The 287,882-nt window shown below is 38.9% G+C and overlaps 1 protein-coding gene and 2 pseudogenes across 1 annotated transcript; all 3 read left to right on the top strand.

Annotated features, from left to right (window-relative positions):
• Positions 1-98,231: 98,231 nt before the first annotated feature.
• Positions 98,232-249,935, top strand: LOC132426048 (cytosolic beta-glucosidase-like; annotated as a pseudogene).
• Positions 126,907-128,690, top strand: LOC132426047 (putative zinc finger protein 56). The gene is made up of 2 exons (XM_060012746.1): positions 126,907-127,490; positions 128,660-128,690. Exon 1 carries the CDS (start codon positions 126,936-126,938, stop codon positions 127,431-127,433), a length of 498 nt encoding a protein of 165 aa, XP_059868729.1. The 5' UTR covers positions 126,907-126,935; the 3' UTR covers positions 127,434-127,490; positions 128,660-128,690.
• On the top strand, positions 141,883-141,999 carry LOC132426372 (U4 spliceosomal RNA; annotated as a pseudogene).
• Positions 249,936-287,882: the final 37,947 nt, after the last annotated feature.

Raw genomic sequence — 287,882 nt, 5'->3', positions numbered from 1 at the left:
TCTGAATTTGAGCAGAATTACAGGTCTGCAGATATCAAGGAGTATATCATTCCTATGTGCTGGTATTCTATTGGTATATTTTCCCTGCCTCTGTGTTAACAACCACTTTCAGTATCTATGGCTGAAAGGATACGATGTCTGCAATTTGTTTCAAATGGTCTAGTGGGGATTGGGGGTTCAGGGTTTATAAATGAAGTAAAATTAGCCTTGACAATGGTAATTTTGAAGCTGGGTGATGAATATGGGGAATTTCAGTGTACCATTCACTCTACTTTTGTATATATTTGAAAATTTTTATAATATAAAGTAGACAAAACGCTACCTGCCATTTGAAAGCTGTTCCTTACAGTTGTACTATTCAGGAATTGTCTTAGTTTGTGCAAAAGGTCAAATCTGTTACAATCAAGAGGCACTACCTGAGGGATTTATTGGGATTTGAGAACAATGCTGAGGCTCTAGGGAGAAAAAGAAAAGGTAAAAGCATTATAGGGCTGTTGAATTTTTTTGTTAAATTAAAATTCTGAATAGAGGAGTACACCTCAAAGAGTCCCAGCTTTTTATCTTGTCACCCAGTGTTAAGTGAAGGACCAGATTTGAGTCATTTTTTTGGCATGAGATGGGAACGCTCAGAGGTTCAACTGAAAGGATGTTGCACAATGGTTTTCCCTAGAACAGAGGTCACAGACTTTTTCTATAAAAGTGCAGACAGTAAATACTTTCTGCTTTGCAGAGCCATGTGGTTTCTGTCACAACTGCTCAACTCTGCCATCGTAGTGCAAAAATAGTCATAAACAATGTGTAAACAAATGGACATGGCTGAATTTGGCCTGTGGGATGTAGTTTGCCAACCCCTGGATCAGTATATTAACTCGGGAATTAGACAGATCTGAGTTTGTATCCTTATTTTTCTACTTGTTAACTGTGTGACCTTAGGCAAATCACTTAACCATTGAACTCTACTTTTCTCACCTATAAAATGGGATATTATAGTATTTGCTTCATATGACTGCTGAGAAGAATTAGATGGTACACGTGAAGCACTTAACTGAGTGTCCAGGGTTCTTTAAGTGCTAAGGAACTATTACATATTATTAATCAATCCTCTTGGTATTGTAGAATTTATTACTTATCTAGTTAACAGACATTTAACCATTTTCTTCATCAGAATGCAGTAGAAGTTTTTGACATTTAGGGAATGGGGAATCCAAGTGTAAAATATCTGAGAATTATCCTGATTGACTAGTTTTTTCACCATTGTTGTCATCTTATTGTTGAGGTTCTAGTTGGATGATAAGTAACAGTTTTTTCTCCAACCCCAATCCTAATTTTTTCCCCCAATGACACAGATATAAGAGTCAGACTTAGATGGAGATCAGAATATCAGCTTTATTGTTGATAAAACTAAAGAATGTGTTTTAATCTGCGGCCACCAGGGCTTCTAATCTCCTCCTACATTAGGTCATTGTATCCACCCAGTCATAGGCAGTGTTGGACAACCATGTGCCTTCCCTTTGCATGAACCAAGCCTGCCCAAATAAGCTTTCTGCTTGGCAGCAAAGGTGACCAGAATGCTTGTGTCCCTCAGATAGACTGGTTCCAAAAGAGAAGGAAGAAAAGGGTCATAGCTGGACAGGCCCTCTTCCTTCACCCATGTACACAAATAAGGGAATTAAGAATAGGGAGAGAGACAGGGAACACTGCTATAGCTGAAGTCTCTCTCCAAGGGAATATAGAACCACAGAAATGGAGGATTTCCAATAACACATCACACTAAGTCAACTATGCAGAGTGCTTCAATTAGTCTGCAAGATCTTCCTAATAGCTCTTTGAGGCATTATTATAAATAAACAGAACTTGAAGAGAGTGAAGAGCGTTCCTCAGGAGCTCCCAGGAAGAGAATGGCAGAGCCAGCATTCAAATCCATGGTCAGCTCTCTGCCTCCAAAGTTTAGGGAGCTCTTTCTAGCAAGCCCGGATCTTCTCAAAAGAAAACAAGCAACAAACCAAAAGCAAAACAATAATGCAAATTAGTTCAGTTTGGACCTTGTGTTTGAGAACTCCGATAGCTGTGTAACTATCACTACATTATGTTCTAGATGTTTAAAATGGACATGCTTAATAAATCCACTCTTGAATTTTGCCTGCAATCTGTATCTGCCACTTAAAAAAATATATGTGTATGTGTGTGTGTATATATATATAGATATAGATATAGATATAGATATATATAATTTTCTGTAAAACAGAGCAACATAGAGCTGCCTTCAATTTTCTGGCTTCTACCTCTTTCTTTGTACCAAATAGAGGTGCTGAGATTCCATCTACAAATTCCTTCAGCTTCTGAGGATGTAATTTGCTTGGTCTTAGAGACTTAAATTCACTTAAAGTGGCTATGTGCCCTTTTTACTATCTTCTCAACTATCTTGAGCTATAATTCCTTTCTTTAAATTGGACCTTTCCAACTTGAAGGAGACTGAATAGAAATATTTTAGTGTTCTATCACCTGTTAGCATTATACTCTTTAAACAGTAGGTCATCCCATAATTTTTCTCATGCTCCTAGCAGTTGAAAACTCGCTTTCTGTCATTTTTAATGCCTGTAGATACCCTGATTCACTTCGTTTTTCACCTTGCTGAGTATTCTTAGAGGTTCTTCTTATTCTTTTATATTCACCTTCCAGTCTTAAAACATTACATCCTAAGGTAGATGCAATGGTAATTCTACACAGGGCTATATATTATACCTTTGACCCATTTTCAATATATGGTATTTGTACTGAAGGGCAATTTGAATCAAATTGTTAGGTTCCATAAAGCAATGAGTAAGATTTTCTGACATTTGATAAAATGTTGTTCCCTTAAATAGCCATACATTTTGACGTTCTATCAAAACAACCAGCAAGATTGCCTTGTGTGATTTGTTTTTATACTTTTAATTTGGTTGCTTTCCCAACTGCTACAAATTCTTTCCATGTTAAAGTTTTGTTAGATAATGTTAGTTTTTGCTGAGAGTAGTTACCAAAATTTTGCTGCATTTTAGAGAATTTGGTTTGGATTGCCCTTCAAGTACAAAATTGATGCCACTGACCCGCCATTAGTAGGACACGAAATGTGAGTTATGTCCCCGGTGTTGGTGATGGATGATGCTGCCTGAGCCACCAGCACTCCCCTTCGCATTGCCCATTGTGACTAATCGCAGGCATTTGCAAGATGATTAGCCAAGGTTAGGGGTAAAGTCTGTGATTATGGAACCGATTTTTTTTCTTTATGTGAAAAATTACTAGCTTATAATAGCATTAAATTATAATTTTGCTCCATATCCTAACCAATGGTAGGTTGTTCATAGCAATTCATATACCTCTGGCTATTTATGTGTTTGTTGCTACACAATTCCTGAGTAGGGCCCTGTCCCACCCTCATTCTTTCCCATTAAGTGTTTACAGCTTTCAAATGTATCATTTCTACTGGGAAAGGACCAGAAGCTCATTTATTTATTTGACAAACTGAGTGCTTACTTGGTTTTAAGCTCTGTTCTAGCAGAACCTGGAATCAACCCAGCTCTCCTAGGCTGCAAATCTAGTGTTCTTTCTATTATTCAATGTTCCTTCTTCATTCATTCACCAAGTCTTATTAGTTCTAAATTCAAAAGCATCTCTGCATTCTAATCTCTCCTTGCTGAACTCTGCCATGGACTTAATGCAGAATTTGATTGCTCACCTGGACTTTAAAGCCATTCTTACCAGAGTTTATAGTCACACTCTACTGGGGTCATCCTTAAAAACAGAACCAATTACACCATTTCCTTCTTAAATTCTTTATTGACTTTAACGGCATGTAAAATCAAGTCTCAAGCCTTAACATTTTGGCACTCAGTCTTTTTCAGACCCAAACTAACTCCAGGTTCAGAAATCTCCAAGGACCCTTTGCTCCAGAAATTCCAGATTTTCCTTTTTCTTTGCCTGTGTTGGACTTTCTTCTTAGAATGCCCTGCCTGCCTTCTTTCTTCTTAGTGTAAAAGTCTTACCCATACTTTAAGATCTAGTTCAAATGTTACCTCCTCTGTGTGACTTTTATAAATTTAGGTAAAGCTAGTCTCTCCGACTCCTGTGCTCTCGCGGCTAATTTCTGCTTACATCTCTGCCTCTAACAGTAGGTTGTGAGACGCTTAAATACAGAGACTGTCTTGTTTATCTTTGTATTCCCAGTGCTACTACACTGAGACATTCTATAAATATCTGCTTTTTCAAATGATAAAATCATTCATATATCTGATTCAAATTTTTAAAAAATGTACAGAGGAACCATTGCTGTATGAAAGGGGGCTACCTCTTGACTGCATTTTTTTGATTCCATTAAGGATGGCATTAGTCATCCTTGTTTATCGAAAACTTAGGTATATTTTGAAACTTTTTGTAAGGTGAAAATCCTTTTTGCTCTTTTTAGTATGAATGAATTAGATATACTGAATAAGAATAATAATTAAGTTGCATATTTTATACCAAAGACAACTTAAAATTGGTTAAATATTATGCCATCAGCATTAATTGGAAGAAGTAGCTAGTAAATTAATTTGTTGGAATCTAGATCTATAGAAAGTACTCAGTGTTTAGAGCAGGCTAATGTAGACATTATGGAGGTCTTGAGGCTGTTCTTTTCATTTTTCTTGCCTTTGGCATACTGCAAGCATATTACTTTCTACTTATTTTGTTCAAATCGGTACAGAGATTAACCCACATATAACTGACACTATCATCTATCGAGTGTTTCAAGTCATCTCTCATCACCAACTTATTTTTAGGAATGGAAACAACTGAGATACTTTTGAAGTTGCTGTAATCTTATTTACATTAATTTATCCAGTAGTACTTTAACAATTTAAAGGTTTTTTCCCCCCAGAAAGTAATTACAACGATGATGTGTTTTACAATTGTTGATGGCAATGACATTTTCCTTAAAAAGAGTTTTGATGTACATTACTTTAAATGTGGTTCTAAAATAGTGGTTCTGCAAAATGCATTGTACTAATTAAGTAAGCTAGAAGTAGTAAGAAAATTTGTGATTATTATGTTAATTTCTGGACAAAAATTAAAATGCAGTCAATTCTTCATTGCACAATTTATGTGGTACTTGCAGCTGCCTCTCCAGTACCCATTCACTTCTTCTCATAATCCCTGATTTCTGTTTGAGATTCCATGTGGTTTGAGGGAAGATAATAACTCCATCCCTCAGCTCTAAGAATACAGCACATGGCCTTGACCAAGCCAGCTGGAACAACGCACTCCCCTAGCCACCATGATAGGCTCAGGAGTTGTCATGTGACCAAAGCTAGTATAATTAGAGAGAGAGAGAGAATGCTGGGAAAACCAAGACCTTCTTTTCCTTTGGATGGAGTGACGCACAGATATGAAGTGTAGAACTCTGGAAGCCATAGTGTTTCATTGGTAAAGACTGTGTGCCAATAAGAAGGATACACAGAGAAAGAAAGGGGTGAAAGAATCACAATAAGTCTGAGATATAGACTGATTACATTTTAATCAAACCATGACCATTGACCAGGAGACCAGCTCCTGGTTAAAAATCGAGGTGTGATTTTTTTCATGCCTGACCATAGCCAATTACAAAGGTCCTACCTAGCAGGTCCCATGGGGGAAAGCTGCCCTCCCCACACCAAACCTGGTGCACAGCCAGTGCACTGCAATCTCTGAAGGGAGTTGCAGTCAAGAACTCAGGCCCCCTCTGGCTGGTCATACTTTTATGCTTAGCTTATCTTCATTTCTAGCCCAAGCTCTTATATTCCAGACCGCAAATCCGATGGTCTGTCATTAAGAGCAGTCAAAAAATTTCCTTATTACTTTGGTCACTTTGTGTTGTTTTCTTTTACTTGAAACCAAAACTATTCTGAGATATCCATGTTAATGTGTGGCAGAGTGGATAAGATTCTTTGACTACAAGAAATATGTCTTGGTGGGCTTCCCCGGTGGCGCAGTGGTTGAGAATCTGCCTGCTAATGCAGGGGACACACGTTCGAGCCCTGGTCTGGGAGGATCCCACATGCTGTGGAGCAACTAGGCCCGTGAGCCACAGCTACTGAGCCTGCGTGTCTGGAGGCTGTGCTCCGCAACAAGAGAGGCTGCGATAGTGAGAGGCCCGCGCACCGGGATGAAGAGTGGCCCCTGCTCGCCGCAACTAGAGAAAGCCCTCGCACAGAAACGAAGACCCAACACAGCAAAAATAAATAAATTAATTAATAAACTCCTACCGCCAACATCTTCTTTAAAAAAAAAAAAAGAAATATGTCTTGGTATTTATATTTGGACACAAATGTTTTTAATCCATAGTTTTGCAAGATAAGTAATAAAACCACATCAGGAAGTCTCAACTCCATAGACTATGTGGCCAGGTTTGCTCATCATACTCCCTTGCTCAGTGTCCATTCTGGTTTCTTTGTTAGGAAGAATCACCCTTGGGAAACTCAAGAGTAAAGCATGGCAGAGTTGATTTAATAATGTTGCTTATGATATATGATAACCTGAATGCACCAGTTGGGTTTCAGGAGCTCAACTGAGCTGGGAAGAAGAGAGCTGAGCTGGCAGATATCAGAGTAACGGATTAAAGCAACAAGCGAAAGATAAAAGAGTTAAGTCTTTAACCACTTGCTGAGATGATATAAGCAAAGAGGCTAAAATCAGAGAAATTGCCAACTCCTCCTGTTGCATTTTCCCCCATGGATCAGTGCACTGGTCCAGGGTTGAGTGCAAGTGTCGTCTTACTTTTGAAGGAGCCCTGAACAAAAGGCTCTGTCATTTTTATGGACCCCAGGTGGGGGGAAGCACTACAGGTGGAAAAAGTACTGAATACTGAGAGTAGGGAAAAGTGTCTTCAAGGTTTGCCTTTTCACCCACTAAGAAGACCGTAGCACCTTAAGAGGACCTCAGCCCAAGGCTTCAGTTAAAGAAACCTAGGAATATCGGAGCCTGGGGTAGGAATGCAGATAAGTATAAGAGCATGACCAGGCAGAACAGGCCTGAGTTCTTGACTGCAGCTCCCTTCAGAGATTGCAATGCACTGGCTGTGCACCAAGTCTGACGTGGAGAGGGCAGCTTTCCCCTGTGAGACCTGCCAGGTAGGACCTTTTTAATTGGCTATGGTCAGACCTGAAAAATCACACATCGATTTTTAACCAGGAGCTGGACTCCTCAAGAGGAAAACCAGATTATTTTTTATTCTAAGACCCTGACTGTTTTCATGAACCCTATTTAATGTAGTATTTGAGCACCTGATACATCACATGAATCAGATTTAAGTTATATATTGTTTGAATACTCCTGCATTTGTGGGTTTTATTATTCCATGTTAGAAGCCTTTTGGTTCAAAAACTTTTAAGTAGGTTACAATTTACATGGCAAAAGTAAAACTCAGTAGACAGTACTCTAGAGGAAATCAGCTACTCTATAATTAAAAAACTTTGTGTCACATATTCTAAAATTTAAAAATCTCAAAGAATAAAGAGATCCCTAATTACTTGCTCCCTGGACACTTATGCAAATCCTAAATCTTCAATATTTTATTTCAGTGGGCAAATACTATAATCCCTTTACAGATCCTAAATGTTTTACCTGATAATTATTATAAAATTTTCCAAATATTTGTCAACACTCCTTTCAAATGGCCTTTTAAAGTTTACCAACTCATGACAATAAGTTCTACTTTCCCCATCCCTTGCTGAACGCCACGAAATCTCAACTTTCTGAGGGTCCTAAGTTCTCCTCCTCTGCTGAGCACAAGGCAAACCTTAAAGGGAGTGGGACTTCCTGGGTATTAGAAGAATTCCCAAAACTAAACAAACAAAAATATTTTAGCTTTGATATGTTAAACTGGGATGTGAACTGAGCTATAAGACACAGAATAAGTGCACACGTGGTAAGATGCTGTCTCTGTATGGCACTAAAAAAATATAGGAAATAAACTGTTTTTAAAACAATAATCTACTTTTCTCACAGAATTTTAATCTCAAACATGGTAAATTTAACTTTTGGCAGCTAAGAACAAACCGTAGGGTAATTAATGGATAAAAGGTTTGGCCTAGGAGGGGGGTGGTGGTGGGATGAATTGGGAGATTGGGATTGACATGTATACACTAATATGTTGAAAATAGATAACTAGTAAGAAACTGCTGTATAAAAAATAAGTAAATAAAATACAATTTAAAAAAAAGGTTTGGTCTAAAGTCAGGGTCATAAAATGAGTGAAAAAAATGATGATCAAAAATCTTGTCTAGGTAGAGATGGTAAATTTTATGCTATATGTATTTTACTACAATAAAAAAAATTAAAAAAGGAAAAACATCTTGCCTAATAGCAAAAAGCCCAGATTGTAGGATGGAAGGTGGGGGAAAGGGGAGAGCTGAGTCAAACCAACTTCTTTTTGGTTAACTCATTTTTGAATCTCATTCATTTCCCACAACAAGTACTTCAACTTTTGATATTTGAAAAATGTGTTTTATATTTCAAAATCTGATTTAAAAAATTGGGAAATTTATTGGTTCTATAGTGGTAAGTACAGTTACTATAAAATGTGATGTTGTGAATTTGGGGCACTGTGTATTTGGTTTCATGCAACGTTTAAAAATTTTGCCCTAAAGTTAATACTTATATAAAAGTTCTGAGCAGGACCCAGGTAACCTGGAAAAAATGCATAGAGAAGTTTCCCTTGAACTTTCTTGGATAGGTATATTCATTTGCTCTGAATGCCATAACAAAATAACACAGGTTGGGTGGCTTCAACAACAGATACTTATTTTCTCACAGTTCTAGAGGCTGGAAGTCCAAGATCAAGGTGTTAGCTGGGTGGTTTTTTCCTGAGGCTCTTCTCCTTGGCTTGCAGGCAAATGCCTTCTCATCGTGTCCTCACATGGTCTTTCTTCTGTGCACACATATCCCTGGTGTCTCTTGTGTGTGTCTAAATTTCTTCTTCTGATAAGAACATCATTTACATTGGATTAAGGCCCACCTATATGACCTCCTTTAACATTCATTACCTCTTTAAAGGCACTGTCTCTAAATACAGTCACATTCTGAGGAACTGGGGGTTAAGGCTTCAACTTATGAATTTTGATGGGACATAGTGCAGGCCAACAGTGTGGTATAATAGTATAATATCTCACATAATTACCAGATTTTACAAGTTTAATTGTAGTTTATTTTGATGTATTCTTTTGTAACACTCTTAATTGGCAAATTTGAATGTATATAACATTAAAATAATAGATATTTGTATACATCTATTATTATATATAATATATCTATTTTTATTATGTATATCTCTTTGTGGCTTCTGAGTTCTACATTTGGTTTATTTGTAATTGAAATAAAAATACATATATATGTATATAATATAAGTAATATATATGTATATAATATATAAATATATAATATTAAATTACACATGTATATAAATTAATTCTTACATCTTGAACTTGAGGCAAACAATATCCTGGGCAAAGTCTCAACACTCCATATTTACATGAATTAGCCTCTGTTAATCATATGCAATTCTAAGATGCAAGGTATATCCTTGAGTCTCCACCAGGAAAATTTGAAGATTTTTTTCAGGTTATATTAGTTATTTATTGTTGCATAACAAATTACCCTAAATCTTAGGGCTAAAGATGATAAACGTTTGTTATCTCCCACCTTAGCCAGGTAGTTCTGGCTCAGAGTCTTATGAGATTGCGGGAGAGATGTCAGCCAGATCTGCAGTCATCTGCATATCTGACAGGCTGGAGGATCCACTTCCATAACAGTTTACTCAAGGAGCTCTTGGCTGGATGCCTCATCCTTTGCTAGCTGATGGCGGGAGGCCTAAGTTCCTGCCATGTGAACCCCTCTGTAGCTTGAGCGTCATCTCAGCATGTCAGTTAAAATACCCCAGAGAGAATGATCCAAGACAGAGAAGGTAGAAAGCCACATGCCTTTTACGACCTGGTCTTGGGAGTCACACAATATCACTTCCATCATGTTCTATTTGTTAGAAGTGAGTCACTAAGTCCAGCATTACTCAAGAGGAAGGGAATTAAGCTTCAAATTTTAAAGGAAGGAAAATCAAAGGATTTATGGACATATTTTAAAACTACTGCACGGTTACTGGGTCAAGATAGTACTAATTTGAAGGATCATCGGATTTATATACTGCAAACTTTGGTATGATAATCAAGAACATGAGGTATTAACATGGTTAAGAAATGTTATACATTATAAAATGAAAAAATATATATAGCCCCCGGAAAAGAGCACCAAGTCATGTTAGAAACAACATCAATTAACTAGGATGGTTGCTCTCAACCTTAAAATTTGAAATTTTAAGGCTGGAAAGATTTAAAAGTAAGTATAAAGCATATAAGAGAATCAGAGCAGGGCTTCCCTGGTGGTGCAGTGGTTGAGAGTCCGCCTGCCGATGCAGGGGACACGGGTTCGTGCCCCGGTCCGGGAAGATCCCACATGCCGCGGAGCGGCTGGGCCCGTGAGCCATGGCTGCTGAGCCTGCGCGTCCGGAGCCTGTGCTCCGCAGCTGGAGAGGCCACAACAGTGAGAGGCCCGCGTACCACAAAAAAAAAAAAAGAATCAGAGCAATGTGTTAATATTTTTCATTAAGAAAATAGCTGTGTATATTTGAAATTTCATACACTGTAATGTGTAGTAGTGGCCTATTATAGTCACAACACTTTAACTATAATTTGAAATGTGTATTTAAGAACTAGATTTAGACATAATTTTTAGGTGAAATCTTACAGATAATTCTCAGCAATGAAACAGCTAAGAGAACTTAGGTTTATTGTATTTAAAAATTTAGTTCATTGGGTTTAGAAGAGCTTTTAGAATTGAATTCTTTTCCCTTAAATCAGGCAATTGAAGTTTTTAAAGAGCAGATGCTCAGGTGCCTTGATCTTGGACTTCACTGCCTAGAGAATTGTGAGAAATAAATGTTGTCTAAAGCCCCCAGCCTATAATATTTTTGTTTGAGCAGCCCAAACAGACTGACACTGAACAACCTGTAAAACAGACGCTGATATGTAAAATGCTTTCTGAATGTCCGAGGACAGCTTCCTCTACCTTTCAGACCTCTGGCTATTCCCACATAGTTTTTCCATGGCCTCCCAAACCTTCATTCATGTCCTAGTCCAGGCATTCAAGTCAGTGGCACCCACAGGCAGAAGTAAGACAATAGAAGAAGGAGAAAATGATTGGTCCAGGCCTGGCTTTTCTGATATAGCAGCTTCTCACTGTGCATGCTACCCCACTTTTGCTGCATGTAATTCAGAGAAGCCAGACCAAGTATCATGCATGCAGAAGTCATTGGGAAGGTAGGATTCCTTATCTACCTGCAGATTGACTTGGCTGACATATCCAGGTAGATCGGATACTCCCATGTCCTAGTTATCATGTGCCTGTTCTCTGCATGGCCCCAAGCTTTTTCCTGTCAAAAGGCAAATGCCTTACTCTAGGGGAAAAGCTCCAAGAATACTTGCTGGAGAGTTTCTCCTAACATAGTCTAAAACCAAGATTCTCATTTTAAGGGCAAGTTTCCTATAACTATGTACATAGGCCTAAAAGATCGTTTAAATGCTGTACCTCATACCATCCCAAGAACTCTGAAAAAGTAGAATTGAAATACGATGATATTAAGAAATAACTGTCATTGGTTAAAAAATGGTTCCCCCAAAGATAGCAGGTCCTGATTCCTGGAACCCATAAATGTTACTTTATATGGCAAAGTCTTTGCAGATGTGACTATATGAAGAATGTTGAGGTGGGGAAAGAATCCTGGATTTTATAGGTGCACCCTAAATGCAATTACATGTATCCTTGGAAGAGGGAGGCAGAGGCAGATTTTACTGCACACAGAGGAGAAAGCTGTGTGAGGACAGAGCAGAGAGGGAATTGAAGATGCTGGCCTTGAAAATTGGAGTCGGGTGATTCAAGACAAGGCGTACTGGCAGGTACCAGAAATTGAAAAGAGGCAAGAACAGATTCTCCCCTCTAGCTTTTGGAGGGAGGAGGGCCCTGCAGACACTTTGGTTTTGGTCCAGTGAAACTGATTTCTGACTGCTGGCCTCCAGAACTGTGAGAGAATAAATTCCTGCTGTAAGCCATTGTTTGTTGCAAATTTATGATAGCAACCATAAGAAACAAATAAAGTAACTTTGCAACAAAACAGGCTGTAGGAGGCCTGAAGTACTTCCAACTAACATGGTGAACATGGGAGATGTAATTCAAAGGACTATGTGGCTCAGAACATATAAAATTATCACCAGATGGGCCTCAGTACATATTCCCACTGTTTCCTTCCAATGCCCGATGAACAGGTTGTGGCCCCCGTCAGATATGCATTACCATTTCAAGTTCGTTTTCAGCATGAGAGTAGGTGGGGCAATACTGGACTCCATAGTCACACATCTCTGCAGCCAATGTCTATGTAAAGAAATTCCAGAGATACACCTGCCTTGCCCTGGGCCGGCCAGGCCCTATGAACCCTCAGAACTGGGTGGTGTAGCAGACCATGTTTCTGCACACATCAATCTCGTTGAAAGTTTGCTCTGTGTAATAAGCAAGAAAGCCATAGAAAATGAGGCAAATTATATTACAACCACCACCAAAACAGGGTGCAAATAAAAAATAACTTCTACAATCTCCAAAGTTTAGGACAGAATAATCTTGCCCCTAACATTTTGGGACCCTGGACCTTTTCAGTCTAGATTATTTAAAACCAAAATACAAATAATAATAAGCATCAACATTTTAACTCAAAATTATTAAAGTTGAAATATATTCATTTTTGAAAATATAATTGTCATATTAAATACACTTACAAAAATAAAACTTCACATTCCTTGTGTTCACTGTCCATCAAATTGCTATTGTAAAGGTTGTCAAGCTTCACACATTTGTGTCTCAAATTACATAATGCGATTTTGAGAGCAATTACTCAAAATTTTAATTACTATTACAAAATGTCCATCAGCTGTCATGTCCAATGTTGCAAATACTATGCTAATTAATTCCTAAGTACTTCCTGAAGCACATATTGGAACACTGATTGGAAATGGTACTTTGTTATGGGAGTTATTTATGCCATTCACGCTGAAAGCAAGGATCTGATAGATTATTTTGACTCCCTGAGTGGAAATCCTTCCTGCACACTGAAGCATTGTCTGTCTTCAACATCAGCAGTTTTACAACACAAATTTTCATCCCTATCCCTACCAGCAAGGACACAAAGGAAGAGGAATGGAAAAGTGTTTCCCTGGACCCTGAACAGTGTTATTCACAAGAGGGACTGTTTAGCATTTAGCAGCAGTAAGACTCTGGTCCTAAGTGATGCAGTAGCCCAAGTTCTCTTTCATTGTTTTAGGGGGTTAGAGTGTTTTGTGATTTAGAGCCATCTAAGCTATGAGAAGTAGAGCAAGAGTCCTTACTGCCCAGGCCTCAGGGCAATATGGGAAGGGAATTCCCAAAGTTTTCACTTCTTTGTTGCACACAGCTCTAACCTAGGAGAAAAAGAGGATGCCATGTGGTTACCCCAAATTTCAAAGACCTGCCTTTTGATGCAGCACCATTAACCTCAGAACTACTTTATGAACTAGAAAACCACTGGAGACTTCATAACTTGTCTTTACCTTGCTTGCATTTGTAGTTTGCTGTTCCATACAGAAACCTTCCCTCCTACTGCATCTGACCACACCCAGTTTCCTCAAGTTACATTTAAAATGATAGTGAGAAATGACAGTCCTTGGAAAGACATATTTACAGGTAAATAACTTATAGGAAAAAAAGAATATGTGGTAAAATATGCAGGTTTATACACTTCCAGAGTGGAGACTGACAGGGTTATCAGAACTCTCAGCCTCCGGACGCGCAGGCTCAGCGGCCATGGCTCACGGGCCCAGCCGCTCCGCGGCATGTGGGATCTTCTTGGACCAGGGCACGAACCCGTGTCCCCTGCATCGGCAGGCGGACTCTCAACCACTGCGCCACCAGGGAAGCCCTACATCTTCTTGATCACTATAGTTTTATAATAAGTTTTGAAAATGGGAATTGTGAGTGTGATCATTTAATCTTCCACCATTAAGTATGATGTTAGTTGTGATTTTATAGTAGGTGCCCATTATTTAGTTAAGGAAGTTACCTCCTATTCCTAGTTTGTTGATTGTTCTTATTATGAGAAATTGTTGGTTTTTGTCAAATGACTTTTCTAGGTCTATGGAGATGATCATGTGGCTTTTGCCCTTTATTCTATTGATATGCTGTATTACATTAACTAATTTTTTAGATGTTACATCAAACTTGCATCCTGGGGCAAGTCTTGTTTCAAAATTCTGAGCCTGTGTTTTTTGACACTAAAATGCTGAAACATATCAGGAATACCAATTACTGTAATAATGTGGTAGAACTTGTTCTATAATGCATTGATTGTTGATGTTTTCCAGTCTGAAGGTAGGATATACTTTGATAATCCAACTGTGAATAAAGATTCACTTTCCTACTTCTGCTCTCATTCTGATTTTTTCATCCCTGGTATCAATGAGTCTTCAACCCAAATAAAAATATGATCAAAATTAGAAGTCCCAAAGTTAACAAGTGGAAATAACATAAAAGTTAGATATTGTATTATAGTTTTCTAGGGCTATCATAACAAAATACTGCAAACCAAGGCTTAAATAACAGAAATGTATTGTCTCACAGTTCTGGAGGCTAGAATATTGAGATCAAGGTATTGGCAGGGTTTGTTCCTTCTGCAGGCTTCGAGGAAGAATCTGTTCCATATCTGTCCTCTAGCTTCTGGTGGTTTGCTTGTCAATCAGGGTTCTTTAGCTTATAGGTACATCACTCTGATCTTTGTGTTGATGTTCATAGGGGTTCCTTGTGTGTGTGGTGTCTGTCTCCAAATTACCCCTTTTTATAAGGACACCAGTTATATTAGAATAGGGCTCATCCTAATGCCTTCATTTTACTTGATCACCTCTGTAAAGACCCCATCTTCAAATAAGGTTACATTCTGAGGATCTGTGCATTAGAACTTCAACATATAAATTTGGGGGGGACACAATTGAATCCATAACAACTACCTTCTGAGAAGTGAATAAAATTGTTTTCTAAAGTTTTCATGTAGAGCCTTAAAATAGGTCCTAAAATAATAAATTTGAAAGTGACATCTCCATATTTTCAGTAGTTAATTCTTATTCATGGAATAAAGTTGAAATATGACTAATTCTTGTTATTTGAATTTTCTTGTTTGATGCTAGAAACATTCTAGATTAAAACTATCATATATTCTAAAACCCATTATTTTTATGAAGGTAAAGACTTTAATTATGGAATTCTAGGAGGTCAGGCATAGTAGCTGTGGCTTAATTAAATAAGCTTTTTTGGCATTAGGAAAGAAAAGGATGAAAAGAAAGTGGAAAAGCAGGAGAGAAGGAGAAGGAATAATAGCAGCAGATAGAGGAGAGAAAGAAGAGGAAGAGACAGCATCTCTGATATATTAATTCTTCCCTGGTGATATGACTGTCAGAGACAAATGGTATAGAATTACCATAGATTTTAAAGTTGGATTCAAAGAAAACTCTATTATTAAAGTCTGTGTTCTGCACGGGTAAGGCTTTTAAAATGATATATATATTTTTTCTTTTTTAGATTTTAGGGTGCTGTCAGAAAGGAATCAAATCTTTTGCATCTATTTCCAAGATTTACATATTCAGCTACATTGACATTTACCTAAATGTTTTATCTTCTTCACCCCGTTAAACAAATTATATTTGAGCTTGCAAAGTAGAAATCCAAGTTTAGCAATAAAAACATAAGCTAAGTAAATACCAAATAATGATGAGACAATTTGTTTGGGAATTTAAAAACTAGGACAATAGCTTAATATTCTAATTATGAACAATTATATAACTCAGAACATTTTATTGTTTCAGTCATGTGTATGTAACCTAATTATATGAACTAATATGCTAAATAAGATTAATTGTGATTTATGGAACATTAATTTAAATGATTGTCCAAAGCATGACATTTTCCAAAGAGTCAATTTCTTTGTATAACTCTTTTAAGAAGGGAAAATGTGTTAGACTATGTAAATTTACTTAATTTTAGAATTGTATTTACTTGAAATGACTTTGAAATAATATATTCCCAAGCTTTGCTTTAAATAGATGCACTGAGGTTTGTGTGTTGTTGTTTTTTTTTTTTTCTTGTCATTTTTGGGCACTGGCATTACTTGTTCATAATAGAAAATCATACATTTATTTAAAAGAAAATCTCTATTGACAATGACATACTCAGAGGTTCACAAGGATCAGACTGTTAAGGTCAGCCCTTAGGGCATGCACATTTTGGAATGTATTAATGACTAATTTACAAATCAATGGGTAAAGTTAGGATATGTACAATACATATATTTAAAAATTATAAACAAAGTAAGATTGTTCCTGAAGATATTCCCCATACTTCTCAGATTTTTAGAAAATAAAATCTGAGGCTTCAGGGCAATAACTCAGGATAATAATAGGGTTATAAACCTTATTATAATTTTTTAAGCTTACAATTTGACTCAGATTTTCAGTGCAATAAATCTTGTAGACCATGAAATTAATTTTTCTTTCTTTCTTTTTTTTTTCCTTCTTGTAGGCATGGAAGAGTGTCCACTTAGAAATTAGTGCTTCTTGCTCAAGAATGGAGGATGAAGGAAGACATAATGTTAGATGTGTATTAGCTAATTATTTTTTATTTTCACAAAAACATGTTGATGTAAATAGAGCAAGGATGCTTTTCTAGGTTATAGGTTCTGAAGGATCCCCAATCCACTTTTAAGTTATTAGTGCATACATATTGCATGCTTATTGTCTTACATTTTATATGACTAAAATCAGCTACTCTAACATTGACATCTGAATTAGGGTACTTGTGTGTGTTTTCTATTAATTTCTGCTTTTTTTTTGAGAGTTATGTTTTATTCGACAGACATACTGAGGACTTCAAGCCCAGGAAGCAGCATCTCAAGTAACCCTGAGGAAACTGCTCCGAGGAGGCAAGGGGGGTGATCTAGGATATACAGGAGGTTTGCAACAAAGGGCAGGTAGTAGGACCAAAAGATTCCTGTTAATAAAAGAAAACTAGATATCACAAGTTTAGGAATTTAGTGCTTTTCTTTGTAGGGGAAGTTGCAAGAGTCTGGGCTCACTGAAATAATTCCTTTGATATATACCTCAGCTATCTGGGGCCAGTATCCTGTGTTTTCACATCCTGAGTTTCCTCAGGGCTCACCATTGGGAGTGGCTGCAGTCTGATGGTTGCCAGTTGGCAGGTATTCTTTGTTTCCTTCCTGAGTTCCCTCAGGGCTCACCAGCTCACCATTGGAGGGCTGCAATCACTGATGACTGTGACATCATTTGTTTACTGATATGGCAGGCAATATTTTATTTCTCAGTTCCTCCTCTTGGTCCAAAATTTGACCAATGTGTGGGAGATATTTCATGACCAAGTTTTGCCAGGGTGCAGGGAGGCTCTTCCCAGATCAGGCGAAAATTCTTGTTGACATCCCCACTCCAGGCGCTAGTTTCTGGATTAGGCCCTTCTGATAATTAAGGATTCTCTGGATCCTCTGTGTTACTAGTCAATTATGATCCAGGAGATATTTTCTCTCGTTGCTTCTTCTCATACCTAGAATCACACTGTTACAATTATTCTATAAAAGTCATAAATGTGATCTATTTCCTCAAGATGTTTAGCCATCATCAATTTTGGTTACACACTGGGTGCTGTAAGAGACAACAGTTTTATAAAATAGGACCTAAGTAGTACCGCTAGTAACATTGACCTAGTCATAGGGCAGTAGGGGGACACAAAGCATAAACAATTTGGAAACAAAGAACAAATTAAAACAATGATTAGTATAACTAGTTGTAATCTGGTTGCAATAAACCATCAAGTCCACAGGAGAGCCAGGTGCATTTGTTTTACCAAAGTGATTTACTCTGGCATCATGAACATGGCTTTCTAAGGTTCGATTTCCATCTGAAGATTTAGGGACTGTTATGGACTGTGTTGTGTCCATAAATCTGTAACCTTCAATGTGACTATATTTGGAGATAGAGACTTTAAAGAGATAATAAAGGTCAAATGAGTTCAAAAGAATGGGGCCCTAATTCAATATGACTGCTCTCTCTATAAGAAGAGAGACACCAGGTATACATGGGCACAGAATAAAAGCTATGTGAGAACATAGTAAGGAGATGGCCATCTGCAAGGCAAGGAGAGGTCTCAGAAGAAATCAAATCTGCTGACACTTTGTTCTTGAACTTCTAGCCTCCCTCAGAATGGTGAGGAATAAACTTCTGTTGTTTAAGCCACCTGGTCTGTAATGTTTTGTTATGGCAGCCTTAGCAAATGAATACCAGGATATTTGCAGAATGTGACCATAATGTGATTAGAAACATAGACTCCAGATGACTTATTGCCTGGGTTAAAATTACCACTTCAGTTCTTACTAACTATGTGAATTTAGGCAAGTTACTTAACCTGTCTATGCTGCTCCTTCATGTTCTGAAAAGTAAATGCAATGGTAATATCTATCTCATGTGGAGTTGTTTAAGAATATGAATGTTATTATAGAGAGAGAGATCAGAGTAATGCCTGGCACATAGTAAGCCCCATGCAAGCGTTCACTATTTTTTCTCTCCTTCTTTTCCTTCTCCTCTTCCTCTTCTTGTTCCCTTTCCTTCTTTGTTGTAAGGAACACAAATGTCCACAAATAAACTCAAGTAAAGGTGGGAGTTATTGTAAAAGCACAAATCCTATGAACACACACAAAAAAGTTTGATCAGTGTAGTAGGGAGAGACTCTAAGGAAAATTGCCATTCACCAAAGGCTTTCCCCAGTCTATAAATTAACATAGAATTCTCCTATCAGAGCTTAAAAACAAGCATTGAAAGGCCAAAATGGAGCACAACTCTTGTCAAAGAAGACAACAGAGTTCGTCCACTCAAAAATGTAACATTCAAAAGGTCCAGTATACAATAAAAAATCCCTAGACATTCCAAGAAGCAAGAAAATGTAATTCATAAAGAGTCAAAAAGTCAGTCAACAGCAATAAAAGCAGATATGACAGGATGGAGTTAGCAGACAACATTAAAACACTAATGTGATTAAGTTCAAGTATTTAAAGGAAAACATCAACATGAGAAAAGAAGTAAAAGATTTAAAAATGAAAAATTTACACAGATGTAGGGAACAAATGTATGGACAACAAAGGGGGAAAGCGGGGAGGGGGGTCCTGGTGGTGGTGGTGTGAGGAATTGAGAGATTGGGATTGAAATATATACATTAATATGTATAAAATAGATAACTAATAAGAACTTGCTGTATAAAAAAATAAAATTCAGAAATCAAGCAAAAAATAAAATAAAAATGAAAAATTTAGAGATGAAAAGTAAAAATCTCTGAAATGAAAATCTCATTTGCCAATTTCTGTGGTATGAATACTCCCAGCCTAGCTAATTTCAAACTATCAACTTGGTGCTGCTGAATGCAAATTTGGGAAGAAATGCACACACTTGGCTCCTGCAAGCTGGCATAAGTCAGCTCCAAGCCCACTACTCTCCTTATCTGTAGAAATTCAAAGTAGATCGTGACAGGAATCCATTCTTTAGAGGAGACTGGCTTGTATTTTTGTTAGGTACCTGGGAATGTTCCCAGTTTCAGACCACTTTAATTTCTTAGCTTTTTTGGAACATGCAGGTAGTTTTGAATTGTAATCCCAAATCCATTTGAGGTCTGCTTCTGTTAACAGATTCTCAGAAGAAATATCTCCTTAGTATTTTCCTTCCTTCTCTTGGAGAATCGATGTACTCGATCACCAATTTCCATTGTCATACCATGGCATTGTTGCTTCTTTTACCTGGAAAATATATTCAGTTTGTGAAATGGTTCACCTAATTTACGTGGAAATGATAGGCTGTAAAGGTTTTCTAAACAATTGACATTATACTACCCACATAAAGCCAATTAAAAGAAATTATTGTTTTAACCAACATGAATTTTTTTTTTTTTTTGGTGGTATGCGGGCCTCTCATTGTTGTGGCCTCTCCCGTTGCGGAGCACAGGCTCTGGGCGCGCAGACTCAGTGGCCATGGCTCATGGGCCCAGCTGCTGCGCGGAATGTGGGATCTTCCCGGACCAGGGGACGAACCTGTGTCCCCTGCATCGGCAGGTGGACTGCCAACCACACCATTACTATTTAAACTATTCATTTTCTTTATGCATTCACCTATCAGTGGACATTTAGGTTGTTTCTATATCTTGGCTATTGTGAGTCATGAGGCAATGAACATAGGAGTGCAGATATCTATATATCAGTGTATGTCTATCTATATACAACGGAATATTATTCAGCCTTAAAACAGAAGGAAATCCTGACAACTGCATCAACATGGATGAACCTGGAGAACATTACACTAACTGAAATGAGCCCAACACAGAAAGACAGGTACTTGCATAATCAGAGTTATATGTGACACCTAACAGAGTCAGTTTCATGGAAGCAGAAAGTAGAATGGTGGTGGCTGGGAGGTAGGTGAAAGGGAAAATGGGGAGAAGTTGGTCAATGGTTACAAATTTTCATTATTTCAGGATGAATAAATTCTGGAAGTCTAATGTTTACAGCATGGTGAGAACAGTTATAGATACAGTTAACAGTACTGCATTGTGAACTTGAAGTTTCCTAACAGGTAGATGTTTCACATACTCACCACACCAAAAAAAAAAAAAAAAGAGAGAGAGAAAGTGAGAGAGAGAAAGAAAGATAAAGTAATGGTGAGGTGATGAATATTTTAATTGGCTTGGTTGTGGTGAGTGTTTCACAATGTATACAGATCTCAAAACATTAAGTTGTACACCTAATTATATACAATCTCTATTTGTCAGTTTTACCTCCATAAAGATGAAAAAAAGAACTCATGCTGTTCTGTGGGGGAAATATGTCATTTTTAGTCCTGTGTACTGACATGGCCCAGGAGCAAGGTCATTTTGTGATGTGCTCTAGTGCCAAGGAGCATGGGGCCTCTTGGAAAAAAAGGTTGATTCCATGTCTGCACTGGAAGGTTTTGTGAGAGACTGGAGCATTTAGTTGTGCCAGAAAGCTAGGAAGCCTTCGAAGATTAATGCTGTTATATCAGAAGACCGCAGGAACCAATTTAAAGTGTACTTGAGACAATTTGAGCATCAAAAGGAGGATAATGGCTGTGGTCAATTGACACACATTAAATCTGAAAAAAATGTTAATATGTAATTTTGTACAAAGGAGAAAAGCTAACGAAATGTCGAGGTGTATTATGCAATCATGTTGCCATTGTTGACTAATTTATTATATTGTTAAAGAGGATAGGGACAAAAAATGTAATGGCTTCTGGTAAATGTATTTTCTGACTCAAAGGGAAGTAGATGAGTAGAATGATATCATAAGTTGTGACCTTAAAGCAGACGTGAAATATTCAAATTAAATTGTGTATGTATACATTTATATTAGTAATACATAATACATAATTATGTAATATATGTTATATATATATATATTAGTATTTTAAAGAGTTTTATGGTTCTAAGAATGAAAAAAATGCAAGAGCCATCAGATCTAAAGGATTTAAAGTTCTGCTTCTCAGGATCGCATCAAGTGCAGTCTCTAAGGTTAGAAGGAGAAAGACATTTACTTACTTTGAAGTTTACCAACTCGTGTGAAGGAACTGTTGGTAGACTGAAGAATTAGGTCTTGTACATAACTTGAATCCCAGAGAGTGAGCTAACTGATCATCTTAGAGTTATGAAATCACTGATGTAGCAAACAAAAATTGTATTCAGCAAATCACGTCAGAGTAGCAAATAACATCCTTCTAGCTTAAATCTCTTTTAGTAATGTCAGTGGTGGGGTATGATCACTGTTTTCCTTAGTGAAATAATGTTTTTTCAACTTGAGAAAATTTGGAATTAAGTGCAGAAATGTTTAAGAAAATCAGACTTTTAGGATTAGTATTTTCATGTTGAGACAGAAGCTGTGCCTATCTGATATTGCACATGCTAATAAAAAATGGGAGAATTTGGCCTAATGGAGTGACAATCTTTTAACTAATTTGAAACGGCTATTTAAATACTACAGTTTTATGATTTTAAGAAATAATCATGTACAGTAATATCTCATCTAAGATATTAGGTTCACTTTATAAGCTTTTAAAATTTAATTAATAAGAATTATTTAATACTCAGGAAGTTTCGCTACCAGGGAAGCCCAGAAGTTTCTACTTCTTGAATGAGCCAGTGTAGTATTTAAAAGGGGGAAGCTTGAGGTGATCCAGGTGAAAATGTTCTATCACAGAATATCATCCCTCTACATTGTCACCCATAGTGTCTTCCTTGACACCTAACTGCCTAACCTACAAATTGGAACCCTGAGTCTTAAAAGGCTACCTACACGCAACAGGTTACTTAGTCCTCCCTGTTCACAAGCTCTGGCTATACCCAGAGAAGCTTCCCAAGGTCTTATTCCCCACTCCTGTTCTCGTCCAGTTATTCCACTAAGGGACACACTTGGGCATAATAGAATAACAAAAACAACAGACTGCTCTGTCTTCTCAGAGTCCTACCTCATTGTGTGCTCTGCCCCATTTTTGCCTCTTATAATACCGATAAAACAAGGAAGCCAGTACAGGTGCAACAAAGCATCCCATTGGGTGGGTGGGGGGGAGGTCCCTTACTTACTTAGAAAATGACTATGATTTTTCTATCCTGGGAGTTACAACCATGTCCTGCCTGTTCTATACATGCTCTTTGGAGGGACCAAAACTTTCCAAATAATATTAATATCAAAAATAGGGCTTCCCTGGTGGCACAGTGGTTGAGAGTCCGCCTGCCGATGCAGGGGACACGGGTTCGTGCCCCGGTCCGGGAAGATCCCACATGCCGCGGAGTGGCTGGGCCCGTGAGCCATGGCCGCTGATCCTGCGCGTCCGGAGCCTGTGCTCGGCAAAAGGAGAGACCACAATAGTGAGAGGCCCGCGTACAGCAAAAAAAAAAAAAAAAAAAAAAACAAAAAAAAAAACTTGGGAGATTGGGATTGACATATATACACTAATAGGTATAAAATGGGTATCGAATAAGAACCTGCTGTATAAAAAAAAAATACAATTCTAAAAAAATAAAATAAAATAACTTGCTCTACAACATGGATGGACCTAGAGATCATCATACTGAATGAAGTAAGTCAAACAGAAAAAGACAAATATCATATAATATCACTTACACATGGAACCTAAAAAATGGTAGAAATGAACTTATTGACAAAATAAAAATAGAGTCACAAATGTAGAAAACAAACTATGGTTACCAGGGGTGAAAGGGGGGAGGGGTAAATTGGGAGATTGGGATTGACATATACACACTACTATATATAAAGTAGATAACTAATAAGGACCTACTGTATACCACAGAAAACTCTACTCAGTACTCTGTAATGGCCTATGTGGGAAAAGAATCTAAAAAAGAGTGACTATATGTATATGTATAACTGATTCACTTTTCTGTATACCTGAAACTAACACAACATTGTAAATCAACTATGCTTCAGTAATAATGAAAAGAAATAATTTGCTTTAGAAGTAGGTTTCTTGCTGGGGATTGTAGACTTAGATCGAGGTTCTCATCTTATAGGATACAATTTCCATATGTATGTGAAATCCTAAATACATCAATTATCAACATAATTTTCCCCTACCCTCAGTGCTCTGACAAAGTAGAGAAAGGAAACTTTCATGTTAAGGAAAGACCAAGTAACTTCTCAGTGAATGTGGGTGAAAGTGGCCTGCGAACTTCTAGTGATCAGGATGGAGATGTGAGCTGCAATTCTGCCCTCTGGTGAACTCAGGTCACTGAAATCATCGGGAATGATGCATAAAGGTTCCAGCTCACATTCTGACTGTTTTTCTCTGAAGTGGAGATCGTGGAAGTGTCATTTACAAAGCCTTGTTCTGACTGTAATCCTGTTCTGCTTGTATGTGTGCTACCAGGTCAATTGTGTTCCACAGCAACACGGTCTTTCCAGTTGGAGACTGGATCTGTGCAAAGGAATTCTGGACTAAAAGTACCTTGTGCCTGGGTGGACTGTGCCCTGTGAAATTCTCCTGACCACGCCCAAGGCTGAACCGTTCTTGGAATAACCCTTACGTATCCACACATCTCGCAAATCTCTCCAACACTGTAAACCAGAGAACTGTGAACTTGAAATCTTTGCTATGTCAGAATGACCACAAAAAACGAGGTGGGTTTCTTTAAATCACAGATACCACTTAAATTTGGAAAGTCCAGAAAAGGACTCTGAGTTTTTACCACTTTTTGTCGGCCTCAGACTTCAAATGGGAAAAGGCAAACATCTTGGGGCATTTGTCTCTGGCTGAGGGGAGTCCATAACAAATTCTCAACGATTTGGGAGATGATGGGCAAATAACCTCAGGACCACTGCTGTGAACTAGAAATCCACTTGGTTATTTTGTGGCCGCCAGTAGGAAGGCCTTCCTTCCCTGGCTCTACTGTGTTCACCACCCTCAAGGGGAATTTAGAGATAATGAACAATTACAAGCTTTGGAAAGGCAGATTTATAGCCTGATAAATGTCCAAGTAAAAACTGGCAGGTTTGTTTATCCCGAGAGGGGCATTTGATGTGGAACTCACCCCCTCCACAATCAACAGAAGTTCTTGCCACATGTTCTAAAAGTTAAAAACAACATCTCAGTTATCAAAGAAATCCTTGAGTTTATACATCTCTGCACAAATACTATAATCCCTAGAAAGCCTAAATATTTACCAGATGAATACTGTAAACACCTCTCAAAGTCATCTTTTTCTCCCCTGCTGAACGTCAAAGTGTTTCATCTTCCCTGTCTGACTGGCAAGAGACCTTTCCTTTCCCTGCTGACCACAAGGCAATGTTCGAGGGGGTCTTCAGACATAAGTGGAAACCTTTTTTATGCATTGAGCTATAGGCACGTGGTAGTCTTCAGCCATAGGGTGATGAGACCTCTTCTGCCTTCCAGTAATGTAATTTTTATAAGTAGCCACATCTTGTATTCAAATTCTGAGTCTGTGGTTTTCTTTTTTATAGCACTTGTCTACAACAATAGTTAATATCCCCTGTTTTCCATCTTCCCTCTATTGCCATCACACTTCCCTCTTGCTTGTAGATTTCACCGCTCAAACTCTCCCTTTCCAACTCCTTCTCTTGTTATCTCTGGCTCACATAACATTTTTCTTCAACTTCCAGATTTCCCTCCTAGCCTTTGGTTATGGAAATCACCATGAAGTCCCTTCTATCTAACACCATGTCATCCCTTTCCCAGGTTGGTTTTAAACAAAATTCTCTGCTAAAGTGGCACACTTCTGACAGGTAAGTTTCCTTGTAGATCCCTGAGGATATGGAATGAAAGTTTTACTTCTAGTTTATCCTTATTTTGAGGATTTGGGATTCCAGCTTTGGGAGAAAGTATTTCCTATTATTTTCCTTACTTTGGGTGGTCCTGGGCCTAGTTTCCTATACCTGTAAGGCTGTGACAAATGAAGAATTCATTTTCTAGGATTCAGTGAATGCTCTCCCATGTAAGGCTGGCTCAAGTTCCATTGCTCTCTGGGTGTCCACCTCTTTTTAGTTTTTGGTCAATGTGTTACTTACTTTCCATCTAGCCGTTTAATGCTTAGAAGATGATTTTAAAAGCCTGTTATCTTGGATTTTCAGTTGGTTTCAGAGGAAGCGTCAGTTAGTGACCCTTATTACTTACCTGACTGCCCAACCTGCCATATTACCAGAAAGAGTTCATGACAAGATTTTCTGAAGTTCAGCCAGAAACCACCTTGGTCATGATGTCTTTTTTTATTCATTGCTGCATTTGGTTTGCCATTGTTTGGTTTGGGGTTTTTGCATATGTGTTCATATGTCAGATTTGTCTATAATTTACTTTACTTGAACCATCCTTGCCTAGTATTTGTGTCAAGTATTTAGCCTCACAAAATGATTTGGGAATTGTTCCTACTTCTTCAATTCTTTCATAGAATTTGTGTAAGATTGAAATAAAAATTAGGTAGATGATTACTGTAAAACTGACATAGAGTTTCTTTGTGGACAGATCTTAAATGAGTGATTTTATTTATTGGTTTTAGGATCATTTAGGTTTTCTATTTCTTTTTCAGTCAGCTCTGGTAATTCAATATTTTCTAAAAGTTTGTCTTCTCGCTTAAGTTTTAAAATTTGTTGGTTAAGAGTTTTTAGAACCTCATGGTGTTTTCATCCATAATGCATCTGTGGTTGTTTTAAATTTCTAAAGTTATTTATTTGTCCTTTCTTTTTTTTCTTTTTTTTTTTTTTTGTGGTACGTGGGCCTCTCACTGTTGTGGCCTCTCCCGTTGCGGAGCACAGGCTCCAGACGCGCAGGCCCAGCGGCCATGGCTCACGGGTCCAGCCGCTCCATGGCATGTGGGATCTTCCTGGACCGGGGCACGAATCTGTATCCCCTGCATCAGCAGGTGGACTGTCAACCACTGCGCCACCAGGGAAGCCCTGTCCTTTCTCATTTTCCTGAGCAATCTTTCCAGTGTTTTGTGATTTTTATTAATCTTTTCATATAATTTACTTTTGGCTGAGTTGAATGTTACTACTACATATTTGTTTTCTAGTGTATTAATTTCTTTTCCTATGTTTGATATTTTCTTTTTTTAAAAAATCCTTTTGGGTTTATTATAGTTCTTTCTTTACTTTCTTATTTTGAATGCTTAAAACCTAATTTTCAAGTTCCTTGTTTTTCTAATATACATACATTTGGGGCTATAAATTTCCATCTAAAAACCACCTTAGCTATATACCTCAACTTCTGATAGTTGGTAGTAGTATTTTAAAATGTTTATTCATTTCCATTTTGATTTCTTTTTGTTCTTGTGCATTTTATCTTAATTACATTCTGGTCAACTAATGTGGTTTGACTGGTACTGATTATTAAAAAATATTTGATATTTGCTTTATAATTTGGTACATGTAGATTTGTATAAGCATTTCATGTCTTCTCCAATTGTTAAGTGCAATGTTTTACATGTACCCATTAGATCAAGCTTGCTAATTGTGTTGTTTAAATGTCCTCTATTCATGCAGTTTTTTGTTTTGTTCTGTTTTGTTTTGCCTACTTTAGGCATTGTTGGGGAGGAAACAGTCTTTTCCTTCTACCCATCTTAGTTTCATTGGCCGGGGCTCTGTAAATTAGACTAACAAAATACAGATCAACAAGAGAAAAATAGACAAAAGTTTATTAGCATGTGCATTGTACATACACTTGGGAGCTTTCAGAGATGAATAACTTCAAAGGGTGACTAGAATTTGGGGTCTATGTACCTAACTTAGTAGGGGAAAAGGAGGGGGAGAAAACTTATGGAAAGGCAAATGACTTTTTGGAAGGATAAATAAGCCCTTAGGAGAATGGATAGAAAAATATGATAGTTTTATAACATGTCTGTCTGGGTGTGCTTGCCACTCTCTCTTCAAGAAGAGAAGGCTAAGAGTTACTCTGGGAAGGGGATTTATGACAATTGAGCTCTTCTGGGAAGCTCTTCTTTTAGGCATACAAGAGACTGAAGAAATTCAAATGCCTTCAGAACAAAATAATTCTTAAGTCAAAGTGTCATATTTTGGGGTGGCATATCCCGATCCTCTTTATAATCAGTCATTGAGAGAGATGTCTTAAAATCTCTCACTATGTTGGTGTAACTGTCAATTTTGTAAGGCAGTTGTAAGTCTTCTTTTACGTAAAGATTTTATAAATCCTTATTTTTTTCCAACTACAATAGCGTACATAATTGTTATGGAAACTTCAAACAATACAGAAATGTATAAAAGTTGAGAGTGACTATCTCTAGTCTTTTCACATAATCATTGTTACCATTTGGTAATTTTTCCATAATGTTTTCAAGGTGTGTGCATGTTTGTGTGTATGTATTCCTGGAAAGTGTTCTTATGTTTTAATTGGGAGGCTACATGGGGAAGATGTTTACAAAGCAACGGCTATTTGCCACCACTTCATAAAGGTAATTTTAAAACAAACAAATAAAGTGTAATCCAGAAGTCAGCTGGATTCTCCCAGCTCGTTGAGGACTAGATAAATCTAACTTAAACTCAACCTCAAATCCATGTGCAAAACTCTACTTCCTTAGTCTAGATTTCTTTGAATTCCTGGATAGCATATACTCTCACAGCTACTTCTTCCTCTACATTTGTCCTCTCTCTGTTTTGTTCACAGTCAACCTAAGGTAAAACCCAGCTTCTTCCAAAACAGCAACAACAACAATAACAACAATCTACTCACACTATGAGTGCAATAGGCAAAATTGAAGACTGTGGGTAGTGTAAGTGGATTGGTTATGATACCAACCAGGGTTCTTGGCCTTCCTTAATCAATAGAAATTGATAAGAGGCCAGACAAGAAATTCAGACAAGGCTTTATTTGGGGCCCCTGCTGCAGCAGGGGGGAGTGAAAACAAATAACAGGTTCCCTTGCTCACTCCCCAAGCAGGGGTGAGCTGGTCCCTTATATGGGGTGAAGGTAGGGGTGGGTCAAGACGTTGGGCTGCAGGGGTGGCTTAGGTGGTCTGCCCACCCCTTTGGTGGTGTTGAGTGCAGGAGGCATGCGGCAGTACCCTGCTTTTGCTCCTGATACCCTGCTGTTTTTGCTCCTGGCTCTTCAGAAGTGGCAGTTGGTCTTTTTTTTTTTTTTTTTTTTTGCTGTACGCGGGCCTCTCACTGTTGTGGCCTCTCCTGTTGTGGAGCACAGGCTCCAGACGCGCAGGCTCAGTGGCCATGGCTCACGGGCCCAGCCGCTCCACGGCATGTGGGATCTTCCCGTACCGGGGCACAAACCCGCGTCCCCTGCATCGGCAGGCGGACTCTCAACCACTGACCCACCAGGGAAGCCCTTTTTGGTCTTTTTGTATCTTGTTTTCCAGAATTTGCCCCAACCAGTGGAATATTAGGGGGCTTTAAAAAAAGTGATGAAGGAAGCAGCTTATCCAGCAGGATAACCTCATCATTGATGCTGGAGGTGTGGAGACAGTGAAAGACCAGTGTTGGTTCCAGAACGTCTTGTGGATTCCTCTCAGCCTCAAAGGTTCTTATATGTACTTATTTCCTGATTTCATGCTTATCTCCTCTTCTAGACTGCTGAACTTGCTGACTTTGGGCTATAGCAACAGACACAGAAGGAACAGCCTCATTTAGATGGTCTAATCAGCTCCTTCAACTGTATAAGATAAAATCTCTGGAATAAATCATCTATCTATATACCTATATCTGTATCTGTATCTCTGTCTCCAACTCTATCTCTATCTCCCTCTAGTAATTCTGCTTCTTTGAACAAAACCTGAATGATACAGGCTGAAGTGTGTTTATATACATTTTTATATGAAGACACTGGATCTTAAGATGTTAAGTACCTTGTTCAAGGTTATATAAATAGTGAGTGACAGAAAGAAGCAATATTTGATTTTGGTCTCTCTACCTCTGAAAACCACCATCAGACTAATCTGTCTTAGGAAATACAGTGGGGCAATCACACATATGTGGACTATTAGTTGATTGATGAATGTCACATTCCAAACAAGCAAGGTAATTAATCTAATTCAGCACTAGTGATTAGGTCTCATTAATACTATATTTAGTAAGTGAGCATCTAATTTCTTCTAAGAGACATAGATAAATGGGAGAAATTTTTAGAAGACCAACCAGAGAGGGATTTAGACGGAGGAAATGTTAATGAAATAATGCAGGCAATGAAGTAGACAGCAAAGAAGAGAAGTCCTGGTTGGAGCATAAGGGATAATAACACAGTTTGTAGAACTGGGCAGAGAAAAAATTTAAATCCCAGAACACTAACGAAGGATTTTTAAGAGGAGCAGGTTCCTTACACATCATCTGCCACTCTAGAGAGCTGCAAGATTCGCAAACTACCATTCGCAAACTAGCAGTTGAACACTCAAGTGCCTTAAATTATTTCAAATAAGTAAAATGGCCAGCCCAAAGACCTGGCCCCATCACTCCCTCATTTCATCAATTCTAAGATGCATTTTGTGTTTTTCATGTTTTTTATTATTTATTTATTTATTTTTGCGGTACGCGGGCCTCTCACTGTTGTGGCCTCTCCCGTTGCGGAGCACAGGCTCCGGACGCGCAGGCTCAGCGGCCATGGCTCACGGGCCCAGCCGCTCCGCGGCATGTGGGATCTTCCCGGACCGGGGCACGAACCCGCGTCCCCTGCATCGGCAGGCGGACTCTCAACCACCGCGCCACCAGGGAAGCCCGGTGCTGTACATTTTATAGAATAATTTCACTGCCCTAAACTCCTCTGTACTTCATCTGTTCATTCCTCTCTAACCCCTGGCAACCACTGAAACAGGAAACCATGAAATTCTTCCTTATGTTTTGACATCTCAGAAATTAGGACGTGTCTTATTTTAAATTGCACTCTACCTTTCTCAGTGGAATATAAAATAATGGTGCCTCTTGCAATTGGTGATCTCTTATAATATGTAAAGTATAGTAGTTTTGTGATTTGGGGCAAATTAAACTCTCTATGCCTCAACTTCCTTATCGCTCTTGTATAAGGCTGTTGTGAGGAGTAAAGGAGAAAACCATATGTGCTTAGAGCGGATTAATTATCTACTGTCACAATGATGCTGTGTACCAGACCAAACCAAAATTTGGTGGCTTAAAGCAATATCCCTTTATTATTTCGGCATGGTGGTTCTGTTGAGCTGGGCGCCTGGGGTCTCACTCCTGCGTCTGTGGCGAGCTGTAGGTGTGTTAGGAAATGTGCTGATCTTGGCTGGGCTCTCTCACATGTCTGGAGTGTTGACTAGGAGAACTCTCTGCATCACGTGTTCATTCATCTCCTGGAAGCTAACCTGGGCTTGTTCTGGTGGCGGCAGAGTTCCCAGAGCTAGCACAGAATGACGTCTGTCGCGTTCTGTGGGACAAAGCATGTCACAAAACAAACCCAGATTCAGAGGCGGAGGAGATTGGTTCCACCTTGTGACAAGAAGAGCTGCGAAGTCATGTCACAGCGAGCATGGATATGCGGTGGGACTGGGAAATTGGGGCTGTTCTTGGAATCAATCTACGATAGTCAGTGCCTGGCACACAGTGAGTGCTCAATAAATCTTACTTGCTACTATTCTTATCATCATTAATTAATGAGTTGAACTGGTTTAGTCCAACTTGGTTGAAAGAAAGAGCATGGGTCTACCTTGCAATGAGTGCTTAGATGCAGCCCAGTCTGCTGACATGCCCATTAGATTCTCAAGAGCATGAGGTCTTAGAATATAAAAGATGGAAAGATATTCAAGTCCAATTACTCTCACTTCTTTATTTTATTGTGGAGAAAAATGAGCTCAAAGGAGGTGAAATTGTTCAAGAAGGCAGAGCAGAAGAGCTTGGACGTCCAATTCCCATGTCAATGCTCTTTATCATAAAATGCTTCTTCCCTTCCAAGTATAATGGTGTGAAACTAAAAGTTCTATTTCTTTTAAAATCTACAGCAAAATAAAACTTGAGATAAATATAAACTGTAATAAAATAAGCTTTTAAACATACAATCACAGATGTATATTTGTTCTTTTTACCATTTTAAATGTAAGCTTTTAGTCTGTTAGAACTTGTAAGTTTTTTTAATGATGTCTAAATATTGTATGAATATTAAAATAATTCTCAATTTTAAGACAGCTATGTATTTTGTATTTCAAATACATGCAATAAGTAGATTTTTTATTGGACTTCAATAAAAATGGCAGTACATGAAATTCAGATACACTTTTTTTTTTTTTTTTTGCAGTACGCGGGCCTCTCACTGTTGTGGCCTCTCCCGCTGCGGAGCATAGGTTCCAGACGCGCAGGCTCAGCGGCCATGGCTCACGGGCCCAGCCGCACCAGGACATGTGGGATCTTCCTGGACCGGGGCACAAACCTGTGTCCCCTGCATCGGCAGGCGGACTCTCAACCACTGCGCCACCAGGGAAGCCGTCATATACACTTTTAATGGAGCAGGCAAGGATAAAGTTTTGTTGGTTTAGAGTTAGAAACAATGAAATTAGCCATTTAGTATTTTAGTACTTAGTAAACCTGATTTACCATTTCAAAGAACAAAGTCTGTAAGTACACTTAAAATTATTGGACCTCAAAGACACTTTGAAAATACTTTTTGTTTAAAAATATATTGGTTTGAAATTCGCAAATCCAAGGTAACATGAAAATGCTCAGCAAAATGCATTTATTACTTTGTCTCCTAATAAAAACCACACACACTATACTTGTATTTGTGTGACTGTGTATATGTTATTTGCTCACATATACTCAAGTGTACATTTTTTAGAGTTAATAGGAGAGCATTGGATTTGAATTCAGGAGACTTCTATGTGAAATTGGCAGTTATAAAGCCCTGGGTAGTCACATAAATTCCTTGTAGGGAGGAGCATATATTTTAAAGATTTCTGTGAAGGAGCTGTGTGGATACAGACAATCAGAAGTTCTTGTCTTTCTACAAGATGTGTTTTTTTTTTTTTGTCTTAATCTTAAAAAAAGTCTTAATTGTAGTAAAATACATATAATACAAAATTTATTATCTTAACTATTTTTAAATGCACTGCTCAGTGACCTTAAGTGCATTCACTTTGCTGGGCTACCATCACCATGATCCATCCACAGAACTCCTGTCATCTTGCAAAACTGGAATTCTGTATCTATTAAACAATAATTCCTCATTCCCCTTTCCCGCGGGTCCTGACAACTACCATTCTGCCATCTCTATGAATCTGACTATTCTAGACTCCTCATAGAAATGGAGTCATACAGTATTTGTCCTTTTGTGACTGGATTATTTCTTTCAGCATAGTGTCCTCAGGGTTCATCCATGTAGCATGTGCCAAAAATTCCATATTTTAAAGGGTGAATAATATTCTATTGCATGTATATATACTACATCTTGTTTATCTATCTGTGGACTCTTGGGTTGTCTCCACCTTTTGGCTGTTGAGAATAATGCTGCTCTAAACATGAGTGTACTCTACGAAATATTTTTGTCTGTGGCATATTAAAATTATTCAAGCTGATATTACTCTTAGTCAACATACCCATTTTTCAATTCATTATGATGAAACTTCCAATCCATTTTAGCGAATCTAGAAAGGCTTAGACATCTCTCCAAAACAACTGATTCCCCTGTAGGGAGGGCATAATAGTTTATAGAGCACAAATGCAGGCATTAAAAAAATACACTTTTAAAGAAAGAGATAACTATGTGTAAATGTTATCCTGAATGGTCACACTTTACGAAGAAAATTTCATGTAGTTCCTCCTCATTGTTGCTAGTATCAGGTTAATGCACTCATTCAAGATCTGTCCTGTCCTGATGAAAGTTCCCTTCCATTTGCTGTCCCTTCCCACACACTTCTCTTATCCTCTCAAGAACATGAGACACTTCTGGATGCTTTTTCATGCTCCCCAGAGCTGAAGAAATCTCAGTGGGTTGACTCAGGTCCTGTCTGCCCAGAAACAGCCTGCCACTGTTTCCAATGCTGCTTCCGATGCAGTCGCACACTGGTGCTGCCACTGGTTGTGGTGGTGACGTCTTTGTGTCACCACCAAAGTGTGCTGCACAGGCTGAAGTCCCTTTGTCCTGGGATTCTCCCTAAACCCACCTGTGCTTTCTATCATGCTTCCTTTCTACCTCCCCAGCCTTGCTTGCCTCACTTCCTCAGAGACCAGCAGTTGACATTATTTTCTTCTCTCAGAAGGACACCCTCATCTACTTATCCAGATTGGATTCTGGTTCCTCCACTACCTATTTTCCAATCTAGTGTTAGACATATAGTTTATGACTCAGTTTCTTTGGAGTGCAACTTTCCATATGTAAAACCCAATTTTTGCAGGTATTTTGAGAGAGAGAGAGAGAAGAAAAAATCCTGGCACTCATAAATTAAAAGAATGTAATTTCAAGTGTATTGTTTAAACTATGAGGTTCAGGAGTGAATTCTGGAACTCCAAAGGCAGGATAACTCTTAGTTCCCTATATTCCAGGTAATTCCCACCCTCAGACAATGCATATGGTTGACTGAGCAGGGGCAGGGTCAAAGGGAAAAAGGAAAATGAACCCTAGGTTTTCACTAAGGCCAGGAAGACCCACAGACAGCCACATACAGGGAGGAGCAGAGACGGTGAGAAAGTGTGCAGCTTGGGGGATTTGACCTGGCTGACTGGGACTGGAGGCTGGAAGGCTGACTAATCCAACACTTGGACACAGCTCTTGTTTCTTCAGTGCAGTGAGGAAGGAAGAGGGAAGGAGAGCTGATGGGTGTGGGTGTAGAGGTGGAGGGAGGTTGACTAGCATGCGTGCTAGCCTATGTCGACACACACTGGATAAGTTATCTGATTAATCCTCAGAACACAAAGCAGTATGAAAGCTGATGTCCAATTTCAAAATAAGGAAAGAAAGGATCTTGGGTTAGAATCTTAAATCCCTAATTAAGGATTCTTATCTTGAAGCAACCTAAGTGTCCACTGACAGATGAATGGATAAAGATGATGTGATATATATATAGATATAGATATAGATATATATATATATACAATGGAATATTACTCAGCCATAAAAAAGAATGAAATAATGCCATCTGCAGCAACGTGGGTGGACCTAGAGATTATCATACTAAGTGAAGTAAGTCAGACAGAGAAAGTCAAATATCATATGATATGGCTTATATGTGGAATCTAAAAGAATGATACTAATGACTTTATTTACAAAACAGAAATAGACTCTCAGCTGTAGAAAACAAACTTATGGTTACCAAAGGGGAAGTGGGGGTGGAGGGATAAATTAGGAATTTGTGATTAACAGATACTCACTACTATATATAAAATAACCAACAAGGACCTACTGTATGAGACAGGGAACTATACTCAATATCTTGTAATAACTTATAACGGAAAAGAATCTGAAAGAGAATATATACATATACACATATATCTGAATTACTTTGCTGTACACCTGAAACTAACACAACCTTGTAAATCAACTATATTTCAATAAAAATTAAAAAATAAAAGAAAAAAAGAATTCTTATCTTTTATACAGAACAGGCAGTTCTAACACAGCGTTATTCAGGATCAAACCAAGAAGAAATTTGGATGCTCCTGATTCTTTAAAATGTGTTTATGGCTTCATTTTATTTGCATCTCTATTTACCTACAGGATAAACCAGAAGATAGGAAGTGCTGGAGGAAAAGACTTGCAACCTTTATTTGGGGCCAGCTGGTGATCATCTGGTGTTACCTCACGGAGCTACTGCTCACCATGTGTTTCTGTGAAGCTGGAGACAAAAGTCTGGACTCTGGGTCCCAGCTCCTGCCCCTGTAGTCAGGGTGGACTCCCATCTGCCTCCCTCCTCCAGCTTCCTGGTCCTCTGCATCCCTGCCTTGACAGAGGGTTTTAAGGATGGAATTGTTTTCTGGCCATTAGTTCAACAACCAACGTATGTTTGATATTTTAAGCTAATTTTTTTTTGGCTATCATATAAGGCAATTAACAGTAATGAAGTTAGAATATTTGTACACATAAACCTGTATATTCATACTCGTGCAAATATCTTTCTACTTTATAATTTTTACACATAATTTGTACTTGTTAAAAATATTTTCACACTACCCTGGAAAAAGAAGTCGAGTCAGATGGTTGTATTAAAGTTGTGGGAGGAGTGACAGAGGGAAGAACAGTAAGGAATTTGAATCAAACCCCTCAGTTAAAAATCTAAGGTCACCAGCTTGGTGTGTTTGTCCACACTGGTGCTCAAAGACCATGTGTTCTGCTATTAGTCCTGTAATTTCCTAAGATACTATATATTGGCCCAGTGCTCCTTGAGCAAATTATTTAACCAGACTTTCTAAGTGGGTAAAATATAGATAAAATAGTCCCTAACAGGTAGGGTTGTTTGGAGCTTAAACAAGAAAATCTACATCAGTTGTTAAAATAGTACGTGGTTTCATAAAATACGGGACATGAAGGGTGTGGCTCCTGAGACTAGACTGCCTGTCTTCAAATTCTACCCTCTGGAAAGACAATTTCTCATAGGAATTTACAATGATTAAATTAGCCAGTCTATGCAAAATGCTTAGAAAATGGCTAACCCATAGTAAATATTTAATAAATGTTAGGTATTACTATTCATACTATTAGCATTGTAATCTACCCCCAGGATGCTTTTGGATTGTTTTTAATACCTATAATCTCTATTATACCATCTACATACTGTTCATAAGGTTCCATTACCAGAAAGTCTTGTAACCTACCCTGTACAGTGAAAAGATACAATTAGAGAATAAAAAATAATTAGAAGAATTCTTAGTACGCTCATATGTTAATTTCTCTTTATTTAGTTCATTACCTGCAATTAAAAGCATTTTAATCACGTCTCTCAGTTTCAAACTTCTCCTTTTGCATTTATGCAAATGCATAATGTCTGTTATTTCTAATAGATATTTGCATTATTTCATTATTTTTCCCTATTTAATTTATTAATGTTCTTCATGAAATTGGTTCATTTCATAGAAGGCTCCCCAGACTTTTATTAGTTGATGATTTCTTTGTTTTTGATAGTTGCTTTTTCATCCTTGGAGAAAGTTTCCTACACTATTAATGGGAGTCTAAACTGATCTTCTAACCTTCCTAGATGCCTAGAAACAAGCTTTTTGTAGAAGGATAGTGATTATAGAATCTTTCTCAATTTTGCTAGTCAGACACCTTGAAGAAATCAATTAGTAGGCAAATTATTAACTAATTGAGCATTTAGAATGTTCTTACTTTGGAAAAATCAATTAGGCCTTTGCCCTTAGTTTTCCAGCATTACTTCATTATTAATTGTTTTTAACAGCAGTTCATCAGCAATGGACCCAGATCAGCTGACAGTTGTTTTTTGTTTATATTCTGTGCTTAATTGATTAATACAACGAGCTGAAAACCTTTAACATCATTGATCATGTCACAGAAAGCTGAGTAATTGGCTGGCAAAATGCGATTTTTTTAAATTAATGATTCAATGGTTCAAAGGTTCAATTCAGCGGCAGATTGCAGTCAGCAAAAAGAGAAGATTTTCAGTATTTCTTCAACATGGATGATCTGAATGATAGGCCCACCTCATTCTCGGAACCAATACTATTTTTCTGTCTTTGTTAGTGATAATTTCTTGTTCTATATAAAGCCCAGGAGGTCACATTTATTATCTTAATGACACTATTTTATTACCACTGGGTAAACAGAGTTTTCAATTCAAATTTTGAAGAGATTGCCATTGTTGTCAGAGGTACAAAAAGAAGATAAATTTATAGAATGCAATTCCATGCTTTATAATCTTCAGGTGGGGGCAGTGGTGGGAAGCGGGTCTCAGTTCAGTAACCTACTCTTCTAGAAACACTTTCCTGAAACAAATCTCTGCAAACCTCTGGGTCTCTTTCTTCTGCTCCCGTGGCTGCCTAGACATAGCTTTGTCCCTACGGTTATCATCATACTGGTTTTATTTGTATGGCTGCCTCACCAAAGAGACTACAAACCCTTAAAGGTCATTGACTCAACTGTCTTTGTATCCTTAGTACTACAGTACTTCTGTTTTGGTATAGAATTGGCACAGAATTGGTTGACCAAGTGAAAGGAAAACACACACACACACACACACAGACACACACACACAGACACACACACATTCTTTCATTCAGTTAGAGAAATATGTTTTGGTTATGTATATAAAATTCATTGTCATCATCATGAAATATCTTTCCTTGACATATAAAACCAAAGTCCCTGCATTTGCAAATTTTCCCCAACAATTCTCAGAGCTCAGCCAGGGTCTTAGGTCAAATGCTGAAAAACATTTTAATCCCCACCCTCTCTGTGTCTCCAAGCACTAGCTGAGTTAAAATTTGAAACCAGTATTCTCCAAAGTGTATTTGGTAGAAAAATACCCCTCAAGATATTTCTAACAAAAAAGAAGACCTATGGTCAAATAAATTTGGTGAAACACAGCAAATTCATCTCTTTTGGAAATGTACAATAGGCATTAGAATGTGAAAGGTTCTGAGAAGTCCAATTACAACTTCGTAGAATCCAAGTTTTTTTGACTTTGAAACTTTTTTTTTGGAACATTCATTAACATCTCTGGGAACTAATAGTCTATAGCGTATGCTTTGAGAAATGCCACTCTAAACAATAACCTGAGTCAGAGAACGTGATTTTGGCTGTGCTTTATATGTGGGAAAAATGTGAGGAAAGTCAAGATCTCAGTGACAGCTCACAGGCACTGTACTGTGCTAGTGTGGCAACTTAAACAACTTTGTTTCACTTTCCATACATTTGTTGCTTTCCTTTCTAGTAATAGTTTTTCATTGCAGAAAACTCAGAAAACAGATAGAAGTAAAAAGGGGAAAGTCTTTATAGCTGTTTTGTTTAAAGGATTTCATGCTCAAGTAAATTTGGAAAACAGTATGGAGTTTCCTCAAAAAAACTAAAAGTAGAACTACCATATGATCCAGCAATTCAACTTCTAGGTATTTATCTGAAAAAAGTGAAAACACTAATTTGAAAAGAAATATGTAACCCTATGTTCATTGCAACCCTATTTATAATAGCCAAGCTATGGAAGCAACCTATATGAATATCTCACATATATATCTATATATATGTCTCATACATATAATGGAATATTACTCAACCATAAAAAAGAATGGAATTTTGCCATTTGCAGCAACATGGATGAACCTGGATGGTATTATGCTGAGTGAAATAAGTCAGAAACAGAAAAAGAAATACCATACAATTTCACTTATATATGGAAACTAAACAACAGAACAAAGGAACAAACAAAACGAAACAGAAACAGAGTCAGATACAGAGAACAAACTGGTGGTCAGCAGAGGGTCTGGAATGGGGGTGGGCAGACGAAATAGGTGAAGGGGATTATGAGGTATAAACTTCCAGCTATAAAATAAGTCATGGACTCCCCTGGTGGTGCAGTGGTTAAGAATCAACCTGCCAATGCAGGGGACATGGGTTCGAGCCCTGCTTTGGGAAGATCCCACGTGCAGCAGAGCGGCTAAGCCCGTGCGACACAGGTACTGGGGCTGTGCTCTAGAGCCTGCAAGCCATAACTACTGAGCCCACATGCCACAACTACTGAAGCCCGTGCACCTAGAGCCCATGCTCCACAACAAGAGAAGCCACTGCAATGAGAAGCCTGTGCACCACAAAGAAGAGTAGCCCCCGCTCGCCACAACTAGAGAATGCCCGTGCACATCAACAAAGACCCAACCAATAAGTCTGAGGGATGTAATGTACACTTAGAGAATACAGTCAATAACACCGTAACAACTTTGTATGGTGACAGATGGTAACTAGACTTTTTGTGGTGATCATTTCACAATGTATAAAAATATCAATTCACTATGTTGTACACCTGAAACTAATATAATATTGTATGTTAATCATAATTCAATAAAAACTATACTATGCCTGAAAAAAATTTGGGAAACTTTGGGTTAAACAAAGTTGGACAGACTTTTCATGCCTTCTCCGAGCCCTACTATGATCAGTAATGTAAAAGTTGAACCTATTTACAGAATGGAAATAGGGTCACAGATGTAGAAAACAAACTTACGGTTACCGGGGGGAAGGGGGAGAGGGATAAATTGGGAGATTGGGATTGACATATACTTACTACTATATGTAAAATGGATAACTAGTAAGAACCTACTGTATAGCACAGGGAATTCTACTCAATACTCTGTAATGACCTATATGGGAAAAGAATCTTAAAAAGAGTGGATATATGTATAACTTGTTGTACACCTGAAACTAACACAACATTGTAAATAACTATACTCCAATAAAAATTAATTTTAAAAAAAGTTGGCTCTCCGCTGGGTTGTAGTATACAGCTCTTCCCAAGTTTGACCACTAATTTTTAGGCATTTGGGGGGCTAGTGGTGGTTGGGATTCACTATGGATCATGAGGAGACATTTAGAAGGCCTTCAGTGATTGCTGCCTAGTGTCCCTCACTGGACGGAAGAGCATGCGCTCAGGAAGGTCATGGTCTCCAAGAGTTCCACAGTTACACTTGGAATCCATTTCTCAGATCCCCATAACAGCTGCCTTTATCCAAGGGCTCAGGGCACAAGGACCTAGAGCGATTAGAGCTGAAAATAACAAAAATACAATTAATATGCATTTGGAAAACAATTGCTCAGGCAAACCAACACACACAGATCATGGATTCTGTCCAAAGCTTCATTTTCCAAACTGAGGAACAATAATATGCATATTAACCCAGGTGAATTTCTAAACAGATTTTTGGCAGCCTATGATTAGATAAAGGAGCTCATGCATCCTGAATGCAATTTACGTAGTTAAAATTAAGCACCATCACAAAGGGAAGCACTTAAGTTCAACCAGAACAAATTGTTACTTTCATGGTATATTTTTCTCCATCCTTTTACTTTTAATCTGTATGCATCTCTATATTTTAAAGTGGGTTTCTTGTGGACAACGCAGAGTTGGGAAGTGTACAAATTGTTACTTAGCATTTTTCCTACTCACTTTTGTAATTCCAACTAACTTTCAAGTTTAAACATAATTTCATTCCAAACTGTTTATTAAATCTGAGTTTTAACTTAATTGTTGATTGTTCAGGAGGCTGGGGTTGTGGGAGTTTTTAATTTCTTAGAAACAAAATTGAGGAACCTATAAAGAAAATTAAATTACATAACCTTCTTATGTTCTCATGAATTCACAGTTAAGGAAAAATGCTGGTTTACATGCTTCTGCAGTTTGTAGACGCAACAGTTGCTGGTAAAATAAAATACAAAGAGATTCCTTAAACAAAAAAATTGTGCACACGATGAAAATATTTCATATTTAGAGGAGAGGAACTTTGTTTCAAAACACATTTAGTGAATAAATAAAAATCTGAACATACGATTTTGGAATGGAAAGAAGAGTGCCTCTTAAAATTACAAATTTAAAAGCAAATGAGTAGTAAAATTAAAAGGAATTATGGGAAAATGATAATAAATATTTTATTAAGATAATGCTGTTGTACATTGTAAGCATGGTAGTAAGGTATAAGTTTTCAAGAGAAAGGACATCTACGGTGAGAGATGGTAAAGAGGTTATTTTTTAAAACCTGATTTTGAAATAGGAATTATCATTTGTTAAGCACTCACTATACATTAGGCATTAGCTAAATATTTTATGTGAATTTTTCCACCGAGGACTGTCATCAACACGGAAAAAAAAATTTTCTTCGTTTTACTTTAAACCTGAAACATGAAGTAAGAACAAACAGCACAGTAAGGGGAATTAGGATTTAACACAGTTAGTGACTGGCTCGCATCCATTTTGCCGCAAAATGATCACAGCGTTACCATATCATACTGTATTTTTCCTTTTGCCATCAAAGAGAGAATCAGAATGCTGCATGTGATTCTCCTCAAGGAAGAATTTTCCTTGCCACTGTCATTCAAGACCTTTAATTCTTCATTTCTTAAAAAAGACACTTCATCACTTAGAGTTCCTTTCTTTATGTCATCAATAAAGAACTGGAGAGATAAAGGCTTTTTTATCATGTGAAATTATAATAATTAAAATCATAATAATTCTTTCCATTCTCTACCTAATGCAGCCTGTATAAATGGAATTGGAAAGCATTTTGTGTATAAAATCCGTGTGAAGAATGCTACCTTCTGAGGACATAAATCCATACCCGGAGGGTGAAAAGGTCCAGGTGCAGTAGCTTCCAGTGAATGTAGTGGGCACGTGGGGAAGAGTACGTATATTTTGTGTTCTCTTTCTCGTTCTTAAATAAGGAAACAAAGAATTATAAAATTAAAAAAAGAAACTAACTCAAGTACAAAAAGCAGCGACACTTTTGTGCAGTTGTGTTTAATATATTATCTCTCAATATCATTGTAGTTTAGGGGGGTTCTTGCTCCATAGAACAAGAACCAAAAACTTGTGTATGTACATAAGCACACAGAGACAGGAAACTAAGTACACAAAAGAACCAGAATATAATTATAGATGCCCTTCATTTAAAACTCACATTTTATATTCATGTTTATGCAGGTGAGGTTTAAAAACACAAAAAAAGCCATTCAATTCAGAATTATGGTTTCCCCAGAAATTGCAGCATAATTCTAGCTCACATTTATTCATATTTTGATAAAACATATTACCATTTCCAAAACCTCTGGGTACCATAACATATTTAAAAATACCAGCATAATTACCAGGCTGAAAAAGAGTACTAACTAGGCATTTTCCCCATAGAAAACCATTTCATATACCTATTCAGAATTATATATGTAGTCAAGAATTTAATATTGTAAGTCTATAAAAGAATGAGTTATCCTTTCTTTGGGAGTCATAACTTTGGGTTTTAGACTCCTATCTAGTGAATATTTCAAACATGGCACCTCATTTATGTAATTTTGGGGTGGGTACTGAATATATAAGCTTTGACAATAAACTGGCTCACCTTCATTTCCTTGAAACCAACACAGAAGTGTGTACCCATTTTAATATGTGTTGTGCTTTCTGCATACAAACGAAGCATTACTAAACAATTCCAACTGAATTTAAAAAAGAAATCAGCACAGTTCAATATTTCCCTAATTCTCTGAGTCTGGGGAATATAAATAATCATTTTAATTTTCAGGTAGACACTGAGTTACACGGTAAATTATATCAAGACTAAGAAAATTCCATTTTTTAAAACTCACATATTTCTTTTATATGAAGAACCTGAGATATGAATGAACTCAAAATGGTATTTAAAGTTATGACTAAAATTAGCTGTAGCACCTAAAATAATTCTTACTATTTTAAGGAAAAAGCTCTTGAGGCCATTTGAAAAAAAAGTGTTATATTGAATAAGAGAAAGGCAGAGAGAAAGAGAGAGATAATTAATAGGATATATGAGAGTTGAATAACTAAATGAGAATATACAGATCTGCCAGAACCCAGTGCAGTCAGAATAATATTAATCAAATCTTACTGACTCTTAATTCGAATAATGAGGAAACATTCTTAGCCTGCTTGATCATGTTGGCATTTTAATTAAACTTTCTTGGATCCCAGAGAAAACAATAGTTTTTTTGTTGGAACTCTTTTAGTCTAACTGTTAATAAAAATACTTTTGAAGGCAGTAACCAAGTAGTATAATTGGGGTCTTTATGTATAATAACAAGGCAGAACGTGACGCCATTGATTCAAAACTTTTTTTTTTAAATTGTCTATAAATCTGTAACTACAAGAAACCTGAACAAAGAAACGTAGATTTAATTAGAACAAACTTCCCCCATTTTCAGAGATAATGTTATGGTTATTCTGCTATAGCGTGTACCTAATAGAACAGTTCTGGTTTAGAGGAATAAAGATTTTCAATAAATAAATAGTTGATAATTTAATATACTTATATAGCATACCTTGTGCCAAAGGCACCATTCTGAGTGCTTTAGAAATATTACCTCATTTAATCTTCATAACTACCTTATAATATAGGTACCATTTTTATTCCCATTTTAATGATGAGGACACAGAGGCACAGAAAGGTAAAGCACTTTGTCCCAGATTATATAGGTAACTAGCTGGAGAACTAGGATTTAAATTAGGCAATCTGACTTCAGAGTCTGTGTGCTCAACCCCTACACCTACATGCCTCTAACACTTTTCTAGATCCCTTTTGCAGGCTCTGTGATTCAGAGCTAGATGAATCTCATTTCATTTCATCCTCAGAGTAATTCTGTAAAGTAAGTATTATTATCCTCATATTACAGATGGGGAAAATGAGGTCCAAGAAAATTAAATAACTTGATCAAGGTTAAATTACTAAGAGGAAGGATATAAACTCATTTCTATCTGACTCAGAAGTATATGCTTTTCCCCAACGTTTTCTGATATCCTGAAGTGGTATTTAAAGATTCAGGAATTTAATTTACCCCCTTAAATTTTTAATTTTTTAATAAAATTAAACACTAAACATTTACTGAATCTCTATTAGGGACATATCTGGGTTTTATGGGGCCAGAACCTAATATAATTTTGGAGATCTGCTTTAGGATAAAGAATACAAATTCATACATGTAAAAATTAGATATGTAAGTAATTACTTAACGTGAATGAGAAAAAAACCATCGCAAATGATTACACCATCATTCCTTCACGCAGTCTCTTACTCTGACCTTTGTACTGTCATGCTGGGTGAGTTTGCACAGTGGGTGAAAGGAGAATTTCTTCACTGGAAAGTTAGCAACAGCTTGATTGTAGATGATTGCAAATCATGTAATTATATCTCCCTAAATACAAACGAAAAGGATCCCAAGTCAGCTTTCCCTTAGCTAGATTAAAAAAAAATGCCCATAGCCATTTCAACATTATTTTGTGTTAACAAGTGTATGTGCAACGGGAGAAGTCAAATTAGAGAGGTGGGACCCCACTTTTGCAAATTTCATGAAAGCACATGACCATGAGAACATGTTGCTAGGGCCTCTTCTAGAGCTTTGGAATGTACGTGTGCAAGTGAGAACTTCTGAAGCAAGCCTCCTAGGGGGGCCAGTGGCGCAATGGATAATGCATCTAACTACAGAGCAGAAGCTTCTGAAGCAAGCTTGCTTAGCTTCACAGTAAATCCAGCATCTTCTGACATCACTCTGTTCTGGGCAACGTTCTGCCTCTCAAGAAGTGATGTCCTTGCCGGTGTAAAACAATACTATTAAGCCATCAGCATGAAAGTGTGGGCACAGTGGAGTAGGCATGTACGTGGCAAGAGAGAGAAAACTGTTCCTCATTCTGTCAGATTATACAGTTCTGCAAAATTGGAGAAAATTCATAATGAGTTACACCTAAAATTGAGAAAGTAAGTCTTTGTTCTGTGCCTTTTCTCCCCTGTTCACAAAGAACATTAGTAGTTAGAATTTGATCTAGATTAAGACAGAAGAAAACAATATTCCAAGATTCTCTTGAAGCCTTCTAGAATTAAGAATGGTGAGCAAGGGTAGAGTGGAAGTTATTGTAAAGGTCCTAATTTCTATGCATAGGAAAAGCGTTGTGGAACTGAAATGCTCTGCATAATGGTGCAAAACATTATCTCCACTGTGGGCTGGCAAGGCTGTGGAGGTTCACTGACTCTGTAAGTAATTCTTTTCCTTTATATATAATGATTTGTTGACTTGCTTTGGGGAATACAGAAAGCCATAAAGTGAAAAAAAAGTCCCCTTTTTCCCAGCCCCATTTCCTTCTTCCCTCAATATATGTTAGCACTGGTCAACCGTTACCCATGGGAGACAGAAGACGGTAGGAAGAACCAAGAGGTATTATCTCCTGTCTAGAGTCATCAAAGAGAGCAAGACCTATCCTGTTAAAGCAAACATGAGGTTGTTGCACCAAGTGATTCTTGCAGTAGAGGACAGGTTTCTGGGCTCCAGGCATATGGGAACATTTATCTTTTCTCTCCTTACATGTACAGAGCTCTGGGCATGAGTAAAAATGGAGACCAAAATACCATTGTCTAGTTATTTGAAAGATATAAATCAAATAACAAATCATTAAATAAAATATATAGTATTTCCTACCTTGGAAAAATGGGCCTTCATGATGACAAAAGGGAAAAAAATGTATGTAAAACTAGGAATTTCAGATGACTGAAAATTGGCAAACTGTATTAAAGTTGACTGATTTTATTATTTTTGCAAGTGGCTGGACGTTCTGTTGATGGATCAAAGATTTAAGAATAAATAATGACATATAATTTGTAAAATATATTTATCTTATAAAATGTATTTTTCTTGTCTGCATTTCACTAATTATATTATTGTAATCAAAATTATACATAATTTGTGTTCTCTTGGCAGTAATGGTCTAAAGTAACTTTCTCTTACTAAGTTAAGTATATAAGCCTCTAAAAAACTTCAGTCATATAATGAAACAGCTACTTCTTTTGTTGGCTTCTGTGTGTACATGAAAAAAATTTTTCCTCTTAATCTATCTTTTGTCAGTTTAATTTGCAGTCCTCATACACAGACCTAAGAGGGTTGAGGTAGAGTTTTTCCTCCTAGGTATGTGTTGCACCTTGTCAGTGCTGAGCACCAGTACCTGAATGACAGAGACACTTATTGTTTTAAATGAAGTAAAATTTGGATAATTTTTTTCTTAAAGTTAATATTTTTTTAATCTAAAACTCATTTTTTATTGTGCACATCTTAGTATAATAAAATGTAAGGTTTAGGTGTAAAATTAGATGACTTTTGACAAATGTGTACACTTATTTAACCACCATCTCATTCAAGATATTGAACATTCCACCACCACAGAATGTCTTTTCTGTCTCTTTTCTAGTCAATCCTTAGAAAAACCAGAGGCAACCACTGTTCCAATTTCGAATGCTGTTGATTCGTTTTCTCTCTTTTAGTGCTTCATAAAAATGAAATCATATGGTGTGTGCTATTTTGTGTCTGGCTTTTATTGCTCGATGTAATATTTGTGAGGTTAAATCATTTTATTTTGTGTAGTTTGTAGTTGTTTTAATTGCTGAAAAAAATATATTTAACATATATTTATTGTATTTATTTAACCTTTCTCTTGTTAGTAAACATCTGGTTGTTTCAAGTTTGGGGTTATTGTGAATAAAGCTGCTGTAAACATTCCTATACTATTCATTGTATGGACATGTGATTTCATTTTTCTATGATAAATACCTAGGAGTGGAATTATTTGGTCGTAGGGTAGGAGTATGTTTAACTTTATAAGAAACTTCCAAACTGTTTCCCAAAGTGATATCATTTTGGATGAGAGTTCCAATTGTTCCTCATCTTTGCTGACATTTGGAATTTTTATCTGTTTTATTTGGCCGTTCTCTTGAGTGTAAATCAGTATTTTATTTTGTTTTTTTAATTAATTTATTTATTTTGTGGTACGAGGGCCTCTCACTGTTGTGGCCTCTCCCCTTGCGGAGCACAGGCTCCGGACGTGCAGACTCAGTGGCCATGGCTCACGGGCTCAGCCGCTCCGCGGCATGTAGGATCTTCCCGGACCGGGGCACGAACCCGTGTCCCCTGCATCGGCAGGCGGACTCTCAACCACTGTGCCACCAGGGAAGCCCTTTATTTTGGTTTTAATGTTTATTTCCTTGATGATAAATGACATTGAGTACTTTATCATGTGCTAACTGGCCATTTGTATGTCTTCTTTTGTGATGTGTTTGTTTAGGTTTTTGGCCCACTTAAGAACAACTGACTTAGGGACTTCCCTGGTGGTCCAGAGGTTAAGACTCCGAGCTTCCAGTGCAGTGGGTGCGGGTTCAATCCCTAGTCGGGCAACTATGATCCCTCGTACCGTGCGGCCAAAAAATTAAAAAACAATAACAATTGAGTTAGTTGTCTTTTATTCAATAATAATCTGTAGGAATTCTTAATACATTTTTTGTACACCAGGCCTTTGTCTGATACAGGTATTGTTCATATTTTCTCCCAGTCTCTGACTTGTCTTTTCATCTTAATGACATTTTATAATAAAGAGAACTTTTACATTCCACTTGACCCATGCGTTCTTTAGGCATTGTTGTAAGGGTGAGTTTATGCTGTGAAGGGCCCTTGAAAGCAGAGAGTCAGGTCAGCCATCCCTTTTGTCCAGGTCTAAGCCTGAACCGGCTCCTTTATTTATTGACAATTCACAAAAGAGACTCATCCTGCTGTTGGAGCGTCTCTAAACCCTATTCTTGCTGATAATGTGTTTTTCATACTAATAAAGGGCCACATATAATTTGCTTGGCCAGAATACAGCAGAGGAAGAAGGAAGGGTCTTTCTTGCTGTGGTAGTTCCATCTGGATATCCCATATACAGGCAGCCAAGGTATTTCAGCTCTGGTACCTGGAGTATCGTTTCTTTACAAAGACCTGCAGTATGTTTGGGGACCCCACACCTGAGTCCTTTTAATAAATAATTTCTTAGTTTCCTCTGGAGCTGTCCTCCCAGAAGGCTCAAGCCTGAGTAATCTGAGGGAGACCTTGTTCTGTCCTCTCTACCACCTTTTATTCTGAGCACGTGAGCCAAATCCTCTGGCATGTCCTTCTTTAGTCAAAAAAGTTTCATGTAAATCACCTCCTGGAGACATGGCCACAGGTCCTTTGAAGCCTTTGGGCTTCTTTTATATTGACATCTGAGGTCAGAAGGTATGAGTTATGAAAATAAAGAGATAAGGATTAAAACAACAAAAACAACAAAATCCGTGAACCATTCTACTTGCTCTCACACCAACCTCATTGCATTTTTTCGCATTCCTATACAGGCCATCATTTCTCCTGTCTCAAGACATTTGAACAATTCTTACTCCTGTTCTAACAACTGCTCTCTCTTCTCTTTACTTGGCTATTCCAAACAAGCATCTTTAGTTTTTATTTTAATATATGTAACATTGACATCAATGCTGAGACATGGGCATAGAGCTTATAAGAAGTGGCATTGGTTTGGGGGGGACTTAATTATACTGTCTGTAATTGGCTCTTTACTTGTCTAGCAGCCCTGACAAATCACTTGAGTCCAGATACTGATTTATGTTCATGAATAAACTTCCTAGCTGGCACCCTGTCGTGACTGAGCAAAGTCCCTGAATAAAGCTTCCACCATGGCAAAGGCACTCCTCTCTAATGGGTCCCAGGAAAATCCAGCTCTGCACCCTTTGCTATCATTTGTCTGGCTGTTGTGTGCACCCCTCCATGGAAACCCATAACTAGGACTCTTCTAAGGTTTCTTCCATCTCCGAGGATGCCTGAAAGTCTCTGTATCTTTTTCATTCCTTAGAGATTTAGGGCACTGTTATTTTCAGGTGCACAGTTAGCAGTTGAACAACTTATCTGGGCTGGTTCATGTTAAAATTTACCATTGTGAATAGAAAGGGACAACTGATATTAATAAAGCGCCTAATATAGGCATCCGCTCTCCAGGAGCTTTAGTTTCATTCACGATAATGCTGATAGGACATTAAGTTTTGATGAGGAGAAAAGGGGTAGGAACATTGATAGTTTAAGTAGTGATTAAAAGTGTGAACTCTGGAGTCAGAAGATCAAGGTTCAAATCTTCGTCCCAAACATATAAGCTGCCTGATCATTGGCAAGCTGCTTCAAAACTCTAAGCCTCAGTTTTCTCAGCTCTAAAATGGGGATGATAATAGTATGTACATCTCAGGGTTGTTAGGTGATGTATGACTTAAAAGGTGAAAGGGCCCTAAGAATCATGCCTGACACATAATAAATATTAGCTATCATTATTATCGTTGATCTGCAGGCTAAGACCTTTGGGGCATGAAAGCTCTAGATTAGATGAGGGGAGGGCTGGAAAGTGGAAGGATGAGTTGGCAAGGTGAGACTCTATTGAATAATTTTGTATACCTGAAACGCTATCAGTTTGTGTGTGTGTGTGTGCATGTGCGTGTTTTGACGGGAGCTGAAGAGAGCAGAGAGGAAAGAAGGTGATCTGAAGTTTGGAGAAGGAAGGGAACAGTAAAGGAAGTCACCTATTTCCCTCCTATTATGTCTGGTTCTTTGATCCCTAATCCCTTTCTGGGGTTTTCTTAGGCAAAGATTCAGAAATTAACAAGCAGGAAGGATTGCAGACACCCATCTTTCTTTTTCTTTTCTTTTCCTTTCGTTTCTTTTTTTTTTTGACTGTGTCGTGCAGCTCGTGGGATCTTAGTTCCCTGACCAGAGATTGAACCTGGGCCCTCTGCAGTGAGAGCACGGAGTCCTAACCACTGGGCCGCCAGGGAATTCCCCGACACATCTTTCTGCTCCGCTTTCCTGAGAACTTCCAACACGTTGTTGCCCGGCCAGTCTGCACACACCTCCCCCACCCTCACTCTGACTTGGGTGCTGAGAATTCGAATATCTTGGATTGGGCCTCGGAAACCCTGCTGAAACAGCTCCCTAATTCTACCAGGATACTGTGGTCTCTGGGTGGACAAGAAGTAGCCTTCTTGCTTTTTGCTTCTCTTTACTGCATCTTAGCCCTGATCACAGGTAGGGGTGTACTTCCTCTGTATCCCCAACTTACAGTCATCAGAGCAGGAGTGGTTGTGTGGGCAGTTTGCAACACAGAGCAGAATTACAACCCTTTGACAAGAGAATAAGGTGGGAACATGCCTCATATCACAAACCAGAAGAGGCAAAGGGAAAACTCGCTGGGCAAAGCTAATGGCATGTTGTTGCTCATCTAAGCATCTCAGATATTTGGGAGAAAAGAACACATGTATGCAAGCTCCAACGTGCATAAAAGGAGATTCCATTCCTCATTAGCGATGTTTTCTAGCTTTAATCTCTCATTTCACCCTAGATTCCTTTATTCTTATAGTTCTTTCTAGCAACCAATTAATACTTTTTTCTGATAAATGTTCCTTTTTAAGAATAATCTGTCTTTGATGTTTAAGCTCAACATTCTTCTAACTTCTAAAAGAATAGAAGCTGTGTACGACTAAAGAGCTGGGGAGAAAAATACAACGTGTTTCCTACCTGGATCTTGAAATATCAGCTCCAACTAGTTGGATTTAAACACTTCTAATTTTTTCTTTTATTCATGACAGTCCCTCACAAAGTTAATCAGAATTTTAATGTATGTCCATACAGGGTAAAACGGAAAGGACAAAATTTGGAATCCACTTTCATACGTGGTTTTGCCTAGAGAATGATGCACGTTTAGCTATGCTCAGTGTTCTCCAGGAAAATTTAAATAGAAATGTAAAAAGAGATCTGAGAGGACACAGAATAAATTTTTGTGTTGTGCTGATTAAAATTAGAGCATGTTGCCGGGCAAACAGTGGGCTATAATATGTCTAGAATTTAAACTAACTTATGGTTTTGTTAATTTTTGGAGACAGAGCTTGGTCTCACCATATTTCAGCCTAGAATTCAGAAAAGAATTGTTAAAATCGTTCCCAAATTAATTGTGAGATTTTCTGTCCTTTTCATTTTAAGGAGTATGCATTGCTTTGTTTGGTTTTCTCTGCAGAGCATACACTGGCAGTCACTGAACTAGCCTGTATATTGAAGATGTTGGGTAAGATGCATAACTTCATTCTGTTCTCATTATGAGAATTTTAGTGGGTTTCATCATTAGAGATAATGATGACTCTGCCTAATTCACTATGGTATAGATTACAGAACAGGGTGGCATTCATTGTTTCATTTAATGATATGCTGCAGGAGTTATATCATAACTACTTTGTAAAAACCTGTGCTCCTACTTGCTTTTCATTAATATGCTTCTGGAATTAATTTTTGCAGTTTATACACACAGTCTAGACTTAGAAAACTGGAGTGAGACACGTTTGCTAGGCTGTGAGACAATCAGGATATGTCCCAGTGATCTTGGTACTGATGTGTAGTTTTTCCAGGACACTTGATCATTTGCATTTCATCAGAGACTTCGGATCGTACTTACAGGCGTTCTCTATGGACTCAAGGATAAAATCCTCCAATATTGGCTTGTTTAAGGTGAGTCCCCTCTATGATCTGGCAGCTGTGAAGCTATTCACACATTTTAAAAACTTGATGCACATTTTAAAAACTTCACACATTTTAAAAACTTTATATATTTCAGAGCTAAAAAGGAAAAAAAACTAGACCTTATCTTCTCTTTCATTCCTTTGACTTTCCATTCTGTGGGCACAAATTAAATTCTGTTTTTACATCTTTAATGATACAAGCATTCAGGGCACAATGAAAAATAAAGGCCTTATTACTTCATAATATGTTTGGAATTGTGCATAACTACTTTGAGTTGATTAGATGGCTATAATAATTGCAGGACCATAGAGTAACGGAAATTAGAAATGGAAAATACCCATTGGGTATCATTATCCTTCTTCCTGTCGAGGCACGACTGTTTTCTGACATGTTGTGTGTGTGTGTGTGCTTGAAAATTCTCTCTTAGCTACATAAATACACAATTTGATACACTTGTTTAGCAAAATTGTGACAGGAACTGAGCATCAAACCAAATAAGATAGAACTAATAGAGTGTTGAATAAAAGGATAGAAAATAACCACAAAAGTAGCAGTAGCAGCAGGAGGGGTAGTGGTAAATATTTATAGAACACCAACTATAAGCCATCTCTAATATAAATATCAATCATTCCAATCAGATATTATCATTCCCATTTTATACATGAGGAGGTGGTATAAATAATACATGGGAGGGGTGGTGGTGGTGGTGTGATGAATTGGGCGATTGGGATTGACATGTATACACTGATGTGTATAAAATGGATGGCTAATAAGAACCTGCTGTATAAAAAAAATAAATAAAATTAAATTAAAAAAAAAGAATTTACTGTATAACACGGGGAACAATATTCGATATTTTGTAATAACATATAGTGGAAAATAACCTGAAAAAAATAATAGATATATATACCTGAATCACTTTACTGTACACCTAAAACTAACACAATATTGCAAATCATCTATACTTCAATAAAAATGTTCTTAAATTAAAAAAAAAAAACAAGAATACGTGATTTAAACAAGGTCAGATGATTTGCAAAAGATCTTACAGCTATAGGTAGTGGAGCCCAGATTCAAACTCTGGTCACCCAGCCTGCAAGCTCTGTTCCTTCCCCCAACTATGGAAGTGAGGGGACAAGGGATGACTTTAGCAGCAATAGGCCTCCTGGGTAGGCCCACAACCTAATGCAGAACAGAAGGTGAGAAAACAGTGTTGTCAAATGATGTCACCAAGATGGTGGAGTATGAGACCCCAGCCTCTCTCTTCCCACAAAGAACAATAATTAGACAGCTACCCATGAATGAAAGAGCTCTAGGAGAACTCTGGAGTCCACTTAAGAAACTTCAGTGTCACAATGGAGCAAAAAACCTGGGAATAGCCACACAAAAAGGGTAGGAAGAACAGTTTCATTTTGCCTGCATCATCCCATCCCCCAAATGGCACTGTCCAGTGCCAAGAGGGAACTTCCTGGACCAGGAGACTTCCCCTCATCGGGATGAGCTCCCACCTTCCCCAGTGTTTTGGGCACTGCCTGAAGGACGCACTTTTGTTTCACCTTCCTCAAAGACTGGCAGAGTGAGACATCTAGAGATGGTTAGGATCAAGGAAGAAGGTCAGAGGTTACCAGTATCAGTCACAGGGTTTGAGAGACTGCAGCTCCCAGTGGACTGCCCTGCAGAGGACTCCAGCAACCTTCACCACTGAGGACCTCAATAGCCCTTGTGGATCCTCTGTAAATTTCACCCCTGAGGACTCCATCATGGACTCCAGGGAACTGCTCCACAGAGGACTCCAGCAGCTTTACGCCACTGAGGAGAGCAATGACCAGCAAAGCCACTGTGGATCCCCTGCAGATTTCATCCCCAAGGGCTGCATGGCTTTTTGCATTTGTGGACTTCAGCTACCTGAGTCCCTCCCTTTCCCCACCTCCTGCCAGAGCCCCCCCACAGCCAACGCTGCCAGAGATGCCCTGGGCTCTGGGTCCTGGTATTCACTCTGCTGCAGGCAGCCAGCCTCCGCTCTGTAGCTGTGTGTGTGCACGATGACAATCCAGGTCCCCACAGCCAACCCTCACTGCCACTCGTGTGCTCGTGGCTAACCCTACAGCCACACAAGTGCACATCAGCAGCTCAGATCCCCACAACTGCTCATGAATCAGACTCTGGTCCTGACTCCTGACACAAGCCTTCACTGCCACATGCCTGCAGCCAGAGACTGGCATGCTATCGGCCCTGACTCCTGTCATGGGTACTCACCACTGTACATGAGCTCAGATCTTGCCCCAAAACTGCTTCTGAGCCCAGATCTGGCCCTGATTCTAGCCACTGACCTGCACTACCAGTAAAATTGTCTGTTTGCAGATAACATGACAAATGGCCATTAGGTATATGAAAAGATGCTCAACATGACTAATCGTCAGGGAGTAAAATATTAATAAACAGAAACTTCAGTTAAATAGAGTTAGAAGACCTGCAATAGGAAGAAGTAGAGCCCAATAGGAAAAAGAAATTCTCCTCTTCTTTCCTGGCAAGAACTCAGACGCTAAAAAGCCATGAACTCTATTTACTATAATAGTAATAGTAAATAGAGTATAGTATGCTATAGACTCCCAACTTCCTTTTCCTTTCTATAAAGTGTTCTCCTTCCCTTGCCATGTGGGAACTTGCATATGGCTTGCCATTGTTGCAGACCTCGAATTGCCATTCTCTGCTGATCTTGAATAAACCCATCTTTGCTGGAGAAATACCTGGTGGTCTATTTCTTTTAGGTCAACAAGGGACACGCAAATCAGAAGCATACTGAGACATCACCTCATACTTGTTAGGATGGCTATTAACAAAAAGTCAAAAGATAACAAGTGTTGGTGTGGACGTGAAGGAAAGGGAATCCTTGCGCATTGCTAGTGGGGATGTAAATTGGTACAGCCAATGGAAATTAGTATGGAGGTCCTGTAGAAAATTAAAAATAAGACTACCATATGATCCAGCAATCCCATTTCTGGGTGTATATCCAAAGGAAATAAAAATCACAAAAAGATACTTGTCCTCCCATGTTCGTTGCAGCATCATTCATGGTAGACAAGAAACAGAAACAATCTAAGTGTCCATCCACAGATGAATGGATAAAGAAAATATCATGTGTATTTTGGTATTATTATTAAGGCATTATGCTAACTAAAGCAAGTCAGGCACAGAAAGAAAAATATTGCACGATTTCACTTATATGTGGAATCAAAAAAATGTTGAACTCACAGTAACAGAGAGTAGAACAGTGGTTATCAGAGGCTGGGTGGGAGGTGAAGGAAATGGGGGGTGGGGATGTTGGTCAAAGGCTACAAACTTTCAGTTATAAGTTAAATAAGTTCTGGAGACCTAATGTACAGCATGGTGATTATAGAGTTAATAATAATGCATAGTATACTTGAATTTGCTAAGAGTAGGTTTCAGGTCTTCACCCCTCACCCCTGCACACACACACAATGGTAACTACGGGAAGTGATGGATCTATTAATTAGTTTGACTGTGGTAATTATTTCACAATGTATACCTATACCAAACATCACATCGTATACCGTAAATATATATACTTTTTATATGTCCAAAATAAATAAATAGAAATTAAAAAAATAAAGTGTATAGAGTGTAGTCTACTTAACAAAGACTTGTTCCTTGACCAAAGTTGAGTCGGGTTCCTCTGAGTCCTCTTTTGACTTGACTCTGACCTGGGGAATCTGTCCTGGGCCTGCTTAGTCCCGTTTTAGCAAGAATTCTCCTGGGTCAGTTTAGCAAAAGTCCTCCACCTTTGATAACTGATCAAATTTCTTATCCCCCATCCTCAATATCTTATTACCGTGGCTTGCCTTCCCCAAGGATCCTGTCAAGTTGGACTAGCCTTGATGTATCCGTCCACTGCCCTCCACCCTGCATATTGGGCTCTCTCTGCCTGGTCCTAGGTTGGAAGCAGGGGAAAAAGTAGGGAAGCTGTCAGTTATTATTCGAATCCTGACCACTTGGGGCTGACCATTACAGATTTTTATTTTAGCTTCCTGGATTGTCACTGGAGATAACAATCTGACTTTCTGCAAGTCTGACTTACAGCTGGCTGGCTTCCTGGGCTGTTTATTGTAGATAAGGGGATTGATCTCCTGGGCAGGTTGCTGAAGGGTGTGGGTCAGAGTTCTATTTTTATACCTGGTCTGGCCATTATCTGTTGGTATATTCAGTCTCTCAGTGTTTAGGATTAAGGGAAAGGGAAGCAAAGGGTGGCTGTGAGGTGTAGACAGAGCTTGAATGTGTGGGCTGTGGAGTCTACACACACTAGCATGAAACCCTCTGGGTCTGGGATGAAGCTAGGGGTGGAAAGAAAATGGGATCACACCACAGCTGGGAACTGGGAGCCAGGGTCAACAATCCCTACCGAACAGAATTTTAAGTCTTAGACTCGCCTTCCAGTAGTTACAAAGGAATATTTTTTTCAAGGTGAGAGGGCAGAACATGTTTTATTTTCTTTAAGACTTTGTTAACGTTTCTTACAACTTCTAATATTCAGCCATGTCATATGTGGTCCTCCAATTTTACTCTTGTCCTTCACTCTGCAAATATAAGGAGTAGAACTGTGCACAAGTCCCAGGGTCTTTGGTAAAAATCCTGATATTGGGGCAGCCTCCCAGGTTACCAGTATCTGATCTCTCTTGTCATACCAGAGCACCATCGTCTGAATCAAAATGGTACCTTCAGGTCAGGGCCAGGTCCATAATTTGTGGGGGTCAAGTGCAAATGAAAATACAAGGTCTGTTTGAAAAAGCTGGAAAAAAATGTTAAAGGTGATAAAATAGGAAGTTTTTTTCCTTTCTTCCACAGGCTTTCTCTTGAACCTTCATGGTGTTTTTTATTTTCCATATTTCATGTCTTCCTAAGTGAAGAAAAATCGAAATTTTAAATGATTAGCATAGATTTTGCCATTCATCTTTATAGTGTACAATATCAGTTTTAAATGTGACTTTAAGAGCAATTATCTAAGGTGTAGAATCACTAAAATGACATAACTTTTAAAAATTGAAGTATAGTTGATTTATAATTTTGTGTTGGTTTCAGGTGAACAACAAAGTGATTCAGTTTTATATATATATATATATATATATATATATATATATATATATATATATATTCAGATTCTTTTCCATTGTAGGTTATTACTAGGTTTTGAATACAGTTCCCTGTGCCATACAGTAAATCCTTGTTGTTCATCTATTTTATATGTAATAGTGTGTATTTGTTAATCTCATACTCCTAATTTATCCCTCTCCCCGCCCTTTCCCCTTTGGTAATCATAAGTTTGTTTTCTATGTCTGTGAGTCTGTTTATGTTTTATAAATAAGTTCATTTGTATTATTTTTTTTAGATTTTTTAGTGATATCATATAATATTTGTCTTTCTTTGTCTGACTTGCTTCACTTAGTGTGATAATCTCTAGGTCCATCCATGTTGCTGCAAATGGCAATATTTCATTCTTTTTTATGGCTGAATAATATTCCATTGTTTATATATATCACATCTTTTTTTATCCATTCATCTGTTGATAAACACGTAGGTTGCTTCCATGTCTCATAATTTATTTTATAGCTTGTACATGGATATTAACAAGGGAGGTGGACAATGAGAGGAAGAATATTGTTGATACCATGAGGTACTGTGTTGGCCAAAAAGTTCATTTGGGTTTTTCCATAACATCTTATGGAAAACCCGAACGAACTTTTTGGCCAACCCAATAATTCAGTTTGAGAGTTCAGTTTATGAGTTCAGTGAAATACTTACATGGGCTTTGAGTTAATTATGGAAAACTTTGCAGAAATCAGGGAATCCAGTAGGAACAGATAGTTCTAAATTTAGAAAATTTGGGCCATCAGTTAGTATGATGTCTTTTTTACCCAGTGGGATATGAACACTAAGGGAATTTTAGTGAAATTAAATGTAAAATGAAAAAGTGGAATAATAATCACTTCTTTATATTTCTTTATAGATTCATCTCTAAAAACTTCATGCTAGGTGTCACAGTTCATTCTTGCTCACTTATTTAATATGTTTTTTGTGTGTGTGTGGCACGCGGGCCTCTCACTATTGTGGCCTCTCCTGTTGTGCAGCACGGGCTCCGGACATGCAGGCTCAGCAGCCATGGCTCACGGGCCCAGCCGCTCCGCGGCATGTGGGATCCACCCGGACCGGGGCACGAACCCGTGTCCCCTGCATCGGCAGGCGGACTCTCAACCACTGTGCCACCAGGGAAGCCCTAATATGCTTTTTTTATCTCTCTTTTTATGTTTTAACAGCTTTATCAAAGTACAATTTACATACCATAAAATTCACCCATTATAACTACAATTCAATAATTTTTAATGAATTTACAGAGTTGTGCAACCATCAACACAATCTCACTTTTGAACATGTTCAGCAACACAAAGAGTTCCCCTGAATCTATTTGCACTGTCCAATTCAGTCCCAGAGAGCCATTGACCTGCTTTCTGTCTCTATGAATTTGCTTTTCTGGAAGTTCGATCCACATCATACAATATTCTAAGTCATTTGTGTCTGACATTTCACTAAGCATAATGTTTTTGAAGATCATTCATGTAGTAGTAAGTAAAAGTAATCCATTCCTTTTTGTTAGTGACTAGTGTTCCATTGTATGGCTATACCACATTTTGTTTGTTTATTTACCAGTTGATAGATATTTGGATTGTTTCCAGTTCTGGGCTATTATGAGTAATGCTACTATGGTCATTTACATCTTTGGGTGGACGAAAGTTTTCATTTCTCTCAAGTACGTACCTAGGGATGGAATTACTGGGTTGTATGGTAAGTCTATGTTTAACTTTTTAAAACACAGCCACGTTGGTTCCCAGAGTTTCCAGACTATTTTTCCACCAGCAAAGCACAGGAGATCCAGTTTTTTTCATATTCCGGCTAATATTTGGTACAGTCTTTTTTTATTGTAGCCATTCTAGTTGCTATGTAGTAGTAGTTCATGTAGTTTTAATTCTCTTTCCCTGATGACTGCTGATGTTGAACAGCTTTTCATGTGTTTATCAATCATGTGTATAGTTTTCTTTGTGTCTATTCAAATCTTTGGTCTATTTTTTTTTAGTTGGGTTACTTGGCACCTTATTGAGTTTCAAGGATCCGTTTTACATCCTGAATAAAAGCCCTTTGTCAGTTATGTGTTATGGATATTCTATCCCAGTCTGTGTGCTCCCTTTTCATTATCTAGCTGCATATTTTGAAGACCAAAATGTTTTAATTTTGGTGAAATTTGTGAATAATATCCAGGTTATCAATTCTTTATTTTATAGATTCTACTTTTGGTGTCATATCTAAGAAATATATGTCTAGTCCAAAATCTCAAAGATTACCTTCTATGATTTCTCTAGAAGTTTTGTAGTTTTAACTCTGACATTTATGTCCATGATCGATTTTGAATTAATTTTTATATATAGTGTGAATATGAACCAAAGTTTATATTGTTGGCATATGAGTATCCAGTTGTCTTGGCACTGTCCTTTCTCCATTGATTTGCCCTGAAATCTTTGCCCCCAGATCTCTTGACCATTAATGCGAGGGTTCAACTTCTTCTATATTACATTTAATCTCCTTTCTCCTACATTAGGAATTCTAGTTCTCAAGGACACAGAGGATGGCTGAATATCCCACAGTACACTTGTGTGTTATCCCCTATTATACCCAGTAGTTTCATAATAGCAATATTTTTCATTGAAATATAGTTGATGTACAATATTATATAAGTTACAGATGTACCATGTAGTGATTCACAATTTTTAAATGTTATACTCCATTTATAGTTATTACAAAATTTTGGCTATATTCCCTGTGTTGTACAATATATCCTTGTAGCTTATTTTATACATAATAGATTTTATTTCTTACATCCCTACCCCTCTATCGCCCCTACACTCTTCCCTCTCCCTACTGGTGACCACTAGTTTGTTCTTTATATCTGTGAGTCTGTTTCCTTCTTGTTATATTCACATATAAGTTTGTTGTATTTTAGATTCCACATATAAGCAATATCATACCGCATTTATCTTCTCTGTCTGACTTATTTCACTTACCATAATATTAATAATAGCAATATTAATGCTACCAATGCCAGTATGATTTTCCATTCATTTGTTTTTTCAGATTTTAAAGTTATGTTTTTTCTTTTTTTAACATTTTTATTGGAGTATAATTGCTTTACAATGGTGTGTAAGTTTCTGCTTTATAACAAAGTGAATCAGTTATACATATACATATGTCCCCATATCTCTTCCCTCTTGTGTCTCCCTGCCTCCCACCCTCCCTATCCCACCCCTCTAGGTGGTCAAAAAGCATCGAGCTGATCTCCCTGTGCTATGCAGCGGCTTCCCACTAGCTATCTATTTTACATTTGGTAGTGTATATATGTCCATGCCACTCTCTCACTTCGTCCCAGTTTACCCTTCCGCCTCCCCGTGTCCTCTAGTCCATTCTCTAATAGGTCTGCGTCTTTATTCCCATCTTGCCCCTAGGTTCTTCATGACCTTTTTTTTTTTTAGATTCCACATATATGTGTTAGCATACATACAGTATTTGTTTTTCTCTTTCAGACTTACTTCACTCTGTATGACAGTCTCTAAGTCCATCCACCTCACTACAAATAACTCAATTTCATTCCTTCTTACAGCTGAGTAATATTCCATGTATAGATGTACCACATTTTCTTTATCCATTCCTCTGTTTTTTTAAATTTATATTTATTTTATTTTATTTTTAAATTTTTTAACATCTTTATTGGAGTATAATTGCTTTACAATGGTGTGTTAGTTTCTGCTTTATAACAAAGTGAATCAGCTATACATACACATATATCCCCATATCTCCTCCCTCTTGCACCTCCTTCCCACCCTCCCTATCCCACCCCTCTAGGTGGTCACAAAGCACCGAGCTGATCTCCCTGTGCTATGCAGCTTCTTCCCATTAGCTATCTATTTTACATTTGGTAGTATATATAAGTCCATGCCACTCTCTCACTTTGTCCCAGCTTACCCTTCCCCCTCCCTGTGTCCTCAAGTCCATTCTCTACATATGTATCTTTATTCCTGTCCTGCCCCTAGGTTCTTCAGAAACTTTTTTTTTAATATATTTTTTTAGATTCCATATATATGTTTGTGTTAGCATACAGTATTTGTTTTTCTCTTTCTGACTTACTTCACTCTGTATGACAGATTCTAGCTCCATCCACCTCACTACAAATAACTCAATTTCATTTCTTTTTATGGCTGAGTAATATTCCATTGTGTATATGTGCCACATCTTCTTTATCCATTCATCTGTCGATGGACACTTAGGTTGCTTCTGTTCATTTTTAGAAGTGATGCACTGAAACACTGACTGGAAGCTCTGGAGCAAGGGTGGAGCTTTCCAGTTATAGGCTTCACTTTGGTGTGATGTGGCTGCTCTGTTTCATTGAGAAACTCCACAAATTCCCTGTCTATTGATCTTTCTTCTTGGGTTTCAGTTTGCTCATAAAGAATTCTCCAATCTCCAGCCAAGAGGAAAAAGGGGCTGTACCATAAATGCATTTCCATGTAGCCCTCCTTTTCAGTGCCGTGCCTCCTCCCTAATAAAGCCTCAGTTCTCCGAGTGCTATGTGTCTCTGGAATGTTTTCATAGAATAGCTGCAGAAAAAGAAGGATAAATCCTCTGCTGCTTAATTGGGTCTAACCGGAGGTGTGCTGGAGCCAGCGTGAATCAGCTCTCTAGAGGTGGTGTGCTCATCCCTTCCCAAGTCTGAGCTCGGTAACATTAGATTAGTAGCTTGAAATTACCCATCATGGGAGTATTTACACCATGAAAATTGGTAAACAGGGCTTTGTGTGTGTGTGTGTGGTGGTGGGAGTGAACAGGGGCAAGTAGAGAGCTGGGTACTGCACACTGTTTGCTCTTGCTTCTTATTAGAAAACCTTTCAATAAACTCTCCAGTTTTCAGCCCTATCTGTGATGTCACTTTTAGATTTTGGAATTCCAAGGACTAAATCAGCTTGCTTCTGGGCTGGCTTCCACGTCTCTTGTTTTGTTAAGTCTGTTACAACTTGTCCATTTGCTTTCTATCTTCTTAAACTTTGTTGCTACTATCTCTTTTTCCATTCCTTTTGACCTTGTGAGTTTATCCCTACATTGTTATTTCATAAGATATTGAAAAGAAGCATGCATTGAGCACAAAGTAAATAAGTATTCACTTCACCATATTTAATTTTAAGTCCCCTTTAGTTTTAAATGTTCTCTTTGACTCTCTACACACATGCAAATACAAATGGATACTGGGTCCCATCTTTTTTGCTCCCTCGGATCTACTCTGTAGATATTAGAAGTGGGTTTTAAAAAAGTCACTTTGTGTTTTATGGAAGGATACTGTGAAGAAAGATGTAACGAAATGGGCTTCTTATGTTTAAATGAACAAAACATAACACACTAAGGGACAGAATGTATTCCAAGATGTTAAATGTTAACTACCTCCGGGAGTGGGATTTTCTCTTCTTATTTTTGTTTCTCTATTCTTTCTCATGTATCTACAATAATTTTTCATTTATTTTAGAAATAAGAAAAAAAGTTATTTTAAGTTGACTAAAACCCACACACACATGCACGTAGACACGCATTCAAAAGAAACTGACAAGTGTTAAGGTAGAATTATTGGGGGGTTTACTGAGCTCAGAAAGGCAGATGTAACATTAGAACATAATGTTATTCTAAGGTCTAATTCGAAGACATGTTGTGTATTTCTGGCCTGACCCTCATTCCTCACACATACATACTTTTCGGGGTTTCTAAAAGTACAATATTATTACCTGAGTTGTGGTGGTAAGTGACAAGTTGCAAACTGTTGTCACTTTGAGTTTCACATTCCTCAGAGTAAATGGAGGAAACCATTATTTCTCTTCCTCATCAGGTGAAAATTCCATAAACATTGAGCACACATGTAATGTAACACAAAACCTTTCCATGTGTCAGTATAAACTCCTAGGGTGGCAATATCATTATCCCTTTTTCTGTAAAAGGGTGGGATTTTGAAACTCAGGACTTTGCTTTTTACTCTGAGGAAAATCAGGAAGAAAAAACCTGAAAGGGACCCTCTAGTTTCCTGCCAATTCCAATTTTCTAGTCTCTGTCCCTCCCAGGGATGCCCAGTGTTTTAATTGTAGTAGAATTTTCTAGGCATTTCCTACTGGCTGCAGCTCTGCTAGTGACCAACCTGACAGCTTTATTCTTACTTGTTAATGTTAAAAGCACATTTAGATTACATTTGGACTGACCAAGAATGAATAGCCACAGTCCATTTTGAGTGACAGTTTTCAAATGCTGCCAAAGATATAAAACCCAGACATGAAAACAGGTAGAATTTGCAGAGGTCAAGGAGTTTGGACCGATATGTCAGTTGTCCACAGAGGACCTGTCTCTGAGATCCCCCCAGGGGATCAGTCATTGACATCCTTTCTTGGCTACACTCCTGAGGCCAGAAATCAGACCATCAGCTACTGGGCAGCGCTGGCAGGAGGAAAAGTGTGTTTAGAGGAATCAGGACAGTTGGCCAAGGACCCCGCCATCCAGGAGTTTGACATATGGTAGGTTAAGAGTAATAAATCTCTTGTTTAAGTGAGAGGTGGTTAGAGTGTCTACTTTGTTCTCAGCAAATCTCTAAGGAGAGAAAAAATTATTTCACAGGATCAGAGGAATGGACTAGATGCTACAATTAGGCTCCAAGTCCTGAGTGGGCCATCAAGAGACGAGGTAAGCAGGGAGCCTGTGTGATTCAAATGAGGACCTCCAGGCTCTGAAGAGGCTCCAAATTTATTAGAATCGGAGCTGATATGGGCGTGCTTGGCCTTGGGCAGGCTGACAGTGCACACTTGTGTTGTGTTTGTTATGATTAAAGGTGATGTTAGTGTAAAGGCTCTGTGCTCTGTGCCAATGGGCAGCAGCCCTCTGCCATTCTGGTTTCTGAGGGTTCCCTTTAACTGCTCCCAACCTTAATCTTTTCTTTTTCCTCTGAGCTTTTAATTTTTCTCAAAAGTCAATATATATATTTATTTAATTTATTTTTTTTAATTTATTTTTCGCGGTACATGGGCCTCTCACTGCCGTGGCCTCTCCCGTTGCGGAGCACAGGCTCTGGACGCGCAGGCTCAGCAGCCATGGCTCACAGGCCCAGCCGCTCCGCGGCATGTGGGATCTTCCCGGACTGGGGCATGAACCCGTGTCCCCTGCATCGGCAGGCGGACTCTCAACCACTGCACCACCAGGGAAGCCCCCTATATATATTTTTTAACATCTTTATTGGAGTATAATTGCTTTACAGTGCTGTGTTAGTTTCTGCTTTATAACAAAGTGAATCAGCTATACATATACATATATCCTCATATCTCCTCCCTCTTGTGTCTCCCTCCCACCCTCCCTATCCCACTCCTCTAGGTGGGCACAAAGCACCCAGCTGATCTCCCTGTGCTATGCGGCTGCTTCCCACTAGCAATCTATTTTACATTTGGTAGTGTATATACATCCATGCCACTCTCTCACTTTGTCCCAGCTTACACTTCCCCCTCCCCGTGTACTTAAGTCCATTCTCTACATCTGTGTCTTTATTCCTGTCCTGCCCCCACGTTCACCAGAAGCATTTTTTTTTTTTAGATTCCATATATATGTGTTAACATACGGCATTTGTTTTTCTCTTTCTGACTTATTTCACTCTGTATGACAGACTCTAGGTCCATTCACCTCACTACAAATAACTCAATTTTGTTTCTTTTTATGGCTGAGTAATATTCCATTATATATATGTGCTACATCTTCTTTACCCATTCATCTGTCGATGGACAGTTAGGTTGCTTCCATGTTCTGGCTATTGTAAATAGAGCTGCAATGAATATTGTGGTACATGACTCTTTTTGAATTATGGTTTTCTCAGGGTATATGCCCAGTAGTGGAATTGCTGGGTCGTATGGTAGTTCTAGTTTTAGATTTTTAAGGAACTTCCATACTGTTCTCCATAGTGGCTGTAGCAATTTACATTCCCACCAACAGTGCAAGAGGGTTCCCTTTTCTCCACATTCTCTCCAGCATTTACTGTTTGTAGATTTTTTGATGATGGCCATTCTGACCCATGGCCAGAGTGTGGGTGTGAGGTGATACCTCACTGTAGTATTTGATTTGCATTTATCTAATGATTAGTGATGTTGAGCATCCTTTCATGTGTTTCTTGGCAATCTGTATATCTTCTTTGGAGAAATGTCTATTTAGGTCTTCTGCCCATTTTTGGATTGGGTTGTTTGTTTTTTTGCTACTGAGCTGCATGAGCTGCTTGTCAATTAATCCTTTGTCAGTTGCTTCATTTGCAAATATTTTCTCCCATTCTGAGGGTTGTCTTTTGGTCTTGTTTATGGTTTCCTTTGCTATGCAAAAGCTTTTAAGTTTCATTAGGTCCCATTTGTTTATTATTGTTTTTATTTCCATTTCTCTAGGAGGTGGGTCAAAACGGATCTTACTGTGATTATTGTCATAGAGTGTTCTGCCTATGTTTTCCTCTAAGAGTTTTGTAGTGTCTGGCCTTACATTTAGGTCTTTAATCATTTTGAGTTTATTTCAAAAGTCAATCTTGATCGAACTTCTTAATCAGGCTAGCTTCTCTTCTTTGAAATTACTTCCCTTTGACAATCTCTTAATAGTAACTAAGGCATCTATGCAGAAAATTAGAAATGTGTTGCCCATCCACCTCCCATGCTCATCCCCCATTCAGTGAGTGGGCACTGTTGGCTGGACCCCAAGGTTTTGAGAGAAGCAGAGGGATGCCTTCAAGAAAGAAGAAACCATATTATGTCACTATATGATTCTTGGAATCCATGTCTCCCTCCCCCTCCCTCCCACCACCATTTCTTCTTCTTCTTCTTCTTCTCCTTCTCCTTCTCCTTCTCCTTCTCCTTCTCCTTCTCCTTCTCCTTCTCCTTCTCCTCCTCCTCCTCCTCCTCCTCCTCCTCCTCCTCCTCCTCCTCCTCCTCCTCCTCCTCCTCCTCCTCCTCCTCCTCCTCCTCCTCCTCCTCCTCCTCCTTCTTCTTCTTCTTCTTCTTCTTCTTCTTCTTCTTCTTCTTCTTCTTCTTCTTCTCCTTCTCCTTCTCCTTCTCCTTCTCCTTCTCCCTCTCCTTCTCCTTCTCCTTCTCCTTCTCCTCCTCCCCTTCCCCCCCCTCCTCCTCCTCCTCCTCCTCCTTCTTCTTCTTCTTCTTCTTCTTCTTCCTCCACCTCCTCCTCTTTCTCTTCCCCTCCTTCTCCTTCTTCTTCTGAATTTATTAGCTGTTAGGCAAGGGGTTCTGTACTAGGCATTAGAAAGAGATAAAGAAATCAGAGCAATTTATTGTTTCTGTTCTAAAGAAATATTCAACCTGGTAGGAAAGCTGCCAAGATATAGTAATGAAAGATTAAGGATTTGGAGTCAGAGGAGCCGAGTTCCAATCTTGCTCTTCTACTTCCTGGCTATAGGTCCTAGGGCAAATTATGGATCCTTAACAAACCTATGTTTCCTCAGCTGTGGGATGGAGTTAATAATAATAACACCTTTCTTATATGGTTGTTGTGTGAGGATTAAATGATAGAGAGTGGTGTCTGATACATATTAAGCACTTAAAAACGTTGGCTGTTTTTAGGGGAGGTAGGATGAATATACATATCATTTAAATAGTATAAAATTAATATTATATAAGTGAAAAATAATGAAAATGAAATAGTTACAAAGAATCAGTTATTTAAGAACACTTTCAGGAAGGCACTCAGTAGCATACATTTTATGAAATAGGTAATTTACAGTTCAAAAATTCAAAACTAAATTGTGTCCTAAAAGCTCTTCTAGCGAGAGTCAAAAATAATAATATGGTGCTTCATTTGCTTGTTAACACTAAAACTCACTGTTACGTTTAATGCACCAATATTTGAAGTGAGTGAAGAGACAAGTGTCCAAGATAATGTGGACTGGGAAAGACCTTAGAATCTACAGAAAGTGAAACATGTCAGAAGGTGACACCCTCTGTTAGCTGTCAGGACCATAAGCAAGATGCAGTCAGGAGATGACCCCATTGAAAATGTCTTTCCTATAAAACTTGGTGTTGAAATTGAATATGTGATATTGTAACACATAGAATACTGGGGAATAATGAAAAACAGTGGCTCAGAGTAAGAATACGCCATGTTTTCAGGCTTAAACTGAGAACCAATGGACTCTAATTCTAATGAGCAGCTCCTCTTTATTTCCTATTTAATTTAAAAATATAGTTCTGAATATTATGTACTCTTTGAAGGAAAGGAACATGCCTCATACTTTGTCGTCTCTCCATGGAACCCAGCAAGGTGCTGAACACTTTGAAGTCCCAGAAGGACTCTTAGAAAAGAGTTAGGTAAAAAGGTCTTGCTTTACAAATGCCAAACTTGAGACCCTCAACAAATATCTTGGTTGACTGTAGAGACTGAGAAGGGTTTTTAGGGGGAAAAATATCCACAAGAATATATGAGGCAATATTTTTTGTTTTGACTCATAGGGAGATTGCTGATAGAGAATTTGATAGATTATTTCATTGCATACAAAGAAATTTTGACTATTGGTCCAGTTACATTTTTCAGCACATTTTGAAAAAAGATAGAATCTCGGGGCTTCCCTGGTGGCGCAGTGGTTGAGAGTCCGCCTGCCGATGCAGGGGACACAGGTTCGTGCCCCGGTCCGGGAGGATCCCACATGCCGCGGAGCGGCTGGGTCCGTGAGCCATGGCCGCTGAGCCTGCACGTCCGGAGCCTGTGCTCCGCAATGGGAGAGGCCACAACAGTGAGAGGCCCGCGTACAGCAAAAAAAAAAAAAAAAAAGATGGAATCTCTTTTATCTGCATTCTGGAGCTCAGTTCACAGGGACTGGAGTGAATGATGGAATCAAATTTCCTGCCCAAGCAAGGCTGAGAAAAGGCTCTTGCAGCTGAAGTAATCTCATCAGGTCAATAGAATAATTATTAATATCTGTAGAGTATTTTACAGACTACTCATTTCTTCATTTAAGAAATGTTTATTTAGCATCTTCTATGTTCTATATTTAGCTACTATATACTATATTTATTTGTAACAAAGAAATAATAACTGCATATGTTGAGAAGTCTCTATGTCCTATACTTTTTTCCCCAAGCTTCTTATTTATACTCATTGGATCCTTGTAACAGCCTTCCCACATAGGTAGTATTACCTGCATATTACAGGTAGTAAAATTGAGGCATAAAGAGATGAGGCATCTTGCTCTGTGACGCACAGCTCATAAGTAACAGAGCTGATATTTAAACCCAGGTGTGTGTTTGTCAGGCTCTAAGACACTTATGCTCCATGATAGCTACCTTCCGGGGGCTCATGATACAGAAGGAACACCAATAAAAAAGCAATTGTGATGTATGATAGGAACTAACACAGAGTTATGTGAAAATATGTATGATTTATTTATTCTTTAAATGTGCATGTGCTTTATTCACAATGCTGCAAATTCTCATGACTTTGTAAGTTATTGTAGTAGTTGCTTCTGAACATTAATATTCTCTGTTTCAATCTCTTGCTCTATTTTTGGTGGAGGAAATGACTTTAGAGTAGGTTTAACTGACAATTAAAATTATCAGAGTAATAAGTGAGTGAGCTAGGATTCAAACACAGGGTTTTCAAGTGTCAAAAACTACCTTCTAGGGCTTCCCTGGTGGCGCAGTGGTTGAGAGTCCGCCTGCCGATGCAGGGGACGCGGGTTCGTGCCCCGGTCCGGGAAGATCCCACATGCCGCGGAGCGGCTGAGCCCGTGAGCCATGGCCGCTGAGTCTGCGCGTCCGGAGCCTGTGCTCCGCAAGGGGAGAGGCCACAACAGTGAGAGGCCCTTGTACCGCAAAAAAACAAACAAACAAACTACCTTCTACTGCTTTTTGAAGGGCTCGGAGTCTTTGGTGCTATGAGATGATAGGAAGGGTTTACTCAACCCTTCCTGGGGGAGTCCTGGCTGACAAAGTAGCTCTTGGACTAAGGTTTGCAGGATTAGAAGCCCAGTAAGTGAATGAGAGGATGGAGGGCATCTCAGATTGTTGAGTCAGCATGTGCAAACTCTCCCAGGAGAGAAAACTAGAGCTGATTTGGGGAAGAGCCTGTCATTTGCTACAGCTGTTGACATGCAGTAGCTTTGATTTCCCACGACATCATAAATAAAGCACTGGCATAGTTCAGAGAAGCTAAGAAAGTAATGTTGACTCTAGGAGAATTAGATAAGATCTCATAGGAGTGACATTTGAGCCTTGGAGGATGAGTAAGAATTGGACAGATGGAGATGGAGAGGAAAAAGCATTCCACATGTCAGGAATAATATTAGAAAGGGAATAAATAAATATTTAGTCTGTGAGCAGAAATCATGACTAATCACTCAGTTTGACCAGACTTGGGGAAATAAGACTGAGAAGGATACTTTTCCAGATCCGGGAAAGCCTTGACTATGGGCACAGGAATTTTATTCTACTTGTAGAAATCACCAGAGGAGAGACATGAACACAACTGTGCTTTAAGATGTTGGAAGTTGATATAGAATTAATTTATAACACCCTTTAATAAAAGCCATTGTTGGAATAACTTGGTAAAAATTAACACTAAGACAAATAACCGAACTGAATTTTGTATCACCCGTTTTAGTTTATGACCTGTTTCAGCTAAGGATTCATTTGATCCTTAAGCAATTTTGGATGCAGGCAGATGAGGAACCTTGAAAAACAGAGATTTTAGGAGATGTTCCGAAACTCACCCTGTTCTTACAGAGTGCATTCAGATCTTCTGACTCCAAGTTCCCTATCTTCTGAGTATTGTCATGGTAGGCATTGGCATTTTACATTTCTTTCTTTTCTTCTTTAGATCATCTTGTTCTTCCCACAAAGAAATTGATAAAAGTCTGCAATGTCTATTTCAGCATAAATGATAAAAGCTAATATTAATGATTATTTTATATATCAGGCACAATGATAAATGTTCTCTGTGAATGAGATAAATTAATCGTAACAACTATGCAAAGTAGGTAACTTTTCCATTCTATAGTTTGCCCCAAGTACTTGAAGCTATTAAGTGACAGAGTCTGGGTTTGAACTCATGGAGTAGGGCTTCTGTGTGTATTGTATCACTGTGCCTTACTATTTTTCCAAGAGCAAGAGTTTTTTGAGGGTTTGGTTAATATAAATGCAAAATCAGCAACATTTTAAAGACAACAGAATTATTTCCGGGCTTGACAGGATATATATAACAATACTTCACAATAATAATCATAATATAAATCTATACAGTGATTTATTTGAAAGTAACAGTTCAGATTTATACGTTTTCCAGGGGCTGTTGAGATGCTTTTTGTAGCATTTTGATCCCTTTATGAGTACCTTCTAGCCAACCTAGAGTTGTGCACTGGTGAGAGTGAGAAGAAGGCAATGCTTTACAGGATCTATTCCGATTTGTCTTAGTGGTTGGTAGCAAGTGTCTTAAATTCATTCTTTATAAAATAAAGAAAGCAGAAATAATCTCTAAGAAACTTTCTGATTGTAGATAAAAGCATCCAGTATTCTCTCTTTATCTGCTTTCTCTTTACATCATTATATCAATATCAATAGGTACATCCACCCACTGATGTGATACCTGCCACGGGCATCAGATCCAGCTTGTTGAACTATTTTCCCAGAGTGACTTATATAATCATGAACAGGTCACAAATCATGAGATCTTAGGGTCTGGGCTTGTCTACTAATAGAAAATTAAATTTTGCTGATGGAATAATTTGAGCCACATCTGAGTAATCGTCTATCTAATTTACGGTTTTAAAAAGATAAAAGGAGGCATCAAGATGAGAAAGAGAATAACCAAGATGATTCATGGAAAATGAATTTGAAAATGTGTGGCAGAGCTTAGAAAGCTTGGAAAAGCAGTAGCTTTTTTCCCCCTTTTCTTTCTTTTTTTCTTCTTCTTCTTTTTTTTTTTTCCTGCGGTACGCGGGCTTCTCATTGTTGTGGCCTCTCCCGTTGCGGAGCACAGGTCCGGACGCGCAGGCTCAGCGGCCATGGCTCACGGGCCCAACCGCTCCGCGGCATGCGGGATCTTCCCGGACCGGGGCACGAACCCGCGTCCCCTGCATCGGCAGGCGGACTCTCAACCACTGTGCCACCAGGGAAGCCCTCTTTTCTTTTTTGTTAGCCAAAACTTGTCTCTTTCCTTCTAATCCTCCCTCCCCTACTTGCCTGCCTTATTCAAGAGAACTATCAACGTGCAAGTTCAGGTTCTTTGTAGATGTCAAGTCAGTGTGGACAGGGCCCAAGTACTCAATGAGCTTAAAATCTGCCTTTGGAAAGAGACTGCAAGCCTCTGTTATACATAGGAAGCAGTCTCTGGGAGGTAGAGTTTTTTATTTTTATTTATTTATTATTTTTTTAGGAGATTTTATTTATATTTATTTATTTATTTTAAGCAGAAGTTGTCTTAGAAGCCCATACGATTTAAATTTATTTATTTATTTATTTATGGCTGTGTTGGGTCTTCATTTCTGTGCGAGGGCGTTCTCTAGCTGCTGCAAGCAGGGGCCACTCTTCATCGCGGTGCGCGGGCCTCTCACTACCGCGGAGCACAGGCTCCAGAAGCGCAGGCTCAGTAGTTGTGGCTCACGGGCCCAGTTGCTCTGCGGCATGTGGGATCTTCCCAGACCAGGGCTCGAACCCATGTCCCCTGCATTGGCAGGCAGATTCTCAACCACTGTGCCACCAGGGAAGCCCTATTTATTTATTTTTATTGGCGTATATTTGTTTTACAATGTTGTGTTAGTTTCTACTGTTCATCGAAGTGAAGCAGCGTTCCCTGTGCTATACAGCAGGTTCTCATTATTTATCTATTTTATACATATTAGTGTATACATGTTAGTCCCAATCTCCCAATTCATCCCACCCTGCCTTTCCCCCTTGGTGTCCATATGTTTGTTCTTTACATCTGTGTCTCTATTTCTGCCTTGCAAACCAGTTCATCTGTACCATTTTTCTAGATTCCATAAATATTTGTTAATATGCAGTATTTGTTTTTCCCTTTCTGGCTTACTTCACTTTGTATGACAGTCTCTAGGTCCATCCACATCTCTACAAATGACCCAATTTTGTTCCTTTTTATGGCTGAGTAATAAAAATAATAATTTTTTTGGCTGCATTGGGTCTTCGTTGCTGTGCGTGGGCTTTCTCTAGTTGTGGCGAGCGGGGGCTACTCTTTGTTGTGGTGCTTGGGCTTCTCATTGTGGTGGCTTCTCTTGTTGCGGAACACGGGCTCTAGGTGCGCAGGCTTCAGTAGTCGCAGCATGCAGGCTCAGTAGTTGTGGTGCACGGGTTTAGTCACTCCGTGGCATGTGGGACCTTCCTGGACCAGGGATTGAACCCGTGTCCCTTGCATTGGCAGGTGGATTCTTCTTTTTTGGCAAATGATTGCTGTCTCTTTTATTTTATTTTATTTTATTTAACATTTTTATTGGAGTGCAATTGCTTTACAGTGGTGTGTTATTTTCTGCTTTATAACAAAGTGAATCAGTTATACATATACATATGTCCCCATATCTCTTCCCTCTTGCGTCTCCCTCCCTCCCACCCTCCCTATCCCACCCCTCTAGGTGGTCACAAAGCACCGAGCTGATCTCCCTGTGCTATGCGGCTGCTTCCCATTAGCAATCTATTTTATGTTTGGTAGTGTATATATGTCCATGCCACTCTCTCACTTTGTCACAGCTTGCCCTTCCGCCTCCCCATATTCTCAAGTCCATTCTCTAGTAGGTCTGCATCTTTATTCCTGTCTTGCCCCTAGGTTCTTCATGACCTTTTTTTTTCTTAGATTCCATATATATGTGTTAGCATATGGTATTTGTTTTTCTCTTTCTAATTTACTTCACTCTGTATGACAGACTCTAGGTCCATCCACCTCACTACAAATAACTCAATTTCATTTCTTTTTATGGCTGGGTAATATTCCATTGTATATATGTGCCACATCTTCTTTAACCATTCATCTATTGATGGACACTTAGGTTGCTTCCATGTCCTGGCTATTGTAAACAGAGCTGCAATGAACATTTTGGTACATGACTCTTTTTGAATTATGGTTTTCTCAGGGTATATGCCCAGTAGTGGAATTGCTGGGTCATGTGGTAGTTCTATTTATAGTTTTTTAAGGAACCTCCATACTGTTCTCCATAGTGACTATATCAGTTTACATTCCCACCAACAGTGCAAGAGTGTTCCCTTTTCTCCACACCCTCTCCAGCATTTATCTAGATTTTTTGATGATAGCCATTCTGACCGGTGTGAGATGATATCTCATTGTAGTTTTGATTTGCATTTCTCTAATGATTAATGATGTTGAGCATTCTTTCATGTGTTTGTTGGCAGTCTGTATATCTTCTTTGGAGAAATGTCTACTTAGGTCTTCTGCCAATTTTTGGATTGGGTTGTTTGTTTTTTTGATATTGAGCTGCATGTGCTGCTTGTCAATTTTGGAGATTAATCCTTTGTCAGTTGCTTCATTTGCAAATATTTTCTCCCATTCTGAGGGTTGTCTTTTCGTCTTGTTTATGGTTTCCTTTGCTGTGCAAAAGCTTTTAAGTTTCATTAGGTCCCATTTGTTTATTTTTGTTTTTATTTCCATTTCTCTAGGAGGTGGGTCAAAAAGGATCTTGCTGTGATGTATGTCATAGAGTGTTCTGCCTATGTTTTCCTCTAAGAGTTTGATAGGGTCTGGCCTTACATTTAGGTCTTTAATCCATTTTGAGTTTATTTTTGTGTATGGTATTAGGGAGTGTTCTAATTTCATATTTTTACATGTAGGCAGGTAGATTCTTAACCACTGCGCCACCAGAGAAGTCCCTGGGAGGTAGAGTTTTTTAAAATGAAGGTGTTAATAGTCCAGGAAGTCCGAAGCTCTAAAGGAAATGATCTCTGCAACAGCTGATATCTAATAAAAAAAGGAGGATGGAAAATGTCACTGGAATTTTGATAAGAATTGCACTGAATCTGTAGATTGCTTTGGGTAATATGGACATTTTAATGATGTTAATTTTCCCAATCCATGAGCATCAAATATCATCTATTTGTGTCTTCTTCAGTTTCTTTTATTACTGTTGGTGGGCATGTAAATTGGTGCAGCCACTATGGAAAACAGTACGGAGGTTCCTCACAAAGTTAAAAATAGGTCTACCATACGATCCAGTGATTCCTCTCCTGGGTATCAATCTGAAGAAAATAAAAACACTAATTTGAAAAGATATTTGCACTCCTATGTTTACTGCAGCATTATTTACAGTAGTCAAAATATGGAAACAACCTAAGTGTCCATTGATGAGTAAATGGATGAAGAAGATGTGATATTTATAAACAGTAGAATACTACTAGGTTATAAAAAAGACTGAAATCTTGCCATTTACTTCAACATGGATGGAGCTTGAGGGTATTATGCTCAGTGAAATAAGTCAGACAGAGAAAGACAAATACCACATGATTTTACTTATATGTGGAATCTAAAAAACAAAACAAACAAACAAAACCCAGACTCATAGATACAGAAAACAAATTGGTAGCTGCCAGAGGGAAGGGAATGGGGGTGGGGTGAAATGGGTAAAGGGGGTAGGTACAAGCTTCCAATTATAAAATAAATGTTGTGGGGATATAAAGTACAGCATGAGGAATATAGTCAATAATATTGTAATCACTTTGTATGGTGACAGATGGTAGGTAGACTTATTTGGTAATCATTTCACAATATCTACAAGTATTGGATCACTATGTTTACAACTGAAACTAATATAATATTGAATGTCAAATATATAAATATATACATACATATATAAGTGTATGTGTGTGTGTATATGTGTATATATATACATATATAGATGTATATATGTATATAGATGGCTTTCTTGGGCTTTTGTCTCAGTGACTACTACACTAGAAATCAGGTAGAGTCCCCCCACTCCACATGGCTCTTTTTTTTCACCCATCAATATGAATTCACAATCCCACCCCAGGGGCTAAGCCTACTCCTTCCCAGCCACCATTTGCTTAGAAGAGCCTGGATTTTCCCAAAATGAAAAATACTGATATTTTAAGAATTCAGGTTCACAGAAAGAACAGGTATGGGCCTGAGGCTTGTCCTCTTGCCTAGGGGTGAAGAGCTAAAATCTTCACACATTGAAGATTAGCTTTGAGTGTCATGATTTGGGGCAAAGCCAATAGGTCTTACTGTCAAGGAAATCCGCATGCCACTCTTCTTCAACTTTGAACTGAGCAAGTTGGGCAAGTTGCCAAACCTTGATAAGCCTCCATTTCTTAATCTTTAGAAAGAGAGTAAGACTTCTTGGTCTTCAGGATTGTTGTGAAGAGGAACTAAGTTTGCTTGGCAAAGTAGGTATAAGATGATGCCTGGTCTACACCTGTTGGTTTTCTTTACCCTTCCTCATAAATACCTCATTTCACTGTGAAGAATGGGAAGAGTTTTAAGACAGAGTGAAGTGGTTAAAGTTGCCATAGGTCTGGGCATTGTGAACCCAAGTCCCATACATATTGCCAATAGTCATTGAAAGAATATCTCTGTTTTTCCAACCTCTCCTCCTTCCTCCAAACATCCGTAGTTTATTTGTGAACTTCTTGCACTTGTGTTAGGTGTTTGTGGAGAGAGAAACGAGGAGAAAGGTAAATGGTCAGTTCTTGGCTTGGAAAACCTACTGTACTCTCGTATCCAAAACTTACCTTGTAGTACAGCTTCTAGAATCAGGCTGTGTTTTGGAACATGAGTCCAAGCTGAAGGGGGAAACTCAAGTAGTAGAACCAATCAGATCTGACTGAGGGAACCATGACTTTTTCCCTCTCCTGTCGAAGGCAAGCTATCTTGCTATCTTCAAAAAAGTATTATTCTAGGGGCTTCCCTGGTGGCGCAGTGGTTGAGAGTCCGCCTGCCGATGCAGGGGACACGGGTTCGTGTCCCGGACGGTCCGGGAAGATCCCACATGCCGCGGAGCGGCTGGGCCCGTGAGCCATGGCGGCTGAGCCTGGCGTTCAGAGCCTGTTCTCTGCAACGGGAGAAGCCACAACAGTGAGAGGCCCGCATACCGCAAAGAAAAAAAAAAAAAGTATTATTCTAATCTGCATAAATTTACCCAAGTATAGATTATTTTTTTCTCTTTATAGAATCATTTAACTCATGGGAAAAAATTTTTACGCATTATTTTTTTTTAAGCATAATGTTGGTCCAACAAAATGGAGTGCCAGAATTCTGGTTGCATGTTGACCCTGGCAAGAGATATTTGTCCAAAATGTGCTGATCACTTGAAATCTCCCTCCTGGTTTGGAGACCCGGTTCCCCGTTTTCCAGTCAGGGTGCTACCACTTCATTTTGGGTGTGCTGAGATCTCATGAGTTTCCTTTATTCCGTGTGTGAAACCCAGTGCCAGGTATATATCAACACATATTTTCAGATTTGTTTCTCCCTTTGCCATTTTTACTTTTATACAAGGGAGAGAGAGGGAAAGAGTAGAGGAGATGATTAAAAAAAAAAAATGCATGGAGTGAAGAAACTTTGGCCAGGAGTGGAATTTTCATGATCCTTTGGGTTATGGTTAGCTCTATGCCTTTTAGAAAGTGGAAAGACCAAGTAAAAACAAATGCCTGTAAAAAGCTAAAAAAAAAAAAAAAAAATTAAAGAAATTTTGGGAGAAGCTCTTCTAGTACAAGGGCTTTATGGTAGAAATGAGTTGTGCTTTCTAGAATAGTAATAAAACTGTATTTCCAAATGGAATGGAACTGCTAGAATGAGACAGGACTTGGAATGGAAACACCTGGACCCAAGTTCTTGCTTTGCTGATTTATAACAGTGCTTTTCCAGGCAAGTCTCTGGCCATCTTCTTCATTTATAAATGATTGCATCTACCTAAATGACCTTTAATATGATTTCCAACTCAGAAGACTCCATGATCCTAACTGGGGCTTCCTGTCCAAACTCCATGTATAGGGCCTTTTCAGTTCTCTGCTTTATGATTCTGAATGAAGGTCTCACTTCCACTTCACCACTTTCACCACTGTGTGGAAAGGGAGGAGAAAGGTCTGGAAAGGGTCTCTGGGTTGTTAACTGCCATCTGGCACAAAGAACAGCTGTGCTACCAGAATTTCTTATTCCTAAAAAAATACGATGTGTGGAAGTGGACAGAGAAAGACCACGGAGTAGAAAGACTGGAGCCTCTGGAATGTTTGCTTCATTTAGGCCCCAACGATTGGCAGCCAGCTGTGACATTATTACTCAGCGCATCTATGTTGCCATTCAAAACATTTGTTGCAAGTGCTCAAAAGCGAACAGTGGGCCTGTGTAGCTCTGTTTTCTCTCTCTCCTAAGGGGTGGGGAGGGATGCTTACACAACTTGCTTTGAAGAATATTAGTGGTTCGAGTCAGAATCTGGTGATGGTCGGTAGAATTTCTCTAACTCCTCACGTGGTCTCATTTTAAGAAAAATGCTTTCCTCCTTCTGATATAGTTATAGCGTATACCTATTGTCCATCAGAATCATAACTTCAACACCAAGACATAACTACATTTTGGAAAAAGATTTCGTAAGAAATAGATCAGTAAGAAGCCAAAGGGGGCTGGGGGGTAGGAGACACATACATCCACATAGGAAAACAGACCTGGAGAATTTAAGCAACCTTTGCAACATGTACAGATTCTTTATACTACACCACACTTCCTCCGGGGCTCAGTTAAATCTTTCAGAAGAGTGAAAGCACTGTTGACGCTCAAAAGCTAAAGTCAGGACTTGGGATAAGGCAGTGTTGTTCTCTAGTTCTGAGAGAAAAAAAGAATCACAGTGCACACCAGGAAAATAATTTTGGAAACTTAGTTAATTGCGAAGGTGATGCTGAGCCAGCTTGTGGCTGGAGACAAAGGAAATATTGTTCACTTCCCATAAATGATTTCCCATATGTAAAGTGAGGCTGGTCCTAGCAGGTGACTTCAGAGATGTGGAAACATTTAATCACATATGAATAAATCTTGCAAACACTTAAAAAACTGCAAAAGGTAACCTTTAAAATAAAATCATGGCTGTCACATTTTGAGACTGAAAGCTCCAAAAGCAGAGCTTGTTTATAGCAACCACAAAGGCCAGGGACCTGTGGTTTCATTGGATTTCTCATCCCAAGAAAATATTTACACTTGGAGGAGATGATGTGTTTTTAACTATAAAAGCCATACGTAGAATATTTGTGGAAAATGTTGAAAATAAAAATGTTTTTTCCCTTCAGGCTGGTAAAGTTGACAGTTCTGCTTAAGGCATTAAAAAGTAGGCAAAATAAAGAATTGTGTTCCTTTTAAATGAGTGAAGTTTTAAAAGTCTTAGTGGGGAGGTGTTTGGTTGATTGCCATGAAGGAAAAAAGATCTTTGGGGAGCCTCCTTCTTTCTATTGCCACAAAATTCCAGTCACTAGAGTTATTGGAAGCTCAGATACATGAGAGGGAGAGAAAAGAAAACCACAAGACAGAATGAGAAAAAAATAGCGTAGATATAGCTCAACAGACCATAGGCGAAATGGAATAAATGAACATTGTAGGGAAATAAAGGCAATTTGGGGGAATTTAACAATGTTTGCCATTCAATCATTGACAATCCAATTAAAAAAAAAATTACGGATTTAGGGATCCATTGGTTTGTGGAAAGAAAAACACCCCAGACAAAATATTTGTCTTTTGTATTAGCCATTATGCCATAAAATAAAGTTTTTATTTTAAGCGGAAGCCTCCAGGCTTCTAAATAACAGAGGCAGAAATAAAACAAAAGCTGCAAGCTGGAAAAAGTGATCCAGAAAAGGATGTGGCCACACAAGCTGGTATTTTGTCCTAACAAAAGTAATATCCAAATGCACTAAAATGGAGGGAGCCAGACCTCTGCCTTAATATTCCCTATTGCTTCTCTCACTTTCATAATTTCTGAATGCCTCTCTAAAGAATATAAGGCCAACCCATGACAAAACTATATAAAGAACTTCTCAAACTGTGTTGCTGGACTGACATTTAATTGTAGCAAATGTAGCAAATATTGCTTGGAATATAGAAATGAATGAGCCCAAGAATTCAGTGTTTTTTTGATTATACTGTTGTGAATTTAAAAAAATCACTGATATGATTATATATTCGCTTCTTTCTCTCCAGTTCCTGACACAGAGCTCCTAAAATCCTTGTAGTTTCCTATTCTAACGGGGTGACTCTTGGCGGGCTCCTGGGTGGGGTCTGGTCATGAGAAAGACCAAGCCATGATTAAAAGTTTGGAATTTTCACACACACACATCCCCCAACCCCCGGAGAGGGGAGAGGGCCTGGAAGTGGAGATAATAATCGATCATGCCGGTGTGATGAAGCCTCCATAAAACTCTCTACAGTATGGTGTTTGGAGAGCTTCCAGGTTGGTGAACATGTCCCAGCTGGGATGGTGACACATCCAATTCCACGGGGACAAAAGGTCCTGCAATCGGAACCCTTCTAGACCTCACCCTATATATCTCTTCGTCTGGTGGTTCATCTCTATCCTTGATCATAGCCTTTATTATAGAGTACACTGATAAACATAAGTATTGTCTCTCTGAGTTTGTGAGCTGTTCTAACAAGCTATGGAACCCAAGAAGGCGGGTGTGGGAACCCCAATTTATAGCTGGTTGGTCAGAAGTACAGGTGACTATCTGGGATTTTTGACTGGCCTCTGAAATGTGGACCGCCTGTGGGACTGAGCATGTAACTCGTGGGGTCTGAGGCCAACTCTAGGTAGACTGTGTCAGGACTGGGTCAAATTGCCCGTTACCCAGCTGGCATCAGATGCTTGGTGGGTGTGGGAAAACCCTCACATCTGATGTCAGAAGTCTTGTGAGTGTGAGAGTAAAGGAAAACAGTGAGTTTTTCCTAGACAAATGAGATATTTATTTTCACAGTGTTTGTTGGACCACGCTGGGACTTGATTGGAATAACAAATGGCAAAAGGCCACAAGTCCAGCAAAAGAGGGGGCACCTAAAGCTTCACGCTAATTGGAACGAGTTAGCGGGGGACATATTTCCATATGCCCATGTGAGTTCTGTTCTGGCTCAATTCCTTGGCCAAATGTGTGTAAACTAGAGCAGGTACTTGTAAAAGTGGGGGAATCCACTTCAGAGAGGTTGTGCTAATGAGAGAAGACATTCATTTACCTGTGTGAGCTGTGGAAAAATATTGCTCCTCTATACCTCATAATTGTACATTTTAACACTTTCTTTAAGTCTGGAGATGGGCCCCTCCCACCAGCCCCCCTCCTACTGCCAAGTTAAATGGACTGAGGAAATTAGCTTCCTTTAGCTGTTATATCTAAAAGAATCCCTGCCCAACCCAGTTTATGGCTGTCTTTATAGCTCTCTGAATGGCAAACTGCTACCTTTTTTTTTTTTAACATTTTATTTTGAAATAGTTGTAGATCCATAGGCAGTTGCACAGAAATGTACAAGGAGGTCTTGTGCGCCCTTCACCAAGCATCCTGCAATGTTAATGTCTTACATAAGACATTATAGTACAATATTAAAACTAGGAAATTGATATTGTACAATTCCATTATCACCAGTGATACATATCTCATTGTGTGTATGTGTGCGTGTGACTCTATGCAGTAACCACCACCATTATTAGCTACTTTACCATCACCATAAGGGTCCCATCTATCTGCTGTCCCTTTATAGCCAGCATCTATCCCTAACCCCAGGCAGCCCCTAATCGGTTCTTCATTTTATAATTATGTTATTTCACAGAAGTGAACTAAGAGTGGAATTACATGCTATTCAGACTTCTACCTTGCATACATAACAATGTCTTACCCATGACAGTTTTTGATGGACTGTCAGCTGCGGGCCTAGCACTTTTCTTATTGCTTCGCATATATTGTCTCATTTAATGCTCACAACAGGGTTAAACTAAGAATGCTCACTAGTTTACAGATGGGAAAACTGTGTTCAGAGAGGTAAGTGCATCCAAGCTTACACACCTAGCAAACACTGTGCCGTACTCACATGGGGCCCACGGGTAGACACCCAAGCCCACATACCTCTGCTACTCACTGTTTTAAAAAAGAGAGATCACCTGTAGTTTTAAATACTCAATATTCCAATTTCCTTCCCAATAAAAATCATCAAAGGGAAAGATAATCAACATCTTCTTTATTGTCAAAGTACATGTCAGACAGAGGGAAAATTATTGTCTGGGCATGGGTTGAAAATGGATGAAAATAATGGCCTAAGAGCTACACAAATTTCGGGCCTTTGGATGCCACCTTTAACATTTTTTCTGTAGCTTTGTAATACCTGCATTACTACTTACTTTACATGGACTTATCTTCTTTTTTTTTTTTTAAGTTAAAAATGTAGTTATAAAGAAAAACTTATATCATGGTGCTGTATGGAAAACTAGCATCATGTATTGTAAGTAAAACGTAACCAAAAAAATATATAATGAAAACATGGCAACTTTATTAAGTTTTAGCTCCCTCCATTTCTGGATTTCCTCCCTCAGTTTCTAGCCCCTCTTCTCCCTCAAGCTCCTTTCTCTCTGTCCCACTACACAGGAAGGACAGAGGTTTTCTGTTTGAATTCTCTTAAGTGTATCCTCAGGGTAAACATCTTGAAAAATGAATGGCACTCTGGTTCACTTCCCTTCTTTCATGTTTTGACTCTTTCCCAGTTGCTACCCACTCTTGCATCATCTTCAGTGCCTTTAAAAAGTTGTATTTGGTATTAAGAGTTTGCGACTGAAATTTGCAAAAGGATAATTCTGACGCAAGCTACTCTGTCATGATCAGAAGCTAGAACTGTTTTATTATAGTTAGAAATAGATTTCTGTGTTTTTGTTTGTTTGCTGGTTTGTGTGCATAGTATCTATCTCTTCCATGAAACTCTAAGCACAGGAAATGAATGTTATAAAAAGAGGTCCTCAGGAAAAATTCTCATTTGTCACAAGCTCCTTCTTACTGACCTTAACTGTCTTGGCCTATTTTAATGGCTTCACCTTGATTTCAGGAGTAATATTAATAAATTGCTCATTCTTTATATCCATTTTGATTATTATATATGAAGGTTATAATGCAAGAAATCTTTAATCAGAATGCAACAACAGAGACTTCCCTGGTGGTCCAGTGGTAAAGAATCCACCTTCCAATGCACGGGACATGGGTTCTATCCCTCGTCAGGGAACTAAGATCCTACATGCCACAGGGCAACTAAGCTCTTGCACCACAACTACTGAGCTTGCGTGCCTCAAACTAGAGCCCACGCGCCCTAGAGCTCGTGTGCGGAAACTAGAGAGGGAAAGCCCACACGCCATGATTAGAGAGAAGCCTGAGCGCCGCAACGAAAAATCCTGCATGCCTCAACAAAGATCCCACATGCTGCAACTAAGACCCGACGCAGCCAAAAATAAATAAATAAATCTTTTAAAACAAAGAATGCAACAACATAAAACACCCATGAAATGAGGCTAGAATAATAATCTTTTATAATCACTTAAAGTGAGCAAAGTATATTTGAGCTCTAAATGTTATGAACAGAAACATGAGTTGAAGGCTGGTGTTGTCCAAGGAAAGGGGATCCCAAATAGAAGGACTGTGGATCCAGTATGGTGTTACCTTCTGGAAGACAGGGAGAAGGGCTTCCTGGTCAGAGGCTGAGATGCCCCACACCGTTAGTACTTCACAACGGCCGGGTGGATCTTTGCGCAAGCTACTCTAAGACCCAGAAGTTTCACAGACAACTTTTCAGGTGGAGTTCTCTGAGGAACAGCCTTACTGTCTGCTCCCTGAGCCTAAATCCTAAATCCACTTCAGCCAGTGGTCTCAGAGGGTTCCTTTCTCCCTTGGTGAGATCACAGGCAAACAGAGCAGAAGTAGTATTGGTTATATTCTTTCTCCCTTCCTAACCATCTCCTTTCTCTACTCTGAATCTATAAGGAATTGAGGGGTGGGAAGGGGTGGCAATAATACGTTTAGGAAAACTACAGGTAACTCTCTACTTACTCTTTGATTCTTCCCTGAGTAACTCAGAGTAAAAATGGGATGCTTTTAAAACAAAGTTGGGGCGCTTTAATTAGTAGATTGGAAAATGATTCAAACCCTGACAGTATGTTCAGGGACTGACTTGTTGGGTTGGTTCACTTGTTTCCTCATAGGGTTTAGCATGGTGGCTGACTCATTGTAAATGCTGACTATTATTCATTTGGTAAATGAATCAATGAATTTAGGGACAAAATATACCAAATGAGCTTTGGTATATTATCTTAGCTTGCATGGTTAAGGCAACCCCTGTTCTCAGAAAAGTTATAAATCGATGGGGAAGTCAGACAGCTAATAAAATACCATGAGTGTTATGATAAGAGGTACACAAGGTACAAGGGAACATGGGGCAGGGGGACCTAGCTTGTTTGGGGGAACGTGTCCTTAAAAAAGTAACTTTCAGCTGGCCAATCAAAGAGGAGTAAGAGTTAGCCCAGATAAAATGAGAAAAAGTTCCCAGCAGAGAAGGCACCATTTGCCAAGAATGAGCGTGGAGAAAGAGCTTGAAGCATGGTAGACTTGGAAAGCTGAAAAAGGCTAAAAGAGCTTATGTGAGGAACACTGGTGTGAATGTGCAGGGAAGGGAGGCGGCAACCAGGTCACACAGGCTTTGTATAGATCAACAAGTTTGAACTTCCGGGCAGAGGACAATCTCCGAACAATGTGTATTTTATTTATTTATTTATTTATTTATTTATTTATTTTGCGGTACGCGGGCCTCTCACTGTGGTGGCCTCTCCCGTTGCAGAGCACAGGCTCCGGACGCGCAGGCTCAGCGGCCATGGCTCACGGGCCCAGCCGCTCCGCGGCATGTGGGATCTTCCCGGACCGGGGCACGAACCCATGTCCCCTGCATCGGCAGGCGGACTCTCAACCACTGCGCCACCAGGGAAGCCCAAATGTGTATTTTAGAAAGATGGCTCAGGCTGCAGTAGAATCTGTTGGTTGGGAGTCCATTTGGACGTTTCCAGACTTAAGAGGATTTCCACTGCCTTTGCATAGAGAAGAGGCCGCAGGGATTAAGGGAAATTGACATATGTAAGACATATCAATGAGTTAGAGTCAACAGTGTTTGGACGTGGGCTGCACGTGGCAGGAAGGAGAGGAAGACAAGAGAAAGGCTCAGGATGGTATCTAGGCCGTGCAGTGGTCTTGGATTGAGGATCTAAGAGAGAGGTCTGTGCAGGTTCTTCTAGACCGTCCATCCCATGCCACACAAAAGGCTGTGCTTGCTCTCCAACGTAGCTCATCTAAAATAATTTGATGATCACCGAAATTGTTCTCTTTCAATCTGATTTTCCATTTTATTTGGCTCAATTCCACTCTTTGATGCTTCCTTTCCAGATTGCGGGTCTCCAATGCATTGCTTTTTTCACTGTGGGAAGAAAATGCTTCTGAAGTCCCAAACCAATCCCCGAAGCAAGATGAACAATCAAAGACACTCTCAAACGCACAAACCCTCACGGGATTTAGGTGGATTAGCTACAGTTTAGTCCTGAGGCATATGACACACCTGTGCATTGCCACAAACAGTTTAGAAATAAAACCCATTCGTGACCTGCAGCAAGACCTTCGAACCTGAATGTTCTCTTTCTGGTATTTAACACCTGGGCCAAAGCTGAGAGCACACACCTCCTTGAATTCTGCATCCTGGGCCCCTCACTTGCTTCATCCTAATTCCAGTTTTGTTTAACACGTCTCCAAATAGTTCATAGGAATGTAAGTGGAGTTTAGATCGTTTTGATGGAGGGGTGTTTTTAGGAGGATGATCTGAGTGGCTAAATCCATGTTGGTGGGATAACAATTCTGGTGAATTTAAATCATGTCGATGAGGTAGACAGAATCCCTGGCAGCTGCGCTATGAATATTGTCCCGAGAAGCGCTGCTATTAGAATCTGATACCACAGCTGTGAGCGTGAGCTGGAAGGCTCCCAAAAGGCTTTCTAAGGGCTCTGCCTCTACTGAGTGCTTTTTGTTCTTAGTGCTCTAAACTCAACGGTTGAGCTTTGAGTAGAGTATTGAGAGGTTCTTGTGATTACTTGTATGCCATTGTTAGTACTGGCCTGTCAGCACCTTGAAGGGCAGAGCATTTTCTGTTTGTTCTGAAAATTACTCAATAATAAATCCTTAATTATATAGCAGTATGGCTTTTTGAAATGTTGAGTGATGCACTGCTGTTGTTTTCTGTTGCTTTCATGCTAAATCTTATGGTGTGTATGGCCTTCAATCAATAAATGCAAATGATGTAATGGAATCCCACTTGAGTCTGCCATTAGTTATCTCACAGATTGCAGGGCTGGTGATATGGACCAACATTCAAGACAGCTAGAAAAAAATATCCACTAAAGTTTCTTTATTTGGAGGGGATTTATGATCTGTAGAGACACATGAATCATGTATGTATACACACATCCACTTTCATGTACCTAGGTCTATAATCACTCATACATATTTACATAAAACCACATGTGTGGATAAATAGACATAAACGTGCAAATATATATTATAGATATGGACACGTATGCATATATATGTATCTATAGATACAGGTACACACACCTCAAATATATATGTGTACTGTATACGAATCTTTTGGTTGCAAGTAGCAGGAAACTTGACCCAAATAGACCTAAACCATAAAAGGAATTTATTTGTTCTCAAAGTTTTGGTTTCTTCCATCTTTCCTCCAGATCCTAAAGCTAGTCCTCTTCATATTTATGAAATGGCTGCCCAAACCTTCCACATTAGCAGGAAGAGCATGACTTTTTAGACAGTTTCTATGAAAGAGTGAGAAGCTTCTTTCTCAGAAACCCTAACATACATTTTCTCATGTCTCATTGGGTTTCAAGCCCAGCTCTGATCTAATCCCAGTAACTAATGAGATGAGATGTGAAGATGGCCTTAAATTAATCCCTGGAGCTTGTGGGTTATTGGGTGGGGTGCAGTGTCAGCATGTCCAGAAGCACAGAGTCTGCAGAGGGGAGAGGCAGATACCCAAAGGAAAGTCAGATTCGGTTACTAAGAGAATCCTGAGAGTTGACTGCATTCTAGATGGCCCAGATTAAGAAAGGCCTCAGCTGCTGGTTTCCACACATACATCACAGTTGTCAGAATCTTCACAGTCGAAGATTTCTTTTATAACTGATTTACTGTCTGGACTTCATGTTTTGACAGATTCTATCGGCTAAGAAACTGAGAGCATTGTTATAACTAACTCATTGTTGCATTTTCGTGCATGAGAAACTGGTATTATTACCACAATGAGTTTACATAATTCAGCCTAAAGCAATAAAATGGATGTTTTAGATAGCCTGGGAGACCTGATAGGAAGTAAATATACAATTGCAATTAGAAATACTGAAATATTAAAAATAGCTTGATGAGTCTCAGGAGTCCAGGGCCTTGTTTGGGGTCACTTTTGTAAAATATACATCCTTAGGTCAGGGTTTGAGCAGATATTTCTTGGCAAAGGTAGAAAATCAAGATGAATAATTCTCTGCACACACAACTGAGGGTAGAATTGCCCTTTGGTGTGCCTCACCCGACCTGGCCCTCCTTCATTTCCTGTTTCACTTCCTTTTTCCTCTAGTGATAGGATATCACCAAGAGGCTCCCCTGCTGGAAAAGAGTATTTGGAAGTCACCAAACTTCTTCCTCTGGCTTTTTTGGTTTAAAGCATAGTCATTATTCGGTATTCAGAGAGTGTATTTATCAGCCAGTCCCCGATCTCAGTGATTTAGCAAAGTAAACATTTATTTCTCATTCACACCACAGTGCAAAGTGGGCTGCTTGTGGGGTAGGTACTGGGGTCTGCTCTACGCGTTGATATAGGGAACCAGGCCTCTTCTATCTAAGGAGTTCCTAGGACATCGGAGTTCTCCAGTGGCACCTTTAAATCCGATCTGTGGATGAAGGGCAATGATGACATATGGACAAAACACGGATGATTGTGTGGGCAGATTTCAGTGATCTAGCTTGGAAATGGTGCATATTCTTTCTGCCCACATTCCATTAACTGCAAAAGAGGTGACACATGTGGTCTAATTGTGTGCCCAGATGGAAAAGGAACCAGGATTTGGCTAACCCATGGCCATCTTTGCTGCAGATAGAAAAATGCTTATTTAGAACCTTACTTTTCTCCTGATACAGGTACACAGGAACATTGTGAATGCCAGGAGTTTTGAATCTTGGCATTTCAAATTGGGAGGGTCAAAGTCTTGACAGATGGAGCTGAATCCCTATTGAGTAACAGCTTGTATTGCAGTTAACAAAGAGTTTCTGCGAGATATATTTTTACCCCAGAGGGCACTGCATTTATAGTCTCTGTGCACTCCAGGACTTCTAGAGAGAGCACACTAGTAGCCAAACCCATAATGCAAGTAACATATCCATTTCCCTCCAGCTTGGAATGTGGTGGCTGTCCTGAATAGCAGGATTTGGTGTGCTGTTCTGAGGCAGCACCCTGGGAAGGTGGCAGGATCTCAAAGGGATTACTGTGTGGTTTTGAAAGGGAGTTGAACCTAAGGGCTCAGATTTATACCCTTAAAGTATTCCCATGCCTCAAAAGCAGAGAGTCAGTGGACTGGAAGGGACAATGGCAGGCGTGGAGACTGGATAGTGGACATGTTGGTATTAACCAGTAGGGACCAAAATTGGGAGGTGAGAGAATGGGGCCACTAGGCATTAAAAAAAATTTTGCTCTTCACAAGACCTTAATTATCTTGTATGGCCCTAAAATGGAGTGGAGGGGACTCAGTGACAAATAAAATTACCAGCCAGTTTTGCTAGATGAGGCCATGAAATCAGACTTCGTCTTCTTTTTTTTTTTTTTTTTTTGCGGTACGCGGGCCTCTCACTGTTGGGGCCTCTCCCGTTGCGGAGCACAGGCTCCGGATGCGCAGGCTCAGTGGCCATGGCTCTCGGGCCCAGCCGCTCCGTGGCACGTGGGATCTTCCCGGACCGGGGCACGAACCCGTGTCCCCTGCATTGGCAGGCGGACTCTCAACCACTGTGCCACCAGGGAAGCCCCAGACTTCTTTTTGTATAAAGAAAACAAAGAAATCATTTTTTTTTTCTTACTCAAGATGGGGGCTGCGAATTCATAGGTCTTACAGTCAGAAGGGCTTTAATGCAGGAGTGTTAGTGGAATGAGCTCTCTGTAAGGTGAGAATACAGAGAGACTGTGGGCAGCAACGGAAGCTACTAGAGAGAGTGTTGGGAGAGCTAGGGTTTCTTTGGGCCCCTCAAGACCCTTTTGGGGGCCCACACTTATACTAAGACAAGATTTGCCTTTTTCACTCTCATCTTTCTTTCCTCTATGAGTGTACAGTAGAGTTCTCCAGAGGCAATGAATCGAATGAGAAGTAGATATAAACATCCAGCTGTCTTCTCTTAAGCCAGGCATAAAAGAGATTTGCAAAAATGCAAAACACTCTACTCACTAAATATTCTTTGTTTATGATTATATGATTACTTTTCATAAAATATTTATGCTCACATGCTTTTTATTGCTGTTTTAAATGAAGTCATAAGTAAATATTCTTAAAATTTCAGTTTTAACTTCAAATAGAGTAAATAGTGATAAATACAACCTACTTTTTAAAAAGCTCTTTAGGGGTTTCAATTCTTTTTAAGAATGTAAAGAGGTCCTGACACCCAAATTCTTGAGAGTGCTAGACTGGAGAATTCCATCAGAGCTGAGAAAAATTAAATTCGGCCATTTGTGGTCTAATAATTTCAGAGAATGTGGAGAACTGAGAAAGTATAGTTTTTCTTTCTAGAGAAAAATCATTAGAAGAGCAGTTAGCTAGGGGTTATGGTGTAGATGGCCATTGGTGGGATAACTAAATTTTAATAACACTTCATCCAGCAATTTGTAAACCTAAAAAATTACAATACTGCCATCTAGTGTTCCATAATGAAAATATTTTAATATTTATTTATTTTTCATTCAACATATGATTGCTTCACAACTGAAAGACTATAAGGACTTTAATTTAATACCATGCCCTGTACTTTTTTAAACATCTTTATTGGAGTATAATTGCTTTACAATGGTGTGTTAGTTTCTGCTTTACAACAAAGTGAATCAGTTATACCTATACATTAGTCTCCATATCTCTTCCCTCTTGCATCTCTCTCCCTCCCACCCTCCCTATTCCACCCATCTAGGCAGTCACAAAGCACCGAGCTGATCTCCCTGTGCTATGCGGCTGCTTCCCACTAGCTATCTATTTTACATTTGGTAGTGTATATATGACCATGCCACTCTCTCACTTTGTCCCAGCTTACCCTTCCCCCTCCCCATGTTCTCTAGTCCATTCTCTAGTAGGTCTGCGTCTTTGTTCCCGTCTTGCCCCTAGGTTCTCCATGACCATTTATTTTTTTTAGATTCCATATATATGTGTTAGCATACGGTATTTGTTTTTCTCTTTCTGACTTACTTCACTCTGTATGACAGTCTCTAGGTCCATCCACCTCACTACAAACAACTCAGTTTCGTTCCTTTTTATGGCTGAGTAATATTCCATTGTATATATGTGCCACATCTTCTTTATCCATTCATCTGTTGGGGGACACTTAGGTTGCTTCCATGTCCTGGCTATTGTAAATAGAGCTGCAATGAAGATTTTGGTAATGACTCCTTTTGAATTATGGTTTTCTCAGGATATATGCCCAGTAGTGGGATTGCTGGGTTGTATGGTAGTTCTATTTTTAGTTTTTTAAGGAATGTCCATACTGTTCTCCTAGTGGCTGTATCAATTTATATTCCCACCAACAGTGCAAGACGGTTTCCTTTTCTCCACACCCTTTCCAGCATTTATTGTTTCTAGATTTTTTGATGATGGCCATTCTGAGCAGTGTGAGATGATATTCCATTGTAGTTTTGATTTGCATTTCTCTAATGATTAATGATGGTGAGCATTCTTTCATGTGTGTGTTGGCAATCTGTATACCTTCCTTGGAGAAATTTCTATTTAGGTCTTCTGCCCATTTTTGGATTGGGTTGTTTGTTTTTTTAATATTGAGCTGCATAAGCTGCTTGTAAATTTTGGAGATTAATCCTTTGTCAGTTGCTTCATTTGCAAATATGTTTTCCCATTCTGAGGGTTGTGTTTTAGTCTTGTTTATGGTTTCCTTTGCTGTGCAAAAGTTTAAATTTCATTAGGTCCCATTTGTTTATTTTTGTTTTTATTTCCATTTCTCTAGGAGGTGGGTCAAAAAGGATCTTGCTGTGACTTATGTCATAGAGTGTTCTGCCTATGTTTTCCACTAAGAGTTTGTTGGTGTCTGGCCTTACATTTAGGTCTTTAATCCATTTTGAGTTTATTTTTGTGTATGGTGTTAGGGAGTGTTCTAATTTCATTCTTTTACATGTAGCTGTCTAGTTTTCCCAGCACCACTTATTGAAGAGGCTGTCTTTTCTCCACTGTATATTCTTACCACCTTTATCAAACATAAGGTGACCATATGTGCATGGGTTTACCGCTGGGCTTTCTATCCTGTTCCACTGATCTATATTTCTGTTTCTGTGCCAGTACCATACTGTCTTGATTACTGTAGCACTGTAGTATCGTCTGAAGTCAGGTAGCCTGACTTCTCCTGCTCCGTTTTTCTTTGTCAAGATTGCTTTGGCTATTCGGGGTCTTTTGTGTTTCCATACAGATTATGAAATTTTTTGTTCTAGTTCTGTGAAAAATGCCAGTGGTAGTCTGACAGGGATTGCACTGAATCTGTAGATTGCTTTGGGTTGTAGAGTCACTTTCACAATGTTGATTCTTCCAATCCAAGAACATGGTATATCTCTCCATCTATTTGTATAATCTTTTTTTTTTTTTTTTTTTTTTGCGTTACGTGGGCCTCTCACTGCTGTGGCCTCTCGCGTTGTGGAGCACAGGCTCCAGACGGGCAGGCTCAGTGGCCATGGCTCACGGGTCCAGCTGCTCTGCGGCATGTGGGATCTTCCCGGACCAGGGCACGAACCCACGTCACCTGCATCGGCAGGCTGACTCTCAACCACTGCGCCATCAGGGAAGCCCTATTTGTATCATCTTTAATTTCTTTAATCAGTGTCATAATTTTCTGCACACAGGTCTTCTGTCTCCTTAGGTAGGTTTATTCCTAGATATTTTATTCTTTTTGTTGCAATGGTAAATGGGAGTGTTTTCTTAACTTCACTTTCAGATTTTTCATCATTAGTGTATAGGAATGCAAGAGATTTCTGTGCATTAATTTTGTATCCTGCTACTTTATCAAATTCATTGATTAGCTCTAGTAGGTTTCTGGTAACATCTTTAGGATTCTCTGTGTATAGTATCATGTCATCTGCAAACAGTGACAGCTTTACTTTGTTTTTTTCCAATTTGGATTCCTGTTATTTCTTTTTCTTCTCTGATTGCTCTGGCCAAAACTTCCAAAACTATGTTGAATAATAGTGGTGAGAGTGTGCAACCTTGTCTTATTCCTGATCTTAGAGGAAATGGTTTCAGTTTTTCACCATTGAGCATGATGTTGGCTGTGGGTTTGTCATATATGGCCTTTATTATGATGAGGAAATTTCCCTCTATGCCTACTTTCTGAAGGGATTTTATCATAAATCGGTGTTGAATTTTGTTGAAAGCTTTTTCTGCATCTATTGAGATGATCATATAGTTTTTCTCCTTCAATTTGTTAATATGGTGTATCACGTTGATTGATTTGCGTATATTGAAGAATCCTTGCATTCCTGGGATAAACCCCACTTGATCATAGTGTATGATCCTTTTAATGTGCTGTTGGATTCTGTTTGCTAGTATTTTGTGGAGGACTTTTGCATCTATGTTCATCAGTGATATTGGCCTGGAGTTTTCTTTCTTTGGGACATCTTTGTCTGGTTTTGGTATCAGAGTGATGGTGGCCTCGTAGAATGTGTTTGGGAGTGTTCCTCCCTCTGTTATATTTTGGAAGAGTTTGAGAAGGATAGGTGTTAGTTATTCTCTAGATGTTTGATAGAATTCGCCTCTGAGGCCATCTGGTGCTGGGATTTTGTTTGTTGGAAGATTTTTTATCACAGTTTTAATTTCAATGCTTGTGATTGGTCTGTTCATATTTTCTATTTCTTCCTGGTTCAGTCTTGGAAGGTTGTGCTTTTCTAAGAATTTGTCCATTTCTTCCAGGTTGTCCATTTTATTGGCATAGAGTTGCTTGTAGTAATCTCTCATGATCCTTTCTATTTCTGGAGTGTCAGTTGTTACTTCTCCTTTTTCATTTCTATTTCTATTGATTTGAGTCTTCTCCCTTTTTTTCTCGATAAGTCTGGCTAATGGTTTATCAATTTTGCTTATCTTCTCAAAGAACTAGTTTTTAGTTTTATTGATCTTTGTTATCATTTCCTTCATTTCTTTTTCATTTCTTTCTGATCTGATCTTTATGATTTCTTTCCTTCTGCTAACTTTGGGGTTTTTCGGTTCTTCTTTCTCTAATTGCTTTAGGTGTAAGGTTAGGTTGTTTATTTGATATGTTTCTTGTCTCTTAAGGTAGGATTGTATTGCTATAAACTTCCTTCTTAGAACTGCTTTTGCTGCATCCCATATGTTTTGGGTGGTCGTGTTTTCATTGTCATTTGTTTCTAGGTGTTTTTTGATTTCCTCTTTGATTTCTTCAGTGATCTCTTGGTTATTAAGCAGTGTGTTGTTTAGACTCCATGTGTTTGTATTTCTTACAGATTTTTTCCTGTAATTGATATCTAGACTCATAGCATTGTGGTCAGAAAATATACTTGATATGATTTCAGTTTTCTTAAATTTACCAATGCTTGATTTGTGACCCAAGATATGATCTATCCTGGAGAATGTTCCATGAGCACTTGTGAAGAATGTGTATTCTGTTGCTTTTGGATGGAATGTCCTATAAATATCAATTAAGTCCATCTTGTTTAATGTATCATTTAAAGCTTGTGTTTCCTTAGTTATTTTCAGTTTGGATGATCTGTCCATTGGTGACATTGGGGTGTTAAAGTCCCCTACTATGATTGTGTTACTGTCGATTTCCCCTTTTATGGCTGTTAGCATTTGCCTTGTGTATTGAGGTACTCCTATGTTGGGTGCATAAACATTTACAATTGTTATATCTTCTTCCTGGATTGATCCCTTGATCATTATGTAGTGTCCTTCTTTGTCTCTTCTAAGAGTCTTTATTTTAAAGTCTATTTTGTCTGATATGAAATTGCTACTCCAGCTTTTTTTTGATTTCCATTTGCATGGAGTATCTTTTTCCATCCCCTCACTTTCAGTCTGTATGTGTCCCTAGGTCTGAAGTGGGTCTCTTGTAGACAGCATATATGTTGGTCTTGTTTTTGTATCCATTCAGCCAATCTATGTCTTGTTTGGAGCATTTATTCCATTTACATTTAAGGTAATTATTGATCTGTATGTTCCTATTCCCATTTTCTTAATTGTTTTGGGTTTGTTATTGGAGGTCTTTTCCTTCTCTTGTGTTTCCTGCCTAGAGAAGTTCCTTTAGCATTTGTTGTAAAGCTGGTTTGGTGGTGCTGAATTCTCTCAGCTTTTGCTTGTCTGTAAAGATTTTAATCTTTCTGTCAAATCTGAATGAGATCCTTGCTGGGTAGAGTAATCTTGGTTGTAGGTTTTTCTCCTTCATCACTTTAAATATGTCCTGCCAGTCCCTTCTGGCTTACAGAGTTTCTGCTGAAAGATCAGCTGTTAACCTTATGGGGATTCCCTGATGTGTTATTTGTTGTTTTTCCCTTGCTGCTTTTAGTATTTGTTCTTTGTATTTACTTTTTGATAGTTTGATTAATATGTGTCTTGGCATGTTTCTCCCTGGATTTATCCTGTAAGGGACTCTCTGTGCTTCCTGGACCTGATTAACTATTTCCTTTCCCATATTAGGGAAATTTTCAATTATAACCTCTTCAAATATTTTCTCAGTCCCTTTCTTTTTCTCTTCTTCTTCTGGGACCCCTATAATTTGAATGTTGGTGCGCTTAATGTTGTCCCAGAGGTCTCTGAGACTGTCCTCAATTATTTTGATTCTTTTTTCTTTATTTTGCTCTGCAGTAGTTATTTCCACTATTTTATCTTCCAGGTCACTTATCCATTCTTCTGCCTCAGTTATTCTGCTATTGATCCCTTCTAGAGAATTTTTAATTTCATTTATTGGGTTGTTCATCACTGTTTGTTTGCTCTTTGGTTCTTCTAGGTCCTTGTTAGATGTTTCTTGTATTTTCTCCATTCTTTTTCCAAGATTTTGGATCATTCTTACTGTCATTATTCTGAATTCTTTTTCAGGTGGACTGCCTATTTCCTCTTCATTTGTTAGGTCTGGTGGGTTTTTGCCTTTCTCCTTCATCTGCTGTGTGTTTCTCTGTCTTCTCATTTTGCTTAACTTACTGTGTTTGGGGTCTCCTTTTCATAGGCTGCAGGTTCGTAGTTCCTGTTGTTTTTGGTGTTTGTCACCAGTGGCTAAGCTTGGTTCAGTGGGTTGTGTAGGCTTCCTGGTGGAGGGGACTAGTGCCTGTGTTCCGGTGGATGAGGCTGGATCTTGTCTTTCTGGTGGGCAGGTCCACGTTTGGTGGTGTGTTTTTGGGTGTCTGTGGCCTTATGATTTTAGGCAGCCTCTGTGCTTATGGATGGGGCTGTGTTCCTGTCTTGCTAGTTGTTTGGCATGGGGTGTCCAGCACTGTAGCTTGCTGGTCATTGAGTGGAGCTGGGTCTTGGCTTTGAGATGGAGATCTCTGGGAGATTTTTGCCGTTTGATATTACGTGGAGCTGGGAGGTCTCTTGCAGACCAGTGTCCTGAACTTTGCTCTCCCACCTCAGTGGTACAGCCCGGATGCCTGGCTGGAGCACCAACAGCCCGTCCTCCATACGGCTCAGAAGAAAAGGAAGGAAAAAAAGAAAGAAAGAAAGAGGAAGATAAAGTAAAATAAAGTAAAATCAAATAAAGTTATTAAAATAAAAAATAATTATTAAGAAAAAATTGTTTTTAAGTAATAAACAAACAAAGAAAAAAATCAGACAGAACCTTAGGACAAATGGTAAAAACAAAGATATACAGCTATATACAGCTGTATATATATATACAGCTTTATATATGCTTATATAAAAAATATATATATGTATATGTATATGTATATATATACATATATATGTATATATATGTATATATATGTATATACATATATATGTATATATACATTACATATATACATATATATGTATATATATACATATACATATACATATATATGTGTATATATATATACATATATATATGCTTATATATATATTATGTATATATGCTTATATACAGCTTTATATAAAGCTGTATAGCTTTATATAAAAACAAAGCTATACAGACAAAATCACACACAGAAACATACACATACACACTCACAAAAAGAGAAAAAGGGGGGAAAAAATATATATATCATTGCTCCCAAAGTCCACCTCCTCAATTTGGGATGATTCGTTGTCTATTCAGGAATTTCACAGACGCAGGGTACATCAAGTTGATTGCGGAGATTTAATCTGCTGCTTCTGAGGCTGCTGGGACAGATTTCCCTTTCTCTTCTTTGTTCGCACAGCTCCCGGGGTTCAGTTTGGGATTTGGCCCCGCCTCTGCGTGTAGGTTGCCTGAGGGCGTCTGTTCTTCGCTCAGGCAGGACAGGGTTAAAGGAGCCGCTGATTCAGGGCCTCCGGCTCACTCAGGCCGGGGCGGGGGGCGGGGCATGGAGGGCGGCGGGGCGGGGCATGGAGGGCGGGGCGGGCCTGCGGCAGCAGACGCCGCCATGACGTTGCAGCCGCCATGACGTTGCAGCAGCCTGAGGCGCGCTGTGCGTTCTACCGGGGAAGTTCTCCCTGGATCCCGGGACCCTGGCAGTGGCGGGCTGCACAGGCACCCCTGAGGGGAGGTGTGGATAGTGACCTGTGCTCGCACACAGACTTCTTGGTGGCAGCGGCAGCAGCAGCAGCCTTAGCGTCTCATGCCCGTCTCTGGTGTCCGCGCTCATAGCCGCGGCTCTCGCCCGTCTCTGGAGCTCCTTTAAGCAGCGCTCTGAATCCCCTCTCCTCGTGCGCCAGGAAACAAAGAGGTAAGAAAAAGTCTCTTGCCTCTTCAGCAGTTCCAGACTTTTTCCCTGACTCCCTCCCGGCTAGCCGTGGTGCACTAACCCCTTCAGGCTGTGTTCACGCGCCAACCCCAGTCCGCTCCCTGCGCTCCGACCGAAGCCTGAGCCTCAGCTCCCAGCCCCGGCCCACCCCGGCGGGTGAGCAGAGAGGCCTCTCCGGCTGGTGAGTGCTGGTCGGCCCTGATCCTCTGTGCGGGAATCTCTCCGCTTTGCCCTCTGCACCCTGTTGCTGTGCTCTCCTCCGTGACTCTGAAACTTCTCCCCTCTGCCACCTGCAGTCTCCACCAGTGAAGGGTCTTCCTAGTGTGTGGAAACTTTTCCTCCTTCACAGCTCCCTCCCACTGGTACAGGTCGCGTCCCTATTCTTTTATCTCTGTTTTTTCTTTTCCCCTACCCAGGGACGTGGGGAGTTTCTTGCCTTTTGGGAGGTCTGAGGTCTTCTGCCAGCGTTCAGTAGGTGTTCTGTAGGAGTTGTTCCACATGTAGATGTATTGCTGATGTATTTGTGGGGAGGAAGGTGATCTCCACGTCTTACTCTTCCGCCATCTTGAAGCTCCTCCGCCCTCTATTTTTAATGTTTATTTCACCAAACACATACCCTTTAAATATCTTCCCTCATTTCCTTTGATAGTTAACCTCTTCTTTCTTCTTAGGATTAGGATAACTGGAGAGGGTAGGATTTCAACCTAGTTATACCTCATTCCAATCTTGTGTTCCTGTCATTACACAGTGTAGGATGAATTACTGCTGCCTTAGGGGAACTGAATCAGTAACTCTCCTCACTTTGATTTTTCCTAACTCCTCTTTTCACAGGCATTAAAAAAAAACTTAATTTTGGATCAATTTTAGATGTACAGAAACGTTGCAAAGATAGTACAGAGTATTCCCGTGTATCCCTCTCCCAGCTTCCCCTATTGTCAACATCCTGCATGACTATGGTCCACAGGCAGTGTGTCTGGCACAGTGGATGAGAAATTCCACATCAAGCATGTGACTGTGAAATTTCAGAAACAGAAGCTTGGGGAGCAGGGAGGGTGGGCTGGGGCACAAAACAGGTGACATATGAAAGAATAGGACTTGGATTGTCATCAGACTTCTCAGTTGCCACACTGGAAGCTAGAAAACCGTAAACCGATGCTTTCAAAATTCTGAATGAAAATTATTTCTACCATAAAATCCCATAGTAGCCAAACTACATATCAAGTGTGACATTAGAATAAAGTTAATTGCAGAACTACAGGTTTCAAAAAACGTGCCTCCCATGCCCATTTTATCGGAAAGTTATTCAAGGATTTGTTTCTCTGAAAAGGGAAAGGAAAAAAGAGGGAGAAGGCCCAGGAGACTGGTGAGGGAAGTTAAAGACTACATAGCTCTGTGGCTGCCTAAGAAACAAACAGTGCAGAGTGGAGCAAGCAAACAGAGGTGTTTAAACATAGATTCATAGTCCTGTCAGACTGTTTGGGGATAAATTAGTGATAAGAATAGAGGAATTTAAATATAAAATCCAGACAGCTGAACCCTGGAGAAAATGAAAAGTTGCCTGTAAGCATGGTATACTACACAGCTCAGCTTTGAGCCATACGCAGTCAAATTCATGTAAATATCGAATATTTATTTAAACAGAAGAGGTAATCCAACCACATCGGGTCGATGGAGGAAGGGGAGAGAGAGAGAGCACACATGCTCGGATCTTCCACCCTTATATCCAGAAGTCAATAGTTATTATCTAAAATTGAAAAACAAATTAAGAGGCAGCAATCTCAGCCTATTATTTGACAACAGGGGAATAAATAGCAGAAGAAACACTTGAAAATAGTGGCCTCTAGGGAGTGGGGATAAGGAATTGGGAGGAATTGGCCAAGGGAAAGTTCTAGTAGGATTATGTGACTTTTAAAACAATGTCCATGTGTTTCATTAAAAGGGAAAAGATTAGATGAATGGGTACCCTGCCAAAGCAGGGACCTGGTCTGTCCCCAGGCTGGCCCAACTCTGTTAAAAATCGGGGAGTGTCTGGAGAAGAACAGTATAAATGGTCCCCCTGAACCAAGTGTCTTGGTTTCAAATCAAGGCTGTGGCCAGTCAAGTGGGATGCTTTAATCAGGTTCCCTTCTTGTTTGCATACTCGTTTGCATTCTGAGACTTCGGTCAGGGTGAGAGTTCACTTATGTTTGCACAGCTGCTGGGCTCCCCTGCCTGAAGGGTGCAGCTCTGTTGCCTGAATGTTGCGGTCGGCCGTCTTCTGAAAGCATGGATTTTCCTGCAGGATTTGGATGGGGGGCAGTCACCTCAGCTTATCAAGTGGAAGGTAGGAGAAGCTTCTTCCCCTTCTCCAGAGCTGGAATGGCTTACTTCTCATGGATTCTGTATGTCTGGGGAAGAAGGTTGGGTGAGGGCAAAAAGAAGAGAAGCAAAAGGACTGAAGAGCCCATAACTGCATAAATGAAACTATCCCTTTTCACATAGAAGACACTTGCTTCCCATGTCCCTTTCCTTAGGCACAAGGGTGGTGGTGACGAGGGGCTGAAGACCCCACTGCGGCTGTAATTTTGGTCCGTTCCAGCTCATCTGAGACATCTGTGTACACTGGACCAGCTGCTTTCATCACTGGTTTCTTGAACACATTTCCCATAACCTCCCTAAAAATGATAACAATTTCTCCTATTGGTTAGAAAAATATTGACTAAATACCTTCAAGGAGTCCAAGAGACATCACTGAAGGATGTTCTTCAGTTGGGAGAGGTTCCCTGTTCTATTTCAAGGCACCCCCATTTCCTGGGTGGCTGAGAATTAACTGTGAGATGGCAAAGTGCACCCAGAGTGGAGTTGGAGGTCTGAGTTCTGGTCTCCATCCTGCCAGGCATGAGCTTGTGAATCTGGTCTCCTCCTCTAGTCTCAGTTTCTTCCTATGAAAAATAGGAAGATTAGATTAGCTTTTTCCTATATATATTTTCCACCTAAGGAATTAGGGATTGTTAATAGCTATCATGGGAAAATATTTATTTGGTCAAATAAATGTGGAAACCCAGGGATAAATAAAGCTAAGAGAATTTCTGGCAGCATTTTCCTAGAACTGCTGTAGCAAATGACCATAAACTGGGAGGCTTAAACACAGAAATGTATTCTCTCGCACTTCGGGGGGCCAGAACTAGCCATCTGAAGATGTCATTAGCTAAGATAAGCTAAGCTCATACTGGAGTAGAGTGGGGCTTTAATCCAATATGACTGGTGTCCATATAAGAAGAGGGAAATTTGGACACAGCAACACATGTGGAGAATGTCATGTGACAATAGAGGCAGAGACTCAAGTGATGCAGCTGTAAACCAAAGAACACCAAGGGCCGACGGCCACTCCCGCAAGCTAGAAGAGGCAAGGAAGGGTTCTAGCAAGAGTCTCAGAGGGAATATGACCCCGCTGAAACCTTGATTTTGGACTTCTAGGCTCTAGAAATGAGAGAGAATAAGTTTCTGTTGTTTAGGCCACCTCTTTTGTGGTACTTTATTATGGCAGCCCTAGAAAACAAATACATCAACAAAAACAAGTAGATTAATACAAGATATAATTACTGCTTATGGTGAGTGCTAGGGTGATACCAGGTTTTGATTTAGGAGGATCTCTGTGAATTACTGTCATTTAATCTGAAACTTTAAGGACGAGAAGGAGGGAGCCATTTGAAGATGGTGAAGGGTTTTCTAGACAGAGTGCAGGTTGATCCTGGCATAATCCATGCTGCTTATGATGCTTATGATTCCCAGCCTCAGTTGCCATTTCCCAGACCTCCAGAAATGAGAATGAGGAATCTCTGCTATGATAATTGCAACAGCTGCCATGTGGAAGACATCTTCCACAGGGACTATGTATGTTATGACACATAGGCTCTGTGATACAAAGCACTTTCAAAAGAATGTCTGGGGATGTACAGATTAATAGGGATTCCACGTCACTTTTTTTCTCTATGGTATCTTCTACATTTGTTCCCAGGTAATTTTCACTTGGTCAGGGTGGGTGACTTGATCAAGCTGGCCTTCTAGTAGTGAAAACAAGAAACAGGACGTTGGCTAGTTTCCTTCTCAGAAGAGAGGTCAGACAGAGCTGAGAGGGGGTTGCAGTGCACAGAATCAGGTTCTAGAAGGTGCACAGCATGGAGACTAGGAAGCTGAGTTCTGGAGCCAGACTCGCTAGACTGGGGGTCCATCTCTACCTTTTTCTAACTCTGTATGACTTTGAGCAATTTACTCAACTTCTCTGTGCCTCCTTGTTGGTAGGATGGGGGTGATTATGGTATCTATAGTGCTGCTGTGAGGTTTAAATAAGATGACGTGTGTTAAACGCTTGATGCTCAGTACGTGCTGAATGCATCGTATTTATATTTAGGTGGGGGAGGGTCACAAATGGGCTACTGAGAATGAATCACTTTAGAACTCCACAGTGAACTTGGCTGAAGCACACAGTCAGTTATACAAGACAACACAGTGGGTTTCAGTTCCCAGCTCCCAGATCCTGCTCACTCAGCCCTGGGGATAAGATTACTGGTCCTTTCTGAGCTCCTCTCATCACAGGGTCTCCGCATTGCTGTACCTCTTCTGTCTGCACTGGGCTTGCTGCTGCCTTATCGCAAGGTCTTTATTTGTTGTCCCGAACCTGCTATTGTGCTGCTAGCTCTCTAACAACAGCTTTCAGAAGGGAAATTGATCTTCCCTTCTCTTTTTGTCAATGCACAGATGCCTTTTATATGTTTCCTTGGTTTTCTTACCTATCCTTTTGTGCTGGGTTTGAATCCTAGCTCAAGCACTTACTAGCTGAGTGACTTTGGGCAAATAACTTATTTAAGTCTCAGGTTCCTTATTTGTAAAACTAGGAAAACGGTCATGCCCACTCTGTAGGTTTGTTCTGGGGATTAAAGAGGTCAGCATATATGACTCGAGCACAAGAGTGCCTGGGTCATAATATCCACGAAATAACAATAACAACAACACTCCCGCTACTACTACTAGTAATAATAATAAGGATGATGATGTTATTCTTTCTCCTGGCTGGATTCTCTCCCACTGTCTGTACTGATAGGAGAGCTACATCATCTGCTCCATTTACTGGGAATGGTCCTTTCTTCTTTGCACCACAAGTAAGAATATACTCCCTTCTTGCTCATTCTTGTCCTGATCTTCCAGCAGCGCCTGGGAGAGTTACTGTTTAGCTACCCCTTCCACCACTGCGAGGATCACATATGCAGGACGTCAACATGTGGCTTTGTCAAATCAATGTGGCCCGGAATTTAAAAGCTGAAGTCACCTTGTCGCTTTTCGATTTTGAGAATCTTTGCACATTTGAGCTTCCCTGGCCTTTGAACGTCTACAGAGCCTTTGGAAGTCATGGACACTCAGCAGAACTGAGGATTGAGCGTGAATTGTATTTATACAGAAGAAATCTATCTCAGTGATTTGTTATAAAACATCACTATGTATCTTTCTCCAGAGATTTTCAAAACACATTGTCTGTGTAGGTATCTTTGTTTTCAGACATCCTCTCTGGAGCCCAGAGATATAGCTATAATACTCCACCCCCTCCCCACTCCCCTACAGACCCACGCCCACTCCCACACAGAAATAGAGATACTTGGGCTCTGTTACTTTTAATCAAAGGCACTCTCAGGGTCTTTTGCAGGTAGAGTGACCAGAAAATGCAGGACAGGCCTTCCGGTCACTGGGCCTCCTAATATACTGACTACTTGCTTGCATATTTCACCAGACCCATGGCTCTTCGTTCTTCCTGTGCATGTCTCTTGGGCCTTCATGCTGGCCACTTCCCTGACTGTGGTTTTTAAGAAGAGTTTAATGTAATGTTTATTACATCGGAGTTGGCTGTGTAGTGCCTTTTGGAGGAAAGCGCCGTATAAATCTAATAAATAAATAATAAACAAGTGATATAAACAGGAGGAAAATTATGTGTTTTACGTGAGCTGTAAAGAATATTGTAAAACCTGTAAAAATGTATTTGTTAGATGAAGAGGCAGGGAAGAAAATGCAGATGATCATTATTCGTACAGAAGTGAGTTTCATGCAATATTTTAAAGTGCAGAAAAATTCCCATGATTTTTAACCCTTTATGAAACTGACTCTGCCTATGCTTTTGGCTGCAGGGAATGTGAGGCCCAAAACAGCAGGTAGCTCAGTGGCATTTTGTTTACTTCCTCAGTAGGCCACAGAGGGGCCATGAAAATAACATTTAGGACCTGATTCTATAGCTCTTATGAGCTTGTACCTCCCAGTGATTTCACGGAGGATCTCTTAAGGGGTGAATGTGCTCTACAAAATCCCACGAACCATCAACAAAGTCCAGACTACTCTGTTAAGGCCTCCTGGTGTGATCTGAGTTTGTGGGTTTCTTTGTTTTCTTTGTCTTTTACTTTTTAAATTAAATTAAATTAATTTATTTTTTATACAGCAGGTTCTTATTAGTTATCTGTTTTACACATATTAGTGTATATATGTCAATCCGAATGTCCCAATTCATTCCTCCCCGCCCTTGGTGTCCATACATTTGTTCTCTACATCTTGTCTCTATTCCTGCCTTGCAAACTGGTTCATCTGTACCATTTTTCTAGATTCCACATATATGCGATAATATACGTTATTTGTTTTTCTCTTTCTGACTTACTTCATTCTGTATGACAGTCTCTAGGTCCATCCACATCTCTACAAATTAACCAATTTCGTTCCTTTTTATGGCTGAGTAATACTCCATTGTATATATGTACCACTTCTTCTTTATCCATTCGTCTGTTGATGGACACTTAGATTGCTATGACCTGGCTATTGTAAATAGAGCTGCAATGAACATTGGTATGTATGTGCCTTTTTTTTTTTTTTTTTTTGCGGTACGCAGGCCTCTCACTGTTGTGGCCTCTCCCGTTGCGGAGCACAGGCTCTGGACATGCAGGCTCAGTGGCCATGGCTCATGGGCCTAGCCGCTCCGCGGCATGTGGGATCTTCCCGGACCGGGGCACAAACCCGTGTCCCCTGCATTGGCAGGCAGACTCTCAACCACCGCGCCACCAGGGAAGCCCCGTATGTGCCTTTTTTAATTATGGTTTTCTCAGGGTATATGCCCAGTAGTGAGATTGCTGGGTCATATGGTAATTCTATTTTTAGTTTTTTAAGGAACCTTCAGACTGTTCTCTATAGTGGCTGTATCAATTTACATTCCCACCAACAGTGCAAGAGGGTTCTCTTTGCTCCACACCCTCTCAGCACTTACTGTTTGTAGATTTTCTGCTGATGCCCATTCTAACCTGTGTGAGGTGATTCCTCATTGTAGTTTTGATTTGTGTTTCTCTAATAAGTAGTGATGTTGAGCAGTAGTGATGTTGGCCTCTTGGCCATCTGTATGTCTTCTTTGGAGAAATGTCTGTTTAGATCTTCTGCCCATTTTTTGATTGGGTTGTTTGTTCCTTTACTATTGAGCTGCATGAACTGTTTATATATTTTGGAGATTAATATTTTGTCCCTTGATTCGTTTGCAAATATTTTCTCCCATTCTGGGGGTTGTCTTTTCATCTCGGTTATAGTTTCCTTTGCTACGCAAAAGCTTTTAAGTTTCATTAGGTCCCATCTGTTTATTTTTGTTGATATTTCCATTACTCTAGGAGGTGGGTCAAAAACGATCTTGCTGTGATTTATGTCAAAGAGTGTTCTTCCTATGTTTTCCTCTAAGAGTTTTATAGTGTCTGGCCTTACATTTAGGTCTTTAATCCATTTTGAGTTTATTTTTGTGTATGGTGTTAGGGAGTGTTCTAATTTCATTCTTTTACATGTAACTGTCCAGTTTTCCCAGCACCACTTATTGAAGAAACTGTCTTTTCTCCATTGTATATCCTTGCCTCCTTTGTCATAGATTAGTTGACCATAGGTGTGTGAGTTTATCTCTGGGCTTTCTAACCCGTTCCATTGATCAGTATGTTTGTTTTTGTGCCAGTACCATATTGTCTTAATTACTGTACCTTTGTAGTATATTCTGAAGTCAGGGAGTCTGATTCCTCCACCTCCATTTCTTTCCATCAAGGTTGCTTTGGCTATTTGGGGTCTTTTGTGTCTCCATACATATTTTAAGATATTTTGTTCTAATTCTATAAAAAATGCCATTAGTAATTTGATAGGACTTGCATTGAATCTGTAGATTGCTTTGGGTATAGTCATTTTCAGAATATTGATTCTTCCAATCCTAGAACATGGTATATCTCTGCATCTGTTTGTGTTGTCTTTGATTTCTTTCATCAGTGTCTTATAATTTTCTGAGTACAGGTCTTTTACCTCCTTAGGTAGGTTTATTCCTAGGTATTTTATTCTTTTTGTTGCAGTGGTGAATGGGATTGTTTCCTTAATTTCTCTTTCTGATCTTTCATTGTTAGTGTATAGGAATACAAGAGATTTGGGGGCATTAATTTGGTATCCTGTAACTTTACCAACTTCATTGATTAGGTCTAGTAGTTTTCTGGTGGCATCTTTAGGATTCTCTATTTATAGTATCATGTCATCTGCAAACAGTGACAATTTTACTTCTTCTTTTCCAATTTGGCTTCCTTTTATTTCTTTTTCTTCTCTGATCGCCATGGCTAGGACTTCCAAAACTAGTTTGAATAATAGTGGTGAGAGTGGACACCCTTGTCTTGTTCCTGATCTTAGAGGAAATGATTTCAGTTTTTCACCATTGAGAATGATGTTTGCTGTGGGTTTGTCATATATGGCCTTTATTATGTTGAGGTAGGTTCCCTCTATGCCCACTTTCTGCAGAGTTTTTATCATAAATGGGTGTTGAATTTTGTCAAAAGTTTTTTCTGCATCTATTGAGATGATCATGTAGTGTTTTTTTTTTTTTTTTTTTGCGGTACGCGGGCCTCTCACTGTTGTGGCCACTCCCTTTGCGGAGCACAGGCTCCAGACGCGCAGGCTCATTGGCCATGGCTCACGGGCCTAGCCGCTCCACAGCATGTGGGATCTTCTCAGACCGGGGCACGAACCCGTGTCCCCTGCATCGGCAGGCGGACTCTCAACCACTGTGCCACCAGGGAAGCCCCGATCATGTGGTTTTTATTCTTCAATTTGTTAATATGGTGTATCACATTGATTGATTGGCAGATATTGAAAAATCCTTGCATCCCTGGGATAAATTCAACTTGATCATGGTTTATGATCCTTTTAATGTGTTGTTGGATTCTGTTTGCTAGTATTCTATTGAGAATTTTTGCATCTGTATTCAGCAATGACATTCGTTGGTAATTTTCTTTATTTGTAGTATCTCTGTCTGATTTTGGTGTCAGGGTGATGGTGGTTTCATAGAATGAGTTTGGGAATGTTCCTCCCTCTGCAATTTTTTGGAGGAGTTTGAGATGGATGAGTGTTAGCTCTTCTCTAAATGTTTGGTAGAATTCGCCTGTGAAGCCATCTGGTCCTGGACTTCTGTTTGTTGGAAGATTTTTAATCACAGTTTCAATTTCATTACCTGTAATTTATCTGTTCATATTTTATGTTTCTTCCTGGTTCAGTCTTGGAAGGTTATACCTTTCTAAAAATTTGTCCATTTCTTCCAGGTTGTCTATTTTATTGGCATAGAGTTGCTTGTAGTAGTCTCTTAGGATGCTTTTTATTTCTGCAGTGTCCATTGTAACTTCTCCTTTTTCATTTCTCATTTTATTGATTTGAGTCCTCTCCCTCTTTTTCTTGATGAGTCTGGCTACAGGTTTATCAATTGTTTTATCTTCTCAAAGAACCAGCTTTTAGTTTTATTGATCTTTGCTACTGTTTTCTTTCTTTCTATTTCATTTATTTCTGCTCTGATCTCTATGATTTCTTTCCTTCTACTAACTTTGGGTTTTGTATGTTCTTCTTTCTCTAGTTCCTTTAGTTGTAAGGTTGGATAGTTTTTTTTTTTTTTAATATCTTTATAGGAGTATAATTGCTTTACATTGTTGTGTTAGTTTCTGCTGTATAACAAAGTGAATCAGCTATACGTATACATATATCCGCATATCCCTTCCCTTTTGTATCTCCCTCCCATCCTCCCTATCCCACCCTTCTAGGTGGTTACAAAGCACTGAGCTGATCTCCCTGTGCTATACGGCTGTTTCCCACTAGCTATTTTACATTTGGTAGTGTATATATGTCCATACCACTCTCTCACTTCATCCCAGCTTACCCTGCCCCCTCCCCGTGTCCTCAAATCCATTCTCTACATCTGTGTCTTTATGCCTGTCCTGCCCCTAGGTTCATAAGAACCTTTTTTTTTTCTTAGATTCCATATATATGTCTTAGCATATTGTATTTGTATTTCTCTTTCTGACTTACTTCACTCTGTATGACAGATTCTACGTCCATCTACCTCACTACAAACAACTCAATTTTGTTTCTTTTTATGGCTGAGTAATATTCCATTGTATATATGTGCCACATCTTCTTTATCCATTCATCTGTTGATGGACACTTAGGTTGCTTCCATGTCCTGGTTATTGTAAATAGTGCTGCAATGCGTACATGACTCTTTTTGAATTATGGTTTTCTCAGGGTATATGCCCAGTAGTGGGATTGCTGGGTCATATGGTAGTTCTATTTTTAGGTTTTTAAGGAACCTCCATACTGTTCTCCATAGTGACTGTATCAATTTACATTCCCACCAACAGTGCAAGAGGGCTCCCTTTTCTCCATACCCTCTCCAGCGTTTATTGTTTGTAGATTTTTTGATGATGGCCATTCTGACCAGTGTGAGGTGATACCTCATTGTAGTTTTGATTTGCGTTTCTCTAATGATTAGTGATGTTGAGCATCTTTTCATGCTTTTGTTGGCAATCTGTATATGTTCTTTGGAGAAATGTCTATTTGGGTCTTCTGCCCATTTTTGGGTTGGGTTTTTGTTTTTTTTGATATTGAGGTGCATGAGCTGCTTGTATATTTTGGAGATAAATCCTTTGTCAGTTGCTTCGTTTGCAAATATTTTCTCCCATTCTGAAGTTTGTCTTTTTGACTTGTTTATGGTTACCTTTGCTGGGCAAAAGATTTTAAGTTTCATTAGGTCCTATTTGTTTATTTTTGTTTTTATTTCCATTTCTCTAGGAGGTGGGTCAAAAAGGATCTTGCTGTGATTCATGTCACAGAGTGTTCTGCCTATGTTTTCCTCTAACAGTTTTATAGCGTCTGCCTTACATTTAGGTCTTTAATCCATTTGGAGTTTATTTTTATGTATGGTGTTACGGAGTGTTCTAATTTCATTCTTTTACATGTAGCTGACCAGTATTCCCAGCACCACTTATTGAAGAGGCTGTCTTTTCTCCATTGTATATTCTTGCCTCCTTTATCAAAGATATGGTGACCATATGTGTTTTTCTCTGGGGTTTCTATTCTGTTCCACTGATCTATATTTCTGTTTTTGTGCCAGTACCATTACTGTAGCTCTGTAGTGTAATCTGAAGTTAGGAGCCTGGTTCCTCCAACTTCATTTTACTTCCTCAATATTGCTTTGCCTACTTGGGGTCTTTTGTGTTTTCATACAAATTGTAAAATTTTTTGTTCTAGTTCTGTGAAAAAATGCCATTGTTAGTTTGATAGGGAATGCATTGAATCTGTAGATTGCTTTGGATAGTATAGTCATTTTCACAACGTTGATTCTTCCAACCCAGGAACATGGTATATCTCTCCATCTGTTTGTTTCATCTTTAATTTCTTTCATCAGTGTTTTATAGTTTCTGCATACAGGTCTTTTTTCTCCTTAGGTAGGTTTATTCCTAGGTATTTTAGTCATTTTTTGCAATGATAAATGGAGTGTTTCTTTAATTTCTGTTTTAGATTTTTCATCATTAGTTTATAGGAATGCAAGAGTTTTCTGTGCCTTAACTTTGTATCTTGCTACTTTACCAAATTCATTGATTAGCTTTAGTAGTTTTCTGCTAGCATCTTTAGGATTCTCTATGTAGATTATCATGCCATCTGCAAACAGTCACAGTTTTACCTCTTTTCCGATTTGGTGATTCCTTTTATTTCTTTTTCTTCTCTTGTTTCTGTGGCCAAAACTTACAAAACTATGTTGAATAATACTGGTGAGAGTGGGAAACCCTGTGTTGTTCCTGATCTTAGTGGAAATGGTTTCAGTTTTTCACCATTGAGAATGGTGTTGGCTGTGGGTTTGTCATATATGGCCTTTTTATGTTGAGGTAAATTCCCTCTATGCCCACTTTCTGGAGAGTTTTTATCATAAATGGGTGGTGAATTTTGTCAAAAGCTTTTTCTGTGTGTATTGAGATTATCATATGGTTTTTATCCTTGAATTTGTTAATATGGTGTATCACAATGATTGATTTGCGTATATTGAAGAATCCTTGCATTCCTGGGATAAACCCCACTTGATCATGGTGTATGATCCTTTTTATGTACTGCTGGATTCTATTTGCTAGTATTTTGTTGAGGATTTTTGCACCTATGTTCATCAGTGATATTGGTCTGTAGTTTTCCTTTTTCGTGACATCTTTTTCTGGTTTTGGTATCAGAGTGATGGTGGCCTCGTAGAATGAGTTTGGGAGTGTTCCTCCCTCTGCTCTATTTTGGAAGAGTTTGAGAAGGAATGGTGTTAGCTCTTCACTAAATGTTTGATAGATTTGGCCAGGGAATCCATTTGGCCCAGGGCTTTTATTTGTTGGAAGATTTTTAATCACAGTTTCACTTTCAGTGCTTGTGACTGGTCTTTTCATATTTTCTATTTCTTCCTTGTTCAGTCTTGGAAGGCTGTGCTTTTCTAAGAATTCGTCCATTTCTTCCAGGTTGTCCATTTTATTGGCATAGAGTTGCTTGTAGTAGTCTCTCGTGACCCTTTGTGGTTCTGAATTGTCAGTTTTTACTTCTCCTTTTTCATTTCTATATCTGTTGATTTGAGTTCTCTCCCTTTTTTTCTTGAGGAGTCTGGCTAATGGTTTATCAATTTTCTTTATCTTCTAAAGAGCCACCTTTTAGTTTTATTGATCTTTGCTCTCATTTCCTTCATTTCTTTTTCATTTATTTCTCATCTGATCTTTATGATTTCTTTCCTTCTGCTAACTTCGGGGTTTTTTTGTTCTTCTTTCTCTAATTGGTTTAGATGTATGGTTAGGTTGTTTATTGGAGATTTTTCTTGTATCTTGAGGTAGGATTGTATTGTTATTTACTCCCCTCTTAGAACTAGTTTTGCGGCATCCCATGGTTCTTGGGTAGTCATGTTTTCATTGTCAATTGTTTCTAGGTATTTTTGTATTTCCTCTTTGATTTCTTCAGTGATCTGTTGGTTTTTTAATAAGGTATTGTTTAGCCTCCATGTGTTTGTGTTTTTTACGTTTTTTCCCCTGTAATTCGTTTCTAATCTCATAGCCTTGTGGTTGGAAAAGATGCTTGATATGATTTCAATTTTCTTAAATTTACCAAGGCTTGGTTTTTGACCCAAGATGCGATCTATCCTGGGGAATGTTCCATGTGCACTTGAGAAGAAAGTGTAATCTGCTGTTTTTGGATGGAATGTCCTATAAATATCAATTAAATCTATCAGGTCTACTGTGTTATTTAAAGCTTGTGTTTCCTTATTAATTTTCTGTCTGGATGATCTGTCCATTGTTGTAAGTGAGGTGTTAAAGTCCCCACTATTATTGTGCTACTGGCGATTTCCTGTTTTATAGCTGTTAGCATTGGCCCTATGTATTGAGGTGCTCCTATTTTAGGTGCATATATATTTATAATTGTTATATCTTCTTCTTAGATTGATCCCTTTATCATTATGTAGTGTTTTTCCTTGTCTCTTGTAACATTTTTAATTTTAAAGTCTATTTTATCCGATATGACTGTTGCTACTCCAGCTTTCTTTTGATTTCCATTTGGATGGAATATATTTTTCCATCCTGTCACTTTCAGTCTGAATGTGTCCCTAGGTCTGAAGTGGGTCCTTGTAGACAGCATATATATGGATCTTGTTTTTATATCCATTCAGCAAGCTTGTGTCTTTTGGTTGGAGCATTTAATTCATTCACATTTAAGGTAATTATCAATATGTATGTTCCTATTACCATTTTCTTAATTGTTTTGGTAGTTCCTTTTCTTCTCTTGTGTTTCCCACTTAGAGAAGTTCCTTTAACATTTATTGTAGAGCTGGTTTGGTGGTGCTGAATTCTCTTAGCTTTTGCTTGTCTGTAGAACTTTTTTTTTCTCTGTCAAATCTGAATGAGATTCTTGCAGGGTAGATTAATCTTGGTTGTAGGTTTTTCCCTTTTATCACTTTAAATATGTCCTGCCACTCCCTTCTGTCTTCTATAGTTTCTGCTGAGAAATCAGCTGTTAACCTTATGGGAGTTCACTTATGTGTTATTTGTCATTTTTCCCCTGTTGCTGTTAATAATTTTTCTTTGTCTTTAATTTTTGTCAATTTGATTACTATTTGTCTCGGTATGCTTCTCCTTGAGTTTATCCTGCCTCGGACTCTGTGCTTCCTGGGTGGCTATTTCCTTTCCCATGTGAGGGAAGTTTTTGACTATTGTCTCTTGAAATATTTTCTTGTGTCCTCTCTCTTTCTCTTCTACTTCTTTGACCCCCCCCAATAATGCGAATGTTGGTGCATTTAATGTTGTCCCAGAGGTCTCTTAGGCTGTTTTCATTTCTTTTCCTTCTTTTAGATTTGGCTGGGGAATCCAGCCAAAAAGAATCCTTCTTTTTCCTTCTTTTTTCTTTATTCTGCTCCACGGCTGTGAATTCCACCATTCTGTCTTCCAGGTCACTTATCTGTTCTTCTGCCTCAGTAATTCTGCTATTGATTACTTCAAGGGCATTTTTCATTTCAGTCATTGTATTGTTCATCTCTGTTTTTTTGTTCTTTAATTCTTGTAGGTCTTTGTTAAACATTTCTTGCATTTTCTCAGTCTTTGCCTTGATTCTTTTTCCGAGGTCCTGGATCATCTTCACTATCATTATTCTGAATTCTTTTTCTGGAAGGTTGCCTATCTCCACTTCATTTAGTTGGTTTTGTGGGGTTTTATCTTGTTCCTTCATGTGGTACGTAGTCCTCTGCCTTTTCATTTTGTCTGTCTTTCTGTGAATGTGGTTTTCGTCCCACAGGCTGAAGGATTGTAGTTCTTCTTGCTTCTGCTGTCTGTGCTCTGGTGGATGAGGCTATCTAAGAGGCTTGTGCAAGCTTCCTGATGGGAGGGAATTGTGGTGGGTAGAACTGGGTGGTGCTCTTCTGGGCAGAACTCAGTAAAACTTTAATCTGTTTGTCTGCTGATGAGTGGGACTGGGTTCCCTCCCTGTTGGTTGTTTGGCCTGAGGTGACCCAGCACTGGAGCCTACCCAGCTCTTTGGTGGGGCTAATGACAGACTCTGGGAAGGCCCACATCAAGGAGTATTTCCCAGAACTTCTGCTGCCAGTGTCCTTGTCCCCACCATGAGCCACAGCTGCCCCCCGCCTCTGCAGGAGACCCTTCAACACTAGCAGGTAGGTCTGGTTCAGTCTCTCACGGGTTCACCGCTCCCTCCCCTGTGTCCTGATGTGCACACTACTTTGTGCGTGCCCTCCAAGAGTGGAGTCTCCGCTTTCCCCTGTCCTGTTGAAGTCCCGCAGTCAAACCCCACTGGCCTTCAAAGTCTGATTCTCTAGGAATTCCTCCTCACTTTGCCGGACCCCCAGCTTGGGCAGCCTGACGTGGGGCTCAGAACTTTCACTCCAGTGGGTGGACCTCTGTGGTGTAATTGTCCTGCAGTTTGTGAGTCACACGTCCATCGGCCATGGGATTTGATTTTATTGTGATTGTGCCCCTCCTACTGTCTCACTGCAGCTTCTCCCTTGTCACTGGATGTGGAGCATCTTTTTTGGTGAGTTCCAGTGTCTTCCTGTCAATGATTGTTCAGCAGTTAGTTGTGTTTCCAGTGCTCTTACAAGAGGGAGTGAACGCATGTCCTTCTACTCTGCCATCTTGAACCCTAAGTTTGTGGTTTTCAAGGAGGCAAAGGCCTCAGTTTTATGAATGCTATTATCACCCCTGCATGCTGAGCTTTGATTTAACTTGGACTTTGACTTTATGTTGGCAGATATTGAGGCTGGCCTCAAACTTTAGCCATTTGTTTGTCTTGGTGTGTCAAAGATGGCATGCTATAGTTGAGAAGCTTGGGCTTACCTTTGCACTTACAAAAGTGGGAGAATAAACAAAGCAGCTGAATTCCTTCATTTTAGGTACGGTTTGTAGTGATTCTATCCAGGCTGTTTCTTCCTGTACCTTTTAAAAACTGAACTGGTCCATTCAAACCTGAGCTAGAGACACTTTTTATCTACCTGCTATAGATGTCAGCACAAGCCCCATATTTCTTTAGATCACTTCCTGTTTGCTTTCTCTGCTCAACCAATTTTGGCAGTGTATCTTGGTTCCTAGTTCCTACTAAACTCTTTGGAGGAAACATTCCAGTCTGGGACTTAATCTCTTGGCTGCCCTTGGTGGCTTTCTAGAACGGAGCTCACCAGATTGGTCTGCCCTTTGTGTGGACCACCTAAGAAAGGAGTGGGAGCAGGCTTAAAAGCATGGTCATTTATTTCTTGATGTGTAAGGAAAAAGGAAGAAGAAAGGTGAGACTTTATTCATGAAATTTCTCACAGATTAAAGTTGAGATGACAGAAAGGACCCTTATTTCTTTCCCCCAGTTTCAAATTTGAGATTCACAAAAACTCAAAGTTGCCCCTTTTTTTGAATGTACCATGAAATTATGTAGTCATCATTGAACGAGTATGGGCTTTGGCAGGGATGATATTCAGATATTCATCAGCTGATACACTGGCCAATCCAATGTTAACTGTAAACAATAGGTGTAGACTGGACTGGCACCTGCCTTACCTGAGAGTAGATGCCAGCCTTAAACAACTGGTATGGAACAGACCAGCATCAGCATCTTCATTGACCATTAAGAGTAGTAGCCAGCTGTCAACAACTGATTTGACTAGCCTGGCACCCACATTAACTAATCAGAGTGGGTGCCAGCTGTAATCAACCACTGGGGACACACTTCCATGAACTGACTGAATTTTAGCTTTAGGCTTATGAGTGGGACACAGCTGGAATATATCAGACTCTATTTGTGAACTACTAGAGAGTCAAATCACTTAATTTCTTCTAGCCTCAGATTTCTCACCTGCAAAATTCCTAATGCTCACCTCTTTTTTTGAAATTTCATTGGATAAGTGTTGGAGAGCTTTTTCTTATGTTTTGTACTTCTTTGGATCTGAGGTGATTTCCTCAACTTTTTCTTCCAGATTATTAATTTGGATGTTAGCTTTGTTCATTCTATTTTTCAGTCCCTCTATGGAATATTTAATTATGGCGATCATATTTTTAAGTTTTAGGAACACATTCTTATTCTTTGATTGCCTAATTTCCAGGAAGTCAATTTGATTTTTTGGATATAGTCACCCTTGAATCTTTTTAAGAATGCTAGTTAAAAAAATTAAGGCTTTTTTTTCTTTTTCTTTCTTTTTATATCAATTTGAAATCTTTGGATTATTTGTTTATTTGGATCCATATCTTTTATGCTATCTGTTTTTGTCAAATGGCTGGTGATCCTTGAATACCCGTTTATGTTTTTGAATGAAAGAATATGTTGATAGTAGTAACTGAGTTAGGCTTCCTTTGAACTTAAGTAACTCTGTTGAACTGAAACAGTGCTGACCCTATAAGAAGCACGGTTCTGTGTAAGTGGGTGGGGCCTGTTGACAGGCTTCTCATAATGGACTATGTGTATGAAGGAAGGGAGCCAAGATTTAGATCTCAATAATTGCCAGATAATGGGGTCTTTAAGAAGGAATGTTTTGTTTGCTTTTTATTTATTAATTTTTTTTTTTTTTTTGGTACGCGGGCCTCTCACTGTCGCGGCCTCTCCCGTTGCGGAGCACAGGCTCCGGACGCGCAGGCTGAGTGGCCGTGGCTCACAGGCGTAGCCGCTCCGCAGCATGTGGGATCTTCCCGGACCGGGGCACGAACCCGTGTCCCCTGCATCGGCAGGCGGACTCTCAACCACTGCGCCACCAGGGAAGCCCTATTTATTAATTTTTTAAACAACCTTTGAGAGACTACCACTTGTGTAGTTTAAAAAAAAATTATTTATTTATTTATACTTATTTTTTCCAACATTTTACTTAGCATTTCTTTCTTTCTTATTTAAAAAAAATTTGTTTTGTTTCGTTTTGTTTTTGTTTTTGTTTTTGTGTTTTTTTTTTTTTTTTTGAGGTACACGGGCCTCTCACTGTTGTGGCCTCTCCTGTTGCGGAACACAGGCTCCGGACGCGCAGGCTCAACGGCCATGGCTCATGGGCCCAGCCGCTCCGCGGCATATGGGATCTTCCCGGACCGGGGCATGAACCCGTGTCCCCTGCATCAGCAGGTGGACTCTCAACCACTGTGCCACCAGGGAAGCCCTTTTAAAATTTTTATTGGAGTTTAGTTGCTTTACAATATTGTGTTAGTTTCTACTGCACAGTAAAGTGAATCAGCAGTATGTATATACATATCCCCTCTCTTTTGGATTTCCTTCGCACTTAGGTCACCACAGAGCACTGAGTAGAGTTCCCTGTGCTATACAGTAGGTTCTCATTAGTTACCTATTTTATACCTAGTATCAATAGTGAGTGTATATATGTTAATCCCAATCTCCCAATTCGTGCCTGGTCTTAGTTGTGGCACGAGGGATCTTAGTTGCGGCATGTGGATTCTTAGTTGCAGCATGTGGGCTTCTCAGTTGTGGCATGCGGACTCTTTAGTTGTGGCATGTGAACTCTTAGTTGTGGCATGCATGTGGGATCTAGTTGCCCGACTAGGGATCGAACTCAGGCCCTCTGCATTGGGAACATGGAGTCTTATCCACTGGACCACCAGGGAAGTCCCTTGCTTTTTAAAAGTGTTTTTGTTAAGTCTATTTCTTTTTCTTCAGTTTAATTGAGATATAATTGACATATAGCACCTTATAAGTTTAAAGTGTATAGCATAATGACTTGACATATATATTGTCAGTTGATTACCACAATAAGCTTAGTTAACATCCATTATCTCCTTTAGATACAAAAAGAAAAAAAGAAAACAGTTTTTTACTTTTGATGCAAAATGTTAGGATCTACTCTGTCAGCAACTTTCAAATATAGCATGCAACAGCTTTCGCTGTAGTCATCATGTTTAATATTACATCCTCAGTACTTATTTATCTTATAAACTAAAAGTTTAAACCTTCTGACCACCTTCATTCAATTCCCCCTCCCCCCACCTCCCATCTCTGGAAGGCACAAATCTGATGTCTTTTTCTACGAATTCGGTTTTTCTGTTTTCTTAGATTCCATATGTAAGTGAGATCATACAGTATTTGTCTTTCTCTGTCTGTTTGCTTTTGACTTTTGTTTCCCATCTACACTACCCTTCAAGTTCACGTTTAGTTCTAGAGCTTATTCTACTTTTCTTTACTGTCTCAGTGCCCTTGATAGCAAGGGCTATCTTGTCCCGTCACATCTCTCACTTTTATTAATCATTTCTTGGAACTTCCACCTGGGGTGAAGGCAGCACTAACTGCTCTGTTTATCGGGGAGAGGAACCAGTCAGGCCAATAGTACATTAGATAATCCTTTAATTAATTACTGTGATGACTGCTCTGAGCCTGCTGTGCTCTCTGCAGTGGCTGACCTGCAGATTCTCTAGGGCAACCCCTCTGAATCCTTACCAGCCGTCTTCAGTGTGTGAGTATATGTTGCAAATCCTTTGCTTTAGTTTCTCAGGCAATTCAGCCCTAGTTTCTTTCCATTTGCCAGAAATACTTTAGTCAATGTGATATTCTTTGGGGGCTTTTTTGTTTTCAGCTTTGTTGTGGAACTTATTTTTAAAAAAATTTTTACTGTCATTTCAATGGGATTGTGAGAGGGAGAGGAATTAAGTATGTCCACTGTACTCCCCATCTTGAACTGGAAGTGCTTATTAATATGTGTTTATAAGTGCCTTATAAACCATGCAGTTTTATTCAAAGTTAACAAGTGAATTTCCCTGTCTTCTTCTTACCCTTATCCTCCTCTATCACTAACACATCCAACCTCTGGAAATTTTCTAGTCCTATGCTTTTTAGAAAGAGGATGAGATAACATGGAATTGATGGCATTTTAGACAATGTAACGAGAGAAAGTGAAATATTGAGACAGGGTGAGGAAAGCCATAGCGGAGGAGGGGTACTATGACCAAGAAAGGCCATATGTCGAGGTGCCTGCCTCTGGGGTCAGCTGCTCTAAGCCATTTGCACTTTTCATCATTTCTTACCTCCCTTTATCCTGGACACACAGATTCTCCATGTACCAAGTTTCCGGGTACCTCCACTGGCTTCGTGGGCAGTGCTGAAATGTATCTGCTGCCATCACTGTTGGTACCTGTGGATTATTTATTGATAACAGTCTGCCTGCTTGTGTATTCTTTTCTATAGGCCAAGTTCTAGGTACAGAATGGATACTTATCACATATGTTTAGGAAAAATATTTTTATTTGTACTATGGATGTATTAAAAAATAAGTGTAGAATATTTAAAATATACAAACAAGAAAAAAAAAAAGCAAAATAAAAAATCAGCCAGAGAGGTATTTTCAGATTTTGAGTATGTACTTTTTCTATACATTCACAGACTTTCATGCACTTCTGTTCATCCTAATAGGTACGTTCTGTAAATGGTTTTGGTTCCTGTTATACCCTTACAAATATCCTGATAGGCTATAACACATCTGCCTCTTTTCTCCTCTTCTGATGCCCTTTCTTCCTTCTCTATCTTTCTGTACACATGGATGTTACATAGAAAGATAAATGTGAGTAAATATATGTATCTTTGAAAAATAAGAGATAATTTGCTGCATTTCAAACATTTGTTTGGAGTAGCGTTCTATATATTGTCCTACAAATCTGTACATAAATTATTTTGTCACCACTAAATTCATCAGTTAGGATGGAACATTTGTTTATTTGGATGAATGTGTGCCAACATTGTACTGAAAAAAAGGGATTATTTATGCTGTTCCTTCCTGGGCCTGCCCATCTGGTAGGGGTTGCTTTCCAGGTAAATTCACTGGTGCAAAGCTTAAGCGATTCTTCAATAATTATTAGGTCATCACACAGTGTCCCAGACAGTATGGGACTCATGCTAGACCCTTCTTCTTAATCTCTCCTTTATTTAATCAATTATTTTTTGTTCTGTCTCCTCTATACCTCTTGGTTACACCCCTCTTCCCCATTACTACTTCCTTTCTTTTAGTTCCAGAACTCACCGCCTCTTAAATTCTCCTTCCCTCCCCTCCCCTCTCCTCCAGTCTCTTTGGCACACTGCTCCAGCATGGTCTTTTAAAATTCTGACCACACCATTCCATTTCTTGAGAGATAGCATGAGCTCTGAAATCAAACAGACTAGGTTTGAACCCCGACTCCACTGCTTACCAGTTGTGTGACCTTGGGAGATAGCTAAGCTTTGCATACCTTTTTTCATCATTTGTAAAATGGGAACAGTAAGGGTGTCTATCTCAGGGTTGTTGTAAATATTAAATGTGTTTATGAACATCGAATGCTTAGAACATTTGTACTGGGCACACTGTGTTCAATAAATTTTAACAATTATTTAAAATTTTTTATTATCCTCTTACCTTCTACAGAATTATTTCTGAACATCCTGCATGGCATAAAAAAAACCTTTTGTAATTTTACCTCTGACTACTTCCCCAGTTTTATCCCTTGTTTCTTCTTCATTTGTATCTTATTCTTTGACCAAAATGAAGCACAAGTAATTCTTTAAATGTGCCATGACCTTCATGTACTGTTGCACGCACTGTTCCCTCTGCTTGAGTGCATACCTGACTGCTGGCATGAGCAGAGACCAACAGAGGACACCGATCCAGGCTTCCTAACTTTCAGGCTGGATCTCTTCCTACTGCAGCATACTGCCTCTTTCATCATCATCCTTTATGCTACTCTTCTAAGTGTGTTATGTAAGCACGGTAGAGATAGTAAGGGGCTGGAAGTGGGGTGTGGCAAAGGAAACCCCCCAAAGAAGTTTTTAATACCTATGAACAATCTATTCTCTTATTAACTATTTGGAACAACATGGATAATATGTCTTTTACCTGGGGGCATTTGGACATAGCTCCATGCTTTTAAGGATGACTAATATCATGAGAGGTATTGATATGGATTGATATGGTATTAAGATGGATATTATAGGGCTTCCCTGGTGGCGCAGTGTTTGAGAGTCCGCCTGCCGATGCAGGGGACACGGGTTCGTGCCCCGGTCCGGGAGGATCCCGCATGCCGCGGAGTGGCTGGGCCCGTGAGCCATGGCCGCTGAGCCTGTGCGTCTGGATGACTGTGCTCTGCAACTGGAGAGGCCACAGCAGTGAAAGGCCCGCATATCGCAAAAAAAAAAAAAAAAAAAGGTTTTAAAAAAGATGGATATTATAGCTAAGTGTTTGTATTTCAGATGGCAAGGGAGCAGCTGGGCCCCTGTTATTTTCCTTCGATTCTGCTATGTGGGCCTCTGCCTTGAGGTGCCCTAAACCAGCTGAGCAGTTCTGTATTGGCTTTGGATCTTTCTCAAGGTGCCTGCTCTTCCTTTCATTAGTGTGGATAAGCAGAGTTTGATTGTAAGGTATGCCCGGGCCAAAAAAAGGGCTTTTAAAATTGTCTGCTGTTTTATATTATCCAGGCCACTGATCCCCCTTCCTTACCATGGATAATTGAGAATGGACCAAGCTGAAGAGTGCCAAGCAGAACCAATTGACAAAATAAATGAGATTTTAAAAATCCTTTATGTTTTGATAATAGAAAAAAAAAAACCAAGCTAGATATTCTTCTTTTTTAATCTAAAAGAGCCTATTTTATATTTTGTAACAGTAAATATATTTGGTTTAAAATTGATTCAAAATAGGAGAGTATTTCCTAGGATGCACTAGTTTAAAATGTATACTGACCACAGCATGTACTTAATGGAGGTAGGGGAAAAATTGAAAATATAGGCAAGAGGTTGGACAGTTCCAGATTCAATGTCACATTCTCTTATAACCATGTTTATGTTTCAACTAGGTAGCAAGGAGTGGGTGGGAGTTACTTCAAATTCTGAAAATCTCTCTCTTGAAAGTGGAGGCTATAATTCTTTGACCCTAGTGAGCAGTAACCATGTGGAGAAGGGCATTTCTTGAATGTTTGTGTAAGATTAACAGGATTCTGATTTCTGGAAATATATAATCTCACCTCCTTCTCATTTTCATCCTTTCCTTTTTCCCAGTGCATCCCTGCATACAGGGAGAAATGCATCTACATGTTACTTGACTGGGAATTTAGAGGACATGTTCTCAAAGGAACAATGTTGTAAATAGGGATTGGTGTCACTGAATGACTTTCAGGTGTACAATGAGATAAATAGGTTTGGGGAGTTGGCCTGGGAATTTGGAACATAATGTAAGAGGCAATGGTGAGTTTCTGGGCAGGTGACTCATAAACAAGGTTTTTGAAACATTATCCATTTTTATGTTGGGAATTGCCTAGCTAAGGCTTAAAGTCTCCCACAGCTCCCGTGAATAATCATTTAAATACAGGCTTTGAGACTTGGGGAAAAGAGTGCATTATTTAAAGACAATAATCTTCCTTTGGAGTCATTGTAGTCCTTCATACAGACGCATACTTGGGGATCTTTGAAAGAGCAACATTTTCTCTTGATGGTCCATTCCTTCATATATCTTATAAATTATCATCCAGGTCTAGGTGGCAGGCGCAGGTTAAGGATGCATGACAGCCACTCTGCACCAGAGTGTACTAAGGCTAAGAGACTAAGGCTCTTTCGAAAGGTGAAATATTACAAAGTGGCTTTGGCCATTGCTTATTGTGCTTGTGTGAAGAACAAGACATGGGGATGGAGATGGTAAGGGCTCTAGTGTATCCTCTGGTTCTTTGTAGTGCCAAGAACTTGGCAAACGTACGCACATAATACTTTCTTGTTGCCCAGTTGATTTGATGAAGGGAAAATGGAAGAGTTCTCAGCATAGAAACTATATAGCTGGGCCAAACATCCTCCAGGGTCATCTCAATACACTCTCTGTGGCTCAAAGAAAGACCAGGTACAACTATACTAAACCTATGATACAGTTGGCTTGTTGTTAGATGATGACTTTTCTCTTGTTAGAGATTTCTTTTCTCCAAGAAATAATTGGAGAGAAATTATGCAAGAACATTCAGAAAAGTTCTGTCTCCATGTTGTACCTGGAGACCTGGGTCCCCTGGCATGAATTAGTAATTAAAGTTAAATTGAATAGATATTTATTTGAATTATTACTATGTAGTTCTTCCCAATTAGATATTTGTTTACTGTGGGTCCTAGAGTCTGGAGGTGTAAAAGGTAAATAGAATGATCATTTGAATCCAACATTCTAGTGAGATCGAGCATCATATAAATGACTATGATATCATGTGACAACTCTAGCAGTAGAAGAAACAAAATGATGTTGGAGCATAGGTGGGAAGAGTGGGGATTCAAGAATAAAACTGGGGAAGATGGTATGCCATCTAAATTGAGCTTTTAAGGGAAAGTTTGTTTTGTTTTGTTTTTCAGGGAAAGACATAAGGAAGGGCATATTAGCAGAGAAAACATTTTGAGTCAAGGATCAGAAGTATGAATGCTTATGTTATATTTGGGGAATAATATAGTCACATTTAGCAAAGTAGGTAAGGGGTTTAGAATTCTAATACTTTAGAATGTATTAGAATCACCTGGAGTTCTTGTTACAGTGTAGCTTTGGGGGCCTAGTACCAGGTTATATAATAGTGGTATTTACAGATGGGGCCCAGGAATTTACAGTTTTTAGTGAGTTCTCTGTGTGATAATGTTGTTCATGGCTCATGCCTTGAGAAATTCTGCCACAGGCTCTGTTTTCTGATAACAGGGTGAATGGTAGGACCTGAAGCCAGAGAGGTAGATAGGTCCATGTCTTGATGCACATAAAGTACCAGGCTAAGGAGTTGATGTTAGGATCATGTGCTCTAGGTTCTTGGGACCTACAAAATATTCTTAAGCACAGGGAGTATTATGATCAAGTCTGTATATTAGAAGAGTTTTGACTGCAGTGTGGAGGATGAACTGAAGGAAGGAGGCGTGGAATCAAAGGAACAGTTGTTAGGCTATTGCAATAGGTGAGGTAGATGATGATGAAGTCCTGAATTTGGATGGAGGGGACAGAATGGAGAAAAAGCAGAAAGAGACATCACTGAGGGACAACCAAAAGCATACGTTCATAAGTACAATGTAGGGCATGAAGGAAGTAGGAGGAAGACTAAAGTGACCCTTGTGATAACAGTTTAGGTAACTTTCTGGCTGATGATGCTGTGAATAGAAATAAAATACACTGGAGAAGGAGCAGGTTTGGAATTTGTCTGGAAGATATATAATAGGTTCAATTTGGATTTGAGAGTCCCTTAGTGTATTTAAAGGGAAATGCCTGGGAAGTCACTGGAGATTCATACTTCCATTTCAGATTCGATTTGCTCTTAGTTATCAGTGTGTAGCTGATAGTTCAAATCATAAAGGAAGAGAATTCTTGAAATAGGGTTATAGAGGGAAACAGAAAACGAGCAGATTGCAAAGTCTGGATTATGTGCTGTAGAAGAATTTAAAAGACTCAGAAGAGCCCATAAGAATGTGACATTCTTCCAGAATATGAGGATGACTAGAGAGAACTTGAGGAAACTTCCAGTCCAGTGGTGTTAAAACATTTTTTTAATGCAGCAGAACTCGGTTTTCAAGGAAACTCTAGCTCAGGACTTTAATAAAGCAGATACAGATGGAGCATCTCTGGTCGAAGAGAAGAGTGGGAGAACATGTGCCTATCCACCCAGTGTTCCCTTCTTTACTGCTTCTTCCCCTCCTGTCAACTCCTGACTCCTCTCCAGGGAACATGGTTTTTAAAACATAGGTGTGCATCCTTTATTTTATAGAGGCTGGATGATGGATTACATGACCAATGTCATGAAACTCATTAGTGACTGAAGGGGAACACAATGTGATAAAACCCACAAGAAACACAGCAACAAAAGGGAACCAGCCCAGTGGTGAAGACAGTACATTGTTTCAAGGAATGGGGGGTTAACATTCTGAGTTATAATATTATGGGAAGGAGTTGCAGAGGTGGTAGATTTTAAGAGGCTAAGAAAACATTGAGGGGACTTCCCTGGTGGCACAGTGGTTAAGAATCCGCCTGTCAATGCAGGGGACACGGGTTCAAGCCCTGGTCCGGGAAGATCCCACATGCCTTGGAGCAACTAAGCCCATGTGCCACAACTACTGAGCCTGCGGTCTAGAGCCCACGAGCCACAACCACTGAGCCCACGTGCCACAACTGCTGAAGCCTGCATGCCTAGAGCCCGTGCTCCACAAGAGAAACCCCTGCTAGCCTCAACTAGAGAAAGCCCGTGCGCAGCAACGAAGACCCAATGCAGCCACAAATAAATAAATAAGTAAATATATTTTTTAGAAAAAGAAAGCATTCAGGGATTCAGTTTCTTTAGCTCTGCCCATTTAAGAGTCAGAGCTAAAGGTTTGTGCTGGGTTGGAGAAAGTTAGAAAGTGGGTCTTTCCAACTTCTACAAAACTGAGGAAGTTATCATAGACATTGCATTGCACTTATAGCCCAGACCCCATCCAAATTCCAGTAGAAGTGAAACTTTAATGATGGGATGAGAAGTGAAGGGCAGTAGTAGCTTTCCTTTCATGGAGGAGGGTCTTTGGGAGGACAACCTAGTTGGGGGGCGAAATCTTGATAACTTGCCTTAAAGTTCCATTTGCAAGGCAAGTATGCTTTTCTTACTAGAATGCATGTTTATTTAAGAAGACTCTTTTGGAAGGTTGCTGATGGAACACCCCTTTATACTGCCAACTGGCATATAGTAGAAACTATTTGTAGCAACTACAATCATTCTTTCACATGAAAACTCTAGAATACTCTGTATTCAGGGAGTTGTTTTGCAGTATCAGCTGAAATCTGCCAAGACTGAAGACTGACCCAGTGTTTCCTGGGGGACCTTGAGGAAAGTCAATTTATTTATGAGTCAAAGGAAGCTCAAATTATTCTAAATGACACTTGCTGCTATCGGAAATTTCTGTTCTGGAATTAGCAAGCTGCTGCAAGTTCCAAGCTGCAGTCTTTTCTTAGAAAGACGCTTATGGGATATAAATCCTTGTAAGTGCATTTTATTGTACCAATTGTTTTGTTTAGAAAAAGCCTATTAGTTTGTTATTTAAAGCGGTCTATTTAATACTGTTAATAAATTCTAAAATTGGAGACTGAGTATTGTTATTTTGGATGTTTTTATAGTTCTGATTGTCTAAGCTACTTGGCCTTGGCTCATTTGCTTGGCCTTTGTTTGTTTTAATGGCTTGGGAAAAATTCCCCACTACACAGAGTTGATATAGTGGCGCTACATATATGTGGTACAAATATGGAAAATATTTGAATATGTTAACTAACAGTATTTGAATGATTGGATCAGGTCTGTGTAACCAAAGTGAAGCAGACTAACTGAAAATTTTAGAGGAATCAGAAAGTTCAAGTAAAAATACAATTTCTTACAAAAAAAGTTTAACTTATTACATTTATTATTTTGAGTATAATTATAACTGTGTAATAACTATCCAGAAAAAGGACTAGAAGATTGTACTGCAAAATAGTAATACAGAGAAGTGATATAATGTGCTAGTTACTGGCACCAGTGCTTCTACACTTCACTGGCTTAGGAAAAACAAGCATTCAAATTAGACTTTCACAAGCAATGTAGTCTTGTTTTTGTTACTTAACCTTTTAAGACTTACTTCCCTCAGGTGAGTAATATCTACCTTTTGGAGGTTATCGGGAAGAGTACATGAAATAATTCAGGCAATCTCTTAACACAGGGCCTGACTTTTTTTTTTTCTTTTTTTTTTTTTTTTTTTGCGGTACGCGGGCCCCTAGCTGTTGTGGCCTCTCCTGTTGCGGAGCACAGGCTCCGGACACGCAGGCTCAGTGACCTTGGCTCACGGGCCCAGCCGCTCCGCGGCATGTGGGATCTTCCCGGACCGGGGCACGAACCCGTGTCCCCTGCATCGGCAGGCGGACTCTCAACCACTGCGCCACCAGGGAAGCCCAGGGCCTGACATTTTTTAAAGAACTCATTAAATGTTAGTCCTTATCATCATTGTTAGTCCTTATCATCATTCATCACCATCACCATCAGATGATGTGTTAGTCTGGGTCCTCCAAGAAGCAGATGCCAGGATGGTATCGAACATGCAAGAAATTTATTAGGGGAAACACCCATGAGAGAAACTGGAGTGGGAGCCAGGAGAGGCTGGGATGCAGGTCTGATGAGTGAAGGAGTAAGGGAAGGAAGAAAGAAGTTTGAGTGAAGCATTTAGACGTAAGTGAAGTTCAAAGAAATTTCACCAGGTCTTTGGGGAGTCCTTGATGCAAAGTCTCCTGTCAGAAGAGTCCCACATCTTCCAGGTCCAGGATTGTCATAACCTTGCCATGCTCATCATTGGCAGGGACCAACCCTGGGAAGTGGGCCTCAGTGCCAACTCCAGCACACGTGATGGATTTCAGGGCTCAGTAGCTGGGGCCCTCAGTCAATTACACTCCTTGGAGTTGCGGGTTTTCAAAACGTGCTATTATGGCAGTCACAGTTTTGAGTGATTTAAACAGTCTTCCCATTTTGGGGGTATTTTATTAATATTTTATATTTAACCTGCATTACTGTAACATTTGGTAGAAGAGGTAAAATAAAGAATTTAAAATATTTCCTTTTGCTTGGGTAACCTGAACTCTTCTAGACTTGCCCAAATCTCACAGTAATTCCAAGCTTTGACTTTGCTTGAATATTTTGGTACAGTTATGTTATTACTTCACCTGGATCTTTCCATGAAAAGTTTTATTTTTCTGCTTCAACTTTAATTTCTATTTAGAAAACTGATTTGATTAAAGAGTGAAAGTTGAAGTGTTTGTAACAGGATTCAATTAAAATAGGTCATTCTTGGGGCTCTGAAAATGGTAACTGGCCTTGAGCAAATTGGAAGAAAAGTTGTAAAATTCAATTGGATGCGTCACAACATTTAACATCTTTAAGGAGGACGTTTTGCCTAATAGATTCAATTTAGAAATATTTAGTGTAGGTCATCAGCTTAAGCACCTAAAAAAAATGTGTTTGTGTTTTTCTCCCTTTAGTTATAGCTAGACTCAGGACACCTGGACTCTATTAAATAAACAATTTGTGATGGGACCTTGAAGAAAGTCAATTAGTTTCTGTGACTTTACCGGTAGGTTAAAAAGGAGATTGTAATATTGGTGAATAATGTGCTTAGAGATGTTTGCCTAAAAGATGCTTTGTCATTGTAAAGTATTATTGAATATTTATGGTCTACCAGACTGAGCCAAATGGCCCAGAGGAAAAAGCAGTCAGATTTATGTAAACCTTGTTCAGTGTCCCAGATACTCCAGGATGGGTGCTCTATATATGAATGAATAAATAAATGGTATAAACATTATTTTAAATTTTGAAAGTACATCAGTAGTATCTGGGGTGTTAGTCAGTGTGCCTGACCTGTGACATTGAATGAAATGTCTTCCTCCAGGTAACTATTTCAATTTCATAACTATTTTTAAAGCCAGAGGAATTGATGCAAGTAACGTTTTCTCAGAATTTTGTGTCTGCAAATAAAGGTAAATTATATCTTTACCTAAAACCTACAAGCAACGATTGTCTCTCACCCACAGAGTTGCTCTGAGAATTCACAGACTGAAATTGCATATCTTATACTTCTTTTCTTTCCTTTCTTTTAAAAAGGGTTTGACTCACTGTCTGCACAGTATTGTCACTTTATTGTGATAAATCTGAGCCTTAAAGAAAAAAAAAAATTAGCCGTAAACACTGCCCAGGGACTTAATGGATCTTACTGAGCCACGCAATGCAGATGTATTGGGACATAAATAGGTAATAGGAGATAAGAGGCACAGAAGCAATTTATTTGGATTGGGTCACTGCTTAATCCAAATGGGTTCAGCACAGGAATTCATGAAACGTGGCAGTGGGCCAAGAGGAACTTGCTGTGACATTTCAGACTCCCCTACCTCTTTTAATTAACCATTTCCAGTATAACAAAACTTAGATTACGTAAAGATTCAGTAAGACCCGTCAGTACCAAGTGTTGACCTGTCTGTGGGGGATGGATGGTTCTGCTCGCCTAAGGCAACGGACTATGACTCAATTTTACCTCAAGTTGGGCTTTTAATTTCTACGATACATTGATTCTGAACCGCAGTTTTCTAAAAGACAAAAACTACAGCAGAGTTCCCTTATGACACAGCCTGTCATTAAATGCACTTGGAGATATTGCATGGATCTAAATATACGTTTGCAAGTTTAATGAGATATTTGAAAACATAAAAATCACATAGAAAGAGCTTGCTATCATGGGAATGACGGGAATAACAGCAATAGCAATAATAATGTGCCTTTTTAAAACAAATACTGCTTGCCACCATGCCAGACATTTAACACGTTTCCTATATAATCTTTCCCTTTTAAAAAATAGGGACAGAGTACAGCCCCAGCGGGCTTGGCCCCGGGCCGGGAGACCAGAGACCCGAGACCCGGCTTGAGCCAGGAACAAGCCATGCTGGTAGGAAAGAAGACCGCAACTCCTCAGGCAGCTGGACCCCATCTTGAGAGGATACACCTGTGACCTGAGGCTTCCTGCCAAAACTACTAGCCAAGACCGGGGTCTGGAGGAGGAAGTGGTTCTGGAGCTGCTGGGGCTGTGGACGTTCCTCAGCAAGGCTCGGCTTTGCCCCCTTAACTCCTTGACCTTGCTGAGGAAGAAGAGATGACCAGTTCCCAGGAACCTGTTACGTTCAAGGATGTGGCCGTGGACTTCACCAAGGAGGAGTGGGGGCAGCTGGACCCTGCACAAAGGGCCCTGTACAAAGAGGTGATGCTGGAGATCTATGGCAACCTGGTCTTAGTGGGAAAGAAACTTTATGACTGTGCCGAGTGTGGCAAGAGCTTCCGTCAGAGCACAGACCTTCACATCCACCAGAGAGTCCACACGACAAAGAAACCTTTTGTGTGCGATACATGCGGCAAAGCCTTCAGTTATAACACGAATCTTTGCGTGCATCAGAGGGTCCACACAGGAGAGAAACCTTTTAAGTGCGAGGAGTGTGGCAAGGGCTTCCATCAGAGCCCCAACCTTCTCATCCACTGGAGAGTCCACACTGGAGCAAAACCGTACAAATGTGAGGAGTGTTGTGAGAGCTACAGACAGAACGTAGACCTCCAAGAGCATCAGAGGGTCCACACAAGAGAAACCATTTCAATGTGAAACCCTTAAAGTACAAGCTTCCATGCTCGTCAGAAAGTCCACACAGGAGAGAAACCTGTAGGTGTGAGGAGTGTGGGAAGGATTTCGATCACAGTGAATCTTCACGTTCTCCAGAGAATGAAACTGCAAACGTGATGGGTGTGTGATAAGGGTTTCTTCAGTTAGAGCTTAGATCTTCGAGTTTATCTAAGAATTAATACAGGAGAAAACCCATTTATATGTGCTAAGTGTAGTAAGGGCTTTGGAAAGAGCACTAACCTTGAGTTCCATAAGTCCCCACAGGAGAGCAATGTTACAAATGTGCAAGTGTGGTAAAGGGTTTCTTTAGAACACAGAGCTTCTCTGCAGAGCGTCTATGCAGGGGAGAAACCGTTGCTTTCAGTGTCTGTGGTTGGGGCTTCCGTTACAGCACAAACCTTCATGCACATCAGAGTCCATGCGCGGTAGAGACCCTGTGCGTGTGAGAAGCGAGTCAGGCCTTCACATCCGTCTGACTCCACGTGGGAGAAAACCATGCAGGTGTAGGTGTGTGCATATCTCCCCCTTCCCCGGAGAGCCTGTTTCTACCACGATTATGGCAGCTCCAAGAGAGGGCAGCTGTGTGTGCTTTGCTCGCCGTTGTGTCCCCAGCTCCTAGCACAGTGCCTGGCAGGAGTAGCCACCTAGTAAATATTTGTTGAATGAGAATCCATGTGGGAGAGAACCCCTGTTTGTGTGCTAGTGGGGTAAGGACTTCAAGGTCAACATGTTGAAGCCTTTTTAGAACGTGTGTTTACAGTCAGATCATGGGTTTTGTCATGAGTTAATAACTGCAGGAGAGAAATCCTGTGAGCCTGATGATTATACTAATGGACTTAGAGATAAATGATCAAATTATTAAATCAGTGTAGTAAATTTAAAAATACATGTCTTCAGCATAGGAATCCACACCCCCAAAACTGTATCAGCTGTGAAAACACTTTAGTCAAAATCATACAGTAAAATGTGTATCTATTCGGGAAAAAAAAATCCTGTGTATACCCTAATGAAGTTATGTGTCAGGCTCTGGACTTCCTCTGTATAAGGTGGACTCCACCAGAGTCTGGTAGCAGTAGCTCTTCTTGTGTTTTATATTTCATCTCAAAGAGGTTTATGTTAGACAGAACCAATGAGTTATCCAGGGCCAAGGATTAACAAGGTCTTCCTTTTGGGAGAGACGCCCCTTACCTGGCAAAGTGCCCTTCTAGGCTGGAAGCCTGCTGACTGATCTGCCTGCCCATCATATCATCAGGCTGCTGGGAGCTTTGCACCATGGATTGTAGAAATTCCCAGGTGAGGCATCTTCAGGGTAAGTGTCTATAGAAGAGATAGCTTAATAAAAAGGGGGCTGGGTCAGGGTTTACAGAGGGGAGTTAGAGGAGAGGAAAGCAAGTCTGAAACGGTAGGGAATGGTTAGAAGAAAAAGGAAAAGAACAGTGCCTGGGAGGTAGTTGGGGGGGTTCATGGGGGTGGGAAGCCCCAAGGCTTCTCCTAAGTCTCCAGCAAATGTCTCGACCTCCAGTACAGGGCTCTCCTTGGAGATCTGTGCTAACCAGAGTGTGGTCTGTAGTGGGTAGAGATGGACCCTAGTGGCATCAGGGCCAGCTGGGGCCAGAGGTGGAAGAGCTGCTGTGAGGGGCCTTGGAAGGCAACTCTATGCCCCATCATTTCCCCACGTGGCCTAAGTCAGGCGGGACCATTGTCCCTCCAATAGAAGGAAGGATCATATATGCAGGCAATAATAAGCTTGACCCCCTTCAGGAGGCATAAATTAACTAGAGAACAGCCTGGGGGTCTGGCAATGAAAAGGGAAGACCTGGACCAGTGGAGGTTATGAAAAGGTCAGTGACCCAGTGTCATCTCTAAATCTGGTTAGGGAACAGAGAAAGTTGGTCAACATTTCCATTGAGTCCTTCACCTAAGAGCAACGTGTTTTTCTGCATCCCCGCTAAACAGCCAAATATTTGGGGGTTAGAAAGGCTTTGGGGCTCTTTAGGAGGACTGCCAGTTGAGCTGTCCAGGGACCCCTGGCCTAAGTTGGGAAAGAGGATGGTATCCCTGAGGACTGTGATGGCACCCAAATACCACTGAATGCAGGTATTAATAAAATTCTCGCAACACTGAGGTTTTATATTAGTTTCTTTTCCTTCTTCCTCCTTCTTTTTCCTTTCTGTCTCTTCCCTTTTATTTTCTTTCTCTGTGTTTTTAGATTTAAAAAATATTTTAAGTACAAAATATTTCAGACATATAGAAAAGTTCAGAAAATGTAACAGCTATTTTCTCAACTGAGATTAAGTAGATGTTAAATTTTTTGCCATAAGAGCTTCAGGTTTTTGTTTTTTTTTTTTTTTGGTATGGAAAAAAAAATGCAACAGATACAACTAAAGCCTCATGCTCTATTCTCCCAACTCTGCTCAGAGGTAACCATTATGCTTTAGTTACTATGTGTTGTTCCTCTGTATGTTTTTGGGTTTTTTATTACCTGTATGTCCATGGTATCTTAACTTTTTACATAGGTAACATCATCTTGTATATTATCTTTTTGCAATTTGCTTGATTCACCAAACATTACAGTTTTGATATTTTTTTATGCTGATGTTTTAGAACAAAGTCATGGATTTTAACTTCTATCATGTTCTAAGCTATAAGACAGGTATTCTTTTCAATAGATTATTTGTATATCCCTGTGCCAGTAACACATTTTTGAGTAATCTAGCTTTATAGTAACTGTTCTAGCTATTTAAAACCCTTTATTCTTTCATATAAATTGTAGGATCAGCTTGCTAAAATTTTTGAAAAAATCTGTTGGATTGGGATTTGGGGAGTTTTGTTTCTTTTTCTCTCATTTCGTACTTTCCATTGGATTATGTTCTCTTTATTCTCCCTTTATTTTCCTCTACAAGATTAGTATTTACGTTTTATCTCCTTTTGCTTTATGTTAACTTGCATAACTGTTAAATTAAGCCCCTCCTTAACAAGATAGAACAGAACACTAACTCTACTCCTCCTCTCATGTTACATGTTATTGTTGTATCAATACATGGTTTTAATTTCATCATGTTTTTAACTCACCCCAGATTTATCACTATTATTATAGGTTGTAAATAGCCAACACAAGTTTGGATTAACTGAGACATTTACCAGTTTCTTACCACTGGTTCTTGCATTTCCTCCTTCCTTCTGAGTTCCATTTCCTCAGCCTCCCAGAGCAGTTGCAGCTTGTATCGTGGTTAAAAGGACCAGCTCTGCAGTCAGCCTCCTGGGTTTGATATCTGGCTCTGTAGATCTCGAGCTATGTGACCCTGGGCAGAGTACTTAATTTCTCTGTGCTTCAATTTCTCCATCTGTAAAAGAGAGATGATAGTATTATTTGCTTCATGGGGTTGTTATTAGGATCAAATGAATTAATATTTGTAGAATGATTAAAATAGTGCCAGGCACATACTAAGCCTTATAAAAGTATTTCTTACGTAAATAAAATAAATGAATCCTTCAGTAGTTTTTCAGCAAAAAAAAAAAAAAAAAAAAAATAAGGACAGAGATTCAAAGAAGTTCAGTTGTCCAGAGTGAACTAGTATGTAGGAGTTCTAGAATTTTTTTTTAATTAGAGACAAAAAAATAAACCCACATTCCTGCTTAGGCAGATTGTAAGGAATTCTTGCCCATTAACTTGTGGGTTTGACATTCTATAGGTGCTAATATCTGGATATGACCCACCTCTCTTCAGGTCTAGCTCTCTAAGTCTACCTATCCCCAGCTCTTCTCTCTTCTCCTGGGAAATGGGAACTAAGAAAGAAAGCCCAGAGTCGTGCCTCATTATCTGAAGCATTGTATGATGCATAAATACTTGCTGATATGGTCAAAAAAAGATCCAGCTGACTCTGAAGTTTGTGATATTTTTACTCGTTACAAAAGGATGCCAAGAGAGACCTTCAAGGTGGTGGAGGAGTAAGAGACGTGGAGATCACCTTCCTCCCCACAAATACATCAGAAATACATCTACATGTGGAACAGGAATGCGAGGATTCTTCAATATCCGCAAATCAATCAATGTGATACACCATTTTAACATATTGAAGGAGAAAAACCATATGATCATCTCAATAGATGCAGAAAAAGCTTTCAACAAAATTCAACACCCATTTATGATAAAAACCCTCCAGAAAGTAGGCATAGAGGGAATTTACCTCAACATAATAAAGGCCATATATGACAAACCCACAGCCTACATTGTTCTCAATGGTGAAAAACAGAAACCATTTCCTCTAAGATCAGGAACAAGACAAGGTTGTCACTCTCACCACTATTATTCAACATAGTTTTGGAAGTTTTAGCCATAGCAATCAAAGAACAAGAAATAAAAGGAATCCAAATTGGAAAAGAAGAAGTCAAGCTGTCATTGTTTGTAGATGACGTGATACTATACATAGGATATCCTAAAGATGCTACCAGAAAAGTACTCAAGCTAATCAGTGAATTTGGTAAAGTAGTGAGATACAAAATTAATGCACAGAAATCTCTTGCATTCCTATACACTAATGATGAAAAATCTGAAACAGAAATTAAGGAAACAATCCCATTTACCATTGCAACAAAAAGAATAAAATACCAAGGAATAAACCTACCTAAGGAGACAAAAGTCGTGTATGCAGAAAACTATGACACTGGTGAAAGAAATTAAAGATGATACAAACAGATGGAGAGATATACCATGTTCTTCAATTGGAAGAATCAACATTGTGAAAATGATTATACTACCCAAAGCAATCTACAGATTCATTGCAATCCTGATCAAACTACCAATGGCGTTTTTCACAGAACTAGAACAAAAAATTTCATAATTTGTATGGAAGCACAAAAGACCCCAAATAGCCAAAGCAATCTTGAGAAAGAAAAATGGAGCTGGAGGAATCAGGCTCCCTGACTTCAGACTATACTACAAAGCTACAGTAATCAAGACAGTATGTTACTGGCACAAAAACAGAGGTATAGGTCAATGGAGCAGGACAGAAAACCCAGAGGTAAACCCACACAAATATGGTGACCTTATTTTTGATAAAGGAGGCAAGAATATACAATGGAGAAAAGACAGCCTCTTCAATAAGTGGTGCTGGGAAAACTAGACAGCTACATGTAAAAGAATGAAATTAGATCACTCCCTAACACCATACACAAATATAAACTCAAAATGGATTAAGGACCTAAATGTAAGACCAGACACTATAAAACTCTTAGAGGTAAACATAGGCAGAACACTGTGACATAAATCACAGCAAGATCCTTTTTGACCCACCTCCTAGAGAAATGGAAATAAAAACAAAAGTAAACAAATGGGACCTAATGAATCTTAAAAGCTTTTGTGCAGCAAAGGAAACTATAAACAAGACGAAAAGACAACCATCAGATTGGGAGAAAATATTTGCAAATGAATCAACTGACAAAGGATTAATCTCCAAAATTTACAAGCAGCTCATGCAGCTCAATATCAAAAAAACAAACAGCCCAATCAAAAAATGGGCAGAAGACCTAAATAGACATTTCTCCATAGAAGATATACAGATTGCCAACGAACACAAGAAAGGATGCTCAACATCACTAATTATTAGATAAATGCAAATCAAAACTACAATGGGGTATCACCTCACACTGGTCAGAATGGCCAACATCAAAAAATCTACAAACAGTAAATGCTGGAGAGGGTGTGGAGAAAAGGTAACCCTCTTGCACTGTTGGTGGGAATGTAGATTGATACAGCCACTATGGAGAATAGTATGGAGGTTCTTTAAAAACCTAAATATAGAACTACCATATGATCCAGCCATCCCTCTATTGGGCATATATCCTGAGGAAACCATAATTCAAAAAGAGTCATGTACCACAATGTTCATTGCAGCACTATTTACAATCGCCAGGATGTGGAAGCAACCTAAGTGTCCATCGACAGATGAATGGATAAAGAAGATGTGGCACATATATAGAATGGAATATTACTCCACCATAAAAAGAAGTGAAACTGAGTTATTTGCAGTGAGGAGGATGGACCTAGAGTCTGTCATACAGAGTGAAGTAAGTCAGAAAGAGAAAAACAAATACCGTATGCTAATATATATATATGGAATCTAAAAAAAAAAAAAGCTTCTGAAGAAGCTAGGGCAGGACAGGAATAAAGACGCAGACATAGAGAATGGACTTGAGGACATGTGGAGTGGGAAGGGTAAGCTGGGACGAAGTGAGAGAGTGGCATTGACATATATACACTACCAAATGTAAAATAGATAGCTAGTGGGAAGCAGCTGCATAGCACAGGGAGATCAGCTCTGTGCTTTGTGACCACCTAGAGGGGTGGGATAGGGAGGGTGGGAGGGAGGGAGATGCAAGAAGAAAGGGATATGGGGATATATGTATATGTATAGCTGATTCACTTTGTTGTAAAGCAGAAACTAACACACCATTGTAAAGCAATTATACTCCAATAAAATTTAAAAAAGAAAAAGAATATATATATATATTTATATATATGTATAACCGAATCATTTTGCTGTATACCTGAAACACAACATCATAAATCAACTATATTTCAATAAAAATTAAAAAAAAAAGATGCCATTAGCCTATTTTCATGAGTGCCAGGTTTAAATAGGTATTTAATAGCATATATCAAAATGGAATTAATTAAAATAAGACATTTGAATTTAACTGACATAATTGATTTACTAGGCCTAATTCTCGGAATATATTTAGGGAGCCCATTATTTTGCTTAGTTATGTTGGGCAATGAAAATCTGTAATTTGTGTTTGATAAGAAAATAATGAAAATCAAATGAGTGTTTATAAAATTCTTGGGTTGATTTGTTTCTAGAATTAGGCCAGAATTCCAGGAGTTGGGGTATTTTGCTTATCACATGATGTCGCTGGGAAATAACCGATAAAGGCATGGTGCTCTTTGTAATTTTCATGCATCAGAGGCAGGTAAGAGTTAAAGGGTTTATTTAAGTCTTGCAAAGGGTGTTTCTTCTGGGCAACAGCAGTTGGAATGTAGGGCACTTTTTGCATTTTAAGCACTGTTTGATCCCTTGTCCCATAGTTATGTAATAAGAGAACTTTATTATTATTATTTTTAAAAGGGAAACAGAAAAAAGCCCGGTGGAAAAAAATGCTTGCGTCTAGGGGAAGAGCTTTCATAGTGCATTTTGTCCAGGAGCCATTGCCCCCTGCCCCAAAGTTCTGGAACAGGATGAATGTCCTTCTTACGGTACTGAGAGGCTAGATGATGCTGAAATGCATCTCCAGAAAAGAGAACCAGCCCTGTAGTCATCAAGGAGGGCAGGGAGTCAAGGTGGGTTCCTAAAAGGACTATTTACTTTGAGATCTCTTCTTAGGAGAGAGTGTAGCCTGGAGTCATAGGTACAAATACTGTTTATCAACAACAACAATGAAACACTGCCTCCCAGCAAGTCAGTTTTAAATGCCTCAACTCCCATAAACATCCAAGAAATTTTCTCAACAACACTGCCAAAGAGGAAGACCCAGGTTTATTATCATCCTCATTTTGCAGATAAGGAAACTGAGGCACAGAAAGGTTGAGTGAATTCTCTAAGGTCACAAAGGTAGCGAGGTGTAGAGATAAATTAACATAAAGAAAATATGAATTGAGAGACCATTGAGCGTAGTCAGAGCACAGTCTTGGATCAGTTACACCAGCTTACAATTTTAGGTTCACTACTTACCAGCTCTGTGATCTTCTTAAACTCAAGGAAACCTCAGATTCTTCATGGCGAAAAGCGATAGAATCAGAAGGCAGAAAGCATGTGATGGGGTTCAGGACAAGTTCTCGCTCTCCCAAAACATGGCACTTTGGAAACTGAAGGAGTTTGAGAAAGTGGCAGAAACAGGAAGGTCTCTCTGATCCTCAGCCCCTGAAACAGGTCATAAAACATTCATGTGAGAGGTGTTCTCCCTATACCTGGAGGAAAGGCACATTCTTATCTCAGAAGACAGAGGGACATTGAGAAAAATCTGAATAAGCAGGCCTTGCTAAGTTTCCCCCAAGTTAGCACATACTCCTTGACCTATCATATTCCTCCACAACTGTCTACTCTTCATCAAACCCAGCATAAAAGTACTCAGGTGTAACTATTTTGTCTGGTCTTCATTTCCTTGCGAAGTCTCCCATGTCATGTAAAACTTATATCACATAAATTTGCATGCTTTTCTCTTGTTAATCTGTCTTTGTCAGTTTAATTTTCAGGCCCAGCCAGGGACCCTTAGAGGGTCAAGGAAAATTTTTTACCCTACACATGTAAAGTGCTTAGCAAAGTGCCTGCCCCCTGCTGAGGGCTTAATACATAATAGCTATTATCATCATCATGATGCTTTTTCCAGTATACCATTCCATCCTCCCAAATGGGGCTCAGATTAGCATAGTGACAATCAGAGGCTGAAGCCAGCCTAGATGAATGCAATGCTCTGATGGATGAAAAGAAGAGGAGAGGTTTTCTTTCAAAGGCGAGAAAAGTGTCTTTCAGTAGATGGAGGAATTCTGTGCATAAATGCCTGAATGCAAAGAGACTTAACTGAAAGATAAAAGAATAATTGCAGTAGAATAGTAGAGGCAAAAGTAGTTAAGACAAAAAGGACAAGTGTTAAACAGGACTACAGTAAATGAAGAGGGAGAGAGGAGTCTTTGTAGCTGAAGACATTATGATTATCAGAAAACAAAAAACACAAATACAGGGTTGGAGCCCAGAAAGTCAAGTCCCAGAACCAGGATTAAATTTCCTCTCACTATTTATTCCTAGAAGAATTTATCACTTCCCTGAATTATTAAGTCAGTAATTAACTTATAATCATGTTCTGTTATACATTATATTTGTACAGTCCACGAGTACAACACTCAGGGCGTGCTCATAAAAGTAACTTCCTAATTTTCCCCACTGTACCTTTACATTTACCTAGTGGGGGTAGTTCTTCCCTTCTCTTTAGAAGAAAACACAGGTAGGCTCTGTTTGTCTGGTGGCCTTAAGTCTTATTGTGTACTGGATATATTCTTTTTTAAATTGAAGTATAGTTAATTTACAGTGTTGTGTTAGTTTCTGGTGTACAGTGAAGTGATTCAGTTCTACATATATATACATACTTTCTTTTTCATATTCTTTTCCATTACAGTTTACTACAAGATATTGAATATAGTTCCCTGTGCTCTACAGCAGGACCTTGTTGCTTATCTATTGTACTGGATATTTTCTATGTGTCCATTGGGATCCACTCTCCACCTTTCCCTGCTCTTGGCCCTGGGAGAAGACCTATATGGATGGCATTGTCCTTTGGCTTCAGTTTGGACTTGATCATCAGGAAGCATTAGCAGGAGATGGTAGAGTCTGGGTAGGAGGAGGGAGAAGACAAAGTATTTATTCTGCCTGTTCCCCCATCTACTGGATTGCAGTGGGTTGGCTCTGCTAAAGAACTCCTCTCCTGCCAGGCAGCCCTCAGCAAGCCACTACTCTCTGCAGGCTTTGGAAGCCCCTTCTGCCCCAGCACCTTCTGTGGTGCTGTTGACTTCCTGCTGCTGCAGGCCCGGAGGTTCTGCGCCATCCTTGTTGCTTTCCTCAGACCCTGCTCACACCATAGTAAAATGTCCCTGTATAAAACTCTCCTCAATTACCCAGTTTGAGTGCCATCTGTTTCCTGCTGGGACCCCGGCTGATACATATGGCCACTTCAGTTGCAACACATAGTCTCATTTTGGTATTTAGAATAATTAATCTATGAAATAGTTAAAACTCCAAATCGGATTTAAGGTTAAGTTCCTTTCTTAGCTCTATTGGAGGAAGGGGTGTGTTCATCTTCATTTTTTCCCTGCTTCTCTGATTTCCGATTGTTCATCAAAGCTTCTGACCTAGTTAAACCTGGTTGACCTGGTTGAAGGCAAGGTAATGAAAAGGAAAGTTCTTAGGTTGGCTTCACAACATCCGATTTTGACAGATATTTCGATGATTCTTTTTCTCGTGGACACATCTGTGGCTTCCAGAGACCTCCCCAGTATCTGAGTACCGGGCAGTATCTGAGTACCACAAATGCATATCTCCCCCAGCCCATCACTTTCTCTATTCAGCCTCAGCTCCCATCTGTTGAGGAAAAGTCTGTTCTATAGAAGCATTTAGCTGCATTAAAGATGTTTGTTTTCAGGTTTTTTCCGTTTCTTAAGATAATTTTAATAACACATTTTTCCTCAAAAACCATTCTGCTTTATTTTCTGTTTACTCCAAGATTTAGTTAGAATTTTAAATAAAATCCAAGTGGATAGATTGGCTTATTCTTTGGTTGTTAAAAATCTTCCTCCCTTCCTCCCTTCCTTCCTTCTTTTCTTCTTTTTTGTTTAATTGTCAGAGAATGTAGCCTGCATGAGTTCTAATATTTGTGAATACTTCAAGCGTGTTTGAAAATAATTTTCTATTGCTGATTACCAATCTTTGTTTCTCTCATTCATGTGTGTGTTTCATATGTATATATACACACACATACATATTTACCTATATGTGTAAAGTCATACATAGACTTCTGTCCATAAGAGAATAAGCTTATAAACTATATTAACCAAATTCTTTCTTTCTTTTTCAATTTCTGAGAGAATTTCTCACTGTCTTAATTAAGTTTTCAATATATCCCAGCATTTGTAGCAGATTTTTTCTTGTATATTTCAAAACTCTGTTGTTAGATGCACAAAAGTTCATGATTACTCTATAGTTTTGGTGGGCTATAAGCTTTATTAATATGAGCTATTATTCTTTGTTTTATTTGATGCTTTTTCCTTGTATTCATTTTTATATCATATTAATATTACTAAATCTACTTTATTTTTATCAGTACTTACGTGTAAATATTTTTTTCATCTTAATCTTTACCTTTGGTGAAACAGGACTGTTTAATGGATTTATAATTTTTATGATTACCAATATGGTTCAACTTTTTTCTGCCATTTTATTATTTTATATCTTCTAATGTGATAGTTTCCTTTTGCTTTGTGCTCCCTCTCTTCTGTCCGTTTCCCCTTCTCATTGTATGTTTCTTTACTCTTTTTCCCATCTCCTGCAGTGTTTTCCAGTGGAGGTGCCACTGGCAGTTGTTCTGGCCATTCCTTGGTGTGTGTGGCTGTTCTGTACTTAGCAGGACCTCTTATTGGCCCTGTCACTAAATAGCAGCAGCATCCCAGTCACTGGCACAGTCAAAAGCACACGTGCATGTTTCCACATGCCTCCTTCCATGGCATGCCCTCCTACCTGCAAACAGGTGCTGACTAGTTTGGGACCTAGGTCTACCATTTTCCTTCTCTTTATTATCTTTATTTTTCTAACTTAACTTTTAGTTTTATCTTAGTAACATACGTGCATAGTTTAAAAACTCAGATAGTACTGTGAGAGTTATAATACCCAACAACAATATGTCACTCCTCTCTGCTTCTTATTTATTCTCCTCAAAGCCAATGCTTTTGAGTCTTTTCACTTTTACTAGGATTTACTTTATGTTTCTAAAGAGCATGCCTATACAGCTATTATTTGATGTTCTAGTTGAAAATATAACATTGACTTCCTATTATGTCAGATTAGATTTTTTTTTAGGCCTGCTTTCAGTATCTGCTCACAAAGCAAACTTTCTCTTCTCCATTTTCTAATGTGAGTATTTGGGAATTAAACAAGTTTTGTTTAAATTATCATTTAGTTTTTGCATCACAGTTTTATGTAAATATTGTGTGCAAGTGAGCCTAACATCCTATGACTTTCTTTTCTTGTACGGTTTTTATTTTGGCCTGAGAGTCAATACTTTGTTGTTGTTGGCTTCCTGTTCTGTGATTCTTTCACTAATTCACCCCGACACTGTCACTGTCTGCCAGAAATGTAAATTATTTCTTGACATGTTCAAACGTATCACATACTTCATCCGTTTCTTTTGTTTTTATTTTCTTGGAGACATCCTTCTGGAACCCTCCATCCTCCTGTGTTGTGATAGTGAAATGCGTTTCTACTTGGTGTGGTGGTTTTTCTTATCACTTTTGGGGCCCTCATCCCTTCTGAATTAGCTTCAGGCACAGGGCACTGTTTCTAGATCAGGGAATCTTTGCTCTCCACAACCTCAAAGTTTCACATAGAATAGTTACGTCTAATATTCTTAATGAATGTTAGTTGTAATAATATATAAATGTTTTCATTTGAAAATACATCAGGTCACAATTTTTGAATGGCAATTACTTGAATTTTTAACTGTCTCCTCTTTTTAAAAAAAATTAATTTATTTTCAGCTGCGTCGGGTCTTTGCTGCTGCGCGCAGGCGTTCTGTAGTTGCGGCGAGTGGGGGCTACTCTTCGTTGCCGTGCGTGAGCTTCTCATTGTGGTGGCTTCTCTTGTTGTGGAACACGGGCTCTATGAGCGTGGACTTCAGTAGTTGTGGCACGTGGGCTCAGTAGTTGTGGCTTGCAGCCTCTGGAGCACAGGCCCAGTAGTTGTGGCTCACGGGCTTAGTTGCTCTGCGGCATGTGGGATCTTCCCGGACTAGGGCTAGAACCCATGTCCCCTGCACTGACAGGTGGATTCTTAACCACTGTGCCACCAGGGAAGTCCTATATTTCCTCTTTCAAGTAAAGAATTTGCAATCACTTACAAACACGGAGACAGCTTTTCCACATTTCTGTGAAGCAATGACATAGCAAACATCAATATTCCTATTTTATGTTAAGCATGCCACACAGAAAGCATTTTCCTAAGCTGTTCCCATATGCCATTCTTGCTACTGGAGAAACAAAAATGAGTGAGTGACACCTGGACCCTGCCTTGACAGAGCTCAAAGTGCAAAGGAGGCAAAAGATGTTTTTAATGTTGACTCGACACCATGTGTTATTTGTCCAGTGTGTACCCTGAGGAGAGTGTGATCGTGAAGAGTTAGAGAATGCTCTTGAGAAGAGGTTGTAAAGTAATGTCATTTTGGGGTTTTGAAGGAAAAGTATATATACACACACGCACACGTCAGACACTTATTTCGTTTTTGCTTGACGTGATTTCCTTTGTGCAGAGGACTGAGGTCTGTATAGATCTATGTCCTCACAAACGGCATTGTCATGGAAAAAGTGAAAGCGACATGACACCATTTGTAATGACGAATTCTAAACCAGGTAGCCGAGGACCCCGCAGACCCAATCATGCAGGTCCAGACACTGAATCTTTATCACAGGCAAGTTTGCAAATGTGAGTTACAGTGCTTCCTACATGTGTACTCTGGTATCAAGAGCTGGCCACAGAAAGAAGAAAAAAGAGCAAATGGTCACTTTTTGTGTAAATTTTTAGTTAGTATTTATTGCATTGAGTCTAGAAGACTAGAAAACTAAGACTTGCTGGACACATACTATCTGCCACATGCCCTGTAGACACTTTGGCTTTGGCTCAGTTGATCTTTATGAGAACCCTACAAAGTGGATATTATCCTCTCACTTCATATACAGAGAAGACAAGTAGAGATGGAGCTGAAACTCCTCTATGCCAGCTTTAGAGCCTGTGCTCTTTCCATAATCCTTTGCAGCCTTGGAAGTTTTTGATATTTTGATTTGTAGGTAATGTCAATAGTTTACATTTTTTTGTGGGAATCCTTTCTATGTCCTCATATGGTAAGAATTTCAGAGACAATTTTATTTTCTTCCAAATTACTAAAAAAGCAAAATACAAGAATTTGTCATTTTTGCCAAAAATATTGCAACAACCTGCTAACTGGTCTTTGGGCTTCTAGTGCCTTCTTTCTGCAATTCACCCCCACCATTGCCACCGAATTACACGTTTGCTTTTCCCTTATCAGAGCCACTGTTATAACTCCTACTCATCTTTCAGCACCTGCCTTAAAATGTTTTCTCGTGGGCAAGTCTACCTGCCTCCCAATGACGGAAGTAACTCGTGAGTGCTTGCTTCTTGGTTCTCCCGTAGTGCTTTTACATGATTTTAATATAGCTCTTATCTTAATGTAGTCTAAGACTTTGTTATCAACTAGACTGTGAGATCTCAAAGGAAGGTAGATATTGCAGTTATTATTTGGGAAATGTGTAGAGGTGGAACGAAACATTAATTCACAAAGAAAGATTTCATTTTGTCTAAGACTCACCTAAGTTGTAAGTAATGAAGGAGTTTAAACTGTTGATGTCAGTAAGGGTAGGACTGGGGTACCATGTTTTGATAGTCACAGTTATTAGCTATATGATATTGGAAAGTTACTCAATCTTTATACTTTTGTTCTTATTAGTAATAGTAGTACATCTTCTAAGGGTTGTCATGGGGGGAGAATGAGATGGCCGATGTAAGTTTTTGATATAGGAGTGATAGAAAGCCAAGGCTCAGTAAATGGCCCTTATTATGAACAATGAAATGTATTATAAGATTTGTTTGTTCAAAAAACAATAGCAGGCTTTGTGCAGTGGCAGTATCGTAGCCAATGATGTTTATCCGAGGCACGATTATTGCTAATTGAAAACTTTTCCCAAAAAACAATAGCAAAAAACATTTATAATTTCTGTGTAGAGAATCAAAAATAAAACTGATATCCACATACTCACCATATTTCTAGGACCCCCTCTTCAGTACTTTCTCCTACCCCTTTTCCCAGAGGTACCCACTAAGATGAGTTTTGCATTTATTCATTCCTTGCTTTTCTTTATGATTTTATCATGGGAGACTATATAGCTGAACAATTTCTTGTTTAGCTTTACATGTTTTGGACATTGTATAAATGGAAATACATTGTGTGTATTTTTTGCTTCTTCCCTCTCAATATTATATTTGGGAAATTTATGCATGGTGATACAGATGTGGTTCATTCATTCTTACCCCTGTATAGTCTTTCATTGTATGACTATTCCATAGTTTATTCATTCATTCATTGATTTGTTGTCCTGACAAAGGAAATTTGGGCTGTTTCCAGTGATGGTTTTTGTTGCTGCTTTGCAATCATGGTTATATATGTCTCCTGGTCTACATTTGTAGAAACAGGATATATGGTGGTATGTGAATTATGGGGTTTTGATATATGTGCTTCTTCAACTCTACTAGGTATTTCAGTATTGTTCTCCTACCAGCATTGTATAAACATTCTTGCTTTGCAACAATCTCTCTAATGCTTGATATTGCCCAACTTTTAAATTTGTGCCAACTGTGTGGTTGTAGAATAGTATCTCATTGTGGTTTTCATTTGCATTTCCCTGTTTTTTAATGATCTCCTATGTGTTTTTAAATGTTTACTAGCCATGTGTTTCTCATTCTGTGAAGGAACTATTCACATCTTTTGTCCATTTTTTTATAATCTTATTGGTCTTTTTACTTGAACTATCCAAATACAAATGTGGATCTGTCTGTCTTTGCAGTTCAATCAGTATTTGCTTCATGTATTCTTAATCTCCGTTATTAGGTGAATAAACATTTAGGATTGTAAATCCCCTGAATATATTGACCCCTTTTAATATTATTAAATGGGTTTCCTTATACCTGGTAATATTCTTGCTCTGAAATCTACCCTGGTATTAATATAGCTACTCCAGTTTTCTTTGATTAGTGTTAGCATGGTATATCTTTTTAATCCTGTCACTTTTAACCTTCTTTTGTCTTTATATTTAAAGTGGGTTTCTTATAGGCAGTATATAGCTGAGTCTGGTGTTTTAACCGATCTGATAATCTCTGCCTTTCAATTGGGTTGTTTAGATTCATTCATCTTCAGTGATATTATTTATATGGTTAGGTTTAAATCTACCATCTTGCTATTTGTTATCTATTTGTTTCATCTGTCTTTATTCTCTTTCCCCTCTTTTTATCTCTTTTTCAGATTATTTTTTATAATTCCATTATATATTCTTTTGGCTTTTAGCTATAACTCTTTTAATAATTTTTTAGCTATAAGTCTTGTTTGCATTAACTAGATATCACAATGTTTTACTATTGTTTGTGATTTAGTTTTTTCTGTTGACCACTATTATGCCTTCTTTACTTTTTAATTAATTAATTTTTTATTATTTTAGCCCTAGCATTTGTTTACATTTTATTTATTTATTTTAACATCTTTATTGGAGTATAATTGCTTTACAATGTTGTGTTAGCTTATGCTGTATAACAAAGTGAATCAGCTATACGTATACATATATCCCCATGTCCCCTCCCTCTTGCGTCTCCCTCCCACCCTTCCTATTCCACCCCTCTAGGTGGTCACAAAGCACCGAGCTGATCTCCCTGTGCTATGCAGCTGCTTCCCACTAGCTATCTATTTCACATTTGGTAGTGTATATATGTCAGTGCTACTCTCTCACTTCGTCCCAGCTTACCTTTCCCCCTCCCCGTGTCCTCAAGTCCATTCTCTATGTCTGCGTCTTTATTCCTGTCCTGCCCCTAGGTTCATCAGAACCATTTCTTTTTCTTTTTTTTAGATTTCATATACGTGTGTTAGCATGCCCTAGCATTTAAGAAAAAAATTTTTTTGGCTTTGCCACACAGCACGCGGGATCTTAGTTCCTGGACCAGGGATTGAATACATGCCCCTTGCAGTGGAAGTGTGAAGTCTTAACCACTGGACCACCAGGGAAGTCCCTATTATGCCGTCTTTGCTTTTAAGCTATTCTGATGTTCCTTTTCAGATTTTTGAAAGAAAAAGCTAATGTTCTTTAGTTATTGAATTCTAACATTATTGGTCAGAGATTGCCGTCTGTATTTCTCCAGCTTTTTGAAATTTATGGCGACTTTATTTATGGACCAATTTGTGCTCAGCTTTCATGATGTTTTTGTTTGAATGAAAACAATGTATATTTTTCAATTGTAGCATTCATTATTGTGCAATGTCATATATATCAATTAGGTCAGGTTTGTTAATAAATGCTATACTTAGTCTCTCTTGTTTCAGCTGCTGAGAGAGGTTTTAGTATCAAGGTTATTCTAACCATGTGAAATGAGTTGAGGAATTCTTTCTTTCTTATTTTTTGGAATAATTCATGAAAGAGTAGAGTTTATTGGTTTTGTTCTTTAAATGTTTGCTAGAACTTTGGTTGATTAAAACCCAAGGTGCAATTTTGGGTTAGGGAGGTGGATTTGTCAACTTTACATTTCAGTTGTGTCAATTTTGCTTCACATGTTTTGAAACCAGATTCTTAGATGCATACATATTTAAAACAGCATTGTTACTATGTGGTGACCCACCTTATCTCTAGTGCTTTTTTTTCCCTCCTTGAAGTCCTTTGCTTTTTTGGGGGGTGGATATCTTTCTCTATATTTTGACTTTCAATGTTTTTATATTCTTATGTCTTAGGTGTGTTGGTTAACAGTATATCACTGAATTTAAAAAATATATATAGTCTGACAATCTCTGTCTTCTATCTGGGGAGTATAGCCCATTGACATATTGTTATAAGTGATTATATATCTTGTCATACCATCTTATTTTATGCTTTTATTTTTCTTATTTCTTTGTTTACTTTTTATTGTTTTCCTGCCCTCTTTTAAATGTATTTAGTTTTCCTCATTTAGCATAATGGTTAAGAGCATGGGCTCTGGAATTCAACTGTCTGAGTTAGAATCTCAGCTTTAGTACAAACTGATCTAGGCAAATTAATTTAACCTCTTCATTTCTCAGTTTCCTTACCCAAAAATGGGGATAATAGTTGCAGTTACTCATAATATTGTTGCAAAGCATCAATATAAAATGCTTAGAACAGAGCCTGGCACAGACTTGCTATATATGTGTTGGACTTGTCTTTAAAAAGAAATTACATTTTTTTCTTTAAGTGCTTATGCTAGAAATTTTAACCTGAGTATAAAATATAACAAAGTAAAATGTTAATCAATATCATTAGTCCCCTTCTAGACAGTATATGAATCTGAGAACACTTTAACTCTGATTTCTTACCTTGGTGCTTTTATATATATATATATATATATATATATTTTTTTTTTTTGGGGGGGGGCCCAGCATTTTAGTTCTATCTAATTATTCTTTTTAATTCTCACAAAACAGACATTTTATTATTGTTTTATACTTTAATAGCTTGTTTAGATTATCCACATATTTAATGTCTATTTTCTATGCCATCTTTTCTAATGTTTAATATAATTTCTTAAGTTCATCTTCATGCTAACTAAAGTTAATATAGCAAAATAATTTAAAGAGTCAAAACAAGACTTTCAGAAACCACCAATCCCTTGTTCTCTTCCATGTTCCTCTCTCTAGAGGAAATCCCTTTTAATTCTTTTGGTTAATCCTTTTGGCATTGACTTCTATATCTTAAATATCATGCTTATATTACTAGTTTTTGAGTTTTTTTTCCTGTTGTAGGCATAATCTATTGACTTCTCCCTGTGAAAGATGAAGATTTACCCATTTGTCCACTTTTTCTCCCTCTCCTTTCCCACTTTCACCACCCCCATGCACAATCAGAATGGGAATAATTGCTAAGTTGTTACAAAGTTTCAGTTTTGCACAATGAAAAGAGTTCTGGAGATAGATGGTGATGATCGCCCAACAATGTGAATGCACTTAATAAATGCCACATAACTGTACCCTTAAACATGGTTGAGGTGGTAAGCTTTGTGTGATGTGTATTTTACCCCAATTAGAAATATTCTTGTCAGCTAGAGGGTATACTGAAATGTGTGTAGATTAAATGAAGAAGCGTGGGTGGGATAAAGATGAAACAAGGTTGGCAAAAGTTGGAAACTGCTGAAGCTGAACCAGGGGTACATGGGGCTTCACTGTACTATTGTGCATGTTGACAATTCTCTAGTAAATTTTTAAAATTTGAAAAATATCAAACTAAATATTCTAGTAGCATAATATTCTTGAAGAAATATTTCCCATAGCTATGGGAAATAGGCTGGTTTCCCATGGACTGGTTACTCCTTGGGTTTGCTGCACAGCTACATCATTCCACAGACTTCTTCTGCTAGATTCCTCATTTCCTGGATCCTGGATCTTTCTCTTTCTTGTTTTACATCATTGTTTTGGAGAAATTTATCCTCCAGTAATATCCAATGAGAGGAAAAAGTTTTCCCAGTATCCTGTGAGAGCTCGTATGTCTGCTAAAATCTTTTTCCATTCTCACACTTGATTAATGGTTTGAGAGCTGAGTTGTGGTTACAAATATCGAGGAGTAATTTCTCTCCCACAGGCTGGCTGCTTTGTTGTCTCTTTCTTAGGCAGAGCTTGTTGTTTATTCTGGCACTGTATGTGAAGTCCTTGCATCATCAGACTTATGTGAGCATCTTACCACAGGCTTCCCATTTTGGTGAGCTTTAGACTTTGTCTCTTTTCTCCCTTGTCCCACAGGCCATTAAAATGCAAGCTCACATCATCTGGGCTTCTCAGATGCTCTCAGGACAAAAGCCTATATCGCTACTCACTTATGCTTCTGAATTACCTCTCACTTTGATTTTGGGTTCCCTAACATCCTGCCAGATCGATGGCACATTTAACAATACATTTCCCATATTCCATCCGGCAATTGTAGTTGTTTGAAGGATAGCTCAGGGTATGTAGTCTGCCTGGAAACGGTAGTCTTGTTCCTCATAAAGAACAATGAACTTTTAATATGTGGACATAATTACATCTTGAGAAGATCCCTAATGAGCAAATGAGTTATTAATATCATTCATTCAGGAAAATTTACATTCAAGTACTAATGAGTACTGGCCACTATATACATTTTTTATTTTTTTAAAGGCCACTGTATATTTTTAAATCAAAATTTCACTTATAATCGTTACTTTGCAATTCATATTCTAGTTCTCATAGAAACAATGTTGTTTACATATGCTTCATCTAGTATACATCTAGAATGTATACTACTACTACTCTACATAAGTACGTTTTCCTGCTAAATGACATTTACCTCTTGAAATTGTCAAAACTTGTTTTAAGCACTTCAGATGGACTGTTTTCCAAAATGTGTAGGTCATGTTAATGCATTTCTTAGGCTTCATAAATTGAGTAGCACGGGCATCAGTTGACTCTTCCTTCATTAGTCAGTCATTATTACTAAAAGCAGTGTGGTCCAATGGAAGGATTTGGACTTCAACATCAGACAGATCCGGAGACACATCTTGGTTCTACGTCTTACTAAGAGTGTGATCTTAGGCAAGTCACAATCAGTGATGTGGCGAAGCCAGCTTGTACTGGCTCACCAGTGCCTACTGTTAAGTTTTCAGCAATTTTATGAGCTGATTCTTAAACACAGCCGGCATTAAAAATTCAATTACATAAACTTATAAGTAAATAATTTATATTAAAAGGGGTAATAAATACTCAAAATCCTTACTTCCTCAATATTTTACTACGATTATTATTAGCTATGCCCTTGAAGCTGTTTAGATTTCTTGTATCTGTGTAGAAGAAATACTATATAATGATGTGCCACTGCTCATCTTTTTGCAACTCTGCCTTCAGTGCTGTCACATTGGTTGCTTGAAATTGGGCATGTGTAAGTATTTATACCACAGATATTGGCAAGTGCTACAAGTCAATATTTGATGGATTGTTTTGTTGGTTGTCTGGACCTAGGAAAGTTATAGAAAAAATATTAATAATACAGAGTAAATGATTGTGTGTCATGTCTGTAACTGTTACATTGTGAGTAGGACAAAAAATTCAAGGAAACAGTCTTACGCTGTTTGAAAACTATTATCCAATTCAGCAAAGAAGCTGCTCATGTCACTAATGAACAAGTGAAATTCTGGTACATCTTTGTTATTTTCCTTTCATTGTGCTTGTTAATTTAAGCAACGATATCAGTCAACAGTCTGATACAGGACTACTCACACTTGTCAGATTGTACGTTGCAGTTTGGCTCCCGATATAAGAGTTTGGCAAAAATCTAAACAAGCATAATATGAGAATCAATTGGCTATAAGGAATTTACAGTAAAGAGCATTGCATATTATTGCTTGGAGATGGTGTATTACACGTCCTTTATATCAGTAAAATTTATAATAAACTTATATACATATAGGTACATACATTTTTAACATACAGCCACTTGTTAATATTTACCAATACACTATGCCTAAACTCTCTGAGATTAAGCTTCTTCATTTATTGTAAATCTATTAACCCAAACTATAAGCACCATGCTTGGCCAAAATTGCATTTTAATATTCATACCTATTTCATTCTAAGATTGAACACCAGTATTCTTTTTCTTCCTACCTCTAAACCTTATATACAGACATAACTTGAGAGCCATTGGGATGTATAAAACTTTTTGCCTCTATTTGACATGGCTCCAGAGTACTATTTATTTATTTATTTATTTATTTATTTATTTATTTATTTGAGGTACACGGGCCTCTCACTGCTGTGGCCGCTCCTGTCGCAGAGCACAGGCTCCAGACGCGCAGGCTCAGCGGCCATGGCTCACGGGCCCAGGCGCTCCGCGGCATGTGGGATCCTCCCTGACCAGGGCACGAACCCGCGTCCCCTGCATCGGCAGGCGGACTCTCAACCACTGCACCACCAGGGAAGCCCCCAGAGTACAATTTTTAATATTCATGATTTCTTTGTATAGATCTTTAGTACCCTACCTTGATATCAACTGTCGTTTTTGCTTTTGTCAGAGCTCCTTCTTTTAGCAGCCTCTCCTGTCTCCTCATGGTTCTCTCCCATAAATTATAGCCCAGGTTGTCTTTTTGTTGGTCTGGAGACTACATCTAATCCTATTAGAATCGTGCAAAAAATATGAGTAAGTTGGGCTTCCCTGGTGGCTCAGTGGTTGAGAGTCTGCCTGCTGATGCAGGGGATACGGGTTCGTGCCCCGGTACGGGATGATCCCACATGCCGCGGAGCGGCTAGGCCCGTGAGCCATGGCCGCTGAGCCTGCGTGTCCGGAGCCTGTGCTCCACAACGGGAGAGGCCACAGCAGTGAGAGGCCCGCGTACCGAAAAAAAAAAAAAAAGAAAAAAAAAATACGAGTAAGTAAATGCTAAATGAGGATCTAACAAACTTTTCTATAATTGCTTTAGTCTATTTACTCTAGCTGTGACTTCCTTTCTTACATGAAAGTCATTACGAACTATTTTAGGTATATAAAAAGGATTGTGGATAATGTAATCAACAGCCTCTCATATACCTGTTAGCCAGCTTAAGGAGTAAAACATAAGAGATGCAAAGGGCCCTCAGGCTCCTCCTTGTTTCCGTTTCCCTCCATTTTCTACCCAAAGGCAGCCACCAGCCTGAATTGATCATCCCCAGGCATGCTGTTGTATGTTTACCTCATAGGTATATGTTCAGAAAATCCATGATTTGTTTTACATATTTTGCATAAAACATGATAAAAGTACTGCATATATTCTTTTTAAAATTAATAACCTTTATATTTTAGAGCAATTTTAGATTTATAGAAAAATTGAGCAGAAAGTACAGAGTTCTCATATATCCCATTCCTCCAATTTCCCCTACTGTTAACATCTAGCATTAGTGTGGGACGTTGGTTACAAACGATGGGCGAATATTGATACATTAGTATTAAATAAAGTTCATAGTTTATGGGTTTTGACAAATGTATAATGTCATGTATCCAGTATTACAGTATCATACAGAATACAGTCCACCCATGAACAAGTCAGGGTTAGGGGAGCAGACCCACAGCACAGTGGAAAATCCATATACAGTTTTAGTAGTTTCACTTCCTTAAAAATCTCCTGTGCTCCCCGTATTCATTCCTGTATACATTCTTTTGAATCTTGATTTGTTGTTGTTGTTGTTTAGTATTATAGTTTTGAGGATGTCTTAGTCCATTTGGACTGATCTAACAAAATACCATAAACTAGGGGCTTTATAAGCAACAAACATTTATTCTTCACAGTTCTGGATGCTGGATGTTGGGGATTAGGATGCCAGCATGGCCGGGTGAGGGCCCTCTTCCACATTACAGACTTCTTGTATACTCACGGGGCAGGGAACATGGTGGGGTCTCCTTTTAGGAGCACTAATCTCATTCAGGAGGGCTCCACTCTCATGACTTAAGCACCTCCCAAAGGCTGCACTTCCTAATACCATCACATTGGGTGTTAGGATTTCAGCCTCTGGATTTGAGGGGACACAGACATTCAGACCAGAGAAGAGGGGTATCTATGCTCTGATTCATTCACTTTAATAGCTGATTAGTGTTTCCTCTCTATGGATATACCCAAAATTAATGATCTGTTCTACTGTTGATAGGAAATAGGTTGTTTCCAGGATTTTGTTATTACAGAAAACTCTGCCTCAATAATCTCATATAATCTCTTTGTGAAAATACATGAGCGTTCCTCTAACGTATGCCCTTAGAAGTAGAATTAGGGAGTCATGAGATTTTTAACATTACCCCTTTATACCATAAAATGGATTCTAACTATCATTTTAAACAAAATTTCTATGTGAATAGGGATTTCAAATCTAATGTAATTTTTTACCTTCTGTTCCTTTAATATGTGACACTCTCTCTTACCTCTGGGCTTATTCTGACCCTGGCTCCTCTTTTTTTAAATTTTCCCCCCACTCCCACCTCTGAGAAATTCACCTTGATGAGTCAACATTTCCTTTAGATTTCAGCCTAGAAGTCATTTCTCTAAGAGACTTCGGACTCCTGCCCACATCTGGATAAACGCCCCTCCCTGGCTTTCATGCAATGGTCCTTACATTAGCTGTTTTATAATTGCGTGTAAGTTCTCCAAGGACCCGAAGCACAGCAGAGTTCACCGTGATAGCCACTGTGCTTAGCACAGAGCCTGACACATTGCATTTGCTGAATTAAGGGAGGTATGAAGGAATGAATGTAGGATACCAATATCATCCCAACAGTGGCAAAAACTAACCTCCTCTCCACAATAGTTGCCTAGACCATCTCAGGCTCCATGGTCAGATGACAGGAGGATAGGGTTCAGGTGTCAGGGGTCAAAGATAAGGTCCCGAGACTGCTTTGTGCACAACAAGGACAAGGCATGTCAGTCATGGCCAGGAGAAATGTTCACAAGGAGGAGATGTTTTCAATTCAGACACTCATAAGCTGAGCCCTGCCTCTGTCTACCAGCTGGGAGATCTTCAGATAATGAACCGTGAAAGCCTGCTATGCCACAGCATTATGCAACAATTTTTCATTTGCCACCAGTCAGCTTCAGGGATCAAGGACAGCTGAACACATAACCCACTCATGCATGTTATTTTAAAGGCATATTTTAAAGTTACCAATATGATACATTGAGTTAATGAGGGATGTTCTTTGGGTGACAAATATTTACATTCCACATATGCCTCTTGATGTCAAGAGTGTAACTGTTTCATTTTCTTCTTTTTCTCAGGAGGCTGGGATACAGATGGAAAAGGCCCTTGTGTCTGGGACACATTCACCCATCAGGGAAGAGACGGAGTTTTCAAGAACCAGACTGGCGATGTAGCTTGTGGCAGCTACACTCTGTGGGAGGAAGATTTGAAATGTATCAAACAGCTTGGATTGACTCATTACTGCTTCTCTCTTTCCTGGTCACGTCTGTTACCTGATGGGACGACAGGTTTCATCAACCAGAAAGGCAAGTGTTTCTTAAAAATAGAAGGTTGCAGCTTTAATTCAAGGTTATTGCTACAGCCTGGCATAATTAATCCAGGATGCTATTCTGCAGTGTTGCTTTGAAATTGCAAGTTTTTAGAGTGATTATAGGATAAATTTTTTGAAATGGGTTTGCATTAGCTTTCTCAGGACTATTATGGCTTCCCTCAACTGGAGATCTTTGTTGGGAGGGGTGGAAATAGATGGGCAGGAAGGGGGTTGGAATAAGTGTTTTATTTATGCAAGAGGTTATTTGACTGTTGACCTGAAGGTGAATTTCCAGAAGTTGTGTATAAACGATTTTCAGTTGTGTTATGCTGTGATGAGTCATGAAGAGCCCTGCGGAACTTGAGAAGATTCCGAGCATTTCAATTGAAGCTGAATTAGTGGAGCTAATTAACTAACACAGAGGTTAGCACCGGAGCCCCTGGAATCTGTTTACTTGGGATTAAGTGCCAGCGACGTCACACTATCTATATAAGCATCTCCTGGGCATGGCTTGGTGCCTCAGTTTCCCCGTGAGTAGAAAAGGATACTGTAATAGCTCCTACTTCAGAGTGTTGTTGGAAGATTAAATGAAATAATCTTTTAAAGTGCTTTACACAGTAGTAGCTGGTATAGCGTAAAAGCATTCAGTGTTAGTTATTATTCATATTATGCCTTGTAATGAAAAAGACCACTGTCCTTATTTATAAGGCATTTTACATACATTTTCTCTAAACCCCACAAATCAATGAGGAAGATATAAGTATCACATTTTACAGAGGTGCATGTTCAAATCCAGTTATTTTGTAAATTTGTATTTTTTGGTGGATCTGGAATTTAAGCCTAAGGTCTGGCTAGCTCCTTCCACACAACAGGGTTGACAGACTATGACCTGAGGCCAAACTTGGCCTGATTCCTATTTTGTTTAAATAAAGTTTTATTGCAATACAACTGTGCCCGTTCATTACGTATAGTTGGTTGCTTTCCCAATGTAATGGTAGAATTGAATAGTTGGGGCAAAGACCGTACAGCATGCAAAGCCTGAAATGTTTACTATGTGGTCCTTTATAGGAAAAGCTTTGTAACCCCTGCATCACAATTTAAAGACTTCTTAATAAAGAACCGTTATGGCTCCTTTGTTCTGGAAAAGATTTCACATTACTCCCAGGGTTGGGACTAGGTGAGGCAAGGAGGGACCTAACGTGGAAAATTTGAGAGGCATGTACTTTCAGCATCTCACAACTGCAAGGTTGTGCATGAAGTCACCTGCTTGCCTTGCTACGCCTCCAGCCCAAAGGGCCGGCATAGATATTGAGGGGTTCTTTTTGAGTAAGTTATCTGATTTCCTACGTAGTAAGAACAACCTGTGATAACAGTTCCTAGGTGGACTTGTGCACTTGCACTGTAAGGTGGGGAAATCTCTGCATTGTGAAATGGAACCACAATTTATGCACTCACCCGTAGCACATGGCCTTAAAGTAGCCTCCCCCAGATAAGGACAATACAAGATTAGCAGGTTCATGACTTGATTCTAAAGACATTAGCCTCTTTTTTTAACCACTCTTCGTTGAAGGTCTACTTTCTTGGCATCACCTGCCAGTTTTATTTTTTGACTTTGAACAGTAGGTAATTTGTTATTCAGTTTAAAAGTTAACTCATAATTTCCCACCATTCTAATCCATCATCTGTACCCTCTCTTTTCTCTGGCACCATCATAACCCTCAAGGATTAAAAACTAAGCGTAATCTCTGAATCTTCTCGTTTCTTTGCTTCTTACATCTAATTGGTTGCCAAATATGATCCATTCTTCTTATGCCTTTTTAACTTCTCCCCTTCTAGCCTTCTTCTCTGTCCCTGCCCTGGTTTAGATGTTTTTGATATACCCTTGATGGTTATACCTACTTTCACTCTCTTTCTTTGTCCTTTAATCCTTCATACAAAATGCCACCACAGCAATTTTCTGAAAGCTTGGCCCAAGTCATGGTGGCTTGCATCATCTCCTGCTAAAGCAAAGCAAGATAAAAAATTCTTTTTTGTCATTTAAACTCCTTCATATATCATTCCAGTTTTTGACTTAGTCTTAATTCACCTCTGAAGCATTCTAGGCTGAATCACCCATGCACGTGGTCCATGCAATTCCTCCACGCAAGGCCCTAAGCACATAGCCCATTACTTACTAAACATGCTATGCGATTTTCCACCTTTGTAGAAATTTTCCTAAGCTCTTCCTCCTGCCTGGATTGGCCTTTTACAAAAACTCCCAACTATATCCGCTGAATGTTTATTCTACTGTTAAGGGCTAGCACAAATGTTTCCTCTTCTTTAGAGTCTTTCCCTATTCCAAGACAAAAGAAATCTTAAAAAAAAAATTCCCATAGCACATTGAAAAACTCTTAGGGTCTTTCTTCCACTCTTTGCTCTTGGCATTATTAATTCCCCTGCTAGACTGTGAGCACTTTGAGTTTAATTCAACCCAACAAACATATATTAGGTGTCTACTGTGTGTCAGGGACTCTGTCTACATACTCATAATGAAGATAAGAGAATCCCTGGAATTTTTTACAGGATAAAAAGGAGATGATTCTGCCTTGTTCACCCCTGTGGCCTAGAACAGTGTCTTGCAGGGATGAATTCAGTAAACACTTAACTGAATTTAATTGAATTAGGTCAATAATAACCATACAGATCACTCTAAGGGCAGTAACGGTTGCCTTTTATTGAGCATGTAGTATGTGCAACTCACTATGCCAAGCACTGCACCTGCTTTTGCAAATTTAATGCTCCGAACAGCCCTGTGAAAGAGGGCCCTCCCTAAACAGAGAGAATCATGGTAATCTGGGGTGTAAGGCTGGGCATAAATTTGCCAAGATGACAAATTTAGTTAGAGCTGAGTTCAACCTAGGTCTGTCTGATGTCAAAAAGTAGGATCCAGAGACATTTACAACCTTACCAAACCACTAGTATTCTTTGTGCTACAATTTCCCTGTTGGTAACATGAGGTGGAAGCACTGAATTACTAAAACTCTTTCCACTGTTCTAGCCTATGATTCTAGCAGTTTGGAGTTTTTAACTGAGCTTCCATTTGGATGGTAAACAACATAAAAATTAAAAAAGAAAACCCCACAAACTTGTAATATAGGTCCATAATCCCTTATGTGAAGTTCTAAAATCCAAAAGGTTCTGAATATTGAATCCATTTTAGTAAGTTTAGGTTTAGTAAGTTAGTAAGCTCTCTAAAACAGATTTAGCAGCAAAAGCTGACCTGAGTTGATGGGAAAGTTTTTTATCATCTCAGTTCATTTTGCTTGGTGAGATTATTTATCTAGTTTACTGCAGAAATATTAAGGGATACTGACCCACACCCACTGGGGGTGTTAAACTTAATACGTAATATGGACTCTGTTTCTTTTCTAAAAATCCTCAAATTCTGAACACATGGCTGCCAAGATTTTCATATAAAGGATTGTGGACCTGTACCTGTACGCCAACATATCCAGTTATTTAACACCAACTTAAGATACACAGGAGTTCATGGAGCTCACTGTAGATCAGGAATGCAAGAGCAGGGCAGCAGAAAAGCTAGAGGGTAGTGGTGGTGGTGGCTGGAGTCACTGGGGCCACCTGGACAACGTGAAGGATTCACTTGTGCAATTCTCACGTGGGGATCACGTGCTCCCAGCACTAAGCTTTTCATGTTTGGCACCAGCTTTTGTAAAGCCCATAGCTGATAAACATTACAGACTTTTCTATGAACAAAAGGGCAATGGAAGTGCTTCCAGTAGGCAGAATTTCAATAAGTGGTTGCTCATTCTTGTGCAGTGATCTGTTGAAGCAATTGGAACTGTTTTAGATCAGAAAGGCCATCATTTGTTTTCTCTGTTTAAACATTTTCTCAAAGAGCATGTAAAGAATTAGAGAACCCTTGTCACTATCTTTTCCAAGAAACTCCTGTTTTTGTATTTGACTCCCTATTTTAAAGCTTGATGAGAGGACATTTAGAAACTTGTAAGTAAAATCCTGTGTTCCCAAGCTGGAAGAATATTTTACAAAATGTCACTGTTACACAGTCTTTCTCTTTCAAATGTCAAGGTTTTGAGGTTTAACAAGAAGAGATTGAGCTGGCAACTGAAATCACATTTTTCTATATTTCTCAACTGTTCAAGTACATTTTCATATCTGCTGCAAATGTAAGTTTCAGGTGATTAGCAAAAGACCCAAGTATTGGAAATAAAAAGGAAAAGGAATGGTTATGCAGAATTTCTTTTGCACTTTAAGATTTAAAATATGAGCACAGTTAGCAGGAATGGTAGTTAAGTAAATAACTAAACAAACATTTATTAATCTCCTACTCTAAGTCGGGCAGTGAGGTAGGCTGAATAATGGCCCCTCAAAGTGTCCATGTCTTAATTCTTAGAAACTGTGAATATATTATCTTACATGGTAAAAGGGACTTTACAGATGTGATTAAGTTAAGGATCTTTAGATGAAAAGATTATCCTGGATTATCTGGATGGTACCACTGTAATCACACAGATGCTTAAAAAAGGGAGGAAAGAGGATCAGAGCCAGAGAGAGAAGATATAAGGACTGAAGCAGAGGTCAGACAGGAGACAAGGTGTTTCAGTGCTGGCTTTGATGATGGAAGAAGGGGCCACGAGCCTCTAGAAGCTGGAAAAGGCAAGGAAATGGATTCTTCTTGAGAGCCTTCAGGAGGAATACAGCTCTGCTGGCATCTTGATTTTAGCTCAGTGAGAACCATTTTGGACATCTGATGCCCAGAACTGTAAGATAATAACTCGGCGTTGGTTTAGGCCATTACATTTGTGGTAATTTATTACCGCAGCAATAGGAAACTAACACAGTCAGTTTGTCAAGAGAAGATAGGTCAGTGAAAGAAATGGGTGGTGTGGGTCTAGCAAGGAGTGAACCTAGAGAGTTATGTGTTTGACACATGGTGGGCACTTGGTCAAAATTAATTCTATGTTAAGACATTTACAGTTTGACTAGGAGAGTTCCAGTGTAGTTATTTTATGGACTGAGACATCATCTTTGCAAGTTTCAGCCACATCCCCTTCTAAGCAAATTTCCCCATTTCTTTGTTCTACATAATCCTGCTCTGCTCTTGGCCGCAGCTGACTGGATGAGGGAAAGACTTATTTTCCTGTGACATATAATTTGTTTAACTTCATTAAAAAAGATAATCCTGCTCAACTGCCTTCCTCTCTCAGGGATGTTTGGAATTGAGGAGCTGAGAGGCTGAGTTGGTGGGGGTAGGCACTAAGGTTATGAGGTGTCATTGGCAGATGGGATGGCCATTTTGAGAACATAGCAAATTGGATGCACAAAGGAAGCTGGTTCTTTGAGCAGGAAGTTGGGATGGGAGACATCAGTCTTTCCTGAGAGGCAAGATTTTCTCAGCTCCCAGCTTTAATTCCTTTAAGTTCCAGTGTGATTTTTTTCCTGTCATTGGGTATCTGACATCACTCATTTCAAATAATGCCCACTGCATCACATACTAACCAGCCTTCTACCTCTAATGTCACCTTTACATTTGAGTTAATGTGAGTGGGCTTCTTTTCCCTATTTCCAAAAGACCTTTAACTTAAATATGCTTCATATTTTCAAAGATCAAATAAGAAGTGGGTTTAATTAAAACAGAGACGATGATAGTAACTACGAAAGAAGGCTGTGGAGATTTTAATACTGAAAATAACCCGGCCCTAAATATCCAGATGCAGAACAGGGTCCAAATGACCTCTCAGGGTTTCATGCTCCCTAGATTAGTAACAGATGATCATTTAAAAATACATGTTTATGCATAGGATTAGTTACCCTGAATTGTGTGAGTCTGATAAAGCTAAAGCAGTCTCTATTGTTCTCATTCAAAGCTTAACCACTCCTGAGGTGGCACTATTAATATTCCTCTGTTGCAGATGAGGAAACGTGGGTGTAGGGAGGCCACATGATTTGGCCACAATCCCTTGACTGAATTGTCTGACTCCAGAGCTCTGCTCTTAAAAGCCTCACTCCACTGCCTCATGGGAAAGTTTCATTACAACAATGAATAAACTGTACAAACCAGAAGTAAAGTGCTCGGTTCTGGGATGATAAATGTTAAGTATGTAATGCTTTGTTGCTCTGCCATGTTGACGAGTAAAACAAAGTTTTACTTAAAAACTTTTAACTTCAATTCAATTGCAGATCATCATGTTGTTTGAATTACATTGATTGCCATCATTAATGATAGTGCCATATCTAATGATGCTTATAAATCATTGATTATTCCAGAAATTAAAAATAAAAAACCCTGATATTATGAATCAGCTCCAAAGTGGTGATTATTAAGGCTAGGGAAACAGTATCACCATGTTTCTGGATCTGAAACATTTGTGTGAGAAGGGGAATGTTGTAGTGGGAAGAGCTCAGTCTTTGTAGTGAGACAGACTGGCTTCAAATGTTGGCTGTGCCATCTGACAACATTGTCGCTTTATGTCCAGTACTCACTCTCTGAATCTCAGTTTTTTCATACGTTTATTGAAACTAAAAATGCCCACCTCTTGTGCTTAGTGCGGGGATTAAACAAAATGTGTGATGTTATGTACATATAGTATGAATGCAAAACATTAAAGCTGATATTATTTTTATATTCAAAGCCAATGGAAGACGTTGGCTATAAAAACCTTAACACAGTCCAGTACCAAGATGATCCCATCATACAAATCTTTGGATATTCCATTTTACAAGTGAGGAAACGTGGGCTTGCAGAGGCCCAGAGATGGGATGGCAGAGTGCTTTTTTAGTGAGAGAGGAAAGAAAAGCTTTATAAACTTTGGTGGGTATACTAGTTTTCCTTGGCTGCTGCGACAAATTATTACAAGCTTACTTGCTTAAAACAATACAAACTTATCACCTTAGAGTTATGTATGTCAGAAGTCTGACACAGGTCTCTCCTGGATGAAACCACAGTGCTTAACAGCGCTGCAATTCTTTTTCAAAGATCTAAGGGAGAGTCTGCTTCTTGGCTCATTTAGTTTGTTGGTAGAATTCAGTTTCTTGTGGTTGTAGGACTGAAGTCTCCATTTCTTTGATGACTGTGAGCTGAGGATCATTTTCAGCTTCTAGAGTCTACCTGCATTCTTGGCCGGTAGCTCCCTTCTTCCATCTTCAAAGCCAGCAATAGTAGGTTGAGTCCCTCTCATGCTGCCATCCCTTGTGCCTCTTCTTCTGTTGCTGCATCTCTTCGATCCACTCTTCTGCCATCCTCTTTCACTTCTAAGGACTCATGCAGCTAGATTGGGCCCACTTGAACAATCTAGAGAAATCTTCCCATCTTAAGATCCTTAACCTGAATTACATCTGCAAAGTCCCTTTGCAGTAACATAAAAAGTAAAGTAACATATTCACATATTCTATGGATTACTGCATGGACATCTTGTGGGGCTGGGGTGGGGGTGGTAGCTTATGTCCACCCAGAGAGTAATGGCATACAAAAGGGGCTTCCAAGTATGGAGTTGTTATGCACGATTCACATTATGTTCATGCTTGCAAAATAAGTGAGCTGTTGTTAAAAATTACCCGCTTTTACAGACAGATAGGCAGACAACACATGACCTTGCATAATTTGGCTTCTACTTACCCTGCTTACCTCTCACTATTCTTATTGCTCTTCTGCTGAGCTATACACCCTCCTTATGGTGAACTTGCAGTTCCCAGAAGAGAATGAATACACAAACAAACAAAAGCCAGGCCATACATGACAATAGAACTCTGATCCACAAGAGAAGCTCAGGAAGCCAAACGACACCCACTGCAGCAGTTGGCCTAGAATAGTCAGAATGTGGTCAACAACTGCCAGCTTCTCTATTTTTTGCTCCTCTGTCCCCTACTTTGAACTTAGAACCAACCGGAAAAAGCCAAATATGCTTCCCAAACCAATTGCCTGGGATGCCCTTGTTCTAGTTAGCCTACCTCCAGCCTCCCGGTGCCAACAACCTTCAATCAAAAGTACCTGAATCCTCCCCCCATTTTTTTTTTTTAATAATAAAGCTTTCCTGCTTCCCTGATAGCCTTTAATTATCTGCCAAATGCAGGTGATAATGGCTGACTCCTTGCTACAACAAGCTTGGAATAAGTAAGCTGCTCACATTTGGGTGGGCTTTGTTTATTTCCATTCCTCCTTTGGACTTTTGCACATTTGTTTCCCTTTCTTCTCTTCCTGGATCACTCCTCCTTGCCTTATGTGGGTCATTTATTTTCATCTTTTGAAAATCAGCTTAGATGTCACTCATGACAATAATAATCATTATTAGGATGATAGCTAACTATGCCAAGAACTGTTCTAAGCATATTCGGTTTATCAACTCATTAAATTCTCACAACAATTATTGAAATACATTTCTGTTATTGTCCACATTTCACAGACAAGGAAAGATAATTCAGAGAGATAAAGTAACTTGCCCGAGGTCACCAAACTAGTGGGTGAAGGCCTTGGGATAGAACTTAGGTAGCCTGTCACCGTAGTTCACTTTTTAAACCATTATGCTGCATTGCTTTCAGAATGTATTTCCAGATGCCCTCAGTTTGGGATAAGGACTCCTTATCATATGTTTAAATAGCATTCTGTACTTTATTTTTAATAATAACATTGTATGATAATTGCTTATGAATTTGTCTGTAGTCCCAACTAAAATTTAAGTTTTCTTTGGACAAGGACAATGTTTATCTTACGTTTGTAAGTCCAGCATATAGTAGTTTCTCTATAAATATGTATTTGAGGAATGAATAAATTAATGATTGAATGAGTGAAACACATGCAAAAATCTAAATTATTATATTTAAAATTGATAGATAATAAGTTAAAAAAAAGAGAGATAAAGGGACCCTGCTTCTATGCAAACTTTGAATGCAATACAGTTCTACATATGAATTTAGTTATATTCACAACCTCTCAAAACAGGACAGCTTCTCTTTTCTTTGCTTAGTTTCCCTCCATACTCTTAGACATACAATCACATGAAGAACTAATATCAGCCTTTCCTCAGAAAGTCTCTTCCAAGTTGACAGTCATTGTTAGGTTAGACCCAACATCTTCTTGGCATTGGTTTTTAAGGCAGAACATGTCCAACTTAATAACATTCTTCTGAACTCTGCCACATCCAAAAACTCTCTCTCTCACACAGGCAGTGCTGGGAGAATCAGCTGAGAGCCAAGGGTAGCTGTGTATTCCCAAGGACTATGTCAGAAATTTAGAGCAAACTCCCCAACTGAGCATTCCTTAATGTGCCACGTCCCTGGCTCACTGCCCTTGTAACCCACACTCTGGGACCGATGCTGAGCCCTTGTGCATGATCAGTGGGTCTCTCTTCCTAGACTTGTGAGACTGATGGGTCTGGAGAAGCACTAAGGCAGCCATTGGGTCCAATTTCTTTACTTATATTGAATACTTTTGAAATCTGTTCATTCATTCAACAACTATTTATTGAATCTCTACTAAATTTCTGGGATTGTCCCAGGATTTGGGGGATCCAGAGATAAATTAGATAGATAAGGCCCTTATTATCAGGGGGCTTGTATTCAAGTGGAGTTGATCTACATACAAACAAGCAAATAAAATAATTTCTTTTTTTTTAATATGAACATATAAATTTATAATTTTTAATTGAAGTAGATTTACAGTGTTTTGTTAGGTACACAGCAAAGTGATTCAGTTATACATATATATCTATTTTTTTAGATTAATTTCCCTTATAGGTTAGGATAAAATATTGAGTATAGTTCTCTGTGCTTCACAGTAGGTCTTTGTTGGTTATCTGTTTTATATATAGTAGTGTGTATATGTTAATCCTAAACTCCTAATTTATCCTTCCCCCTACAAATAAAATAATATTAATAAGCATGCCAATAACACAAAGTTAAGTGCTACCGACTTGCCCAAGTGAATCCCTTTCAAAACATACATCTTCGACAATCGTGTTGCCCCATCACATTTCCCTCTCTGATCAGCCAGTCTTCCTTGGACTTCTTCATGTTTCCTCCCAGCCTTTAATTGATTGTAGGTAGAAAGTAATGAACCTTATTTTGGTTTAAAGTTATTTAGGATATTATCATTCCTGATCCTCTCCCAATCCTTATTTACTGTCAGTGTACTAAAAATAACTTTTCTTATGCTTTTATTTTTCTCCTAGGAATTGACTATTACAACAAGATCATTGATGATTTGTTAACAAATGGGGACACGCCCATAGTGACCCTCTATCACTTTGATTTGCCTCAGGCCTTGGAAGACCAAGGAGGTTGGTTGTCAGAGGCAATCGTTGAACCCTTCGACAAATACGCCAGTTTTGCTTCAGTACATTTGGGGATTGAGTCAAGCAGTGGATCACTATAAATGAGCCTAATATTTTTGCCCTGCTGGCATATGAGTTTGGTGCACTTCCTCTTGGTGTGCCTTACGTTGGAAGTAAAGTTTTATCAGGCAGCTCATAATTTGATTAAAGCTCATGCCAGATCCTGGCACAGCTATGAATCCTTATTCTGATAAGAGCAGAAAGGTATGGTGTCTCTCTCAATTTTTGCTGGCTGGGTGGAACCAGCAGATCCCAACTCAGTGTCTGACCAGGAAGCAGCTAAAAGAGCCATGGCTTTCCAATTGGATTTCTTTGCTAAGCCCATATTTATTGACGGCGATTATCCTGAAGTTGTCAAGTCGCAGGTTGCCCTTGCGAGTAAAAAGCAAGTTTATCCATCGTCCAGGCTTCCAGAATTTACAGAAGAGAATAAAGTGATCAAAGGCACTGCTGATTTCTTTGCTGTGCAGAATTATACGACTTGCTGAGTCAGGTACCAGGAGAATAAGAAAGGAGAACTGGGTTTACTCCAGGATGCAGAAGTTGAAGTTTTTCCAGACCCATCTTGTACAAGTTTGGATTGGGTCTATGTGGTGCCGTGGGGAATACGTAAACTACTGAAATACATTAAGGTAAATGCACCTTTTGTTTGCGTCCATGTGTATTCAAACATGGGAAGATGGGCAGACGGGCATATTTCTGTGTGTATAAGAACCCGAACAAAGAATGATTTAGGCAATAGCATATACATTTGTTGGCCTGGGAAGAGATGATTAGGATTTAAGTCGATGGAGGTTAACTAGCTGATAAAGGGCTTCAAAGCTATTATTAAACTTAGGATTAAATTAAATCCTAAATTAAATTAAATTCAGTTGTGGCTACAGTAGCTTGGACATATTTTTCAGGCTGGGGTCACAACTGGAATTACTAAAAGGGATAATAAGGGTTGAAATAGCTGGATCCTTTTTGGGTCTCTGTTACACTGGATGGCATCCAGGTAGCTGAAATTAAAAATTTTAAGTTATCAGTTTTCAGGATCCCTGCTGTGTGGGGGGATAGAGGCTGTAGCTGCTGGGAGGGACCAAGGGGTTAAGGAGAAATGACAATCAGCAGATGCTGATGGAAGAAAGATACTTCTGTCTTCTCATTATAACAAAAGTCATTCATGGATATTTGCACAGTTTTTCTTTTCCATTGTTAGTTATAAAAGGTCAGCACGCAGAACATTAAGTTAATAGGGTCAGTGCAATTTGATGAAAACTAGTTTTGGGGTTGTAGTTTAGAGAAGGTAGAGGGGAATGCACCTGATATAATGAGCTTTTTTTTTTTTTTAAACATCTGTTTGGAATAAAACTTCTGCTTTCTTGTTCCAGGATATGTATAATAACCCTGTAATTTACATCACAGAGAATGGGTTTCCCCAGGGTGACCCGACATCTTTTGATGATGCTCAACGCTAGGAGTATTTCAGACAGACGTTTCAGGAACTGTTCAAAGGTACCATTTGAAATGATGAAAGATCAATTGTGCAAGCTTAATATAATTTTCCCATGTGCCTATTTGCATTCAGGAAAGACCAATGATTTTGAAAGCTGAAATTCATGTAAATCAGTGTAAAGCCATGTAATTAAGAGAGAGGGGAGAAAAAAAAAAAGTATTTAGGAAGGAGGAAGGTGAGGATTTTGGTCTAGCTTCAACCTGCTGAAATTTAAGCAAGTAAAAAGCGACTGTCTTCAGCATTTTGTGACTCCTGGGTGAAGGTGACATGAATAGAAGGAGTGGTGGCTGTTGGGAGAGAACCTTAGTTATTACAAAAAGATCAGCTGTGACCAACTAGAGCATGTTTATTTGCATACTTTAATATCCTAACTACCAAGAAATGAATTGACAGAATTCTTAAAGGACCAAAATTAAGTATTTGTTCAATAAACTTTAAAGTGGTATGCATCTTCTATCAATGCATGTTTCATTTAAACTGTTACCAAGCAGCAGAAACAGTTTTTATTGCCATATAGAATCTGTGAATTTTGTTTCAAGACAATATTATTATTCTGGTATCTCCTTTTCCCTGATGGGATTCCTTTCATATTTGAAAACAAATGTGAAGGAATAATCTTTAACTGGTAGCACACATTTCTACCCCAGTTAATTTCTCCCTTTTAGCTACCACTTGGAACACTGTTGCTTCGTAAATTTAATTTCTCCTCCCTATAAAGGAATAATATCATAGCAACAAAATTCAATGCAAAATTAGATTTTCAATTTCCTTTTTTTAACCATGATAGGCACAGTTATTTCTCATCATTCTGTTTGAGAGGTCCTGGAATGATTCTTTCCAAAATAAATCAGTAACATACTGGAATCAGCCAGAAGGAATTCTGGAAAGTGACATAAAGTGGTTTCTTTCCCAAACCTAAAATATATTGACTCAGTTCCTCACCTGGGCCTGGAGTTTATTGACAGAGGGCAATTGGACTCCTACAGATTGATCCAAGCAAAATCATTCTTTTGTGTTACAGACAAAACGGATTCATCCTCTGTGTGGGAATTCCCCATCTGATAAGAAAAGGAAATCTCTAGGTTTCTGAGATTCTCCCCACTTCTCCCTATAAATGACCCTATTCATAGTTAATACACTGATGTTCCCAGCTTCACCCCACCAGACAAGTAGGCTAGTTACCATCATCAGATTTATGCATGCCATAGGGAACACAAACGACTTGTCCAAGATTGTTCTGTGCATGTTAGGGAAAAGAGAGAAAAAATTGAAATTGGCTTTCTTCATTCCCAGCTCTGTTTAGTGCTAACATAAGGACATTTCATTGCTCTCTGAAATTGTTTCAAGTACTTTATACAGTCCCTTAGATCTTTAAGACCCTCAAACTAAGATAACTTAAAGATAGAAAAGTTACTGAAGGCAAGAGTAGAAAATGTGAGAAGATTTGGTTTGTGAGCAACAGGAGAGAATAATAGGGTTAGGAACAAAATCCTGTTTTTGAACTTGTTGAATTTCTATTGTACTTTTGAATTGATGTAAAAAGTATCACGTACTTAAACCATTAATTTTTCACAGCATCTACAATCTCTTCTGATTCTTAACATTAGATAATTTATATTCATTGTAATTAACACAAAATATTGTATTTATTTTGATTTTTAAAAAATATGTAGCCTTTCAAAATGTGCAGAAATGTACATATTGACCAAAAACCCTATATTAAGTGTATATTCTGGACTGGGTATAGTGATAGCTATTTTTCATATGTTGTTGTAGTGGACAACAATTTTTTCATCTGCAGTGAAACTCTCTTTTCTAGTAACGAATCTGTTTTTTTCTATGAAATACCCACCTCCCCCATCCTTAGACTCACCATACCAAGGGCCATGTAAGTAGAATAAAATACTGCTGTTTGTCAATAGATAATTGATTGGTCTAGATATAGGCACATGACATGAGCTGGGCCAATCCCAGTTCTGTCCTAGGATTTAAAACTTGGACCAATCAGTTTGTCTGTCTCATAGCTTGGATTGACCTTGGCAGGCCATTGGTGGCTATGCCTTGCCATGTAAAGCTTAGGGGTAGTGAGAAGGTGAGCTGCAGGTGCCCCAAGGGAAATGGAGACAAGAAACGGGGAGAGATTCAGGAGGGCACTTGCACCTCTAATTCCACTTTTTCTTCAGAGCCAGTTGCATGCGTGTTCTTGAGAAACATTACTTTTACTTACAACTAAGTGCTCTTTCTGCTTCATCTGCTTCTGACTGGATTTCTATCACTTGGAACAAAGAAAGTCTTAATTGATGCCATCATCTCATTTTATTTTCAAAACAGTGAGATGAGGTCATTGCTCCTAATTTACAGATGAGCAAACTGAGTTTCAAAGAAGCTAAGTCATTTGCTCGAGATCACAAAGTTACTACGTAGTATTTACTAGAACAAGGCAGAATGTGTATATTATTATTACTACTACTGTTGGTGTTGGGCTTTCTGACTCAGAGTGCTTGCTTGTCCCACCACACTTCTCCAAACTTTTCCTCACCTTTGGTGCCCTGGGCTTGCACAGATTCTTTGAAAGTGCTTCATGCTGCTTCTGCAACAGCCGACAGGTCCTACGACCTTGGACAAAACTCAGACACCCTGTATCCTGCCTGTTGTCAGAGGCACAGAGCTGAAGTTACTGATCGATTTCCTGAGACTCTTCCAAGGTAGCGCTGATGATCTTGGTTAGTGAGAACCTTACTAGTAAGAAGCACCTTGTGTGCAATTAAAAATAATAACAGACCGAGGAAGACATTTGTGGGAAGCGCTGCAGGTGGGAGCCCTCCAGAACCCAGGGAGTCCATAGATGGACTATGGCTTTGTGATTCCCATGAAAAAAGCCCTCCCTCCAACATCACCCATCAAGACAGGCACATAATGACACCATAGTTGGATCAATGGCAGTGTTACTAATCTCTTCAGGTAAAATCCCACAACAATTAATTGAGCAGTAAAAAGAAAGCTAATGTTTCTGTTTCCTTTTGGGAAAGAAAAAAAAAAAAAGAGGAAAAATGTCATTTCAAGAAAAAAAAATCAGCTAACACCTTTTTAATCATTGCATTATTTAAATGCCTTTAAATAGATTGTGTTTTAATTAATGCAGATATAGATGAGAGAAAAGCAACACAGTGGAGACAAAAACACTGTAAATAACATAGAACTAGGCTTGCATTCCAGTTCCAGTTATTCAAGGACGGGCAAAAGGTTCAAACTCCCAAACTCTCAGTTTGTTCAGCAATAAAAATGGGATAACACTTTCCCTGGCAGAGTTGTTGAAAAGATTTTGTTTAATAAGCTATTGTGTTAAAAACCCCAAGCAATTGTCTGGCACATGGTAGGCCCTCAACAGATGGTATAATTATTATTATTACAAAATGTGCATTTTTAAGAACATATTTATCACCCCAAGTTATTTTCCTTATTATTTAAAAAATAGAATACCAAGACATTAAAAAAAAATTCCATCCTCCCTCAAGTCTCTAAGTTATGGCAGAACATTCCCCCATGTCTGCAATTTTCTCCATCATTCTTTTTGGGAAACCTCTGAATGAGTGTTGTAACATTGGCCCTCTGGCTATTTATGATTGAACCCTGTGGAGGACAAAGCAGCCAGGACCTCCCTCCATTTGTTATTCCTTTGGAGAGGTTGCCAGATTAGGTGAAAAATCAAACCATTGTAGCAGAAACAACTGTCAATCAACTGGGTACCTGGAATTGTTCTGCCACAGGAAGTTTTGGAAAAGCTCAGGGAGCAGTGATCTTCAAAGAGTTAGGCTTTTCTCACATGATATGAATCTTTATTATATACATAAAATTTACACCAGTCCTTGCTGCTCTGGAGCCAGCAGGCAAGTTTAAGTTCATATGTAATCACACACAAAGGGATACCTCAATAATCTGAATGTTGATGAGCAGGTGAGAAAGTGTGAGAAATCAGGGGAAGTTATTCTCAATGGGCGATACTTGACCCAGGACCTAAACTCTCCTAAAAGGGGATTCCAGTTGGGTTCAACCTGCTCCTCACACCTACCGAATATATGCCTGTTCTTGGCTTGGTTCCCAATCTTTCCTCAACTGGAATGTCATGGTCTTTGCCTTCTTCCTGGCCCAGTCCTGTTTGGGGTAGATCGACTAGCTTGAAGTCAGGCAAGACATGGGTTTGAAATTTAGTTCTTCCACTTACAAGTTCAGTAATTTGGGGAAAAGTCTTAAGCAAACAATACTTCAGCCATCTAATTTTTAAAATGGGGATAATAAGAACATCTATCTTCTAAAACATGGTGAAAAATGAACAAGATAATGCATATCAAGCCTACATACAGAGTCTGGTACATTAAGAAAGATTCCATAATGATGGTTAATTTTGGGGGGCATCTCTGAGCCCTCTGAGAGTTGGAGCTGTGTCTTTTTTATAGTTATATCTTCAGCCCAGAGTACCGTTTCTGTCATGTAGTAGCTTTCTACACGTGTTTGTTGAATTTGGTTGTGTCTATCAGAGAAGAGTTAGTCAATGGATAATGAGAAATAAATGATGAAATGATTGGGAACTGTATTTTCTTTCCCTAAAGAAATATACCCCACACAGGAAAAAAAATGCAGCCTTCTGGAAAGTTTCTGAGCCAGCCCAACTTTCCAGTGAGATCCATGCCTGAGTTAGCACAGTAGTAGATGATTGCAGAGAAGATTTGTTAATGACCAGCTTTAGGCTTTTAATGACAAAACCCCTCAGCAAGATGTCATCAAATTTATTGAAGACTTCACTGAAAGTGTTGAAGCTGATGCATTGTAACAAGAAGGTTATAAATCTTGCAGCTTGGGTATACCACCAAGACAAGATGCTGAGCGCAGAATCCCCCTGCTGTTGTCTGTCAGCATTCTCCCTCCCTCACTTCCCATGGAGAACCAGGAAAGGAGAAATACATCCATTTCCAAAAGTGGTGCAGACCTGGCAGCCACCTGCCTATGCCAGTTTCAGACCACAGAGGCCCATTTAACTGGACAAAATGTGTTAAGCACCTGTGTTTTTCTAAATGTGCATTAAAAAAGTCCTAAGAATTGGGGAAGATCTCAAAGTTTGACTCATTGACCTTTTGGAAAAATGAACGTATTAAAAATCCATTGCAAGCTCAGAATAGAGACTCAGTTACTTGAATATAGAGTATCACTCCATGTCTATTGTTTTATTGCTTCTCAAAGTAAACCTTTGTCAACCTAGCCCTATGGAGCAGTTCATCTCATAGCTCACAGAGAATTCACAGCTTTGGGAATGTGTGGGGTGGAATGTTGGATGCACTTAATACTGTTGCTCCTGGCTGGACTGGATGGAGCTAGCGAAGAGGAGTCAAGATCGGAATAGAGAAGGAAGAATGAGATTCGAAGGCCGTGCACAAGAATTGTTTGTGTGTGCTAGTGTACGGACTTGTAGCATTTGAAAAGTCATAAAGAAAACAATTTCCAATATATCTGTATCCCACCAACCTACATACTCGGACCACACATAAACTCAGGCAGCCAAAGATTACAGAGTAAACCTTAAGCAGAGATATGCCAGATGACCTTCCCCTATTGCTTCTCCCCTACTTCTCCCCAAAGTTCAGTAGCATACTTACCTTTGTCTTCCATTCTCCCGTATGAAGGGTGGCAGAGTAGAAAGTCTGAAGGGTCTGAAGAGTGAAGACTAAGTCCTGGGTTCTGGTGGTGTGCACTTGGGGAAGTTCTCATTGGGACTCTGAATGTCAACCTCCTCACCTGTTAAATGGGACAGATGCTAATTGCCATCCTGCCTAACCCAAAGTCAGTTGTGAAAATAAAGTAATTTATGTGTATGTATGTCCTGAGCACCTTAAAATGTTAGATATTATTCTCATATTTGATATAGTTACTTTACACCTTTAAGGACATCATCACTCTGGCCAAAAATACATAATCTGGACCTTAGTGTTCTCCACTGCAAAGGGAAGTGTTCGGTGCCCATTATCCAGATCCTGTCAACATTTACAATTCTCATATTCTATGGTTTTTATTTTCCTGCACGTTTCTGAAGGGCTATGACAGTGGGATCAGATTAGGGGTTTGAGAGAACGTGTTCTATGACCAAGTGACTGGTGTGGTGCTTGGCAAAGCTCAGAATCAAACACACACACACACACACACACACACACTGCTGTTGTTGAACTACTTCGCCAGACTTATCCAGGTGAGGCCCATACTGATGTGATCAGGAACATACACCATTTATCAGGCACACCCTCTTAGAAACACAGAACCTGGTACATCTGCTTCCTGGGAACAGGTTTCATGGAGTTGCCCATTTGACAAGCAGCTCAATCACACATCTGCCCTTGTGCTTCCTGATTAGAAACCATTCTTTATCTTATATTTCCATAGCATTCTAATACATATGCTCTGCCCCCACAGATGGACATTCCCTTGGGCTTCTTTTTAATTCAACTGTTTTGAGGGGATAATTACTTAAGGTTCTCCACCACATCAGACCCAGTGAATTTTAATACTACTATACAGCCTTTAAAAAATTTATTTAGATGATCCCAAACTCATACTCCATTTTTAGAACAATCTGTCCAGTACTTTTTGTGTTGATGTAGCAGCAAACAGAAGTGCAGTTGTATTTTTATAACTGTAAAAGAGACCTGTAAAATAATCAAAGTATAATTTATCTGAAGAAAATCTATTTTTCCAGTATAAAGAGTAGACTCAATAGAATCTTGAAAAAGGGGCAAAAATAAGGATTTGATAATGCTTTTTAAAATGAAGTATAATTGAGATATAACATTGTATAAGTTTAAGGTGTACAACATGTTGATTTGATACATCTATATATTATGATATATATTATAATATCACCATCTTAGTGTTAGCTAAAACCTCTAATACGTTACAGAGTTATTATTTCCTTTTTTTTTTTGGCAGTAGGAACAATTAAGATCTAGTCTCTTACAACTTTGCAGTTTATAATACAGTATTGCTGACTATAATCACTATACTGTGCATTAGCTCTCCAGAACTTACCTATTTATCTATTAGTTCATAGTTTGCACCCTTAAATAACGTCTCCCTCCACCCCCAGCCTCTGGTAACCACCATTATACTCTCTGTTTTTACAAGTTTGGCTTTTTTAGATTCCACATATAAGTGATTTTATACAATATTTGTATTTTTCTGTCTGACTTTTCACTTTGCGTTATGCCCTCAAGTTCCATCCATGTTGTTGCAAATGACAGGATTACTTTTCCTTCTTCTCATGGCAGAATAATAGTCCACTGTGTGTGTGTGTGTGTGTGTGTGTGTGTGTGTGTGTATGTATGTATATATCAAAACTTCATTATTATACATTCATCTGTAGATCTGTTGATCATTTGTTGATGGACACTTAGGTTGTTTCCATATCTTGGTTATTGTCAATAATGCTGCAATAAACATAGGAGTTCATATATCTCTTGTCTATCATCAAGAAGACTAGAGATAATGATTGGCAAGGATGTGGGGATAAAAGAACTCTTGTACACTGTTGGTAGGAATGTAAATTGATTCAGCCACCATGGAAAACAGTATGGAGGTTCCTGAAAAAATTAAAAATAGAACTACTATATGATACAGCAAAATCCACTTCTGGGTATATATCCAAAGGAAATGGAAACAGGAGTTTGAAGAGTTGATGACTTTTTTCACCTGTTTGGGGAGAGAGCAATACTGGAATATTCAGGTGTTGAGAGGGCTATTGGAATTGAGAGAAGGTGAACATCTCAGGTTTTCCCCAGGTGAAGTTGTCCTCAATTGTCTGTCTACATAAGCTCTTATTTTCTGATCTCCAAAATAACCTGATTACCACCTGGCCTCTCAGTTATCTAAGAACCTGCTTTGGAACAAGGCTAGTAGAATTTCTCTTAGTGTGATTGGCAGGGATTGCCTGGATAACTGTGTTAAGATGGATTCTGTTGGACAGCTGTGGGCTCTTGGAAAGAAGAGGGAGAAGTGGATGGCCAGGTGTTAGTCATTCCTACTCAGGAAACTTTTGGAGTTTTCCAAATCTTGGAAAAGATATTCCCCACTATAAATTATTACATTGACATTATGTCTTATAAATCAAAGTCTTGTGAGTTCATCAGTGGAGATTAGCTCTGGGTGCACTAAGAAAATGAGTGTCTGGATTTGCAGTGTTGCTAATTAGACCTTAAGCAGTGTTAATCTCACCAGTTCTATGGCCTTCCCCTCTGTGGTCTTATCTTACCTATTTATAACTTTGATATTACTTATGCTGGACAATTGCTCTACAGTGACATAAATATTGTTTCTGCCAGCTTTCCCAAGCTTGTCATTGAGTAAATTCCTGGTTAACTACACCCTATATTGTTTTTTCAATATTGAGCCTGACACTGTATACAAGAAAATCAACAATATTATGAATAAAACATTAAACATTGGTGCCATAAACTGATTCATGAGACCCTCGTACAACTGCAGCCCTGTCACAATTGAATACTTGTTGAATAAGCCAACTGAATAGATGGAACTTGGGAAACACTTTGGTTTTTGAAGACAATGCCCATTATAATCCTTGAAAGGAAGGGAAAAAGCCATTTTTAGGAGAAAATGGAAGTTATTAAAAGGTATAAGCATTCACAGACAAAAGCAGTGTGTAGTAAGATTTTATGCACCATTTTTTTACAGACAAAATTCTAACCAGGATACAGTTTTGGGGTTTTTAGTTCTATACTCAGCATTCAGTAAGTGCTAAGTAAATGTTTAATGAGTGACTAGGAGATTGAATCTACATTAGCAGGAAAACTGAATTACTCTCCAGAATTTCAATGAATATTAGATTTATACCATCATTTTGCTTTTTAAAAGAATTTAAATAAATGGTAGATTGTTTTTACTATTATGAGAACAATTTACATGCATCAAGATTAGGCATGAGTGCTAATTGTACCCTTTTGACATTAAACTTGGGTGTGTTGTGACAATAATTGAAATCTATGCTAAAGTTTTTTAACCTTTCTATAAATGCACTTAACCTCTCTGTGCCTCAGTTTCTTCATTTGAAGAATAAAAGGCTTAAACTAGCTATTCTTTTGGGATCCTTCCAGTTTAAGAATTATGTGACCCTCTAGATATTCTTTCTCAGCAGGTATGTCAAGGATCATATTTTATTAGAACTCTTGGTAATTTCTTAGGCTATTTAAAAAAAAATTAAGTCTAAGGAATTATAATTAATAGTCTTTTTAAAAGAACTTTCTTCATTCTTCTCATCCAGCTACTTAATTTGAAATGTGAACACTTTTTTTATCTGGGCATAAAATTAGACCTTGCTCTCCAATGAACTGATTCTATTGATATTGATTCAGTTTCCAGGTAACATTTTCTTGACCTTCAATCTGGGTGTTTCCTCCTTTATTCATTTGTATTGAAAATGAACCTCACTTTTCTTCCCCTGAGAAAGTTATCCCTTGAGTTCAGAAACAGAAGGGTCACCTCAGCTTCAAGTTTTACAAAGTTACTGTGGAGAGTGTAAAATCTCAGAGAGGAAATTGAATGAACAAATCAGTTCAAAGCATTAGAGGAAAATTCTCAATTGAACAACTCCACGGCAGTTACAATCATGAGCAGTGAAATCACCTTTCAGAACAGGATCATGGCAAGCACCACCTAATCTATCAAGTTTTAAGACAGTTAAGTATGATTTTCAAGCTTTGCCATAAATGCATAATTTAATTCAGTTAGGCAGTGCAGTAATTTTAACTTTCTTTAAATTTAACTTGAGCATGAAACTTTTGTCTCTGGGCAAGATCCTGAATTAGAAGGGAGGATCAGATTTCAGAATTACTTTCCCGCAATAATTCTGGGGAGAGACTTCATATATGGGAAGTCTGTTTTTTTATTCTGAATTTTTGAGCAGAGAGATAACTCTAATCAGGGCTCCTTTGACCCCAAGTTACTGTTTAGGTAGCATTTTCTTCAATACAATGAAAATATCAGCATGATGCTAGAGATGAAAATAGTTCCTTTTAAGGCTTCTTAAGGCTTATCTGGAAATGCTACATGAAGCAAGAAGGGCAGTCTCTTTGATGAGGGTCATCTCAGAAGTGCGGCGTCTTCTTGGTGTGAATGAGATTAGCTAATGAAACAGTATCATGGCCGGAGATGATTCCATGCCTTTCTAAAGTTTAGCCACTTTCCCTCCTTGTTTGTGATATTCCATTATAGGAATCACTGTCTGCTTTGAGATAAGTGAAACCATTATGTGTGGAGGAAGAAGAGGCATTGGAGCCTTGAAGAATGTTAATTGGTGCTTGTGAATACAGGTGAACAAGAAGCCATAAATGTCTCAGGTGAAATTGTGACTGAGCTTGGGACTAAAAAGTAGATGATGGGAGAAGGAATGTACCACACCTGTTTATGAAATAACTTTTTTTCTCCCCTAACAAGTTGAATTCATTTCTTTTATAGATGTAAGTCCAGCCTAAAGTCTTAAATAATTTTAAATGACCATGTTCTTTTTACGAGGCAATTCAAATATTGGGTTGGCCAAAAAGCTCGTTTGTGTTTTTTTGTAAGATGTTATGGAAAAACCTAACAAACTTTTTGGCCAACCCAATGTATTTTATAGTTAAAGATAAGTGTATTAACACAAAAATTAGATCACTGAATAAAATATGAGTAAATGAATGTATATTAAGTATATACATTTATTGGTAAATCATTTTGTTATGTGGCTGAGGCTGTGCTAATTTAGTCTCTTAAAATATTTTCTTCCGAAGATGTTCAGGCTATATTCTTCATCCTTTGAATGAGCAGTTGGCCTTTTATTAAAAAAAAAAAAAAAAAAAAAAACTTGCAAAAATATTTCATGCCCAGAGTTTGCTGCCCTCGTGAATACATGATAGCAATCTCAAGAATGGCTGAGAAAAATTCTTCAGCGTGTCTGGAAAAACAAAGAGTATGGGGCTTCCCTGGTGGCGCAGTGGTTGAGAGTCTGCCTGCTGATGCACGGGACACGGGTTCGTGCCCCGGTCCGGGAGGATACCACATGCTGTGGAGCGGCTGGGCCCGTGAGCCATGGCTGCTGAGCCTGCGCGTCCGGAGCCTGTGCTCCGCAACAGGAGAGGCCACAACAGTGAGAGACCCGTGTACCGCAAAAAAGAAAAGAAAAGAAAAAAAAAACAAAAACAAAGAGTATGACCCACTGATTGTGCCTAAGTTTTATACAGACAGGCAGAAAATTTTATGAATACTTTTATATAACAAGAATTTGCTTGTTTGACATAGTGAAAGAACATATTCCTTAAAGACACAGTTCTGCCCTCAAAATCTGGCTCTGACACCCTGTCTTGTTTTGTAACCTTGGACAAGTTATCCTAACTTTATGAGTCTCAGTTCATCATCTGCGAAATGTTATTTTTGGTGGGGATTAATGATATACTTCATATCCTAGAAAAATGCTTGGCACATAAGTCCCCCAAATGATAAAAAATGCAGTGAATTCTTTGTTACCCAGCATCTATTATCCAGGATTTTAGAAAAACTGTGACTTCCTGCACAGTCATCAAGCACTGATAATTTATATTTCTCTTGATGACCCTGAAATTCATTCTGAATAATTAGAGAAAGATTAAATTATAATCAGTTTAGTTTCAGTGTTAAGTGTATTTTAATATTCTCATTCTTTAAAAATTTGTAATCCTTCTGCATGTGGTAACAATTAACAGAAAATATTTGATTAGCTGGAGCACTCCATTTCCTGACTATCTGACTAATAAAGAGTTTATTGTGTATTGCTGGAACCCAAACTCTGCCCTGTGGATCAACTGGGCATTTGCTGTGTGGGTTCACTTCACACAGCCTTATATCCATTCTCAGAGTCAATGTGTTGACTTTATTGCCTGGTGGAAATTCTAGAATTAACCATTAAAAATTCTCAAACAATAGTCTGAGTCTACACAAGGCCCTTTGCGTATTTTTGATCACAAGGTCATAATACTGGTCATCCAGTCTGATTTTGTGCAGATGAGTAACTAAATCTTCTAGCCCTGATCCTTGTCCGTTCTTTTCCTATGGATTTCTAGAGATGGACATCTCAACCGACATTAGTACCCAATCTATCTTGGTGTTTCATCAACCTTTAGTTTTATCCAATCGTGTTTTAGACATTTTCACCAGGCTTTTTAGGCTACATAACCTTCTAGATGAAAACTTCACTGTTCACTTAAATCATTTTTGTGGTTCTTCTTTGAATTATCCACGTTTCTCCCATTTTTCTGGTCCCCCACATAGTGTCACATTCTGCTTTAAAAGATGGCTTAACAACTGACTTGTGTTAGAAATAGTCTTTAAAAATGTATCGATGTATAGTTTCTTTGTGATCTCAGTAAGATGGATTTTCAGGCAAGCAGATTGATTTTGTAAGTTTAATTGATCACCGTAAGACATAGTATTCATCCGTCCTTCTCTGTCTGGCTTCATGCTGCCTTCCTTTAACTCTCTGCCTTGCCCTGAAATCCCCCTTCCAACCAACAGTCTTCTCTTCCGTAATATCCGTCACATCCCAGCTGACATTCCCAGTACTTAGTGAATACAGTGGTGGCTGCAGAAGGAGGGTGATGGTTTCCTTTAAATGGGGAGCAAGAACAGGTAGCTGGTGAAGAGTTAATTTTGCTTTCCAAGATCAGGTGACTGTTGGTCCTGGTACAAAGCCAGGATTTGTGAGGCTCCTGTCAAAATACGGGGTCTTCCTTGGCAGTGTCTGGGTGTGTGCTAGGTGAAGACAGGAGCCTGGGTGACTAGCCATAAAGCAATAGTTAGCACTCTAACCCTGTGCTGTCTCTGAGACTAAACACACTAGGTAACCATAGATCAGTTGATAAGGTAAGCTACCTATTAACTACTACTGTGTGTAATTTCACCCCAAAGTGATTTTTTTTCCTCCTTATATAGACATATATTAAAACCAATAACTCAATGGTAATGTTATCACTGTTTCTCTAGGCACAACAAACCTATATTTGTTTGACTATTGCAAACATGTTTCATGTTTGACAAACCATACTTACATTATAGGCCTATGCTGAATCTTCTGAGAACCATAATTTTGAACTTTGGTATATTAGAATCGTCAATTGCAATCAATTGACCATTGACAAAAAAATGGTCAATTTTTACTGAGGAGGCTTCTTTAAGAAAATGTGACATTTTCCTAGTTATGGAATCAGAGCTCCTTGGCAGAACAAATGAATTTATGTTAACATAAAATGTTAAAACTTAAGAATGTTCATAAAATTGAAGTTAAAATCTCTTCACTGGTTTTTTGTATCAATACATGCCAGAAATGTCATATTGAATATTTGTATTGGCCAGTCATTGAGGAAAGTTTATATGAAGTTTCTTATTCTTTAACTTAAATTTTTTTTTGTTGAGATATAATTGACATATAACATTATATTAGTTTCAAGTGTACAATATAATTCAATATTCGTATATATGTTGTGAAGTGATTCCCCAAATAAGTCTAAGTTGTGTTTTAACTCTTGATATTCCTAATGCTGGATTCTCTTATAAATTTGGGTAATTGCATTCAATCTAAGTCATTTATTGCTTTCCTTTTATTTAAGAGAGATCTGCTTCTTTGAAAAATCATCTTCTTTTTGTATTTCTAGTTTTAAAAATATTTTTTGAATAATACAAACACTGTTAAATCTCTCTTATTCAGAATAATGGTAGGGAGAACAGTTAAATGCCAGTTTAACTTGTTGAGAGGTATTAATTTTTGTCAGTTATCGAAGATGGGCCATTTGATTATATATTCAGGTTCCTGATGGAAAGAAATGCAAGCTAGTAAGCCAGAACCAGGAGGGAAAGGGAGAATACAAATGTTCTGACAATAGATGTGGACAGAAAGCTTGAAAACTGGCACATAGCTTCCTGGCAAAGGGATTCATCATTCATTACAGCAGTAGTATTGAGACTGTGTGCTGTGGAGCCTTGGGTTCCATGGAGATATCTCTGGGGACTCTGTTAGATTGTATCGAGAGAAAGTGAGAAATTAGGGCTCTGGGGCACATCAGTTTTCATTGGTTGTATATATCAGAAATCCATAAAAATTTTCATTTGAAAAGAAGACTCTGTTGCTAAAAAACGAAAAATTGGATACCCACTGACTAATAGGGAACTAATTATCAGAGGGGAAAAAACATAGTAGTAGATTGGTTAAAGAGGGTGGAGTAGAAGGTCATGTGTTCACTCCTTCCTGCGAGAGCACTGGAATCACAGCTACCTGCTTAGCAATCATCTATAGGAAGACACTGGAACTCACTAGAAAAGGTACCCCACATCTAAAGACAAAGGAGAAGCTGCAATGAGATGGTAGGAGGGGCGCAATCACAATAAAATCAAATCCCATAACCACTGGGTGGGTGACTCACAAACTGGAGGACAATTATACCACAGAAGTCCACCCACTGGAGTGAAGGTTCTGAGCCCCACATAAGGCTTCCCAACCTGGGGGTCTGGCAATGGGTGGAGGAATTCCCAGAGAATCAGACCTTGAAGGCTAGCAGGATTTGATTGCAGGACTTTGACAGGACTGGGGGAAACAGAGATGCCACTCTTGGAGGGCACACACAAAGTAGTGTGCGCATCGGGACACAGGGGAAGGAGCAGTGACCCCATGGGAAACTGAACCAGACCTACCTGCTAGTGTTGGAGGGTCTCCTGTAGAGGCAGGGGGTGGCTGTGGCCCACTGTGGGGACAAGGACACTGGCAGCAGGAGATCTGGGAAGTACTCCTTGGCATGAGCCCTCCCAGAAGCTGCCATTACCCCACAAAAGACCCTGCAGCCTCCAGTGCTGGCTCACCTCAGGCCAGACAACCAACAGGGAGGGAACTCAGACCCATCCATTAGCAGACAAGTGGATTAAAGTTTTACTGAGCTCTGCCCACCAGAGCAACACCCAGCTCTACCCACCACCAGTCCCTCCCATCAGGATGCTTGCACAAACCTCTTAGATAGCCTTACCCACCAGAGCACAGACAGCAGAAGCAAGAAGAACTACAATCCTGCAGCTGGTGGAACGAAGACCATATTCACAGAAAGACAGACAAAATGAAAAGGCAGAGGACTATGTACATGATGAAGGAACAGCATAAAACCCCTGAAAAACAATTAAATGAAGTGGAGACAGGCAACCTTCCAGAAAAAGAATTCAGAATAATGATAGTGAAGATGATCCAGGACCTCAGAAAAGAATGGAGGCAAAGATCAAGAAGATGCAAGAAATGTTTAACAAAGACCTAGAAGAATTAAAGAACAAACACCAAGAAGAATTAAAGAACAAGCAAACAGAGATGAACAATACAATGACTGAAATGAAAAATACACTAGAAGGAATCAATAGCAGAATAACTGAGGCAGAAGAATGGATAAGTGACCTGGAAGACAGAATGGTGGAATTCACTGCTGCAGAACAGAATAAAGAAAAAAGAATGAAAATAAATGAAGACAGCCTAAGAGACCTCTGGGACAACATTGAATGCAACAACATTCGCATTATAGGGGTCCCAGAAGGAGACAAGAGTAAGGACCCAAGAAAATATTTGAAGAGATTATAGTTGAAAACTTCCCTAACATGGGAAAGGAAACAGCCACCCAAGTCCAGGAAGTGCAGAGGGTCCCAGGCAGGATAAACCCAAGGAGAAACACGCTGAGACAGATAGTAATCAAATTGACAAAAATTAAAGGCAAAGAAAAATTATTAAAAGCAACAAGGGAAAAATGACAACATACAAGGGAACTCCCATAAGGTTCTCAGCAGAAACTCTACAAGCCAGAAGAGAATGGCATGATATATTTAAAGTGATGAAAGAGAAGAACCTACAACCAAGATTACCCGACAAGAATCTCATTCAGATTCAATGGAGAAATCAAAAGCTTTACAGACAAGCAAAAGCTAAGAGAATTCACCACCACCAAACCAGCTCTACAACAAATGCTAAAGGAACTTCTCTAAATAGAAAACACAAGAGAAGAAAAGGAGCTACAAAAACAAACCCAAAACAATTAAGAAAATGGTAATAGGAACATACATATCAATAATTACCTTATATGTGAATGGACTAAATGCTCCAAGCAAAAGACACAGGCTTACTGAATGGATACAAAACAAGACCTATATATGTGCTGTGTACAAGAGACCAACTTCGGACCAAGGGACACATACAGACTGAAAATGAGGGGATGGAAAAAGATATTCCATGCAAATGGAAATAAAAAGAAAGCTGGAGTAGCAATACTCATATCAAATAAAATAGACTTTAAAATAAAAACATTACAAGAGACAAGGAAGGACACTACATAATAACCAAGAAGAAGATATAACAATTATGAATATATATGTACCCAACATAGTTGCACTTCAATACATAAGGCAAATGCTAACAGCTATAAAAAAGGAAATCAACAGTAACACAGTAATAGTGGGGGACTTTAACACCTCAGTTACACCAATGAACAGATCATCCAGACAGAAAATTAATAAGGAAATACAAGCCTTAAATGACACCATAGACCAGATAGATTTAATTGATATTTATAGGACATTCCATCTGAAAACAGCAGATTACACTTTCTTCTTAAGTGTGCATGAAACATTCTCCAGGATAGATCACATCTGGGGTCACAAGTCAAGCCTCAGTAAATTTAAGAAAACTGAAATCGTATCAAGCATCTTTTCCAACCACAAAGCTATGAGATTAGAAATCAATTACAGGGCAAAAATGTAAACAGCACAAACACATGGAGGCTTAACAATACGTTACTAAATAGCCAAGAGATCCCTGAAGAAATCAAAGAGGAAATCAGAAAATACCTAGAGACAAATGACAATGAAAACAGGATGATCCAAAACCTATGGGATGCAGCAAAAGCAGTTCTATAAAGGAAGTTTATAGCAGTACAATCCTACCTCAAGAAACAAGAAAAATCCCAAATAAACAATCTGACCTTACACCTAAGGGAACTAGAGAAAGAAGAACAAACAAACCCCAAAATTAGTAGAAGAACGGAAATCATAGATATTAGAGCAGAAATAAATGAAATAGAAACACAGAAAACAATAGCAAAATCAATAAAACTAAAAGCTGGTTCTTTGAGAAGATAAACAAAATTGATATACCATTAGCCAGACTCATCAAGAAAAAGAGGGAGAGGACTCAAATCAATAATTTTAGAAATGAAAAGGAAATTACAACGGATACCACAAAAAATACAAAGAATCCAAAGAGACTACTACAAGCAACTCTATGCCAATAAAATGGACAACCTGGAAGAAATGGACAAATTCTTAGAAAGGTATAACCTTCCCAGACTGAACCAGGAAGAAATAGAAAATATGAAATGACAAATCACAAGTCATGGAATTGAAACTGTGATGAAAAATCTTCCAACAAACAAAATTCCAGGACCAGATGGCTTCACAGGTGAATTCTATCAAACATTTAGAGAAGAGCTAACAACCATCCTTCTCTTCCAAAAACTGCAGAGGAAGGAACACTCCCAAACTCATTCTACAAGGCCACCATCACCCTGAGACCAAAACCAGACAGAGATATTACAAAAAAAGAAAACTACAGGCCAATATCACTGATGAATATAGATGCAAAAATCCTCAACAAAATGCTAGCAAACAGAATCCAACAACACATTAAAAGCATCATACACTATGATCAAGTGAGATTTATCCCAGGCATGCAAGGATTCTTCAATATATGCAAATCAATCAGTGTGTTACACCATGTTTACAAACTGAAGAATACAAACCATATGATAATCTCAATAGATGCAGAAAAAGCTTTTGACAAAATTCAACACCGATTTATGACAACAACTCTCCAGAAAGTGGGCATAGAGGTAACCTATCTCAACGTAATAAAGGCCATATATGACAAACCCACAGCAAACATCATTCTCAATGGTGAAAAACTGAAAGCATTTTCTCTAAGATCAGGAACAAGACAAGGATGTCCACTCTTACCACTATTATTCAACATAGTTTTGGAAGTCCTAGCCACGGTAATCAGAGAAGAAAAAGAAATAAAATTAATACAAATTGGAAAGGAAGAAGTAAAACTGTCACTGTTTGCAGATGACATGATACTATACATAGGGAATCCTAAAGATGCCACCAGAAAACCACTAGAGTTAATCAATGAATTTGGTAAAGTTACAGGATACCAAATTAATGCACAGAAACCTCTTGCATTCCTATACACTAGCAATGAAAGATCAGAAAGAGAAATTAAGGAAACAATCCCATTCACCACTGCAACAAAAAGAATAAAATACCCAGGAATAAACCTACCTAAGGAGGTAAAAGACCTGTACTCAGAAAGCTATAAGACACTGATGAAAGAAATCAAAGATGACAAAAACAGATGGAGAGATATACCATGTTCTTGGATTGGAAGAATCAATACTCTGAAAGTGACTATACTACCCAAAGTAATCTACAGATTGAATGCAACCCCTATTAAATTACCAATGGCATTTTTTTACAGGCACAAAGGAGCCCAAATAGCCAAAGCAATCTTGAGGGGAAAAAATGGAGGTGGAAGAATCAGAGTCCCTGCTTTCAGATTATAGTACAAAGCTACAGTAATCAAGACAGTATGGTACTGGCACAAAAACAGAAATATAGATCAATGGAACAGGATAGAAAGCCCAGAGATAAATCCACGCACCTATGCTCAACTAATCTATGACATAGGAGGCAAGAATATACAATGGAGAAAAGACAGCCTCTTCAATAAGTGGTGCTGGGAAAACTGGATAGCCACTTGTAAAGGAATGAAATTAGAACAGTCCCTAACACCATACACAAAAATAAACTCCAAATGAATTAAAGATTTAAATGTAAGACCAGACACTATAAAACTCTTAGAGAAAACATAGGAAGAACACTCTTTGACATAAATCACAAAGAGATCTTTTTTGACCCACCTCCTAGAGTAATGGAATGAAACAAAAATAAACAAATGGGACCTAATGAAACTTAAAACCTTTTGCACAGCAAAGAGACCTATAACCAAGATGAAAAGACAACCCTCACAATATGAGAAAATACTTGCAAATGAATCAACAAAGGATTAATCTCCAAAATATATAAACAACTCATGCAGCTCAATATTAAAAAAAACAAACAACCCATTCCAAAAATGGGCAGAAGACCTAAATAGACATTTCTCCAAAGAGATACATATGGCCAAGAGGCACATGAAAAGCTGCTCAACGTCACTACTTATTAGAGCAATGCAATCAAAACTACAATGAGGTATCACCTCACACCAGCTAGGATGGGCATCATCAGAAAATCTACAAACAACAAATGCTGGAGAGGGTGTGCATAAAAGGGAACCCTCTTGCACTGTTGGTGGGAATGTAAATTGGTACAGTCGCTATGGAGAACAGTATAGAGGTTCCTTAAAAAAACTAAAAATAGACTTGGAGCTTCAAGAGGGCGGAAGACTAAGGCACGGAGATCACCTTCCTCCCCACAAATACATCAGAAATACATCTACATGTGGAACAACTCCTACAGAACACCTACTGAACGCTGGCAAAAGACCTCAGACCTCCCAAAAGGCAAGAAACTCCCCACGTCCCTGGGTAGGGCAAAATAAAAAACAGAGACAAAAGAATAGGGATGGGACCTGCACCTCTGGGAGAGAGCTGAGAAGAAGGAAAGGTTTCCACACACTAGGAAGCTCCTTCACTGGTGGAGACAGGGGGTGGGCAGGGAGGAAGCTTCAGAGGCACAGAGGAGAGCGCAGCAACAGGGGTGGAGAGGGCAAAGCGGAGAGGTTCCCACATAGAGGATCAGTGCCAACCAGCACTCACCAGCTTGAGAGGCTTGTCTGCTCACCCGGCAGGACGGGCTGGGGCTGGGAGCTGAGGCTCGGGCTTCGGTCGGATCGCAGGGAGAGGACTGATGGCGTGAACACAGCCTGAAGGGGTTAGTGCACCACGGCTAGCCGGGAGGGAGTCCGGGAAAAGTCTGGAGCTGCAGAAGAGGCAAGAGACTTTTTCTTGCCTCTTTGCTTCCTGGTGCGTGAGGAGAGGGGATTAAGAGCACTGCTTAAAGGAGCTCCAGAGACTAGTGTCAGCCGCGGTTGTCAGCGCAGACCCCAGAGACAGCATGGGACGCTAAAGCTGCTGCTGCAGCCACAGAGAAGCCTGTGTGCGAGCACAGGTCACTATCCGCACCTGCCCACCGGAAGCCTGTGCGGTCCGCCACTGCCAGGGTCCCGTGATCCAGGGACAACTTCCCCAGGAGAACCCACAGCGCGCCTCAGGCTGGTGCAACGTCATGCGGGCCTCTGCCACCGCAGGCTCGCCCCGCATCCATACCCCTCCCTCCCCCTGGTCGGAGTGAGCAAGAGCCCCCAAATCAGCTGCTTCTTTACCCCGTCCTGTCTGAGCAAAGAACAGATGCCCTCAGGCGACCTACACGCAGAGATGGGTCCAAATCCAAAGCTGAACCCTGGGAGCTGTGCGAACAAAGAGAAAAGGAAATCTCTCCCAGCAGCCTCAGGAGTGGTGGTTTAAATCTCCACAGTCAACTTGATGTACCCTGCATCTGTGGAATAACTGAATAGACAACGAATCATCCCAAATTGAGGAGGTTGACTTTGGTAGCAGCGATATATATATTTTTTTCCCTTTATCTCTTTTTGTGAGTGTGTATGCATATGCTTCTGTGTGTGATTTTGTCTGTATAGCTTTGCCTTTACCATTTGTCCTAGGGTTCTGTCTTTTTTTTTTTACTTAAAAATATATTTTTGTTAATAATTATTATTTTTTTATTTTAATGACTTTATTTTATTTTACTTTATTTTATCTTCTTCTTTCTTTCTTCCTTTTTTTTCTCCCTTTTATTCTGAGCTGTGTGGAAGACAGGCTCTTGGTGCTCCAGTCAGGCATCAGGGCTGTACCACTGAGGTGGGAGAACAAAGTTCAGGACCCTGGTCCACAAGAGACCTCCTAGATCCATGTAATATCAAACGGCGAAAATCTCCCAGAGATCTCCATCTCAACACCAAAACCCAGCTCCACTCAACGACCAGCAAGCTACAGTGCAGGACACCCTATGCCAAACAACTAACAAGACAGGAACACAGCCCTACCCATTAGCAGAGAGACTGCCTAAAACCATAATAAGGCCACAGACATCCCGAAACACACCACCAGACGTGGACCTGCCCACCAGAAAGACAAGATCCAGCCTCATCCACCAGAACACAGGCACTACTCCCCTCCACCAGGAAGCCTAAACAACCCACTAAACCAACCTTAGCCACTGGGGACAGACACCAAAACAACGGAAACTACAAACCTGCAGCCTGCAAAAAGGAGACCCCAAACACAGTAAGTTAAGCAAAATGAGAAGACAGAGAAACACACAGCAGATGAAGGAGCAAGGCAAAAACCCACCAGACCTAACAAATGAAGAGGAAATACGCAGTGTACCTGAAAAAGAATTCAGAATAATGATAGTAAAGATGATCCAAAATCTTGGAAAAAGAATGGAGAAAATACAAGAAACGTTTAACAAGGACCTAGAAGAACTAAAGAGCAAACAAACAGTGATGAACAACACAATAAATGAAACTAAAAATTCTCTAGAAGGGATCAATAGCAGAATAACTGAGGCAGAAGAACGGATAAGCGACCTGGAAGATAAAATAGAAGAAATAACTACTGCAGAGCAGAATAAAGAAAAAAAAATGAAAAGAATTGAGGACAGTCTCAGAGACCTCGGGGACAACATTAAATGCACCAACATTTGAATTATAGGGGTCCCAGAAGAAGGAGAGAAAAAGAAAGGGTCTGAGAAAATATTTGAAGAGATTATAGTTGAAAATTTCCCTAACATGGGAAAGGAAATAGTTAATCAAGTCCAGGAAGCACAGAGAGTCCCATACAGGATAAATCCCAGGAGAAACGTGCCAAGACACATATTAATCAAACTATCAAAAATTAAATACAAAGAAAAAATATTAAAAGCAGCAAAGGAAAAACAACAAATAACACACAAGTGAATCCCTATAAGGTTAACAGCTGATCTTTCAGCAGAAACTCTGCAAGCCAGAAGGGAGTGACAGGACATATTTAAACTGATGAAAGGGAAAAACCTACAACTAAGATTACTCTACCCAGCAATGATCTTGTTCAGATTCAACAGAGAAATTAAACCTGTACAGACAAGCAAAAATTAAGAGAATTCAGCACCACCAAACCAGCTTTACAACAAACCCTAAAGGAACTTCTCCAGACAGGAAACACAAGAGATGGAAAAGACCTACAATAATAAACCCAAAACAATTAAGAAAATGGTAATAGGAATATATATATCGATAATTACCTTAAATGTAAATGCATTAAATGCTCCAACCAAAAGACATAGACTGGCTGAATGGATACAAAAATCAAGACACGTATATAGGCTGTCCACAAGAAACCCACTTCAGACCTAGGGACACATACAGACTGAAAGTGAGGGGATGGAAAAAGATATTCCACACAAAAGGAAATCAAAAGAAAGCTGGAGTAGGAATTCTCATATCAGACAAAATAGACTTTAAAACAAAGACTATTACAAGAGACAAAGCAGGACACTACATAATGATCAAGGGATCAATCCAGGAAGAAGATATACCAATTGTAAATATTTATGCACCCAACATAGGAGCATCTCAATACATAAGGCAAATACTAACAGCCATAAAATGGAAATTGACAGTAACACAATCATAGTAGGTGACTTTAACAACCCACTTTCACCAATGGACAGATCATCCAAAATGAAAATAAATAAGGATACACAAGCTTTAAATTATACATTAAACAAGATGGACTTAATTGATATTTAAGGGCATTCCATCCAAAACCAACAGAATACACATTCTTCTCAAGTGCTCATGGAACATTCTTCAGGGTAGATCATATCTTGGGTCACAAATCAAGCCTTGGTGAATTTAAGAAAATTGAAATTGTATCAAGTATCTTTTCTGACCACAACGCTATGAGACTAGATATCAATTACAGGAAAAAATGCGTAAGAAATACAAACACATGAAGGCTAAACAGCACACTACTTAGTAACCAAGAGATCACTGAAGAAATCAAAGAGGAAATCAAAAAATACCTAGTAACAAATGACAATGAACACACAACGACCCCAAACCTATGGGATGCAGCAAAAGCAGTTCTAAGAGGGAAGTTTATAGCTTTACAAGCCTACCTTAAGAAACAAGAAACATCTCAAATAATCTAAACTTACACCTAAAGCAATTAGAGAAAGAAGAACAAAAAACCTCCCAAATTTAGCAGAAGGAAAGAAATCATAAAGATCAGATCAGAAATAAATGAAAAAGAAATGAAGGAATCGATAGCAAAGATCAGTAAAACTAAAAGCTGGTTCTTTGAGAAGATAAACAAAATTGATATACCATTAGCCAGACTTATCAAGAAAAAAAGGGAGAAGACTCAATAGAATTAGAAATGAAAAAGGAGAAGTAACAACTGAAACTGCAGAAATACAAAGGGTCATGAGAGATTACAAGAAACCATATGCCAATAAAACGGACAACCTGGAAGAAATGGACAAATTCTTAGAAATGCACAACTTTCCGAGACTGAACCAGGAAGAAATAGAAAATATGAACAGACCAATCACCAGCACTGAAATTGAAACTGTGATTAAAAATCTTCCAACAAACAAAAGCCCAGGACCAGATGGCTTCACAGGCAAATTCTATCAAACATTTGGAGAAGAGCTAACAGCTATCCGTCTCAAACTCTTCCAAAATGTAGCAGAGGAAGGAACACTCCCAAACCCATTCTATGAGGCCACCATCACTCTGATACCAAAACCGGACAAAGATGTCCCAAAGAAAGAAACCTACAGGCCACTATCACTGATGAACATAGATGCAAAAATCCTCCACAAAATACTAGCAAACAGAATCCAACAGCACATTAAAAGGATCATACATCATGATCAAGTGGGGTTTATCCTGGGAATGCAAGGATTCTTCAATATACTCAAATTAATCAACGTGATATACCATATTAACAAATTGAAGGAGAAAAACCATATGATCATCTCAATAGATGCAGAGAAAGCTTTTGACAAAATTCAACACCATTTATGATAAATACCCTGCAGAAAGTAGACATAGAGGGAACTTTCTTCAACATAATAAAGGCCATATATGACAAACCCACACCAAACATCGTCCTCAATGGTGAAACACTGAAACCATTTCCAGGAATAAGACAAGGTTGCCCACTCTCACCACTATTATTTAACAGAGTTTTGGAAGTTTTAGCCACAGCAATCAGAGAAGAAAAAAAATAAAAGGAATCCAAATTGGAAAAGAAGAAGTAAAGCTGTCACTGTTTGCAGATGACATGATACTATATATAGAGAATCCTAAAGATGCTACCAGAAAACTACTACAGCTAATTAAGGAATTTGGTAAAGTACCAGGAGACAAAATTAATGCACAGAAATCTCTTGCATTCCTATACACTAATGATGAAAAATCTGAAAGTGAAATTAAGAAAACACTCCCATTTACCATTGCAACAAAAAGAATAAAATATCTAGGAATAAACCTACCTAAGGAGACAAAAGACCTATATTCAGAAAATTTTAAGACACTGATGAAAGAAATTAAAGATGATACAAATAGATGGAGAGATACACCAAGCTTTTTGATTGGAAGAATCAACAATGTGAAAATGACTCTACTACCCAAAGCAATCTACATATTCAATGGAGTCTCTAACAAACTACCACCGGCGTTTTTCACAGTACTAGAACAAAAAATTTCACAATTTGTATGGAAACACAAAAGACCCCGAATAGCCAAAGCAATCTTGAGAAAGAAAAATGGAACTGGTGGAATCAGGCTCCCAGTCTTCAGACTATACTACAAAGGTACAGTAATCAAGACAGTATAGTACTGGCAGAGAAACAGAAATATAGATCAATGGAACAGGATAGAAAGCCCAGAGATAAACCCACGCATATATGGTCACCTTATCTTTGATAATGGAGACAAGAATATCCAGTGGAGAAAAGACAGCCTCTTTAATAAGTGGTGCTGGGAAAACTGGACAGGTACATGTAAAAGTATGAGATTAGATCACTCCCTAACACCATACACAAAAATAAACTCAAAATGGATTAAAGAACTAAATGTAAGGCCAGACACCATCAAACTCTTAGAGGAAAACCTAGGCAGAACACTCTAGGGCATAAATCACAGCAATATCCTTTCTGACCCACCTCCTAGAGAAATGGAAATAAAAACAAAAATAAACAAATGGGACCTAATGAAACTTCAAAGCTTTTGCACAGCAAAGGAAACCATAAACAAGACGAAAAGACAACCATCAGAGTGGGAGAAAATATTTGCAAAGGAAGCAACTGACAAAGGTTTAATCTCCAAAACATACAAGCAACTCATGCAGCTCAATATCAAAAAAACAAACAACCCAATCCAAAAATGGGCAGAAGACCTAAATAGACATTTCTCCAAAGAAGATACACAGATTGCCAACAAACACATGAAAGTATGCTCAACATCATTAATCATTAGAGAAATGCAAATCAAAACTACAATGAGATATCACCTCACACCGGTCAGAATGGCCATCATCAAAAAATCTACAAACACTGAATGCTGGAGAGGGTGTGGAGAAAAGGGAACCCTCTTGCACTGTTGGTGGGAATGTAAATTGATAGAGCCACTATGGAGAATAGTATGGAGGTTCCTTAAAAAAGTAAATAACTACCATACGACCCAGCAATCCCACTACTGGGCATATACCCTGAGAAAACCTTAATTCAAAAGAGTCATGTAAGAAAATGTTCATTGCAGCTCTATTTACAATAGCCAGGATGTGGAAGCAACCTACTGTCCATCAACAGATGAATGGATAAAGAAGTTGTGGCACGTATATACAATGGAATATTACTCAGCCATAAAAAGGAACGCCTCTGAGTTATTTGTAGTGAGGTTGATGGACCTAGAGGCTGTCATACAGAGTGAAGTAAGTCTGAAAGAGAAAAACAAATACTGTATGCTAACACATATATATGTAATCCAAAAAAAGATAAAATAAATGGTCAGAAGAACCTAGGGACAAGATGGGAATAAAGATGCAGACCTACTAGAGAATGGACTTGAGGATATCGGGAGGGGGAAGTGTAAGCTGGCACAAAGTGAGAGAGGGGCATGGAGTTATGTACACTACCATACGTAAAATAGATAGCTAGTGGGAAGCAGCCGCATAGCTCAGGGAGATCAGCTCAGTGCTTTGTGATTACCTAGAAGGGTGGGATAGGGAGTGTGGGAGGGAGGGAGATGCAAGAGGGAAGAGATATGGGGACATATATATATGTATAACTGATTCACTTTGTTATAAAGCAAAATGTAACACACCAATTAGAAACTAACACAGAAACTAACACACAGCAGTCATACTCTAATCAAGATGTTTTTTAAAAAAAAAACTAAAAATAGAATTACCATATGACCCAGTAGTTCACTCTTGGGCATACCCAGAGAAAACCATAATTCAAAAAGACACATGCACCCGGTGTTCATTGCAGCACTGTTTACAATAGCCAGGTCATGGAGGCAACCTAAATGCCCATGGACAGACAAATGAATAAAGAAGTTGTGGTACATATATACAGTGCAATATTACTCAGCCATAAAAGGGAACGAAATTGGGTCATTTGTAGAGATGTGGATGGAGCTAGAGACTGTCATACAGAGTGAAGTAATTCAGAAAGAGGAAAACAAATATTGTATATTAATGCATATATGTGGAATCTAGAAAAATGATACAGATGAACCGGTTTGCAAGGCAGAAATAGAGACACAGATGTCTAGAACAAATGTATGGACACCAAGCATGGAAAGCAGTGGGGACGGTGGTGGTGGGGGGAATGAATTGGGAGATTGGGATTGACGTATGTACACTAATATGCATAAAATAGATAACTAATAATAACTTTCTGTATAAAAATAAGATAAAATAAAAATTCGACACCCTCCCAGAAAAAACCCCAAAACAACAGGAAAAACAACAACAAAAAATAGTAGCTCCTTTGCGGAAATGAGGCTTCACTTCTTTTCTCTTTCACTTAAATAAATATTTCAAATATACAGAAAAAACACAAATATACATTATAACTATGACCCAGATTTAACAAATGTTAATATTTTGCCCCATATATTCTACTCTAAAAAAAGAAATAAAATGTGATTGACCCTGGTGAAACCGCTTTGTGCCCTTCCCAAATCTCCTGTCTTCCATCCCTTACCTGGGATAACCCTGCTTCTGAAGATGATGGGTATCAACTTGTGCACTAGATGTACATTTTGCTACAAAATGCATGGACCTATTTGTACATTGTTTTGTGCATCTTAGTATTTATATAAATGGTGTCACAGTAGACATAGCTGTTTTCAACATTACATTGTTTAAAATTTATCCATGTCAATACTTTTAGCTTGAATTCATTTTTTAAAATGGCCCTGTGATAGTCTGATGTGTAACCAGACAACATTTATGTATCCATTTTCTTGCTGACAGACCTTTGGGGTCCAAATGATGGATTTTTTTTTCACTTTTACAAACAGTGCTGCAGTGAATGTCCTTGAGTAGCTCATATGTTTAAAAGACATTTCCTACATGGGAGTTTAGGAAGCAGCTCCATGGTTAGCCCACATGGTATCTTTGTACCATTTAGAATAAGGCTCCCTTTCCTCAAAACGTTTTCTGGAAAATGGTCACAAAGACTAAACAGATCTACAATGGCTTTAAGTCAAGGATGTTCTCTAGAGTTGTGCAAAGTACAACGTGTGTAAACATAAGCAGCAGTCCTTTATATAGGGGACGCTATAGGTGTGAACATCTGTAGGATGTGTAGAGTTTGGGTGAGTTAGTGTGCTTAAGAGTTTACAACTGGAATCTAAATAGAAGATTTGTGCTTTGTATTTCCTCAAGGTCTTTCTAGCTAAAGGTGGGGACTGGGGAAAATTGCACCTTCTTTGGAGACACTGTGTTGCAAATGCAGAACACAAGGAAGATGTCCGAGCCTTTCGCTTTTTCCAGGTCACAGAGGACTGGTGGCCGGGACAAGTGATAATGTGTGGCGGTGTTATGTGTATCTCCCCATTTCTAGAATATTGCCCTCAAGCCTCTTCAGTGTAAACACATATACAGTGCAGGCTTTTACCAGGCTTCAGCTGCTAACTCAGCAGTGTGCTACTAAGGCAGGCAAGTTGTGCAGGAAAGGCGTATCTGCCTTTGCTCTGGGAAAGGAAGTTTGAAGTGTATCAGGCTGAGGTACCAAGCTGTGAACCTCCCACTGCGGCTGGTGCTACAAGTATCAATACCTTGAAATGCGTTAATCTAAAGTTCCTTTGGTCCTCACTAGGTGGCTTTGCCTGGGGAGGGAAACAACCCCACAACAGGCAGTACGATGTTCTCTAGTATTGATGGGAGTTTAGTAGGGGAGGAATTCCGCCGAGCTTTGGATATCCTGAAAGCGTATTATTCGCTTTACAAAGTCCTTGTAATTAGATGTTGCTACAAAACAGTCTAACAGGAAACTTCGAGGTGCCTAAAGCTTCTCTCTTCTTCTTTTTTTCTTTTAGCAATAAAGTATTTTTAAATTAAATGCATGTACATTGTTTTACAGACATAATACTATTGCATGCTTATTAGACTACACTATAGTATGAACATATTTTTTTCCCACAACTTTATTGGAGTATAACTGCTTTACAGTGTTGTGTTTCTGCTGTACAACAAAGTGAATCAGCTATCCGTATACATATATCCCCATAACCTCTCCCTCTTGAGCCTCCCTTCCACACTTCCTATCCCATCCCTCTAGGTCGTCACAAAGCATCGAGCTGATCTCCTTGTGCTATGCAGCAGCTTCCCACTAGCCTTCCATTTTACATTTGGTAGTGTGTGTATGTCAATGCCACTTTCTCACTTCATCCCAGCTTCCCCTTCCCACCCTGTGCCCTCAAGTCCGTTCTCTACATCTGCATCTTTATTCCTGCCCTGCCACTGGGTTGATCAGTACCGCTTTTTAAAATTCCATATATATGTGTTAGCCAACGGTATTTGTTTTTCTCTTTCTGACTTACTTCATTCTGTACGACAGATTCTAGGTCCATCCACCTCACTTCCTGACCCTGCCCCATGCAACATTTTAACCAATGATTTGGGTAAAGAGTTGAGGGAATGCATTTCAAATTTGCGGATGACAAAATTTGCAGATGACAAAAATCTCATTAGGAGTGAGCAAAAACACGCTTGCTCCTCCTTTTATGATGGTTTGCTCCTTTTCATCAGCTAGGTCTTGGCTTAAATTTCACCTTCTCACAGAGGTTTTCCCTGTGCATCTGGCCTCCATTTCCAATCAATTTTTACCTGTTTTCTTTACCTGAAATTGTACTTCTTAGTTGTTTACTAGTTTCCTAACACGTCTTCATAGACTATAAGCTTGATGAGAGAAGGGACAGGGCTTCCCTGCTCATTTCTGGCAACCTAGGACATAAAATAGTTCCTGGCACTTAATAGGAAGTTAATAAATTTCTGTTGATTGAAAGAAAGTTGGGGGAACCATCAAAGAATGTTAGGCAATAAAATGACATGATCACATTCCTGGTTTAGAAATGAAACTTGGTAGGAGTAAATCTAGAAGCTTAATAGAAATTGTTGAATATACTCCATGTATACTAAACATACATGTTTTAGTCATTTAAAATTTTCATTCACAGTGTCAACTCTCCTGATTATAAGATGTAATAGCCTCACTCTCAGTTTATATCTGGAATATTATCTTCTATCCGTGGCACCATTAAGCATTAATGTTAATATTGACAATCTAAATCATACCCAGAAGAGAATGCCCAGGATAATCTCATATAGGGAGAGGCCTGTTAATTTTTGTTAAAATTGTGTAAGAGCTATCACATAAAAGACTAAAAAGACTCATTTTGTGCTGTTGGAAAGGGCAGAGGTCAGGCCAGCGGGGGCCCATTACATGAAAGCAAGTTTCGATTCAACATAAGACAGGGCTTTCTAACAATTAGTGGGACTGAGTAAGGGAACGGATGTCCTCAGGAGTTCATTAGATACCTGTCAATAGATGGCATGAAAACAGATGCCAGATGCCCATCTGTCAAAGATGTTCAGAGGATGTCTGCCCCATGTGGGATGGTCATTCCACAAGTGTGTGTAATCACCTAATATTTATTGAGTCCCCATGGTGTGCCTGTTTCTGTGGGGAATGCAGAAATATATAAGGTACAGCTGCTGTCTAGATGTGATCACCTTCCAATCCTGAATTCTGTGAATCTCAGGGAGTTTTAGCCAAGGCCCTGATGTCATTCTTACAAATTCCACATTAGAGCAGTCCAAAGTTATGAGGTCTCAAAACACCACCAACCTACCAGTAATACTTAAACTTATGCCCAACAGGGAAGATCACGGTTCGGAGAACCACTTCATATAGCCAAGTCGTACTATTGTCCCTGAATTTAAGCTCTCACTTTGCTGGTTTTTCTTTTTAAAAAATTGACATCTATGTTGCATATAACATCATGTAAATTTAATGTGTACAACACATTGATTTGAAACATTTATATATTGTACTACAGTTGCCAGGGTAGCAATAATTAGCACCCTCTATCAACTCACATAACTATTTCTTCTTAGTTTTTGGAAAAATTAAGATCTAGTACTTTTTCTTTCATGACATGGACGATTATAGTATATGAAAAGTGAGTTTCTTTCCTTTGGTTCACATCTCTTCTGGTCTTTAAAGTTAATATGAATCCCGAGCTCAGGATGACGTGTGTTGGTTTTATTTAATCAAACTCTGTCAGGATAGATATTTTTGCATTAGAATTGGATCTCAGGAATTCTCATTGATGGTAAAAACATGAATTATAAAGCAGAGAGTTCACGGAATTATAAGTAAGCACACTTAATTCTTTAAAGTCAAGTCTGCCTCAATCAATCACAACGTGTTTGACTTGGAAACCTCCTTCAGGGCACTAGAGAACATTAATAAATAAATGTCTGGATGGAACAGTTTTGGGGGCTTATGTTTGGATATCACATTAACAACCTAACATTTTGGTCTGAATACTCTGTGCTGTGCCAAAGACCTGACCTTGGCTGTTGCATGGATCTGGCCTTTCTGTCTTTCACACACTTCAGAAAGGAGTGTTAGAATCTGATTAACATATTTCCTGCAGTGACTGGTCCACATGCTATCACAGTGACCTAAGAGATGAACATACTTCCTTAGGCTACTTATAACGTTGGGAGCCACTTTGACACTGAGTAGATTACAGCCTCAGATCTTTAATGTTTGCTTACCTTACTGTGTTAGTAAATATGCAAGATACCTGGGAAGGCTTTAAAAATATTCCTTTGCCATATAGTCTGGGGACCTAGTTATTTCCTCTACTGGAGAGTGTCCCTTTGTGTGTGTCTCTTTTCCATTTTTTGACCTTGAAATTAATCCAGTTTAAAATTATGTTTTCCCAGTGTAGTTTAGATTAATGTGCTGTGAGTAATGGATATAGTACAGAGGGAGTGTGTGATGGAGACAACTTTCCCAAGCCTTTGCTTTGGAGTGGCTAAGAATGATCAGCCAATGGGGCCTAAAGCTTCCATTTAGGATGATATGCAAGTATTTTTAAAGGATCTTAGCTGGAAAAGTAAAAAATTTGGGAAATTAAAAATATTAAAATAGAAGTTTGCATATTCTGACATTACTTTTTATTACTCTATTTTTTGCTATATACAGAGCAAACATTTGGAGCACTGCTTCTGAATCTCAGCTGCACACTGGAATAGCCTGGGGAGATTTCAAAAATAGTGAGTTCTACCTGGTTCCCCCCCCCACCCCAGTGATTATACTTTATTTTTTTCCCATTTTTTGAGATATAATTGACTTATAACATTGTGTAATTTTAAGGTGTACAAGGTGATGTTTAGATACACATGTATATCGTAAAATGATTACCACAATAGAGTTACTTAACAGTTCAGTCACCTCATATAATTGCCTTTTTTTGTGTTTTGGTGAGAACATTTAAGATCTACTGTCCTAGCAACTTTCAAATATACAATACAGTGTTATTAACTATAGTCACCATGCTGTACATTAAATCCCCAGGACTTATTCATCTTATAACTGGAAGTTTGTGCCCTTTGACCAAACTTCCATCCCCTCCCTCCCTGCCCCTGGCAACTATCATTCTATTTCTGTTTCTGTGAGTTAGGCTTTTTTTAGATTCCACATATAAGTGAGATCTTGACAATATTTGTCTTTCTCCCTCTGACTTATTTCACTTAGCATAATGCCTTCAAGGTCCATCCATGTTGTTGCAAATGGCAGGATTTTCTTCTTTCTCATGGCTGAATAATATTATAATATATATTATATGTATATGTATAATATATATGTATATTTCTATAACTGTGTGTATATATATATTCTTTCTATATATATAGTGTATTATATACACATATGCACATATATATGAGATCTATATCTATATCACATCTTCTTTATCCATTCATTTGTAGACAGACGCTTAGGTTGTTTCAATTTCTAGGCTATTGTGAATAGTGCTGCAATACACAGCAGAAACAGAGAGTCTAATTTAAATGCAGGGGGTGTGGCCTGGACATTAGGGATTTTACAGATTCCCCGGAGATTCTAATGTGCAGATAATGCTAAGAATCACTGATTTAGGGGCTTTGATCTCCTTATATTAAAGAGAAATCTAAAAATTTCCATGGTATTATTTGTGGAGCATCATTTGCATAGAACATAGACTCTCTGTGGATCTGAGAATTGAAAAAGACCTAGTTTCTAAGAGATACTTCAGACCAGTGTTCTCATTTATGCTGAGCTATTGTGAAGTGGTAGGATCTTTCTGAAAATTACTCAGGAATGAGTTTTATCCAGGTGTAATGTTTTCAGAGCATTTCTGACATCTGTTTGAGAGTGCATTTCCGTTGCACTTGCACACGAGTAGCAATGTGTATGCTTCTAAAACTCTCCTTCTGCTCTTTCTTTTTCAAATTAAAAGTTTGATCCATTTTCTTCTGGATGTTACTGTTGTGGAAGCGAAGTTTGTAAATTGATTTGTGTTTCGTTGTAGATGATTAAGCATCTGTATGGATGCTTATGAGAATAGCTGTTTTTTCTTGAGGTATGTAACCCATGATTCCTGTCTTTTCACTAATGTAGCCTGCCAATAAGCCATTTGCAATAAAAGTTTCAGGTTTTTCTTAAGCTCTCAAAAATTTTATGCTATTGTATCTTTGAGAGTTAGGTCTGTCTTATCTGTACCATAGCCTCTAATTGAGATTCTAATTTTTACAGATAGAGTGTCAGCATTTCTGAATCTGTTCTCCATGTCTTTTATTTTTTCCCTTATAGTTAAATCTTCTTGCCCTTTGGTGAAATTTGGGCAGATTTCCAGTTGTGTCTTCCACCATACTAATTCAATTTTTGACTATGCCTGGTTATCTGATTTCCACCACCCTGGTGATTTTTGATTCAGTAATTTATTTTCTCCATGTGTTCTTCAGTAATTTAGTTTTTCCATGTGTTCTTTCCAGATCTCATGACTACTTACTTTAGTTTCATAGATACAATAAACCCTCATATAATTTTGAGACAAAAGGACAGATGTGTTTTAAACATGTGTACTTTTCTTGCAATAAGTCTCTTTTAGAGTAAAGCATTTTCTATAGTTTTTAGGGGTAGTTCTTTTCTTATGAAAGGCAATAACTTTTCAAGGGCCTAATTGTTTTCCTCCTCATTTAGGTGGAATTCAGGCTGTGATCGTCCTGCTGGGGTGTTATCTTCCACAAGGGTGTTCTGTATTTACTTCTTGTCCACATCCATCTACCCTCTGTTCTTCCTTCAGTCTGGTGCCATTTGCCCTCTCTCGCCAGCAGACAAGCCAGAAAACTTACATTTTTTTTTTTTTTGGCAAATGGAGCAAATCCTGTATGGTTTCCAGAATTAATGCAGGTTTTACCTATTGTGTATTTTAGAATGTTTATAGGAATATGGAAATTGGGAGAATTAGGTGCTCATACTGACAGCTTATATAAAAGCATGATAAATCATTGGAAAATATTTTTTTGATCCAGCTTCTGTTTATGTCCTTAAAATATAATTCTAGATGGAAAATTACTGTCAAAAAGTATGAACTTTTAAAAGTGTTTAAATATATATTTTCAAATTGATTTGCAGAAATTAAATTTTTTCTTAATACTTATTAGGATACCCATTTTGCCACATCTTCACCAATAGTAGATATTGTCTTTAAAATGCACACATACACACAACATACAATTTGATAATTTGAAATGATGTTTACATTTGCATGTATGTCTCTCTTGTTTTCATTTACATTTATTTAATTTTAGAGAAGATAATGTTTTATTTATTTATTAGTTATCTGAAATTCTTCTGTAAGGCTTCTGTTCAAGTCCTCTAAACATTCTATTGTGGTTTTCATGTTCAGCATATGTTTCAAGAAAATACCAGCCATTATAATAGCTGATTGTCATTTCCCCTAGCAGTCTCCAGAAAGTATGTAGAGAGTGATGATTTTAAAATATGTGGTAAAGTCTTCAATTTTCTTTATATTTTTTTTAACATTGAATCCATTCTTTATCGTCTTAGATGCAGTTTTACACATATTTTAAAGCTCAAAATAAGATTTTAAGATGTAATTATATTAATGACATCATATGAAAGTGTCCAAAAGAGGATAAAGTGAGGGAGAGAGAGGAGGAGAGGGAGAGTTTCCCCTGTGGGATGTGACACTCTAGTTCCATGAAGTATAGTTTAAAAACCAAAGTTTAGAACTTTTCCTTTTCTGTTTATGCTAATCAGACACTTTGGTATCATTTTACTGTAACTTCATTTGCCTTCACTGTCAGCAAATCAAGTGACATATCCCCCTAGCTGCTTACTGCTACAGGGATACCTACATTATGGATGCCTGTCATAAATTTAGTGATGATGATGATGGAGAAAAACATGCTGCTTGTGACATCCTGATTAAACCCAAAGTTAATTTTGTGATTCCTTAAATCTAGGCCACACTTTAGTTTAATCTCACAGACATATCTCATACTGAAGGCAAACAGATATATTGCATTATCTTTTTCCGGCTGTTTATGATTTACGCCCTTTCTGGGTGAAAGTATGTTCATATGATTTTGCTATTGTGATACATTGAAGGTGTGATATTACAAACTAGGATTTGGAGCAAAAAAGACTATGAAAATTAAAGTTTCTGTTAACATGCAAGATGCTTTTTTAGTTGTTACTGAACTTTTTAGTCCACAGTCAAGATCTCTGTATAAAAGTTGTGAAAGTCCTTCAGTTTTCTGGAAAATGACAATTTTCCAAACCTCATTTTTATATCCCTTGCTTATTTTATGACAAGGCCTTTATTTTTTGATGTGCCTTGTTCTTTACCGTTCTGTGTTTACTGCTATTCTTTCACCATTAATAGTCTTTCTACTTCAAAATGGGCAAACTGTAAGGTTTGATGCTCAATTCAGCCCGGCTTGAAATAGCTTTGTGTAAATAAGAGAACTGTGTTATATGCTGTTCAATCTTAAGGAATAAAAATGACTTTCACTTGACTGAAAAGAAGCATCATGTTTTAAAAATACAGGCTTTGAGAGCTGAGAGGAACCATGGAAATCGTCGAGTCCATCCTTCTTGTTTCATGGATTAAAAGCGATTGTGCTAGGGCTTCCCTGGTGGCGCGGTGGTTGAGAGTACGCCTGCCGATGCAGGGGACGCGGGTTCGTGCCCCGATCCGGGAAGATCCCCCGTGCCGCGGAGCGGCTGGGCCCGTGAGCCATGGCCGCTGAGCCTGCGCGTCCGGAGCCTGTGCTCCGCAACGGGAGAGGCCGCAACAGTGAGAGGCCCGCGTACCAAAAAAAAAAAAAAAAAAAAAAGCTATCGTGCAATCATTCTGTCATGGGTAAACTGCTCTCTGTCCTCACGGGCCTGCCTCTCATTTCCTCAGATTAGGACAAGCCAGAGTTAGGCTCAAGCACAGTACCTAAGAGCATAAGTTTGAGGTTAAGCAGATATGGGTTCAAACCAATTCTCTATCTTTCAGCTCTCAGACCTTCAACAAGTCATTTTACTCTGCTGAGTTTCAGTTTTCTCATCTATAAAATAGGGTGAATTGTATCAACCACATGAAGTCATTATGAGGACTGAATTATGTCGTATTTGTAGAATATTTAGTTCAGTGTCTGGTACAAAGTTAGTGTTTAAGAAATGGAATTACTTTTACTGACATGTGTTTTCTTGTCCATCTCCTCATCTAGACTGTGGGTTCTCAAAGCCACTGTGTCTTGTTCATCTCTGTGTGCCTGATGCCTTGACACGGCGTCTCATTTAACGGCAACTCCCAGCTTCCAATGACTTGAGCTCAAAATCATGGAGTCATTTTTGTCTCCTCTCTTTTTTTTGTGCCCTCTCAACCAGTAAGTCTGCAGACACCTAGGTTTAAGCTACCATCATCTTTGCCTGGACTAATGGACCAGGCTCTTACCTGGTTTCTCATTTCTCCATCTTACAGAAGCCAGAATTACCCTTTTAAACTGTAAGTCAGATCATATAAATACTCTGCTTAGAGCTCCTCAATGGCTTTCCACATCACACAGAGTAATAGTGAAAATGCTTAACTGATTGACAGGGTCCTACACAGTCCCCTTCTTATTCAGACTCTTGGACCTCATCTCCCATTACTCTCTCTGCTTCATTCCACTCCAGCCACACTTGCCTTCTTTCTATTTCTCAACACTCCAGACACGTGACTGCCCAGAGTTAGGATCAGAGTCATATTTTAAAAGAAAGATGGTTGCTAACCCATCCACATATAGTTTGTGCATTACCAGTTAGCGCCTGCAATCATCAGAGATTTTATTTTGTTTTTTTGTGTCTTTTTGCGGTACGCGGGCCTCTCACTGTTGTGGCCTCTCCCGTTGCGGAGCACAGGCTCCAGACGCGCAGGCGCAGCGGCCATGGCTCACAGTCCCAGCCGCTCCGCGGCCTGTGGGATCTTCCCGGACCGGGGCACAAACCCATGTCTCCTGCATCGGTGGGCGTACTCTCAACCACTGCACCACCAGGGAAGCCCCATCAGAGATTTTAAAAATAGCTAATTTACTTTGGCTACTTGCTTTCATATAGGAATAGACAGGGCTTAAAACAAAATTAACATATACAATTAGATTAGTAACAAAAGTGAAAAGCTAAAGGAAGGTAACTCTTTAGGAATCTAAGCTGGGCTAGGAAACCAATCAATATAATCACAAGGAAGATGGCAGAGCACTTGTGCTGAATTCACAGGAGTTTTGCCCTGATCAGTTCCTTTCTTTTCTAGATTTCATGATCTCTAGGCACCATATGTTTTACTTCTATTTTATTGTCTGTAGTTTCTCTCTCCAGTCTGATACACTATTCTAATTCCCTGGCTTTTCATTTTGCTAAATTTTTAGTTAGTTAGCTCATCCTATAATATAGGTGACGCATCATTAAACTCTCCACTTTTCATGACCGCTATGTAGTTTCTTCTTGGGCAGCTCTGCCTGAATGTGGCTTGAGCCCAGCATGGCTGGCTTAGAGTGAAAGGCATGAATATACCAAAACATTGGTCTAGCAAAGCTCCTGTGATTGAGCATTATGTTTACTGCTGAGTCACCTATCAGCCAGGACGAAAAGAAAAATACCGTGGGCGACATTGTTTTCTTCACCCAGTGGAAGGGTGCATGTGAGTTCTTCAAGAAGCTAAATAGTATTATCTCCTGATAACAAAATAAATAACACTTGACAGTCTGTGACTTTATCAGTAACTTACTGTGTGGTATGTAAGAATTAGAACTCATGTTTAATTGACAATGTATTGAGATTGAGATTTCACTTGATCTATGTTGAAATTTTATATGAAATCTTAGGATCATTGTAGTAAGGAAATGGAGGACATAAGAGCAGTTATAATTTGGTTACAAAGTAATCAGAGTATGTCACCTTTGAAATGCAATCAAATTTCTACACTGAGGACATAGACTGGGATTGGCTATATTTTCAAATTTAATTCACACAAGAATAACTATGAATTCAAATGATGTTGTAGAAACACGGTTTTTGGTGGATATGGTGATAACCTTGATGGTCTTTGGGGACCGTTGTGCTGCAATGGAAAAAACCCTAGACTTAAACCAAGAATCTTCAGTTTTGTTTTTGCCAAAAATGTGTGGCCATATACAAGTCATTTGATTTCTTTGAGATTCTTTGTGAAATGAGAACTCATTACAGCTCTTAAATTCTGTAGGGTGTTTTGCCTTTTGGCTGCTTTGTATAAGGTGGCCGCAAAAAACCAACCTACAAAACTGTCTCATATTTCTAATTAGAGCAGAGGCTAATCCTTTGCGATGAAGTCGACCTTGCTGATGACCCTGCATTGCTATTGTAGCTTGAAAGGCATGAACAAAAGGAAGGAGACCCACAGAATCCAGCCAGATAGTTGAACAAGGCCCTTTGGAGGACGGCCATAGCCATGCTCTTCAGCTTTGCTTGTTCAGAAACTAAAGTGTCAGCATTTCCAGAGTATAGCAGTTTCTCATGGAATAGACTTGTAGCTAACAACTTGCAAGATACCGATATATAAACCAAAGTGTCGATTTATTAATTTATGACTTGAAATACAACTGTTGAGGACATAAGGTATTTGTGTCAATTAGTTAACACATTCTCTTTCTGGAAAAAAGCTATAAGTGAAACATAGGAAGAGTTTAAAATGTAGCTAGATGGTCATGCCAGGGCAGGGACTAACAGCCTCATCATCTTTTAGCCTAATGCATTCACCTCTATTATAATAATATTCCTACATAGGGGCACAAAAATTGTACTTGTTGCCCAGGCACCAATCCCTGGATGTGCTGGACACATATTGATAAATTCTGCCCAACTTCCTATGTTTTTATGGCTAAACTTCTCTTTTCTCTTGCTCCATTCTGTCTTTAGATGTAGCCACACCTTCATTATGGCTTTGATCAGCCCTGTTCTCTTCCAGCATGGGGGCAAGGGGGAACTGTGTTGCTCAAGAGAATTTCTGCAGCTGTCTTTGCTCATCCATGTTTACCCAGTGGTGCTCTTCTAACTCACTGAGCACTGGGTACGCTTTTTGTTCCCCCTGTGTTCTGCCAACATCATACTGTGTGCTTCTCCCTACTATATATTTTGGCAGTAACAAGAGGAATTCTCTCCAGGATCTGCATTCCCATGGCATGAGATATCTCCAGGCCTAAATGCTAGGGGAGGGGACAGGAAAATGAGATGGGAGGGGGTGATGGGAAGGATGAGGGGAGTGGCTACTGCCAAAGCCAGAAAATTTGGCTTTGCTTTGCCCTTGCTGGGCTCCAGCCCTGGAGGACGAACGCTTGGTACTTAGCAACATAGTCATATCGGACTCTCTTTTTGCAGTCCTTGAATATTTTCCCCCCTCAGGGAAAACTGGATTCTCAAGAGTAAAATGAATTATCTACTTGGCTAATTAGCTAGGATGTAACAGAATTCTCGGGAGGATCATCCCATCTGAGAATTTCTATAATGTATGCTTGTTTTTGCAGAGTCGATCTCTTCTTGTTTGGTAGCCTGCCTGTCCGATAGATAGCTCATGCCTCACAGAGAAGGCAAAATTGTCATGTAGGCAAAACCTCTTTCTCTTTCCTTCACCTTTCTGCCTTCCTGTTCTTGCTCTGCCTTGTAAATTCTGATGCTCACGGCTGACCTAAGGCACTGGGTCCTCTCGGTCTGACCTGGTTCTTGCATTTGCTTGCTCTACCAATTTCCTGTTGTAGGAGATGAAATGCACCCCCTTTATCCCACAACCCCCCAAACTCCCACACAGACTACCCCGCCCCCCGCACACTCTTCTTCTTCCCTTGTACCAGGCTTGTACTGACAACCAGTGAAAGCACCAGTATCCTGCTTAAGTATTAAAAACTTGAAATGGTTTTACACCTTACCCTTTCCCAGTGGACATATGTTACTTCTTCTGACATTGTCCCACATTTCCCCTGAGCAAATGAAATGGTCCCCATTTCAACCCCCTAATTTTGGCAAGAATGGTTCCACCCTAGCTTCAGAGACGAGCCCTAGTTAGTTCAAGTCAGTAAGAGAATCCTTTTCCCGAGACACTCTTGACTGGAGCATGGAAAGGGATGTTACCCAAACAGAGCTAAAGGGATGCAGGAAGATATTGGTTGGCGTTCCTACAAAGGTGGTTCCTATCGCTTCCATTGGAGCAGTTAAAGGAGACGCTTGGTCTTTCTCATGTGGTGTGAGAAAGGGAAGTCTGAAATTCTGGCTGTTGTGTTACATTCACAAGAGGAGAGCCTGGAGCTTTGGGGGCACTGAGAGAATCCTGAAACCGAAGCAGATATCATGGATGTCAGAATAGACAGATGGAGAGAACCCGGATCCTTGGAGCATGCAGATAAATATTTTGGAGAGTAGATTGGAATTCTCTCATTTGCTGTTACCCAGTCTCTCCTAAAAAGCCACGCCCACATTTGTATGAAGGGAACCATGCTGACTTCCGAGAATTGTTTGGCAGTTAAATGAGACAATGTACTAAGGGTGTGCACTGGCGTGGGGCTGTGAGCTGTGCCTAATGCATGGCTCATTCAGAAAGCAACATTTTCTGTGGTCATCATATCATAATATACACATATATAAAATCATTACACTGTACATCTTAAAATTACACAATGTTCTATGTCAATTATATCTTAGTAAAGCTGGGAAAAAATGGCAGTTCCTTCTCTCCTCACAAACAGCTAGAGACAGTCTAATTGAGTGATTAAGGGTTTGGAATTAGAGTAAGACAGCCTGGCTTCAAATTCTGGTCTCTTCTGGTCTCTTCAGACTTTGGGGATTCATGGGCAAAGGCATGGTAATGAAACCGTCTGTTCCTCAGTTTCTTCATCTGTAAAATGGGGGTAATAATAGCATGTACTTCATGGGGTTCCTGAGAGGACTGATGAGGTAAAGCAGGGGCAGGGGGACCAGAGATCCTGGGAGCAGAGGGTAGGGGTGGAGGTCAAGGGCTGGTTGCAGCATACATCTCATTGAGTAGGGGTCTTGTGAGGGTTGGCTTGGAGATGAGAGTGGAAACAGTCCTTCCATTTGGGAAGAAGCTCCCATGCAGAGGGAAGATCCAGCATAGAATTTCTGAGCTGGGATCTGGCCTGGCATGGCCCAGGGACAGCAAGGGGGCCAACGTGGCTGGAATGACATGGCTGAGGGGAAAGAAGTCACTGAGGGAGAGAGGAAACCTCTGTGAACAGATCCTGTAGGACAGGGTAGACCTTTAATGGCATTGACTTCTTCTTTGATACTTTGATGGAAATAGGAGTACTTGTAAGGTTCTGGGCAAAGGATGGAGAGAATTTAATGTGTGTTCTCAGTGGGTCCCTGACTACTCTATCAGGGAGAGATTTGGGTAGAGTATTACTCTGTTAGGGCTGCCATAGTAAAATACCACTGGGTGGCTGAAACAATAGAATTTTATTTTCTTACATTTCTGGAGGCTAGAAGTCCAAGATCAAGGCGCCAACAGGTTGGTTTCTGGTCAGGCCTCTCACCTTGGCTTACATAGCTGCCTTCTTGCTGTGTCCTCACATGACCTTTCTTCTGTGTGGATGGGGAAGAAAGAGAGAGATCTCTGCTGTCTCTTCCTCTTTTTATAAGGACACTAGTTTGATTAGATCAGGGCCCCACCCTTATGACTTCATTTAAGCTTAATTACCTCCTTAAAGCCCATTCTCCAAATACAGTCACATTGGAAGTTAAAGCTTCAACATATGAATTTGGGGGGGTGGGGTGGGGATGTGGTTCAAAATCTAGTTCATAACTAATATGATGGTTAATTTTATGTGTCAACTTGGCTAGGCTGTAGTGGCCAGATGTTTGATAAAACACCAGTCTAGATGTTGAAGTGAAGGTATTTTTTCAGTAGTTATTAACATTTAAATCAGTAAACTTTGAGTGAAGCAGATTACCCTCTATAATGTATGGATGGGCTTCATTCAATCAGTTGAGGAAATTAAAAGAAAAAGGCTGAGGTTCCCTGAAGAAGAAGGAATTCTGTGTCCAGACTGCCTTTGGACTCAAGCTGCAACATCAGCTCTAGCCTGCCCTGAAGACTTTGTACTTGTCAGTCCCCACAAGAAAGTGAGCCAGTTCCTCAAAATCTGCCTCTCTACAACCAACTCCCCCCCAACCCCCACCACTCCATCCTATAGGATCTGTTTCTCTGGAGTGCTCTAATACAGGTAGCAAGGCTGCGATTAGGGGCACAAGTCAGACAGCTGTTGTAGTGGTTCATCTAGACCAGGGTCAAGTGAGATATCTTACAACACTATATTGAGTTAATATGTATGATTTCTTATGTATAATAATATTATATCTAGATTTGGATTAAATTATCATAATATGTAATATTATATAAATATAATATTGCGGTATGCATATCATATTATAGTCTGGGATATTTACATCTGCTATATAAGATATTTTATAATGTTCATACTATATTCTAGAAAAGAACTAGGATCCCAACATGAGAAAAACAATGGCGCATTTTAAGGAGGATGGCATGTACAGGCTTACAGATATTTTGTTTTGAACCTTGTCCCTTCTGGGAGGTTTTAAAGTAGACTATGCTTATAGCTGAAACTTATGCACTGAGCTCATGGTAGATGCTCAATACGTATCGCATAATACATAAATGATGGGTGCAGATGCTTGTTAGAAATGAACCTCTGGGGGCCTTCATGGTGCTGAGAGCTGCCGGTGATGTCTCTTTGGCCCATTGCCTGTGGCGTCTTAGGGGTGGGTGGGGGACCTGGTCTATTTTATAGTTATTAGTTCCCCATGGTGCACCATTCAACCACTCTCTAATCCCTGTATTCATGGCAAGTTTATTCTTCAAGTAAATGTGTTTCAAAAGCCTCATAGCTTAATCGTTTTAAGGCAGGGGACAGAATCTCAGCTCTACTATTCTTACCAGTGAGAATTTGGACAAGTAGGTTCTCCTCTTTAAGACTGAATTTCCTCATTTTTAAAGTGGGGATGACATAGAGACAGAGTGCAGATTGGTGATTTCCAGGGGCTGGGAGGAGGGACGGAGGGGGAGAAACTGCTTAATGGATATGAAGCTTCCCTTTAGGGTGATGAAAATATTTTGAGACTAGACAGAGGTGGTGGTTGTACAACATTGTAAATGTACTAAATGCTTTTTCACTTTAAAATGGTTAATTTTTGTGCCATTTGCAGAGACGTGGATGGACCTAGAGACTGTCATACGAGTGAAGTAAGTCAGAAAGAGAAAAACAAATATTGTATAATATCGATCATATGTGGAATCTAGAAAAAATGGTACAGATGAACTCATTTGCAAAGCAGAAATAGAGACACAGATATAGAGAACAAACTTATGGCTACCAAGTGGAGAAGGGGGGTGGAATGAATTGGGAGATTGGGATTGACATATATACACTACTATGTCTAGAATAGATAAATAATGAGAACCTACTGTATAGCACAGGGAACTCTACTCAATGCTCTGTGGTGACCTAAATGGGAAGGAAATCCAAAAAGGAGGGGATATATGTATACGTATGGCTGATTCACTTTTCTGTACAGCAGAAACTAACACAACATTGTAAAGCAACTATACTCGAATATATATAAAGTAATAAAAAATTTTTAAACTGGTTAATTTTGTGTTATGTGAATCTCACTTCAATAGAAAAAAATGGACATGAAAGTAGTACACCCCTCATAGGGTTATAATGAAACTATGGACATTAAATACTTAGCGCAACAGCTAATACTCAGCACGTGGTAACCAATCGAAGAATGTCAGTCTCCTTCCTCCTCCTTTTCTTCTCCATCATCATTGTTGTCTTCATTGTCATAGCCATTCTAGAACCAGTTCCTTCTCAGATAAAAATGCTAATTTGTGTCAGGTCACCCGAAGGGGAATGCTGGGAGATAAGGCTAAAAGTTTAGGCTATCTAATCTTGTGCCAACCTGAGATATCCAGAATGTATTTAATAGGCAGTGGGTAGCCACAGAAGATGCTTGAGCTGGACAGTGAAATGAGTCAGACTGTGCTTTGAATCAATCAGCCTGGGAGCCACATGTATAGTGGTTTAGAAGGATGAGGCTGAAAGAGGGGACACAGTTAGCAGGTTACTCTCAACAGGGTCCTTAGATTTCACACCCTTATTTCCTCCTCAGCCACCTTGGATTTGGCTGGCTACAGAGCAAACACTTAATAAATACTTGTAGATTAGTTATTTTATACTTGTTTAATGCCTTCCTTTGAAGTGCTTCCACTGGAGATTACTTCTACAAATCACATAATGCAAGATAAAATACCCCATATATCTGTCAGTTTTCTCTAAGACTGTTTTCTAAGTATTATGTGTGCACGGTTCATGGACTGGGTGTTCAGTTGCTGGAAAAATAGAAATCACCCCATTAGTCATGCCTCTGCAAATTTCACATTTTATATTCCAGGTTTTGTGGTGGGTGATATTTAAAGCCTTATTTTTTGCTGGCTATTGTATCACTACAACTGTATATAGCTTGTGGACACTTTGTGATCTCAGATCTAAGGAAAATGATGATGTTCCATATGTTGTCACTTTGAGGGAAGCACAAAAAGACCTTAAAGTGAGAAACACAGCTTAATTAGCATGTTGGTGATTTATATTACCCAGAGTGAAATCTCCACCGGCACAAAAAGAAAGATCAAAACAAAAGGCATCTTCTGGATTTAAAATTTTTTTTGGTCTTACTCAGAATCCACAACCTTATTTCCATGACCCTAATCAGCAAAACCCACAACGTAACATCATTGTCTCAAAGTTTTCACATTCCACAATACCGGGCAAATGTACACAGCTGCTTATTGATTAAACTCGGAGGACTAATGTCCCTATGTCATTTATGAGCAAGTTTATACCTTGATGCATGTAACGCAAAGACTTTTAAACATCATAGAGTTTTAGAACCTAAGGGATGGCCAAAATTTTATTTCTTTTTCTTTCTTAAATTACTTTTTATTGGAGTATAGTTGCTTTACAATGTTGTGTTAGTTTCTGCTGTACAGAAAAGTGAATCAGCCATACGTATACATATATCCCCTCCTTTTTGGATTTCCTTCCCATTTAGGTCACCACAGAGCATTGAGTAGAGTTCCCTGTGCTATACAGTAGGTTCTCATTATTTATCTATTCTAGACATAGTAGTGTATATATGTCAATCCCAATCTCCCAATTCATTCCACCCCCCTTCTCCACTTGGTAGCCATAAGTTTGTTCTCTATATCTGTGTCTCTATTTCTGCTTTGCAAATGAGTTCATCTGTACCATTTTTTCTAGATTCCACATATGAGCGATATTATACAATATTTGTTTTTCTCTTTCTGACTTACTTCACTCTGTATGATTCTCTAGGTCCATCTACAACTCTGCAAAATTTTCTAATGGTACCTTTACTATCTATTGGTTGAGAAAATCCTACTAAAAATGTAGAAAATTATTTTTATGCTGATTTATATTTTATTTGGCTCATTATCTACGTATATTATAAAAATATTTGTATATCACTGAATTAGACTGGATAAATAATTCAACGTATAGACTATGTCCATCAGATACCTCTCTTTCAGTTACAAATAACTTAACAGAAACTGGTTTCAGTTACAAAAAACTTAATAGAAATAAGGGAGTTTATTTGCTCAAGTGGCTGAAATGTCCAAGGATAGGTTTTAAAATTAATTGGACTTAGAGGCTTAACCTTCTCCATCTCTTGGTTCTACTTTTTTCTGGTGAATTTTCTTCAACTACCAGTCTCTCTCCTTGTGGTGGGTGCTAGCAGATACAGGCTTGCGTCAGTGGATACATGTGTATGTATGGTTGAGTCCCTTTGCTGTGCACCTGAAATTATTGCAACATTGTTAATTGGCTATACACCGATACAAAATAAAAAGTAAAGAAAAAATAAAGATCAAAGGGAAGATTCCTGCTTTGATTCTTTCCTTGGACTTGGGTGTTTTCTTTACATGCATGTTATGACCAAGGCAAAACTGAAGCCTGAAGGTTCAAGGAAAACCAGCCCTCTTTGTATCACCAGAAAAACCATTGCCATTGAGAAGTTACACAGGACAGAAGCCGTGTGGCTAACAGGGTCTTGGTGCTCTGGCCAGTGTCAGGCCTGAGCCTCTGAGGTGGGAGAGCCGAGTTCAGGACATTGGACCACCAGAGACCTCCTGGTCCCATATAATATCAATCAGTGAGAGCTCTCCCAGAGATCTCCATCTCAATGCTAAGACCCAGCTCCACTCAACGAACAGCAGGCTCCAGTGCTAGACACCCCATGCCAAACAACTAGCAAGACAGGAACACAAACCCACCCATTAGCAGAGAGACTTCCTAAAATCATAATAAGTTCACAGACACCCCAAAACACACCACCGGATGCTCTCCTGTCCACCAGAAAGACAAGATCCAGCCTCATCCACCAGAACATAGGCACCAGTCCCAGGAAGCCTACACAAGCTACTGAACCAACCTTACCCACTGGGGGCAGACACCAAAAACAATGGGAACTATGAAACTGCATCCTGCAAAAGGAGACCCCAAAACAGTAAGTTAAGCAAAATGAGAAGACAGAGAAATATGCAGCAGATGAAGGAGCAAAGTAAAAACCCACAAGACCAAATAAATGAAGAGGAAATAGGCAGTCTACCTGAAAAAGAATTCAGAGTAATGATAGTAAAGATGATTCAAAATCTGGGAAATAGAGTGGAGAAAATACAAGAAATGTTTAACAAGAACCTACAAGAACTAAAGAGCAAACAAACAGTGATGAACAACACAATAACTGAAATAAAAAATTCTCTAGAAGGAATCAATAGCAGAATAACTGAAGCAGAAGAACGGATTAGTGACCTGGAAGATAAAATAGTGGAAATAACTACCACAGAGGAGAATAAAGAAAAAAGAATGAAAAGAATTGAGGACAGTCCCGGAGACCTCTGGGACAACATTAAATGCACAAACATTCGAATTATAGGGGTCCCAGAAGAAGAAGAGAAAAAGAAAGGGACTGAGAAAATATTTGAAGAGATTATAGTTGAAAACTTCCATAATATGGGAAAGGAAATAGTCAATCAAGTCCAGGAAGTGCAGAGAGCCCCATACAGGATAAATCCAAGCAGAAACACACCAAGACACATAAAAATCAAACTATCAAATATTAAATACAAAGAAAAAATATTAAAAGCAGCAAGAGAAAAGCAACAAATAACATATTAGGGAATCCCCATAAGGTTAACAGCTGATCTTCCAGCAGAAACTCTGCAAGCCAGAAGGGACTGGCAGGACATTAATTTAAAGTGATGAAAAGGGAAAAACTACAAACAAGATTACTCTACCCAACAAGGATCTCATTCAGATTTGATGGAGAAATTAAAACCTTTACAGACAAACAAAAGCTAAGAGAATTTAGCACCACCAAACCAGCTTTACAACAAATGCTAAAGAAACTTCTCCAGGCGGAAACACAAGAGAAGGAAAAGACCTATAATAACAAACACAAAACAATTAAGAAAATGGTAATAGGAACATACATATCGCTAGCTACCTTAAATGTAAATGCATTAAATACTCCAACCAAAAGACATAGACTGGCTGAATGGATACAAAAATAAGACCTGTATATATATTCTGTATACAAGAGTCCCACTTCAGACCTAGGGACACATACAGACTGAAAGTGAGGGGATGAGAAAAGATATTCCATGCAAATGGAAATGAAAAGAAAGCTGGAGTAGCAATTCTCATATCAGACAAAATAGACTTTAAAATAAAGACTATTAAAAGAGACATAGAAGGACACTACATAATGATCAAAGGATCAATCCAAGAAGAAGATATAATAATTATAAATATTTATGCACCCAGCATAGGAGCACCTCAATACATAGGGCAAATGCTAACAGCCATAAAAGGGGAAATTGACAGTAACACAATCATAGTAGGTGACTTTAACCCCCCACTTTCAGCAACGGACAGATCATCCAAAATGAAAATAAATAAGGAAACACAAGTATTAAATGATACATTAAATAGGATGGACTTAATTGATATTTATAGGACATTCCATCCCAAAACAACAGAATTCACCTTCTTCTGAAGTGCTCATGGTACATTCTCAAGGATAGATCATATCTTGGGTCATAAATCAAGCCTTGGTTAATTTAAGAAATTGAAATCATATCAAGTATCCTTTCCTACCACAACACTATGAGACTAGATATCAGTTACAGGAAAAAGACTGTAAAAAATACAAGCACATGGAGGCTAAAGAGTACACTAATAAATAACCAAGAGATCACTGAAGAAGTCAAAGAGGATATCAAAAGATACCTAGAAACAAATGACTGAAAACACAATGACCCAAAACCTATGGGATGCAGCAAAGGCAGTTCCAAGAGGGAAAGTTATAGCAGTACAATCCTATCTCAAGAAACAAAAAAAATCTCAAAGAAATAATCTAACCTTACACCTAAAGCAATCAGAGAAAGAAGAACAAGAAACCCCCCAAAGTTAGCAGAAGTAAAGATATCATAAAAATTAGATCAGAAATAAATGAAAAAGAAATGAAGGAAACAATAGCAAAGATCAATAAAACTACAAGGTGATTCTTTGAGAAGATAAACAAAATTCATAAACCTTTAGCCAGACTCATCAAGAAAGAAAGGGAAAAGACTCAAATCAACAGAATTGGAAATGAAAAAGGAGAAGTAACAACTGACACTGCAGAAATACAAGGATCATGAGATATTACTACAAGCAACTATATGGCAATAAAATGGACAACCTGGAAGAAATGGACAAATTCTTAGAAAAGCACAACCTTTCAAGAATGAACCAGGAAGAAATAGAAAATATGAACAGACCTTTCACAAGCACTGAAATTGAAACTGTGATTAAAAATCTTCCAACAAACAAAAGCCCGGGAACAGATGGATTCACAGGTGACTTCTATCAAACATTCAGAGAAGAGCTATCACCTATCCTTCTCAACTCTTCCAAAATATAGCAGAGGGAGGAATACTCCCAAATTCATTCTACAAGGCCACCATCACCCTGATACAAAAACCAGACAAAGATGTCACACAAAAAGAAAACTATAAGCCAATATCACTAATGAACATAGATGCAAAAATCCTCCACAAAATACCAGCAAACAGAATCTGACAGCACATTGAAAGGATCATACACCATGATCAAGTGGGGTTTAACCCAGGAATGCAAGGATTCTTCAATATATGCAGATCAATCAATGTGATAAACCATATTAATAAATTGAAGGAGAAAACCATATGATAATCTCAATAGATGTAGAAAAAGCTTTTGACAAAATTCAGCACCCATTTATGATAAAAACTCTCCAGAAAGTAGGCATAGAGGGAACCTACCTCAACATAATGAAGGCCATATCTGACAAACCCACAGCCAACATCATTCTCCGTGGTGAAAAAATGAAACCATTTCCACTAAGATCCAGAACAAGGCAAGGTTGCCCACTCTCACCACTCTTATTCAACATAGTTTTGGAAGTTTTAGCCACAGCAATCAGAGAAGAAGAAGAAATAAAAGGAATCCAAATTGGAAAAGAAGAAGTAAAACTGTCACTGTTTGCAGATGACATGGTCCTATACACAGAGAATCTTAAAGATGCTACCAGAAAACTACTAGAGCTAATCAGTAAAGTAGCAGGATACAAAGTTAATGTACAGAAATCTCTTGCATTCCTATACACTATTGATGAAAAATCTGAAAGAGAAATTAAGGAAACAATCCCATTTACCATTGCAGCACAAAGAATAAAATACCTAGGAATACACCTACCTAAGGAGAGAAAAGACCTGTATGTAGGAAACTCTAAGACACCAATGAAATAAATTAAAAATAATACAAACAGATGGAGAGATGTACCATGTTCTTGGATTGGAAAAATCAACATTGTGAAAATGACTATACTACCCAAAGCAATCTACAGATTCAATGCAATCCCTATCAAACTACCAATGGCAGGTTTCACAAAACTAGAACAAAAAATTTCACAATTTGTATGGAAACACAAAGATCCCGAATAACTGAAGCAAACTTGTGAAAGAAAAAACGGAGCTGGAGGAATCATGTGCCCTGACTTCAAACTATACTAGAAAGCTACAGTAATCAAGACAGTATGGTACTGGCAGAAAAACAGAAATATAGATCAATGGAATAGTATAGAAAGCCCAGAGATAAACCCACACACATATGGTCACCTTATGTTTGATAAAGGAGGCTAGAATACACAATGGGGAAAAGACAGCCTCTTCAATAAGTGGTGCTGGGAAAACTGGACAGCTACATGTAAAAGAATGAAATTAGAACACTCCCTAACACCATACACAAAAATAAACTCAAAATGGATTAAAGACGTAAATGTAAGGCCAGACACTATCAAACTCTTAGAGGAAAACATAGGCAGAACACTCTATGACATAAATCACAGCAAGATCCTTTTTGAGCCAACTCCTAGAGAAATGGAAATAATAACAAAAATAAACAAATGGGACCTAATGAAACTTAAAATCTTTTGCGCAGCAAAGGAAACCATAAACAAGTCAAAAAGACAACCGTCAGAATGGGAGAAAATATTTGCAAAAGGAGCAACTGACAAAGGATTTATCTCCAAAACATGCAAGCAGCTCATGTAGCACAATATCAAAAAACAAAAAACCCTGTCCAAGAATGGTCAGAAGACCCAAATAGACATTTCTCCAGAGAAGGTATACAGATTGCCAACAAACACGTGAAAGGATGCTCAACATCAGTAATCATTAGAGAAATGCAAATCAAAACTAAATGAGGTATCACCTCACACTGGTCAGATTGCCTGTCATCAAAAAACTTGCAAACAATAAGTTCTGGAGAGGGTGTGGAGGAAAAGGAGCACTCCTGCACTGTTGGTGGGAATGTAAATTGATACCGCTACTATGGAGAACGGTATGGAGGTTCCTTAAAAAACTAAGAATAGAACTGCCATATGACCCAGCAATCCCAGTCTTGGGCATATACCTGGCGAAAACCATAATTCAAAAAGAGTCATGTACCACAGTGTTCACTGCAGCACTATTTACAATAGCCAGGATATGGAAGCAACCTAAGTGTCCATCAACAGATGAATGGAGAAAGAAGGTGTGGCACAAATATACAATGGAATATTACTCAGTGATAAAAAGAAATGAAATTGAGTTATTTGTTGTGATGGATGGACCTAGAGTGTGTCATACAGAGTGAAGTAAGTCAGAAAGAGGACAACAAATACTGTATGCTGACAGATATATATGGATTCTAAAAAAAAAAAAAAAAAAAAAGGTTCTGAAGAACTTAGGGGCAGGACAGGAATAAATATGCAGACCTAGAGTTGGACTTGAGGACACGGGGAGGGCGAAGGGTAAGCTGGATGAAGTGAGAGAGTGGCATGTACATATATACACTACCAAATGTAAAACAGATAGCTAGTGGGAAGCAGCCACATAGCACAGGGAGATCAGCTCGGTAAGCTTTGTGACCACCTAGAGGGGTGGGATAGGGAGGGTGGCAGGGAGATGCAAGAGGGAGGAGATATGGGGATATATGTATATGTATAGCTGATTCACTCTGTTATAAAGCAGAAACTTACACACCATTGTAAAGCAATTATACTCCAATAAAGATATTAAAAAAAATATGTAGGCTAGAAGAACTAACCTAGCTTAGTCTAGGATACTCATCTGCAGGTAGAAATGTTGTATATAGTAGAAATATTTATAAAATTTTAATACCTGCTACAACAGTGTCAGCATTCTAAATGTAAGTAATTTTTGGATTTTGCCTTATTTTCATAGTTATCATTAAAAAGGAAAATACTATATAAATCATATTTTAATTATAAATTTCATATTCTGTTATATCCTGTAATAGACACATCAACTTATTCTAATTAAAACCTTTTGGAGGAAAAAAAAGATCAAATAGAAGAGAATGACATCCTCCCATTTCTCTAACCAATGCTTGGCTTAGCTCTGATTATTCAACTTGAATCAGGAGTTCATCTTTGGGCCAACATCATTATGACTTCAGTTTGGATAAAGGTTGATTGACCAGAAATAAATCTTGTGTCCAGACCTGGATCTAGGGGATGGAGCCAGTCCCATCCAAACATGTGCACTGAGCATGGAGAGTATGATTTTTCCAGAAAAACTGAGGTGTTCTTGCTAGTGGTTGGTGGGAGGTAGATGCAAGGTAGGCAAAACTAACCAATGCCTGTGAGACATTCACAGTGGATTCCAGGCCACCTTGCAGTAAAAACAGGATGGGAGGTAAGAAGTATTAGGAGGAACTCTCCCCAAAGGACTGTAAATGCACAGATTAGGAACTGTGTATTTCTATACGCAAACTCTTGAATAGAGGATATCATCTCTGCAAAAGGAAGTGACTTGTCCATAGAATCACAGTTCAAAAGGTAGAGGCAGGGTCACATCATTCTAATGCTCTACTTACAGACCAGACTATTTCTTGTTAATCATACACATGATTAAAAAAATAGTCAATTTTTGAAAGTGATATTTTTGCCTAATTTCAAAACTTTGGAAAATCCAAGAGCAAGTGAATATGACTTCATGAGAAAACTATTAAACTTTTCTGTGTTGAATTGTTTTGAATTTAATTCTGTAAAAGGACAATATATGTATAAGCTCTATTTAATCAGTCTCTTGTTATGGAATTTTTAAAGTAGAAAATTTTCACTGGGTGTTTTCACAATTTAAACCATATGTGTTTGCAAATTCCTCAATGAGTTATCACCAGAATTACATTATTATCACATAAATGGCAACAGTTTTAGGTAAGGGGCTTTTTAGGCTTTCTTAGAGCCCTTTAGTCTACTTTCCTTTATCAACTAGTTTTCACTCTTCTTTGTGGCAGTTTCCCCAAGATACCTCTTATGGGTGCTCACGGGAGAGCTGTTGTCATACTTGCCCTACACAGTCACCTGGCCCAGGAGACCTGGTCCAGTCTTGATGTCTTCCTGCCAGCTTCAGTAGAGACCATGGGCAGGCCACTCACCCCATGAACTCTTGCTGCAGGGTCCCCTCATTTAACGAATAGCCCTTTTGGAAGTGCTTAAATTCCTCTATCTTCTGGCATCTGGTCGACCCATAAGAACTTTGTATATCTTTGCCTTGGTAAACTGTGGCAGATGCAGGATGCTCTCCAACCATTGCCCATCTTACCTCTGCCATCCTACTCTTGCCTTTAGTCCTGAGCAAAGGAATGTTCACCAGTCCCTGACTTAGAAGGGGTGGGGGAGGACATCTGGATCCCATCAGTATTACAGAAGGGGATGATGGAGAGGTCCCAGAAGAAAGGATGTTTGCTGCTCTATGACCTGTAATAAGATGACCTCTTTCCTTTCCTGGTTCTACTGGGTTGGGTGGAGTGTTGGTAATGATTGTGGTGGTGGGTGATGAACTGAGGTCTTGAATGAAGCAAGTTCTGTGGGGAAGGGGCTGCCACTGCTTACAGGCGTTCTTTAAACTGCTCTGCCCTTGCTTCCTAGTGGTCACTTCTTTGCTCAAAACAATCTGATGACTTTCCGTCTCACTTGGAATTAGATCCAAATTCCTTGCTGTGGCCTCCAAGACCCTACCTGATGGTCCTCATTTCCTCTTTCCCTCTTGCTCTACCACTCTTCCTCTGATCATTCAAATCTAGTCTGGCCTTCTTGTTCCTTGTACATGTCAAAAATGTTTTCACCTGAGAGCCCTGAACTTGCTGTTTCCTTAGCCTGGAATGCTCATATTGTATACTCTCAGATTTGCTCCCTTTCTTTTGTAAATCTTGTCTCAAATATCATTTTATCAGTGAGGATTTCCTTGACCATTCTATATAAAATAGCATCTTCTGACAGTCTCAGCTCTTACCTGATTTCTTTTTCTTTGTATCACCTATCACCAGCTCATGTATACATGCCTGTACTTGTTTATTGACAGCCCTTTCCCAGGGACTTTTTCTGCTAGGTCCATTTTTCTACCCCTTCAGTCAGGGCAGTACCTGATACTTGGTAGCTCTCAGTAAATATTTGTTGACTTAATAAGTGAATGCCTGATGAATTAATTAAAATATATAAAGTAAAACTGAGACAAAACAAAGAAACTTACTTTGATGTTTCAGCTTACTGGTTTTAACTAAATGCAAATTTCAAATCCCCAGCTAAAAAGCCAACTCTCTGTCTTAATTTTGACACAATAGTTTTGACTGTTTCCATTTTCGTGAAGAATAACTAGGTACTTGCACAAATGCTGAGAAGTCCTGTGGGCATTTGGCACTGTAGGTTCATTTCTTCTTCGCCAGTGGGGAAAGTTTTTGCATTCCATATTTTCACTCCCACACTCTGATGTAATGGAAGCTACAAGACCAGACTAGGTAATCAGTAAGGTCTCTTTCTGTTCTAAAATGTACACCTTATGCCTTTCTTTCCTTTCTGTATGCACTTTTGAGCAGCCATTGTTACTTCGCTCATGACTTACAGGTGAGGTTATTGTCGTCCATGATTTGGATGACTGGTCTTGACTCTGTCTTTCAAATGTGAGCTAATGGTGGCTGCAGAGGATGCTAATTTAGGAAGATGATTCAGGTAGTGTGGATGATGCAGTTATTGTTCAGAGTAGGGCTCTGCTTGGGGCTATCAGTTTCTATCTGTAGAGCTATGTGGAGTGTAGGGTTTTGAAGGCCATTAAAAATGGCTTCTTTCCCTTTAGCCAAATAGATTTGCTGAAGTGATTTTACAGTTTCTGAAGCTGTTGACAAGAAACAAGGGGAAAGCTTTTTCTATAAACATTTCTCACCAGAAAATTCAACTCTCATTCTTGGTATAGGATTTTAGTCCCACTTTTGCCTAAAATCAATACAGTTAAATTTTTCTGGGTCTAGTAGGATATTGTGTGTGTGTGTGTGTGTGTGTGTGTGTGTGTGTGTGTGTTGTTTTTATTTTTTTTCTCCTTTTAATTCATGTAGCTGGGAGAAAAAGGATTTTGTGGCTAGACTGACAGAATGTTTGTATTGTGCACATTCCCAGCAAAGAAAAGAAAAGAATGTAAAACAAAGGCCCCAACTTGGAAAGAGAAAGTTTGTTTAGAATGGGAATTAACCTGTCTTGAACATGATGAATGCCATACTTTTCAAAGGTTTGTTACAGAATTGATTTCTTTCTCTATGTTTCTGGTGGTTTAATTTGATTGGTATAGCAAAATACTGCTATTTGATGTGAGAGAAGTTATTTTTAATGCACAGGACTGTAGGTGTAAATTTTATTTGTGTTAATAATGTTAAATAAACTGCATTTATGTGTTGGGTTTATTTCTGGCTACTGAACTACTACATAATTTGATTGTCCAGTGTTCAGACATGGATTTAAATCTTTACACAGCTGGGAATTAGCAGGTCACATTGTATTTGCTTCTGCTTGTGGAATCAGGAAAATGACCACACTGAAGAAAGGAAGCTATTTCAGGGTTTTCTTCTCTTTTTTAAAGCACAAAATTATTTCCATAGAAACTTGATAATTTAACTGTTTACCTACATCTGTTTGAATGACAGGTCTGCAGGTATCCAGTTCTGACTTTTCCATTCAGCAGCTACCTATGTTTATCAAAAGATGTGACATGTTTTTTCTTATTTTTCCTTTAAACAAATCAATATATTATTTTTATGCTTTTAAGGAGATTAAATTAAAAACATAAAAGAGATTGAATAGCAATAATTGGCTTTTACAACATTATGAGGTTATTATGTTCAATACTTACCTTGACAATTATAATTTTCAATAAGTAATCATCAAGTACTCAAACCCATAAAATGTTTACCGGGTTAATGTTGTTTCAATAATACGATACATACTGTTTTCATCTATACTAAAATAGACTTCAGATTTTTCAGACAATAAACTTATTTGATCAGGTTTGCACAGCTTCAATGACAATTACAGTTAATTCATGCAGAACTTCAATTTGCTTTTTATTTTATTGTAATTTTCGGTCGCGCGGAGCAGCTTGCAGGATCTTAGTCTTCCAACCAGGGATCAAACCCGCGCCCACAGCAGTGAGAGAGTGGAGTCCTAACCACTGGACCACCAGGGAATTTCCTCAATTTGCTTTTTAGAGACTCTTCTACTTCTTAGGCTAAACTGTTGACCAACTCCAGTGGCATTAAGATCACGAAGGCTTTTGCATTCATCTACTTTAACTTTCGTATGATATCCTCAGAAAATAAACTACCTGTGGCTCAGGAGAAGTATAAGTTCTTGCCTTGGCTTACTTTATTACCATTTCATTCTATGGGTCTGATTATATGTATATCTAACTTGACAGCACAACATGAATAGAGGTTAAATTGATTGGAATCTTTCAATCTGAAAGAATTAAATATTCTTGGTAATAAAGCAAACAAACCAATATTCACTCTAGCTGATTTTCATCAGGAATGACAGAAATTTACTCAAGAACATCAATCAGCAAACAGATATCTGTTGAGTGTTTAGAAGGTATGGGTGGACATGAAGGTACATGGAACCTGTCTTCAAGGAGCATAAAATCAGATTGATAAGATAATTAATGCTTAGGTATAAGAAAAGTCACTTAACAACACAGTGATGCAAACTAATAATAAACTATATCTTAATTGCCGAATGAGAGGTGTAGCAGACATCACAGATGCCCTTAGTAAGTTTACTTACTCAAACCTGAGTAATCAGGGAATTCCCTGGAGGTCCAGTGGTTAGGACTTTGTGCTTCTACTGCAGGGGGCCCAGGTTTGATCCTTGGTCAGGGAGCTAAGATCCTGCAAGCCACACGGTGTGCTCCCACTTCCCAAAGACTTAAAAAAAACAACAACTGAGTAATCAAACTGGAGTAAGTTTATTCTCCCTCCTCTCACTTTTAATACTGTATTCTTTGGAATAAGGTGGGTTTTTCCACACAGATAATCAAGGGCAGTAAATAAAACCAGCTAACATTTACTGAATTGTTCTTATGTGCTGTGCACAGGGACATTACCACATTTGAGAGCTCCAAATCACTGAAATAGGTCCTATGATCCTCATTTTACAGATGGGGAAACTGAGGCCAGAATAACTTGCTGAAGTCTGCACAGCTGGGCCAGAGCTGGGACTTAAATCCAGGCAGCCCAGGCTGAGAGCTTGTGGCTGCACCACTACACCATCTGCCTCTCCAGGACACCTGATTCCGGGTGCACCCAGGGAGGAATCTGGCTACAGAGAACTAGCTTCTCGCTGCAGGTTTCCTTTCACAGCACTCCAATTAATCCACAGAAAGTTCACTTACTAAATGGGCTCTGAGTAATTAGCTAACGGGCTTTTGGTGAGCAGTGTTCTCCAGAGGGCTGTTTCCATAGCCTGTCACATTGGGCAATCAAGCCTGTGGTTGTTAATCCCACTCCAGGAGAGCCCAGGCCTGCACACCAAAGTTGCTGGAAAATGGTTCCATATTGAAAACACAAACTGGATCCACAGTGCCTGGCTCTAGCTTTCAGAAGGCAACAGCTCAGCAAGGAGGGCCTGGATATCTGTGCTGGTAAACTCAAGAAACTGAGGATAGAGTGGGGGAAATGGCTGTCAACTTTCATATATGGGTTAAAACAATGAGGGCTTGTGTTTGGACTTTTCCCTAGTTCACAGGCTTTGAAAGAACCATGGCTTCAGTTGAGGAACACAAAGATGTGTCAAGGCACTGACTTACGGCAGTGTGGTTCTGTTTGCTGTGGCACTAGACCCTCCCCGTAGGGGAGATGGCAACAGGTAGATTCTTTGCCCCAACGGATACCACTTATTGCTGGCACCTCTTTGTGCCTCATTTGCTTCAGCTATAAAACAATAATACCTGTTGGGTAGAATTGTCATGGGGATTAAATGAATTGAAAAATATGAAGTTCTCAGAAGAGGGACTGGGTATTCAACACACACTTGCTATCGTCATTATTATTTTACTACTATTATTACATGTATTTTGTAGTGGAAAGAAAATGAGATTTAGAAAGGGTTCAAGTTCTGATTCTTCCCTCTGCTATTTTGTGGGAGCTTGGACAAGTCACTTGATCTCTCTATTCAGGGCTCTTGTCCGAGATGAGGATAACACCAGCCTCATAGGGTTGTTTAAAGAAATAATAAAACATTATCTATCAATTTCATTTGTATACTGTAAAGCCTCATGTGCATTACCATTTTAAATTCTCCAAACCTGATTATTCTCTTGAATTCTCTTTCTCATTAACCCAGTTGACACAGCTATAAAACTGGGAGTCATATTAAACCCTTCCTTTCAATGAGTTGGCTGTAAGATTTGATTCTTCTCTTAATATCTTTAGTATCTGGCCCCTCCCTCCTATCCACTGCAATTTCCTCAAATACAGGGTTTTAGCATCCTCCTAACTGGCCTCCCAGACTCCATTCTTCAGTCTGTTACCAGAATGATTGTCCTAAAGTGCAAATTCATTCTTCCCATTTTCCTACTTAAAACTCCCTAGTGGTTTCTCATTGCCTTCAGCATAAAATTCCAATTTATTAGCATGGTGAGCAAGCTCTCTCATGACATGGCTTTTTACACACTTTTTACACATTCCCCCAAGATCACTCTTGCCCTTTTGCCTTTATCGATGCCTTGTGTCACATCAAATTAGGTATAGTTCCCCAGAACATGTCTTTTTCTTGTGCTTTCTGGCCTTTTCCTTCCCATTATCTTCTTACCTGCCCTTCAAGATTATTCATTCTAGCATCAGCTACTTTAAAGAGCCTTTTCTGACATCCCTTTTCCCCGATGCCCTGAGTTAACAGTTCCTCTTCTGTGCCCCCATGATGCCCAGTGTTTGCGCTGATTGCTTGTATCCCAACTACTCCTTTATGTATCTCTCTTCCTTATAAGAAAGATGAACGCTTGAGGATTAGGATCTCATCCAAGTTGTTTTTGTATTCCCAGTGGCTTGGGGAAAAAAACAATAAATGTTGATTAAATGGAAGAATAAATATTTTGCTCAATGAGAATAAGATGATGAGGTTACCCTTCAAGAATCATCTCCAAGTTGCAAATCCACTCCACTCTACAAGAGATTTACAAAGGAGATCATCTTTGACATGTATTGTCAGATGCATGATCTTGGGCAAATGACACAGCATCCCTAAGTCATTTTTCTCATCTTGTAAAGGGGGAATAATGAGTATCTACCTTACAGTACTGTTGGAAAGAGCAAATTAAATATGCATATAAAACTCTTAAAAGGTGCTTGGTATCCAGTAAACACACAGTAAACATGAATTGCTACTATCTTATTAGTTCCAAATGGAAGTGAATTCACCCCATCCTTCATTCAAGAAAGTTGCTGTTGGAGGTGGTCAATGAAAGTTTGGGTGGGAGAGGTGGTCTGTAGGTTTTCTTGACCTGAGTGAAGTAGCTCATAAAAGAGTGGATTTATTATCATCCAAATAAAGAAAAAAATCATCAAGAAAAACAATGGAGTTCAAAGACTTGTAGGGTTCTGGCATAAGCAAGAGAAAAACAAAACTCTGTTGACCCCATTCTCTCCTGGTTTGCTAATTTTCTTTGTCATACAGTTCACAGTAAAATAAAAGGGTTTCTATTCCCATGCATATTCTCTACACTTTCTGTGATTCTGCTGATGCCACTTAGGAATATTTTTGGTTTTTTTTAATACTCAAAACCAGAAAAGCTTAACTGATATATGAGAGACAGAGAGGTCAAATGAAGAGACATTGGTTGGACTGGCCTAAGCCAGTCGCATGCTCAGTGTCAGGCACCTGTCCAGAATTCCTTTGATACTTCGTCTGCTATGGTCATCTACATGGCTGTGATCAGCAGTCTTTCAAAGCGTGAAGTAAAATAGAGAAAAAAATGGCTATTTTCTACTTCCTAAGCAGGGGCGTGAATGTTCATGAAGATGAATCAAGAAGAGGACAAGAGAGAATCTTGGGAAGAACATGGATTTTGGAGGCAGAGAGCTGGGTTTTAATCTTTTCTCTGTTACCTGTTCTCTTATCACCTTGCACATGTCTACTTTCTCTGCAATTCATTTTCTGGGTTCATATAATGGACAGAATAGCATCAGTCTTTAAGAATTGTTGTGAACAGCATGGTTTTTAGCAATAAATCATAGCTGTTCCTTTTCCTTTGTGCCTGGACACTATCAGGTGTCATCTTTGATAATCCTCTGTTCTTCTCCTTGAGTCTGAAAAGGCTTGAAACCTAATGCCCTGGCTATATATTTGTGAATCATTGCTGAGAGCCTGGAGATAACAACAGTTTAGGGACACTGTTAATTGTTGGTCCTTCCGCCTTCCCTCTTTCCCTCCTTTCCTCTTGCATCTTCTCTTCCTCTTTGCCTCCTCTCTCCTTTATTCCCCTCCTCTCTCCCTTCTTCCCTCCATCTTTCTCTCTTTTTTGCCCTCTATCCACTTGTCAAACAACAACCACTGGTTAAAGAAGCTCATCTTCTTGCAGTTACTGATGGCATCATCATACCTCTAGGAAGCTAGTTACTTTTTTCATATGACTCCAGGTCTACCATGTAATCCCAGAGTCAAAATGTTTATATCATCTACCATCGTTAGCTTTACATTCTTTATTTTAAAGTCTGTATGATATAATCCTTCTGGGATACAAATCCTTAGGCCCCATGTGTTCAAATGGAATAAGATATGATCTTAGCAGTCAAGACTCAATCACTCTAACACTGCATAATGATTAGGCTATGCGCCTTACATAAAATCCATTCCTAAAATCCTAAAATGTCTCACTGTGTACTATTTTGGGGTAGACTATTGGTTTCATGTAGACTTTTAGTTTGGAAAGAACCCTAGAGAGATTCTAATGCCATATAGACCTATAAAGATCACCCATTCCAAACCCATCATTAGACCATATGAGCAATCTCAGACACACACGTCTTATTCATGCATAGGTTAATTAGAGGCAGAGATAGAAACAGGACTCTGGGCCTCAAACTGTTATCACCTTGCTGGTGGCCTTGGGAGAGGCCATTAAGATTGACACATGGACAAAGTTCCAATCTTCACTTACTTGGTAGCTAGTGAACTCATAGTTATCTTTCAAGTTTTGATTCAAATGCCTGTTCCTCTGGAAAGCTGTTTGTGAACTTCCCAGGAGAGCTAAGTCACCTCCTCTTTCTGCCACCAGTGTCTCTTCGTATTCTCCAACCAGTTCTCTTTGGACCTGTCTTCCCAATGAGACCATCACCTCCTGAGGGTAGAAACTATATGCTATCCATCTCTGAATCACCGCACCCTGCCTGGAGTCTGGCACATAATAGCTGCTCCGTGGATATTTGTTGAGTGAATAATGAACAAATTTGACTTTTCAAATATTTGGATCAGTTGTGGAGTCACAAGGCTCACTTGTGAAGGGAAACTGTTCCTGCCTCCTCTGCTCTGGCCATTGCTGATGAATGAAGCCCTACCTCAATTCATGTCAAATGCTCTCCTGTCTTTGAGGGGCTGCATGATTAAACTGCTGCTTTTATTTTCGGGCAGACTGGAGGGTTCGATAGGCAATAATGTTGGAGTCCCTAGAATTTAGGAAGAGATATATGTCATGGCCCTCACTCTGAGGTCTATAAGAAGTTTTATTTTCTGAATAAGTATTGATTGCAGCTTAAAAATACTGCAAACCTATTTAATTAAAAGAATGAGAGAAGTCATTGGTGGGCAGTGCATGGGTGGCTGTAAGAGAAGACAAACTCTTCAGGTGCCTGGATTTTATAATTGTACTTGCTTAGGAAGCTTATTAAAGCCTTGCAGGTGCAGTGTTTCATCACAGAGTAGTGAACCTTTGAAAGATATGCATAATAAACAGAGTTTGAAATATGCTTTTATTCCAGGCCATATGGTCCTGTCTGGAGCTTTCCTGGATCTTTGGGTCAGTTCATTGTTGAAAGATGGGCTTGCAAGCACCTACCTCTCGGAGCAGCTGTCAGAGGCCTATCAGAACGAATGTGCTTTTGCATGATTATTTATTTTATGTGGCTCTCTGAAACAAGCCCAGCCTTGCTCAGGAGCTGAAATGTGCTGAGCAAAGTCTCCTCCCCGAACAGCTTGTGGCCACATCACCAAGCAGTGTCCTTCTTTGTCCTTAAAAAACAGACGAGTGAGACTTATACGATAGGCCAGGACAGGCAGTCTGGGTGAGGTGTACCCACCTGGGCTTGAACTTGGTGCCAGCAATATGAAACCGTACACGGTAGCATTTTAAAGACGTGCCACTGCTCTTTCTTCCCAACCCTCTGTTGCTCACTTTCCTGTATCCCTCGACTCTGGGCAATTACAGTGGCCGCCGAACGCAAGCACCTGTGTTTTTGTGGTATTATTGTGGTGTGGAGAATGCTAACACTTGCTTTCTCTCCCTTTGTCATTAACAAAAGGAGGCTTTAACTCCTCTGAGAATGGCTTTTTAAGGGGTATTTAATGTAATTTATTCAACATTTATCGTATAGGTATGGAAATACTAGTAACTGACAAGAGACATGGTCCTGAAGACAAGTGACCACAGAAAAATATCCCAGCAACCAAAATGTGCAGCGAGTTGATCATATTGGAAGGAGATATTTCTTTCTCTTTATTTGGACAAGGTGAATTTGGAGTTGAATTTTGTCATCTTGGCCAAGTAAATAATCTTGCCTTCTTGAGAATGACCTTTTCTCTACTCTCATCTTGCTAACATTATGTTTGGTATTCTGTATCTATTTGTAGTTATTCACTCATTTAAGCACTATTTATTGACAATTATCCTTCACCAGCCACTGTGCTAAGTTTTGGGAATATAAGAGCCATGTGCTTCCTGCCCTCATGGAGCTTAGAGTCTGGAGAAGAGGACAGACACTGAACAAATAGTTAATTCCATGTCTTATTCATGTTACAAAAGGGAAGATAACAGTGTTGAGTGAATGCACATAACAGAGAAACTGTATGGGGTCTTTGCTCTTCTGTTTCATCTTGAGGGCAAGGTCTGCATTAGGTTCCATACCACCTCACCCCCCCAAATGGGAATCACTATGCCTAAAACAATAACTTGTATATAGTAGATGCTATGTAGTATAAAGTATTTTGTGGATATAAGGGAGGAATTAAAGGAAGAAACTAAGAATGAAGTACTAACACTAGTCCATTTATTCAGAATACAGTTGGACAAATTACAAGTCTAGAGCCCTAAATTAGTTTTAGAGCAAAACTACACATTTTTCTTTTGCTCTCACGTGCAGCTATACCATTTTTTATTTACCCATGGTGCCTATTTTTCCACCTCTAGAGCCATAGAATATAGAACTTAGCCTTTCACCTAAGGACTCTGATATTTCTATCTGGGGAACCAGCTACTTTTTTTGAGGGCTGTTCTTAGGTCACTGTAGTTATTAGAGATAGGCTAGTTCTATATACAAGTAGATCAACATTCTTATGATCTAAAAAATAAGAGCTATTCCGAAGTGTGTACCTCAGGCCTAGGGATAAGATCGTTTGATGAGAGATGTTTTCTTCTGAAGCTCTACTATGATACCCTAGGGGCTTCTGGGACCAAGGAGCCACCACTCAAGCTTAGTCTGTGTCCAGGAGAGTGTAGTGACATTGCCCAAGAGCACTGAGCACTTACAGTGATAATTCTCAAGAAGGGGAAAACACTCAAGAAGACCACCCCAGAAATACAGCCAAGGGCCAAATAAAGGGTTCCTTGAGAGATATTGGTAATCAGAGGTGAAGTGTGGTAGCAGCAGCTGAGACAGCAGAGAAGCTTTTGGGAAATGTCAGAGAAGAGAGGCCAGTGGAAAGTGATGGGGAATCTTAGGTCTGAATAGGTAGAGAGTTGGAATAGCCAGGTTGGGAATGGAAGCGGAGGCTGGTTTCCCGTGGGACAGGAACATCCAGCAGTGCAGTAGCAGGGATTCAGGTGCTGGATGGGGACTTGGAATCAAGGGCATTGACATCTTGGCTGTTCAGCCTGAAGATAATATGATTCTGATACCCGGATGGGAATAGTGAGACCAGAGTCCTATTAAGGTTATATTAAGATGACTCCCTTCCTCCCTTTTTCCCTTCCTCCCTCCATTCCTTCCTTCCTTCCTCCCTCCCTCCATCCCTCCCTTCCTTCCTTCCTTCCTTTCTTCCTTTCTTTCTTCCTTTCTTCCTTCCTTCCTCTCTCTTCCTCCTATATCTTTTTCCCTTCCTCATTTCCCTTTCTCCTTCATTCCTTCAACAAGTACTTATTTAGCATCTTCTATGTGTTAAGTACTATTCTCAGGGTTAGGAATATTGAAAAGAATAGACAGACAAGGTCCCTTTTTTTCTCATGGGATTTTCAGTCTTCCAGGTAGGATCAATAATAAAAAATAAGTACATGAACAAGGCAATTTCACTTAATAATAGGGCCACAAAGAAAAGAGTACAGGATGAGACAGAATGAGGTAGTTGGGAATATAAATAGAGGCATCAAAAAAGACCTCTTATGGAGGTAAACTTGAATCAAGACCTGAATGGAAATAAGCAGCCATGAGGTAAAGACACAGAGGAGTGATTCAAGCAGAAGGGCAGTCTGTATAAAGCCTGTAAAATGGAAAACAGCTCAGTACATTTTAGGAAGCAAAAGAAGCCCAGTGTGCCTAGAGAATGGCCAGTGGAGAGCAGGAAGGAGAGGACGGGGGAGAGCTGTGCAGAAGCCTGATCATGTAGGACATTAATGGTCAGATGAGGATTTAAAATTTTGCACTAAGTGAAATAGGAAACCATTAAGTGGGGGAATTAGAAAAGGACATAAGGTAAATTGGTTTTTCAAAGATTTATACTTTCTGGCTACATTGTTTGCAAGAGTTGTGGCAGGAAGACTAGTTGGGAAGCTATTGCGGTGGTGTAGAGGGATCAAGAGATGGGTGGGGGGAGAGCCTGTTACAGATGGGCAGGAGAAGAGGATATGGAAAAGGGAGAAGCAGGCATGACGTCTAGGCATTTGGTATGAAGAACTGAGTGATGCCATTTTTTGAGATTCGAAAATAGAGTGGGGGCAGGTTTGAGGAATGGGTTATACATCAAGAGTTCTATTTTATATACGTTAAATTTTATTTATTTATTTTAAAATTAAATTTACAGTTCACCTTGTTGTGCAACCATGATCTCCATCTATCTCCAGAACTTTTTCATATTCCCGTTGTACCTATTAAACTCCCCATCACTCCTCCCCACCATCCCTTGTAACTATTATTCTACTTTTTGCCTTTGTGAATTTGACATTCTAAGTGCTTTATATAAGTGAAATCATACAGTATGTGTCTTCTAAGTTTGGCTTGTTTTACTTAGCCTGTCTTCAACATTCATCCATGTTGTAGAATGTATCAAAATTTTATTTTTTAAAAATATTGAATAATATTCCATTGTAGGTATATACCACATCTTGTTTATCCATTCATCCAGTGATGGACATTTGCATTGTTTCCATTATTTGACTATTGTGAACAATGCTGCTTTGCACATCAGTGCACAAATACACCCGTTAAATTTTAAATGTCATTTAGATCACAAGAGCAGAAGTAAAGTCATAAATTATATATAGATTTTGCAGGTAAGAGAGATGCTAGAGCTAGAGATATAAATTTTGGTGTCATCATATAGTCTTTGACCAGAGGATCCATGAACCAAATTAGGTTGTGGCCCCAATTCTTTTTAGACGTCTAATGAGCTAAGCTGAGCCACATGACATAGTTTTTGTCTAAGTAGAGGTGGGTTAGAGTTAGTCTAAAACCCAGTGTTACAATAGGCTGGAAAGGCCATAATTTCCCCTAAATTCGTCTGAGCATCTCTGAACTTATCCTTCTAATAGAATAAAAATAAGAACACACCGCTGTTCCACGCCCTTGGAAATGGAAGCAGTGCAACAGACAGCAGGAGAGAGTGCGTCCCCAGTGCTCCCTGCCCCCTCTCCCCACCCCACAAGCCTGCCTCTGTCCTGGGCCTAAGCAAGTCCAGAAGCTCTGTTTTCAAGTAGCAAAAAGAGAAACTTTGAACAAAATCTGAACATTGGCCAAGTGTGCTCCAGGGGGAAAGAATCTGTGCCATCTGAACACTCTGACTTTAAGGTGCATGAAGGAGAGACCCCTGCTCGTGCAGGCTATAACTCCATAAGGTGATCCCCTTTAAAACTCTCACCTCAGGGCTTCCCTGGTGGCGCAGTGGTTGAGAATCTGCCTGCTAATGCAGGGGACACGGATTCGAGCCCTGGTTTGGGAAGATCCCACATGCCGCGGAGCAACTAGGCCTGTGAGCCACAACTACTGAGCCTGCGCGTCTGGAGCCTGTGCTCCACAACAAGAGAGGCCGCAACAGTGAGAGGCCCGCACACTGCGATGAAGAGTGGCCCCTGCTTGCCACAACTAGAGAAAGCCCTCGCACAGAAACGAAGACCCAACACAGCCAAAAATAAAAATAAATAAATTAAGAGAAGGCTCAACATTAAAAAAAACCCAAAAAACTCTCACCCCAGAAAAACTTGGACCAATTACTGAATAATCCTCTTCCTCAATGGTGCTAGTTTTTTGGTTTTGATCTTGAATTTTCCCTGGAGAGATATAAGAGGATTATAAAAGGGGTGGAGGAGACTTGAGAATTTTCCTTACACTACAAGCACTAGACTTTTGCTCTTAAGGAGTCAGTGCTACAGGTGTCACCCCCAGCTTTATGCTCTCCACATGTTTTTTATGCTCTGGCCATGTGATTCCCATAGTGGCTTTGGCTCCTGCATGTCACCCACAGTCCTAGATGTGCAATCTTTCTTGATTTGCAATGTTTCCATGGTATTCTTATAGAAGGATCATGGACTTTGGAGTCAGACAGTTTTAGTATTCATTTCCAAATTCTCCCCTTTTAGTTGTGTGACTTTGGTCAGATTACATCCACAGAGAGTGTCACCTATGGTTGTATCAGGTCAAGGACATGGGGCATTTCTGGCCCTCCTCATCAATCTCTCTTTCCAGCTTATCTTTAAATGTTGGCATAGCATGAGGCTTGTACCAAGTCTTGGTTTCTTATTCTCTAAATTCTATTCAACAGCCATTATTTCAATTACCAGCTTTACATGATGACTCCAAAATTTACATTTCCATGTCAGAACCTACTTTGAGCTCTTTAATTTGTCTGTCCAGCTACCTGTTGAACTTTTCATTTAGAGGTCAAAAAAGCACCTTAATGTCATCATAACCGAAGCTTGATTCATTATCTTCCCTGCCTTTTCTCCAAAACTTGTCTATGCCCAATATTTCCTAACTTAGAGACTGACAATACTATCCATTAAATTGTGCTAACTATATCACCTTAGCTCCTTCACCACTAATCTCCAATAAATTGTTCAGTCCTGTTGATTTTATCTGAGTATCTATTGAATCCATCTGATTCTTTGTCTTCACTTATGCCAACCCAGACCAAGCTCCTATCATCTCCCTCCTGGTTTACTGCAATCACTCCTAAATGCTCTCTTGGATTCCACTCAAGTCTATTCTCCACAGAGGTCACAGTTCTCTTCTAAAAATGCAAATTAGGTAAACTCACTCCCTTGCTTAACTCCTTCCATGACTTTTCATTGCTGTTGAGATAAAGATGAAAATCTTTATAAGGCCCTGCATGTCTCAGTCCCTGCCTCCTGGAGTGCATGTTCTCTCTCTCTCTAATTATTTTTTCCCTACAGCTTTTTTGAGATACAGTGACATACAACATTGTGTAACTTTAAGGTATACAACATGTTGATTTGACACACTTATGTATTGTGATATAATTCCCACCGTAGCATCAGCTAAACCCTCCATCACCTTACATAATTATTATTTCTTTTTTGTGACAAGAACATTTAAGATCTACTCTCTTAGCAGCTTTCAATCTCATAAGACAGTATTGTTAACTGACATTACCATACTGTACGTTGGATCCTGCAAACTTATTCATTTTATAACTGAAACTTTGTACCCTTTGAGCAATGTCTCCCTATTTCCCCCACTCCCCAGCCCTTGGTAACCACCATTCCAGTCTCCGTTTCAGTGAGTTCCTGATAATTCTTTATGATCCATTGATCATATTCTTTAAATTCCTTAAATGTGCTGTGAACTTTCCCATGCCTGATCTTTGACATATGTTGTTTATTTTTCTTGGATTTTCTTATTCTTTTTCATTTAGTGAAGTGGACATCTGTCAGGTTTTCTGACTGCTTAGCACTTGTTGAATACACTTGCTACATTTGAGGAATAGCCAGTCTTAAGAGCTGTGTCTAGTCAAGGTAGAGAATGACATTCCCCAGGTTTCTTTGGAGCAGGGGCATGCACATGTGATCTAGTCTCCACCAATCAGACTGACTCATGTGAGAATTTAATCTGAAAGTAAACAGCTTGAAGAAGGCAGAACCTATCACGTGCTGGTGAGGATAGCAACAGAGGCATCCAGCTCTTGAGAATGACAGTGGTTATAAAGTCTAGTTTCTGGTGCAGAAGTAGTTGAGATGCTTGTGGCTGCGTGGCTACAAGAAAGTTGGGTTTTGACAGCAACATGAACTATGGGACTTAATGCCCATTAGGTCGTTAGCAGTTAAGGAAGTTTCTTCCACCCACTAGTTCCATGGTATGCTTTTGGGCACTATTTCTGAAAGCTTCGTTTGAGCCAAGTTTTCCACCTTGACACCTTTTTTGCTTCATCTGTCAAGGTCAGCTTCTGTTACTTACAAGTAAGAAAGAACCCTGGCTGGTAGCATTCAATAACTCCAACTAATCCTTGAGCTCTGAGCTCTAGTTCACTCTAGGAGACTGTTCCATCTTCCCTGTTCTCCAACCCTTGCTGACTTAGATAGATCTTCCACTACAACATGTTGTCAAGACTCAATATAGTAGTTCTATTTTTAGTTTTCTGAGAAATCTCCGTATTGTTTTCTGCAGTGGCTGCACTAATTTACATTCCCGCCAACAGTGTAAAAGGGTTCCCTTTTCTCCACAGTCTTGCTACCATATGACCCAGCAATTCTACTCCTGGGTATATATCCGAAAAAGACAAAAACACTAATTTGAAAAGATACATGCACCCCAATGTTCATAGAAGCATTATTTACAATTTCCAAAGAACTGCCAAAGTATGGAAGCAACCTAAGTGTCCATCAACAGATGAATGGATAAAGAAGATGTGGGGTGTGTGTGTGTGTGTATATATATATATATACATATATACACATATACAAGGGAATACTACTAAGTCAATAAAAAAGAACAAAATTTTGCCATTTGCAGCAACATGGATAGACTTGGAGGGCGTATGCTAAGTGAAATAAGACAAAGACAAATTTTGTATGATGTCACTTACATGTGGAATCTAAAAATTACAACAAACTAGTGAATATAACAAAAAAAGAAGCAGACTCATAGATATAGAGAACAAACTTGTGGTTACCAATGGGGGGGAGGGGCAATATAGGGGTGGAAGAGTGGGAGGTACAAATTATTGGGTATAAGACAGGCTACAAGGATGTATTGTACAACATGGGGAATATAGCCAATATTTTGTAATAACTGTAAATGGAAAGTAACCTTTAAAAAGTGTATAAAATTTTTTAAAAATTGAAAAAGAATTGGAGTTGAAAGTAACCTTTAAAAAGTGTGTAAAAATTTTTAAAAATTAAAAAAAAACTTGGAGTTGTAAACAAAACAAACAAACAAACAAACAAATGACTCAGTATAGTGTCCTGGCTTGGCATGCAGGCTCTGCTGGTATCCTGCCTGAGTTCCAGTCTCAACCTTCCTACTGACCTGATATTTGCTCTCTGTGATCCCTTCCCTTCTCTGTAAAATGGAGACAATGGTAATATCCATCTAACTCACAGGTTTACTGTAAAGATTAAATGAATTAATGCATACATGAAACCCTTAAAGTGGTACCTGAGTACTCAGTAAATGTTAGCTAATATGCTGTTCTTACCCACAGTTCCCATGTCTTTCTTTTCATAATGTTTTTCACGGATTGTAATTAAAGGCTCACAGGGTGGTAATTTGATTAAGATATGTCTTCCATATAAGCTGTTAAGCTCTTCAAAAGGAGAGGGCACTTATTTTGCTCACCCTTATAGTCCCAATTCCTAGCACAATATATATTTATTGAATAAGTGTAGGATGGATGTAGGATCCCAGAAACCTTAAGTTATGCCATTCCCAGCTCCGAGTGCCCCAGGGCAGGAAGGCTTCAGCAACACTTGGTGTTCCTGGCAGCCTCATCCTAAGATCCTTGTCTTTAGTAATTTATTTTTCATGACCCACAACTGACCCTTTCTGACTGAGCACAAACCCTGCCCCAGATGCTGCACTTTCCCTTGATGCCCTGATTTCTCTGGTTCTCAGCACTGAGCACTTTGTGCTGACTCTACACCCTCTGAAAGCTGTTTGGAGCCAGATGGGAGGAAGAGAAAAAACAGATTTCATTCATTGCCCTTCCAGACTCTGAGAGAAATAACAAGAACAACAGTACCAACAAGCAGTGTATACTGAGTGTTTACTATAAACTAGGCATTATTCATAGAGCTTTATATGTATTAATTTATATAATATCCCCAACAATCCTAGGAAGAAGATGCTATTGCCCCCATTTTATAGAAGGAAAAAGTAAATCTCGGAAGGAAAGAAAGGAAGGAAGGAGAGAGAAAAGGAGGGAATGGGGCAAGGAAGGAAGATTTTCTGGTAGAAGACAGATTTATTTGCTGAGAACTTTGGTTCTAATAAGAACTTCCCACTGTAGCAGAAGTAACCATAAAAATAATATTGATGTAGAAATTATAGAAGATGACAATGAATGTGTACCTATCCTCCAATCAGCTTTATAATTAAATAAAAATACGATTTTATGTGATATCTTTCATCTGCTATTTACAGCTTCCACCCCCCCTTCCCCCAATCTAATGTAAGTAATAGGAATGATGCAGATAATTAAGAAAACTTTACAGCTCATTTCTGGTTAATTGTCATTTTCCTATAAAATATTTATACACTAGCCTTTGCTTTTCAAAGACTCTTTTCAGAGAGTCATAGTTTTTGCTTCTGGGTGTTCCCATGTGCCAGCGGGGCCTCCTGCTTTGGGATTATTTGGGCATTTTCGCAGATGCTGTCCAGCCACTGATATTCACCTGGAGTTGTTAGGGGGGTAGGCTTATTGTGCATTTTCTATGTTTAGATCTTCCTGATGTTGTTTTATTTTATTTTTTTGAAAGAAAGGGGAAACAGCAGGCGTGCCAGTTCTCTTTTAGGAACCCTTATACAGCTGAAGCTGCCCTCCAGTTGTAGTGCTCTTGTGCACTTGCATCAGACTCAGAGAGACACAATTTCTCAGTTCGTATGTGGGGCAATGGCCAGAAAATCGACTTCAAACTGTGTCCCGGGAAGGCTTTCTCTCTCCAGCTTTGCAGGCCTTGAGAGAGATTTGTATAAGCACTCAGCCTATTCTGGTGGGTGGTTTGGGACTTGGAGCCCGGTTGGCATCCACACCAAAGGATCTGGTGGGTCTCTTTCCTGTGGCTACTGTAACAAATTACCACAAACTTGGTGGCTTAAACAGCAGAAATTGACTCTCTCAGAGTTCTGGAGACCAGAAGTCTGAAATGAAGGCTTATCAGTAGGATTGGTTCCCTTTGGAGGCTCCGAGGGAGAATCTGTTCCATGCCCCCCTACCAGCTTCTGGTGGCTGCCTTGGCATTCCTTGGCTTGTAGGCAGATCACTCCAGTCTCTACCTTTGTCCTCACATTGCCTTCTTCCTTGTATATCTTCTCCCCTTCTCTTATCTTGTAAGGACACTTGTCATTGGATTTAGGACTCACCATTATGCAGGATGATCTCATCTTGAGCTCCTTCACTTACATTTGCAAAGGCCCTTTTTCCAAATAAGGACACATTCACCGGTTTTGGATGGACAAATCTTTTAGAGGAGCCTCCAATCAAGCCATTACACATGGTGAACTGAGAGGATTTCTCATGATCCACTGGGATAAGGGTGGGCTTCGACTAAGCAGTGGGATGAAAAGGCATTTTGACACTCCTGAGCATGCAGCATCTTTCCCTTAGTGTCTTGTGGTCCTCATGCCTGAAAGGTGCTGTGACTTGGCCTGCACATAGCTGTGTCTCTGCACAGAGCTCCTCTAGCTATGACTATTGAGGAAAGGGGCTGATGGTGATTCTCTAACACTTATAAGCCTCCAGAGGGATGCCTCTGGGGTTGCAAGCTGTGTTCAAAAAATCGTAGTTGACCATCAGAATTTATCCTAGGCTTATCAGCCTCAAACTTGATTGAGTATAAAAATCACTCAGGGATTTTATTGAAAATAGAAATTCTCAGTTCTCAACCTGTATTAGTTTGCTAAGCACTGCCGTAACACAGTGCCGTAGACTGGGTGGCTTGAACAACAGAAAGGCATTTTCTCACAGTTCTGGAAGCTGGAAGTCCAAGATTGAGTTATCAGCAGGTTTGACTTCTCCTGAGGTCTCTGGCTTTCAGACAAGCACTTTCTCACCGTGTCCTCACTGGTTTTTCCTCTGTGCCCATGCACCCCTAGTGACTCTCTTCTTATGAAGACACCAGTCATATTGGATTAGGGCCCACCCTAATGACCTCATTTTAACTTAATCACCTCTTTAAAGACTTTATGTCCAAATAAGGTCATGTGCTGAGGTACTAGGGGTTGGGACTTCAACATGTGGATTTATGGGGGACATAATTTAGCCCATAACCCACAACCCAAGAGACTCTGATTTTAGTGGGTTTGGGATGAGGCTAACAAACTTTTTTAAAGCCATGCCCCAAGATCTAACTGGTTTAGGTGGTCAGAGTCAACATTTTGAGAAAATTCCTTGGTGGACTGGTAATCATTTTGACATTTGTTTTGGCTCCATGTCTTTATATTGTCTTGCTTTTTTCCATATGCAGCAACAAATTAATGCAAATAGAAGATACTCCATGAGCCTCTGTGAACACTCCCCAAGACCTCTCCCCAACTCTGGTGTCTGTCTGAGACCTGTTCCCATTCTAGTTCAATAACCTTGAATCGGAGGTGGTTTTGCATCCTGTCTTTTGGACTTGTTATGACACTGACTTAGCCACATAGTATTTAAGGTTTCGACTCAGACCCACTCTCCTAGTTTTTTCCACATCTCGGAAAGGATTTGCTGCTCGAGAAGTAAATCTCAGGATGCACCTGCTCAACTAACATCACACGAGTTTGAGAGCTTGGACATCAGAAACTCAGTGCTTTACGGGGGTCTTAGAACTGCTTCTCAGGGCTCAGGGAAGAAGGAAGCCAGGCAATGACTTGGAGATGTCACCCTGGAGCAAAGAAAGGAGTCTGTCAACTGATGTAAAGAGCTCTGCCTTCAGATTTATACAGTCTGTAGCTGTCCCTTTGTCTTTACAGTCACCTTTCTCAGACTGAATATTGTCCCTGTGACTCCCTTTTCCCTTTTACACTGTTGCAGATGTTCATTAAACCCAATTTCTACTTTATCAAAATGTTTGGGATGGGGGAGAGGGCACATCAAAGTGTATTTTTACTTTGGCTTCTATATTCTTCTAAGGGGTGGCCAGAGGAAAGGAACAGAAACTCACCATGGGCTAGGTATTGTGCTGGGGTCCACACTATCCTGTTTCGTCTTTACAACAGTCCTAGGAGTAAGAATTAGTGTCTCCACTGTACTCAGGAGAAATGAGAGGCCCCTTCAGCTAGTGACTGCTGGACCTGGGGTGCAAACCCAATCTTGCAGAGGTTTCTTTTTCAAAAGATATTCCAAGTTGGTCTCTATGATGTAAACATAATGAACATGGTTATCTTATAGTCTGTCTGACAATTCTAATAACTGAGATCATTCTGGGTTTGTTTCTTTTTGTCTGTTGATTCTGGTGATTTTTTTTATGTCATTATTTTCCAGCAGTCTGTATGGTCATACATGTGCTGATGATTATACTTTAAAATGTTTGTAATAATAATTTGAGGTTTAGAATATAGGTATCTCCCTTTAGAAAGAATTTGAATGTGTATCTTCCCAGTATCTGGGTACTGTTAGTCTGGGGTCACCTCAATCCAAGATCCAGACTTAACATTTTCTGAACCACCGTGTGACTTAAGACTTTACAGTGACTGGTTTGCTTCTGGCTCACACTTACACTCAGGGTTTAGTCTTTTGGGATCTTAGTTTTCTGAGTGTGGGGTCTCATAGTAGATTTCTTTGACACTTATTCTCACCCCAGAAAATAGAAAAAGTTTCTGATTTCCTAAGACTGGAAAATTCCATCAGGCAAAAGTAGCTGCCATGCCCACGAATCTCAGTTCCCACTTCCTGCTTTGGCCTGTTAATTCCCTATGAAATTAACAGCTTTCCATTGTTTTGAAAATATGTTTAAAAAATTTTAGTCAGCATGTTTACTTATTTTCATTACTTGATTGAATAGTGTAATCTGCCATTACCTGAACACAGAAATCTAGGGGCTTATAATTTCCTTTTTTTAACATCTTTATTGGAGTATAATTGCTTGGCAAGGTTGTGTTAGTTTCTGCTGTATAACAAAGTGAATCAGCTATATGTATATATATATATCCCCATATCCCCTCCCTCTTGTGTCTCCCTCCCACCCTCCCTATCCCACCCCTCTAGGTGATCACAAAGCACCGAGCTGATCTCCCTGTGCTATGCAGCTGCTTCCCACTAGCTATCTATTTTACATTTGGTAGTGTATATATGTACATGCCACTCTCTCACCTCGTCCAGCTTACCCTTCCCCCTCCCCATGTCCTCAAGTCCATTCTCTACGTCTGCCTCTTTATTTCTGTCCTACCCCTAGGTTCTTCAGAACCATTTTTTTTCTTTTAGATTCCATATATATATGTTGGCGTATGGTATTTGTTTTTCTCTTTCAGACTTACTTCACTCTGTATGACAGATTCTAGGTCCATCCACCTCACCACAAAAAACTCAATTTTGTTTCTTTTTATGGCTGAGTAATATTCCATTGTATATATGTGCCACATCTTCTTTATCCATTCATCTGTCGATGGACACTTAGGTTGCTTCAGTGTCCTGGCTATTGTAAATAGTGCTGCAATGAACATTGTGGTACAAGACTCTTTTTGAATTATGGTTTTCTTTGGGTATATGTCCAGTAGTGGGATTGCTGGATCCTATGGTAGTTCTACTTTTAGTTTTTTAAGGAACCTACATACTGTTCTCCATAGTGGCTGTATCAATTTACATTCCCACCAACAGTGCAGGAGGTTACCCTATTCTCCACACCCTCTCCAGCATTTATTCTTTGTAGACTTTTTGATGATGGCCATTCTGACCAGTGTGAGGTGATACCTCTTGTAGTTTTGATTTGCATTTCTCTAATGATTAGTGATGCTGAGCATCCTTTCATGTGTCTGTTGGCAATCTGTGTATCTTCTTTGGAGAAATGTCTAGTTAGGTCCTCTGCCCACTATTGGATTGGTTGTTTGTTTTATTGATATTGAGCTGCATGAGCTGCTTGTATATTTTGGAGATTAATCGTTTGTCAGTTGCTTCATTTGCAAATATTTTCTCCCATTACGAGGGTTGTCTTTTGGTCTTGTTTATGGTTTCCTTTGCTGGGCAAAAGCTTTTAAGTTTCATTAGGTCCCATTTGTTTATTTTTATTTCCATTTCTCTAGGAGGTGGGTCAAAAAGGATCTTGCTGTGATTTATGTCACAGAGTCTTCTGCCTATGTTTTCCTCTAAGAGTTTTATACTGTCTGGTGTTACATTTAGGTCTTTAATCCATTTTGAGTTTATTTTTGTATATGGTGTTAGGGAGTGTTTTAATTTCATTCTTTTACATGTAGCTGTCCAGTTTTCCCAGCACCACTTATTGAAGAGTCTGTCTTTTCTTCATTGTATATTCTTGCCTCCTTTAACAAAGATAAGGTGACCATATGTGTGTGGGTTTATCTCTGGGCTTTCTATCCTGTTCCATTGATCTATATTTCTGTTTTTGTGCCAGCACCATACTGTCTTGATTACTGTAGCTTTGTAGTAAAGTCTGAAGTCAGGGTGCCTGATTCCTCCAGCTCTGTTTTTCTTTCTCAAGATTGCTTTAGCTATTTGGGGTCTTTTGTGTTTCCACAAATTGTGAAATGTTTTGTTCTAGTTTTGTGAAAACTGCCATTGGTAGTTTGATAGGGATTGCATTGAATCTGTAGATTTCTTTGGGTAGTATAGTCATTTTCACAATGTTGATTCTTCCAATCCAAGAACGTTGTATACCTCTTCATCTGTTTGTATCATCTTTAATTTCTTTCATCAGTGTCTTATAGTTTTCTGCAAACAGGTCTTTTTTCTCCTTAGGTAGGTTTATTCCTAGATATTTTATTCTTTTTTGTTTCAATGGTAAATGGGATTGTTTCCTTAATTTCTCTTTCAGATTTTTCATCATTAGTGTATAGGAATGCAAGAGATTTCTGTGCATTAGTTTTGTGTCCTGCTACTCTGCTAATTTCATTGATTAGCTCTAGTAGTTTTCTGGTAGCATCTTTAGGATTCCCTATGTATAGTATCACGTCATCTGCAAACAGTGACAGCTTTACTTCTTCCTTTCCAATTTGGATTCCTTTTATTTCTTTTTCTTCTCTGATTGCTGTGGCTAAAACTTCCAAAACAATGTTGAATAATAGTGGTGAGAGTGTAAAACCTTGTCTTGTTCCTGATCTTAGTAGAAATGCTTTCAATTTTTCACCTTTGAGAATGATGTTGGCTGTGGGTTTGTCATATATGGCCTTTATTATGGTGAGGTAGTTTCCCTCTCTGCCCACTTTCTGGAGAGTTTTTAGCATAAATGGGTGTTGAATTTTGTCAAAAGTTTTTACTGCATCTATTGAGATGATCATATGGTTTTTCTCCTTCAATTTGTTAATATGGTTTATCACATTGATTGATTTGCATATACTGAAGAATCCTTGCATTCCTGGCGTAAACCACTAGATCATGGTGTGTTTTTTTTAATGTGCTGTTGGATTCTGTTTGCTCATATTTTGTTCAGGATTTTTGCATGTATGTTCATCAGTGATATTGGACTGTAACTTTTTTTTTTACGGTATCGTTGTCTGGTTTTGGTATCAGGGTGATGGTAGCCTTGTAGAATGAGTTTGGGAGTGTTCCTCTGTCTACTATATTTTGGAAGACTTTGAGAAGGATAGGTGTTAGCTCTTCTCTAAATGTTTGACAGAATTCACCTGTGAAGCCATCTGGTCCTGGGCTTTTGTTTGTTGGAAGATTTTTTTTTTTTCGTTACACGGGCCTCTCACTGTTGTGGCCTCTCCCGTTGCTGAGCACAGGCTCCAGACGCGCAGGCTCAGCAGCCATGGCTCATGGGCCCAGCCACTCCACAGCATGTGGGATCCTCCCGGACCGGGGCATGAAGCCGTGTCCCCTGCATCGGCAGGCGGACTCTCCACCACTGCGCCACCAGGAAAGCCCTGTTGAAAGATTCTTAATCACAGTTTCATTTTCAGTGATTGGTCTGTTAATATTTTCTATTTCTTCCTGGTTCAGTTTCAGAAGGTTGTGCTTTTCTACGAATTTGTCCATTTCTTCCAGGTTGTCCATTTTATTGGCATATAATTGCTTGTAGTAGTCTCTCATGATCCTTTGTGTTTCTGCAGTGTCAGTTGTTACTTCTCCTTTTTCATTTCTAATTCTGTTGATTTGAGTCTTCTCCCTTTTTTTCTTTATGAGTCTCGCTAATGGTTTATCAAGTTTGTTTATCTTCTTAAAGAACCAGCTTGTAGTTTTATTGATCTTTGTTTTTGTTTCCTTCATTTGTTTTTCATTTATTCCTGATCTGATTTTTATGACTTCTTTCCTTCTGCTAACTTTGGGATTTTTTTGTTCTTCTTTCTCTAATTGCTTAAGATGTAAGGTTAGGTTGTTTATTTGAGATTTGCTTGTTTTTTGAGGTAGGATTGTATTGCTATAAACTTCCTTCTTAGAACTGCCTTTGCTGCATCCCATAGGTTTTGGGTCATTGTGTTTTCATTCTCATTTGTTTCTAGGTATTTTTTGATTTCCTCTTTGATTTCTTCAGTGATTTCTTAGTTATTTAGTAGTGTATTGTTTAGTCCCCATATGTTTGTATTTTTTACAGCTGTTTTCCTGTATTTGATATCTCGTCTCATATTGTTGTGGTCAGAAAAAATACTTGATACAATTTCAATTTTCTTAAATTTACCAAGGTTTGATTTGTGACCCAGGATATGATCTATCCTGGAGAATATTCCATGAGCACTTGAGAAGAATGTGTATTCTGTTGTTTTTGGATGGAATGTCCTATAAATATCAATTAAGTCCATCTTGTTTAATGTGTCATTTAAATCTTATTATAATTTTATTAAAATAATAAAATTATTTTAATTTTGGATGATCTGTCCATTAGTGAAAATGGGGTGTTAAAATCCCCTACTATTATTGTGTTACTGTCGATTTTCCCCTTACATGGCTGTTAGCATTTGCCTTATGTATTGAGGTGCTCCTATGTTGGGTGCAAAAATATTTATAATTGTTATATCTTCTTCTTGGATTGATCACTTGATCATTATGTAGTGTCCTCTTTGTCTCTTGTAATAGTCTTTATTTTGAAATTTATCTTGTCTGATATGAGGATTGCTAATCCAGCTTTCTTTTAATTTCCATTTACATGGAATATCTTTTTCCATCCCGTCACTTTCAGTCTGTATGTGTCCCTAGGTCTGAATTGGGTCTCCTGTAGACAGCATATGTACAGGTCTTTTTTTGTAACCATTTGGCCAGTCTATGTCTTTTGGTTGGAGCGTTTAATGCATTTACATTTAAGGTAGCTATCTATATGTATTTTCCTATTACCATTTCTTAATTGTTTTGGGTTTGTTATTGTAGGTCTTTTCCTTCTCTTGTATTTCCTGCCTAGAGAAATTTCTTTAGCATTTATTGTAAAGCTGGTTTGGTGGTGCTTAATTCTCTTAAGTTTTGCTTGTCTGTAAAGGTTTTAGTTTCTCTGCCAAGTCTGAATGAGATCCTTGGTGGGTAGAGTAATCTTGGTGGTAGGTTTTTCCCTTTTATCACTTTAAATATGTCCTGCCACTCCTTTCTGGCTTGCAGAGTTTTTGCTGAAAGATTAGCTGTTAACCTTATGCTGATTCCGTTGTATGTTATTTGTTGCTTTTCCCTTGCTGCTTTTAATATTTATTCTTTGTATTCAATTTTTGAAAGTTTGATTAATATATATTTTGGCATGTTTCTCCTTGGATTTATCCTTTATGGGACTCTCTGCACTTCCTGGACTTGATTGACTATTTCCTTTCCCATGTTAGGGAAGCTTTTGACTATAATCTCTTCAAATATTTTCTCAGACCCTTTCTTTTTCTCTTCCTCTTCTGGGACCCTTATAATTTGAATGTTGGTGTGTTTAATGTTGTCCCAGAGGTCTCCAGGACTGTCCTCAATTCTTTTCATTTTTTTTCTTTATTCTGCTCTGTGGTAGTTATTTCCACTATTTTATCTTCCAGGTCACTTATCCATTCTACTACCTCAGATATTCTACTATTGAGTCCTTCTAGAGAATTTTTAATTTCAGTAATTGTGTTCTTCATCATTGTTTGTTTGCTCTTTAGTTCTTCTAGGTCCTTGTTAACCATTTCTTTATTTTCTTCATTGTGTTTCTGAGATTTTGGATCATCTTTACTATCATTACTCTGAATTCTTTTTCAGGTAGACTGCCTATTTCCTCTTCGTTTGTTTGATGTGGTGGGTTTTTACCTTGTTCCTTCATCTGCTACATATTTCTCTGTCTTCTCATTTTGTTGAACTTATTGTGTTTGGGGTCTCCTTTTTCCAGGCTGCACATTCGTAGTTCCCATTTTTTTTTTTGTCTGCCCCCTGTGGGTGAAGTTGGTTCACTGGCTTGTGTAGCCTTCCTGGTGGAGAGGACTGGTGCTTGTGTTCTGGTGGTTGGGGCCTGGATCTTGTCTTTCTGGTGGGCAGGGCCATGTCCAGTGGTGTGTTTTGGGGGTGTCTTTGAACTTAGTATGATTTTAGGCAGTCTCTCTGCTAATGGGTGGGATTGTGTTCCTGTCTTGCTAGTTGTTCGGCATGGGGCGTCCAGCACTGGAGCTTCTTGTTGGTTGGGTGGATCTGGGTCTTACCATTGAGACGAAGATCTCTGGCAGAGCTCTTGCTGATTGATATTACTTGGGACCCGGAGGTCTCTGGTGGTACAAAGTCTGGAACTTGGCTCTCCCACCTCAGAGGCTCAGGCCTGATACCAGGCCAGAGCACCAAGACCTTGTCAGCCACACAGCTCTTATGCTGTAACTTCAGAGCCAGAACAGTACCCAGCACATAGGAGACAGTTAATGAACATTTGTTCAATGAATAAGTGAACTGTCTTGGTAAATATCTGCAGTGACCTGAACTTGAAGGCCTGACTGTTGCCTTTCTCTGGATGAGAAGTTTAGATTTATTCTCTTGGGCACAAAACAGTTGAACCTAAAATGGTCTGATGAAAACATGTTTCTACTCAACCAAGAAATGCCTTTAAAAGGAGCAGCACAGAGATGTCTCAGGAGGAAAGTAGTCTCGCAGTCAGGTCACTCCCAGGCCCTGCCTGGTGTCCAACTCACCCCCAGGGTCATAACTTAAGGGCCTATAATTTTTCTTCTTATCCATTCTTGGTGCTTTATCTCTCTCTCTCTCTCTCTCTCTCTCTCTCTCTCTTTTTTTTGTGAGGTGCTGCCTTTTACACTGTCCTGGACCTTTCCACTGTTTCGTGTCCTGGCAGCTTGGGTCTGTGGATTAGTGGTATGTTTTATAGCTTCATAGTTATGTCACATTCATGGATGTCTTACATACGTTCTAGGCAATCTTGAAAACACAGATTATCTATGTTTATAAACTGTGTGGAAATAAATCCCACTGATGCTGAGTGCCCGATTTCTAGCCCTTTGTAACATGATAGACAGAGGCATAATCACGATACCTCGTTAAGTCAGTAAATTGAGAGGAATTTGCCCAATACCATGAAATAAGGTGTTTCTGAAATGTGTGTGTTCATGTGTGTGTGTGTAGTAAAGAGTTTGGTTTTGCCCAAAGCATGGATTGGCCTTTGCCCTTAGCTTCTGGGAGAAAAAAATCTATTACAACCTGATGAATGTCCTTGTTTAGGGTGAGTGCCAGTCACATTAGGAAGACCAATCATGTGACTGAGTGAGGGACTCTGGGTCACACGGTGTCACTTGACCTGGGGATTGAGACATCCACATGGGCAATCAATCAGTCATGCCAATGTAACAAAGTCCCTATAAAAACTGGACACCGAAGCTCAGGTGACCTTCTCTGGTTGGCGATACTCTGTGTGTGTTGTCACATGTCAACACCAGGAGGACAACTTGTCCTGACTCCTAGGGAAAAAGACAATGTAAACTTTATGTTTGAAGATATCAATTTCTGACCTATGTGTCTTTTCCTTTGGCTTATATTATTATGTATCCTTTGCTGTAATACACCATAACTGTGACTATAAGAGGTTTCTGTGAGTTCTGAGAGTTCTTCTAGCAAATTATTGAAACTGAGCATGGTTTTGGGAACCCCTTGAACTTGAAGTTGGTGTCAGCAGTGAGAACAGTCTGGTGAAGGACTGTTTCCTCAACCTTTTCAGTTTGGCCAACACAGGGCAGTAAGTGTATGTGTACATGCATAAGTATGTGTGTGTGTATAGTACAACACTGGCATAGATTTCTTATAATGAGAACAGCTGAAGGCTATAATATATTAACAAATCTTAGATATTTTTCTCCTTGCATCTTTAAATTCAACCTGCTGACTGTGAGATCTTTCCTACTGGCCTTTTATTCCAAAACCAAACTCTGACCCCGGTATGGGTATCGTATTCATCCCCATGTACTTTGTACCCATCTGCAGTTACTGTCAGTCTGGGTTTACTTTGCCTGCAACTCTGCTTAAAGAAAGAGAGTGAATTCACAGAAATGTTTTTTCCCTACTAAGATTTGGGACCCCATAAATCATGGTGACAAGAAATATGATGATGGTCTCTTTCTGTTCTTGAGGAGGTAGGAACAGGAGAAGCATGCAGGTTCCGATACGGTTTTGTAATTTTTACCAGTGGTAGCACCATCAGAAGGATTCCAGCAGGCTAGCTCTTCAGCCCTAACCAGGTAATTCTCTACTTGAGTGTTCCTGCAATGAAAATGCAGAGACATCCACCAGTGTCACTCAGGCCGTTTAGTACCTGCTGCGGAACTCCTGGCAGTTAACAGTGAAATTGTCAGGATTTCCTTTTTGCTCCCTTCCAAGCAGGCAGGGCATTGTTTTTATCTCCTGGTTTAGCACATGAATCAATCTTTTTGTACATGATTGGTGGCACTGTGCATGTTTTCAGAAACTGTCTGGCTTTATACCTGGCAGACTGCCTTGTTGAGAAGTAGTTCTGCAAATGAGAAAGAAGATATGCAGATTTTCACATGTCCCCACATTGAATTATAAGGCAGTCAAAAAAGATTGCCATTTTATGGCCTGGTATTTGGTTTTAGTCATTTTCATTCTTAGATATATTCCTTCCAGAAATTAAATTTAAAAAGATTATTTAAAAATATTTGTATTTTGCAGATTGTGGTTGACAAGAGAGGGGAGGAGACATGTGACAAGGTGGTCAAGTGGGAGGAGAAGGCATACCTAGTAAGTGGTTTAACTCTTGTAAAGCTTGATGTGCTTGAATGGTATATATTTCATTTTCCAATAATACTTTATTTAAAAAGAGTCAATCCAGTTTGGTTTAATTCCTGCCTTGAGGCCATTCACAGGGCATTCTCTAAGTAAAGCACTTTGTATGCCTCCATGCACAAAGGTAGAGGGGTTATGCATCAATTAACCTGTCAGAAAACCTTTGTCAATGGACTATCCATAGTAAAAAATAATAATAATAATTCCATTTTTCTATAGAATATCCACACTAATAAAAAACATTCCATTTGTCTACAGAATATCCATAGTAAAAAAAAACTTCCATTTGTCTATGGACTATCCATAGTTAAAAAAAATTCTAAGATTTGGCAATCAACACATGTGTAATAGTATATGGGTATAGTAATTTTGAGAGACCTGAAAAATACAGATTTATAACAGAAAAATTAAAAAGTGGATCTTGGTTTGCCGAAGCTAGAAGAGTCATTTACGTTGAAAGAAAGCCCCAGTAAAATTAAAATTTGATTTATTATATAAATGTTCATTTTCACCTAACTTATTTAGGATTATGTCTACCTTATAAAGAAAACTTGCCTTTGAATTTAATTTCTGCACCATGAAACAGATTTAAGTACATCCCATAGATAAGGTTTACTTGCTATGGTTTTAAAAAAAGAAAATGCTCAATGCAAAGATTCACACAACCTAAAGGTTTTGCCAAACTTAAAATGCTAATTAAAAAATGAGCTCAATTCCCTGACTAAAAGAAAGAAATCAGTGTAAAACTACTTAAAGAATTCTCCACACTTTGGCGTCTTAATATGGAGTCCACGGATGGTGTCTGGGGCATCCACAGATGAAATTATATAGAATATTGTGTTTGTGCATATGTGCATTTGGAGGGGAGGTGGTCTAGTGCTTTGTCTCTTAGGGCTTAAGCACTACTCTGAGTTTAGATGTGGGGCAGAGAAGATGCTGTGGCATTTCTGTGCCTGCTCAGTCTAGGATAAAGGCACAGCCAGAACCCTGTGCTGCTCCTTTTCATTTTGGAGATTCTATTTCCACAATTATAAGATATACCTCAGTTTGGTCACAAGGTAAGTACTGGGTCTTCCTCAGCTGTGCTGCTATCACTTTTTTCTAATTTACCAATGGGCTTTCTAGATTATCTTGAAGTTGTATTTAGAATCTGGGTAGTATTTTTACTGAATACATTTCTAAGGTATTAGGGAGAAACTCTGTGTGTGTGTGTTTCTTCGTGTCTGAAGAATAGTAGGTGTTGAAAAGATGTGTACTGAGTAAAAGACAATGAAAAAATGAATGTCAAAATGAATGAATAAATATTTAGAATTATGTAATTTAACTTCTTTTTTTAGTGTCATAATTTATTTATTCATTTATTTACAATTTTAATAAAAATTAATTGGGGCCTATTATATTCTTGGACCTTGGATGAAATTCAGAGATTAAAGAGCTCCTCAATCTAAAGAAGGGGTGGGGGACAACAAATAAAAAGGCATGTAAATTAACTTCTTGAATGAAGCCCTTGATTGGTTAAAACAGGAAATTTAAAAAGGGGATTGAGGGGCTTCCCTGGTGGCGCAGTGGTTGAGAGTCCGCCTGCCGATACAGGCGACACGGGTTCGTGCCCCGGTCTGGGAAGATCCCACATGCCGCGGAGCGGCTAGGCCAGTGAGCCATGGCCGCTGAGCCTGCGCGTCCGGAGCCTGTGCTCCGCAACGGGAGAGGCCACAACAGTGAGAGGCCCGCATACCGCAAAATAAAATAAAATAAAATAAAAAGGGGATTGAGACAAGGCTTCTTCTGTTCCCACTGTGATCATCTGCAGGAGAAAGACACCCATCCACACTGGTCATCAATGATTTTGTGTTCTCATAAAACCTTTGGGGAAATGGTAATTTTTTGATTTTGTAATTTTAGCTATCCAACTTGATAAAGTCAGTCTTCAAATATATTGTGCTTGGTCTTTTCTGGATAACTTGAGTGGAGGCATGGGTGCAGCAGCCGGTTTGGTCTCTTCCACGTTGATTTTGAAGATCCAGCAAGACCCCAAGTGCCTCACATGTCAACCAAGGAGTATGCTAAGATTATCTGAAACAATGGCCTGGAGGGACCTCTGTAGGAAGGGTGGCTGGGCAATTTCACCTGGAGAAGGGGCCTCTGCTCTCGGAAAGGAAATCTGCTTTGGTAGATCCTTCAGACTCCTCAAGTTGCCTTTGTAATAAATAGGTCCTACCAGCTGATCCGTGATCATGAAGTCTGAATATATAATGTCTGGGGATGTATTTAATGATGACTTTTACTCTATTTGTATTTGATCAATGAAGCTTTTTAAAAAAATAGAATAGAAAACCACTGCAATTGATTTTTATATTAAGAAATCAGATGGACTTGGAAACTTTGATTTAAATCCTTAGAATTTTTCTAGAAAAAATAATGCAAAATTTATAAACACAGTGTGCTCATGATTTGCAACTCTAACAGCAGAACACTTATTATAAAAATACTTGTTTATGAGCCTATTTTTTTCTATTTACATAAGCTATTCTTTGCTTTTGTAGGTCCATTGGCATGTGTTCCATAACTTTCTACTACTTAATCTAGTATAAAAATCAAAATTAAAAGTTAGTCCCACTGTATCGTTATGAATTCTGTTCACCAAAGGGATTAACTGATAACCTAGTTAATAAAATGGATTGGTTGATCTATTTGGCACATAGTTTACCTATGCATGAACAAGTACGTCTTTCTCTTGCCTGATAAACTTTTGGAAAATAAGAAAGTAATAAAACAAACCAGAATGTGAATGGCAAAAAAGAGTATTTGAGCACTGATGTTTAACAGAAATTGGATTCCTACTCTATAACCACACCAGATTAAAAGCAAAAGAATGAGCAGGGCATGGTGTCTACTTTTGGATATTTTTTAAAATTAAGGATCTGGGGCTTCCCTGGTGGCGCAGTGGTTAAGAATCTGCCTGCCAATGCAGGGGACATGGGTTCAAGCCCTGGTCCAGGAAGATCCCACATGCCGCGGAGCAACTAAGCCCATGCCCCACAACTACTGAGACTGCGTTCTAGAGCCCACAAGCCACAACTACTGAAACTTGTTTGCCACAACTACTGAAGCCCACGTGCCTAGAGCCTGTGCTCCATAGTAAGAGAAGCCACCGCAATGAGAAGCCCGCGCACTGCAGCAAAGAGTAGCCCCTGCTCTCAGCAACTAGAGAAAACCCGCGTGCAGCAGCGAAGACCCAATGCAGCCAAAAATTAAATAAAAGAATAAATAAATAAATTTATATATAAAAAATTAAGGATCCATCAGAACATTGATGACAGCCAATAAATAAATACATGAGTTAATTGACTTACATGAGTGTAAGCAAAGGAGGGGAGGATTTCTTACCTCGGTGGTTGAAATGCCTGAGGTGTATGTGAGGTTGTTTGGCCTTGGACATTTTACTCAGCTTCCTCAGTGGGGGTCAGTAAGATATAGGGCTCCCTCTGGACTTCCTGTCTTCACTCCATCACATCTTCCACATATGTGGACTTTGTGCCCTCACATCCATATTTAAGTAATATTTACTAAACTTTCATGTGTGTATCCGGCTTGAAGAGAAGAGGTAAGTATTATCACCCCATTTTTCAGACTGAGAAACTGAGGCTGCACTGATGTGCATCTTCCTCAAGTCACATCAATGCTTGTTTACTGGACCTGGCACCTCCTTGGCATCAGCTCTGTTATGGCCAGCACAGTGTAGATTGTGGTGTCATCGCAGTCTTCTCTGCATTTTTTAAAAAGTAAAAAAGAAACAAGTATGTGGAGTTACTTTATGCAGGAAGACATAGGGAAGGTGGTTTTCTATATTCTCCTTCTGCTTGCCTGAGGAAATGGAACATACTTTGCCATTCTCTTAAGGCTTTGGCCCCGAGCGGATGCTCTGCCATTTTTAAAAAACACTGTGGTCAGTTTCTGGATTGTTTTCATGTTCATAATCAGGGAATTATTTACAGCAAAGTACATTCTCTCAGTAACTTTGGACAGGGTGAGAAAGAAACTGTCATAGTAGTTCAATAAATGTGGCTGCACTGGGGAAAATTATATTAAAATTAAAATGGTATACATAGGAATTTCTGTTACATCTTTGCCACTCGTCTGTTATTTTCGTTGTTTAATGAAATATTATCTCACAATTTGTGTTCATTTTAAAAGCACATTTCCAAATCTTTTTTCATTCTTCTCCTATCCAGCCTGTCTTTTTCATTTTTACCATGCATCTTATTTACAGTTTATGTGCCCTCCTTATATTATCTTGCAAAACAACTGAGTTTTCCTTTTAATTAGGATGTTGCTTTGAATACTACTTATCCTGCAGCGCATATTTACAAGTTTTACAACAATACAAATGAGCATTGTATTTTTGTTACCAAAACTAGAAAATTAATATTCTTGCTGTAAATAAAACGATCTGTCACATCTGGTCTACCAAGTGAAACAAACAATCTAGCATCAGTGGCTTGGCTGCCTCACAGTGCTGTGGCCTCCGCAGATCTCTGCTGCATTTGAAAGGCCAGCTCTTTGTCCCAAGAGATGGATCAAACCAAAGGTGCTTCTCTAATTAGCCCTGTAAATTAAAATTGCCGTAGGTGGGGGACCTTCAAGATGGCAGAGGAGTAAGATGTGGAGATCACCTTCCTCCCCACAAATACATCAGAAATACATCTACATGTGGAACAACTCCTACAGAACACCTACTGAAAGCTGGCAGAAGACCTCAGACTTCCCAAAAGGCAAGAAAATACCCACATACCTGGGTAGTGGAAAAAAAAAAAGGAAAAACAGAGACAAAAGAATAGGGACAGAATCTGCACCTCTGGGAGGGAGCTGTGAAGAAGGAAAAGTTTCCACACACTAGGAAGACCTTTCACTGGCAGAGACGGGGGGTGGGAGGGGGAAGCTTTGGAGCCACAGAAGAGAGCACAGCAATAGGGGTGAAGAGGGCAAAGCGGAGAGATTCCTGCACAGAGCATTGGTGCCAACTAGCACTCACCAGCCTGAGAGGCTTGTCTGCTCACCCACCGGGACAGGTGGGGGCTGAGAGCTGAGACTCAGGCTTCGGAGTACGAATCCCAGGGAGAGGACAGGGGTTGGCTGCATGAACACAGCCTGAAGGGAGCTAGTGCACCACAGCTAGCCTGGAGGGAGTCCAGGAAAATGTCTGGACCTGCCTGAGAGGCAAGAGACTGTTGTTTCAAGGCACACAAGGAGAGGGGATTCCTTCCCTGTCTGCCCACAGAAGGCAGAGCACCGCCTAAATGAGCTCCAGAGACGGGCGTGAGCCACAGCTATCAGCTTGGACACCAGAGACAGTCATGAAACGTTAATGCAGCTACTGCAGCCACCAAGAATCCTGTGTGCAAGCATAGGTCACTATCCACACCCCACCACCACCCGCCACCAAATGGAGCTGGTGTAGCCCGCCACTGCCAGGGTCCTGTGATCCAGAGACTACTTCCCTTGGAGAACACACGGCGTGCCTCAGGCTGTTGCAATGTTATGTTGGTCTCTGCTGCTGCAGGCTCACCCCGCATTCCAATTAGGACTACCGTACCCTTCCCTCCCCTGGGCATGAGTGAGCAAGAGCCCCCTAATCAGCTGCTGCTTTAACCCCCTATTTTCTGGGCGGGGAACAGATGCCTAAGGGTGACCTACATGCAGAGGTGGGGCCAAAACCAAAGCCAAACCCCAGGAGCTCTAAGAACAAAGAAGAGAAAGGGAAATTTCTCCCAGCAGCCTCAGGAGCAGTGGATTAAATTCCCACAATCAACTTGATGTACCCTGCATCTGTGGAATACCTGAACAGACAATGAATCATCCCAAAATTGAGGCAGTGGACTTTAGGAGCAACTGTAGAATAGGGTTTGCTGTCTGTGAATGATTTGTTTCTGATTTTTATGTTTATCTTAGTATAGCTTTTAGCGCTTCTTATCACTGGTGGATTTGTTTATTGGTTTGGTTGCTCTCTTTTATTATTTGTTATTATTAATTAAAAATTGTTTTATTTAAATAAATTTTAATTTATTATTTTCCAGTCTTTTTTTCTCGCTCTTCTTCTGAGCCATGTGGCTGACAGGGTTTTGGTGCTCTGGCCTGGTGTCAGGCCTGAGCTTCTGAGGTGGGAGAGCTGAGTTCAGGACATTGGATCACCAGAGACCTCACAGCACAAAGTAATATCAATTGGCGGAGCTCTGCCAGAGATCTCCATCTCAATGCTAAGACCCAGATCCACCCAACCAACAGCAAGCTCCAGTGCTGGATGCCCCATGCCAAACAACTAGCAAGACAGGGACATGACCCCACCCATTAGCAGAGAGGCTGCCTAAAATCATACTAAGTTCACAGACACCCCCAAAACACAAAACTGGACACAGTCCTGACCACCCCAAAGACAAGATCCAGCACCTACCCACCAGAACACAGGCACTAGTCCCCTCCACCAGCAAGGCTACACAAGTCACTGAATCAACCTTATCCACTGGGGGCAGACACCAAAAACAACGGGAACTATGAACTGCTAGCATGTAAAAAGGAGATCCCAAACACAGTAAGTTTAACAAAATGAGAAGACAGAGAAATATGTAGCAGATGAAGGAGCAAGGTAAAAACCCACCAGAACAAACAAATGAAGAGGAAATAGGCAGTCTACCTGAAAAAGAATTCTGAGTAATGATAGTAAAGATGATCCAAAATCTCAGAAATACAATGGAGAAAATACAAGAAATGTTTAACAAGGACCTAAAAGAACTAAAGAGCAAACAAACAATGATGAAGAACACAATAAATGAAATTTAAAATTCTCTAGAAGGACTCAATAGCAGAATAACTGTGGCAGAAGACTGGAAAAGTGACCTGGAAGATAAAATAGTGGAAATAACTACCACAGAGCAGAATAAAGAAAAAAGAATGAAAAGAATTGAGGACAGTCTCAGAGACCTCTGGGACAACATTAAACACACCAACATTCAAATTATAGGGGTCCCAGAAGAAGAAGAGAAAAAGAAAGGGTCTGAGAAAATATTTGAAGAGATTATAGTCAAAAGCTTCCCTAACATGGGAAAGGAAATAATCAAGTCCAGGAAGTTCAGAGAGTCCCATAAAGGATAAATCCAAGGAGAAACACACCAAGACACATATTAATCAAACTATCAAAAATTGAATACAAAGAATAAATATTAAAAGCAGCAAGGGAAAAGCAACAAATAACATAGAAGGGAATCCCCATAAGGTTAACAGCTGATCTTTCAGCAGAAACTCTGCAAGCCAGAAAGGAGTGGCAGGACATATTTAAAGTGATGAAAGGGAAAAAACTACAACCAAGATTACTCTACCCAGCAAGGAGCTAATTCAGATTTGATGGAGAAATTAAAATATTTAAGGACAAGTAAAAGTTAAGAGAATTAAGCACCAGCAAACCAGCTTTACAACAAATGCTAAAGGAACTTCTCTAGACAGGAAACACAAGAGAAGGAAAAGACCTACAATAACAAACTCAAAACAATTAAGAAAATGGTAATAGGAACATACATATCGATAATTACCGTAAGTAACTATCTTAAGTAAATGGATTAAATGCTCCAACCAAAAGACATAGACTGCCTGAATGGATACAAAAACAAGACCCGTACATATGGTGTCTACAAGAGACCCACATCAGACCTAGGGACACATACAGACTGAAAGTGAGGGGATGGAAAAAGATAGTCCATGCAAATGGAAATCAAAAGAAAGCTGGAGTAGCAATTCTCATATCAGACAAAATAGACTTTAAAATAAAGACTATTACAAAAGACAAAGAAGGACAGTACATAATGATCAAGGGATCAATCCAGGAAGAAAATATAACAATTATAAATATTTTTGCACCCAACATAGGAGCACCTCAATACATAAGGCAAATGCTAACAGCCATAAACAGGGAAAGCAACAGTAACAAAATCATATAGGGGACTTTAACAATCCACTTTCACCAGTGGACAGATCATCCAAAATGAAAATAAGGAAACAGAAGCTTTAAATAACACATTAAATAAGATGGACTTATTTGATATTTATAGGACATTCCATCCAAAAACAACAGAATACATTTTCTTCTCAAGTGCTCATGAACCATTCTCCCGGATAGATTATATCTTGGGTCACAAATCAAGCCTTTGTAAATTTAAGAAGTTGAAATCATATCAAGTATCTTTTCCAACCACAATGCTATGAGACTAGATATCAATTAAGGGAAAAAAACTGTAAAAAATACAAACACATGGACGCTAAACAGTACACTACTAAATAACCAAGAGATCACTGGAGAAATCAGAGAGGAAATCAAAAAATACCTAGAAACAAATGACAATGAAAACACGATGACCCCAAACCTATGGGATACAGCAAAAGGAGTTCTAAGAGGGAAGTTTATAGAAATACAATCCAACCTTAAGAAACAAGAAAAGTCTCAAATAAACAAACTAATCTTACACCTAAAGCAACTAGAGAAAGAGGAACAACCCCCCCCCCATTAGCAAAAGGAAAGAAATCACAAAGATCAGATCAGAAATAAGTGAAAAAGAAATGAACAAAATGATAACAAAGATCAATAAAACTAAAAGCTGGTTCTTTGAGAAGATAAACAAAATTGATAAACTATTAGCCAAACTCATCAAGAAAAAGAGGGAGAGGACTCTAATCAATAAAATTAGAAATGATAAAGAACAAGTTACAACAGACACCACAGAAATACAAAGCATCCTAAGAGACTACTACAAGCAACTCTATGCCAATGAAATGGACAACCTGGAAGAAATGGACAAATTCTTAGAAAAGCACAACCTTCCAAGACTGAACCAGGAAGAAATAGAAAATATAAACAGACCAATCACAAGCACTGAAATTGAAACTGTGATTAAAAATCTTCCAACAAACAAAAGCCCAGGACCAGATGGCTTCACAGGCGAATTCTATCAAACATTTAGAGAAGAGCTAACACCTATCCTTCTTAAACTCTGCCAAAACATAGCAGACGGAGGAACACTCCCAAACTCATTCTACAAGGCCACCATCACCCTGATACCAACAACAGACAAAGATGCCACAAAGAAAGAAAACTACAGGCCAATATCACTGATGAATAGAGATGCAAAAGTCCTGAACAAGATACTAGCAAACAGAATCCAACAGCACATTAAAAGGATCACACACATGATCAAGTGGGGTTTATTCCAGGAATGCAAGGATTCTTCAGTATATGCAAATCAATCAATGTGATAAACCATATTAACAAATTGAAGGAGAAAACCCATATGATCATCTCAATAGATGCAGAAAAAGCGTTCGACAAAATTCAACACCTACTTATGATAAACACACTCCAAAACTAGGCATAGACGGAACCTACCTCAACATAATAAAGGCCAAATATGACAAAACCCACAGCCAACATCATTCTCAATGGTAAAAAATTGAAAACATTTCCTCTAAGATCAGGAACAAGACAAGGTTGCCCGCCCTCACCACTATTATTCAACATAGTTTTGGAAGTTTTAGCCACAGCAATGAGAGAAGAAAAAGAATTAAAAGGAATCAAAATTGGAAAAGCAGTAAAACTCACCATTTGCAGATGACATGATACTATACATACAGAATCCTAAAGATGCTACCAGAAAACTACTAGAGCTAATTAGTGAATTTGGTAGAGTAGCAGGATACAAAATTAATGCCCAGAAATCTCTTGCAGTCCTATACACTAATGATGAAAAATCTGAAAGAGAAATGAAGGGAACAATCCTATTTACCATTGCAACAAAAAGAAAATACATAGGAATAAACCTACCTGAGGAGACAAAAAACCTATATGCAGGAAACTGTAAGACATCAATGAAAGAAATTAAAGATGGTACAAACAGATAGAGAGATATACCATGTTCTTGGATTGGAAAAATCAACATTGTGAAAATGACTCTATTGCCCAAAGCAATCTACAGATTCAGTGTAATCCGTGTCAAACTACCAATGGCATTTTTCACAGAACTAGAGCAAAAAGTTTTAAAATTTGTATGGATACACCAAAGACCCAGAATGGCGAAAACAAACTTGAGAAAGAAAAATAAAGCTGGGAGAATCAGGTGCCCTGATTTCAGACTATACTACAAACCTACAGTAATCAAGACAGTATGGTACTGACACAAAAACAGAAATATAGATCAATGGAACAGGATAGAAATCCCAGAGATAAACCCACACACATATGGTCACCTTATCTTTGTTAAAGGAGGCAAGAATATACAGTGGAGAAAAGACAGCCTCTTCAATAATTGGTGCTGGGAAAACTGGACAGCTACATGTAAAAGAATGAAATTAGAACACTCCCTAACACCATATACAAAAATAAACTCAAAATGGATTAAAGACCTAAATGTAAGACCAGACACTATAAAACTCTTAGAGGAAAACATAGGCAGAACACTCTATGACATAAATCACAGCAAGATCCTTTTTGACCCACCTGCTAGAGAAATGGAAATAAAAACAAAAATAAATAAATGGGACTTAATGAAACTTAAAAGCTTTTGCCCAGCAAAGGAAACCATAAACAAGATTAAAAGGCAACCCTCGTAATGGGAGAAAATAGCTGCAAACGAAGTAACTGACAAATGATTAATCTCCAAAATATACAAGCAGCTCATGCAGCTCAATATCAAAAAAACAAACAACCCAGTCCAAAAATGGGCAGAAGACCTAAATAGACATTTCTCCAAAGAAGATATACAGATTGCCAGCAAACACATGAAAGAATGCTCAGCATCAGTAATCATTAGGGAAATGCAAATCAAAACTAAAATGGGGTATCACCTCACACCAGTCAGAATGGCCATCATCAAAAAATCTACAAACAATAAATGCTGGAGAGGGTGTGGAGAATAGGAAACCCTCCTGCACTGTTGGTGGGAATGTAAATTGATACAGCCACTATGGAGAACAGTATGGAGGTTCCTTAAAAAACTTAAAGTAGAACTAACATATGACCCAGCAATCCCACTACTGGGCATATACCCTGAGAAAACCATAATTTAAAAACAGTCATGTACCACAATATTCATTGCAGCACTATTTACAATAGCCAGGACATGGAAGCAACCCAAGTGTCCATCGACAGATGAATGGGTAAAGAAGATGTGGCACATGTATACAATGGATTACTCTGGCATAAAAACAAATGAAATGGAGTTATTTGTAGTGGGGTGGATGGACCTGTAGTCTGTCATACAGAGTGAAGTAAGTCAGAAAGAGAAAAACAAATACTATATGCTAACAAATATGGAATCTAAAGAAAAAAAGAAATTGTTCTGATGAACCTATGGGCAAGACAGTAATAAAGACACAGATGTAGAGAATGGATTTGAGGACACAGGGAGTGGGAAGGGTAAGCTGGACGTGGTGAGAGAGTGGCATGGACATATATACACTACCAAATGTGAAATAGATAGCTAGTGAGTAGCCTCTGCATAGCAGAGGGAGATCAGCTCAGTGCTTTGTGACCACCTAGAGTGGTGGGATAAGGAGGGTGGGAGGGAGACGCAAGAGGGAGGGGAAATGGGGATATATGTATACATATAGCTGATTCACTTTTTTATAGAGCTGTAAGTAACACAACAGTTTACAGCAATTATACTCCAATAATGATGTTAAAAAATAAATTAATTAATTAATTTAAAAAGTGTCCAAACAAAGAACACAAAATTGCCATAAGTTAAGGTGAGGAAAAAAAAGTCCACCAGCCAAAACCCTATGAGCCCTTGTAGTATTTTAATTCATCTTATTTTAATTGCTTTTTTTAGCATTTGAGAACAGAATTGATTTGCTATTGCCTGTCAAAGAAACAGAACTTGTATTCTTTAAATGGAAAAACAGGAGTTGTTAATTATACTTAAAAATCCATATACACTGTACTTAGTTGTCTTGAAGGTCATCTGAGGCTTGTATAGCACATGTTTTATGTCTGTTTTATCTAAGAAGAAACTTGGATATCACAATGATGGATTGGATCTACTTGTATTTCTCTCTACCTTCCTTCCTTGATTTTTTAAAAAAAATGGCATTGTGAACACATGTTGTTAACATCCTGGGGATCACTTTTAAAGAATTTTTTTTGATAGTTTTCATTTTAGGGTAAGTCATTTCTGAATTGCTAAAAACATGCAGAAAGTAATAGTAGTCCCTTTTCAGTTTGATGTATAGGACTTTCGTAACTCCTGCAAACAACACCAGGACATGTCCCCTTAAGTCCTTTATTGAATGAGCAGTACAGTTTCTCATTAAGAAACCCGTAAACTAAGACACTGGCAACGCTGGTATTTGGCAGTGGAGTGCCAGTCAGGCTTTTGTGGTCTGGGAATTTTTATTCGGCCTGTAGTTTTTAATTATTTTTATGAACGAGAGAGTAATGAATACATTTGTAATATATTGAAAAAATTCCCCAGCACTGGCTGACCAAAAAGTAGATTTATATGATAATCCCCAAACATCAATTCTATTGCTTGGAGCAAGGCAGAAAGAAAATAGAAGATTGAGCTTCATTATTGAAAGAGCAGAATAAATCAAAACTGATGGAATTAATACTGTTTAATTACTAGCAATACTCCTACCTGGAGAACACATATTCATCACTGATCATGATATTTTAGGCTCCAGTTGTCCTGGGAGGGATATAGTACAGAGCACAAAGCATGATGAGCCTTAAAGAATGAAATCAGAAGACATTTTGACATGGAGACACTTTATGGTGGGCTTTAGAATTATGGCTTACAGCAGCAGGAAGGGAGAAGAAACCTTATAGACTGTGGCAGTAGGTGAGATGGGGAGATGGTGGAAGCACTGGGTTAGATTCCCAATGGTGAGAGTTAATGAGTGTCTCTTGTGGAGAGTAAATGGAGCCCATTGTCCCAGGATTTCCCAGGGTCTCTAAGTGTCACCTGACCCACGACTGTCTTATGTGGTTTTGCCTGAGTGATGGTATTGGTACCTGTTTCGAGGCCAATATAGTGTAATCATTAAGAGCCAATTCACCCGCATTTAAATCCTGACTCTGACGTGTACTAGCCAAGTGACATTAAGTACCTTACTGGGTGTCCCTGAGCCTCAGTTTCCCTATCTGTAACACGGGCTCCTCATAAGGCTGTTGTGAAAGTTAAACAAGCCGATCGATGTCACATGTTCAGAGAGGTTGGGCACAATGAGTGTGAGCCATTATGTTTAACTTTCATACTTGTTCACTCCCTCTGGTTCCTGCAGAGTTTTCTGCTCTGGGAACTTGTGATTCACCGTCTCTCCAATATTTTGTGGCAACACTTTCCCCTGTTACCTTAATTGTCTGATGGATCTAAGAAGAATTGTTAATTTTCAGTTTGTTTGACTTTCTTCTTGTCCTTAGGATGGGAGCAATGACTTGCAAGCTCCTTACATATTGGACTGGAAACCAGTCAACATATTGGAATGGCAAGCCAGTTGCCATTATTTTTATAATTATTAGAAGTGAAGGTTTCTAGCAGCCTAATCAGTACATATTTATTAAACTAAACTGTGCAGTACATTGTAGAGATGCGGTACTGCAGACAAGACAGTTCCTCTCTAAAAGAAGCTCATGGTCTGGTTTGGGAACTAGGAGAGGGACATGAAATGATAAATGATGCTGGGTGAATTTTCCAGATGCTAAGAGCAGAGAGAGCTCTCTGCTAGATGGCGTGGTCGGATATGACTCCATGGGCAAGGAAAATAACGTAATATAAAAATAATATAATATAAATATTACATGTAAAAATACAGAGGTGGAAAGCATAAAGCTTGTTGGAGGTGGGAGGCAGGGTCTACTCCAGCTCTCCTTAGGGGAGAGGATGGGCAGGTTGGGACCAGAATGTGGAGAGTCTCTGATGTTCTTTAAAGACTTTCTGGTTTCCTTTTAGAGCAAGGCTAAAGATTTCTGGACAGGATGGTGATGATTTAAAAGCAACATATTGAAAGATGGCACAGAACTGGGGATGTAGGAACCAGATAGAAAGCTTCTTTGCAGAAGAATACAGTTGATGTGTTAAGGGCCCTGGTTAAGGTGGGAAGTGCATAAATGAACAGTTAATGTATAAATATAATTAATGTATCAAAAGTACTCAGGAACTGAAATGCAACATGGTCCCTTGGATTGAGTCCTGGAAAAGAAAAAAAGGACATTAGTGGAAAACCCTAGAAATCCAAATAAAGTCTTCAGTTTAATTAATAGTACTTTACCATTGTTAACTTCTTAGTTTTGATAAATATTCCATGGTTATGTAAGAAGTTAACATTAGGGGAAGCTGGGTGAAGAATATAAAATTCTCTGGACTCTCTTTGCAACTCTTTTGTAAATCTGAAATTATTCCCTCACACCCCCACCCCCGCCAAAAGTTTTAAAATTGTACGTGGGAAGAGTTAATATATTCAGAGTATATATTAGCTATAGAAATATAAGCAACGTATATGGAGATGATGGAGATAAAAGATAAGAAAGAAATAACCACTGTTAATGTCTTGATATTTCCTTTTATCTCTCTCTCTGGGTTGTGGTATGAAAATTTTTTCCTTCTTTATAATTTGTTCCTAAATTTTCTTCCTTAGCTTCTGTTTTCTTTTATTATTAGAACTTTTTTTTTTTTTTTTTTTTTGGCGGTACGTGGCCCTCTCACTGTTGTGGCCTCCCCCGCTGCGGAGCACAGGCTCCGGATGCACAGGCTCAGCGGCCACAGCTTACGGGCCCAGCTGCTCCGTGGCATGCGGGATCCTCCCAGACCGGGGCACGAACCCATGTCCCCTGCATCGGTAGGTGGACTCTCAACCACAGCGCCACCAGGGAAGCCCTATTAGAACATATTTTTAAAGACAAATGTCAGCGGTCAGATGATTCACTGGGTGTTGGAGTAATGGACATAGATAAGCCAGTGATGGCTCTGTAAGGAAACAGTGATACAAGTGACAGAAATTGACAAGTATACACTTCACTCCTTCTAGGTGATACTTTAAACACATCATGGCAACAACTGTTCTTTAAGTACTTGTTACACTTTCTAGATACTTATAAACCAGTTGTTACCACTAGGCTATACTCATCAATTTATTATATCTCTGTCACACATATGTTTTTTGTTTGCCCTTCTCGATGGCAAACAACTTTGAGGTCTTATCTTAACATTTCTAGTACGGAGCATGATATCTGGCATAGCTAAGCAACTTATAAATGTGTATTAAATCAGTGATGTAATGGATGTTAGGCAAATTCTTATTTGCAGTGGAAACTTAAGATGTAGATTAACTCCTTTAATCCTTTACTATGATGCAAATTCTACAACTGTTATCCTCATTTTGCAGATGAATAAACTGAGGCAGAAAAAAGGTAAGTAACTTGCCTGAACCACAGAGCTAGTAAGTAGCGGAGCCAGTGTTGCAACCAGTCTGTTTCCAAACATCAAAATGCTACTTCATATTTTTAATGATAAAGTTGTGGCAGAATCAAGCCTGGCACCGGGGCTTTTGGCTCCCAGTTATTTTCAACGACACACGATTTAGCCAAACCACAACATTTCAGTATAAGATCTTCTGTGTCTCTGAAGCTTTAGTTGATTTTCTATATTTCACGGCCAGTCATTTCACAAAGTAGTAGATGTGTAGCTTCTTTCTTTCCTAAGACTTCCATTGTTTATACCAAACATTATGTTCTTTGTTTCTGCACTCATGCAGGCTGTTTTGTTTTTGAATCTCTTTTAATAAATTAGTTACTCTTCCCAGCAATGGCACTGACCAAACCAAAATTATTCCCACGATAAAACTGTTGCATTTCCAGTTGCCAGTTGAGCAGATGTGTTAAGCGCATGGATAACACCAGCTAACCCAGGGTTTGATCACAGCCCTAGCGTTTATGGAACACACGCCCTCAAGTGACTAAATCCGACCTCTGATTTTTCTTTCCCTCATCTGTAAAGTGAGAATTAAAATAAAACTACCTACTTTATAGGACTATAGTGAGAATTTAAATGAGGTGGTACACATAAGATAACTTAGGACACCCTCCACTAAGTGGCAATTACAATGTCCATTAAGTGGTAGCTATTATTATTTTTTTCTATTAATATTAGTGCAGACTCGAAAGTTAGGGAAATAATTTCAGGCAGTCACCTCTTGCTACATGCCTACTTTGCTTCCTTATCCCTTCCATGTGTACTAGAGCAGTGATTCAGTGAAGGGCATCCATTGGCAGCTCCAAGAAAGCAAAAGCTCATCCTTCTGGCAGAGGAGGGTTATCCTTCCCTGGGCTAGAGTTCCAATCCAGTGCTCAATTCCTCCATTACTTTACCAGGTCCATCCTGCCCAGGGGATGGAGGGCTGCCTTCCAGAAGAGTAAATTGCCTTCCTAAAGCTGCTGGCTGCTGAATGATGATTTGGGAACTGTCCTGCTTCAAATATAATTCTGTGTTGGGCTCCAGGGGCCTCTTGTGGGTTCAGGTCACACATCAGGCAGAACCGAAAACATTTGATTTACCACTTGCGTAGCAACAAAGAAGACTGGTGTAGAAATCACACTTGTTTTTTTTTCTCTCTCTCTTCTTTTCCTCCCCGTAAATGATAATACATGGTTCTTACTATTTTAATAGACTGTGAATGGAAGATGGAACTAGTGAAAGGGTTTGGCTGAGAATAAATTTTTTTTCTCTTCTCTGTGTTTCATTTTTACAGTAGAATGGGCTCTGAAAACCTTCCAGATTCTCTTACTTCTGATCACACTGTCTATTATAATTCTGCCCGATGGCAAACTTCTTATTGACTCTAAATTACCTTTAATCCTGTTAAGATCACTTTTTATTGAAAGGCATGCATTGTGTTGACATTGACGGGAGTCCAGAAGCCAAGATGCCCAGCCAGAGGAAAATAAACTCTTGAAGTTTTCTAATGCTTGTCATTTTCATGCTGGGCCCAGCTGTGTAGCTTCTTGGAGGATGTAGCGGGTTGGGGTGTTTCGTGCAGATAATGGTGGGCTCCTGGGTGGTGTGGAAAACTTTCCAGCACAAGGAAATAATCTTTTGAACCCAGTGGACTGAAAAACCAAAGGCCATCCTGAGCTAAGATAGTATAGTTCTATTAGTGAAAAGCCCTTGCATGGGGAAATTGCCTGTGCTAAAATCTGTGCACAAATTAAAATAACAGGGCTAAGGGGGAAACTATCTCTATAAAAGGCTTTTTGACTAGTGGATAATAATATCCTTGTCACATTAGGACCTGGGGACCTAAAGATATAGGAGCTTATTTATACAGCATATGGGCCTTCCCTACTAAACTTTAGACTGTGCAATACAGCCATTCTTGGGTGCTTATCTGATGAGTTTGAACGCTGTGCCAAAGCATACTTTTGTTCTTATCAAGAAAAAGGAGAAAAACAAGGTCTGAATATCATTGCCGTGTGTTTACACCTTAGAAGGTTGATGTCATCTAAAAGCCCCATTTTGGCTAAATGTTTTGCATGTGTAAGTTCCCTGTAATTTGCGTGGGGGTTTTTTTGGCAACAAGTACTGTTAACATTGCTGTTTTGATATGGCTTGTAAAATTTATTTAAATGCACACCTCGGTTTGGAATAGCTTCATTAGTAAGGGATGAATTGGGGAAAAAAAAAAAAAGCTGTCAGCACAAATGCTGTTCATTTTCTAGGGTGACAGAAATCAAAAGTGCCAAGGACTGTAACAGCTGAATAGCTAACTTCATGTATCACAGCACTATCTGCACGGTGGGCCCTCCTCACTGATTGGACGGCAGCTGCAAATTTAATTCCATGACAAAGACAGTGTGAGCAACGGGCTGTCGCGTATTTGAAAATTGTGCCATGCAAGTAAATACCCAGTTCATAATTCTATAAAAGGATGAGGGCAACATTTATTCTGGAATTAAGCAATAGTGAACCAGATAATTCTTTGAGCTCTAACAACGGACTAGAGTGTCTAGTACCAGTACACCTTTTCTGCAAACTATAGCAGAATTAAGATAGTAACCAACTGGTTTTATTTCCTTCCTCTCTTCTGCCTTCTTTCTCTCTCTTCTGCCTCCTTACCCCCCTCTTTTCCTTTCCTCCTCCTGTTCTCCCTGTCATTTTATTTTTTCTACCTCATTCTCGTCCTACTGCTCTGTCCTACTCACTCATTCACTCACCCACTTGCTCACTCACTCATTCTTGTATCCTTTCATCAGATATTTATTAAGAACCTATTTTACCTCAGGCATTGTAGGACTACATTGTGACCAAGACAGATACAGCTTTGGTCCTCATGAAACTTACAATTTATGTGGAAATGGTGTGGGATTTTCCAAAGGAAGACCAACACATGCTTAGGGCACCAGCCAAGGAGCTGCCTTCTGGCACTCTTTTAAAAATTAAGTTTGGCATATGATATTTGGAGCAAAGCATCAAAGCAGTCATGATGGGAAGTAAAACCTTGCTGGACATCTTAAATTTATTTGAAAGTTTTGATTTTTTTTTCTTAATTTCAAAATCCATATGGTGTTGGAGTAGACACCATTATCCTGTCAGAGCTTAGGGCCTCTAAAAGTCTTAATTGAGAACATGTGGGGAACAAGTAATTAGACAGTGACATTGAACAAGTAATTAGAAGTGTGATAAGGGCTGTAAAGGAGAAGCACAGAGTCCTATGGAGCATGTGACAGGGGGGCCTAACCTCCCTTCTTTTTTCTTGATGAAATCCAAGGCATGCACATTTCAAACTACAGTGGAATAAAGCCCTTGAAAGAGTTTATGTTTACAGTGCCCCTGAAGTGGGCAAGGGGTGGGGAGAAGTAATCACTCTTTCTGACTGCCTATGAATTGGATAAAAACACAGTTCTGGGCAGACTGAGAAAGAATTGAAGACCCTTGAAAAATAATTTGCGTAGCTAGGATAAATATTTTTTTACTTTGACAAAATTGAATAGTTGGACGTTCTTGACCTCAAGAGATAAAAATAATTTTCTTTATCTCCAAATGGTAGGGAATAAGGGGAAGGGAAGCTACAAATAATGGCCATGTCACCTGCATTGTGTGGATAAGCTTTAAACATTCTTCTCCTCGTGGCTTTCAGGTGTTCTAGAGGCTTAATATAAAAACTATTGATATAGGGACTATTTCCTGGGATGGCTTTCTGATTACTGTAAGTACGAGCATATTGCTTGATCCTTAAGAAGTTTGATGGAAAATTATACGGCACTCATAGTAATATGTGGGCTACAATGTTTAGCAAATGCCAGTGGTTCTCAAACATGAGTGGGCATTAGTATCACCTACAGGTCTTGTTAAAACATGGATTGCTGTACCCATTCCTGAATTTCTGATTCAGCACGTCTAGAGAAAGCCCTGAGAATTTGCATTTCTCAAGAGTTGCCAGATGCTGACCACTTTGAGAGGCCTTAGTATATTCCAGTGAGTCAACTAACATTAACGGTGGCAAGGTAGGTGGCAAGAGCACTGGCCTAAGAATCAGAAGATGCAAGTAGAGCTTCCAGTGCTACTGTTTAAATGCCTTGATCATCTTAGTCTTGCCATTGAACTGCTCTAAGTTTCTTCTTTCATTATAGAATGCATGTTCTTATAACAAGGATGTTACAAATCAAATTATATATCTGAAAGCATTTTGTAAACTGAACAAAAACCCTCTGAGATTTAAAACTTTTTCTCAGATCTCATCATGATCGTCCATCTCTAGCTAGTGTGTCTGATGAGCAGATGCCCAAAAACTGGGGAAGGCTTCCCAGAGGGAGGAGAGACCAAATCTCTGACCTCCAGTAATCTTGGTGACATGAAGCACACAGTGCAGACTATTGATAGGCCACAAATCAGACTTTACAGAAAAACTGGGTGAGAACAATTCTATGGTGTTTTGGCACTCTGTCATTTTTGGGGGGGAATCAGAGCTGCCATTTTTCTCAGTTGGTTCCAATTCTGGGTGGATGGATGAAGCCTTTTGGCCAAGAGGGGCTATACCTACTTCAAGAGTAATAGAGTGTCAGCAAAGAATGCTATAGTTTAAGGATTTACTGCTGTAAAAAAAGAAACAAACAGACAAAAAAGCCAGAAAACAGGCAACACGATATCTTGGCTGCATGAACAACTCATTCCTATTAGTTGAGGAACGCTACGTGTCATTTTTATTTTCTGGTGTATTTCCCCACTGTACAGTTCCTATTATTCAAATTTATTAAGGCTTAAAAAATTTAGACCTTAAACGAAAAAGCTTTCTGTCCCCATAAGCTAAAATTGAGGCCCTGTATTATATTGATTGTCAGCTTCCTAAGATTCTTTATCTCTAGTCTTAGCTGAGCTCTACCAGTGTGAGCTGTTCCAGGAGAAATAGATGACTCTGAGCCCTGGTGAAAATTTGAACATCAACGTGTCCTCAAAGCATACCTATGAGATGTACTGGGAGCACAGCAAAATTGAGAATCCCCTCCATGGGGTATCCAGAAATCCTTTATTTGGCCGTTAAACTGTTCATAGAACTTATCACTTTCAAGTGGTGACAGAAAATCATTGACAAAGGTCTTTCCTGTCCAGCAATGACAAAGAAAACATCCCTGAGTATCAGTTGTCCTAGTGGTGGTTGTTCTGAGCCCTGGGCACATGCAGAGCAGCTTGCCAGGCAGTCCTGAAGGTTTTACTTGAAATATGGTTTTTCCCTCAAGTGTTGGGGGTACACGTTTACTTGTGTTTTAATAATTATGGGTGGAAGATTTCCTGTAGGAGGCTGAATAGTCTTACTATAACATTTCTAAAGGAGAATAATAGAGGAGGGAAGAAATCATACTAAAAAGAGGCCAGGACTGAAGGACTACTAGCAGGAGATCATTGAGGGTACTTCTTAGTTCTCATAAGAGTGAAACATCAGCGGCTGAAAGATGCAAGTCCAAGTTAACAGTCTGGACTCCAGAGACAGACAGCGTTGAATTCCTTGCTCCACACTTTCTAGCTCTCTGAACTTGGTTGGACAAATTAGCTTTTCAGAACCCCTGTTTCCCCAAGTACAAAATTAGCTTAAAAATATTTCCTTCCTTACAGAAGTATGGTGAACGTTAGATGAGAGAATGTCTATTAATCTCACCTAGATTGCATGTTTCTTTAGGGAAAAGAATAAGGACTTTATACATTTATTTTAAAAATATTGTATTGAGCAACTACTATATGCTGGGCAGTGGAGACATCTTTCTTCAGTATGTTACCGCATCCCATTGTGATTAATTTCATGCTCACAATGCAGTTAACACTTAAGTATACTTCCTGAAATAATTGAATGAAAGTTTCCTATTTTACTCTTTTAAAATATGACCTAGTGTGGGTCAACTCTTTATTCACCTCTCACATCCTCCTTAAAATACGTGGGACTTTTAATTTGGACACCCTATTATTGAAAAGATGGAATGGTAAAATGTCTTCCCAGGTCTCCCATGTCACAGTTTTTCCTGGGGACATGCGTGACTAAAACTTAACACAAGGGAAGTTTTATTTTATACGGGATAAAATATATGCAAAAGACCATGACTATGTTACTATCATAGTTTGCATTCTTGAAGTTTGGATCTAATTTTTGATTTAGGCATTTTGCCCCCAATGAAATATTGTATGTTATAATGTAGCAGCTAATAAGATCTGATACAGTGACTTTAGATTGAGTTTCATTAAAAAAATAAGAGCATAAAATGTCTTCCTAATAGTCTTAATTAGGGAAAATGGAAGATCATAGTATTTCTATATTAATGCACCAACTTAGATAATTGGGATAATATGAAACGTGTAGCGAGAAAAATAGGAAGTTTGGAAGCCAAGGGAAAAATAACCCACTACTTTCCAGTTTCTAGTATTTTTGGTTTGGGACCAAGGAAGCTCACCAGATGTCGAACACAACATCTTAAAGTAATTATTCTCTTTCATGTGTACAAGTCAGTATTCTCCTACTGCAGCCCTGTTTTGTAGTGACTACTTCCCTGGGAAAGGCATTGTTCCCAACTCGTTGCTTCATAACAACTACCACTCATCTCCTGATTAGGGCATTGTATGAAAACAGTACATTCATCACAGGGTTCTCACTAATCTCTCTCCTTTCATCCAGAGCCTTCCAGTTTTTCAGAGAACTCTGCCTTTGCATTTTTAATTGAATGCTCCTAAAGTTGATATTCATGAATTCTGCTTGCCTGAAATCTCTGTTCCTACCTCACTATGAAGGTCTTATCTGTCTCTTTTATATTTCAGTCTGGTTGGGGAGTGAAATTAGTGTTGATTTCCTAATTGGAAGCTACATGGGGCATCCACATGATGATAACTGTATACAGAACTCAGTCTACCCAGCACTCTGAAACAGAAGGTCGCCATTTTGTAAAACCAGAGAAAATGCTACCAGGCATTTTACAGAATTGTGAATCAGGATAGAATGGACACTAATTGCTTCTCCCACAGCTGTTAACATTCCTCTTCAGTGGCCAAGTAACCCTTAAGACAGAACAAACTCTCTTAGACGTCTGAAAATTTCCTACAAACTGAAGTACAGGTTTCCAAGGTGACATCTGTGATGAGTTGTCCATTGATTAACATGAATGAAGAGCTAACATTTCTGAACAAATAAAATATTTTAGACAGAATGAACTGATTCTACTGAAAGGATAAAGTGATCAAATAAAATTCTATGTCTATAATTTTGGGGAGTGTTTGTGTTATTATGTTACTTTACGCAGTGTTCTGCAAAGTAGGCATGAAAAGTGAGCATGTCAAGGGATGGATAAACCAATCCAACAGGGTCCATACCCATAACGAGTTATTAAAACTTCCTTCTATATTTATTTTTATCTAAAAATTAAGAAAAAATGTAAGCCTTACTAGTATTTAAAGTAAAAATTTGCAGTAGGAGATGTTTATAATTCATAGGTAAATATACATATATTGGGACTACATGCCCTGAAAATTTTTACTAATGGGAGTATATGTTAGTTATCTATTGCTGGATAACAATCATCCCAGAACATAACATCTTAAAAGAGCAAACATTTATTATCTCAGTTTTTATGGGTCAGGAATCTGGATGTACTTTAGCTGGCTGCCTCTAGCTCAAGGTCTCTTTATGAATTTGAAATAGAGCTGTTGACCAGGGCTGTGGTCACATGTGAAGGCTGAACTAGAGGAGATTGTTTTAAGTTCACTCACCTGATTATTGGTAAAATTCAGTTCCTTTCAGACCGTTGGCCTGAAGGCCTTAGTCCTTTGCTGGCTGTTAGCTGGAGACCTTTCTACTTTCCGTGCCTTTTTATAAAGTAGCTAAGCAATATGGCAGCTGGCTTTCCTTAGAGCAGTTGAATGAGAGAGGGAGAGATAGTATCCAAGTCAGAAGCCAAAGTCTTTTACAACTTAAAAGTGGCATTCCATCAATTTTGCCATATTCTATTCAGGGAAATAGAATAGAAACAAGTCTGTTCAATAGAATAGAATAGAATAGAATAGAATAGAATAGAATAGAAGTGAGTTGCTAAATCTAGCTTATTCTCAAGGGGAGGGGATTATACAAGGACTTAAATACAAGGAGGTAGGGATTTTTGGAAACTACCTTAGAGACTGCTTGCCACAGAGGGCATGATCAAAAATTCTGGAGACAATTTTTTTTACAGCACAGGTCTGTAGACTCTTTTGTAAAAGTCAAGATTGTAAATATTTTAGGTTGGGTGGGCCATATATGATCACTACTGCATATTCTTCTTTTTAGTCTTTAAAAAATTTTAAAAATATTCTTAGCTTGAGGACCATACAAAAATAGGCCACAGGGCAGATTTTTCCTTCCAACCATTGTTTGCTAACACGTGCTCTAGTAGACTGTGAGGTAGATTTCAGCTCAAAATTCTAAAGATTTCCGACGATTAAGGCTAACCAATAACGGAACGTTTGCTCAAAAAATTGGATGAATCACTTATTGAATTGTTTAGGCAGAGTTACAAAATTGTCTCTCACTGGTTTAAGAGTGGTGAGGTTGGGGGGTAAAGCAAGGAAAATGGACCAGTTGAGCCCTTACCAAAGTCAGACATTAGTTTCACAATAAAAAAGCCCCTGGATGAATAAGGTTGGAAATGCTATGTGCTCTATCTGATTTTGAGAGAAATACAAAATTTTAGCTCATCAAAGTCTCTGGGAAGTAAAGAAACTTGTTTGATTCTGTTTCCTTTGAAATTATTTGACCAAGGAATCTCCCACCCCATTTAATTTTAATAACACCTAATACTTTTATTTCATGGAACAAACCTAGATTTGTTCCATAAGATTCAATGACATATATGATCTCTTCCAATTTTTTAAATTTAATGTTTAATTTTTTCTTTATTTTTTATTGAAGTATAGTTGATACACAATATTACGTAAGTTACAGGAATGCAATATAGTGATACACAATCTTTATAGGTTATATTCAATTTATAGTTCTTATAAAATATTGGCTATTATAAATAAACATAGTTTATTTTATACCTAATAGTTTGTACTTCTTGATCCCCAACCCTCACATAGCTCCTCCCCCCTTCCCTCTCCCCACTGGCAACCACTAGCTTGTTCTCTATATCTATGAGTCTGCTTTTTTTTTATATTTACTATTTTGTTGTATTTTTTAGATTCTACACACAAGTGATATCACACAATGTTAGTCTTTATCTGTCTGACTTATGTCACTTAGCATAATATTCTCCAAGTCCATCCATGTTGCTGCAAGTGGCAAAATTTCATTCATTTTTTTTGTAGCTGAGTAGTATTCCATTGAATATATATACCACAGCTTCTTTATCCATTCGTCTGTTGATGGACACTCAGGTTGCTTCCGTATATTCCTCCAACTTTTTTAGTTCATGATTCTATACATTGTAAGATAATATTTGGTTCTCTTAGCTTATAGTTTTATGTATATCTGCTTCCCTAAAAGGTTTAGTTCAATTTAACATTTATCAACTACTTATATCAGGCCAGGCCCTCTTGGCAGGCATGGAAAGGTAAAGGTAATACAGCTCTTGTCCTCAAAAAACACGTTAATTTATTCTAACCTCTGAACTTTACCACAATGCTTTTCACACAGATGGTACTTAGGAGAGGTTTGCTGAATGAATGAAAATTGAAAAACAGTGCCTTTTGAGTCATTTGGGATTATGGACAGATAGAAGAACTCAATAAATGTATATAAAATGAATCAATGAATTCTGGACGAAAAGTAACAATGCGTTCAGTCATCCTGAAGTTGCCATACATCTGCCAAATATGTTCCTGAGCAATCAAACTAAGCTCATCACCATTATAAATTGAGAAGCTTAAACTAAACTTGTACCCCAGAAATTTGGATTCATATTAGAATCTGCCACTTTAAAAATAACCCTTGCAGATTCAGTTGATGTCTTTCCACTAGATGGTTTGATACGACTGTGGCTTTCATCTTTGTATAATAGAGTATTATCTGGTTACAACACATAATTCAATTAACATTATCCTTTAAATTTCTCCATCCTTTGTTGAAATGCTTAAATTTATTCCTCTTTTATCCTTGCCTCTCCTTTTTCAATCTTAGAAACTACTGTCATTAATCTGTATCTTTTGAGGTTATCATTTCACTTTAGCTAAGAACCATTTCATTCTTATCATCCACAGTGCATCATCTGGGCTGTTCTTCTCTATCCTGCGTATTGCCATCAATATTCCATCCTTATATATTTTTAATCTCAGCCAAGAATGTTGCATCATCTTCAATTCTGGTCAGATAAAATAAATGTTCCATTGGATATGTAAACGATCCTCTAAGCCAGATGAATTAGGTGGTTTTGCTTTTAGTGCTGAAAAAAGATCTTTATCTTTAAATCAGACATTAGGGAAACAAACGAAATGTTACTTGCTTGCATATTTTTAAATGCTAATTTTTTTCACTTCCCCATGAAGAAAAAAATGGCATTTGCGACTCAGGATTTGCTCTGGAAAATGAAGTCTTTTCATTTATTTACAAAAAAGGAGGAACAGGGACACTTAGGGAAACTTTTATTCCTCGTCTGTCTCTCCAGCTGTCAGGTTGTAACAGCACTGGCCTCTGTTTACCAGGGCTGGAAGCAAATGGATGCCCCCCAAATTAGCCTGGGAAATCAAATTCCAGAATGTTTTAACTGGAAGGAATCTAAAATGATACCTGGTCCAACTTTCTGTTTTTATAGTTGAGGACACTGGGGCTAAAGGAAATTAAATAAATTATTAAAGGCCACACAGCTCTCAAGACTAGACTGGAGACTAGGTTTTCTGGCTCCCAACTCAGGACTCTTTTCTTCGTGTCAAAAACCAAGCTCTGCACACTGAATAAAACAAAGGAAAAAGATGAGTTTATTGCAAAGCTTCCATCAGCGAGCCAGGAAACTCAAGACGATGGGAGCAATGAGTTCCAAGTTACTCACAGACTAGGGGATTTTTGTGCAGTAAACGTAGAAGTCATTTAGTTTTTGGGTTTTTTTTCAGATTATTGGTTGCCTAGAGGTCTTCTTCCCTATTGGATTAGGGACTCTTGAGTTGGGAGAACAAGGAAGTCTGGAGATAGCATGAACACACATGGCATTTGGGGAGTGGCTGTCTTGCTCTGCTGATTTCTGAGAAGAGTTGTAAGTTCCTGTATGGTTAGGTTAAGGTTCCATTATGCTCCTGCACTGACCATCTCCATTCTGTCTCTGACATAAGTGACTCCACTAATTTGGCTCTACATACTTCATCATATCATGGTACGTTCTCTTCATCAGCTTTGCTGAATATTTAAGTGAAGACTTCATGAGCAAATCAGAGTCGTTAACAACAGATGCTCACTGGGACCCCCAAGTGGAATAGCAAAGCAAAATAGGCCTTAAAATAATATAATAAATGGAATTTTGACTTACAACTAGGTAATCTATGGTGGAGGAAGAAATATGAGCATGGGAGTTATTAGTGGGTGGGTCTCCCTTAGTGTTGAAATGACTAGTTGCATCAAGAGAGAATAAAGTCCACAGAGAGGGAAAGCATACATGAGAGGTGAAATGTTTGGGAGGTTTAGATCCTCTGATGCTCCTCTCCAGAGGCCTAATCTGTATTTCATTTTCATCGCATTTTACAAAGAGATTTAAGATGTTCTGAATGTTTAAAGAAACAAAACAAGTGGTTTGGATGTTGATATATCTGAAGGGTACCTTCCTTTGTTATCTTTAAATTTATTTATTAAAGATTCAAAAGAAACTTCAGACAATTAATGGGATACAAAACAAAACCTATGATGATCAGCAATAAAAAATCAATAGAAATCATTCTGATATCAAAAGGTAAATTGTAACTAAAAATTCAGATGATAACCAAAGCAGTAACTTCCATTATGATTAGGTGTCCGTCAAATCTACATCCTCTGTTTATGATTTTGGACAATGGACTAGCTCCTGGTATCTTATATTTCAAACTTTGTTTCTTCCTCCAAACCTACATAATTCCAGTTATGGGAGCCTGAGTTCATATTGTGATTTGGCCCCTTTCCCTGCATCTTTATGTCAGGAGGCAGGTTAACTCCAATTCCCGGTGGTAGAAGTTCCTTAAAGCCATCCCTACATCCCTGTGGCTATCAATAACTTAGCTATACATGAAAGTGACTGTGAATACAACTATGTAAACCCATCCTCCTAAACCCAGACAAAGTGTGTCCCAAAGCAACTTTCCCATTTACCAAGAAAAGAAGAGACCCGGGGAGCCATATGACATGACTTTGCTCACTCGCTGGTCTGTATGCTACTAGGGTTAGAACCCACGTCTCTGGCTCCCAGTCTGGTGGCATTTTCCCTACTTCATTCTTGGATGCCTGGGTTTTCCTGAGCTTCTCACTACACTTCCCCCTGGGAGCTGGGGAAAGGAGGACCTTAGGAATCTCCCCAATTTTCCAAGGGGATGATTGTCAACGTTTCCTAAAAACAAATATTTCATTAGACTCTTCAAATGGAGGATTTTCAATGTATTCCCATAACTTGATGGTACAGTTGCAGAGAAATCCCTCTTTATGGAAACACATTTTTTTACAGTCTGGTCCCTGCCTAGCCCACCAGTGTTCTTTCTGGCCCTTCTCCTAGGTGCACTACAAGTTTTCTTTGTTTAGGAATTTATGCTGTCCTCTTTTTTTTTTTCTGTTTTTCTCCTTGCTTTTATTACTGTGTGTCTCTGTGTGAAATGCCCTTCTGATTTTTTTTCCTGTCTGGCTAATTATTTCTAGGTTCAGCTTGGGATATAGAGGAAAAAGTCATATATCTCTCACCAATTTTTCAGTTTCCACCAGTCCCTGAAACAAATTGTATGCAGCGCCATGTACCTAAAAATTACCTTCAAATACAGCAAATGGTTGCATTAAAATATCACCACTTAGCCCTAAGTGGGGACTATACAAATATTTCACAGACAATGTCTGTAGTTAGTAGGCAATACAGTGCAAGCCAGCTCTTGTTTTTAAATATTATGCCCAGAAGAGATGAAATTTTATAAACAGATGGATTCTTTTTGCTTGATTCACTAACGTTTTACAATTAACTAATTAACAGGTTTATTGCCAAAATTAGCAACAAAAAGTGTTCAGGAGCTTTGACCAAAGCAGTACTTTGCAATTATATAGATACCAAGACAATCTGCATGATAGTTTGAGGCTAAATGTTGCTCAAATCAGGATTTCACCTGCTGTTTTCAAATAAAAGTTGACAAATACAAAAATGAACCCTGCAGATTTCCACACTCCTTTCATATACACCAGTCTCTGCCTTAATTAATAATAATTACAGGTAACACAAACTATAGTTGTAAGGCGTAAATGTACCCAGATTGCTTTCAAGTGTGCAAAACTGCTTAACAAACACAGTTCTGCAGAACGATTAGAAACCTTTTTTACGCGACGTCCATCTGCTCTCCTCTAGCTGGCAGGACCTTATTTGACCTATTCAACTTTATCTCCTACTGTTCCTCAACGACCAGCTGGGTCAGTCTCCTGTCCTGTGAGTCATCACTGCACTGCTCCTCAGATTCTACCCCTCATCCCTCTCCAGCACATCTCAAGTTTCAGCTATGTTTAAATCCTTGTGTTTCCTTGAATATGCCACACTCCGTATTTTGCTTTGGCGTGAGCTATTTTTCTGCCTTGCCTACCTTCTGGGCTCCTTTGTGATTTAGTTTGGGCATCACCTCTTTTGGGATGTATTCCCTGATCAACTCCCTATTTCTGACTCCAGAAGAGGGAATTAGATTTAGGAGGGGAAGGAGGGCCAGTTATGTTCTCTTTTCTTGGTGTCCCTTCACTGAACTGTAAGCAATCTGCAGTAAGGGAATACATTTTTGATTTTAAAAATAATTTTAGGTTCAATAAATATCTATGGAAGAAGGAAAGAAAGAAAAGAAGAAAGAGAGAGGGAGGGAGGGCAGAAGAAAGGGCAGGAGGAAGGGAAGTTAGGAAGGAAGGAAGGAAGGAAGGAAGGAAGGAAAAAGACAATGCCATGTTTTTGCTTATTCCTAGGCACTGTTTTCAGAGTATTCCCTCTGTCTGGAATTTCTCAGTTTATCTCTCATAATCCCCATGGAAGTTTCTGTTTGTATCATACCACTCATTCTTACATTTTTATAAGCCTTGTTTTATACCTTTATTTTTTCTGGCATGAAAAAAATCTGCTTCATCTATTAGGTTATAAGCTTCTTAATGGTGGCAGAAATGGAACCTCAGTATTCAAAGGAACATAGTGGAATATGACCTATTCTAAGTCCTTTCCCATTGTGAGAATCCCATTGGTCATAGTTCTGGTACTTCTGAAAATTCCCCTGAAGCTTTTCTGGTGCCTAGCCCTTGATAAACACTCTCTGTGCATGATTGATCAATGAAACATTCTTTGTGCTTAATAAGATTAAATACTGCTCTTATTATTTTATTGATTTATTAAATTAATTGCTTTTATATTTATACCCTGCCATGTTCCCCAAAACACATGTGATTGGATAAGAATCAGTTATGATCTCTTAACCTTATGGTGTGACTTGAGCAGTGAGTTAAAGTACAGCATATGTGCCTTTATGGCCTGATTTTCTAGGCTCAGTTCAGCTGACACTTCCTCCTAGAAGCCTTCCCTGACTTCTCCACCATGAGGTAGGTAGTCCTCCTGTGTACTTCCAAAGCACCACTGTGTATAAATTCATCACAGCACTTAGCCTTTGCTATTATCTGTCTCCTGATTTTACCTGCCTCCCTCACTAGGTGTCCACCACCTGGAAGGCAGTGACAGCATCTTCTTTATCTTTGTGTGGCCACTAACACAGGGCCTAAGACATGGCATTCCTCTCCCAATCCAGCAACTGTTATGCTACAGGAGATCTCCTCTTTATAGAAACAAGCCTGCATACATACTCCCCTACAGAAAAACCTCTGAGGACTCATTTTCTGTAGGAGCAACTACAAGCTCTTTAGTTTGGAATAGATGTCTTTTATTATATGGCCCATTCTACCTCCCAGTCTCATCTCTATCCTCATCCTCTGAACTTTTCAGGGCTTACGTGTCCATTTACCCCTGCATTACCTTACATTTTAAATGGAAATAAACAATCTTTCTTTCCATTGATCTCTTCCAACTGAATATTTCTCTTCTTGGAAATGCCCTGTCCTTCCTTAAAGATTCAGCTCAAACATCACCAACTCCTTGGTATTCTGAAAGCACTTTGACCCAACATACCACATAGCCATCATTTAAATAACATTTCAATAAGCACCTACTAAGAGAGAACAGGAAACCAGGGACTCACTACGTGAGCATGGAGTCTCTTGACTTGTTTGCTTCACTCACCTGACTAGGCAGGAATCCTGATTGTTTTGTCTTTGTACTTCTAACAAAACAGTGTTTGGCTAATGATGACAGTTTGGATGAATTCACTTTTGGACATTTCTTGGTTGTTGATTCATTATCTCCCTAAAGTTAATATTGTGTTTTAACAACTAGTCATGCTACAGATCATTTATGAAAATGTAAATGACTATAGGTAGAACTTCCATGAATGATTTTTTTTTTCAGAGCACTACATTCGAAAACTCTCTGTATTTATTCTAGAAACTGAAGACATCTTAATGCTACCATCTCTCTAATCTGTTCATTTGGAATTCCATTCTTTCACTTTTGTGCATTCCTGTAGTTAATTTTTGCCTTAATGTTGTCTTTGACATTGTATTAGATATAATGCTTTAATTTTTTAGTACAATGTATGGAGAATTAGGTATACAACTTCTCTACTGATAATGGTAATACTGATAACAGCAGTTTTAGTGTTCAAACTCCTTGCATATTTTATTAAAATGTATACTATTATTTCATCCCAGTTTCTTCAGGGAGCTGAGCAGACACTATTCAAGCAACTTTATAAGAAACACAAACCTTATAAACTGTCATCGTTTTTTGTTGAACAGTAACCTATTGCTGTGCTTTTCATGGAGGAGGAAATGCACTATAGAAAGATACAGCCCATTAAGAAGTGCAATTCAGTAGGCACACAATATGCAGTTAACGCATACAGAGTCCTACTGAAACAAGCATCACAGTCAGTTAAATCCACATCCAAGATCCAGAGCAGTCTCCAAGAAACCAAACCAAGAGCACTGAGTTCTACTAGGTTTTCTCTCCTCCTCTCTCCTCCCCTGGGAGAGCACATTTAAATAGTTGTATTTACCCAGAGTGAAATCACTCTTATCTGATCTCTACTTAATCAAATTGCTGGATTAATGCTTTTCTGGATTGATTTATTGCTTTAATTGACACTCTCCGTTCCTTCTCTAAAATATATGTGCTGACAATTCATACCGACTAACACTCCTGGCACTTTGAATACTCAGTTAGCAGTCCACGTTTTTTTAAGTATATTTTTTTGATGAAATATATCACACATGCAAAAGAGTATTTAAAACATTTATGATTCCTTTAAAAGAGAATAATAAGGTAAATACCTGAGTGCCCACCCTCTAGCTTAAAAATAGAAACGTTTATGCCCCTCCCTCATGGCACCCTCTCACTGTTCTCCCCACTCCTGAACTCTCCACATGGTAAGCACTGCCTTGAATTTTCTCTAAATTACTCTCTAAATTTCCTTGATGATTTTATATGTACACATGAAAATACATTCTTATTTTTATCTATCTGTAAGTAAAATAATATGATGTGTCTATGTCTATATCTGTCTTCTGTGGCATACTTATTTGGCTAAGTCTTATTTTCTTTTATTTTTTCCCTTTATATGGTTGATGTTATGTGCTCAGTGTATTATTTTTTGTTACTCAGACACTTTTAACAGGTTTATTTAACCACCACCACCAATCACCACCACTTCATTGTCCTACGAGATATTCAAGGACCTTAAATACTTTAACCTTGATCACCCCTCTTTCCAATTTAAGTCTTAATATTATGTATTTTAATTCTCCTTTATTTTCCACAACAACTAAAATTTCTTATAGTTATTTTGAACAGTCAATGTTGATTTAAATTCACCCACACTTCCTATTTTTTTCTTATCATTCTATCTCAGATACTCTGTGATTGTTTTCCTTCCGTTTAAAGTCATCCCATAGACTTTACTCTAGGGAGAAGCTGGGTTGAGCTTCTCATATATTATCTGTCTAAATATGTCTTTACCCTTTTTCTTGAACAATAGTTAAACTTTTTTCTCATAACATCGAGAGTATTATTCCATTACTATCTGGCTTTCATTGTTGTTATTGAAAAGTCATAAATTGGTCTAATATCCATTTCTTTGTGGGCAATTTGTCTTTTAAGATCTTCTCTTTTTTGGTGATCTTCAGTATTATGATGATGATTAAGGTGTCTATTTCTTTTAATTTAATCTTCTTGGGATTTATTGTAATACCTAGACCTGAATATTGGTGTCTTTAAATAGTTCTGGAAAATTCTCAACAATTTTTGAACATTACCTTTTCTGTATTCTCTATTATCTCTGTGGCAGAGGCAAAGCTTTGAACATTCAGGCATAGAATAATATTAGCTTGTCTAGCTGTCTTTCAGTTAGAGTTGAAAGAGATGGAGTTATGGCCAGTGGAATGTGGGTGGAAGGGATGCTGGTTCCACTCAAGTTTGGCAGATATACAAGTGGTGCATCTGGTTATCATTTTGTGCGACCAGAGGAGGGACAACCTCAGGATAAAATATATATGGATTCATGGGAAGATGTGAATGTCCTGAACAGGTGATCAGACATCTGAAAGGAGAAAAAATAGAAGTCTCGTGACAAGGTGATCTGGCATAGAGGCATGTAGGTGAATACACAGGAATAGATGCTAAGTGTGAAAATCTTTATAAGACGTAAATGTCCATAAGAGAGCATCTTCCATGAAAGAGGTACTGACTTGGCTGTGTCATTGGCCACCATCTGTCCTTAGCCACCCATTGCTGGTGTGATGGGCACGTGAATGAGATATCCATGGTGACAGAGATGGAGGCCATGAATGGCCTCAACAACATGGGCTTACACTCATCAAGGCTGATAGTGCTGTTGCCACTGCTGAATGATCAATTGATTGATAATAGATATCAATGATGAGACCCTGATACAGCACCACTCTTTGAATAAACCAATAGCCAAGTGATGGCAAGTTGACTGCATTGGGTTCCTTCTACCATTGAAGGTCTAGTGATTGAGTCTCACAGGAATAAATACATATTCCATGTATGTGTTCTCTTTTTCCTGCCTTCAGGGGCTCAACAAAATAGATAGCTAGTGGGAAGCAGCCGCATAGCACAGGGAGATCAGCTCGGTACTTTGTGACCACCTAGAGGGGTGGGATGGGGTGGATGGGAGGGAGGTTCAAGAGGGAGAGGATATATGTATACATATAGCTGATTCACTTTGTTGTACAGCAGAAACTAACACAACATTGTAAGGCAATTATAATCCAATAAAGATGAAAAAAAAAACCTATCAACAGATAAAATGATCCAGGATGACATCACATTATAGGTTTGGCCACTTCACTCATTCTTCCAAATAGCCTTAAAATATCTGCCATTAAATTGAGAGAGAGAGGTATGTGGGACAAAGAAACAAAGAAATAAATCATATCTGAAAATGATCTCTCAGGGTACTTCTGATATCATTATGGGCATGTGTAACTGACTGAAAGCAGATAGATCAGAAACTTAATTTTTTAGAAAACCTGTATTGACAAAGAAACTATTAGCCTGGATTTTTAAAAAGCATATGACTTTTACAATTTAAACCAACTTTTGGGTTCCAACTTTTCATAAACAGAAAATCAGTTGTGAAATCTGTGCAGACCACAAGAGTGATTGACTCCCAAAGCCCACTTTAGATGTGGCAAATGATAGTAAGTATAAAGGAATAATTTACAGCGTGACACCACAGGGCATAAGACCAATGGAAAAAGATTTTAAAATAGGAAAATTAGGGCTTAATCAAGGAAAATCTCCTTTGAATAAGGAGCATGCACTATGCCTGCCCAGTGGATTTTAGTGAAATATTATATTATCTTATGTTATATTATATCTTTCATTAATTTCCTTTCAGAATGGAAATATTTATTGCAATTTTTTTCCCTTTCATCATTGTTGATTTGATAGGATGGAGCATAATGATGACTTTTTAATTCACAGATCTCATGAAAAGAGAGCCCATGTTTGAAGAGACTAATATGATTATTAAAATCTTTGGATTTTGAGCTGAGAGCAGTAACTAGATGGGACTTTGGGTTGGGATTGAGTGTGTTCTATGTGTGGGTGGAAGAATGGAATGGTTTCATGACTGAAGGGCAAACAGAGGCGGAGCTAATGCTATGCAGTCACCTTATCATTTTTGATTATTCTTTGACCCTCCAGCTTTCTCTTCTCCTTTGGCAGAAACTGTGGGGACCACTCATTGAGATGGAAGATCCACAGTATCTCTGGGGCTCTTCAGGGGAGAATATTTCCCTGAACAGTTGACTGATTCATACTGGACTTCAAGTGAGTGAGAAATACACTAGTTTTGTTAAGCCACTAAAACTTGGGGCTTACTTTGTTGCTATGTCATAGACTAGCCTATTTTGACTAATACCTTCTCTTTCTGGACCACCAATTAGGCTTATCCTGGACATTTTCCCTCTATTCTTTATGACTCTTACCCCCTTCTTTGTTTCCAATCAGTTTTCTCTCTGGGATGCATTCTAGATAATTTATTTGGGTCTTTCAGCTCATTAGCACTCTTGTCTGTTGTCTCCAATTTGCTGTTTAATTTACCCATTCTATGTTTAATTTTAATTAATTCATTTTTCATGTCTAGGAGTGTAATTTAGGTCTTTCCAAATCTATTTAGTTGCTCTTTAGAGTCTCTTTCCTCTGTTTTACTTTCAAGCTTCTCTTTTATTTCTTTAAACATATTGAATTTGTATATTTTATACTCTGCATCTGATATTGCAGTTACTGAGGACTTTCAGTTCTGATTTGCCATCTCATTGTTTCTTCTGGCTATCACTTTTGTGTTTTGTGATTTTTGGCTGTGGTCTGCTCATTTTCCTTGGCACTTTATGACAGTTTATTGAGGCCAAGCCTGTAGTTGGATTCCTCCAAACTACATTTGTGTTTGTTTAGGATATTTGGTAGCATTACTAACACAGGATCACTCTACTTGTTTGGAATTTTTTAAATTATTATTCAGATGGTAGCATGGATTTGGATTGTAAACTTCTATAATGATTGCCTATTGGTAACAAATTCTCAAATGAGATTTTTTCTCTCTCGACTCAGCATAGAATCAATAAATGCAATGAACTGATAAATGCAATTTTCCTTGTGTCTCTTTTTACCTTGAGTAAGCAGTCCTTGGAAGCTGAGCCTAGTGGAGTTTGTCTTCACAGGTCCCATCCTTGGGCAAATCCTAGATTTTCACTCCAGTCCCCTTACCTTTTACAGCATCAAAGCAGAGCTCAGGAACTCCAGAGTTTACTAGAAACCTCTACATATAATTCGATTTTAGTATCTTTTATCTTTCAAGGTTCCTGTTTCTACTTTTTCTTTGACCTCTGTGAAGGACTTCCTTTTACGCTGACTCAGCAGTTCTTTTTAGAAGATTGAATATGTATGTTTTATCCAACAATTTAGCTGTGCCAGTCAAGAAGGTTGTTCAGAAAGATCTAGTTTGCCATACTGCTAGAAACAGAAGTCATTATAGGCCACCCTCTAGAACTACACTCATGCACATGCACCTCTACCAGTCAGGTTGTATGCTTAGCAAAATTAGAGATGTCTGTTACCAAACTGCCTTACTACATATGTGTTTTAGTATAAGTAATTAATTTATAGAAATATTATCCTAACTGATTAAATAATTGAGTAAGAAAACTTTTGTCTATTATGGAATAATAATAGCAAGTCTCCATAAAGATGAGTTGTTTAAAAACAGCATTAAATTAAAACTGGGAAAAATAACAGTAATAGATTTGGAAAAATTTAGAAGACTCTAGAAGGATTCTGTACTCAGATTATTTTGCAAGTGTCTTTAAGTTCTTGTTCCACTTTAGCAAAACCAAAATGGAAATTAATGCTGTATTATAGGTATGGTTTATGCAAGAAAGATGGCTGGGAAGCCAACTGAGAGAATTTTACTTGAGTAGAAGTTATTAGATTCACATGCAAAAATTAGCAGATAAAAATATTTTAGGTAGGTATGCATCATTTTTTGTAATTCCTATATCTAACACGTTTTTTCAACAAACCGGTCCTGACTGTGGAAGGAAAAGAGCTGCTAGTAATCTTAAACCCATATATGTGTATTAGTTAACACACTTGATAATAGACTATGTGTACAGCAAAGATTTTTGGAGGTTTTTGTTTTTGTTCTCTAACTTTATTGAGGTATAATTGACAAATAAAATTGTAATATACTTAAAGTATACAATGTGATTCTTGATATATGTGTATCTTGTGAAAAGATTACCTCAATCAAATTAATTAACACATTCATCACAGAGGTATTTGTTTTCTTGTAGTTCTAGAAATAGAAGGATGGGTTACATCTCAGCATTGCCCAGCAAATAACTTTTTTTTCAAGAGAATATTTTTACTATTTCAATGTGGGGGAAGTCTTCAACCCCACTAATAATAAAATATGCAGCTTAAAACAATTATTAAATAAAAATAATTCACAAATCTTATTGTCAAAATTGAAGATGATAACACCCAATTTTGGTGAGCAGAAAAGTCACTTTTTTTTCCAGCTCTGTTGAGGTATAATTGATAATACTCATATATTTAAGGTGAATGATGTAATTATTTGATATACATATACATTGTGCGATGATGCCACAATCATTTTAATTAACATGTCCATCACCTCACATAGTTACCTTTTACATGTTTGAGTGTTGAGAACACAAAAGACTCTCAGCAAATTTCATTACACTCTTAGCAAATTTCAGGTATCATTTTTTAAAAAAAATTTTATTTATTTATATTTGGCTGTGTTGGGTCTTCGTTTCTGTGCGAGGGCTTTCTCCAGTTGCGGCGAGTGGGGGCCACTCTTCATCGCGGTGCGCAGGCCTCTCACTATCACGGCCTCTCGTTGCGGAGCACAGGCTCCAGACATGCAGACTCAGTAGTTGTGGCTCACGGGCCCAGCTGCTCTGTGGCATGTGGGATCCTCCCAGACCAGGGCTCGAACCCGCGTCCCCTGCATTGGCAGGCAGATTCTCAACCACTGTGCCACCAGGGAAGCCCTCAGGTATCATTAACTTTGGTCACCATGCAACAAACAACTTTTAAGTGCATGTTTCATATCCTTCATTCTTAAAAAAGTTGTTGGAACAGTTTCTCTTTAATCAGGACTTTTTTTTGGTTACTACTTTTTACCTTCTTCATAGTTCCTATCTTCTAGAGTCTTTCCTTCATTTTCAGACTCTGGTCTCAGGCCTCTCTTTTCACAGTGAAATGTGACACTGATCTATTTTATGTAACAAAATACAATTCTCATTCTCAGAGGAATTTTGCCTTTGACTTTAAAAAAGCATTAACTTTTCTTCTTTATGATTTTTATTGGTTTTCAACTTTGTGCCATTGAATTTGTTAGGCTATTCCATACATGATCTTATTTGAAGTCACATAACAACTCTGTCAGGAAGGTATTATAATTTTCATTGCACAGATAAGAAATAGAGATCCAGAGAAGCTAACTTGCCCGAGGCCATAAACTAGAAGTGGTAGAATTCAGTTTTAAAACCAGGGTTGCCTGATTCTTATGCTCAGGTTTTCTTATTATAGTATCACATTACCATCTACCCCCTTTGATATCACTTGAGCTTAATCCAGAATGTCTAGCTCTAAACCATGAGCATTGTTTACTTTCTTTCATAGCCAAACTAAATGCAGTCCAAACAATCTATTTGTCTTAATCTAAAATGAGAGGATTTTGAACTAGTTTTTGCCGTTTCCAGTCAAACCATCCTCTAGGATGACTTTATTTCAGACATTTAGTTTCCTCCTCAGCATGATCACTAGACTATTACCTCCAAGATGACATTTTCTATCTTTTTCATCTTCGGATCTTCAATATTTTCTAATGCACCCAGCATGTAGTAGGCACCATATTTATTCAATTTGAGAGTTCCCTCTTGTTCCAACTCAAATCTTCTCTCTGAATTGCTTTCCAACGCCATTACCCAAATGGCCATCTTGTAGGGGGATTTGGCTTATGCTGTAGGGTATGTCTAACCCAGAGCTTCACAAAATTCTGAAAAGTATTGCTCTTCCATAAGAGACAGTTTCCAAAAGAGGAAATACTATAAATAAAAGAAATGCAAATTAGAGTACAAAATCTAGTCAACTCCCAAATTATCAAAAATACAAGTAAAGATAGTATCCAGTGTTGGCAATGTTGCAATGAAAGAACAAGTTCATATATTGTTAGTGGGACTATAAAATGGTACAGTCTTTTCCAGAAAGAAATTGGCCAATATGATCTAAAACTGAAAAAAAAAAAGATTCTTAGCTTTGACTCACTAATTCCATTTCTTAAATGAGGAAAAAGCTTTACATGTGAAGATGTTCTACGTAGCTTTATTTGTAAGATTAAAAGCAACGAACCACCTAAACATTCAGAAATATTAAAAGTATTACCTAGCTATAGTCATTTATATTAGTAGAATACTATACAGCCATTAAATTTGTCTTCAATAATTTATAATAATGTATAAAAATTCTATTTTTATTAGGCTGATTTCCTATGAAGCAGAATCTGAGATGAAGGCTTTGTGCCAGTAGGATCTTTAGGATGGGATTCCATGGAACAGGCTTACAGAACACAGGAGAGGGAAACAGGGAGAAACAAAATGAGGATGTGTTTTCATGTTGTCCATGGCTGATGAACTCAAACCCATCAGGATCTTCAGAGAGGTTTACGACATATATCTCAGAACCATCTTCCTCAGGGATGAAAAGAGGATTATCCACTGGCTCCTGGCTGTCATTGGTCAAGCATGGCTTATGGGCACACCTCCAGGTTATGCATAGGGTTCCCATGAGTCTCCCTGTCTGGGGAATGAGAAATGCCTTCAGGCTGGAAGCAAAAGTCTGTGGGAGGCATTCTCTAGCTGCATCAGGGCCTGCGGGAATGGATAAGTGGAGAGATTGGAGGGATTGTGTAGTGACGTACGATATGTGCTTAATACACTGTTGCAGTGTTGGGAGAGAAATATGAGACCTAAAGTTACATGCTCAATAGGATCTCAGTGAATTGGTGCATTCGCTAATCTATTGGGTACCCAAGAGGTCCCAGGTTCTGTGAAAGGAAAGACTAGGACACAACTTTCCCTTTCGGAAGCGTACTTTCCAGGGCAGAAGGAGCATTTGGGGACAGGGGTGTGGTGCCAGACAATAAACAAATAAATAAGCAAAGTCATTAAAGGTTGTGATTAGGTAGAGGTTAGAAATGAAGAGGTATAAAACAAATAGACAATGCAATTATGCCTATAAAAAGAACTCAGTAAAAATTTACATCAAAATCTTATCAGTGATGGTCCCTGAGTAGTAGAACTTATTCCGTGACATCTCTGTATTTTCCAAATGTTCTATAACAGGCATAGATTTCTCTCGATAAGCAGAAAAACCACAGTAAAGTTATTATTAAAAATTATTAAAAGAGAATGAAGTCACTCCCCATTACCTGGCTGGCACCTGGAAGGGACTCCGTATCCCAGTCTGTACTTGGTCTCTCTTCTGCATGGCTTTGGGCTTTGGCTTCCCTTTCTACTTATTTTTCGCAGGCTTTCTGAACTTTCACATAGGGGAAACAGATGTATGGGTCTGTGAGGGTGAGTATGTGTGTAAATGAAAAGAAAATCCCTGAAAACAAGGACATTTCCAAAATTACCATACCCTTAACAAGATCTTGGTGAGGCAGTGCTCCTGAAATATACCCCAGTCGCTACTTGTTAACACGGCCAGCCATCCATGAAGTTGATTCTTTTTTTGGGTTTTAGCGTCTGAGCATTTAAATGAATGGTTTGGGAGCAAAGTCTATTACTGTATGCAGGATAGCCAGCGATTGTTTAAATTCAGGATAAACTATGGGTAGACTTAGGTTTTCAATTTTCAAGGTGCCCACTTAGCACTGCAATGGGCAACTCAAAATTGCATTCCTGCTCCCCATTACAAGGTG

Source organism: Delphinus delphis, chromosome 5 (assembly GCF_949987515.2).
Source record: "Delphinus delphis chromosome 5, mDelDel1.2, whole genome shotgun sequence".
Lineage (NCBI taxonomy): Eukaryota > Metazoa > Chordata > Mammalia > Artiodactyla > Delphinidae > Delphinus > Delphinus delphis.
Note: the sequence above shows the minus strand (reverse complement) of the source record. Positions and strands in the feature narration are given on the sequence as shown.

Bases quoted from the DNA above. Each gene is read 5' to 3' on its own strand.
- LOC132426047 (XM_060012746.1), top strand. From the start codon at position 126,936: ATGACCAGTTCCCAGGAACCTGTTACGTTCAAGGATGTGGCCGTGGAC.